We start from the raw sequence: 282,316 nt of genomic DNA on the forward strand, positions 1-282,316 counted from the left end.
ACAGTTGGTCTCAAGGCTCAAAATTCAAGTATTTTTATTTTAGATTAAAAATAGAGAGACATACAAATAACAGGAAACATTAGACTGAAATCAAATGTATCTGGTGAAAATTTAAGGGTAACTTCTAAAACAATGTATAGTTTTCAAGGAACAAGGGGTAAAAACTGGAAAAAGGAAAGAATATGTGGCAAAAACACCATTAAGAAGTCAATACACTGCACCTGAAACTAATACAACATAATACTGAATGTAAACTGTAATTGAAAAACAAGAAGTCGACATAAACAAGAAATTGAGAAAAAAATTTGCAAGTTATATCCCAAAGGACCAATATCCTTATTAAAGAACTACAAATCCAGAAAGCAAAGACTGACAACCCAACAGAAAATTGGTAATATAAATAATAATTCTTATAAAAGAAAAGAAATCTCTCAAAACATTTGAAAAATAATATTTTTTATTATTCCTTACAATAGAGGAATGCAAATTAAAATTACATGGTAGTATTTCTCACCTATCAGATGAGCAAGGATTAAAAACTTTGCACGCATTTCTGTCCAAAATAATAATACCCTCATCACTTTCATCCACTCATACTGCACTGACTACTTCCTGATATTGTTTCTCTTTTCCTTATACATAGCCTCTAATTTCCATGAGGGTAAGGACTTTGTATTTTTCTGTGCTGCATCTCCATCTCCTAGAACATTACATGGTACTTGATAGTTGCCCAAGATAATTGTCAAATGAAGAAGTGAAAGATACACTGTTATTAAAGGTGTATGTAGAGGAACTCCCATATATTGCTAATGGGAGTGTAAATTCATTCACTTGCCCGAGCTGGTGTGGCTCAGTGGATTGAATGCCAGCCTTCGAACCAAAGGGCTGCTGGTTGGATTCCCAGTCAGGGCACGTTGCCTGGGTTGCAGGCAGCGTCCTCAGTTGGGGGCGAGTGAGAGGCAACCACACATTGACGTTTCTCTCCCTCTCTTTCTCCCTCCCTTCCCCTCTCTCTAAAAATAAATAAATAAAATCTCTAAAAAAATCCATTCATTCAGCCTCCTTGGGAAGCAATTTGGTAATAAGTACCAAAATTACAACTACAATGTTGATGTAATTGTTTATTGTTTAATGGGCGCAGAGTTTCTGTTTGGAATGATGAAAAAGTTCTGAAAATAGTGGTGATGGTTATAGAACATTGTGAATACATTTGTATACTTAAAAATGGTTAAAATGGTCAATTTTACCACAAAGAATCAGTTTTGCACCCTCCATAGTAATTTTAAAAACCAACTTAATTTTGCTTCCAAACATATTTCTTGAACACCACTCAGGACTTGTACAAAGTATCCTGTGAGTATATTTATTTTATTTGCAAGAATGACTCATTGTTCAGTTGACTCATTGTTAGCAGCAAGCAAACAGGACCAGAAACACAGACTTATTACAAGCAATGCTACCTGATCCTGTTATATCTTTTCTTCTAGGTACTTCTGCCTCTTTCCCAGATATGTTAACATTTTAAATCTGCATGTCAGCATTTCCTGTTCTTGCTTTTGGTAATATCCTCCAAACCGGTAACTTCTCTATGTTTTTTCTTTTTCTTTTCTTTTTTATTTCTTTCTTTCGTTTTTTTTTTTTTTTTTTTTTGAGAGAGAGAGAGATGGGGGAAGGAAAGGAGAGAGGGAGAGAGACATCGATGTGAGAGAGAAACATCAATTGGTTGCCTCCTGCACACACCCTTACCAGGGACAGAACCACAACCACGTAAGTGCCCTGACTAGAATCAAAGCACTGACCTTTCGCTTTGCAGGCTAACTCCTAACCAACTAAGCCACACCAGTCAGGGCATCTCTATATTGATTGTTAAGTTTTGTCAGTGAAATGAATGGATAATAACAGTAAAGTGGGCTATGGACATATATATTTTTTAATGCTTTGTCATGTATTTTATTTTTCAATTACAGTTTACATTCAATATTATTGATATTTTGTACTCATTTCAGGTGTACAGCATAGTGGTTAGAGAATCATATCCTTTACAAAGCATCCCCCCTGATATTGCCAGTACCCAACTGGCACCATACATAGTTATTACAACGTTATTGGCTATATTTCCTGTTTTACTTTATATCCCCATGACTATTTTGTAACTACCAATCTGTACTTCTCAGTCCCTTCACCTTTTTCACCCACTCTCCTGCCCTTGCAACCATAAGTCTGTTTTTTGTCTGTTTCTGTTTTGTTTGTTCATTTATATTGTTCTTTAGATTCCACAAATAAGTGAAATCATATAGTATTTTCTTTCTCTAACTGACTTATTTCACTTAGTATAATACCCTCTAGTAAACTATCACAAATGGTAAAATTTCATTCTTTTTTTATGGCCAAGTAATGTGTACATGTATCACAGCTTTTTTATCCACTCTTCTATTGATGGGCACTTGGGTTGCTTCCTTAGATTGGCTATTATAAATAATGTTGCAATGAACATAGGAGTGCATATATTCCTTTGAATTAGTGTTTGGGGTTTCTTTGGATATATACCCAGAAGTTCACTCACTGGGCCATAAAGCAGTTTCATATTTAATTGTTTGAGAAACTTCCATTCTGTATTCCATAGTGTCTGTACCAATCTTCATTCCCGCCAACACTGCACAGGGGTTTCCTTTTCTCCACACCCTTGCTAACACTTGTTTGTTGTTTTATTAATGACAATAATTCTGAGAGGTGTGAGATGATATCTCATTGTGGTCTTAATTTTAATTTCTCTGATGATTAGTGTCCTTGACCATCTTCCCCCCCCCCCCCATCTTTTGGAGAAGTGTCAATTCAGGTCCTTTGTCCATTTTTATTTTTATTTTTAATTAATTTATTTCAGAATTTGAGGTTATATTATAGTATCTTTTGTCCAGATGATGGGGTTGTATTTTATTTTTCAAAAAATTTTTGTTTGTTTTTCTATTACAGCGGTCCCACTTTTCCCCCCATTGCTTCCCCCCACCCCACTCACCCCTTCTCCTACAATCAATCCCCACCCTGTTGTCCATGTCCATGGGTCATTTATACTAGTTCCTTGACTTAGTTCCTTCTTACCCTCCTTCTCTCCCTACCTCTTGTCACTGTTAGTCTGCTCCTTGTTTACATGCCTCTGGTTCAATTTTGCTGATTTGTTTGTGTTGTTCATTAGTTTTCTGTATTAGGTGATACCATATGGCATTTGTCTTTTGTTGCCTGGCTTATTTCACAAAGCATAATTTTCTCTAGTTCCATTTGTGTTGTAGCAAATTGTAGGAGTTCCTTCTTTCTTTCTGCTGCATAGTATTCCGTTGTATAAATGTACCACAGTTTTTTGATCCACTCATCTACAGATGCCTTTGCCCATTTTAAAATGAGATTGTTTATTTTGTTGTTGAGTTGTATAAGTTCTTTATAAATTATGGATATTAGTGCCTTATCAGATGTATCATTGGAAAATATGTTCTCCCACTTAGTTGGGTAGTCTTTTCATTTTGTTGATAGTTTCTTTTTCTGTGTAAAACATTCTTAGTTTGATGTAGTCTCATTTGTTTTTTCCTTTTGTTTCCCCCAAAGAGATATATCAGAAAACATATTACTAAGAGAAACGTCAGAGATTTTATTGCCTATCTTTTCCTCTAGAATTTTTATGGTTTCAAGTCTTACATTTAAGTCTTTAAACAATTTTGAGTTTATTCTTGTATATAGTGTAAGAAAGTGATCTAACTTCCGTCCAAGATGGAGGTGTAGGTAGTCACGCTGCAACTCCCTTCACAATTAAGAAGAAACACAACTACCTCAAAACCTGAGACAACCAGAAGTTCCAGAAAATTGAGCTGCATGGAAGTCCAACAAACAAAAATATAAAGAACAAATACTCATCCAGACAGGTAGGAAGGGTGGAGCTGGGGCAGAGAGGAGAAAGTGTGGTGGCAGCATCAGCAGTGGTGGTGACAGTAGCTGTGGCCAGCCAGCAGAAAGAGTAATCATGCATTATAAAAGTTGGGAGGGGCACCTGGGGAGCACTCCCAGCACCAGAGCAGACTGCAAAGCAATAAAGCCTCATTGCTTCTGACTGTGAAAACCAGTGGTGGTTGCGCAGAGGAGGAAACTGTCAGTTTGTTTAGAGGGCTCCCATGGCCCTAGAACATCTGAAAACCCACCCACTCTGGGAACCACAACCAGGGCAACAGCTAGAGAGGCGCCAGTCCCAAATAGGAAGTGGGAGAAGTGCCTGAAAAGGGGGCAAGTGGTGAGCAAGCAGCATTGTTCCCTCTCAGAACCCTCCCCTACATACAGTGCCGCAACATAGTGAAACGGGTCACCCTGTACTGATGAATATCTAAGGCTTCGTCCCTTACAACGTAACAAGTGTGACAGCTCTTCCTAAGACACAGAGGCAAACACAGGAGCCTGTCAAGTTGAGGACACAGAGAAGTATGACCCCAAAGAGGGAACAAATCAAGGTTCCAGTGACAGAACTAAGCAATAAGGAGATAGCCAACCTAACATATGAAGATTTCAAAACACTGGTGATAAAGATGCTCACAGACTTGACAAATATGCTTGAGTATGGCAAACACAGAAGCGAAGAAGGGAAGGTTAAGCTAAGTGAAACAAACAAACAAACAAAAGCCACATGAAACCAATAGTGAAGGGAAGAAAGCTGGGGTTCAAATCAATTACTTGGAATATGTGGAAGAAATAAACAGCCAACCAGTACAGAATAAAGAAACAGGAATGGAAAAAAATGAGAAGAGGCTTAAGAACCTCTGGGCCAACTTTAAACATGTCAACATCCTCATCATAGAAATGCCAGAAGGAGAAGAGGAAAAACAAAAAATTGAAAACATTTTTGAAAAAATAATGAAGAAAAACTTCCCTAATTTGGCTAAGGAAATAGACATACAAGTCCAGAAAGCACAGAGAGACCCAAACAAGCTAGACTCAAAGAGGAACACACCAAGACACATAATAATTAAAATGCCAAAAGTTAAAGATAAAAAGAGAATCTTAAAAGCAGCAAGGAAAAAGAAGAGTTACCTACAAAGGAATTCCCATTTATAATCAGCTGATTTCTCAAAAGAAACTTTGCAGGTAAGAAGGGACTGACAAGAACTATTCAAAGTGATGAAAAACAAGGACCTACAACCAAGATTACTCTATCCAGCAAAGCTATCATTTAGAATGGAAGGGCAGATAAAGTGCTTCCCAGACAAGGTTAAGCTAAAGGAGTTCATCATCACTAAGCCATTATTATATGAAATGTTAAAGAGACTTACTTAAGAAAAAGAAGATCAAAACTACGAACATTAAAAGGACAACAAACAACTGTCAACACCAGAATCTAAAAAAATAAAAACAAAAACAACCTAAGCAAACAACCATAATAGGAACAGAATCATAGGTATGGGGATCATTTGGAGGGTTATCATCTGGGAGGGAGGAGAGGGAGAAAGGGGGAAATGGTACAGTGATTAAGAAGCATAATTGGTAGGTACAAATTAGATGGTGGGGGGGTTAATAATAATATAGGAAAGAGTGAAGCCAAAGAACTTATAGGCACGGGCCATGGACATGAACTAAGTGGGGTGGGATTGCTGGAGGGAAGGAGCATCCTGGGCAGAGGGGAGCAAATAGAAAAGAAATTAGGCTAAATGTAACAGCATAATCAATAAACTATACCTAAAAAATAGCCATTAGGCAAATATCATGAACCATAGGATAATAGGTAATATCACTAATATGGTAATAGTGCTTCAGGAGATTTTCTGAGGTAAATGACTGTGATTAAAATATCTTTAAAGATACTAATTAATTTTATATGATTGAATCTATAGTTAATATTAACTTTTAAGTTTATTATCTATTATTAGAAACAATCAAACTATATGCATAGATAACCTGTTATTGGTGGCGGTGTTCTAAATTCAAACTTTCTTTTCATACAGGATTTACTTTTAAATTAAGTTTCACTGTTAGTATAAATCATAAGTGCTTAGGTTAGATATTCAATATAATCACGAAGATATATTGCTTAAAGTGATTGAGTCCTTAACTAAGTTCTACCTATTCTAGGTGTTCATTTTGATTCTCATATCTATTTTAGATTATTCATGACATCAAAATTAATCATACCAATAACCTTTCTTGACTAAGTAATAATATCAATTTTCCCATCAATTTTTTTTAAATTAAAAGAATATTATCAGGCACTCTCCCTCTTAGGAGTGCATCCACACTTTTCCCTGCCCCTTCTTCTTCCTCCACAGTCCTGCAGCTCCTAAACTCTAAGGGTGCCCTGAGACTTGCAACAAGAGGAGCATTGGGCAGCATCAGCTCATCCTGGACTAACCCCAGAACCTGTCTGCAAGGTTCTCTTTTCTCTGACTTTATAGAGAGCCAAAGCAGCCAAGGCCAGGCTCTCCTGTTGCTTCTTCTTCCCTAACCCTTTCCTTGTGTCTGTGTCTCCAGCTTTAATAAACATAGTTTAAAAATATATTATCTCAATGTTAGCAGTGCAGGAAAGTGTTGCCTGCTCTACTAGTAAAAATGAACAGTCTGTGTCATTAGTAGCTAGGTGGGTAGTTCTAGATTATTACACTCTAAGCCAGACACATGCTTCCCAGTATTTTTGGTCTAGGTACTTTAATGTTCCATCCCATTCTTGACATCACACTCTCAATAGTCAGAGTGGTTAATTAAGTATCTTGTGTTTTAAAAAGAGGTAGAAGGTTGCAGGGAGCAAGCCAGGGATAAGAAGGGTGTTCCTTGATAATTATCAAGTGTCATGGAAAATCTTCTCACTGGTATTTCTTCTTTTCTAAGAAACTTATTTAGAAATCTTAGCTCTAATAAACCAGTCACTGAAAAAAGAAAAGAAAGAAGTCTAGTTTCTTTTTTTTTAACGTATATGTCCAATTTTTCTAACACCATTTATTAAAGAGACTGTCTTTACCACATTGTATGTTCTTTCCTCCTTTATCAAATAGTAATTAGCCATATAGGCATGGGTTTATTTCTAGCCTCTGCATTCTTCCAATGATATGTTTGTTTTTATGCCATACTGTTTTTATTACTGTGGCTTTGTAGTATTGTTTGATAATCAGATTGCATGATCCCTCCAACTTTGTTCTTCTTTCTCAAGATTGCTATGGCTATTTTGGGGTCTTTTGTGGTTCCACATACATTTTTGGATTACTTATTCTAGTTCTTTTTGTTTTAAAACATTTTATAGTCTATTTACTTATTTTTTAGAGAGAGGGGGAGGGAGAAAGGGACAGAAACATTGATGTGTGAGAAATACGTCAATTTATTCACATGCCCTCAATGTGGGACCTGGCCCACAACCTAGGCATGACTGGGAATTGAACTGGCAATCTTTTGGTTCACAGGCCAGTGCTCAATTCATTGAGCCACAGCAGTCAGAGCTGTTCTAGTTCTTGAAATATGTCATTGGTACTTCGATAGGTATTGCATTGAATCTGTAGATTGCTTTAGAGTATGGACATTTTAGCAATGTTAATTCTTCCTACCTACTAGCAGAGTATATGCTCCCATTTTCTTCTTAAATTTCTTTCTTCAGTGTCTTATAATTTTCCAAGTACACATCTTTTACCTCCTTGGTAAAACTTATTCCTAGGTATTTTTTTAATGTACTTGTTAATGAGGTTGTTTTCTTACTTTCCCTTTCTGATAGTGTATTACTGGTATACAAAACTGCAATGGATTTCTGGATATTTATTTTGTATCCTGCTACTTTACTGAATTTATTTATCAGTTCTAGCCACGCTGTGAATGGCTACACATACATTTGGAAAAGGCTAGGAAGATCTACTGTGTATGTTTTTGCCAATGTAACATGGTCCTTCATCAATAGTACTCAGCCTCCTCTCATTGATTTGAGCTCTAGATTTGGAATTGGCTAAAGCCTGAGAATTTGAGGGCAAGGCCTTGCATTTTTGGCATACTCGGCAAGATATGTAGCAACATGAGAAACCCATGGAGGAGAATCTCCTAACACCTACTTTATGGGGTTCTTGTAAAATTAGGTTGGAATGTACATAAAATGCTTAACACAGTGCTTGGTATAGTATAAATGCTCAACAAAGTGGCTGTAATACTATTGCAGTAGGCCAAAGAATAAACAAAATGGCTGTAATACTACTGCAGTAGGCCAAAGAATAAACAGAATTGCTATTGCTTCAAGAAATTTAGCTGAAAATAGGGGATGGGAACAGAGGCCAGAAGGAAAGTTAGTTTTTTAAAGATAAATTTTAGCATGTTTATAGGCTAGGGTGTGTGTGTCCCATACAAGAGAGGGACTCTGTATCATAAAACTAAGAGGAGAGAGAAAAACAGTAGATGGAGCAAAATCCCTGCGGGGGCAGTTGATGAAATCCTGGCACAGCTGTTGGTGAGCATTGCATATGAGGGGCTTTCTTGAGGTAGGAAAGCGAGTGAACATGAGTGGTTACACTGGTAAATTTGGAGTCAGAGTGGGGAGTGGAATGTTGAATGAGTTCCTATTTAATACTTTGTGCTTTCTTAGTGAAGGAGGTACTCACTGGCTCAAGATATATGGAAGACTTAAAGTGATACTGAAGGTTTAACTGAGGTTGGAGGTCAGAGAAAGTATCAGAATTTTTCTTCATAGCTCATATATAGGCATAAAGGCAGATGGGAGATTAACCCATATTGGGGCTGTGTATTAGTTAATTCTTTTGGTTGCAGAAACTCAACTTAAAACTACCTAAAGCAGAGCCTGGGGTTGAAACCTAGTTGTCTCATCTCTGCCCTCTGTAGACCACACAATGGAACTTGACCACCAATGGCTCCCAAGTTTTAATGAGTTAGTCAGGCCCAAAGGAAGTTATAAATCCCTTGGTAAAAAAATAGTTGGTTGACCTGGTGATAAAAAGTAGGGAATAGAGCCAATTCTAGAACAGGGGGCTAAGCAGACATCTAATAGGTCTGCTAGAGTAGGGCAGGTCTCCATCAGAACTGTAAAAACTTCTTAGCAAGGAAGTTGATTTACATTTTATAAACAGTAATTCCACAGGGAACATAATTCATTCAACAGACATTTTAATAAGATCCAATCTGGTCTGACCCGCTACCTTGGGGTAGTTCATCATCCAAGAAGAAATAGTCACAATGCAACTTGCTAAACACCAGAACAGAGGTAATCACAAAAACTGTGTTCCCCAGCTGCTCCCCCGCCTCCGGGGCCGAGATCAGAACTGAAGGAAGAAGCAACAGGGGTAGGATGACCCCTTCCAGCTGCTGGAATGAGATGAGTCAGGTTTGGAAATTCCAATTTGGTGCACCTACCCAAGGTAAAGTGATAGGCCTGTTCAGTCAATTCAGTAAAGCTTTACTGAGCACCTACCTATTCAGGGGTGGGGTGCCATGGAGGCATATCAAAGATTAAGACACATTGCTGCCTTCTAGAGTTTATGTGAGGGGCCAGGCATGAACACAACTTGATGACAGTATGTATACTCTTTGCTTTATACGCAATCACCTAGCTTTCTACCTTCCTTGAACGAACTCACCTCATTCTATGGAAAAAGAACAAAGAAAAAAAGTTGACCGAGGACTCATGGAAGGTTCTGTGCTGAAGTGAGACCTAGGATTTTCCAACCACTGGCTTCCAGGAACCAATCCAAACCCACTATATAAAGTACAAGCTGGTCCTCTTTTCACTTCTTTCTCCTAGCCCATACCTCCACTGCTTTTCCTTAAGATCAGCCTTTCCCCAAAGTTCACTGCACTTATGTCCCAATTTGAACCAATTTTCCAAACACAGCATGTGGTTTTAAAAAGCTTAGGACCCTGGCTGGGTGGTTCTGTTAGTTGGAACATCATCCCATACACCAAACGGTTGCAGGTCTGATCTTCAGTCAGGACACACATGGGAGGCAACTGATTGATGTTTCTCTCTAAAATCAGGATTTAAAAAAATTAAAGTTTAGGTATTTGGGTGTCTGCAACCCAATAAGCTCCTGGTACAGTGCTGTCACTCCTCCCAAATCCAATGCAATCTAGAACTGTTAAAACAAGTATAGACCAAGGTACACTGGCTTGCTTTTGTGACTCTTTAAAAGGGAGAGTGAAAAACCATCACCTGTTTGGAGATCATATGCAGGAAGTGAAACCCTGTCTTTAAGGAATGATTGACCAAATTAATAGTTTAACCTGAAAACAAGGGGGCCAAAATAATTGAAATGCTGCCATGTAGATGAATTAAACATATTCTGGGCAAGGCTTCCAGGGAAGGAGAATGTGGCACTTAACCACCTTCTAAAGATCACAGCTATCCCACAATGAAATAACCTGCCTTGTGAGATAGTGAGCTGCCTGTCAAGGAAGTTTTAAAGCAAGGGTAGAAAACCACTTAGCAGGTGTGTTGTAAAAAGGGGGCTAAACAAGATTATTAAACCTGGTATGGAGGAAGAGGCAGAGTAGGGTAAGATCCTGCCACCTATTAATGGGATCCTCCTGACTGCACACAAGGGGACAGGTAATTCCTAGATGCAAATTAGAAAGGCAGACAGACCCTAAAATATATGGGGAGAACTTTTACCCTGATGACCACACAGAAATTCTTTTGGGGTAGGATAGCTTGTTAAACTTAACCAAATGTTATTTCTCCTAATGGGACTATCTGTTCTAGACAGTAAGGCAGCCAGTGTAGTGGAATATACCCAAGTTCAGGTCTGTGCAGCAGAAGACCCAAGTTATGGTTCTGAATCTGCCCAGTGTGACCTGGGGCTTCTCTGGGCCACTCCAGGAAATGAAATGAACTTAAAGACAGTTCTTTCCATTCTAAAGGACACTGTCCTTCTGACTGGGTCCCTCTATAGCAGATCTAGGGCTACAGTTTTGGACCCTGGGGCTACACTTGTGGACTGCTAGAGACCATCTCTGGCGAAAGCAACGGCCACACTCAAGGCAGGGGAAAGGCTTCTCCCCAGTGTGCAGAAGCTGGTGCTGGGCCAGGTGGCTCCACTGGGCAAAACGCTTAGAGCACAGGTCGCAAGCATAGGGCCGCTCGCCTGAGTGAACGCGCCGGTGACTGGCCAGTAGTGAGGGGTAGGCAAAGCGGCGGCCACAGTCTTCACACGCGTGCAGCTTCTCCTCAGTGTGCGTGCTGCGATGTATGGCTAGGGAGCCGCTCCGACGGAAGGCACGCCCACAGTCTGGGCAGGGATAGGGCTTCTCTCCTGTGTGCAAGAGCTGGTGCTGGAGCAGTGTACTGCGCTGGGAGAAGCGGGCCTCACAGTGCTCGCAGGCATAGGGGCGCTCCCCAGAGTGTACTCGCCGGTGGCTCACCAGGCGAGAGGACGAAGAGAAGCGCCGCTCGCAGTCTGGACATGGGTATGGCTTCTCTCCAGTGTGGATGCGCTGGTGGATGACTAGAGCGGTGCGCTGGCGGAAACGGCGGTTGCATTCGAGGCAGGTGTAGGGCTTCTCTCCTGTATGTGTGCGCTGGTGGATGGCTAACAGGGACGGGTAGGCAAAGCGTCGCCCACAGCTAGGACACTGGTGGGGTTTTTCGCCCGTATGTGTGGTCCGGTGATTGGCCAAGGACCGGCTCCTACGGAAGCAGCGGCCACAGTCGGGGCAATGGTAGGGCTTCTCCCCTGTATGGATAACCTGGTGTTGGGAGAGATTCTTACGCTGGGAGAAACGTTTGCCACACTGGTCACAAACGTAGGGACATTCACCAGAGTGTGCCCGCCGGTGACTGACCAACAGGGATGGGTAGGAAAAGCGGCGCCCACAGTCTGGGCAAGGGTAAGGCTTTTTTAGATTCTGGGCACACTTGTGGCTTTTCAGGGCCTGGTGATCGGGGAAGGTACAACCGCAGTCAGGGCAGATGGGACCACCAGATGTCTGTCTGGGAATCAATCGGGGCTTGCTGGGCTTCCGCCCTCTCTTCCCCTTTCGGGGCGCCTCCTTAGGTGGGAATACTTCCTTCTCTCCATTCTTCTTTCTGGTTCTGGTTTCTACAGGGACACAGGAGAAATTAATTTAACAAATACTGGGCTACTACTCTTGCCTATTTCAGTGTTACAGGTTATAAGACCAATGGACTCTGCCACTGTCTTCAAGGAGTGTTAGTGACACAGACAAACCAGTGTGACACACTGCTATGAAAATATGGAGGAAATTACAGGAGCCCCTAACCCAGCTTGGAGAAACTGAAGAAGGTTTCTTGGAAATTAGCTGACTTTAAAAATGAAGTTTTTGAAAAGGTAAGTGTAAGGCAGTAAGTGGAAACAAGGTTATGAGCTGGCAACTAGGTCATAGGGCCTTCTGAGCCAATGATTCTCAAATTTTATTGTGATCAGAATCACTGGAAGGCTTACTGAAACAGATGGCTGGGCCCTACTCCCAGTTTTGGATTCAGAAGGTCTGAGGTGGGACCCACGAATTTGCATTTCTAAGGTGATTAGGAGTGATGGTGCTACTGGTCTGAGGACCACTGCTGTAAGAACCTTGAACTATATTTTACCCAGTGGTTCTCAAACCTAAACATACATCCCTATCAATTGGGGCTATCAAAACACACACATTCCTAAATATCTGTAACACTAAATAATTAATTCTAAGACGGGTTCCAAGAATCTGTATTTTTATCAAGTTCCCCAAAGGACTAGATTAACTAACAGCCATTTGACAACCCGCTTTGGCAAAAACTGAATGGTTTTACACAAGAAAATATCAGGGTCGGATCTGACTCTTAGAAAAATAGTCCTGGTCTGAGAGAATCTGGTATAGAAAATCCAGTCCAGACAGTTCCATATTCCCCTGTGGATGGATCTGGAGCCCTTCTACCTGAATGGCATTACGCAGAGCCTTGCTTGATCCTGAGGAGAGTGCATTATGTCTTGCACTGATCAGGGTCCTGCCAGAAGGGCAGAAAGAGGCCCCTGCACCCCAGGCAGCTGTGTTCTCATGAGGTCCCTCCAACCAAAACACAGAAAACGCAGAGAGGTATGGGGTCTCTCAGTCGGATCCTAATTCAAGAGGCTGGGGGCAGGGTTCCTAGGAAGGACGCAGGAGGGTAGTAGCTTCTTTTAAAAGCTCACTGATTCATTCACACCATAGAGAACTGCAGATGGTTGGTGTGCAAACTGATATGTGAATCTCTGTGTGGCGGACCGACCCAACACCATCATAAACAGTACCCCAAAACTGTGAAAACGAATTCAGGAAATGGAGCACTATAACATGGGTCATGGGTACCCCTAACCTCCATAACTCTGGACTGAGTCATCAGAAGCTACAGGCCCTCTATGGGCATTTTTTTTCACTCACTTCTTTGGACTGTTAACCCCCTGGGGCACTCCTGTGGATCCAGGGCAGCTGGTTCCCAGTCATCGGTATTTCGTTCCAACCAGGAGATGAGGGCTGGTTTGGGACCTGCGCACCCTGGGGAAGAACCAGTCAGAGGTGCAGCTCATCCGTAACCTTAGGTTAATATCTACCCAGTGCATTTCCTGCCAAGCCCCCGTCCTCCTCCCCTGACACAACCTGGTCACAGGCCAGGAGCCTGGACACTCTGGTCCCCAACCGCCAAGCTCCTCCATCCCTTTTGCCCCGTGGAAGCAGACTGGGCCGGGCCTCACCGAGCGCGCCCAGGTGGCCGTAGGTCTCCCGCATCACGTCCCGGTACAGGGCCCTCTGCGCGGGCCGCAGACACCCCCACTCCTCCGGGGAAAAGTACACGGCCACGTCCGGGAACTTCACCGCCCTTGGCCTCCTTCCCCTTCTCCGGCCAAGTCCGGCCTTTCCTGCTCCCCCTGCGGAAAGCGGAGGCGAAGGTGGTGCCATTGGACCCGAGAAGCCGGCGCCACAACCTTCCCCGTCCCGGCCTCGGCCCCCGGCGGGCCCCGGGCTTTGGGAGCCGCCGCGGACCGAGACTGAGGGTGCCTAGGGCAGGTCAGGAGGGAACCGGAATCAGCTGCCTGCAGGGCTAACGGAAACTTCTCGCTGTTATTCAGGAAACTCCTGCCCGAACTTGAGGGAAAGGTACCGGAAGATGCCTTCTGGGAAAATGGCGGCGCTGCTACTGCACCGCCTTTGCCTGGAACACAGGCAGCTTCCAGCTATCGATTTTATTGACCAGAGCGCCATGCCGGCTTCCTACCCTCTTTGCCCTCAAGTGCGATGGCGTTGCGATTGGGCTTCACGCCCTTTTTTCCTCCCATTCCACGCACTCATTGGGCGGCAGTCGAAGATCAAGCGTTCTAATTGGGTGCTTACGAAAGCAGATTGTTTGAACGAAGCCAACTCAAGCGTAAGGGCAGGAAGCTGGCCCCTTGGCGTCGAGTGTCTGAGTTTTGAGGCGGGAAGCTGCTACGTGGCCTGGGATTAGCTCCTGGCCCCAGTTCTCTAGCATGGGCTTCCTACCTGAGGGAGGGGCGGATTTGAGCGAGGGAGCCACTCCTGCCAACCCAGGCGGAGATGCCCCTGGGTTATCTACTTGTTGCCCTTTTGGGAAGGGCGTTAACCTTAGCGTTTCCTCTGTGCGGGCACCATACTCAATATATTACACATTATATCTTATTTATTCTTAGCCACCACTGTGTGAGGTGATGGTATCATCCAGGTTCCACTAATGAGGAGAGATCTCAGAGGGATACTGCTAGTAAAGCAAAGGGACATGTTTAAACGTGGGGCTGAAAGGGCCTTTATTCATGCCACTCAAACGTGTTTGAGTTCCCTGTAAGAATGGCAGTAGTTGAAAAGGATGTAAGCTGGCAGCACCTTAGAAACCCCAGAGACACTCCCTTTCTTCACAACGATGTACTTGTAAATACCAGTAGTAACCTCTTTGAAACGCTCCAGCAATGTATGTAGGGGTAAAATCTTGCATCAGTGTCCAGCTTGGCAGCTCCCCTATTTTGACCTTCATGATTTTCTTCCTCAGTGGTATCACTGACACCATCTTGGAATCCCAGGGGTCCGCTACTGAAGCAGGTGTGTGTGTGTGTGTGTGTGTGTGTTTAAAGGTTTTATTTATTTTTTATTTTTAGAGGGGAAGGGAGGGAGAAAGAGAGCGAGAAACATCAATGTATTGTTGCCTCTCTCATGACCCCAACTGGGGACCTGGCCTGCAACCCAGGCATGTGCCCTGACTGGGAATCGAATAAGGGACCCTTTGGTTCGCAGGCCCACACTCAACCCACTGAGCCACACCAGCCAGGGCTAAAGTAGGTTCTTAAGAGTTATTTGTACACCAATATTTATAGCAACATTACTCACAACAGTCAAGAGGTGGAAGCAACCCATTGTTCATTAAAAGATGAATGGATAAACAAAATGTGGTGTATACACACAATGGAATATTATCTGGCTTTACAAGGGAAGAAAGTTCTGATACATGCTACAACATGGGTGAAACTTGAGGACATTTTATTAAGTGAAATAAGCCAGTCACAAAAAGATAAATACTGTATGATTCCATATATATGAGGTATCTAAAGTAGTCAAATTCGTAGTGACAGAAAGTAGAATGGTGGTTGGGTGTGATTGCCATAGGCTGAGGAAAGGATAAAATGGGGAGTTGTTTAATGAGTAGTTTCAGTTTTGCAAGAAAAGAAAGTTCTGGAGATTTGTGCATAATAATGTGAGTACCACAAATAAATTAATAAGAATAAATACTTAATAGAATTCACTAGCAGACCAAATCCAGCAACATATAAAAAGGAGATACACCATGATCTGACAGGATTTATCACAGGATTTCAAGGTTGGTTTAACATCTGAAAATTAATGAATGTAATACCTCATGGACTGATAAAAGACAAAAACCACATGATCATTGTAATAGGAGTAGAAAAAGCACTTGACAAAATCCACATGTCTTTATGATGAAAACACTGAACAACTAGGACTAGGAGGGAATGTCTTCAGCCTAAGAAAAGACTGAATGTTTTCCTCATTCACCATTATTACTCTCATCACTTCTATTTTATTCTGTTACATTGTACTGTTCTAGCCAGGATAGTTAGGCAAGAAAATGAAATAAAAGATATTAGAAAGGAAGATGTAAAAAATATTGCTGTTTGTAAATGACATGACATACAAACTCCTAAGGAATACATTTTTAAAAAAAGGAAAGAATAGAAAACAACTTTATTTTAGCCACTTTGCTTTGGAAGATTATCAATTTCTTATAAAACTAAACATACTCTTACCATACCGCCCAGCAATTGCACTCCTTGTTATTTACTCTAATGAGTTGATAACTTATGTCTACACAAAAACTGACACACATTTATAGCAGCTTTATTAATAATTGCTAAATTTTGGAAGCAACCAAGATGTCCTTCAGTAGGTGAACAGATAACTAACCTGTGACATAGTCATACAGTGAAATGTTAGTGCTGAAAAGAAATGAGCTATCAAGCTATTAAGAAACATGGAGGAACCTTAAATGCAGATTGCTAAGGGAAGCCAATCTGAAAAGACTACATACTGTATGATTCCTACTATACAGTATTCCCTCACTTATCGTGGGTATTACATTCTAGACCCCGTGATAGGTGAAAATCTGCGAAGTAGGAACCTTACATTTATTTTAGTATTTATATATATTTTAAGGCTTTATAAACCCTTCCCACACACTTATAAACCATTCCCAGTCCCTTATTAACCTTTCCCACTCCCTTATTTACCTTTTCCACACTTTTATAAACACTACTTATGTTCTTAAACATATTCTACACTCTTAAACCTAAGTAACTTTAACAACATACGTATACAGTACTGCAAAATCCTGCTATATAGCGAAAAATCCGCAGTAAATACTTAAATATAATATTTTTAAAAACCCCACTATACGGTGAGGCCGCGATAAGTGAACCGCAATATAGAGAGGGACTACTGTATAACATTCTGGAAAAGGCAAAACTATGGAGACAGTGAAAAGATCAGTGGTTGCCAAAGGCTGGGGGTGAGGAGGGATAAATAGGTGGCGCACAGGGGGGTTTTAGGGTAGTGAAACTATTGTGTATGATAATGTGATGGTAAATGCATGTCTTTAGACATTTGTCAAAATCCATGGAATGTACAACACCAAAAATGAACTCTAATGTGCACTATGGATTTAGGGTCATAATATTGTTTCAATGTAGGTTCATAGATAATAACAAATGTACCACTCTGGTATGGGATGTTGATAGTGGAGGAGGCTATGTATGTGTGAAGGCAGAGGGAACTCTATTTTCAGCTCAATTTTACTGTGAACCTTAAAATACTCCAAAAAAAATCTATTAAAATTTTTTCCAAAAAATAGCCCTGGCTGGTGTATGGCTCAGTGGACTGAAAAGAAAAAAGAAAAAAGATTCTGCCCCGACTGGTGTGGCTCAGTGGGTTGAGCGCCATCCAGCAAACTGAAAGGTCGCTGGTTTAATTCCCAGTCAGGGCCATACCTGGGTTGCAGTCAGTGCACATGCCTGAGTTGCAGGCCCTGTACCTGGTTGGGGGCATGGGAGAGGCAACCAATGGATGTTTCTTTAGCATATTGATGTTTCTCTTGCTCTTTTGCTCCCTCCCTTCTCCCCTCTCTAAAAATAAATAAATAAAATAATAATTCCTGGTACACCATTTAAAAACATTATGTTGCCCTGGTCAGGTGACTCAGTTGACTGGGGTGTCATCCCATATACCAAAAGGTTGTGGGTTGAAACCCGGTTGGGGCTTCCTACAGGAGGCAGCTGATCGATGTTTCTCTCTCCCTCTCTCAAATCAATAAACATATCCTCAGGCGAGGAATAAAAAAGAACATTATCTTAATTGAGCCAGATTCAAAAGACCGCATATCGTTTGATTCCATTTATATAAAATGTCCAAAAGAAGCAAATCTATAGAGGCAGAAAGTAAGTTAGTGGTTGCCAGGGGCTAGAGGAGGGGAGAATGAGGGAATGATGGCTAAGGGGCTTCTTTCTAGGATGATGAAAATATGCTAAAATTTATTGTAGTCATGGTTTCATAATTGAATATAATAAGGACATTAGTTTCTGAATAACATTCTCTATAAAGCTGTTAAAATAACTACTATGTTGTAGTCGTATACATGGGAAGATGATGTTGGTAAATTATTCACACACACACACACACACACACACACACACTCCAAACAAATAAACAAAAACGAACCCTCAAGGCTTCCAGGAGGCATTCTGGAACAGTCCTTCCCCAAGTCTCGGCCTGATACCAGCCATTTTATCTCCTTTTCCCCATCCCATCTAGGCATTTTGCACTCTGTGGGTAGTCTCCATACCCTAGAACTGGTTTCAGTAGGTTGGGATTCAACGAGAGAGTGAGCAAAAATGGGCAGCGCAAGAAGGTCCTAAAGGACTTCACTGAGTGCCCCCCGGTGGCCGTAGGTCTCTGGCAAAAGGTCCCGGTACTGAGCCTTCAGCACGTTAGGCTTCACCACTCACTCTCCCAGGAAGAAATAAATACAAGGCCTTCGCTGCGAAGCTTCAAGGCTCTTTCCTCCTGGCTCAGGTCCAGGCTCTGGGCTCCAAGGGGCGCGGGGAGAGGGCGGCGCTTTGGAATCTTTCAGTCCTCAGGTCCTGGATGTTACAAGCCCAGGGCCACTGTCTCTTACAGGCTGAGGAGACACTGCTCCGTTGGACCTGGCATTTTAGCACACCCGGATCTGGCTCCGCGTGGGGCCAAGCTGCGGCCAAACAGAGGAATTACTGCGTCGGGTCCTGGGTCACTCTGATACTGAAAATGGAACAACAGTACAGGAAAATGCCCTGAGAGAATATGGCGGTGACCTGCCTTCACAACCGTCACTCAGAAGCAGTTTGAAGCTTGTCATTCATTCCCTCCAGTTGATCTTGTCAAGTAAGAGTCAGCTCTAAATCCCAGCTTCTGTTCTTACAATTCACTCTTCATTTGGTGCTTGCAGCCTTTGGCTAGCTTGAGGACGTTGCTTCTGACAGCACCCAATTGTTCCCATCACGTAAATAACTGTGTCTGCGCTGATTGGCCTCTTGGTCCAGACTCTAGGACGTTGTTGCTTAGTAACGCTTGACTGGAGGCCGGCTTCTTACGGAACGCAGGATCAAGCTTTTCGAGGTGGTTACCGCGTAAAAAGCCCGCTTTAGTCAGCGTCCTCAGCGCGATTCTACCTTGGTTCCTTATGGTCTGCTGACCCACAATGCCTCCGAGAGTGCGTCCTGGCCGTAAAATGAACTGGGTTCCTGTCCTGAGAGAAGTCATTTCTGGGAAGCTGAGCACATTTATGGAACGTCAACGTTATGGAAGTCTGTAACCCTGAGCAATGCTCCACATGAGGGTAGGCAGTGTGGTCTCTATTTAATAATAAGAAAACTGAGTCCTGACTGATGTGGCTCAATTGGTTAGGAATGGTTGGGAGCGTCTTCTGTAACCAAAAGGATTCGGGTTTGATTCTCTCTTGGGGCTAGGTTGCTGGGTTCGGTCCCCTGTGGGACACATGCGGCAGGCAACCAATGATGCTTCTCACTCCCTTCTGAGCGGGGCCCAGGCTTCAAGTCCAGTGCCTTTTTTACTGACTTAATCACCAGGGGTTTCCCTTCTGAGTCGGCAAGGCCTTGGAGAAGCTCACACACACTTTGGGGACAGAAGTCCCTGCCCATCATGATTTATAGAAGCACCCTCTTCCCTTTTCTCCACCGCTTTGAGGGCTGAGTGGACAAAGTCAGAATCTTATTCTTTGTTGCACCTAAGAATCTAATAACTGTAGTGATAATAAGAAAAACAATAACCCACACAGTGTGTTGGGAATTGTGCAAAACACTCCAAATACATTATTTTGTTAATTTAATGTAATCCTCTAGATCAGTGGTTCTCAACCTTCCTAATGCCACGACCCTTTAATACAGTTCCTCGTGTTGTGGTGTCCCCTAACCATAAAATTATTTTCGTTGCTACTTCATAACTGTAATTTTGCTACTGTTATGAATCGTAATGTAAATATCTGATATGCAGGATGTATTTTCATTGTTACAAATTGAACATAATTAAAGCATAGTGATTAATCACAAAAACAATATGTAATTATATATGTGTTTTCCGATGGTCTTAGGCGACCCCAGTGAAAGGGTCATTCGACCCCCCAAAGGGGTCGCGACCCACAGGTTGAGAACCGCTGCTCTAAATAGACAAACCCATGACGCTGATCACATCACTTTCCGAATGGGGGCGCTCATGCTCAGTCCAGTAAGAAACGCAGTAACAGAGCTAAAGTGAGCCAGCAATAGAATCCAATGTATCCAACTTTGAAACTAAGTATCCTAATCATCATGCTATACAGCTTCTCTTCAGCACAATAGTTCAAAAATAAGGAAGTAATGAAAAAAAATTTTTTGTTTGCTTTCCCTTTGCCCTTATTCCATAATTAACTCCCTTTACAGATATGAGGTACAGGACCTGTGAACACAGGCCTTGGAGTCAGGTGAAACTTGAGCCCTGCCCCAGTCTCTTGGCATCTGTATAATGTAAGCACATTTCTTCACCTTGCCATTGTAGGTTTCTTCATTTCTAAAACTGGGGTCATACTATCTACCTCACAGATATGTCACTGAAGTTTAAAAGAGTTTAACTGTACACTGTGGGGCCTATGGTAGGCAATTAATTCAAGGGAGTTATCTGAGAGGGATGGAACTTGGCTAACAAGAGGGATGCTGTTGGTTCACAAACGAGACTTTCCCAGGTGAAATTTGAAACTGGTTCCCATACACAGCAGGCAAGGAGAGACCAAAGAAAGAGGCAGACTACCCCATATTGGTAAGTGGCAGGTTTAACAAGCCAGGGACCTTATATACAAGGCTTGTCCTGGGCAGTCGCAAGATGAGTAGATCTCCACTCACACCTGCCAGAATCTTAAAAGTTTATACAGAGACCTTAATAGGGTTCAGTCACGTATACTGTCCAGATGGTCTCAACAACACATTGCTCTCTCAAGGCTGTGTCCTTGAAAATGGCTCCCACTGTGGGACCAGTGGGCAGATCATATATTCAGGGACAGGGGAGGGGGTGAGAAGCTTCCAATTGCCCAGGTTGGGCTCACAGATCAACCAATAGCCATGTTCTCTTTTTTTTTTATATATTCTCAAGATCCATCCATGTTGTTACAAATGACAATATTTATTTTATCTTTTTTACGACCAAGTAGTATTCTGTTATATATATGTACCACATTTTATTTAAAATTTTTTAAAATTTAATTTTAGAGAAAGGGGAACAGAGGGAGAGAAACATCGACTGGTTGCCTCTTGCACACCCCCAACTGGGTACCTTGCCCGCAACCCAGGCATATGCCCTGGCTGGAAATAGAACTGATTACCTTTGGTTCACAGGCTGGCACTCAATCCACTGAACCACACCAGCCAGGGCATATTTTTAATTTTTTACTGTATTTCTTCCATTACCATTTAGTACCCTTATGCCCTCTTCCCCCCATAATCACCCCACTGTTGTCCATGAGTCCTTTTTCCTTTTTGCTTAATCCCTCCACCTCCTAAACTCCCCTCCTCTTAGCTTCCATGCTCTGTATTTATGAGTCTGCCTCTGTATTGCTTGTGAGTTCCATTTGTTCATTAGATTCTACATATGATTGAAATCATATGGTATTTTTATTTCCCTGACTAGCTTATTTCACATAGCATAAAGTTCTCTGGATCCATCCATACTGTCACAAAAGGTAAAATTTGGCTATTTTTTATAGCAGAGTAGTAGTTCATTGTGTAAATGTCCTATAGTTGTTTTATCTACTCATCTACTGATGGACACTTAGGCTGCTTTCATATCTTGGCAATCGTAATGAATATAGGGGTGCTTATGTTGTTTCAAATTAGTGTTTTGGGTTCCTTTGGATATGTATTCCCAGAAGTGGGATCGCAGGGTCAAAAGGCAGATCCATTTTTAACTTTTTGAAGTATCTCCATACTGCTCTCCACAGTGGCTGCACAGTATGCATTCCCACCAACAGTGCAGAAGGGTTCCCCTTTCTCCGCATCCTCACCAGCACTTGTTGTTTGTTGATTTATTGATGATAGCCATTCTGACAGATGTGAGATAATATATCATTGGTTTTAATTTGTATTTCTCTGATGATTAGTGGTGCTGAGCATCTTTTCATATATCTATTGGCCATCTGTATGTCCTCTTTGGAGAAGTGTCTATTCAGGTCCTTTGCCCAGTTCTTAATTGGGTCGTTTGTTTTTTCAGTGTTGAGTTTTGTAAGTTCTTTATAACTCCTTATCAGATGTATTGGCTAATGTGTTCTCCCATTCTGTGAGTTGTCTTTTTATTTTGTTGATATTTTCCTTTGCTGTGCAAAAACTTTCTTAGTTTGATATAGTCCAATTTGTTTATTTTTTCTTTGTTCCCCTTACGTGTGGAGATATAAATCATGTTCTCTTTATGACCTCCTCCAACAGATGCTTCCTAGCATGCTCTACTATCTTGAAGCAGTAAAAAAACAAAACAAAACAAAACAAAACAAAACAAACCCAACTCCATAAGCATATACTTTCAATTCTTGGAGAAGTCTTGATGGGGGTATGGTTTTCATCCCCACCTTCTTCCGCTTCTCTCCCTTGGCTATTTAGTTATCTTCCACCCCCATATCCCTGGTGCCCACCCTACTCCCTCTCCCATTCTGACTCACCTAGACTTATGGAAGATATCTGGGTAATGCTTAACTTCTGGAAAATATATCTGGATATGGATCTAAGAACTAAGCTCTTTGCTACTACTTAACATGTATCTTAGGACTTCCGGCCAAGGTGGAGGTGGAGGTAGACATGATGCATCTCCCTCCACAACTAAGAAGGAATACAACTACCTCAAAACTGGAGACAACCAGAAGTTCCAGAAAATCGAGCTGCATGGAAGTCCAACAAACAAAGATATAAGGAAGAAATACTCATACAGACAGGTAGGAAGGGTGGACTAGGGCAGAGAGGACGTGGTGTGGAGGCAGTCGCTGTAGCGACAGTGGCTGTGGCTGGCTGGTGGAAAGTGCAGTCACACATTTAAAAAAGTAGGGAGGGTCACCTAGGAAGTGCTCCCAGCACCACAGCAGACTGCACAGCTCACAGTTTCAGCACCTGGGAAAACAAAGCCTCATTGCTTCTGATTGTGAAAACCAGTGGGGGCTGGGGTGGAGGAAAAAACTGCCAGTCTCTCAGCAGGGTCCATTTGTTTAGAGGGCCCCCATGGTCCTAGAATACCTGCAGTCCCACCCACTCTGGAAGTGACAGCTAGAGCAATAGCTAGAGAGGTGCCAGTCTCATACAGGAAGTGAGAGAAGTGCCTGGAAAGGGGGCAAGTGTTGAGCAAGCGGCATTGTTCCCTCTCAGACCCCTCGCCCACATGCAGCACCACAATGTGGTGAAAGGGGTCACCCTCTTTTGACGAATACCTAAGGCTCTGCCCCTTAAAACATAACAGGAGTGACTGCTCCATCTAATACACAGAGGCAAACAAACACAGGAGCCTGTCAAGATGAGGAGACAGAGAAGTATGGCCCAAAAGGGGGAACGGATCAAGGTTCCCGTGGAAGAACTAAGCGATGAGGAGATAGCCAACCTAATAGATGCAGAGTTCAAAACACTGGTGATAAAGATGCTCACAGGTTTGACAGATATGCTTGAGTACAGCAAATGCATCAGGGAAGAAGTGAAGGCTATGCTAAGTGAAATGAAGGAAAATCCACATAAAACCAATGATGAAGGGAAGGAAGCCGGGGTTCAAATCAATGATTTGAAATATAGGAAAAAAAAAACAGTCAACCAGTACAGAATGAGGAAATGAGAATTTAAAAATATGAGGAGAGGCTTAGGAATCTCTGGGACAACTTTAAAAGTGCCAACACCCAAATCATAGAGGTGCGAGAAGAAGAGGAAGAGCAAGAAATTGAAAGCTTATGTGAAAAAATAGTGAAGGAAAACTTCCCAAATTTGGCTAAGGAAATAGACATACAAGTCCAGGAAGCATGGAGAGTCCCAAATAAGCTAGACCAAAGGAAGACCACACCAAGTATGTGTCTACATCATAATTAAAATGCCAAAGACGAATGATAAGAGAGAATCTTAAAAGCAGCAAGAGAAAAGCAGAGAGTTACCTACAAAGGAATTCCCATAAGACTGTCAGCTGATTTCTCAAAAGAAACTTTGCAGGCAAGAAGGGACTGGCAAGAAGTATTCAATGTGATGAAAAGCAAGGACCTACAACCAAGATTACTGTATCCAGCAAAGCTATCATTTAGAATGGAAGGGCAGATGAAGTGCTTCCCAGATGAGGTAAAGCTAAAAGAGTTCATTATCACCAAGCCATTATTATATGAAATGTTAAAGGGACTTAGAAAAAGAAGATCAAAACTATGAACACTGAAATGACAATAAACTCACAACTATCAACAACTGAATCTAAAAAATAAAAACAAAACCCAACTAAGCAAACCAGAATAGGAACAGAATGATAGATATGGGGATCATTTGGAGGGCTATCAGCTGGGAGGGTGAAGGGGGTGAAATGGGGAAATGGTGCAGGGATTAAGAAGCATAGTTGGTTGGTACAAAACAGACAGGGGAGGGTTAGTTAAGAATAGTATAGGAAAGGGTGAAGCCAAAGAACTTATGTGCACAACCCATGGACATGAACTAATGGGGGTGGGATTGCTGGGGGAAGGGCAGTACTAGATAGAGGGAAGCAAAGGGGGAAAAAATCAGAACTATTGTAACATATTATCAATAAAATACACTTAAAATTTTTAAAAAATTCAACCAATGAATGCATAAGTAAGTGGAACTCTCCATCTCTCTCTTAAAAAATCATTAAAAATTGATAAAAAATAAAAAATTTAAAAAGACGCTGTTCCCTTCATTCCTTCACGAAACTTCCTTCTCAAGATGGAAAGAGGATGATTGCTACTTTGTCCTCTCCATGACCTTCCAGGGCTGGAGAATGCAATGGGTTGTATAATTGCTCTTTCATTTCTCCTACATCCTCACCTTCTCCTTTGATTCTTACACTTTGCCATGACTTTATTGTTCCATGTGTGCTTCATTGCTTTTCTGTCACTGGCTACTAGACTGCATCTGCTTTTTCATCACCTGTCCCACCTAGGATGCAAATGTGTGGCCCTGCTCACACAAATACACTCCAACCATGCTTCTGTTTCTCTATTCCACTAAGACAATTCTCTTCAAATCATGCTAACCTTGTCATTAAAACACTCTGTCATTTTCTTCTAGCAGACAGTCCTGTCCAATGAATAACAATCCCTTGGCAGCTTGAAAGGCATGAGGGACATATGGGGAGAAATTGAATTGTGTGGCTCCAGGGCTAGGACTGAAGGGGCAGCTACCATTGTTCCTCTGTAGAGTCCTTCTCCCCAACAGCTTGTGTGTGCAGATGCAGACAAGCACCGAATCTGAATCTGCATTAACATGGTAAATACCATGTTACCCAACCCTGGTGTCTCCCCGAAACCCTGCTACACCAAACTCTCATACTGCCTGAGGACTTTTCAGCAGCTGTTCCACACAGGCAGGTGGTTTTGGCTCATGCAAGAATTTCCTAAAAACTCTCAAAGGTCAACAGGACCCAGAAAAATGGCAGCAGGCCTTGAACTGCCCTGTGCCTCTTGCTGTGCAGCCCATGCCTGGCACTGATATCAGCTGGCCTTGGTTTGCAGCATGGCCTCTCCCACATGCCTCTGGGCCCAACACAGTCAGCTACCAACTGCAGATAGCTTTGTAGCTCCTACTAGGTGGCCGAGGGTGGGCACAAGCAGCAGCTAACCTTGGCTTGCAATGGAGTCCCTTCCAATGGGCCTCAGAATCAACACACCTGGTGGCCAGCATCAGCCAGAACAGAGCACCTCCAGATTAGCTCCATAAGTAGTGCATCCAAAGGGTGATCTCAATAGGGACCGGAATCCACTGGGGCAAATCTGTTGGGTCAGCAACTACATAGCAATTTGTCTGTTGTGGTCATGGCCAGTCCTCACAGTCAGTCAGTCTGAGGGTCAACCCCACCCAGTGATGTACCAACAGCAATTAAGATTCAACTACAACAGGAGTGTATACACAACCCACAAAGGGACACCTCTGGAACACCTGCTCAGGTGGCCAGGGGAGACTGCACCCCTTTACCCTACAAGACACCTACATAAGACCACCCTGCCAAGACTGGGAGATGTAGCAGATCTACCTAATACATAGAAACAAACACAGAGGGGTGGCCAAAGTGAGAGACAAACATGTCCCAAGTTAAAATAACAGGAAAGCCCTGGCTGGTGTGACTCAGTGGATTGAGTGCCAGCCTGAGAACCAAAGGGTCACAGGTTCAATTCCCAGTCAGGACATATGCCTGAGTTGCTGGCCAAGTCCCTAGTTAGTGGTGTGCAAGAAGCAACCACACATTGATGTTTCCCTCTCTCTCTCATTCTCCCTCCCTCCCCTTCTCGCAAATAAATAAATTAATTAAATTAAAGTGTTTTTTTTTTTTTTTTAATAACAGGACAAAACTCCAGAAAAAGAACTAAATAAAAAGGAGACAATCTACCAGATACATATTTCAAAACACTGGTTAAAGAATGTTCAATGAACTTAGAGGAACAATAGATTAACTCAGTGAGAATTTCAACAAAGAGATAGAAAACACAAAGGAAAGACATGGAAACCATAAAAAAGAACTAGTCAGAAGTGAAAAAAAGGAAACAACAATAACTGAAATGAAAAATACACTAGAAGGAATCAACAACTGAACAGATGAAAAAGAGGATCAAATCAGCGATTTGGAAGACAAGGTAGCAGAAAACACCCAATCAGAACAGCAGAAAGAAAAAAAGAATTTAGTAATGGGGATAGCTTACGGGACCTCTGGGACAACATCAAATGTACCAACATTTGCATTTTAAGAGTAGTGGAAGGAAACGAGAGATACCGACAGATGAAAAACTTCAAAAGTTCCTTGAATTGGTGAAGAACCTAGACATACGAGATTATGAAATGCAAAGAATCCCAAACAAGATGAACCCAAAGAAGACCACACAACATAATTAAAATGCCAAGGTTAAAGACAATAAGAGAATCTTAAAAGCAGCAAGGAAAAAGCAGTGAGGTACCTACAAGGGAGCTCCAATAAGACTGTCCTCTGATTTCTCAACAGAAATATTCAAGCCAGAGGGATTTCCACAAGGTGTTCAAAGTGATTAAAAACAAGGACCTTACAACCAAGACTACTCTACTCAGCAAAGCTATCATTAAGAATTAAAAAAGGAAGAATTAGGCTTCCAGCCAAGAGGAGGCATAGACAGACATGTTGTGTCTCCCTCCACAACTAAGAAGGACTACAACTACCTCAAAACTAGAGACAACCAGAAGTTCTAGAAAATCGAGCTGCATGGGAGTACAACAAAGATATAAAGAAGTGCTCATTCAGACAGGTGCGACAGCTCTACCTCAGACACAGAAGCAAACAAACACGGAAGCCTGTCAAGATGAGGGGACAAAGAAGTATGGCCCAAAACAGGGAAAGGATCCAGGTTCCAGTGGGAGAACTAAGCGATGAGGAGATAGCCAACCTAAAAGAGAAGGCGATAGCTAACCTAACAGACGTAGAGTTCAAAACACTGGTGATAAAAATGCTCACAGGCTTGACAGATATGCTTAAGTATGGCAAACGCATTAGTGAAGAAGTGAAGGCTATGCTAAATAAAACAAAGGAAAATCCACACAAAACCTATGGTGATAGGAAGGAAACTGGGATTCAAATCAATGATTTGGAACAAAAGGAAGAAAAAAACAGTCAAACAGTACAGAATGAGGAAACGAGAATTTTAAAAAGTCAGGAGAGGCTTAGGAACCTCCGGGACAACTTTAAACATGCCAACATCCAAATCATAGGGGTGCCAGAAGGAAAAGAGGAAGAGCAAGAAATTGAAAGCTTATGTGAAAAAATAACAAGGGGAAACTTCCCAAATTTAGCAAAGGAAATAGACATACTAGTCCAAGAAGCACAAAAAGTCCCAAATAAGCTAGACCACACCAAGACATATCATCATTAAAATGCTAAAGGTTAAAGATAAGGAGAGAATCTTAAAAGCAGCAAGAGAAAAGCAGAGAGTTAGCTACAAAGGGGTGCCTCTAAGACCATCAGCTGATTTCTCAGAAGAGACTTTGCAGGCAGAAGGGACTGGCAAGAAGTATTCAATGTGTTGAAAAGCAAGGACCTACAACCAAGATTACTCTATCCAGCAAAGCTGTCATTTAGAATGGAAGGGCAGATGAAGTGCTTCCCAGACAAGGTAAAGCTAAAGGAGTTCATTATCACCAAGCCATTATTATATGAAATGTTAGAGGGACTTATTTAAGAAAAAGATCAAAACTATAAACATCAAAATGACAACAAACTCACAACTGTCAACAACTGAATCTAAAAAACAAAAACAAAATCCAACTAAGCAAACCAGAATAGGAACAGGATCACAGATATGGGGATCATTTGGAGGGTTATTAGCTGGGAGGGGGAAGGGGGAGAAATGGGAAAATGGTGCAGGGATTAAGAAGCATAATTGGTAGGTACAAAATAGACAGGGAGCGGTTAAGAATAGTATAGGAAATGGAGAAGCCAAAGAACTTACATGCACAATACATGGACATGATCTAAGTGGGGGGAGGCATTGCTGGAGGGAGGGGGGGTACCTGGCAGAGGAGGCAAGAGGGAAAATAATTGGGACAACTGTAATAGCATAATCAATAAAATATACTTTAAAAAAACAGTCTCTTCAATAATTGGTGTTGGGAAAACTGGACAGGTACAAGCAAAAATAAGAAAAAAAGAAAGAAAGAAAAGAAACTAGATCTCTTTCTTATACCATATACAAGAACAAACTCAAAATGAATTAAAGACTTAAATGTTAGATTTGAAACCAAAAAAGCTCTAGAAGAAAACATAGGCAGTAAATTCTTTGGCATTGTTGTTAGTAATATTTTTTTCTGATATATCTCCTCAAGCAAGAGAGAAAATGAGCAAATGGTACTACATCAAACTAAAAAGTTTTTGCACAGTAAAGTATATCATCAATAAAAGGAAAAGACAATCTAAAATAGGAGAACATATTTGCCAATGTTACATCCAATAAAGGGTTAATATCCAAAATATATAAAGAACTCATACAATTTAACATCAAGAAAACAAACAATTAATTTAAAAATAGGCAGAGGAGCCCTGATCTGTATGGCTCAGCTGGTTAATTGTCATCCTGCAAAGAGAAGGTTGCCAATTGAACTCTGGGTCAGGGAGCATGCCTGGGTTGTGGGTTCAGTCCCCGGTTGGGGCGTGTATGAAAGGCAACTAATGGATGTCTCTCACATCAATGTTTCTCTCTCTTTCTCCCTTTCTTCCCTCTGTCTAGAAATGGATAAATAGAATCTTTAAAAAACAAAACAGTTAAGAGTTCAAAATATTTTTGTAAAAAGTGGGCGCCAAGGACCTGAATAGAGATGTTTCCAAAGAGGACATACAGATGGCCAATAGACATATGAAAAGATGTTCAACATCACTAATCATTACGGATATAAAAATTAAAACTGCAAGAGCTATCACCTTACACCTGTCCAAATCACTATCTTCAATAAACCAACAAACAAGCGTTGGTGAGAAAGTGGAGAAAAGGGAACCCTAGTACACTGTTGGTGGGATTGCAAATTGGTCCAGCCACTATGGAAAACAGTATGGAAGTTCCTCAAAAAATTAAAAGTAGTCCCTGGCCGGGTAGCTCAGTTGATTGGAGTTAGATCCTGATACACCATTGTTCGACTCCCAGTCAGGGCACATATGAGAGTGAATGCATATAATGAGTCCAATAGCAAGTTGATGTTTCTCTCTCTCTCATCAATAAATAACACTTTTTTTTTTAATTAAAAATACTCCCTGGCTGGTGTGGCTCAGTGGATTTAGTGCTGGCTCGTGAACCGAAAGGTAGCTGATTTGATCCCAGCCAGGTCACATATGTGGGTTGTGGGTCAGGTTCTCAGTTGGGTGCATGTGAAAGGCAACCAATCAATGTATCTCTCACACATCGATGCTTCTCTCACTCTCCTTCTCCCTCCCTCACCTTTTCTCTAAAAATAAATAAATAAAGTCTTCTAAAAAATTAAAAATAGAACTCTCCAGAAGAAACAACACACAAAGAAACAAAAGAATAAAAATAAAATTAGCTGCTTTGGTGAGGTAGCTCAGTTGGTTGGAGCATTTTCCCATACACCAAAATGCTGTGGGTTCGATCCCAGTCAGGGCACATACCTAGGCTGAAGGTTCAGTCTCTGGTAGGGACACATACAGGAGGCAGTTGATTGATGTTTATCTCTCTCTAAATCAATAAACATATACTCAGGTGAGGATTTTTTTTTAAATTTTAAATAGAGCTACCTTATTATCCAGCAATTCCACTTCTGGGTATTTATCCAAAGAAATCCAAACACTAATTCAAAAAGATATATGTATCCTTATGTTTATTGCACCATTATTTACAATAACCAAGATATGGAAGTAATATAAGTGTTCATCAATAGACAATGGGTTAAAGAAGTGGTACATATATATAGTGGACTATTACTCAGCCATAAAAAAAGAATGAAATCTTACCATTTGCGACAACATGGATGGACCTAGTGAGTATTATGCTGAGTGAAATAAGTCAGACAGAATAAAACAAATACCATGTGGAATCCAAAAAACAAAATAAATAAACAAAACAGAAAAGATTCATAGATACTAATGAGAGCAAACTGATTGTTACCAGGAGGTAGAGGGCTTGGGGGAGCAGGGTGATGAATGTGAAGGGATCAAGATGTACAAACTGGCAACGGGGATGTAAAGTACAGCATAGGTAATATAGTCAATACTGTAATAACTATGTATGGTGCCAGTTGGGTATTAGGCTTATCTGGGAATCACTGTGTAAGTTATATGGATGTCTGATCACTATGCTGTACACCTGAAACTAATATAATATTGAATGCTAACTAATTGAAAAATAAAAAGAACCCTGGCCAGGTAGCTCCGTTGGTTAGAGTGTCATCCCAATATGCCAAGACTGCGGGTTCAATTCCCAGTCAGGGCACATGTAAGAATCAACCAATGAATACACAAATAAGTGAAACAACAACATCGATGTCTGTCTGTCTCTCTCAAGTCCTCTCTCCAAAGATCAATCAATAAATACAAAAATATTTTTTTAATTTAAAAAAAAGAAATGAAAAATTGTCTTCCACCCTTTTTAGAATGCCCCATGGATACTCATTTAGGTGAAAACAGGTTATTTGAGTATAGAACCTAAATTCATTTTATATATGAACACAACTTATAAGTCCAGTTTTAATCCTGATTCTTCCAGAAAGACAGCACCTGTATAAATTGAAAAAAAGACTGGAACTTTGCTCTGGCTGGTGTGACTTAGTGGATTAAGCACTGATCTGTGAACCAAAAGGTCACCAGTTTGATTCCCAGTCAGGGCACATGCCTGAGTTGCAGGCCAGGCCCCCAACCGGGGACATGAGAGGCAACCAGTCTGTTTCTCTGACACATCGATATTTCTCTCCTTCTCTGTCTCCCTCCCTTCTCCTCTAAGAATAAGTAAACAAAATATATTTTTTAAAGTAGGTGGAGCCAGGCTGTAGAAGGGCCTGATGGCCTCTCTAGAAGTTGATTCCTAACTCAGAAGGCCACAGATAGCTTTAAAAAAAAAATTGATTGGAATTTTACCAAGACTGTTTGATGGGTGGAGTGGAGTGAAGGGGGGAAAATTGGGACAACTGTAATAGCATACAATAAAATATATTTTTTAAATGATTGTTTGGAACTTTACCAAGAATTGTTTGCCATTTTGGAAAATTGTCACAAAGATGGTCACACTTGAATCTGAATCACTAAGACAACCCATCTGTGTTTGTAGCTGCTATATTCACAGAAATCCTATATATAGGTGAAAGCATATGACTAATTCAGTATGACCACTTCACTAAATCTTAAGGCCATGCCCCACCCAAACATTTACATATTGAGATATACACTATTTACATATTTTTTAAATAAACGATACAGAAAAGTGTACAAATCCTAAGTATAAGCTCAATGAACTTTCACAAAATGAACACACTCACATGATCAGTTCCCAGATCAAGAAACCAAAACATTTCTAGTACCCTACGCTCTCCTCATGTGCCTTCCAGTCACTACCCTCCCCAAGGGTAACCACTAGTCCAATATTTAACATTATAGTGTTGTCTCTTCTTTTTTTAACATAATACAAATGGAATCATACAGGTTTGTGTGTGTGTCTGGCTTCTTCTGCTTCTTGAAATTCATTCATATTGTTGCCAGTAGTTATAATTTTTATCCTAAGTTATGTATAGAATACTATTGGATATACATTTTTGTTTTTGTTAAATAAAGATTTTATTTATTTTTAGAGAGAAGTGAGGGAGAAAGAAAGGGAGATAAACATCAATGTAAACATTGATCAGTAGCTGCCTCTCAAGTGCCCTCAACCAGACACGTGCCCTGGCTGGGAATTGAACAGGCGACCTTTTGGTTCATAGGATGATGTCCAGCCTACTGAGCTACACCAGCCAGGGCTGGATACATTTTTAAATAAATTACTTTATTTGTCCTTTAAATCATAGTAAGGGTTTATTGATTTTTTAACACAGAACTTTAAAAAATGAGTTATTTCTTTATTCATTTATTTCATAATAGTAAAAGTCGCATTTAAAATATGTATTCTAAAAGGCATGCATTATTTCTGATAGGTTGATGGCCAAATTATTGGAAGCCTCCTGAATTTTGCCCTCTGAGTCTTTTATTTGCACAGTTGTGATGACCTATGCAGTCCCACTTCCTGACCCCCTTTCCTTCAATTCTCAGACTATTCATCACTTTGTCTGGGAAGTTCTTCTCTTTCTCTAGCTCTTCTTATGAGTTCTTTTGGGAAACCATATATAAGTTGAGTTTAGCATTTCTCACTATGCACTTGTCTCACTCTGAGAACAAGATTCTCACTGTCTTGTTCACTACAGTATTTTGTGTCTGTCACATGACTGGAGTTCAACAAATGTGTTGAACAAATACATGGACACTTCAGCCCATATTTAGAGCCTTTTTGACCACCATGGGCCTTTGCCATGCCACGTTTAGCCCTCTTTCTCTGCACAAAAGGTCATAGCTGTGTATCTGTTTTTTGTGTGTCATGGACCTTCCTGCCTCAGCACTGCCACTCTAAGCCCTGAGTACCACTGTCCCTCTGCCTTCCCAGTCTCTAACATCAGACACAATCACTTTCAGAAACCTCTACCTGGACTTGTTTTCTTAGTGTTGTCTGGAGCTGGCCTCCACTTGAAACCATGGATATTAGGAATTGCCTTTAGACAGCATGGCATCTATCCTGCTCAACTTCTTCCATTTCAGTCAAGCCAGCTGTCCTCACAGGTACCTTCTGCACTCATTTGTCATTCTTTTCTCAAGTGTGACAGGAGCATTTGAATGTCTTTGAGGAATATGTCTGCAATGTAGATTTTATGCCTCTTTCAAAAAGGCCTACTTCTGAAGTGTCTGCATAACAATTGACATAGGCACTTTCTTTTTTAAATTTTATTATTTTTAGAGAGGGGGCAGGGAGAAAGAGAGGGAGAGAAACCTGGCCTGTGCAACCCAGGCATGTGCCCTGTCTGGGAATTGAACTGGCAACCTTTTGGTCCACAGTGGCACTCAGTCCTCTGAGCCACACCAGCCAGGGCATGGTAGGCACTTTCAAGATTCAGATATTCCATTTTATTTAATGCTGAAACACTAGTATTTTGTTGGTAATGGTATAATTCTGGGTCCTGTCAGAAGAGAAACTACATAATAATTTCAACAAGGAAAAGATCAATATAAAAAATGATCAGACTTCTGGCCAAGATGGAGGCCTAGACAGACACGATGGGTCTCCCTCCACAACTAAGAAGGAATACAACTACTTCAAAACTAGAGATAACCAGAAGTTCCAGAAAATCAAGCTGCATGGAAGTCCAACAAACTCAGATATAAAGAAGAAATGCTCATCTAGACAGTTATGAGGGGTGGAGAGGACGTGGTGTGGTGGTGGCAGCAGTGGCGGCAGCAGCAGGCCAGTGGAAAGTGCAGTTACATGTTTTAAAAAGTTGGAGGGACATCTGAGTAGCGTTCCCAGCTCCTCACCAGTCCCAGCGCCGGGGAAAATCAAGCCTCATTGCTTCTGACTGTGCAAACCAGTGGGTTTGGCACAGAGGAAGAAACAGCCGGTCTCTTAGCAGAGTCCGCTTGTTTAAAGGGCCCCCACGATCCTAGAACATCTGTAGACCCACCCACTCTGGGAACGATGGCCAGGGCAACAGCTAGAGAGGTGCCAGTCCTATGCGGAAGTGGGAGATGTGCCTGGAAAAGGGGCAAGTGCTGAGGAAGTGGCATTGTTCCCTCTCAGACCCCTCCCCCACATACAGCACCACAACGTGGTGAAACGGGTCGCCTGTACTGACAAATACCTAAGGCTCCGCCCCTTAAACATAACAGGAGTGACAGCTCTACCTAAGACACAGAGGCAAACAAATACAGGAGCCTGTCAAGATGAGGAGACAGAGAAGTATGGCCCAAAAGAGGGAACAGATTAAGGTTCCAGTGAGAGAACTAAGCAACGAGGAGATAGCCAACCTAACAGATGCAGAGTTCCAAACACTAGTGATAAGGATGCTGACAGGCTTGACAGATATGCTTCAATATGGCAAACTCATAAGGGAAGAAGTGAAGGCTATGCTAAGTGAAACAAAGGAAAATCCACACAAAACCAATGGTGAAGGGTAGGAAGTCGGGATTCAAATCAATGATTTGGAACATAAGGAAGAAAAAAAAACAGTCAAACAGTACAAAATAAGGAAAGAAGAATTGAAAAAAAAAAAAATGAGGAGAGGCTTAGGGACCTCTGGGAAAACTTTAAACATGCCAACATCCAAATCATAGGGGTGTCAGAAGGAGAAGAGGAAAAGCAAGAAATTGAAAGGTTATTTGAAAAATAGTGAAAGAAAACTTCCCAAATTTGGTGAAGGAAATAGACATACAAGACCAGGAAGCACAGAGAGTTCCAAACAAGCTAGGCCCAAAGAGGATCACACCAAGACACATCATAATTAAAATGCCAAAGGTTAAAGATAAAGAGAGAATCATAAAAGCAGCAAGAGAACAGCAGAGAGTTACCTACAAAAGGGGGCCTAAAAGACCATCAGCTGATTTCTCAAAAGAAATTTTGCAGGCAAGAAGGGACTGGCAAGAAGTATTCAATGTGATGAAAAGCAAGGACCTACAACCAAGATTACTCTATCCAGCAAAGCTGTCATTTAGAATGGAAGGGCAGATGAAGTGCTTCCCAGACAAGGTAAAGCTAAAAGAGTTCATCATCACCAAGCCATTATTATATGAAATGTTAAAGGGACTTACTTAAGAAAAAGAAGACCAAAATTATGAACACTAAAATGACAACAAACTCACAACTATCAACAGCTGAATCTAAAAAATGAAAACGAAATCCAACTAAACAAACCAGAATAGGAACAGAATCATAGGTATGGGGATCATTTGAAGGGTTATCAACTGGGAAGGGGAAGAGGGAGAAATAGGGAAATAGTGCAGTGATTAAGAAGCATAATTGGTTGGTACAAAATAGACAGGGGGAAGTTAAGAATAATATAGGAAAGGGTGAAGCCAAAGAACTTACATGCATGACCCATGGACATGAACTAATGGGGGAGGGATTGCTGGAGGGAAGGGGGGTGTACTAAGCAGAGGGGAGCAAAGGAGAAAAAATTGGAACTACTGTAACAACATAACCAATAAAATATACTTAAAAAGAAGAATTATCAACTATAATTGGGAATTAGAGAAATGAAGGGTTGTATTGTGTATTGATTTCTTAGGGCTGCATAACAAATTCAAATTACCACAAATTGGGTGATTGCTTCAGACAACACAAATTTATTCACTTGCGTTTCTGGAGACGTGAAATCTGAAATCGAGATATCAGCAGGGTCATGCTCCCTCTGAGATCCTCAGAAGAATCCTCATAGCTTCTGCTGGTTGCTGGCAATCTCTGGCAGTTTTTGGTTTGTAGATGCATCACTCAGCTCTCTTCCTCTGTTGCCACATGACATTTTTCTTGGATGTCTCTGTTTGTCTTCACATGGCATTCTCTTTCCATGTGCCTGTGTCCAAATTTCCTTCTTCTTTCAAGAACACCACTCATTGGATTAGACTCCACCCTAACCCAGTATGACCTCATAGGTTATATCTGAAAAGGTCTATTTCCAAATAAGGGCACAGTTGTAGGAACTAGGTGTTAGGACTTGAATATACCTTTTTTTTTTTTTGGCAGGGGGATACAATTCTTCCCACTACAGATGGTAAGAAGTAAAGAGAATTATAAAGATTACAGGATAGCAAGTAAGGAGCAGCCACTACCCCACAGGCTGAGATACAGCACCCCAAAAAAAGCATGTACCTGGGCCTCCCTGGGGCTGACATCCAGACATTTTGGGATGCCACTCCAGTGTAACTTGCTGGAAATCTTCCCTCTAGGGTGTCAGGGGAAACCGTTCACAGGGATGTGTCTCACTAGAGGCACTTCTACTACAAAACTGTCCAAGGGGCATAGCCAGGGAAGCTGCCAGCCATTGGATGCTGTTGGCCACTATGCCCTGCAGGAACCTGGCACTGGAGAAGCTGGCAGCTGGGGACACCACTTGCACTGCAGAGACCTACGAATAGGGCTCATTGGAACCAGAAAGCAAAACCCTTTCTTTCTGCCATGTCTCCCCATTTGACAAAACTTAATGATTCTAGCTGGTAAAGAAAAAATATTTAAAGGGCCCAGATCCATTTTCAGAGCAGGTAAAAAGAATACATTTAGAGCTGAGAGATAATAAGTTGGTAACTGCCACCGTGACATATCATTGTTTCAGACAGGCAGCTCCTTTCACCCTTCTTGACTTTCTCTTCAAACCTCCAAACTTTCTCCCCTTCCCTGACATCCTTCCAATAAGTCCTATCACTTTACCATTCAGTTCCTCAAAACCTAGCCCCTGCCTATCACCCCAATAAAAAAAGAAGGTAAAGATGGAACTAGTGTTGGGTGACTCTAGACTGGGGAAGAGATAGAGGCAGACCATGGGTAGTACTAGCTTTCTCAAATAAATAAAAATTGTAACAAGTTGAAGTAGCTGACCAGAGGGGAAAAGCCCTCAAACGTGGGTCTTAAAAGCTCCTCAGCCCTGGCCAGTGTGGCTCCATTGGTTGGAGAGTCATTCCATAAACCAAAAGGATGCGGGTTTGATCCCTGGTCAGGGCACATGCCTCGGTGCCAGGTTCAGTCCCCAGTCAGAGTGTGTGAGAGAGGCAACCAAACAACGTATCTCTCACATCAATGTTTCCCTCTCTCTCTCATTCCCTTCCCCTCTCTCTAAAATCAATAAATACGTCTTTGGGTGAGGGAAAAAAACCCAAACTCCACAGCAAGGGAATTAAATTGGGCAGGAATGTGCTGACACCTGGCTGGACTGAGTACTTCAGGATAAGACTGAAGCAGAGGAAATCAGCGGAGCCAATGACAATTAAAAAAACAACAACTAAATATAGGTTGCTTCCCTTATGCGCCCCAACCAGGATTGAACCTGCAACCTAGGTATGTGCCCTGACTGGGGATCATACCCGCAACCTTTTGGTGCATGGGATGACTCTCCAACCAACTGAGCCTCTGAGCCTGGGCGGCACTTTTGTATATAGGGATGGAAACTCCAAACTCTTAAGAGACAGACACCTGTCTATCCCCAGGACATAGCATATAGGAGGCACTGGAATTTTTTTGTTGAATGGTCAATGCAAACCAGAGTAGCAATACTGAACTCATCTCAATACCCTAAAGCCATATCCTAACCCAACCTACCTGGCTAATCTGGAGCTCAGGCTACAGACCTCTGCAGAGAAAGGTACTGAGCAGAGCAGCTGGCTTGGGAACTAGAAGGCATAGGACACTCTGAGAGGAAGAAAAGGCAGTTTTCATCATGCTCTTCTTACATGTAGCCTGAGACATTTATCAGGCACATTCAGATTTCACTTATCTGGATTTTCCAAGTCTATTTTGAGATAGGCATGGCAGGATTTATTGTTTTCATTTTACTGAAGCCAAGGAACAGTTAAGCAGGTGGGAGGCCCAGAATCTAAAGGAGCCCAGAGTTCCCGAAGAATGATACACTGATCTGCCCTAACAGCCAATTTCCAGCCACATCACCTGCCCTACTGGAGGCTGTATAGGGTCTCTGGTCACAACCTAGAGTGTGTACATAGGTGATGGGTAAGGTAGGGGTTATTGAAATGATAGTCACAAACAGGGCAGAGGTAAGAACTTGAAGCTATGAAGACTCGCAGGTGCTAGCCTGGGCTGGGGCCCAACACATGAGACTCTACCTTGGACTTCAGTTTGATGAACTCCAGTGCCCCAGGCTGGGCCCTCCCTACCAGATTGCTCAATTCCAGGCCCTTTCTTTAAGATCACTCCCTTTGCCCTTGGTGTTGAGTTCTTTAGAGGACCTAGAGAATTAAAACTCAGATCTGGCAATTTTTCTTGTCTTGGGGCCTGGGAAGTACCTGTATATTTAAGCAATTAATCAGAGCCTACAGGGGGGCCTCATAACTCATGAAGGTTGAGAAGGATCTCCAACCATAACCTCAAGGAACATTCTCAGGTACTATGCAGTCAGTCCCTATCCAGGGGGAGAGAACACCTCTAGCTGAAAGAGATGCTGCCTACTTCGACCAGAATCTTCATCACGGAATTCCAGAGGACCCAGCAGGTCATTACAGAGAGCCACTGTAGTCCTGGGAGAGCTATCTGAATGAGTCCTTGATTGAAGAGTTTCCACTTTCCACACCAGCTCTTACTGACTGCTCTTTCCATATCTTTTGTCATTACTTTTTTAAAAAGTATATTTTATTGATTATGCTGTTACAGTAGTACCAATTTTTCCTACGTGTAAGTTCTTTGGTGTTTCCTTTTCCTATACTATCTTCACGCCTCCTGGTCTATTTTGTTCCTACCAAATTATGCTTCTTAATCCCTGCACCATTTCCCCTTCTCCCTCTTCTCCCTCCCCACTGATAATCCTCCACATGATCTCCCTATCTATGATTCTGTTCCTGTTCTAGTTGTTTGCTTAGCTTGTTTTTGTTTTTTAGAGTCAGTTGTTGATAGTTGTGAGTTTGTTGTCATTTTAATATTCATAGTTTTGATTTTCTTTTTCTTAAATAAGTCCCTTAAACATTTCATTTAATAATGGCTTGGTGATGATGAATTCCTTTAGCTTTACCTTGTCTGGGAAGCATTTTATCTGCCCTTCCATTCTAAATGATAGCTTTGCTGTATAATCTTGGTTTCAGATCCTTGCTTTTCATCACTTTGAATACTTGTTGCCAGTCCCTATTTTCCTGCAAAGATTCTTTCGAGAAATCAGCTGATAAGTCTTATGGGAATTCCTTTGTAGGTAACTCTCTGCTTTTCTCTTGCTTCTTTTAAAATTCTCTATTTTTAACCTTTGGCATTTTAATTATGATGTGTCTTGGTGTGGTCCTCTTTGGGCCTAGCTTGTTTGGGACTCTCTGTGCTTCCTGGACTTGTATGTCTATTTCCTTCACCAAATTAAGGAAGTTTTCTTTCATTATTTTTTCAATTAAGTTTTCAGTTTCTTGCTTTTCCTCTTCTTCTTCTGGCACCCCAATGATTCAGAAGTTAGTCCATTCAAAGTTGTCCCAGAGGGCTCTAGGCATCTCCTTGTTTTTATGCATTCTTGTTTCTTCTTTCTGTTATGGTTGAATGTCTTTCTTCCTTATGTTCTAAATCATTGATTTGAATCCCAGCTTCCTTTCCTTAACTGTTGGTTTCCTGTATATTTTTCTTTATTTCACTTTGTGTAACCTTCATTTCTTTCTTCATGTTTTTTGCTGTACTCTATGAATTCTCTGAGCATCCTTTGCACCAGTGTTTTGAACTCTGCATCTGATAGGTTGGCTATCTCCGTTTCATTTAGTTCTTTGGGGGGGGGGGGGGCGGTTTCTTCTGTTCTTTCATTTGGGTAATATTTCTTTGCCTACTCAATTTGGAAGCCTTCCTGTGTTTGTTTCTGTGTATTAGGTAGAGCTGCTGTGGACTCCCTTAGCAGTGTGGCCTTTGTAGTAAAGGCACCTGTAAATTGTGTGAGGCAGAGCCTTAGGTAATTGCCAGGGTGGGGCAACCCACTTCACTGCTTTGTGGCTGTGTTTGTGGTGCGAGGCTCAGAGAGGGCTTCTGGCGATTTGCCTGGCAGTTGCCCCATTTCCAGTCACTTCAACGACTCCTCAAATGCAATTAGCACCCTTCCAGTCACTTCCCATAAGAGAGAATTATGCTGGCCTGGATAGGCACCTTCATTTCAGGCCAAGAATTCTAGGCTTAAGGCTCTCTCTCTCTCTTTTTTTACAGTTTGTATTTTTAAATTTTATTTAGTTTTTAGAGTGAGTGGAAGGGAGGGAGAGAGAGAAAGAAGCACGCCCCCAACTGGGGACCTGAACTACAACCCAGGCATATGCCCTTGTTACCAAGTAAAGCAGGGCTTGTTTAGGTAGTGCCTTGGTGTATGACCGAACAATTAGTGTTGAGAAAAACAGGTCTTTATTTACAATATTCCAACCTTGGGGGACCTGGGAGCACTTCAGCTAAGAGCCCTGTTCTCCCACAAGACCCAGCACTTCTTTGCTCCCCAAAAGGCTATAAGCCAAAACCAAGCCCAATAGTTTCCCATTCCTTATCTGTCAGCTTTCTCCTTCAGGTTCTGGGGTAGGTTGTCAACAGTCTTCATATTATAGTCCAGGAAAGCGTGTGCGATGTTACACTGGATCATGGTGAAGTCCAGGAAAGGCACAAGTCCTAAGAGAGTGTCCTTTCCAAATGTCCCGAGTTCCAAGAGTCCAGACAAAGTCTAGGTCTGCAAGGCAGAGTCCTTGGTGGCTTCGGAGTCAGCTGGAACAGAATGATCAAAGCAACAGCATGCCTGCTTTCCTACTAGCCCAGGCCACATGGCTGAATCCTGACTACAAACTGCATAGCTGCTATTTCACTACCGGCAGATTGGCTAAATCCCCTTCTGGCTTATGGCTCCTTCCTCATGGCTACTCTTCCTCTTCTCCGCTCTACTCACTCCACCTGTATGGCCCTCTCTCATGGCAGACAAACTCTCCTACAAAGCTGCCTAACTGCTACATCATGGCTCTCTCTCCTACACACCAGACCTCCTAGCTGACTCCCATCTACACCCTTTCAGACCCTGTGGCTTCTCTACTTTTATCCTCAAGGCTCTCTCTAATTTTAAATGCTGACCCAGAGCAGCATACTTCATTGTTATGAAGAAGTATCTTAAGCTTATCACCTGCCCTTTTACCTGGGGGTAGCATAGCTTCCCTTCAGGAAAGGCTAGTATCTTAGGCATATCATCTGCCCTTTTGCCCTGGGCTGCAGCACAGCTGTTATCTAGTTACCAGCTTGCCATAGATACGCAAAGTACCTTAAAAGCTGTATTATCTCCTTTCCCCACCCCCAAAACCATAAGCTGTGAGAACTTTAGGGATCCCTCCCCCACACTGTTACACCCTGACTGGAAATCAAACCAACAATCTTTTGGTTCCCAGGCCAGTGCTTAATCCACTGAGCCACACCAGCAGGGCTTAAGGCTCTCTTGTATCAAGAAAATATGTACTGTCCCTGGCCAGGCTGCTCAGTTGATAAGAGCATTGTCCAGATATGCCAAGGTTGCGGGTTCTCTTTGGTCAGGACACACACAAGAAGCAACCAATGAATGCATAAGTAAGTGGAACAACAACAGAAAATTTTGACGTTTCTCTCTCTCTCTCCCTTCCTCTAAAAGAAAGTGAGAGAAAGAAAAAGAAAGAAAAGGACGAGAAAGAGAAAGAAAAGAAAGGAAGATAAAGAAAAAGAAAGTGAAAAAGAGAAAGAAAGGAAGAGAAAGAGGAAGGAAGAGAAAGAAGGAAGGAAAGAAGACAGGAAGAAAGAAAGAAAGAAAAAGAAAATACTGGTTTGGACCACGGAATCCCGGGGAAGGAGAACTAGTGGAGGCACGGGCTTTGGTTAGAGGGGGAGAGCGCCTTCACAACGCAATAAGGCAGGACTTATCTACTTCTTCCCCACTAACAGCCTGGCTCCTGGTAAAGGTTCCATAATGCAATCTCTCAAAGCAGCGGGATTACATCCTTGATCCCTTACTATTAAGGCCTATTTACAGGCCCCATCAGTCATACCAGTCTTAAAAGAGGGCTCCTGGGAGCCTGGAACACAAAGGAAAGCGGCTGGACGCCACTGAGCGCGCCAAGGTGCTTACTGATCTCCTGCAATGACGTTCCTCTACTGAGACGTGTGCACGAGCCGCAGAAACCCCTACTTATCCTGGAAGAGGTGCACAACACTCCGGTAAAGTGAAGCTCAGTGCCTCCAGGCTCCTCCCCACTTTGGCTCTGCTCAGTCTCTCCAGGACCCCACGCACGCAACGGAGCCGGAAGAGGCACCTACTCTAGTCTCTGGCCCTCGCCACCCACTTCCAAAATTTGCCTGAGAGGTGGGAACCCATTTGAGGTTCCCAGGGTGATACCGAAACCCGCCTCTATTGGGCCTCTCTAGGAAATTGGGAATTTCACATATCGTTAGCACGCAGTTCACGTTGATTGGCCAAAAAGCGAAAGAACCGGAAGATGCCCTTAAAAAACGTGGCGGCATTCTAGCTTCACTACTGTTGTCTCAATAGCTCAAGAAACTTGGCCTAGTCTTCCGCCACTGCCTGGCCATCAGAAGGTGACACCAGCCGCTTCACTTTGGTTTTTTGAGGGCAGCGATATCTGCCCTCAACCACAATGGCGGTGCTGCCCAATTTGGCTGCATGCCCCTAGGGATGATGGCTGCCAGGTGGCTTCACTTATTTTCTCATCACCCAGGAAGACGCAGGCCGGCGATTGGACACTTCCCGGAGGCTCCGAGAAGAAGGCCTTCAGCGGTTGGGCAGTGCTGGGTAAAGCTGGTTTTAAAGGAGCCGCAGGTGGGAGCCGTCGAAGACCCAGGAGCGGCGGGAGGCGGCGGTGAGCAGAACGCGGGGGAGGGCGCCGAGCGGCTGGTGAAAAGGCGGGAGGAGGGAGGGAAGGAAACATTTGAGTCTTTTGGACCCGGGCTGGGGAGACCGCTGGGCGGGGATCCGGAGAGGGTGGAGGGAGGGGGTCTGTGGGCGGGACCTCCCGGGATTGGAGTGGAGGGGTTATCTGCTGGACGGTGGATCCCCGGGGATCCTGACTGAGTTTGGGATGCTCAAGCTCGGGCCGCCCTTGAGTGGAGCTTTGCAGAGCCGAAGCTTACAGGGAGAGGAGGATCCTCCCGCGGCGTCTGATTGGAGGAAACGCGCTGTAGGAATCTTTCCGCTTGGATCCAGTTTAGGGGATCTGGTGGGAGGAGAAACCGTCGGTGTGTGGGTATATTGCTTCGGAGTCCTCGGCCATTCGCTGGGAGTGGATAGGGGTCGCCCCTGCATCGGGCGGAAACTGAGCCTCCTAGTACTGGGATCCCAGCTGATCCCGGGGTGGTTCTCAGGGCGGAATCTACAGGGACAAAGGCCCCAGGAGGCTCAGGACGTGGGAGAACTGGGGCCGCTGCAATCCAGGTTCTCACAGCAAGTGCCGAGCAAGGCACAAGTGACCCTTTGATCACGGCGGTGGCGGCGGGAAAACGCCCACTCCGGACAGCCGCCCGGGGGCGCCCTTTCGCACCCCAGGTCTCCGGCTCGTTCGCTACCGAGAGCTGCGGGCTACCATGAAGGGCGGAGCCCCAGGGAAAGGGCTGGCCCTCACTTCCCCACTCCCCACTCCCACCCCAGGCTGCAGCCTGGGATCCCCCAGGGAATCCCCGGAGCCGCCGCTTCCCCCATGGACTTCCCGGGGGACTCCAGGTGAGAGCGCACCCTGCCAGCCTGTGTTGAGCTCGGGAAACGGGGAGCCTGGCGACTGTACAGGGGAAACCACAAAGCCAATGACAGGGTTAAGCGACCGTCCTCTGCTTCTCTCATCTTGCAGTCCGACTGGCCAGCCACGTTTGTGCCGCCAGCCCCTAGCTCGAGCATTATGGAGAGCCAGAAGCCCAAAACGGCCAAGGCTGCAGCCCCCGGTGGTCCCTTCACCCTTGGAAAAGGCCTCTCGGCGGGTCCTGGCTGTGGTGCTGGAAGATGTCATGGCTGCCCATATGGTGAGCCTCCTGAACTAAGAGGCTGTTTTCTCCCGCATGTCCCTCCTCAGTACCAATCATGCCAGATCAGTAGTGAGGATAATTGAGGTCCAAACACCTCATTCTCACACACATCACTCAGGCAGCCTTCCTAACTCTAGAGTTCTGCTTGACTCCAACCTCAAATTGGGCGGGGTCTCCAGTGCCCATTCACCACAGCCAACCATGTTGTACTGGAACCACATCCCTACAACTCTTTAAGTATGAGAAACCCTTCTGCTTTTTTCCTAGCCTAACTTCTAGGCAATCCTTAGGACACGAACTGAGATCATTGGCTCCATTGCACAGAGGAAAACTGAGGCCCCAAACAGGGCAGTAACTAACCCAAAGTCACCTTTTTTTTTTTCATTCCTTCAAATAGCCTGGGTGAGACTACCCAGGTCCCTCACAGCAGCTCAGAACACTATGTGGCCCTCAATTCAGTTTGACTTACCTCTTTGGAGATCTTGAGGGAATTCTAGCCATGATCTCTGTCACCTTTGTGGCATAGAACACTTAGGCACAGGGGGGCCCTGTCCCCTCCAACCTCATTCCATCACCTTGTTCTTGATACTTTTCCTAGGTCCCCCTGGTGCCGCAAGAGGAGACCTCTACTCCATGGCAGTGCAACAACTGTTGGGACTCTGTCCACAACCAGCCACCCACCTTGCCATCCCGACAGGATGTGTGGTCGTCACAGGCCAGGTGAGCAAGGCAGGGTGTGGGGTAAGCTAGGGCTACAGCTGAGCCCCTCTTATTTTTGTGTTCCCTTTCTAGGCCTCCCTACCCACTGCACTTATGCCGAGAGCCCTTGAGCCGCATCCACCAGTCTTCTTCCACCCTGAGGCATCAATCAAGAACAACCCCTGGCCCAGAGGGGTGCCCTTCACAAGAGGTGAATCGGACCCCCCAGCCCACTCTGGTGGTGATGCTAGAAGATGTTGCCAGTCCCAGACCCCCAGCTGAGGTATGGGAATTTCCCATAAGGAAATCAGGGGTGCAGCTGGCCAGGCACTCCAGTGTGGGTAGAAGACAAGTGTAGGGGAGTTGAGTCTGGGGTAAATTTTGCTCAGAGCAAAGAGGACAGCATTTTAGGTGGAAGACACTGCTTGAACAAAGACCTACATGAAAAAGTTTTTGGTGTGTACCCAAGCAGGTATCTGGAGACAGAGAGTCAGGGTGTGGGAAGCTAAGGAGGCTATAGGGGGCTTCCCTGCCTACCCACAAACATCCCCTGTTTATATCCAGGGCTTCATGGACAAGACTCCTGACTTCATCATCCCAGCGAGAAGGTGAGAGGGCTGGGGATGGAATTATCAAGATGTCCAGGCAACAACCATTGTCCAGGCAGCCAGAGCTAGAGGCATTAGAATTTTCTTGTTCAGCAGTTCCATGTAGCACCTTCAATAGCCTTAAGGGGAAGAGGAGGTTTTCGCTCAGGTGGGATCTGGATCTGGAAGCTTCCCCAGTCTTTACCTTGCCCCTTCGCCCCAGAGCTGAATCCATGATGATGGTTCACCAGACAATGCCTCCACCCAAGGACCTGGAAGCCCCATTCCAGGCATCTGCCCTGCCTGCAGACCCTCTGGAGAACTCATCACCGGGTAAGGACTGAGATAGATGGATGAGATTCGGGGCTCTGGAAAATTGTAGCTGAGCTTAGAATTGTCAAATGCAGAGGTGGGGATGGGGCTTAACTCCCCTCCCAGGGCAGAGCTTGGTGTGTAAAGATGGGATTTCAACTTCAGAGGCCTGATGTCCAACTCCTAAATTTGGGGCTTAGTTTTTTTTAGGAATGGGCTTCCTCTGTGGGCAGTTTAGTGTTTGGGGAAGGGCTAAAGCTACTAAACTGGGGCTTAGACACCTGCAGCTGAGGAATGCCCACCTGTGACCCTCTCCTTTCCTCAGTCCCAGATCCTGTTCTGGAAGCCCCATCGACCCCACCGCCATCCAGCCTTTTACGCCCCCGCCTCAGTCCCTGGGGCTTGGCCCCCCTCTTCCGTTCCGTTCGCTCCAAGCTGGAAAGCTTTGCTGACATCTTCCTCACACCCAACAAAGCCCCACAGCCCCCGCCCCCATCTCCCCCCATGAAGTTGGAGTTGAAGATTGCCATCTCAGAGGCTGAGCAGTCCAGGGCTACTGAGGGTACTGCACCTGTCAGTCCCCGCCCCCCTATCCACCAGTGGCGAGCTCAAGACCACAATCCCCCAGCATCTCTCCCTAAGCCATCTCTGGGCCGAAGCCACTCCTGCCCTGACCTGGGGCCTCCTGGCTCAGATACCTGCAGCTGGCCCCTTGCTTCACACCACCCAAGCCGACCACGGCCTCGGCGGCATACTGTGGGTAGTGGAGAGTTGGCTCGAACCCCACCACCGCCACCCCCTCGACCCTGTCTCCGGAAAGAGGTCTTCCCTCTTGGAGGAGTGGGAGGCTCTCCTCCCCTCATCACATCTTGCTCATCCACTGCATCCACTTCCTCCTCCTTCTCTGAACCTGCAGAACCCAGGTAGTGCTCTCAATAAACCCTTAAATCCCTGGCCACAGTCCAGGTCTAGCCTCCTTCCCTAGTATCCAGTGGGCAGGAGTTGGGGATACTACTGTGAACACTGTTTGACCCTGAGCCTTGGCCTTCTCTGTAGGTTGGGCTCAACCAAGGGGAAGGAAACACAGGCCTCAGAGGACCAAGTGCTTTCAGACCCTGAGACCAAGGTAGGTGTACAGATGAGGGGGAGGAGATTAGTGGGAGCCTGTGCCCATGCTACATTCTTACCCTCGGCCCCATTTTTGCAGACCATGGGAAAGGTTTCTCGATTTAGAATACGCAGGACACTGGCTCGTCCTCAACTAAACCTTACACCAATGGGGCTGCCTCGACCAATCAGGTGAATGCTTATTGTGTATGCAGCTACCCTGGCCAACCAGATGTAGATTCACATTCCCTGAAGTATGGCTTTGTCTCCTCTCAGGGAGCACTGTCCAATTTGCTCTGGATGTGGTTTGTGCTTAGAACTATCTGTGTGTCTCAGGCAGTACTCCTGGCACCTGGCATATCCCAGAAACTGAAATGCAGACCAGGCCTTGGTTATCCAGGCTCTACTGGCTCCAGGTATTTTAGAGGCCTCTGCTCTTTGCTCCCAGGTTGAACAAGAAGGAGTTCAGCTTGGAAGAAATTTACACCAATAAGAATTATCAGTCACCTACAACCAGGAGGTGAGAAGCTTTGAAAGCTTGAGGGTGATAAGAGGGAAGGCTAAAACCAGGGGGCATGCTGGTAACCAGCACACCTCCCTGCCTGGTCTAGGACCTTTGAGACCATCTTCGAGGAACCCCGGGAACGCAACGGGACTCTGATTTTGACTAGTTCAAGGAAACTGCGGCGGGCTGTAGAATTTCGGGACAGCAGTCTTCCTCGATCCCGGCGGCCATCTCGTGGGGTCCGGGCTGCAGCTGGCAGGACCCTTACTCCTAACCTAACCCCCAGCCCAGATGTGGGACCCCTGCTGCAGCAGCGGCTGGAGGAGCTGGATGCCTTGTTCCTGGAAGAGGAGGAAGTGGATTAGGGAGCAGCCCCATCAAACCTAGGAGCTCCATCTGTTTATCTGTATATCCATCCTAGAGAGAGGGGAAGTCTCTTGAGACCGTTTCATTTTTTTCTCTATATTTCTAGTAAAGTTTTCAATATATTTCTGATTCTTTTGTATGTTCCTAGCTGAGTTTGAGATTGATTGGCGGTATTGGCTGATGTTTCTACTTTGGCCCTCAAAGACTCGGAAATGGGGGAGGTGTTAGAGAAGGCAGTGAGGTTAGATAACAGGGAGGGAACCAGGAAATGGCCATTAGAGATAACTTTGAGAATTTTCCTGTGTGAAGGGATACTTCTGAATCTGCTTCAGAAGATACTGTACTGTGATCCTGGACCCTGGTCAAGGTTCTCCCAATTCACTTACATCAAAGAGGAGACTGAAAGTCCCAGAATGGACCAAGGCCATGATCAAGATGGCCCTGAATTCCTCCTAACATGCAGGGTGGCACCTGCTGCTAGATTCAAGAATTAAAGAGTAATCAGTTATAATTGAGCACCTACAACAAATTGTCATGGTACTTGATTTGCACATAACCCAGTGAGAGGGGATTATACCCATATTATACATAGAAAAGCAAATTGAGTGAATTAGTGTGATGTCTATATTAAAAGGGTAACCCAGGCAACCAGGGGCCAGAAGTGGCACTCTTCAGCTTTCATAACTTAGTAGGAAAATACAGCAGTGGCTAACAGCACAGACTAGAGGTAGGTCAAGGCCAAATCCTGGTTAGGAAACTAAATGTTGTGCATCAGTCCCTTCCCCCTCTGTAAAACAGGTCTAATAACTACCTTCCTAAAAGAATCCTTACTACCCAATGGGTTAATATGTGAGAAAGTACCGGGCACACAAGAGCAAGGTGGAGTTTTTTTATTTTTCTTGTTAGCACGCAGATGTGACAGGCCAGCACCTTCCCATTGAACTGAGAGAAAACGCTACACGTCCAGGCGCGACGCCTGTCCAGGCTACTCAACTCCATGGAGCTAATCCTGCTTAGCTGCCTGCCAGATGACGGTATTGACCCGCGCGTGTACGAGAAACCTGGCGGCCTGCGGCTTAAGTCAAGCAGCGGACAGGCAGAGAGGATGTAACTGCCTCAGGACAGGTGCCTTCCGCAGCTACACTCTGCCCAGCGGCCAACCGCTCCCCAGGGCTCGAGCACCACCTCCCGACTCCTCTGTTTCGTGCCGTCAAAAGGCAGGCCAATGAACGAAGAATAGGAAAAGGCGGAGTCGCCTGTGGAACCGCCCAACACCTACTTATAACCAGTTGAGTCACGAGATTATGAAGGACGTAACTAATCTGACGTACACCCAATCCAGAATTTGAGGGCGGTTACAAATTACCCACTCCCCGAATTTGACTCCGCCCCCTGCCCTGACGTACACTTCCACCTATCAGAGACTAAACCTGTGGAGGGGGAGAAGGGGAGCGGGCAAAGAGTGGGAGGAGGCAGAGAGAGGAAGGAGGCGTAGGCTGAGGAGGAAGAGGGAGGAGGCCCAAGACTACAAAATGAGACAAGAGGGTATGCTGGAGCTTCCCCGCTGACCAAAGGCCGTCCTTCGGATCCCTTCAGGAGCAAGTCACACGGAGACGAAGAAAGGAGGAAGAAACTTTTATGTCGGCAGACAGAGAAGCTCTACCCGTCACCGTTGCCTCACATCCGGGGCTTTGGAGGGCTGGCCGCCGCGGCCCCGCCCCCACATCTAGCCTTTCATGGCGACTGGAGGCGGAGGCTGGAAGAGTTGGGACTGGAGGAGGCCCCTTTAAATCTCCTTAAAGGGGTGGCTACTGGATTCGGCAGACTGGAACTCCAGCCTTAAAGGGGAAGCCGCCGAACAGAAGCTGACAAATTGAAAATTGTGCTGTTGGGAGAATTGGAGCGAGTGAGGAGTCTTACCCCCTTTACCTCCCACTCCAGAAGTCCTTTAAATTCAGCTTGAAGGGGAAGTGGCCGCTTGTGGAGTATTGGAAACAAACTACGGCTCTGTAAAGCTGCGGTCTTATGTTTTGAGGACCCTGGGCACCTTAAAGGGGTGGCCTCTTTTAGCCGGAGGACTTGAGACACTTTTAAAGGGAAGGTCTGCGGTTCGGGGCGAGCATTTCGGTCCCTTTTAAAGGGGTGGTCCTTCCTCTTCGGAGGGACTAGTCTCGACCCCTGGCTGGGGGTGGCCACCGCACTAGGCCGACGGTGTCCCGCCGGGTCGTCTTAAAGGGGCCAGGGGCTGGACAACTTGAGGTTTTGCCTTAAAGGGACAGCCGCGCCGTTTTCGTGGTCTTGGCCCTGTCGGGCCCACGGGGGTGGGGGTGACCCTCGGGCTTGTCGCCCAGGGTCGGTGCCGGCTCTCCAGGCCTTGGCCTTGGGTCAAGCTTAGGGCCATCAAATCCAGCTTTAAAGAGGAAGCGTGGCCCTCCCGTCCCTGTGCAGCCGCCAACGCCGCGACTCCGGGCCTGTGGACAGGCCGTTTAGGGCCCCGCTGCCTCTGGATGCGGCACTGAGGGCGGTCGCCATGGAGACGGCCGCGGCCCCGGGCCCGGGCTGGGCCGCTGAGGGAGAGCAGCGGCGGCGGCGGCGCTGCTCACGCCGAGACCGAGACCGGGAGCAGCGGCGCCGCCGAGGCCCTGGTGGAGATGCACCTCGGGCCCTGTTGGCCGCCCCGCGCGGATCCTCGTCCTCGTCATCGCCACCGCCGCCTGCCAGGCCCTGGTCGTCAGCTTCCTCTGGAGAGCGTCCGGGAGGCCCAAGACGGCGGCGGCCGCGTCCCAGGCCTCGGCCACCACGGCCCCGAGGTCGGAAGCGCCCTGCCGGCTCTGGTAGTCGCGGAGAGGAAGAGGAGGAGGAGGAGGGGGGTGCAGACGAAGGCGAAGCTGAGGAGGAGCCTGAGGAGGAGGAAGAAGAGGAGGAGGACTTAATCGATGGCTTTGCCATCGCCAGCTTTGCCAGCCTTGAGGCCTTACAGGTGGGGCCTGATGGGGCTAGGGACATTTTAGGGGCTTCACAGGGGCAGAGAGAAGGGTACGGTGCCTGGAATGGGTGGAGTTGAGGGGGGAATGCTGGCACCCCAAACCAGAGCAACCGGCTCCTCTGGCCCGGCCTCTGCCCCGCCCTGGGGTGGGAGGAGGTAGAGCTAGTCTCCAGGGACCAACCAGGTTACCCGGCCTGAGAGCCACTTTGGTAACCTGGTTACCCCTAGAGAGATTGGGAGCTTTCCTTTTTTCATCTACTTTAGTCCCACCTCCTCCTCCTCCACAGAAGGATGCCTCTCTTCAGCCCCCAGAGCGACTGGAACATCGGCTAAAGCATTCTGGGAAGCGGAAGAGGGGGGGCTCTAGTGGGGCCACTGGGGAGCCAGAGGACAGCTCTGATCGGGAGCCTGGCCGCCCCTCTGGAGAGCGTGCCAGAAAATGGCCTAATAAGCGGAGAAGGAAAGAGGTGAGTTGTTCATAGATCCCTGTTCTTTAAAACTCAGTACCTAAGGACAAAGATGAAAGCAGACCAAATTTGAGCTCCTGCTCCCCCATCCAAGTCTGACAAAGACATTTCCACAGTGAGGCTTGTTTGCTTCTGGCTGGCACTAAGTCTGCCTCAATGTGTTGATAATTCAGAGATGTGTCAAAGGGACTTAGTTGAATCATGAAGACATGTCTTTGCCCTCCCCCTCGAGGTGGTGGCAGTGTAGCAAGAAAGAAACAGTCTACAAGCAATTACCCATACCAAAAGAAGGCAGAGGCCTAGGAGAGATGCTGCAGAAACCCACATGAGGAAGCCACTCATTCTGCCCAGGGTATGGGAGGAGGGTTGTGGTTAGGGAAAGCCCCCTAGGATATTTTAGTCTGGCCTTGAAGAATAGTCATAAGTTTTGCTAAGAGAACAAATGGGGCAAAGGTGATTTGGACAAAGCACAGAGATATGAAGAGACCAGTGTATTCGGAAAATGGCCAGAGCATTGGGAATGGGTGGGTAGTAGCAGTAGAAGGAGCTAAAGAGACTGAGAGTAGGCCATGATGGGCCTTGAGTGTCCTGTTGGGGAGTGTAGACGTCATCCATAGGCCCCGCCAGTCAGCGTCCCTCACCTCTGGACTCTGGTCTTCCTCAGGCCTCCTCCCGTCACTCTCTGGAAGCTGGATACATAGTAAGTGCTCTCCGTCTGTGCTGGTCCCTCCCCTGTACTCCAGCTCTGAAAAGTCCCTCTTGATTTTGGGCCACAGTCCTTCCTTTTTGTGACACTTCTGTCTTTCCTTCTTCCCAGTGTGATGCGGAAAGCGATCTGGACGAGAGGGTGAGTGGAGCTAGAACTTGTTGGGTAGGCAGTGTTACAGCTTATAAAATGAACTGCAGCTTAAAGGGCTTCTGTGCAATAGACAGAGCCTCCTCTTGAGTGGGGAACATGGGTTAGGTTGAGCCAGGATTAGATTGGGTGGGGGGGGGCATTGACAGAATAAATGACTTTGGTGACTAGAGCCAGTTGACCAAAGAATAGAAGGCTCCTGCCTTCTTGTGCCATCCTTTCTAAAGTTTTTATAGCCTTAGTGTTCTCCCCAGAAATTCAGAGTGACTGTGGAACCAGGCTGGTCCTTCCTGCTGGCCATTAGTCAGTCTTATGGATCAGAGTATGAACAGAGACCCTGGATTGAGGACACTAAAAAATTGTACTTGGTGTAAGAACATACACTATAAAGGTGTATTTCAGTCTATTAATAGGGCTGGTTTGGTTATTTTGAAATAGTGGGTCCTAACAGTTGGTGCACTACACCTGTAATTAACTTATTTGTACTCTGTGATGTGTGTTTTGTTTTAGTTTTAAAAGTTGGCTAGACAGGGACTGTGGTGAACCAGAGAGTTCTTGTCCATTTGAAGGGGGCAGCCACTATCTAGTAAAAGCTCATTGTTGCCATGTGAGACTAGGGGCCCATTCTCAAGAGAATCTGCAAGTCTGAGTTTTCATAAGGAATTTGGATTCTAAATATTAGCAATTAGTTTATAATTTTTTGGTAACACTTACAGACCAGACAAATAAATCAGGTAGGCCTATTGGCCAGCAGTTAGTGATACCTGACATTTTTGCTTTAATTTCCTTGCTTCTCTGCTATTTTAGTGCTGCCATGATTTAGGCCTCCTGGTCTATCAGATTCTTAGGCTCAGCTGCTTCACCCTTTACCCCCAAGCATAGGCATCCTAGAGCACAGTCTCTGCTGTGTTTCAACTAAGGTGATGGAATAGACTTGCCACCCCTGCCAGTTCCTGGCAGGCTGCAGAGGTTATTGGCCTTCCTGGGTAAGGGCCTGGCCTAACCAGAACCTCACCCTGTCCCTACCCTTCTTCCCCAGGTCTCTGATGACGACCTTGACCCATCCTTTACTGTCTCAACCAGCAAAGGTTGGTCCAAAGGGCTGGAGCTGGAGATGAGGGAGGGAATTGGGCTGCGCGTGGGTCTTAACTGAATATGTCTACTGTCCTGCCTTCCCAGCCTCGGGCCCTCACAGCACCTTCAATGGGAACTGTGAAGCAAAGCTCTCCATAGTTCCTAAAGTGTCGGGCCTGGAGCGGAGCCAGGAACAGCCCCCTGGGCCCGATCCGCTGCTAGTGCCTTTCCCCCCGAAGGACCCACCACCCCCACCAGCCCCTCGGCCTGATGTTGCAGCCCCTGCACCCCTGCCAGCCGCCCCCAGTCTGCCACCCCCACCCCAGCTGCAGCTTCGGGTCTCACCCTTTGGCCTCCGCACTTCTCCCTATGGCAGCAGCCTGGACCTCAGCACTGGCAGGTGAGTGGTCTAGGGGTTTGATCTGAAAAGGCCTGGTCATTTTGGCACCAACCCCTGCATTCTGTGGCTGGGACATGGACTAATACATTTGGGTTGTGATCTGAGATAGGATTCTGAGACTGAGAAGTTTAAAAGACACTAGGTGAAACAAATTGTAAAGAGATTGCTATAAAACTGACAGAACCCTTTATATATTTACATGCAGGGGAATCCAGTTTGTGCCATTTCCCAGTATTATTTGCTGTTGAGACCTTTTTGTAAGGCACATCTGCTAGGAATAGTCTTCTTCAGAACATACTTTGGGAAATGCTGTCATGATGATTAAGAGTGCTGGCTTTGGTGTCAGTCAGACCTGGATTCAAATTCTTGTTCTGCCACTACTGGCGGTGTGATTTTTGAGAAGTCACTTAATCTCTCTGAGCCTCAATTTCTTCTTTCTATAAAATGAAATAATGGTACCTACATCTTAAAGCTGTTGTGAGGATTAATTGTGAGTTAATGCGGTGTTTCCCAAAGTGTGTATGCTCATCAATAGCGATGTGTGTTATAATTTCAGATGTTACATAAGTTTTTTCCAGCATGAGTAGTACCTCAACCCCTTGATTTCACATGTTATGGCTTGGGTGAGGCTAAGTAAAAGTGAAAAACTGAGTTACATTAAATAAAAAAGTAAATGGTACAGGTGGTTACATGGGTGTGGCAGCAATTGGGAAGGTGGTATGAAATGTTGGAGACTTGGATTGACGTGTAAAACAAGTGATAGCACTTGACCTACAGTAAATGCTCACTAAAGGCTAAGAATTATGGATAGTATGATTGATGCTGTCTTTATTATTATTGTTGTTATCACTTTTTTTTTTAATATTATTATTGAGAAAACTAAGGCTCAGAGAGGGGCAGTGACTTGCTCAAGGTCACCCAGAATGTTAATGGCAAGATTGAGCCTAGAGCTCTTAGGCCAGGCCAGCACGGTGCTGCTTCCACTGTCTTAGGATAGGAACCCAGGAGGCCTGTTGTGATTAAGCATCAAAGTGAATGATATGTTTGTGCTGTGGTTGAGTCAGAAAAGGGAAAGTCATGTGGCCAAAGACAACAGAGGCACCTGTGTGGAAGACTAGCCATAGAGAGGGAAAGAGGGGTTGTTGGGTGTGGGAGGTACCTCAGTCTGAGGATGGGTTCCTTGGGCGGGGGTGGAAGTCCTGGGGGCTGGGTTCTACCACCTTCCATGTTGGAGAACCAGGGTCAAGATATCGCCCAGGCTTCTGACCCACTCCTGTCAGAGCTGGCACCTCCCAACCCTTCACTCATCTCCCCACTTCTCTCCCCAGCTCTTCACGGCCGCCCCCCAAGGCCCCGGCCCCTCCCGTGGCTCAGCCTCCCCCCTCATCATCCTCTTCGTCCTCTTCCTCCTCATCTGCCTCCTCTTCGTCCGCGCAGCTCACCCACCGGCCCCCGACGCCCTCACTGCCCCTGCCTTTGTCCAACCACAGCTTTCCTCACCCTGGGCTGCGGCCCCCCCCACCACCCCACCACCCCTCCTTGTTCTCCTCTGGCCCCACCCTGCCCCCACCCCCACCCCTGCTGCAGGTGCCAGGGCACCCTGGGGCCTCAGCTGCTAACGCCCTTTCTGGTGAGTTTGGGATCCTGGCCGGGGGGGTGTGGGGGGCCATGGCCCTGGGCTTCGACCCAGTCGGCTTTGGGGCATTTGGACCGTAGCAGACTGTAGGGCTTGAGGAGGGAGTGGCTCAAGGCCAGAAGGGAAGGCCAGTCTCACCTGGGCCCAAGGAGGCTGCCATGGTGGTGACAGATATTAAAGGCTTCTCCCCCTCCCCTCCCACAGAGCAGGACCTGATGGGCCAGGACCTGAACTCTCGCTACCCTGAGGTGGTGGGGGCAGGGGGCTCAGCCCGGCCCCTGGCCTTCCAGTTCCACCAGCACAACCACCAGCACCAGCACACCCACCAGCATACCCACCAGCACTTCACCCCTTATCCCCCGGGCCTGCTGCCACCCCACGGCCCCCACATGGTGAGCTCCTTATTGGGCTGGTGATGAGGTGCCGAGTCTTGGGGGGAGGGTCTGGCTTCCAGGGGAAGGCCCCAGGTCCCTGGCTAGCAGCTTACTCTTCCCTTCTCTTCCCTAGTTTGAGAAATACCCAGGAAAGATGGAAGGCCTTTTCCGGCATAATGTGAGTGCATGTGTGTGGTGTGTGGGCGTAGATGCATCAGTGCGTGTGGCCCTAACTGTTGGGGTCCAGTCTTCAGCTTCAAAAACAGGAGCTTTAAGCCTGAGAGAGCTCCCTGGGGGGCTTTAGGGTGGAGGCCAGAGAACTGATGGGCAGACCGGACATGGGCTGCACCTCCACCCCCAGCTTGGACTAGTCCCCTTCTCTCCACAGCCGTACACGGCCTTCCCTCCCGCAGTGCCCGGCCTACCTCCGGGCCTCCCGCCGGCTGTCTCCTTTGGCTCCCTGCAGGGGGCCTTCCAGCCCAAGGTGAGCTTCCAATCCAGACACCACTGCCACCTCCCACCCCTTAAAACTCAGACACCTCCAGATCTACATACCGTCTTCCTATTCCCCAAATCATGCCCATCCTCCTCTTCTCCCCTTGTGGACCCAGGTCTCCCCAAAGCCATGTCCCTTCCTGTCCCAGTCTCCAGCTTGGTTCTAGACCCCTCTTATGCCTAGTGCCAGCTCTCCTGACTGATCACTCCCCTTCCCCAGAGCACGAACCCCGAGCTGCCACCACGACTGGGGCCAGTGCCGAGCGGGCTTCCCCAAAAGGGGACACAGGTGAGGGGGGCCAGGGCAGGTTTTGCTGGAGCTGGAGGATTTGTTGAGTAGAGCAGGAGGGTTGACTTGAGAATGAATCACTGATCCCTCCCTTTAATATGTGATTGAGGGTGTCTTTTATGTAAATGATAGAATTTCCCAGGCATAAGGAAGAGAAATTTCATGAAGTTGCCCAAGAAATAAGATTAGTAGGGCAGTGGTTTTTGTAGGGGTTTTCAAGTTTTTTAAGTCACAACTTTTTTTTTTTTTTCAAATTGTATCATACCAGGAAGTCCTGTCCATAAAACAGTGAAAAGATAAGCTTTCCCTTTGTGAAGTGGAACGAGGAGCCCAAGCCTTCCCTGCCATTTAAAGCCCAGGGCTCTGGGAACAGCATGAAAAAACACAGGATGTATTTCCTAAAGGAGTAATTTTTAGACCAGAGGTTTTCCAACTCTTTTAGCAGTAGTAAATGCTTTTCTATAAAGAAATCTTAAACGGAATCTCACTTTATAAAGCTGTTAATAGGATGTCTTCTCTTGTTGAGAAATGTGTTGTGCCTGCCCACGAACCTGCTCCCTAGCCTTCTAAGTAAAGCATCTTGGAACCTGGTTCAAGGACTTGGTGCTAGAGGGGAGAAGCCCAGAGAGGTGGGGGAAGGAGTCTCATCACAAGCAGGAAAGGATTGAGGGAGCCACCCAGGGTCTCAGGGAAATGTTTGGGGGGGACTTGGGGGCTGAGGATATGAGGTGCTCAGGTCAGTAAACAGGTTTGAATCGCCACCAATCTCTGCTTTGCCATCCCCAGATCCCTGATCATTTCCGGCCACCTTTGAGGGTGAGTTTGGTGAGGACCTCAGGCTGCATGACGCTGGGGGCTGATGTCAAGAGTGTTTGGCTGAGGGGTGGGTGGTGGGGGGTCTTGCTTGAGAATGAGTGAGAAGTCCAAGACATGGAGGCAGCCAGATGTGGAACAGCAGAAAGCAAAGGACCATAAGCCAGAGACCTGGGTTCAGATGTAACTGGCCATGGGACCTTGGGCAAGACAGTTTATCTCTCTGAGCCTCAGTTTCCTAGGCTTTGAAATGGACCTAGTCATCCCTTAGTTGTAGGGATGATAAAAGGAGATGTTGTGTGGCAAGTCTGGGCCCAGGGCCAGGCTTGGAGTGGGTGACGAGTGAACATTCTTTCCTTCCCTTTCACTTTGGTCATACTTCTGGGGCGGCAGAAACCAGGGAAGTGGTGTGCCATGCACGTGCGTGTGGCTTACATGATCCTGAGACACCAGGAAAAGATGAAGGTACTGGGGCCAGAGGGCTGGGGAAAGCGGGCCTGCCTCAACTCTGGGCATCTACCTTCTGTAGAGCTTGGCAGAATCTTGGCCAGAAACATCCCATCCTGTCCCCAGTCACTGCCTGAGCAATTCTACAATTAGCATTAGGTTCTCTGGCTGGCTAAGGAGGTGGTCAGAGAAAGCACCTAGTCCCCATCTTGGCACCAGCCAGCCCTTGGGTGAAGTTTAGGGGTGGAAGGGCAAGAGCAGGACCAAACCTGGCTTCTCACTCACTGCCCCTGTCCCTGTCCCTGTCCCATGCAGGGTGACTCCCACAAGCTTGACTTTCGGAATGACCTCCTGCCCTGCCTTCCAGGGCCCTATGGGGCCCTGCCCACTGGCCAGGAGCTATCCCACCCAGCCGCCTCCCTCTTCACTGCGACTGGTGAGTCTGGCCAGCCTTCTTGGGGCCTGAGGTTCCACATCTATAATCTGACGCCCACCTTGCGCCCACTCAGCCTCATCAGAATCTCCTGCCTCTTTGCCCCAGGTGCCGTCCATGCTGCAGCCAACCCTTTTACGGCAGCTCCCGGGGCCCACGGACCCTTCCTGAGCCCCAGCACCCACATTGGTAAGAGCCAAGGGCATGTTGGGCAACTCAGGCCTTGTCTCTGACTTCCAGGAGTTTTCAAGCTGGGGATGGAAGTTAGACCTGAAAGGCAGCTGAAATGGGGAGTAGACCTGGTTCTACTTGCTTTGTGACCTTGGACAAGTTACTGTACTTCCTCTGAGCCTTCATTTCATCATCTGTAAAATGGGATAGGAAAGGGCAGTGATTGAAAATCTCTGCCAGCTCAGATATTTCTCTGAGAATAGCAGTGGTAAGAGGAAGGTGGAGGAAGGCTTCAGAGCTCCAGGAGAGAGCGTGGTCACTGGCTCCTAGCCTTCTCAGGCAGGCTTTTGGGGGAGATCTAACCTGGTTTTGGGTGGACAAGGAGGATTTGAACCCGATGGCATAGGGAAAGTTTTTACTGGAAGAGGAAATTATGAGATCCCATAGTGGGCTAGGTTAGTGCTGACTGGCTATGCGATACATGCATGAAATTAGGGTCAGTCTGGGAAGGGCCATGTCACATGGGAGGAAGCCAGCAGAGGTCTTCAGGAGACTGGCTTGCTGAAGAGCTGGTCTGGGTGGTTGGTGTGGGGGAGTGTGGGTTAAGAGCTTGACCTCTGGAGTCAGAGAGGCTGCAGGTTGGGGGTACCACTCACTGGTTAGATGACTGTTGGCAAATCACTTCAATTCTCTGAGCCCGTTTCATTATCTTTAAGCAGGAATGATCTCGTCTGCCTAGTGGGGCTTGTGAGGTTAAACAATACATGCATATCAGAACTCAGTGCCTAGCCAGAGCTAGGAGGAAGTGCTTGGCACTTGGTTGTTAAAGCTGCTGAGGTCTTTGGGGCCTGCTTGCTGATCAGACTTTTCCATTAGTTCTTGGTGGCTGTTAAGAGCTAGCGGCCTAGTACTCTGACCATCCCCTTTTCTCCCACAGATCCCTTTGGGCGTCCCACAAGCTTCGCCTCCTTGGCTGCTCTCTCCAATGGGGCCTTTGGAGGCCTGGGCAGTCCCACATTCAGTGAGTGCTGGGCGGGGTAGGGTGGGTGAGAGGCTATGGCAGTGAGTTAATGTGCTCAAGCAGGAGGCTGGGAGGGTGCCTGCGTGGGGCCTCCCATTCTTGGCTCCTGTTACTCTACTTTGCTCTCTGTCTAGACTCCGGCGCCGTCTTTGCCCAGAAAGAAAGCCCAGGGGCACCACCAGCCTTCACCTCCCCCCCAGATCCATGGGGTCGCCTGCACCGCAGTCCTCTGGCCTTTCCTGCCTGGGTCCGGCCCCCTGAGGCCGCCCGGACTCCAGGCTCAGACAAGGAGCGGCCTATGGAGCGGAGGGAGTCTTCGATCACCAAGGAGGAGAAAGACAGGTATGCTTCCCCAAAACTGCCCTCCCCAGTCCCCACTCTCCACCTCTCCCTCTGCCTGATTCTGACCACCGGAGTACTTTATTCTCTCCCTCCCCTTCCCCACACCTGTCACCCAGGGACCTCCCCTTCTCACGGCCCCAGCCCCGAGTATCTCCTGCTACCCCCAAGGCCCGGGCTGGTGAGGAAGGGGCCAGGCCAGCCAAGGAATCAGTGCGGGTAAAGGAGGAACGGAAAGAGGAGGCCGCTGCCGCTGCTGCTGCTGCTGCTGCTGCCGCCGCCGCCGCCGCCGCCGCCGCCGCTGCCGCCGCCGCCGCTGGGCCTCAGGGCCTTCACCTGCTGTTCGAGAGGCCCCGGCCGTCTCCCTTTCTGGGCCCTGGGCCCTCAGAGCGCTGTGCTGGCTTCCTGGAGCCAACCTGGTTGGCAGGGCCCCCTCGTCTTGCAAGGCCTCCCCGCTTCTATGAGGCGGGTGAGGAGCTGACTGGCCCAGGGGCAGTGGCTGCTGCCCGCCTCTATGGTCTGGAGCCTGCCCATCCTTTGCTGTACAGCCGCTTGGCTCCTCCACCACCACCTGCTTCGGCCCCGGGACCCCCTCACCTTCTCAGCAAGACCCCACCAGGAGCCCTTTTGGGGGCACCACCTCCACTTGTGCCCGCCCCCCGGCCTAGCTCCCCACCTAGGGCCCCTGGCCCAGCCCGAGCCGAGAGGTGAGGGAAGGGGCGGGGCAGGGGCAAAGCTCCATCCTCCCTTTTTTTTTGATGAGGTCCTATAGCTGAGATGTTAAGCCAGGGCTAGAGGACAGAGGTCATGACCTCACCAGCCACCTCTGAGGTCATGGAACCTGAGAGCAGAGCCCCAACCCCCATGAGATCAAGCGTCAGATGAACCTTGGGGTCATTTGGAGGGCAGAGATCACAAACCTCTAGAGAGGAGTGTATGTGTGTGTGCGCGCGTGCACACACGAGGGGGGTCATTTCAGAGGTCATAAGGTCATGATCTCCTGAGGTGCACTGTTGCCCCCCTCTGAGGGCCCCTAGGCCCTTGGCCTGCCTCCCCAAGGGCTCACTAAGACAGAGGCCAAAGTGCCCCCCCTCCCTTTCACCGACCACCCAAGTCCTCATGCCCTCTCAGGACTGGGGGAGGAGGGGCTAAAGGAAGGGGGGTTCCATGTATATATTTATCTCCCCTTTCACATAGCCCCCCAGACCTTTTGTACATTTTTACAGGGGTGCCCCCTCCCAGTAATCCCCCTTCCTGATTAATTAAATCCTCAGACTGGTGCTGTGTTCCTAGCCTCTGGCTTCTCTGTGGGGGGAGGGGAGATTGCAGGGGGAGGAGCTGGAAGGGGACAGGCAGGCCCAGGGTTTATCCCTTAGAATATGGCATCCGGCAGGAAGTGGACCAACAGGGGAAGGGACCTGGTTACCTAGGCTGGAAAAAAGGGCAAATGCTTCCTGCTTGGCTGACAGCCCAGGTTCCCCCTACTTGTTCCTGTTACCTCTGAGTGCCCTCATCCCCCAAAAGTTCAACGTTTAAGCTTCAGAGTCTACTACTTTCCTAGTGGCTCAGTCTCCTCACTCCATTTTGAAGTGCCCCCAGGACTCCTGGGCCCTGCTCTCTAGAGCTCTATTCCCAGCACCCTGCCCCAGGCTATAAGGAGGGCCAGAGAAGGTCACCATGTACCACACACCAAAGAAGGGGGTCAGCTCGGGGGTGGGCCACACAGGCAGCTTCTTCAGCAGCCTCAGCAGAAGCTCTAGCCTTCCCAAAGCAGCAGATGCCCCCAGGCTGGGGCCCAGCCTAGAAGGCAGGGGTCAGGTTAACAAAAACATAATACTGAATTTTTTTTCCCAGGTGGGGCTTATTCTGTAACATGACTTGCGGATATTTATATAAAAACGAGTGTTATAATGAGGCCCCTTGGCTCATTTTTCAGTGTGTTTGGTCACCTGGGGTTGGGGATTGGGCTGGGTCCTGGGATCAGGGAGGGATAAGGACAACCTTCCTGTGTCCTGACAAAGGCTTTCCCCTCCCTCCCATCTGGGGAGATGTTCTACTACTGGATGGATGGATTGGAGTGTTGGGGGCTGAAGTTTTTCACATTTTTGTACAACCCAGGAGTACATATATAAGATTCAAATTATAGAAAGATAAAGCTAAATTTCCCATTCACCTGCCAACACTTCCCCAGAGGTAAGCACTGTTAACCATTTGGTATGTTTTTTAGGCCCTTTTGCTATGTGTTTACCTGCCATATATATGTACATGCCTGGTTATGTTAGAAAAGATATTTTTAAAATCTTGGTTTTTCTTTTATACATGATAATTATAAAACAATTCAAACACAATGGTACAAAAGGAAAGTCTCTTATAATCCCACCCCTCAGAGGTAACACTTAATTGTCAGGGGTGTATTCCTCCAGTTCTTTTTCTAACTAGTGCCTAAAATACTGTAGAAAATTGGGATCTGTGAAATGTACTATTTTGCAACTACCTTTTTACTTAACATTATTCTTTGATGTAATCATTGAATAAGTGACTACTAAAATGAGCTAAAGAGGCCAGCTCTCATTAGAGCCACCCAGAATTTACTTGTTCCAGGTGTACCCATTGCCTTAAGGAAGATGGATCCAACATTTTCTGTCACCACTACACATACACAAGACTTCTAGGGAAAACTCGGGCCTAGATTGTTCCAACAGAAATCAGAAACAGGTGACCAGGAGAAACTTGGCTTGCACATAGGATTTCACATGGCAGTCCTTGTTTTCAACTTCTTAAAAATGAAAGAAAAAAACAAGACTGTACTTTTCCTATGACTGTCGCTTGAGATGGGACATGATCTTTCCAGATTGCCACTCTCCACTCTGCTGTTTAGGAATGGGCTGTTGTCACTATTCGGGGTATTCCTCTGGTCCCTATAAGCACCCTTCAGTGAAATATTTTCTAGATGTGTGTACCTACCCTTTCCTAGATTTCCCATGCACTTCAAATATCCCCTACACCTGATACTTCGCTCCCCTGGCCCCACTTCCATCTCTGCATTACCAGTACCGAAGTACCCAAGTCAGAAACCTTCCTGTTACCTCACTTGATACTGCCCTTTTATTCTTTCCACCACTTCATCTATCATGCCAGGAACTGAAGTAGTAGCTGGGGATACAGGGGTAAACAAAACAAAATTGCAGCTTTCTTGGAGCTTACAAGCTACTGTGAAGAGCAACATAGTGTAAGGAGAAAAAGGGGAAAAGGGGAAGAACCCAAAGGCCTGCCTTCTCAGGGCCTGTCCTCATAGCCACTGCTCCATTGGTTCATCTCCACATGTTCTGATCCTAATACAGGCAGGTCCTCAGGCAGAGTTCAAAGAGGAGTCTGGAAATGATCTTCAACATTGGGGAAAACAGCACTAAACCAAAATCATTCACCATTGAGAGGCTGCTATTTAGAAATGGATTTCTTTGCTCTGAATGAACTCAGCAGAGTAGCTACATAATCTTAAGCAATGTGTTTATTTCTGTGCCATGGTTTATTTGTAAAATGTTTAAAAACAATGTTATTGAGATATAATTCATTCATATACCATACAGTTCACCTGGTCTTTTCTAACTGGCTTCTTTCACTTAGCTTTATGGTTTCAGGGTTCACCCATATTATAGCTTGTATGACTACTTCATTTCTTTTTATTGCTAAATAGTATTCCATTGTATGGATAGACCTCATTGTGTTTATCTATTATTTGTGTGTGCATTTGTTTATCAGTTCTTCAGCTGATGGACCCTTGGGTGGTTTCTTTTGACTATTATAAATAATGCTGCTGTGAATATCCATGTACAGGTTTTTATATGAATGCGTGTTTCCAGTTCTCTTAGGTATATGCCTTGGAGTGGAATTACTGAGTCATGTGTTTAACATTTTGGGGAACTACAAAACTAGTTTCCAAAGTGGCTATATTCCCATAAGCTATGTATGAAGATGGAGTTTTTTTTTAATGGTTTCACCTCACATTACTGTATGAATTCACTAAGTTAATAAGCATAAAGTTCTTAGAACAGTTCCTGACACAGAGTGAGTAAGTACTCAAGGGATAATTGCTGTTATTACTGGTGATGCCTTCCTCACCTGAAGGTCTAAAGATGCGATCAGGCGCATTCAGGATGGTATGCTGTAGACTTAAAAGAAGCAGATCTTTAGAATTCGGTTAAGGAGAATGCTTACTTATAAGCAGTTGGGGAGGCCCATCTTTCAAAACAGGCTTTGAGGTGGGTAACATCTGTCTACCGACATAGAAGGAAGGAGTCTGAGCCAGTGAAACCCAGAGCCTTGACATCAGACAGACCCCACAGTTTGAGTTCGGCCTTAACTAACCAGCTCTCAGACTTTGGTCTAGTTGGAGCCTGTTTCCATGGTGGACCAACAGAGAAAATGGCAATCCCAGCCCACAGGTTCATTGTGATGGGTACCTGGGATAATGCTTGTAAAGGATCCTTAGCACAGAATTTAGTATGCAGTAAACATTTACTCAATTAGAGTGCCGTTACTGATTGTAGCTGGAAAGATTAGAGATAATCTTCCTACTTCAAAATAGGCAAGTTGAAGTTAAATGACTTAAGGAGTCAGGAGAAGAAAGAAGACATACTTATTTGGGAAGGAGGTTAAAAATAAACTTTATTATTTAGAACAGTTTTAGATTTCCAGAAAAATTGCGAGGATGTTAGAGAGTTCCTGTATGCTATATGCTCCACACTCAGTTTCCTCTCTTAACATCTTGCATATGTTACAGTCAGTGAGTCAATATTTATACATTATTATTGACTTAAGTCCATACTTTATTTCAATTTCCTTAGTTTTTACCTAATGTCCTTTATCTGTTCCATGATCTTGCAAGGCCACCACATTATATTTAGTTATCATGTCTCTTTAGGCTCCTCTTGACTGTGAGTTTTCCAGACTTTACTGTTTTCGATAATCTTGACAGTTTTGAAGAGTACTAGTCAAGTATTTTATAAAATGTCCCTTAAATGGGATTTTTTTAAAATTTCTTTTTAGGGAGGGTAGGGGAGAGAGATTTGTTGTTCCACTTATCTATTCATTCATTGGTTGATTCTTGTATGTGCCCTGACTGGGGATCAAACCTGCAACCTTGGTGTATTGCGTCAATGCTCTAACCAACTGAGCTACCTAGCCAGGGCCTTTGGGATTTGTAAATTGTTTTTCTTAGGATTAGATGAGTTAAGGGTTTGAGGAGGGAGCAGAGGTAAAGTGCCATTTTCATTACATCATATCAAAGGTACATGGCTTCAATATGATTTATCACTGTTCACGCTGACCTCCATCACCTGGCTGAGGTAGTGTTTCTCAGATTCTATAGCAAAATTACTCTTCCCCATTATTTTCATATTTTATTCTTTTTATTTTCTTTTTACATCCTTTTAAAATTCCATTGGATTGTTTTTTTCATGTAAAAAAAATCTTTATTTTTAGAGAAAGGAAGAAAGAGAGAGAAAGAGAGGGAGAGGAACATCAATGTGTGGTTGCTTCTCTCAACCCCACACCTGGGGACCTGGTCCGCAACCTGGGAATGTGCCCTGACTGGGAATCAAACCAGCAACCCTTTGGTTCTCAGACTGGAGCTCAATCCGCTGAGTCACACCAGCCAGGGCTTTTTTCATATTTTATTCTTTAGGAGGCAGTCACTATGCACAGCTTATACTACAGGAGTTAGGAAATTATGCTCCACCTTCTTGAGAGCAGAGTATCTACATACATTATTTGGAATTCTTCTGTACAGGAAACCTCTCTCTCCCCCATTTAATTAATTTTTCAATCACTTATTTATATTGACATTCATGAGTATTTATTTTATACTTTAGGTTATACTCCAGTACTACTTCATTACTCTCCAGTTTTCAGTTAGCTCCTGTGTCCCTTTGACCTACCCCCATCATTGTGGTTTGTTTTTTATTGTTTGTTTTGTTCTTTTAGTAGGGACTGACTTTTTACTGTTCATCCTTTTGTATCTCTAGGTTTTTCTCTCATGTGTATGTATTATCTGTTTTTAAAAGTTAAAAATAGCTAATGTAATTAACATTAAAAGTTTCTAATTTATTTTTTAAAAGGTAAAAACTCTCTTCCTTTCCCATAATCACTCCTCCCATGCCATAGTCCCCCTTCCCAGAGACATCATATTGATTTCTTGTTTATTTCTCCATAGCAATTTTTTTCTTCTTTTAAACAAATGTTTACATGTGGTACACACTGTTCTGTATGTTGTACTGCTTTTTCATGTAACTATCTCTTGTGGGTTATACCATTTTAATAATAGAGATCTACTTCCTTCTTAGCCTCTGCATAATATTCCATTGTAAAGCTATACCATAATATATTTAAGACCGATCTCCATCAGTGGATATTTACATCCTTTCCAGTCTTTTACTAGAACAAGGAGTGTTTCAGTGAATACCCACAACATTGTATACTTGAGCAAATAAATCTGTAGGATAAATATACACATGGAATTGCTGAGCCAAAGAGTATACTTTTAAAATTTAGATGCTGCTAAATTGTCCTACACAAACCTTTCACCATTTTCACTCTCGCCAACAATGTATGAGAGGACCAGTTTCTCCATACCCTTGCTAACAGGGAGAAGTGACAAGCTTTTTGATCTGTGCCAATCCAGTGGGTGACAGACAGATGATTACTCATAGGAGTTTTAACTTGCACTTCTTTTATTATTATGAGCGAGGCCGAACATCTTGCCTGATGTTTACAAATCATTTGTGTTTTTGTTTTCTGTGAATTGTCTGTTCAGGAATTTCGTCCATCCCCTCTTCCCCCAACCTTTGGATTTTTTTATAACCTTTGTTTTGTGCCTTAGTGAAAACTATTTATTCATTTATTCCATCAACAAATATTATTGCTCACCCATGGCATACCAGACTCTTCTTTTAACAACACGGCAGTGAACAGAAAGGACAAAGGTATTTTTCTCTAGGAGATTAAAATTCTAGAGAGTTTTTTCTCTAAGAATTAAGATTCAGACAGACAGTGAATAAATAAATATACCTTGATTGGAGAAAAAGAAGGGTATGGGCTAGGAAGTTCTGGGGTGCTATTTTATATAGGGGCATTAAAGAAGGTTTCTCTGAGGGTTGCCAAGAGAGCAGAGATAGGAGTGACATAAGGAAAGGAACCATGCAGTTATCTAGAAGAGGAATGCTTTAGGCAGACGGAGCAGCATTATGAAGTCCCTGAGGTGGGAATGTGCTGGGTGAGCTGGGGGACCAGCCAGGGGCGCCAGTGTGGCTGGAACAGAGAGAGAGAGGGAGAAAGGTGGGAAATGAGGTTGGAGAGGTGAGCAAGGACCAGAGCAGGTGGGGCCTTACAGGCCTTTGTAAGGACTTTGGCTTCTACTATGAGTGAGATGCTGGCCTTTGCAGTTTACTTATTTTGGCTGTACTTTTTTTTTTTTTGAGACTTTTGAAGCAGAAGAATGACATTCCCTATTTTTTAAAGGACCATACAACAGCACAGTCTGTGAATTGAGCCATTACAGTACACGTTGTTGGGGCATTTCCCATCATTAGCATGTTCTAACTGGAACATTTAGGGGTCTGGCTTGCTTGAGCAAATCAAAAGTGTGAAAATCCAGGTGGACCTAATTTTTCTCTAAGGGACTGGACAGTCATTGCCATGGACCATGCGCTCAATGTGGCATGAATAATGTGGTGACTCCAAGCCTCTAGGCCCAGAGCTTTTGCCAGTGGATGATGAACAAGCCCCACCTTTTTTCCCATTGGAAAGAATCATCTCCCCAAAGCTTATCAACCACACCTCTAGAAGTGCCTCCTGTTGACAAAGCCATACAAGGCCATAAAATGTGTGTTCAAGAATGTTCCCAGAATTAGTTGTAATAGTTGTACAACTTTGTGAATACACTAAAAAAAAACTGAATTGTATTCTTAAAATATGAAACATAAATCAATAATAATAATTATGAATGTTTCTAGAAACCCTGTTTGTCATAGCACAAAAACTGGAAAAAACCCAAATGCCTGTTCACAGGGATCTTATTAAGTAAATTTGTACAATCATCAATAAAAATCATGGAGCAGTTAAAAAGAATGAAGTGTGTCTGCATCTGCAGATGTGAAAGAAAAATATCTCTGCGATGTAATGTTAAGTTAAAAAAATTAAAGTGAAGAACTGTGAGTGTATAGTGTGCTACCATTTGTATTGGAAGAGCATATATACATGCACATAGACTACTTCTAGAAAGATACCTGAGAATTTTGTAACAGGAACTTCTAGGGAGTGGAGATAGTTTCTACCCTCTCTACCTTTTTTTTTTTTTTACTTTTTATCCTCACCCAAGAACATGTTTTCATTGCTTTTAGAGAGAAGGGAGAGAGAGAACATGAGAGAGAAGCATCAGTTGGTTGTCTCTCATATGTGCCAAATCAGGGACCAAACCTGTAACTTAGGTATGTGCCCTGACTATGAATCGAACCCACAACCTTTCCGTTACAGAATGACACTCGAACCAACTGAGCTATACCGGCCAGGACATACCCTCTTTACTTTGAAAAAGTAAGAATTTATATGTATAATTTTTATTTAAAACATAAGTTTAAATTATTACAACAAAACTAAAAATACCAAAAAAACTGGGGAGAAGAATGCGTTAGGCAGAGAGAGCACCAGTGCAGTCACTGAGCAGTGCTAGGTGAGCTGGAGGACCAACAGGACGCTGTGGCTGTTGCTGGCTACTGAGTGGAGCATAGACTATGAAGAGTGTTTGTAGAGCCCTTGCCAGGTAGCTTGGTTGGAGCGTCATCCCCTGCACCAAAAGGTTGCCGTTTCAATTCCTGGACAGGGCACATACCATGGTTGTGGGTTCAGTTCCCCATCAGGCAGGCAACTGATCAATGTTTCTCTCTCCTCCTTCCTCTCTCTCTAAAAATCAATTTTAAAAAAAGAGTGTTTATGGAGCACTTTCTACATTCTAGGCATTTTGTTAGGCTCTGGGGTGATTGTTGGGCAGTGGTGGATAAGACTGACGAATGCCTTTACCAAGCTTGCTTCCAGTTCCTTCCAACTCCTCCGAGAGCTGGTGAGAGGCCCTGCTCTGAGTCTTGGAGGGAGTTCTCTCCTGCCCTCCTTCACCTACTCCCAGCTTATCTCCAGGACCCATCAAATCCAGAGTAGGCAATGAACCTTGAGCAAATGACTTCACTTTTCTGAATCTCACTTCCCCCATCTGCAAAATGGGCACAATGACAAAGCCTATCTTAACAAGTTATTGTAAGAATTATTGGTGTTCTAAAAATGGTTATAATTATTACTAATATTAGTCTGCCTCCAGTAGTACTAACAGGAATATAATGCTCACACTTATACAGCAAGAGAGGCAAAACTGGAAGGACTACTCCATTTCATATGTAAGTACACCGAGGTACAAAGACGGACAGGTTCAGAGTCCAAACTTAGTGAAACATTCAAGATGGGCTGATTTTAGGGTCAGACAAATATGGGTTTGAATCCCTACTTTACTAGCTAACTGCTTTGTGACTTTAATCTAGTTACCTATGTGAGCCTGAGAGTTAATCACCCCTATTGAAAAGGGACAAGACCTTGAACTTCACAAGATTTGGAGGATTGAAAGCTGGTGCAAAAGAAAATGGACTTCCACTGTGCTTGTAGCATAGTTGTTGTCCAGGAAATAACAATTATTAGGGTAATTGTACTGAAGATAGTAACATTTATGGAACTAGGTGTCAGACCCTTTGTTAGGTGTGGAGATCAGATGAACAAGAATCAGGTCTTGTGGTTGGTCACTCCTTTCCCTACCCCCAGTTTCTGCCCTCCCTATCCCCTCTGTGAAAGAGGAGGGGAGGCCTTCAGTGATCCAAATAGTGTTGACTTTTCATTAACAAAACAATAAGCCCGTTTAGAACTTTGAAAGGAGAAAAATTGGTTAAGTGTTTGTTGACATGCTCACACCCTTCTCTACTTGTCATTGAATGTTTCCTAAAGTCTGCTGGGACGACCTCAGGTTAGAATCCAGTGGAGGTCTCTAAAATGCTGTGTGAACTAGGGCCTCACAGTGTAAAGAAGGAATAACAACCGGGAGGTAAAGATGCTAACTTACCTTTCAGGGTTGGCGGGTGGTTTTGATGAAATGTGTGTGAAGAGCTTGGTACCCCTTAGAAACAAAGCAGTTTTTCTTATCTAAGGAAATCAGTTTATTTTAACCTAAAACTCCCCACCTCATCCCACTCCTACTTCAGGAGAATCCATTGTAGACTCCCTTGGGGACCCTGCACCAACACTGGGTATCACAGAGTTACTGCCAGACAACTAGGGCCATTTTGCTGGGTGAGAACACGCTAGTTAAGTAAGCAGTAGAGAGATACTTTAAAAAACAACACTTTTTCATATACACTGCTTGTGTATATGAAATATACTAAAATACTGTTTCTAGAACTAGAGAATGGAAACAATTCAAGTGTCCAAAATAGAGGGTTTGACATTCATACAATGGAACACTGTGGCTTTTAAAAACATTAGGTAGATCCCAATGTGCAGATCCTCAAGATTTATTATTAATAAGTAGGTGGAGATATCTTGTGTTCATTGATATAAGATAACTCAATACTGTAAAGATAATTCTCCCCATATTGATCTGTCAGAGTCAATGCAATGCTAATAAAACTTACCAACAGGGTTTTTCAGGAAACTCAACAAGCCAATTAAAAAATAAATAGAAAGAGCTCTGGCTGGTGGAGCTCAGTGGATTGAGCACTGACTGGCCTGCAAACCAAAAGGTCGCTGGTTTAATTCCTAATCAGGGCACATGTCTGGGTTGTGGGTCAGGTCCCCAGTTGGGGGCGTGCAAGAGGCAACAGACTGATATATCTCTCACACATCGATATTTCTCTCCCTCCCGTCCTCCCTTCCCCTTCTCTAAAAACAAGTAAATAAAATATTTAAAGTAAATAGAAAGAAATAAAGGGCTAAGCACAGGAAGAGAGGAAACTGCTCTACTAGAATTGTTAACAAGCTAGAGTAACAAAGACAAGGTAGTATTGATAGCAATAAAAGTTCACTGAGATCAACCCTTGAATACATGAAACTTTGATAAATGACAGTTGGCATGGCAGGTCAAATTGGGGACTATTCAGTAGATGGAACTAGGGGGAAAAAATGATTATCCATATAGGAAAAAATGAAATTAGATAATTGCTTCACATTATACACACAAATCAACTCCAGATATATAAGGACCTAATTATCAAAAGCAAAACTAAAACTTTTAGGAGAAAATATAAGGGAATTTCTTCCTGAACTTGGGGTAATAAAGAATCTCTTAAGCAAAACACAAAAGGTTAATTATAAAAGAAAATATGAATAAATGAAACTATATTAAATCAAAGAGAATTAAATTATAAGCTACAAATTTGAAGATAAGTGCAAACATATGTAACCATTCAAGGATATATAGAGAGATAATCTAAGGACCTACAAATCAATAAAGGACAATAAACCAGTAGAAAAATGGGCAAAATATTTGGACATGCATTTCAAAGAAGAGGAAGTATGGCTAAAAATCTCAACATCATTAATAATCAAAGAATTAAGATCATAATAAGATTCCAGTTTATATCTAGTCAATTGCAAAACATTAAGAAATTGAGTACACCAAGTATTGAAAAAGAACAAAAATCTATACATTGCTGCTGGGAAAGAATATAACCATATGGCCACTTTGGAAAACAATTTAACCCTGTCTTGTAAAATTGAACATTTACAGACATTAAAATCCAGCAGTTCCACTGTTGGGCAAATATCTAGGAGCAAGTCTTACACAAGTGCTTCAGGAGACACGAACATGAATGTTCAGAACAGCAGTGAACGAATGGCAAATGACCAGAAAGAACACAGAATGCCCTTCAACAGGAGAACAGATAAATACACTGGGGTACCTTGACAAAATGAAATATTACACAAGAGTGAGAGCCAAGTGATCCACTGTCACACTTAACAGAATGGGTGAATTTTATTAATATAATATTGAGTGTAAAAAAAGAAAGCAAGAATCCAAGGACTACCTACATTATGATACACTTTTTCTAAAATTCAGAAACAAAACTAAACAATATATTGTTTAATCATCGTATAGAAAATAAAACTACAAAACTAAGGGCAGGAGTCCTTACTGGTGTGACTCAGTTGGTTGGTTGTCATTCTGCAAAGCAAAAGGTCACCAGTTCGATTCCCAGTCAGGGCACATGCCTAGTTTGCAGGGTTGGGTAGGAGAGGCAACCATGTTTCTCTCTCTCATCGATGTTTCTCTCCCTTTCCTTGTCTCTAAAGATAAATGTAAAATAAAATCTTTTTTTTTTTAATTAAAGGCAAGAAAACAATAAACACAAAGTTGAAGATACTGGTTTCCTGGTTTGGGGAAGGAGGAAGCAACTTGACTGGATAGAGGATATGAATTATTGTCAACAATATTGTAATATAAGTAAATAAATAAATAAACACAATTATAAAACAACAACTAAACAAACAAAAGGGGGCCATGAACAGAAAATAGCAATGTGTCACAGATTAAGGATTTTAATCCAATTCTTTGTACTGGAGGTCCTTTCTTTAAAAAAGAGAAGGTACCATATGATACTATTTGTGTAAAAAACATTAGTTGAGGTAATATCCCTTATCCAGACATATAATTCAATATTTATAAGTCTTTCACAGGGTATCTGGAGGCTGGATGGGGTGGAACATTACAAATAGGGAGACATTATTTTTACTGTATACCTTTGTACACTGTTTGGAATTTTTGTCTTATTTTGTTTGACCTCATACATAGATAGAATATCTTTTCAATAAGAGTTTGTGTCAAGATAAAATAAAATAAAATGAAATAAAAACTTTTATTCAGTACAGGATATATTTTAAAAGCATGCTAATTAGTGATATTAATGGAAACACCCTTCAAATCTTGCAGGTGACACTAGAAATTGGTGCAGCCCCTTTGGAGGACAATTTTTAGTAGCATCTATGAAAATCTTAAAAAAATTTTTTTTTTATATTTATGTTTAGAGAAAGGGAAAGGGAAGAAGAAAGAGAGGGAGAGAAACATCAATGTGCCAGAGAAACAGATTGGTTGCCTCTCGCATACCACCAACTGGAGACCTGGCCCAGAACACAGTATGCGCCCTGGCTGGGAATTGAACTAGTGACCCTTTGGTTCTCAGTCCGGCGTGCACTGAGCCACAGCAGCCAGGCTTAAAAACTTTTAAATTATGAAATATAACACACATCAGAGTGTATAAAATATATGTATTTTTAAAAGAGTAATTATAAAGCAAACATTTGTTTTACCTCTAATCTAGACACATTTTAAATTATTTTAAAGTTCTGGTTCGATTCTCAGCCAGGGCACATGACTAGGTTGCACGTCAGGTCCCCAGATGGAGGTGCAAGTGAGAGGCAACCACACAGTGATGTTTCTCTCCCTCTCTTTCTCCTTTCCCCTCTCTTTATACATAAATAAATAAATAAATAAATAGACAAATAAATAAATTATTTTAAAAATTATTTTAAAGTTAAAAAATAAGAAAAGTATAACAAATACCTGTGTATTCACTCTCCTAGAATTAACAAACACACATTCTGTTTTTCCTTGCTTCCTTTTTTTAACAAGACAACAAAATAGGATGCATCTTATTCTCATCACCTTTTTTAGAGTGTACTACTTTATGTTACTCTTTATTTAATGGACCAAGTCCAATATTAATTTTAGCCCAATAATCACCCTTTGAAGTTACAATGGTCTTAGCATTGGCCAGTGGGAGCCCTTTGGGACGCTTCTTATATCTTCCCAACAATACTTTGTTAATCTTTGAAAACTTTCTTGCTTCCTGGCTCAGCAAGATGTTCCAGGCTCACCTTGTACCTTTCAGCTTTAGACACAGACTCTGCCTTTTCTACAGCCAGTCTAGTTCCTATTGCTAAAGTGTATTGTAAGGCTGCAGAATTGTTAAATAAAATGCAACTTTACAGATAATGGCAAAGTCTTCTTTGAAATGGTTGTGTCATCACTTTTACATTTCTCTGATTATTCATGAGGGTGGCTATCTTTTCAATATATTTCTTAGCTATTTGAGTTTCCTTGTGTTCCAACTACCTCTTTATATCTTTGTCCTTTTTTCTTTTCTATTTTTTAAATTAATTAATTAATTTGTTTTTAGAGAGAGGGGAAGGAAGGGAACAAGAGAGGGAGAGAAACATGAATGTATGAGAGAAACATCTATTGGTTGCCTCTCACACCCCCCAACTAGGGACCTGGCCCACAGCCCAGGCATATGTCCTGACTGGGAATTGAACCAGTGACTTTTCTGTTCACAGGCCAGCATTCAACCTACTGAGCCATACCAGCCAGGCTGTCCATTTTTCTTTTGTTGAACCTAATGTTATGTGTGATTATTTTGCTTTTATAAACAATGCTGTGATGAACATCTTTATGCATGCATATTTGCCTATTTTTCTGATTCATTTCTTGTAATAAATTTCTAAAATTGGAATATCTGAGGCAAAGCATATTTTTTAAAAGTAACTCTTTTCTTCTTTATAAGAAACTGTTTTAAAAATAAAAATAAAAAAGATTGTGTACATTTACACTTTCCCCAGCAAAATGTACCTGTCTTCCCATGACCTTCCTATAATTGGGTGTCATGTTTTTAGTTTCCTTCTTTTAGGGTTGGGATGTTTTTGATTGGTGTGTTTGCTTAAGATGTGCTAGATTCAACCTGTAAAGGCTCTGCAGTTGGTTGTGTTCTCACAAGTTCCCAGGCCTCTGAGAGATGAGAGAAGTATTGTAGCAGCTCCGCACCTTCTAGCCTTGTGGGACCTACAGCTGCCTTCCAGAGGCTCCTCCCAAAGGTTCCCTAGAAGAGTTATTTGCTAAATATAGAAATCCTACCCCCATGTCCCCATTCAAATAAAAAATTTCCATCTCCATCACCTCTCACCTAAACTACAGCAATCACCTAATCTCACCTACAGTTCATTCTCAGTACTCATCTCTGCTCAGAGTGCTCCTGCTACATTCAGAATTCCATCTACACTTCTTCTTTTTTCTTTTAAAAAATATTTTATTGCCTGGTTGGTGTGGCTCAGTGGATTGAGTGTTGGCCTGCAAAACAAAGGGTGGCCAGTTCAATTCCCAATCAGGGCTCATGCGTGGGTGGCAGGCCAGGTCTCCAGGTGGAAGCCCACAAGAGACAACCTATCGATGATGTATCTACCGCACATCGATGTTTCTATTCTTCTCTTTCTCCCTCCCTTCTCTAAAAATAGATAAATAAAATGTTTCAAAAATATTTCTTTAAAAAACCCAAAAAGTTGACATTGGAGCATCAGTGTTAACTAGACTACAGGTCTCATTCAACTTAAAAATAAAAAATAGCCCTGTCTGGTGTGGCTCAATAGATTGAGTTCCTGCCTGTGAACCAGAAGTTCGCTGGTTTGAGTCACAGTCAAGGCATATGCCTGGATTACAGGCAAGGTCCCCAGTTGGAGGTATGCGAGAGGCCACCACACATCGATGTTTTTCTCCCTCTTTTCTCCCCCACCTCGCTCTCTCTAAAAATAAATAAATAAAAATTTTAAAAATTAAAAAATAAATAAAAGATAAACTTCTTAGCTTGGCCTTCCAAGCCCTGCCAAACCAGGTCATCTCTCAGACCTCATCTCCTACTGTTCCCCATCCCCTGCAATCTCCTGGGCCTCCTGGCGGTTTCCTGTCAGGATTAGCTGGGCCAGCCTCAGGGTCTTTGTACTTATATACCTCTGCTTTAGAATGCTCTTCCCCCAAACCACTCACGTCTCTCTTCAAATGTCACACCTGAGAGGCTTTACCAGACCATCTTGTCTAAAATAGCACACCACCAGTGCCCCTCACTGCCTCTCCCCAACCCCAGTTTCTTTTTTTCTTAACAAACATTACTCATCATTCTTTTATACTTTTACTTCTTTATGTGTTTGTTCTTTGTCTTACCCTACCAGGAATGTAAGCTTGATAAAATCTGGAACTTTGTGAGTTTTTTACTTGTTTATTTTTCCAATATTGTCTCCCTGGCGACAAGAATGATGCCTGGCACTTGTCAGACCTGGATTTGGTAGGCTCTCTGGCACAGCAGTTTAGGGTATGCACCTGAGTCAGCTTCTGGGTTCCAGTCCCTGCTCTGCTGCTGTCTAGTTGTGTCACTTAAGAAGTTACTTAATCATCTTTTTACTTTCTTTAAAATGGAGATGAGTCTACTTAATAGGATTTTGTAAGAATTAAGTGAATTAATTTATGTAAAAACACAGTTTGGTACTTAGTGTGTGTCCCTATTATAATTTTTGAGTGAATTTAACACATAAGGGTAATTGCTATCATACATGCATGCAGACATCAACCAACCCTGAATTGATATTTAGTATGTGCCAGGCACTTCTCCAGACAATGGGTATAGATACATGCACAAAGGTGAACAAGACAGATGTACTCCCTTTCTTACCATGAGCCTTCAGGAACTCCAGTAATTATTCCTAGTGTTAAAGTTCTAAGAGGCAAAAATAGCACAGAATGTAATAGGAGGGCTAGGAGAGGATTCTGAAGGTAAGTGATGTTACCCTATGACCATGTGTGAGAAAGCCCAGAGTGGATAAAGAGCCTCTAAAGAGACACCAGTCGAAAAACCAGTGTGTCTGAAGTGGAAAGGTCTGGGAGAGATGAGGCTCAGAACTTGGCAGGGGCCCACCATGCAAGGAGCCATGAAAGGACTTGAAAAGTGACTCTGTTAGCTTTGCACGTAGAAAAGTTTTCCCTGGCTGATGTGTGGAGAAATCTCTGTTCAACTACCAACTTATCGAAGACCATCTTGTCTAAAATGTCATCTTCCCCATATCACGGCCCCTTTCCACTTCTGATGAGAGAACTTGGCAATAGGGAGAGACAGTAGTCACAGGGACGCCCATTAGGATGCTAGTGCAGATAGATGGTCCAAGCTCTGGAATTTTAACTTGCTAGGAGGATTAGAAGCAGCTATCTGGGTAGTACAGAGCAGGAGGCTGGAATACTTGATTCAGCTTGAAGCTTCATTTGCACAGTACTTTATGTAAGACTAAGAAAACAACATTTGTCCAAATCAAAGAATGGGGTAGGGAGGCAGTTGGAGGTAATGGTACTGGGGAAGAGGGACTAAAGTCCCAGCAGTCCCAACAAAACAGTTCTTGGTATTGTCACTGATGGTAAGTCACCAAGGGCTAAGGATCCGGTATGGGACTGGAAAGAAATGGAGAGAACGGAGAAATATTTAAGATGCAATGGACAAGACTCGGTGGCTGGATGTGGGACATGAGGGAAAGGGAAGGTGATGCTTATATTTCTAGTTTAGACAACTGGGTGGATGATGGTGCCATAACCTCAGAGTAGATTTTATGGTTCAGATCATGGGATCAGTTCTGGACGTATGAGTCCAAGGTGCCTGGGATCCTGCAGGAGGAATCTAGGAGTCCTTGGTTTAAGTGGTAGTGATTGAAATTGTGGACAAAAAAAGGGGGTATGTACAGGCAAGTTCAGTGACCCAAAGTAACCTCATAGGGTGATCTGATCATAAATTCATAACTGAACAGATCATGGTGGCTAGTCATACCTGAGGCCTATACCTTCTTTAGCAAAGGGTTTTTAAGTGAGCCCTGTCCATTGTTATTGTGTGTCTGGGTTATTTCAAAATGGCAAAACTAATCCTCTTTTTCAGAGCACTCAAAACCATAACCACCTTCAAGGGAGTACATAATCTTGTTAACAATCCTGTACTTTGCTTTCTCCCATCTCCATGTAATCTTTTTTTTTTTTTTTAAGATTTATTTATTTTCATAGAGAGGGGAAGGGAAGGAGAAAGGGAGGGTGAGAAACATCAGTGTGTTGTTGCTTCATCCTTACCCCCAGCTGGGGACCTGGCCCACCACCCAGGCATGTGGTCTGACTGGGAATCAAACCAGCGACCCTTTGATTTACAAGTTGCCACTCAATCCACTGAGCCACACCAGCCAGAGCTCCATGTAGTCTTTTTACATTCCTTCTTAATTCCAAATGTATAAAAGAAATTGCAAAACTGTTACTTCTGAAGAATTTGAAATCTTGCTTCCCAGCAATGCCATCAGTTAGGCTCAAACAAACTCTTAAAAAGATTTTCTACAGGTCCTCTGGCCAGGTGGATCAATTGGTTGGAGTGTTATCCCATACACCAAAAAGGCTGTGGGTTCAATCCCAGGTCAGGGCACACACAGAAGGCAACCAATCAATGTTTCTCTCTCACATTGATGTTTCCCTCTCTCCCTTGCTTTCTCTCTAAAGTCAATCAATATATCCTTGGGTGAGGATTGAAAAAAAAAAATTCTCGACAGGTTTGGACATTTTAAAAAAGATTTTAATTTATTTTTAGAGAGAGGGGAAGGGAGGGAGAAAGAGAGGGAGAAAACCATCTATGTGTGAGGGAAACTTTCATTGGTTGTCTCTCATGCATCCACAACAGGGGACTTGGCTTGCAATCCAGGCACATCCCCTGACTGGAAATCGGACTAGCAGCCTTTCTTTTCACAGGCTGGCGCTCAATCCACTGAGCCACACCATCCAGGATGGTCTGAACATTTCTTACGTTAACAGAATGCACAATGAAATCATGGCAAATTACTGGTATTAATGCCTTTTCCTTCTGAGATCTCTTTAGGCAAATTACCAAAAACGCTTACATGCAAATGCTTTCTGGTTGCAACCTGGCCTCCCTGCTTCATCTAGACTGTTTTATAACCCCCAGATACTTCCAGTAATGAAGAGTCCCTAAAGCTTAAGCTTCATTACCTCAGGGTATCTGCCTCTGCCCTTAAGAATGTGTTGGATATGAGAAGGCAATTCAGGAAAAAATCCGGAGGAACCCCTACAACTGATGGAGGGATCCAGGAGAAGAGGCCAGTAAGAGGGACTGAGAAGGAGTGGCCAGGAGGTAGGAGAAGACTGGGAAAGGCTGGCTTCATATAAAGGAAGAAGTAGGCTGTTTAGAGGGTTGTTATCACTAGCAATCAGCTGTCAGCCAACTTCTGCTTGTGTATCAGCAGTCTCTCCCTCGACCTCTACTGCCACCTGCTGGTCTGTGCCCCCATTACAACTGGGTAAGTGCTCTGGGCTATCTGGCTTTATTGCTGACCTTGCAGCCATCCCATGCATCCTGTTAGATCATTCTTGGAAAATGAAACCTGGACCATGTCAATCCTTGTTCAAAAACTTTCAATAGCTCCCCATCCACTACCTAGCCTGGTATGCTATGCCTTTGGCCACTTGTCTCCAAGTGACCTATCTCAATCTGCTGCCTCACAAAAAAGTTAAGCTGATCTATTCACTGTCCTTCCACCCCTCAATCTTATTGAGGCTGTGTCATCTTGCTGAAGTGTCTGCCCTATGTCTAAATTTTTCAAGGCCAGGCTCAAGTTAACCCTACTCTAGAAAGCCCTTTATGTTCTGATCTCACCTTTGACCACCTTCTACCATAGCATCAAAACACTCTACCGTGATTTTTACCAAGCTCACAGATCATCCCCCAATGAGACTAAATTCTTGAGAACAGAGACTATAACATCTCCCCCTGCCCCGTCTCTCCCACTTCACCCAGCACAGGGCCTGACATTCAATGGGCAGATGCAATGCTGGTCAGGAGAATGCATCCACTATCATTGTAGAAATGAGGTGTCGCAAATTCAACTGGCTTCAGGAGCCACACAGATATGACAAATGTGACAAATGTGTGAAATCGCCAAGTGCAATATACCTTTGCATTTAGGTGATTCCTTAGAGCTTTCAAAGCAATTTTACATCAGCAGCTCTGTGCCAAATTTACAGATGAAGAAAGTGATTCTCAAAAAAGTGAAGTGAATTGCTAAAGGTTACAGCAAGGAAATAGTATCACAAGGCTAGGTCCAACTCATTCAGACTCTGGTCTGGATGCCTATATTCTGTGGATGATGGGAGGAGGGTCTGTCAAGATGGGCATTGCCCTGACTGGTGTGGCTCGGTTGCTTAAGTGTCATCATGCAAAGCAAAAGGTTGTCAATTCAATTTCCAGTCAGGGCACATGCCTGGGTTGTGGGTTTGGTCCTAGGCTGGGGTATGTACAAGAGGCAATCGGTTGATATTTCTCTCTCACATCAATATTTCTCTCTCTCTTCTTCTTCCATTCCCCTAAGAAAAAAATTAAGACTTTATTTTTAGAACAGTTCTAGGTTCCCAGCATTGAACGGAAAGTTACAGAGATTTCCTGTACCTCTACTCCCGCACATCCAACAGTCTCCCTCATTATCAACATCCATGAGAGTGGTAAATTTGCTACAACTGATGAACACATTATAATCACCCAAAGTCCACAGTTATGGTACACTTTTAGTGTTGTACATTTTATGGATTATGTATAATGACAAATAACAAATGTATAATGACATGTATCCATCATTATGGTATCATACAGAGTATTTTCTGCCCTAAAAAATCCCCTGTGCTTTACCTATTCATCCCTCCTCCCCTGCCTCCCTGGCAACCACTGATTTTTTCATATTCTCCATACTACTGCCTCTTTCAGAACATCATATAGTTTGGAATCATATTTATGTAGCCTTTTCAGATTGGCTTCTTTCACTTAGAATATGCATTTAGTGTTCCTCCACGTCTTTTTGTGGCTTTATATCTCATTTCTTTTCAGCACCGAATAATATTCTATTGTCTGAATGTATCACAGCTTATTTTTCCCAGTTTTATTGGTAAATAATTGACATACATCACTGTATAAGTTTAAGGCATACAGTATGATGGTTTCATTTAAATATGTTGTTAAACGATTAACACAGTAGCTTCAGCTAACATCCCTCATCTCATAAACACAATGAAAAGGAATAAAAAGGAAAAAAAACTTCTCCTTGTGAAGAGAACACATAGAATTTATTTTCCTAACAACTTTCCTATATATCATACAGCAGTATTAAGTATAGTCATCATATTGCACATTACATCCCTAGTACTTATTTATCCCAGTTATAAAACTGGGGAGTTTGTGTCTTTTGACTACCTTCCTTCAATTCCCCCTCCCCTGCTCTCGCTCTGATAACCACCCGTCCCATCTCTATTTCTTAATTTTCTTTTAATTGATTGATTTTTAGAGAGTGGAGGAGAGGGAGAGAGAGGAGAGAGAAAGAGAAACATTGACTTGTTGTTCCATATATCTATGTATTCATTGGTTGATTTTTTAAAATTTTATTTACTTAAGAGAGGCAGACAGACAGTCAGAGAGAGAGAGAGAGACAGAGGCAGAGAGAGAAACTTCGATCTGATGTTCCACTTACTTATGCATTCACTGATTGCTTCTTGTATGTGCCCCAATGGGGGATTGAACCCACAACCTTGGCGTATCAAAACGACACTAACCAACTGAACTACCCAGGCAGGGTCCTACCTCTATTTCTATGAGTTTGTTTGTTTTTAGATTCCACATATAAGGAAATCATACAGTAATTGTCTTTCTCTGTCTGACATTTCATTTAGCATAATACCTTCGAGGTCCATCCATGTTGTCACAAATGGTAGAATTTTCTCTTTTTAATGGCTGAATATCATTCCCTTGTATTTTATACCATGACTTCTTTATTTATTCATCCACTGAGTAACACTTAGGCTGTTTCCATGTCTTGGCTATTGTAAATAGTGCAGCGCTGAACATACGGGTGCAGTATCTTTTCAAGTTAATGTTTTAATTTCCTTTGGATCTATTCCCAGAAATGGAGTGGCTGGATCATATAGTAGTTTTATTTTTAATTTTTTAATAATTTGTTTTCCATGGTGGCCGTTTTAATTTACAGTTCCACCAACAGTGTAAAAGCTTCCCTTTTCTCCACATCCATGTCAACATTTGTTATCTCCTATCTTATTTTTTAAGATTTTATTTATATATTTTTAAAGAGAGAAGAAGGGAGGGAGAAAGAGGGAGAGAAACACTGGTGCACAAGAGACACATCAGTCAGTTGCCTCTCACATGTCCCCAACTGGGGACCTGGCCTGCAACCCAGGTATGTGCCCTGATGAGGAATCAAACCAGCAACCTTTCAGTTTGTAGGCCAGCACTCAATCCACTGAGCCACACCAGCTAGGGCTCTCTTGTCTTTTTTAAACAATAACTTTTAATTTTTCAATTGCAGTTGACATACAATATTATATTAGTTAGGTGTACAACATAGTGATTAGACATTTATATAACTTATGAAGTGATCATCCCAATAAGTTTAGTACCCATCTGACACCACACATATTTATTACAATATTATTGACCATATTCCCTATGCTTCACTTTACATCTTCATGATTATTTCTATAACTGTTAATTTATTCTTTTTAATGCCTTTGCCTTTTTCACCCATCCCCCTAACCTCCTTCCTATCTGGCAACCATCAATATGTTCTCTGTATCTATGCACTTGTTTCTATTTTGTTTGTTCACTTATTTTGTTTTTTAAATTCCACATATAAGTGAAATCATATGGTATTTGTCTTTCTCTGTCTCACTTAATTCACTTAGCATAATAATTTTTAGGCCCATCCATGTTGTTACAAATGGCAAAAATTCATTCTTTTTAATGGCTGAGCAATATTTCATTGTATATATGTACCACAGTCCGACTCAGCGGTGCAGATAGACTCTTAAGAAGCTACACCATCGTCTCTCGAGACGGACGGCTGCCGACGACGACGATATGTACCACATCTTCTTTATCCATTTATCTATTAATAGACATTTGGGTTGCTTCATATCTTGGCTGTTGTAAATAATGCTGCAATGAACATAAGGATGCATATATGTTTTCAAATTAGTGTTTTGGATTTCTTTGGATAAGTACCCAGAAGTGGAATTGCTGGGTCATAAGGTAGTTTTTATTATTTTTTAATTTAATCTTTATTGTATTTTTTTCATTACCATTTAGTCCCCTTGGTAGTTGTTTTAAATTTTTTGAGGAACTTCCCTACTGTTGTCCAGAGTGGTTGCATCAATTTAGAATTCCACAAACAGTGCAAGAGGGCTTCCTTTTCTCCACATCCTCACCAATGCTTGTTGTTTGTTGATTTATTGATGATAGTCATTCTGACAGGTGTGAGGTAATGTCTCACTTTGGTTTTAATTTGCACTTCTCTGAAGACTAATAGTGATGTTGAACATCTTTTCATATATCTGTTTGGAGAAAGGTCTATTCAGGTCCTCTGCCCATTTTTAAATCAGTTTTTTTTTTTTTAGTGTTAAGTTGTATGACTTTCTTTTATATTTTGGATATTAACCTGTTATCCAATGTATCATTGGTGAATATGTTCTCCCATTCGGTAAATTGTCTTTTCATTTTATTGATTTTTTTTTTTTTGCAGCAAAAAACCTTTAAGTTTAATCTAGTCCCATTTGTTTTTCATTTGTTACCCTTGCCGAAGGAGACATATAAAAAATATATATATTGTTAAGAGCAATGTTGCAGAGCTTACTGCCTGTATTGTCTTCTAGGACTTTTATGGTTTCAGGTCTTTAAGTCTTTATGTCTTTAATACATTTTGAGTTTATTCTTGTATATGGTAAAAAAAAGTGGTCTAGTTTTTTTTTTTTCATGTATCTGTCCAGTTTTCCCAACACCATTTATTGAAGAGACTGTCTTTGTCCCATTGTATATTCTTGCCTCCTTTGTTATGGATTAATTGATCACATATGCATGGGTTTATTTCTTGGCTATTTTGTCCCATTGAACTATGTATGTTTTCATGCCAGTACCATGCTATTTTGATTACTACAGTCTTATAGTGTAGTTTGATATCAAGTAGAATGATAGCTCCAACTTTGTTCTTCTTTCTCAAGACTGCTGTGGCTATTTGGGGTCTATTGTGGTTCCATATACATTTGAGGATTATTTGTTCTAGTTCTGTGAAAAATGCCATTGGTATTTTGATAGGAATTGCAGTAAATTTGTAGATTGCTTTGGGTAGTATGGACATTTTAATTATGTTAATTCTTCCTGTCCATGAGTGCAGTATAGCTTCTATTTATTGTATCTTCTTCAATGTCTTACAGTTTTCTGACCTCGTCTTTACCTCCTTAAATTTCAAAGTATTTTATTCTTTTTCATGCAATTTTGTTTTCTTATTTTCTAATAGTTTATTATTGGTATATAAAAAGGCAACAAATTTCTGAATATTTATTTTATATTTTGCTACTTTACTGAACTCATTTATTATAACAGTTTTTGGTGGAATCCTTAGGATTCTCTCTATAGTATCTTGTCTTCTTTATAATGGCCATCTTTTACAGGTATGAGGTGATATCTCATTCTGGCTATTTTTTGGGGTAAAAATTTATTTTTGTTGTTTAGTTTTTATTTCATAATCATAAGCTTAACTCTGCCATCCAGCTAGACTTGGAAGGGATAAGGAAAATACAGAATCCAAAGAACTGTGGCAAGAGCACGAAGGTTATAGAACATTCCAAGCAGATAGGGGTGAAGGGGTACTCTCCTCAGCTACAGAAGGAATGGTCTGGTAATTAAGATAAAACAGAAGTCAAATTTATTAGAGTTGTCTGTGAGCAACCGCTCCTCGTGGTTTAGGGAATTGTAGACCCGGCCTGAGCATGATGAGCTGCCAGCGTCCTGGCCGCGCTTGTCTCTAAGTCTCAACATAAGGCCGTGTGCGGAACATAACTGTCAACCACTCAGAGGGTTGCCACGGGAATTAGATCAAAGAGCCCTTATCAAGCTCATTGTGCTTTAATACTTGCTCTGCTTTCCTTATTAGCAATGTAGTATAAGCTATCTTTAGCAGGGAGTATATGGAACCCTGCACCTGGTCCAAATGTTTTATAGACCTTGACTCTAATCAGTCAGTGTAACTCCCGAATTAGTGTATGTTATCTCTTACTGTCAAACGCCTGAATACAACTGACAGTTTATGAATTTTAACCTTGTATATCTCGTATGTATCCTCCTCAATAAAAGACATGAGGGATGAAGGTTTGGCTGCTGGTCTCCACTAGAGAGGCAGTCACCTTCCTTCCCCCAGACACAATGAAATGTCCTGGGTAAAAGTTTGTTCCACCGTGGTCATGAAGCCTCTGCTGGACAGAGCAACTTCCAACCGAGCCTAGGGTGTGTGTGGCACCTCCGCCATAGTTGTCCACAGTCAGTAATGGTGATCTTCTTGCTGGTCTTCCCAGGAATTCCTGGACCCATAGCGCTCCATGGCTGTCACAATATCCATGCTGTCTTTCACCTGGCCAAAGACCACATGCTTCCCATCCAGCCACTCAGTCTTGGCAGTGCAGATGAAAAACTTGGAACCGTTTGTGTTGGGTCCAGCATTTGCCATGGACTAGACACCAGGACCTGTGTGCTTCATGGTGAAATTCTCATCATCAAATTTCTCCCTGCAGATGGACTTGCCACCTTGCCATTGTGGTGTGTGAAGTCACCACCCTGGCACATAAATGCTGGAAAAATTCTGTGAAAGCAGGAAACTTTATAACCAAAACCTTTCTCCCCTGTACTCAGAGCACAAAAGTTTTCTGCTGTCTTTGGAACTTTGTCCGCAAACATCTCAAAGGAGACAGGCCTAAGGGCTCACTGTCGGCAGTGATGTTGAAGAACACAGTGGGGTTGACCATGGCTGAGTGCAGGAATATCTGGGGCAGAGTCGGCATCTGCAAGGCCTATTTTTTTATTTATTGATTTTAGAGAGAAAGGAAGGGTTGATTCTTGCACATGCCCTGATCTAGCATAGAACCTGCAACCTTGGTATACTGGAACAATGCTCTAACCAAGCTATCTGAAAAGGGCATCATTCTCATTTTAATTTGCATTTTCCTAATCACTAATGATGTTGAGCATCTTTTCCTGTTAGCCTTTCATATGCCTTCTTTGAAAAAATGTCTATTCAGTTCCTTTGCCCATTTTATAAACTAAGTTATTTGGGTTTCTATTTTTATTTTTGCTATTGAGTTGTATGTGTCTTTTATGTATTTTGGATATTAACCCCTTACCAGATATATGCCACAGCTTATTTATCTATTCTTATACTGAAGAATATTTGGTTCCTTCCAAGTTTTGGCAATCATGAATCAAACTGCTATCAACATCTGTGTGTAGTTTTCGGGTGGGCATAAGTTTTCAGCTCCATTTGGAGTTAAAAGGAGTGTAATCGCTGCTTCCTATAGTAAATGTTTGCTCTTACAGGAAACTACCAAACTGTCTTCAAAAGTGGCTGCACTATTTTGCATTCCCACCAGCTATGAATTAAGAGTTCTTAATGCTCCATATCTTCTTTAGTGTTTGGTACTGAGAGTTCTTATTGTTCCACATCTTCACCAGTATTTGGTACTGTCAGTATCCTGAATTTTGGCCATTCAAATAGGTATGTAGTGGTATCTCATTGTTATTTTTATTTGCGTTTTCCTGATAATGTGTGATGTGGAGCATCTTTTTATATTCTTATTTGCCATCTGCATGTCTCTTTTGCCTGTTAAGGTCTTTGGCCCATTTTTAATTGGCTTGTTTGTGTTGTTATTGTTGAAGTTTTCTTTTTTCTTTTTTTTTTTTTCATTGCTTTTAGAGAGAGAGAGGGAGGGAGAGAGGATGAGAGAGAAACATTGATGTGAGAGAATCATTGTTTGCCTCCCGCATGTGCCCAGACTGGGGATCCTAGCGGCCAGGGCTAGGGATCTGACCTGCAAGCTAGGTATGTGCCCTGACCAGGAATCAAATTGGCAACACTTTAGTTATGGGACAATGCTCCAACCAACTAAGCCATACCAGTCAGGGCATTATTGTTGAGTTTTAAGAGTTCTTTCTCCACGGGGAGACCCCCCCAAAACAGGAATTATTTTCTAGAGGGCAGGCCCTTGTAGAACAGGCTTCCCCTATAGGTGAGGGTTCTAGGAACCCATCTGTATCAGTGTACCAGCTGGCATTGTTGTGAGAGGCTGTGTTTGGTTTCAGTGAAATTTTTTTTGAAGACTTTCATTGCATTTGCCCATTTCATTTAATGATGGGTGATTTATGAGCGCATCTGCCCACATCACGTTGAGAGTTCAGTTTTCGACCAAAACCGGGATATACCCCCACCCCATGCCCCACCTTCCTGTTCACCCAATCTTCTCCTGAGCAATTTTTTTGTTTCCCTGGTTGAAAAAAAGCCCTCAAAGGGAAATGTTTCACACACAAACAAAACAAAACAACAACAAAAAAGTAGAAGCACTAAAAGGCATCAAAATCAATGAATTCAAAACTGTTTTGAGCAGTGGAAAAAACATCTTGATAGGTGTAGTGCACCAAATGGAGCGTACTCTGAAGGTGACTGAAGTTTAAATATAAGAATAAATACACAATTTTTTATAAATAAATTCTGGGGTGTTTTTGGTCTCTCCTCATATAAGTATTTTGGAGGATAAGTCCTTTATCAGATATGTCTTTTGCAAATATTGTCTCCTAGTCTGTGGCTTGCCTTCTCATTTTCTTGACATAGTCTTTCGCAGAGCAGAAGTTTTAAATTTGAATGAAGTCTTGCCTGCTTGTCAATTATTCCTTTCATGGATCATGCCTTTAGTATTGTATCTAACAAGTCATCATTGCCATATCCAAAATCATCTAGGTTTTTCTCCTACCTTCTATTTTCTCCTATTATCTTATAGAAGTTTCATAGCTTTGTGCTTCACATTTAGGTTTGTGTTACTCCCCCCCCCCCCCAGGGAAGTGTGAACGCAGTCCCCCACTACCATAAATTATGCAATCGAGTTTCCCACATTTGGGGAAATTGCAGCGGTCAGCACATCTGGAGTGCAATGGACAAGCCTCGCCCTGGGAAAACCACCTTCATGATCATGGTATCTCCCCTGCCAGGTTAAGTATTGTGTTCCATCTTGAGTTAATTCTTATGAAGGGTGTAAGGTTTGTCTAGATTAATTTTTTTGCATGTAAATGTCCAGTTGTTCTGGCATCATTTGTTATAAAGACTATCTTTGCTCTATTGTATTGTCTCTGTTCTTTTGTTGAAGAGCAGTTGATTATACTTATGTGGGTCTACTTATGGGCTCCTTAGTCTGTTCCATGGGTCTATCTATCTAGTCTTTCTCCAATATCACACTGTCTTGATTACTGCAGCTTTATAGTCTTTTTTCTTTTCTTTAAAAATAATTTATTTAAAAAGTTTATTCATTTCTGAACACAAGGTACAGGAACGTGCAAGAGCAATGCCTGTGACTCCATAGCTGGCCATTCCAGTCTGTGCATCTGTAAATACCCTTCTACAACACCGAGTTAATCCTGCCCCTAAGCATTGGCTCACAACCTAAACAGCTACAGAGTATAGTACCTGATCACGTGGGAAGTTTAAATTTGAGTTTTCCAGCTTACTTGTAAATACTGAAACTGAACTTGCTGTTCCAATTGTTGATTTCCTAAAACTTGCATGAATGAATAGGTCATATGAAATTATGCCATACAGCTCTTAGAGCCATTTAAACTTTTAAAAAGGCCTTTCTTAAACAGCAGTGACTCAGCCCTTTTCTGTGTTTCCAGCTTCTAAGGCCCAGGGTGCAAGAGCCCCCGCGTGTCTCCTACATCGTAGGTGTTGTAGTACTTTGTGGTCGAGGGCGCGGAAGTAATTCCAGCAGACAGAATGGGACGGTCGGAGGGCTGCTGCACGCTCAGGCAAGTCAGCACTGAGCAGAGCAAGCACCTTCCTTTTACTGAAATCTGAGGGTTGCAATTACAGGATACACATCCTATCGCTTAAGGAGAAAACAGAATACCCAGGTTCAAACATTAACTACTTAGGTACAAAACAGAACTGTAAGTCCTTAAGGCTAAGTTCCAAACAAGATGATACGACAAGGGAGTAATGGAGTACTCAGCAAAGTCTCTTTGTCCTCAGGATACCATAGCTCAGTGGCCTGAAACAGCTTGCAGCTAGCATGCAGCTGCCGGAGTTAGCAAGTCCAGCTTGCTTAACTGAGTCACAGGACACCTGGACAGGGGGGCATGAAATGCCCCTACCCAGAGACTTGATTTCCACCAACACTAGGGTGGCCATGGAGCAAGGCATTGACAGGACAAGCAGGAGGAATTAGCAATCAATTTTACTGGGCTTAGACCAGAAATCTATGAGTCTTGATACCTCTTTGTATGTCAGTTTTGTTCTATATTTTCTTTTTAGCCTGTTTCTGTAGCCTCATGAACTGCTTTTTCTTCTGGTAATGTATCTTGGCCTTCTCCTCCTCTTTCTCCTCCAGAGTGGCTGATTGCCTGGTACTTCCAGCCAACCTCATGGGCCAGGCACCCTAGGTAGGCAAACTTCCATGTAGGCTTCAGACGCACAACCTTCGGTGCTGCAGAAATCACCATTTGCTTTTTCTTGTCACAGACAGCGGTATCCCATCAAACACCTTGAGGCAGTCAGAGGTGGCCGGACCTTGCTGGGCAGCATGCTTCCTTGCCAAAAGATGTGGCTGGGGATTTGGAAGTGAAAAAGGCCACGGGATGGGTTGGTATTCATCCATTCATAGAGGCTGGGTACTTCAACCTGCTTCTGTGGAAATTTCCAGAAATGTTGATGTCCTCACAGCATACAACCACTATCTTCCAGCCCTAGGAGTACTGCTAGGCCACAGTGGCTTCCAGGTGGCCCAGGAGATGGCCTCAACCACCAAGCATCAGAACCGGCCCCATCACCATCCTCGGCAGCCACCTAGGAAAGCTACAGTAAGTCTTGATGTCAGATTGTGTCAGTCTTTCAATTTTGTTCTCCTTCAATACTGTGTTGGCAATTCTGCGCTTCCCCCCCTGCATATCAACTTTAGAATCAGTTTATTGATATCTACAAAACAACTTACTGAGATTTTGATTGGGATTGCATTGAATCTATAGATCAAGTGGGGAAGAACTGACATCTTGATGATATTGAGTCTTCATCATTTTTCATTCAACCAAAATTTTATTTGTAAAATTAAACCAACAATCTCTTCTTCACAAGGTTGTTTGAAAAGTTTTTCATTAATTCAGTAGTCATCTAGAGAGCACTGCAAACCCTGTGATAATGTCCCTATTCTCAGGGAGGTTATCTTTTTGGGGGGGAAAGGGATAGACAATAAACGAGCATACAAAGAAGCTAATAATTTCAGGTAAATGAAGAAAGCATGTGATAAAGTGACTGGCAGTGGAAGTGCTACTAAATGTCAGAAAACTTCTCTGAAGAGGCAATGTTTGAACTATGACTTTCATGAAAAGGGAGAGCTAGCCATGAGAAAAAAATTCAGACAACAAAGATGAGAGCTCTGGAAGCAGCAGAAATGAATTTGATGAATGGTTTGTAGAAGGGCATTGTGGCTATAGTATAGTGAGCAAGGGTTAAATGAAGTAAAAAAAAAGTAGACAAGGGTTATAGTCTGTAGAGCGGTGATTCTCAACCAGTGGGTCATGACCCCTTTGGGGGTCGAACGACCCTTTCACAGGGGTCGTCTAAGACCATCGGAAAACACATATATAATTACATATTGTCTTTGTGATTATCACTATGCTTTAATTATGTTCAATTTGTAACAATGAAAATACATCCTGCGTATCAGATATTTACATTATGATTCGTAACAGTAGCAAAATTACAGTTATGAAATAGCAATGAAAATAATTTTACGGTTGGGGATCACCAGAACATGAGGAACTGTATTAAAGGGTCGCGGCATTAGGAAGGTTGAGAACCACTGCTGTAATTTTATTTTCAAAACTTAAGTATAAAATATATGTTGCATGGTACATAAATGGTATAAATTTTAAAGGGCACAAATTTTAAATGCACAGTTCAGTGAATGTTTACATTTGTGCACACCCATGGATGTAACCTCATGCAGATCATGACTGAGAACAGAGATCAAGAAAATTTTTTGGTAAAGTATCAGATAGAAAATAATTTAGGCTTTGTGGGCCTCTGGTTGCAGTTGCAACTACTCAGCTCTGCTATTACAGCTGGGAAGAAGCCATAGATAATATGTAAGTGGATAGACACAGTTGGGTTTCAATAATCCTTTAGTTATGAACATTGAAATTTGAATTACATATAATGTTCATGTATCACAAAATATTGGTCTTATTTTGATTTTTACTCAATCATTTGAAAATGTAGAAAACATTCTTAGCTTGGGGGCTGTACAAAAACAGGTGGTGGACAGGGCTTGCCCTTTGGGCCATAGTTTACCAACTTTGGATATAATTCATTTTTAGTATCTCCCTTGTACCTCTTCCCAGTAAAATCCCTCTCCTCTGTAGTTATTGCTATGATTTTTATCACCATCAGTTAATTTTGCCTACTCTTGAACTTTATAAACAAGTGGAAATCATATGCATATACTCTTATGTTTGGCTTCTTGAGCTCATCATAATGTCTGTTCTGTGATGATTTAAGTGGGCTAAGATGCCATTTGGAGGTTTTAAGTTTGAGAGAAACATGATCTAACTTACATGAAAAGAACACTCTGGTTGCTGTATGAATAATACAGTAAAGGGAAACAGGAGTGGAAGTGGGAAGCCCAGTTAGGAGTGATCCAAGCAAGACGTGATGGTGACTGGATCAGGGTGATAGTCATGGAAATAGAAGAAAGCTTTGGATTTGAGTTTGATATGTGTTCAATACCATTTTTTTTTTAAGTGTTATAATGCAAGTGACTCACACTGATAAACTTCCTGAATAATCTGAGACTGGCATAGCGAACTTTCATGTATAAACTATGTCATTATACTCACGGGGTTAATAAAACTTTTTGGAATGGTGTGGACAGACCATGAATCCAGACACAATTCAGTCAGTGCTTGAAGAAGCCTAGGAAGCTGTGGGAGCCGGAAGGCGTATTATATCAGCCTGGGGTTGGTCAATAGAGATCACCTGAGAGTTGTGGCCTTTGAGCTAAATTTTAAGGAAGAATAGTTGAAAAAGGATGAAAAAATATATGGGAAAACCAAGAGAAGTGAGATCTCTTGGAAACTCAGGATGGTTCTATTATGGGATCTCAAATATATAAGCTTGGCCTTTAAAAAAAGGCTTTGAACTGTGCCTAAATGAATGAGCATTCATCCACTTATTCAATCAAAAAACCACTCCTGGGTGCTTCTACGTGCCTGGAGGCTCCAGGAGAGGCCAGAGGTAGCAAACTGGCAGCCTGTGGGCTGAATGTGACCCTTACATGTATTTTGGCCCACATCCCTATAGGATCACTGAAATAGTGGTTTGAACAGTGGCTGTTCCTTCAGGACAAGAGCATATGGTTTCCCGTTCTTCAAATTCCTCACTTGCTTTTCTTCATTTTATTTACAATTCTTCCTGGCCCATTTAGGTTTTTGAGTTTTCAACCCCTGGGTTTTTTGTTGTAAGACAAATAGGACTTCAAATCAATGACACAAAGAGAGAATGATCAACATTTTGAGAAGAACAGGGGAGAGCTAACCTCAATAGGTAAAGAGATGAGCTTAATCAGGGCTTCCTAAACTGGCTCCTAGGGCAGGCTTTTGTGAGAGTATGAGCATTCTTGTGACTTAGACTGGCATGAATCTTGGCTTTGAGCTCTGTCACTGGTTAAATCTATGAGCCTCAGTTCATTTGTAAAATGGAATATTGTTGAGATTAAAGGAGATAGTGCACAAAGTGGTCTCAGGAGAAAGTAAATTATTAAAGTGGACTGCAGTGAGTGGGAAGCCTAGGCTACACTGCTAACTTGCTGAAAATACTTGACAAATTGCTTCGGCTTTCTAGGTAATCTATTAAAAATGGGTGAACTGGTCCGACCTGACAGCCGCAATGCAGCCCCCATTGACAGCTTCTGTGGTAGAGGGTGTGCCGTGTAAGCGGAGCCTCCAGGCAGACTACACCTCCCAGCCTTCCTTGCGCCTCGGGTAGCGCTTTACGCTAGAACGCGAGCCTCTCCGCTTTCCCAACTTCCAGTTACCGTCTCTCGCGAGAGGACGGGCCGCGCCAGCGATAGCGATAGCTGTGGTGGTGGTGCTGGTGGTGGTGTTGCTGGTGGCGGCCGAGACGGCGGCGGCCATTTTGGTGAGGCCTCGGAAGCAGCGGCGGCGACTCGCTGGGACTGCCGTCTCATTTTTCCCACCCACCGCCAGCGACTCCGTGGCGTGAGAAGAGGTAGTGGAAGCAAGGCGGTGGCAGTAGCAGCGGGCCCCAAGGGAATTTAAAGGCCTCAAAGGCGGCGGCCAAGAGGGGGCCCTGCCCCCTCCCTTTCCGCGGGAAGGGGGTGGTGCGTACGCCCCCGAGGACGCAGGTAAGGAGAGAGAGACAAGATGGCGGACTCTCCACAGTTTCCCCTCCCCTGACGGGTGCCTGCGCGCGCATCTTTCCGCCACCGCCTTCCCTCCCTCCTTCCCGGGGTACTGCGCGCGCACCTTCGGCCAGGGCCCCAGGGCCGGTACGCGAGGCTGTCGGCGCGCGCCTATAGACAGGTTGAGGGGGGCCAGGCTGGCCGGCACTAGGCCTGGGCGCGTCTCCTCTCTTTTCCCGCCCATCTGCGCACGCGTGCCTGAGCGAGTGAGCGACCCCTGAGAGGACGGACCCAGGTGTGCTCCTGCCCGCCCACCAACCCCAGACCCCCTCAGGGGCACGCGGAAAGAGGAAGAGAGGCGTGGGATGAGTAGTCGGGGCGTGCGCCCACCGTATCTAGTCAGACACCAGGATATGATAGCTCGAACCCTTCCTTATCTCAGCTTTTCGCGGTCTGGTAGTTGGTGGTGGTGGTGGGGGGCTACCTGACGGGCAGGGATAACAGGCTACCCAGCCCTGCGACCCTTGTGTGCGTGGGTTTAGGTTCTGGCGGGAGCCCCCGGGCGATGCGCGCAGCCGGTACAGTCCGCCTCCAGTCGCGCACGCGCGGGCCCCTCCCCCACCCTGTCGCGCACATTTGGTGGGGTAGGAGTCTAGGAGAGGGCGGGGCTACCTTAGGTCTGGTGGCAACGGGGCAGAGGTCAGGGGTCATGCTGGGTCAGACTGTTGGGAGGGGTGAGAGATGGTAAGGAAACCTGGGGTTAAGAGTTCAAGCAGGCTTCTTGCATTCCAGTTAGCTCGGGTTGTGTGACTCTTGTGGAGAGAGTGAATCAAAGACAGCACCGTGGTTAAGGAATTTCCTTAAAACACTGGGGAAATACATCCGGGCCTTGTGGGGGAGAACCTTGCCTGTTTCCGGGCCATGGTTCGTCGCTTGCAATCTTCCTCACATTTGATTGTTCCCCGCGTGTTTCCTGCTGTAGTTCTTGTGTTTGGAAGTGTCTGCTAGTGCAGGTGTTGGGAGTCCGGGCGCCATGCCCTGGGGAAGGGTGGGTTCTCCGGAGAGCAGGCTGCTGGCAGCCAGCACCTTTTTGGGCTCCTAGCTGTTTTTCTTTTTTTTGTTATTTGTCATCCATTCAGTTGTTGGAATGGATGTTTAGGCTTTTTAAACTTTTTTTTTCTTTTTGCTCTACTTCTCTGCTCTTCTCACCAGCCGGAATCTTGATTTGCTTTTATTTTTCTGAAATGTGAGGTTTTCCTAATGCTGTAACTTTTTTTTCAGCCTTTGAACTGACGGGTATGTTTAAAAGCCTCAAAACATTAGTGTGAAGAAGGCTTTGATGGGTGCTGGTAAATGAAAACTGCTGGCGTTTTTTTTTGTTTCAGTTGTGATTCCCCTCAGTACGGCAGCACCGTGGAAGTGCAGACTTTCACAGGGGGTGTGGTCTCAGCTCACACAGGTGAGGGTTCAGGTACCGTTTTATGTACTGATGCTAATGGGAGAGATGTTTGAGATAATGAGAGAAATTATAGGTTAATACTTCTGGGTGGATGATGGCATTGCAATGATAGGACTGGGACTGAGGGTAGAGAAAGGTCTTATCACACTGGCTCTACCAAGGAATAGCTTATCTTCCATGGTTTTGGCATTGGACTACCTAGGCTTAAGTCCTCTTCCTGCCACTTCCTTGCTGTGACATTATGCAAGTTATTTGGTTTCTTTGAATCCTGATTTTTTCCTAACTTACAAAATACAGAAAATATTAGATTGTAAGCTCCATTTTGGTCAGGGGTCTTTTCTGCATGGCTTATCAGTATGTAGAAAGAACTAAATAAATATTGCCCCATAAAAAATACCTGGTTCATAAGGTAGATGTGAGGGTATAAAATAAATCAATGAAGTACTAAGTAAAGTATCTGACATTTAGTAGATGCTCAAGAAATGCAGACCATAATCACTTTATATATCTTTTTCAATGTTATCTCTGGCAATTTAAAAGATTCTTTAATATTTTAAAATCTCATTTCTACTCTTTTTTACCCTGCTTTAGGTGCTCCAGAGGCCAGTGGACCTGAGCGGAGGCTGGGACGCCCCAGTGGGCCCCGGGCCCTGGAAGGCGGGTCCCGGTGGCCTGTGGCCCAGAATGAGGCCAGCTCCCAGCATGCCCTGCAGCCGGACGCCAGCCCCTCGGCCAGTAGCAGTGGTGACAACGACCCAGTCGTTCTTCAGGCATCCAAAGAGGAGCCTGGGAGTGGGACCATGCAGAGCAGCCCCTCCCCTGCTCACCCTCAGCTCCCAATTCTGCAGACACAGGTTTGAAAATGGGGAGAGTTCCTTCTCTGCGCTTGTTTTATGGTCTGCTGGCTCTGAGGCAGAAGAAATATGGCAGGTCTTAGCCATATTTTTATGACCCTAGCTACTTGGGTACTGAGTTTAGAGAACTGTTAAGCATGTTGGATAATTACATTGTACTTGATATTAGTGTAACATTGATCTCTGAGAGTGTGGAAACTTCTCGTTACCTGAAAAAGATTGAATTAGGCTGGTTGGAAAGGCAGATTGGGACAACATGCTTCTCAGACTGCTCTGAGAATAGCTCAGTTTCAGAACAGGAATAAGTTAAGTGTTATGGATGGATGGATAGATGGATGGATGGGTGTGTGTGTGTGTTCATTTCCCATACCAAGAAAGTTAAGGGAGTGGGGGGGAGAGTGTCATGATTTTTTTTTTTTTTTTTTTTTTAACATGAGACAGATCTAGGTTGTGTACAGTAGATTTTTGATGGTTATGGATTTGATATTTATAATTAGCTTGAGCAGCTGGGAAATTTTGTGACATATAGTCTTTTGTCATTTAGTTGAGTAGGAATTTGAGTGGCACACTGAAACTTGTATGCTGGAGTGAATTTCATGAGTTCCTTCACTATCCCTATTTAAGTAGACTTTTCCACCTCTTATTGCTTGTAAAGGACCTTGTAAAATCACAGGTGGGTGTTTGAGGACAGTGATCAAACCACCCCCTCCTCCTTTTACACCTCCCCAATTAAAGAAACTACCAAGACTGGTAATGAATATAAAGAGGTTCAGGTGATCTTGGCTTTTTGTTTTTTGAGGCCTTTTGAATTGGTGGTAGCTCAAATTTATTTGCATAGGTGAATCTGTCATACTTGCTGTGAAAAGGAGGGGAAAACGAGGATTTGTTAACGTAAGTTAAATCATTGAGGTTCTGAAAGTTTCGTTAAAATTTGAAATCACATGCTACAGTATTCTTGAAGACTTGCTGTATTCTTTAATACTATTAGGCTATAACTTCTGTTCCATGCCACACTTCTATAAGTTTGGTTCACCCTGGCTGGTATTGCTCAGTGGATTGAGCACTGACCTGCGAACCAGAGTCGCTGGTTCAGTTCCCAGTCAAGGCACATGCCTGGGTTTTAGGCCAGGTCCCTAGTTGGGGGTGTATGAGAGTCAACCGCACATTGGTGTTTCTCTCCTTCTCTTTCTTCCTCCCTTTCCCTCTCTCTAAAAATGAATAAGTAAAATCTTTAAAAAAAAAAAAAAAAAAAGCTTGGTTCTGCCCTCTTGAACACCTGATTAAAACCTTACCCCAAAGGTTTTTCTTTACAAAATGAGGTTGATACCTTACTTCAGAGTTTTTTTTCTAGTGAAATAATGTACTTTAAATTTCTGGTATAATGCTAAACATTCATTTTTAATCTTTCCTTTTCCCCTTCTCTAGATGGTGTCGGACGGCATGACAGGTAGCAATCCTGTGTCCCCTGCCTCATCCAGTTCCCCAGCCTCTAGTGGGGCAGGTGGCATCTCTCCCCAGCATATAGCTCAAGATTCCTCTCTGGATGGACCTCCAGGGCCCCCAGATGGTGCCACAGTGTCCCTGGAGGGGCTCAGCTTACTCCAGGTTGCTGACCTGGCTAACAAGGGCCCAAAGTGGGAGAAGAGCCATGCTGAGATTGCAGAGCAAGCTAAGCATGTATGTATTGGGAAGGCTTGTGAGGATTCTTGAGACTTTTCTTCCCTAAACTCCTGTGTTCCATGGATATTTTACATGTCTTGTTGTGTATAGGTTCTGCCTTAACATACATCATCTTGAGCAAATTGCTTGAACTCTGAACCTCACTTTCTTTTCTATGAAATAGGGATGTTGATAGGCTATTAGGAGGTTTAAATAAAAGTCATAAAAGTGCTTTGTGAGCTGGGTGGCTTTTAAGATTTACTGGTTGCCTGGGCTGGTGTGCCTTGCTTGGGCATCATCCTGCAAACCAAAAGGTTCTATTCCTGGCCAGGGCATGTACCTGGGTTGTGGGTTTAGTCCCCAGTTGGGGCTGGTGCAAGAGGCAACTGATTGATGTTTCTCTTTCATATCGATGTTTCTCTCCCTTTCTTCTCCCTCCCTACCCCTCTCTCTGGGATCAATAAAAGAAAAAGATTTTTTGAAAAAAGAAACAGATTTACTGGTTTTTGCTTATTTGTCCAGTGGTAAGTGTGGTCCATGGGTCTGCAGCATCAGCATCACCTAGAAACTTGTTAGAAATGCAAATTCTTAGTACCTCTACCCATTTAAAACTAAAGAGTAGGGCCCAACAATCTGTCTGAAAAAGCACTTCAGATGATTACGTTGAATGCCGAAATTTGAGAGCCATTGGTCTAAATGCCCATGTTCACTGTATATTTTCTTCACCATCAGGCCATTTAGTTCCTTGATTCATCTCTGGCTGTTATTTCCTCTGGATTAGTTTTTGTAGGGAGACAAGAATAACGATGACAGTTGTCTTAAGTTTTTTAAGTCACCTTCGGTAAATGAAAAAAATTGTAAATGCTTTTCCTTTATGAAATATAGGGTGGGGCAAAGGTAAAGTAGGTTTATAGTTGTTCATATGGAGAATAATACAATAATAAACTTACGTATACTCACAACTGCAAACCTACTTTTGCTCCACCCTGTATAATCAATGTAGAAACAATATTATTTTTTGGATATGGTAATCACTGTTAATGTTTTGGTTTATAACTTTTTAGTATTTTACCAAAAAGTACATTTTTCTAAAAATAGTTTTTTTTTTAAAAAACAAACATAATTGTGAAATTGAGCTTTATAGCATACATCTAAACATGAACACACTCCTGCGTAAGTAGAATTCTACAGTGATAAGAACCCTTGTCTCTAGACTCAGTAAAGAAAGTTGCGCTTCCTGCTTCTCTGGAAAGTTCCTTTGGGATATGTTTTTTCAAGTCTTGCCTATAATTCATGGGGAGTGGAGATTGTGTGAAATAATGGAAATTTGATGTTTGGAGTCATTAAACATTTTTAATTCTCACCTTGTTAATGCTTCCTGGCTATGTGATCTTGAAGTAAATCACATAATCTCCCTGATCTTTTTTTCCCTCATCTGAAGAGAGTATAATACCTACTTGGAGGATTGGTATGTGGACTTAAGCGTAAAACACTCAGTTGAGCCAGTTCTGTACCTAGTGCTCAGGAATTCAGCCATGGTCGTGAGGTGGAGTATATGTCTCATAACTTGATTGACCTAGCTCTTCCTCAATAGGAAGCTGAGATTGAGACTCGGATTGCTGAGCTGCGGAAGGAGGGTTTTTGGTCACTGAAGAGGCTGCCTAAAGTGCCCGAGCCTCCCCGCCCCAAAGGTCATTGGGACTATCTATGTGAGGAGATGCAGTGGCTCTCTGCTGACTTTGCTCAGGAGCGCCGTTGGAAACGGGGTGTGGCCCGTAAGGTATGTCTTTAACTGGGCCTAGTTTCCATTTCTTTTTCAGGTTTGTTTTTTTTTGATAGGTGGGTTGACGGGAAGGAAATCAAACAGAACAGTGTAGGATGCTTATTAATGCCTATACCCTCAAGAGGCAAGCTGGATTTCCAGATTTTATGGCTTTGATTATTTGCTTTTGACTTGGGATCTGGCCTTGGAGTGTTTTTATGTTGGTTCCTCATTCCCATAGGTAGTGCGAATGGTGATTCGGCACCATGAGGAACAGCGGCAGAAAGAGGAACGGGCCCGGAGGGAGGAGCAGGCCAAGCTGCGCCGAATCGCCTCCACCATGGCCAAGGATGTCAGGCAGTTCTGGAGCAATGTGGAGAAGGTAGGTAGCAGGGATTGGGAAAGGTAGATGCCTTGGGTTTAGTTGGTGGGTATAGCATGGTAGCAGGAATGATCAAAACTTTGCTAGTGAGTGAATATTAGAATTCCACGCAACTCTGATGACATTTCTGTTGTGCTTTGGACCTTTGTTGCATTAAGTGCTATGAAGAAGAAAGAAGTACCGTGGAAAATGGGCCTTGTCTTTGGGGATAGTTTTAAGTTTTTCCTTTTTCAATTATAGTTGATATTTAATATTATATTTGTTTCAGGTATACAACATAGTGGTCAGACATCCACTTATGAAGTGATCTGATAAGTCCAGCAACACCATACATAGTTTTTAAAATGTTATTGACCATATTCTCTATGTTGTACTTGACATCCCCATGACTTTTGTGATTGCAATTTGTACTTCTTAGTTCTTAAATCTTTATCACCCAGCTCCCCTAAAACCCTTCCTTCTGGCAACTATCATTTTGTTCTCTGTATCTATGAGTCTGCCTCTGTTTTGTTTGTTTATTTATTTAGTTTTTTAAGATTTCATATATAGTTGAAATTATGGTATTTGTCTTTCTCTGTCTGATTTACTTCACTTAGCATGATACTCCTTATGTCTGTCTGTGTTGTCACAAATGGCAAGATTTTGTTCTTTTTTATGCCTGAGTAATATCTCATTGTGTATATATGTATCACTTTTTTTTATCCATTTGTCTGTTGCTATACACTTGGGTTATTTTATATCTTGGCTATTGTTTTGAGTTTCTTTAGATACATTCCCAGAAGTGGGATTGCTGGGTTATATGGTAGTTTTATTTTTAACTTTTTAAGGACCCTTCATACTGTTTCCCATAGTGGCTGCACCAAGTTGCAATCCCAACAGTGCACAGGGTTCCTTTTTTTCCACTTCCTTGCCAACGCTTATTTGTTGATTTATTGATGATAGCCATTCTGACAGGTCTGACATAATGTCATCGTGGTTTTAATTTGCACTGCCGTGATGATTAGTGGCGCTCTGTGTGTCCTTTTTGGAGAGATGTCTATCAGGTTCCCTGCCCATTTTGGGGGGATTGTTGATAGGACTTACGGACTCCTCTAGGCCATCTGTCCTTTGTAGGGCATTCAGCATGCTTTTTCTAAAACCTTTTTGTACCATCAAAGTTCTCATTAATTAAATTGTTCACATATGTTAACTTTTCATTGTTTCTCAGGTACTACCTAGCTTCTGTCTATATTTTCAGTCTTTTGAGTCCTGCCAGTTCCTTTTCTTCTTTTATCCACTTCAAACTGTTCCTTATTTTGCACATTCCTGCCCATTAATACATGGCTCTTTCTGCTACTGGGAATGCCTTTCTCCTCATTTCCACTTGGGGAAGAGCTATTTAGGCTTTAAGAGTTAGCTCCACATAGTGTTGCAAATCTGTCTCTGTTGCCTGAAGCTAAGCTGGCTCTCCTCTCCCTGTGTTTTCCTAAGAAGCACCCTTAAGGTCATTTAGTTTTCTTTCTAAAAAACCAGTCCAGGGCCTAGCATAGAGAAGGCTTCCCTAAATGTTGAGTAAAGGAGTACATGAATAAAAGATTATTTTCGTGAACCATCCATCTCATGCTTATGGCAGGTGGTGCAATTCAAGCAACAGTCCCGGCTGGAGGAAAAACGCAAAAAAGCTCTGGACCTGCACCTGGACTTCATTGTGGGGCAAACTGAGAAGTACTCAGACCTTCTGTCTCAGAGTCTCAGCCAGCCTCTAGCCTCCAGCAAAGCTGGCTCCTCCCCTTGTCTTGGCTCTTCCTCAGCTGCCTCTAGTCCTCCACCCCCAGTTTCCCAGCTGGATGATGAAGGTGTGTGTCCTCTTTGGCTCTGTTACTCTTCCTCATGTACCCTTTCAAGAGCTGAAAACCCACCCTGTGGCTTGCAGGGGCCCGTGGACTTTGTGACCTTGTTCTCCTGCTATAGATGGGGACTTCCAACCCCAAGAGGAGGAGGAAGAGGATGATGAGGAGACGATTGAGGTTGAAGAACAACAGGAAGGCAATGATGCAGAGACCCAGAGGCGTGAGATCGAGCTGCTTAGACGTGAGGGAGAACTGCCACTGGAAGAGCTGCTCCGTTCCCTTCCCCCTCAGCTGCTAGGAGGGCCTTCCAGCCCTTCAAGAACCCCATCATCTCATGATAGTGACACCCAAGATGGGCCTGAAGATGGCGAAGAAGAGCCCTCTCAAGCATTGAAGGTATGGGCAGAAGGGGTGGAGGGTGGGCTCAGAGTGGGAACGGGGGAGAGGTTCTAGGATGGAGTTCTGGTCTATAAGGTTGGTGGTGGTTTTCAGGCGTTCTCCCTGGTTAAAGGTAATTTGGGGCTCTCATTTGGGTTTGGATGGAATCTGCATTTGGGGCAAGTTGCTGTCTGGGATGGGCAGAGTTTCTGATGCTGTAGTGGAAAAGTACTGTACTCTTTTTTTTTTTTAAGATTTATATTATCTGTTTATTTTTGGAGAGCAAGGGAAATAGAAAGAGGGAGAGAAACATTCACGTGTGAGGGAAACATTGATCGTTGCCTCTTGTACGCCCCGCAACTGGGGACCTGGCCTGTAACCCAGCCATGTGCCCTGATCAGAAATTGAACCAGCAACCTTTCAGTTTGCAGGACAACACCCAACTCACTGAGCCACACCAGTCAGGACTGTACTCTGCTCTTTAAATTGCTGTGTGGCCTTGAAAAATAGTATTCTGGTCTTTGCTACTTCTGTGAAATGGCGCTATTACTTCTTTACTGAATTTGAAGTCTCTGGACCAAGTTCTTTGTTAACTCCGTATGTTTGAGTGCATGGGAATGGTGTTGGGGGACTATATTTCTTATCTAGCACTTTCACAGGTCCTCCCCTAGGCAGTTGGGCCAGGAATTGTTAGCTTATGGTGAAAGAAAACCCTTCATTGCATCCCTGCTTGGGGACTGTGCCAGTGGCAGCTGTCACTCAGTGGCACACAGAGACCATTCTGTGGCATCTTATTCAACATCGTGCCTTTCTCCTGTTCTTCTGACCTTAGGCTCTCTTCCTTTTCATCCTTCGACATACAGGTAAAACCCCCACCTTCCTCTGTTACACAGCGAAACAAACAGCCTTGGCATCCAGATGAGGATGATGAAGAGTTCACTGCCAACGAGGATGAAGGTCAGGCCTGTTTTCTTTATCCTTTTGCCCCGTAACCCTTGAATAGTTTGGATCTAATGTTTCAGGCTTTCTTATTTACCTCTCCAACTTGTACTTCTGCCCACATTGATCTTGTTTTATTCCCTTTCCTAGCGGAGGATGAGGAAGATACCATAGCAGCTGAGGAGCAGTTGGAAGGGGAGGTGGATCATGCCATGGAGTTGAGCGAGTTGGCTCGAGAAGGTGACATTCCCTAGACATTGTAATGAGCATCCCCTTTTGTGTCTTTGCAGAGTGGCAGGGATAAAGAGATGAATAAGATGTTTATCTCCCCTGGATAAACTCCAATTTTAATGACAGAGACAAATTTATAAATGAATAATTGTAAATAGTATATGATGGAATTTTGGACAAAGGCAGATTTATAAATGAATAATTATAAATAGTATGTGGTGGAATTTTGAACAAAGTGATGTGAGAGCTCATGGAGGGAAGATCTATTGTAAGAGCATATAGGTTATATTTTATCTGTACTTTAAAGGGAGGTTCATCAGATTGATAATTGTCCTTTCCAGTGGAGGGCAGCACCCTCCATGGTTCTAGCCCTTGTTGCAAGGCTTGACTTTAGTAGCTGGTGCTGAAAGTAAACCTTTTAAGTTTTCTTTTGGACCTGGGCCTACCAGTGTCTACAGAGACCTAGATAAAATGAACTGGCACCTCTCAGACCTCTCTTCCCTTTCCCTGAAGCACCCCAAAACTTACCCTTTATTTCTTTTCTAGGTGAGCTATCTGTGGAGGAGCTACTACAGCAGTATGCAGGAGCCTATGCCTCTGATGTTTCTGCCCCAGGTTCTGGGAGTAGTGAACAGGAAGATGAAAATGAGGTTGACACTAACAGCTCTGACTGTGAACCGGAGGGGGCCACAGAAGCTGAGGAGGCTCCTCAAGAGGATAGTAGCAGTCAGTCAGGTAAATGTGTGGTCATGAGACAGGAACTAGGGAGGGCAGTCACTGGAAAAGCAGGTATGGTGATTATTAAGGTTTGGTTTTGTGCTTTAGACTCTGCTGAGGAGCAGAGTGAGGATGAGGAAGATGAACATTCAGAGGAAGAAACAAGTGGTAGTTCAGAAACAGAGGAATCTGAGTCTGATGAGTCTCAGGAGTCCCAGTCACAGAGCCAAGCAGATGACGAGGAAGAGGACAACGATGACTTTGGGGTAGAGTACTTGCTTGCCCGGGACGAAGAACAGAGTGAGGCAGATGGAGGCAGTGGACCTCCCACCCCAGGGCCCACCACCACTCTAGGCCCTAAGAAAGAGATTACTGACATCGCTGCAGCAGCTGAAAGTCTCCAGCCCAAGGGTTATACCTTGGCCACTACCCAGGTATCCCTAGACCCCAGCTTCTTCTTTCTCATGTCTTGACTTTCCTGTTTCTTGGTGACAGATACCTTGGTTTCACCATGACATCTCTCCTCCTACTAGGTGAAGACACCCATCCCCTTGCTTCTACGGGGCCAACTCCGAGAATACCAACACATTGGGTTGGACTGGCTGGTTACTATGTATGAGAAGAAGCTTAATGGCATTCTTGCTGATGAGATGGGGCTAGGCAAGACGATCCAAACCATCTCCCTTCTTGCCCACTTGGCTTGTGAGAAAGGTAACTAGGCAGGGCCCTTCCTCTTGGGTCTCCTTGGCCAACTCCTTGGGGAGCTTGTTTAATGGTGACTGCAGCGGCAGGATGGTCTTAGTAGCTTCATTGATTCTGATCAGTAACTACGTATACAAGGGAGAACCCCCCCCCCCAAAATATCCTGGAATTTATTTATGAAAAAGTTTGTATTTTTTCTTACATGTTTAAGCATCAGTTACCTTCAGAGTACTCTCTCTTTGATGCAGTACACCTATGGAGATGTTTTTTTCCACTGCTCAGAACAGTTTTTGAAGTTGTCAATTTTGATGCCTTTTAGCCCTTCTGCTGTTTTTTGTTTCACCTCTTTCGCATTGGCAAAACATTTCCCTTTGGGGACTTTTTTCACCCAGGGAAACAAAAAATAGTCACTCGGGTGAGACTGGGTGAATAGGGAGGATGAGGCACCAGAGTCATGCTGTTTTCGGTCAAAAACTGCTGAACAGTCAGCAGGGTGTGGGCAGGTGTGCTCCGAAGTCACCTATCATGAAATGAACAAATGCGTTGAAAATCTTCAAAAAAATTCACTGAAGCCAGGTGCAGCCTCTCTGAACAAGGTCAACTGGTACAGTGATACAGATGGGTTCTTAGAATACTCACCTATCAGGGAAGCCTGTACTACAAGGGGCCCACCTTCCAGAAGATAATTCTGGGTTATTTTGGATCCCCCCTCGTCTAGAGAGGCCAGCGTTGAGTGCTAGGATTCTTAGGAAAGCCATTAGGACAGATTGGTCAGGGTTAGGCATGAGGAACAAGACCCCTAAAGCTTACGTGTATATCTATCCTTTCTCATTAAGAAAATGTTTTTTCTTTAAAATTTTATTTTTACTCTATTTTATTTTACTTTATTTTTTTTTCTCTTTTTTAAAGATTTTATTTATTTTCAGAGAGAGGGGAAGGGAGGGAGAAAGAGGAGAGAAACATTGAACAGTTGCTTCTCATATACCTGCAACTGGTAACCTGACCTGCAACCCAGGCGTGTGCCCTGACAGGGAATCATACCAGTGACCTTTGGGTTTGCAGGACAACATCCAACCCGCTAAGCCACACCAGCCAGGGCTGATCTTTCGTTCTTTTTTTTTTTTTTTTTTAATGCCTTGCTTTAAAATCTTTACCTTATATTTTTTTAATTGAGGTGTATTGACGTATTGTGTTAGTTTCAGTTACACAACATAACTGTCTGGTATTTATATTCATTATGAAATAATCTCCCATAATAAGTCTAATTAACATCTGTCACCATACATGTTATAAAAATTTTTTTTAATGAGAACTTTTAAGATCTAAGCAGCTTTCAAATATACAGTACAGTACTGGCTATAGTTACCATGTTATACATTTCTTATTCTTTTGCTAAACAGGTAACTGGGGTCCCCATTTGATCATTGTCCCCACCAGTGTGATGTTGAACTGGGAGATGGAGCTGAAGCGTTGGTGCCCCAGCTTTAAAATCCTCACTTACTATGGAGCCCAGAAAGAGAGGAAGCTCAAGCGGCAGGTTTGTAGCTCCATGTGAATGCCCCCGCCCCCGGTTGATGCCTCATGTTCTTTTAGGCTCTTTCCTCAGATGAGTTTATCCCCCCTTTCTGTTGTTCCATTCTGTTCCTGGGACTTTGTTTTCTCCCAACTTGATTTCTGTCCTGTGAGGACCTTATCATGTCTTCCTTTTATTGTTTCTTTTTTTCTTTTTTTCCACCCCACTATCTGCTGCTTTTCTTTTGATACCTTAGGGCTGGACCAAGCCCAATGCCTTCCATGTGTGTATCACATCTTACAAGCTGGTGCTGCAGGACCACCAGGCCTTTCGCCGCAAGAACTGGCGCTATCTCATTCTGGATGAGGCTCAGAATATCAAGAACTTCAAGTCACAGCGTTGGCAGTCACTGCTCAACTTCAACAGGTGGAAATGAAGATGGAGATTCATGGAAGGGTTGACCTGGTCTGAAGGGTGGGATGCTTGGAAAATTGAGACCTGGCTGACCATCTTCCTTCTGATTTCCTCTGTCTCTTTGCAGCCAGAGACGCCTGCTCCTGACAGGAACTCCCTTGCAGAATAGTCTCATGGAGCTGTGGTCTTTGATGCACTTTCTGATGCCCCATGTCTTCCAGTCTCATCGCGAGTTCAAAGAGTGGTTCTCTAACCCCCTAACTGGCATGATTGAGGGCAGCCAAGAGTACAATGAAGGTCTAGTTAAACGCCTCCACAAGGTAGGGCCTGTAACAGTTTGTCAGGGGTATTGGGAATGGTGAGGATCTCAGGACAGAAACCCTTAAGGAGAGGGAATTCAGGCAGAGATAGGTTGAATTCACCCAGATGTCAAGCAGCAGTGTTCAGTGACTAACCCATTGCCAAGTTGAGTGACCCCATCTTAGTCATTGTTCTGCTTGATTTCTTTAATGGTGATATTTCTGTCCTTATTCTCTAAGTAGAATGCTATTGCTCATCAGTCCCTGCTTGGATTTCTCTTTACCTGGCTTTCTACAACTTTGTATTTTGTTGTGTTTCTCCTCTTTCCTCCCCTCTTTCTCTCCCTCCACTCCTCCACCTCCCTTTTTGATCTTTTCTGGTTCCTCTTTTTTTTGTCTAGCTTTTAAATAACATCTCTCATCATTTCTGATCTTTACTTCTTTTGTCTCCCAATTTATTTATCTCATAGGCATACTCATTCACAAGACTTTAAAGACTCCAGTTTGTGTTTTTTATTCCCTCAACTCTCTAGACCACTTGTCCTGTATTTAAATTTGATTTGGTACCTTCAATTGAAAGTTGTTGAAATCATTCTTTTCTAACCCAAACATCTCAAGCTGTATAGCCTATTATTTTTATTCCATTTGTTCAATAACACCATCATTTTGATAAACTAGAAACCAAGACGTCTTCCTTAATGATACCTTTTTATTTCCCTTCACTTCTTTCATGTTAACTAGGTGACTATATCCTATCAGATTTTACCTCCTGAGATCTCCCGATTTGCCTTTTGTTTCCTGTGCTGCTGTCACTGTGCCAGTTTTTGTTCTCAGCTTCTCTCTTGGACTTACTTTCATAATCTTGTCCTCAGTGCTCTTTTTATTACTTCTTACGTTGTGGATTCATAATTTTTACATGGGTCTCCTTTAGCAGAAAGTAAATTCCTTGAGAGGAGGGCCTGCATCTGACTCATCATTGTATGATTAGTTCCTGCAGTGCTCCATGAGTATTTACTGATGGGCTAAAGCAGCACCCAGCTTGTCATCTAGCCAAGACCCAGCTAGATGGGGTAGACTGGGGCTCAGTGCCCATTGTTTCTCTTGTCAGCCTCTTGATTATTTGCATTTAGGTTTTGCGGCCTTTTTTGCTGCGCCGAGTTAAGGTGGATGTTGAGAAGCAGATGCCTAAGAAGTATGAGCATGTTATCCGCTGCCGGCTCTCCAAGCGCCAACGCTGTCTCTATGATGACTTTATGGCCCAGACCACGTAAGGAAGGACTGAGGGTGGGCCCTGGGATTCTAGATTGAAGCAGAGGTCCGAGGTGCAAGTCAGGATACCCCATTTATTTTTCTTTTCTCTCAGAACTAAGGAGACACTAGCCACTGGCCATTTCATGAGTGTCATCAACATTTTGATGCAGTTACGAAAAGTCTGCAACCACCCAAACCTGTTTGACCCTCGACCTGTTACTTCCCCCTTCATCACCCCAGGCATATGCTTCAGCACCGCCTCTCTGGTCCTCAACGCCACTGATATCCATCCCCTCCAGGTAAGTAGTTCACCTCCAAGGTTATTGGCCCTACCCCAAACCTTTACTTCTTTTCTTTAGATCTTTTGTATCCTTCCTTCTATCATCTCAGCATTATTCCCTTAGTTTCTTTGTTTTTTAACTGTGTGACCTTGGGCAAGCTAATTATTAACCTGTAACCCTATTGCTTGCCTTTCAGCATAGGGATTATGTGGCCTATTCTGCAGTAGGTCTGTGAGAATCGTGTTAAATCTTTTTGAAAGAGCCTGGCATGTTAATAATACTTAACTATTATTTTTGTTTTTCTACTTCTTCCCTCTTTTTGACTTATTTCCTATCCCCCTCCCCATTTTTGTTTTTATTGTGGTAAAATACATAACAAATTTTAATGTTTCAACCATTTTAAGCTTATGATTCAGAGGCATTAAGTATATTCATGTTGTATAAAACAATTACCAACCACCACCATCCATCTTCAGAACTTATCTTTCCAAACTGAAACTCTGTACCCATGAAATATTAGCTCCCCATTCTTTCCCTTCTCCCCACTCTTGGCAGCCACAAATCTACTTTTGGTCTATAAATTTGAGTACTCTAGCCCTGGCTGGTGTGGCTCAGTGGATTGAATGTGGATCTGGAAACTGAAAGCTCACTGGTTCGATTCCCAGTCAGGACATGTGCCTATGTTGTGGGCTTGGGTCCCCTGTTGGGGGTGAGGCATTTGGTAGATATATCTCTCACACATTGATATTTCTCTCCCTCGCGTTCTCTAAAAATAAATAAATAAAATCTTTAAAAAATATTTGAGTACTCTCGGTACTTCCTGTAAGTGGAATCATACAGTATTTGTCTTTTTGCGAGTAGCTTATTTCATTTATCAGGATATCTTTTAAGTTTCATTCATGTAACATTTGTCAGAATTTCCTTTAAGGTTGGGTGATATTTATTTATTTATTTATATATACATATACATATCACATTTATTTATCCATTCATCTATCAATGGACACTGGGTTGCTTCCCCCTTTTGGCTATTTTGAATAATGATTTTATGAATATAGGTATACAAATACCTGTTCAAGTCCCTGCTTTCAGTTTTCTCTTTTAAAAAAAATTTAATAAATGTATTGGGGTGACATTGGTCAATAAAATTAAATAGGTTTTAAGTGTACAATTCTATACTGTGTCATCTATATATTGAACTGTGTGTTCTCCCCCCAAAGTCAGGTCTGGTTCTGCCACACTCTATACCCTTTTCTACCTCTCCCCCACCTCACCCCTTTCCCTCTAGTACCCTCCATACTGTTGTCTGTGTCTCAGTTTTTGTTTGTCATTTGTTGCTTTTCAGTTTTATATCCCATGTATGAATAAAACACTGGATTGGCCAAAAAGTCCGTATGGGTTTTTCGGTAAAATAAAAGACACATTTTTCATTTTCACCAATAATTATTCATTTGGATATTTTGAGTATGTTGGCTATTTCCCGCTGTTGGCTTCTATTGGGTTGAGGCCAGGGGTGATGCTAAACATTTTCCAATACATAAGACAGCCCCATAGCAAAGAATTATTTGGTCAAAATGTCAATAGTCCTGGCTGCTGTGGCTCAGTGGATTGAGCGTTGGCCTGCAAGCCAAGTGTCACTGGTTCGATTCCCGGTCAAGGCCCATTACTGTGTTGCACGTCAGGTTTCCAGTTGGGGGCGCAAGTGAGAGGCAACCACACAGTGATGTTTCTCTCCCTCTCTTTCTCCTTTTCCTTCTCTCTAAAAATAAATAAGTAAAATAAACAAATATTTTTTTTTAAATGTCAATAGTACGAAGAAACTTTGCAAACTATTTTGACACGTTTGATCAGTCACAGCACCTTCTCCATACACTGAATAAATCTTATTTTGTGTTGCAGTTGTTTTTACCTTTCTTGAAATAATAAAGCATGACACACTGAAAACATTGTGTATTTTCTTCCATCTTCAATATTAAAATTGCACAAAAACTTGCCAATTTTGATAAATTTTGTTGAAATGCATGCTGATATGACACCTTTCACAATACAATCTTAACAAAATTGTTTTGAATGATAGAAAAAACTAAATGAACTTTTTGGCCAACCCAGTAGTTCCTGACTTTCATTTCTCTTTTGGATATACAGTCATGCTCTGCTTAATGATGGGGATATGTTAAGAGAAGTGTGTATTTAGATGATTTCATCATTGTGCGAACATCGCAGAACATAGTTATGCAAATTTTAATGGTGGAACCTACTACACACCTATGCTATGTGGTGTAGCATATTGCTCCTAGGTTGTGAGTCTGAAGAGCATACTAGACTGAATACTGTAGGCAGTAGTAACAAAATGGTGAGTATTTGTCTAACTGTAGAAAATGTACAGTAAAAATATGGCATAAAAGTTAAAAACGTTACACCTGTATAAGGCAGTTACTATGAATGTGGCTTGTAGGACTGGAAGTTGTGAGTGGTGAGTCAATGTGAAGGTATAGGATGTTACTGTACACATTAAATTTATAAAAGAACACAAGATAAAGTGAAACACAAGAGAATGATAACATCAAGAGACATGGTAAACATGAGATGCATGAGGCTGCTTGCTGGCCTAACCCAGCATACTATTTCATAGCAAACCTTTTTATTTATTTTAATTTTTAAAGATTTTATTTATTTTTAGAGAGAGGGTAAGGAGGGAGGGAGGGAGAGAGCGAAAGAGGGAGAGAGCGAAAGAGGGAGAGAAACATCAATGTGTGGTTGCCTCTCACATACCCCTAACTGGGGACCTGGCCCATAACCCAGGCATGTGCTCTGACTGGGAATCTAACCAACGACCCTTTGGTTCACAGGCCGGCACTTAATCCACTGAGCCACACAAGCCCAGGGCCACAAACTTTTTCTAAATAAATAGAAAAAGTATAATCTAAAGTAACAAAGTATAGTGTGGTAGGTACATAAACTTATAGTTACTTATTATCATTATTAAATATGTATTATATGTAATTATTGCCCTGGCTGGTTTAGCTCAGTGGATTGAGCGTCGGCCTGCGAGCTAAGTGTCGCTGGTTCGATCTTCCAGTCAGGGCACATCAGAGAAGGAAAACTCTGACTCCAAAAAACCTCCGCTGCCTTGCGGCATACCTCTTCAGGGGAAAGGCTAAGGGAGTAAACCCCGACAGAAAATCCGGAGCCGGAGTCCCTAAGGCGGTTTGACGTTGTAGTCAACACCGGCAACTCCTGCGGCGCACCTGAACCCAAGCTGTATTGACTCCGTCTTTCCCTTGGACCCTTCAGCTGCGAAGAGAGGGGGGGTCTGCTGCATGGGCAACAGCAGACCCTCCATATTACCCTGCCCAGGCTCTGTAGCTTCAGCGTCATCACAAGATGTCGATTCAACACGGGAGGAGACAGATACCATGTCACTCCCGAGTCGGACTGCACAGCCATTCTCGGCGGTGCAGATAGACTCTTGGGAAGCTACACCATCGTCTCTCGAGACGGACGGCTGCCGACAATATGTAATTATATGTGTTATAGTTTTATGTGACTTGTAGCACAGGAGGTTTGTTTCCACAAGCGTTACCATAAACACATAATAAGTTGTACTGCAATATTAGGACGGCTAGATGTCACCAGACAGTGGGAATTTTTCAGCTCCATTATAATCTTAAAGGACCACCATCATGTATGCAGTCCTTCATTAACCGAAATGTCGTCATGTCATCCAGAAATGGAATTGCTGGATCATACAGTAATTAGTAATACTATTTTTAATTTTTTAGTCTTTTGAGGAACCGCCATACTGTTTTCCATAGCAACTGCCAACCCTGTTACGTCTTTTTTTTAAGTACTATAAATGGATGTGAGGTATATCTTGTGATTTCAATTTGTATTTTCCTAATGACGTTGAGCATCTTTTCATGTGCTTATTGTATATTTCCTTTGGAGAAATATTTGTTAAAGGGCTTTGCTGATGTTTTAATTGGGTTGTTTGTGTTTTTGTTATTGAGTTGTAGGAATTCTTTTTATATTCTAGATATAACTGCTTATGACATACGTGATTTGCAAATATTTTGTCCCATTCTAAGGGATGCCTTTTCACTCTCTTGTTAGTGTCCTTTGATGCATTTCAATTTGTCAAAAAAAAAATTGGGTTATCTGTGCTTTTGGTGCCATAACCAAGAAATTATTGCCACATTGGTCCCTTTGACACCATGCTTTTGTGTTCCTTCTTGTGCCAGCGTATAGACATGGGTCGTTTTGATCTTATTGGCTTGGAGGGTCGAGTCTCTAGATATGAGGCTGACACATTTCTACCCCGGCACCGCCTATCCCGTCGGGTACTGCTAGAGGTGGCAACTGCTCCTGACCCCCCACCCCGGCCCAAGCCAGTCAAGATGAAGGTCAACAGGTACCAAGGCTGAAGATTAAGGGAATAGATTCCTACAAAAAGTGACTACAGCTGGCTGGGGGGATTGGGATGGAAAGGAAAGGGTTGCAGCTTAGGGCTAGAATGTATATCTGGGATGGATTCAAAATACTGTGAAGGAGGGATTAGGGGAGAAAATAACTAGAAGAGGGTCCTGGGAGGGGCCCTTGTATTTATTGTTGATTTCTTCCCCTCCTTTCCCTGCTTGGTGCTTTTTGGTTATCAGATTTTTTTCCCTCGTCCACCTTTGGGTCTTCTCTTTGTTCTTTTCTTTTCTTAGTCCTTATTCTCTCTCTTTACCTATTCACCCCCTTGTTTTTCCTCATAGGATGCTGCAGCCAGTGCCCAAGCAAGAAGGCCGGACAGTGGTGGTAGTGAACAGCCCACGGACCCTTCTGGGTCCTGTCCCAGTCCGACCCCCTCCAGGCCCTGAGCTCCCAACTCCACCCACCCCTGGCCCAACCCCTTCAGTGCTGCCAGCACCACTGATGGTGTCAGCGTCACCTGCTGGACCCCCACTTATTTCAGCATCCCGGCCTCCTGGCCCTGTGTTGTTGCCCCCACTACAGCCAAATAGTGGGCCTCTCCCCCAGGGTGAGTTGCAAGGAAGGCAGATGTTGGGTTGGAGAGTACTTCATATGTATTGGTCAGACTGGGGATGAAGTAATGAAATTAGAGTGCGTGAGAAGTTGGGTTAGAGATGGGTGTGGTGTTTGTTGGGCTGGAAAGGATTATGTTTGGAGGCTGCTGGGAACTGGCTATGGCTGTGGTCAGGGTATATCTGATGGATGTTTGCTTTGTGTCTACAGTGTTGCCTTCCCCTTTGGGGGTCCTGAGTGGGACCTCACAGCCTCTCACACCAACCCTATCCCTGAAGCCCGCCCCACCTGCCCCTGTTCGCCTGAGTCCTGCCCCACCCCCAGGCTCATCTAGCCTGTTGAAGCCCCTGACAGTGCCACCAGGCTACACCTTCCCTTCTGCTGCTGCTACCACCACTTCTACCACAACAGCTACTGTTCCCACCACTGCAATACCGGCTCCTACTCCAACACCACAGCGCCTCATCCTATCTCCTGATATGCAAGCTCGCTTGCCATGTAAGTTCCCAGGGCTCTGAGGGTGAGGGATTTTAGATGGGAGGAAGTCCTATATGCCCTGATGCTGGAGAAGAAAAGCTCAGAAACATGATAAGAGTGTCAAATATAGGTAACTAACATTTATTAGGTATTTTGGCAGACATTGACAACTTAATCAAATAAGAGCCCTCAAGGAGTTCCCAATCTAGTGGAGATAACACCTAAGTCTAGTGGTAGAAAGTCATTTTCGGTGAAAGGGCAGCATAGGGGAGGGGGTGGTGATTACCTCAGCATGGTGGATGGCTAGTGGAGGATGTAAAGGAGATTGTTAAGCAAATAAGTGGGATTGGAAGGAATAAATGTCAGAAGTTCAGACTAGTTGAAAGCTGAGCTTGTTAGAATATGGTAAGTGGAGGGGAAGGGTTGGAGGGACTGAGACGTGTGCCTCCCGAGGGTCTACAAAGTGGCATTGAGCAGAGTGAGCCCTGTATACATTAAGCCCCTTCTTTTATTCATAGCAGGTGAAGTGGTCAGCATCGGCCAGTTGGCCTCACTAGCACAACGTCCAGTGGCTAGTGCAGGGGGCAGCAAACCTCTCACCTTCCAAATCCAGGGCAACAAGCTGACTTTGACTGGTGCCCAGGTGCGCCAGCTTGCCGTGGGGCAGCCCCGCCCGCTGCAAAGTAGGTAAAACCCACCCCCTGTCCTGCCTTTTTTCCTCTTTTTCCTTGTCCTCTTGCTTTTCATGGCTTTCTAAAAATATCAGCCTATGTTTCTTTCTCTAGTATGGGGGGGGGGGCAAGGGGAATTATTGGAGGAAGTTTCTGATAAAGATGAAGTTATCTCCTGTGTTCTTTCTCCTCATGCCCTGCTTCTCTGCCTCCCTCCGGCTGATAGCTGCTTTTCTTTCTCTTTCTCTCTTCCCTTAACCCAGGGAATGTGGTGCACCTGGTGTCAGCAGGGGGGCAGCACCACCTCATCAGCCAGCCTGCCCATGTGGCCCTCATCCAGGCCGTGGCCCCGACCCCTGGCCCCACCCCTGTTTCTGTGCTGCCTTCTTCGACCCCCAACACCACCCCTGTCCCCACTGGCCTCAGCCTTCCGCTTGCTGCTAACCAGGGTGAGGCTCCTGGCCTTCCTACTTAGCTTTTGCAGGCCTTGGTCCTTCTAGGCATTCCCTGGGCTACTGTCTGTCCAACCTTCCCTCAGTATTGTTTTTCCTCGCCAGTATCTCCAGTATCTGTCTGCTTCCCTCTTCTGCCCTTGAACTTCTTCCATCCTTTGGGTTTCTTGTTTCTTTTCTACCTTCTCCTCAATGTAGCTTCCTCTTGCAGTGCCACCAACCATGGTGAATAATACAGGCGTGGTGAAGATTGTAGTGAGACAGGCCCCACGGGATGGACTGACTCCTGTTCCTCCGTTGGCCCCAGCACCCCGGCCTCCGAGCTCTGGGCTTCCAGCTGTATTGACTTCACGCCCCACAGTAACCCCTGGCCGGCTACCCCCACCTACACTGGGTAATGCCCGGGCTTCCGTACCCACATCCAGTCTGGTGAGACCCCTTCTCAAGCTGGTCCACAGTCCTCCGCCTGAAGTCAGTGGTGAGTCCAGGTGGCTGAGGTCAGAAATTTTTTGACAGGAATGGAGAAGATTGACCCCGAGGGTTTCTTAAGTCACAACAGATCCCTCCATCATCCAGCATACTGACTTGCTGTGCAGTGGGCTCCAGAACTGGGCTGTTGAGCCCTTGCCTAATTATTGGAACTTTGGAGGGAAAGGCAATATTAAGTTATCAGATTCCTTGAATCTTTGACCTCATGGTGTGGGAGTCAAGGTTTTCTGAGAAATAGGTGAAGCTGGGGGTTAAGGGAAGGGGTGGGACAGGGTAATAAAAGGAGCAAGAAGAATTCTGGGACTAACTCATCCTCTGTCTCCACAGCTTCAGCACCAGGACCTGCTCCCTTGACCATCTCTTCTTCCCTTCCTATGCCATCCTCACTCCCTGGGCCAGCCTCTTCTCCAATGCCAGTTCCCAACTCCTCTCCGCTTGCTAGTCCTGTGTCCTCTACAGTCTCTGTTCCAGTGTCATCTTCACTCCCCACCTCTGCCTCCACCACACTTTCTGCCCCAGCCTCAGCTCCACTCACTGTTCCCATCTCAGCCCCCTTACCCATTTCGGCTTCAGGCCCAGCTATGTTGACCAATGTGACTCCAGCACTGGCACCTATTGTCTCAGCGACTCCTGGACCTCCTTTGGCACCAGCTGGGGCTTCGCCGTCAGTGTCAGCCTTGACTCTCGGTTTGGCCACAACTTCATCCCCGTCTCCATCTCAGGCACCTGGTCACCCTCTGTTGTTGGCTCCAGCCTCTTCACATGTTCCAGGGTTGAACTCAGCTGTGGCCCCAGCATGTCCACCTGTTCTGGTGCCAGCTTCTGCTCTGGCTAATTCTTTTCCAACAGCACCAAATCCAGTTCCAGCTCAGGCTTCCCTTCTGGCTCCAGCACCTTCTGCATCTCAGGCTCTAGCCACATCTTTGGCTCCCATGGCGGCTCCACAGACAGCAGTCCTGGCTCCTCCAGCTCCTTCTCTGGATCCTCTTCCAGTCCTGGCTCCATCGCAGACTCCAGTTTCAGTTCTGGGTTCATCATCTACTCCAGGAACTCCTTTAACCTCAGCTTCTTCACTGGTGCCAGTCCCAACTCCTGTGTTGGCTCCATCATCAACTCAGACCATGGTATCAACCCCGGTTCCATCACTTCTCCCAAGCCCGGCTTCTACACAGGCACTGGCCTTAGCCCCAGCTTTAGCATCTCCTCTTGGCGGCTCATCTTCATCTCAGACACACTCTTTGGGAACAGGGAATCCCCAGAGGCCCTTTCCAGCTCAGACATTGTCATTGACTCCAGCATCATCCTTAGTACCAGCTCCAGCCCAGACACTGCCTTTGGCACCAGGACCACCACTGGGTCCAACTCAGATGCTGTCTCTGGCTCCAGCGCCCTCTCTGGCTCCTGCTTCTTCAGTGGGCCTCACCCCAGCTCACACTCTGACTTTGGCTCCAGTATCGTCATCAGCTTCACTCTTGGCCCCAGCTTCAGTGCAGACACTGACCTTGAGCCCTGCCCCAGTTCCAGTGCCCGCTTTGGGCCCAACCACTGCTCAGACTTTGGCACTGGCCCCAGCTTCCCAGGCATCCTCACTTGTGGTTTCTGCATCTGGTGCCGCTCCCTTGCCAGTCACCATGTTATCCCGGCTGCCTGTTTCCAAGGAAGAGCCTGAGACACTGACATTGCGCTCTGGTCCCCCCAGCCCTCCCTCCACTGCTACCTCGTTCAGTGGTCCCCGGCCTCGACGTCAGCCCCCACCACCACCTCGTTCCCCTTTCTATCTGGTAAGTTTTGCTGCCTCAAAGGAGAGGGAATGGGAAATTGAGTTTCTTTGGAATGTTGGTAGAATGAATGAAACAGACTAATGTCATTGGTAAACTATAAATCCTAGTTTTGTGGACCAGTACTTGCGTGCCATTGGACAAGTCCCTTCTCTTCCCTGAGCCTGTGCTCTTACCTGTAAAATGTGAAAAATAATCTGTGTTCTACTTTTCTCATAGGTCTTTGTGCCAGACCTAATGTGTTTTTTTTTTTTTCTTCTTGTTGCTAATGTACTTTTAAAACTATTATTCACTGACATGTTGAAGGCTGCCTTGTTATTATTGGTCTCTTTTTGCTTAATCTTTTGAATTAGTGTTGGCATCTAATTGCCCCATTTTACAAATGAAGAAAGTAGCGTTAAATGATATCATAAATGTTACACAGCTTTTGAGAACAGAGATATGCTGACTACATTGTTTTCTCCTCTTCCCCACAAGAGGCAGCCCTTAGAGACAGGAAGATTTTTACTTTCCTCGGTTGCTGAAACCATTACCATCATTAAGTATTTGAACTCCTAGGGGAAGGGTGACATCATGGAATGCAGTTCCCTAAAAATCATCATCTGACTTGGATGGCCAATTCTTAGTTTTTTTATCTCCAAAGAACTCTTCCCTGTCTCTTCATTAGCTTTCTGGTAGCAATTGTTTTTCTGTCATAAATTGTTCTGTATGCGTTTGGCTAAATTAAACTTACAGCTCAGATTCAAGTAAATTACCTAGGAACAAGTTAGAAGAAAGATCTAGCAAGTCCCTCTGGGCCTTATCTTTTTCTCATCTTACAGAGCTGTTGCTTATTCTCCGCCTCATGCTCAGTCTCCTACCCTCCATCAGTGACATTTAACTCTACCTTTTGTCTTCCTGATACTACTTAAGTTGATTTGGTTTATTGGAAGTAGAAGAGAACCTAGATCCTAGCCCAAGTGTGGCAACTCATGGTGTATGGTAAATTTTGGTTGCTTTGCAAGTAGAGAGCAGCTTTTTGACACTATTTTTTCCTTAAACAATTTGAGATATAAATCACATACCATACAATTAACCCACTTAAAGTATACAATGCAGTGTCTTTTACTACATTCACAGAGTTGTGCCGCCATTGACACAACCATACTTCAGAACATTTTCGTGGCCCTAAAGAGAAAATTTCAACCCTTTGCCGCCATCCCCTAACCCAGTGGTTCTCAACCTTCCTAATGCCACGACCCTTTAATACAGTTCCTCATGTTGTGGTGACCCCCAACCATAACTAAAACATAGTATTTAATCACAAAAACAATATGTAATTATATATGTGTTTTCCAATGGTCTTAGGTGACCCCTGTGAAAGGGTCGTTCAACCCCCAAAGGGGTCGCGACCTACAGGTTGAGAACCACTGCCCTAACTCCTCCATCCCTCTTAGCTTTAGGTAACTACTAATCTATTTTCTGTCTATAGATTTGCTTATGGAGTCAATATATTGTCTTTTGTGACTATAGCTTCTTTCACTTAGTTTAATGTTTTTTGAGGTTCATTCATGTTATAGCATATATCAGTACTTCATTTCTTTTTATTGTTTAATATTTTGTTTTATGGATATACCACATTTTCTGCATTCATCGGTTGATGGGGACATTTGAAATATTTCTGCTTGTTGGCTATTTTGAATAATGCAGCTATGAACATAAGATTTTGTATCTTTTCATGTTTTCAGTTATGTTATATTGGTTGTATACCTAGGTATGGAATACTGGGCGATATGGTAACTATATTTAACTGTTTAAAGAACTGCCAAGCTGTTTTCCAATGTAGCTGTACCATTTTACATTACCACCAGCAGTGTGTAAGGGTGGTTCCAGGATCCCTACATCTTTGCCAACACTTAACTGTCATTTGTCTTTTTGATTACATTCTAGTGTGTATGAAGTAGTATCTTATGGTTTTGATTTACATTTTCATGATGGCTGATGATGTTGAGCATCTTTTATCTTTTAAGTGGTTGTTGGCCATTTGTGTATCTTTGAAGAAATGTCTCTTTGGATTCATTTTTATTATTGAGTTGCAAGAGTCCTTTATATATTCTGGATACAAGTCCCTTTTCAGATAGATGATTTACAAGTATTTTCTTCTTTGCTACTACTTTTTGAGAGCTTGCCTGTATTGATTTTTCCCTGTGCTAGAATGCTTTCCTTTCTCACTTAGATTACAGGGAGCCAAGAGAACAAGCTGAAGGTAGCAATCAAGAAGGGAGATTTGGGACACTGCTTTTTTTTTTTTTTTTTTTTTAGGACCATTTCCTGGGATCCATTCTATTCACAGACATTACTGAGAGCCTACTTTGTGTCAGATACTGAGCTGGATCCTGGGTGCATATAGTGAACAAGATCAAATATGGTTTATGTTATGTGGGGCTTACAGCTTAGTGGGTAAAAGATATTAATTAAAGTATCCCCTTTCTCTGCATACAAAGTAAAACTATAAGTACAATAGTGCTGAAAAGGAAAGGAAGGAAAAGTAGTCGTTTTTTAGCCTGTGAAACTAGAAGCACAGAGATGGGAAAGGATTGGGTCAAAGTCATACAGATATCCTGTCTGCCAGGGCACTCCCCTTTTCTCTCTTAGGATGATGATGCCTACCTGTTTGGTTGCTGTTCCCATTCCACTGCATTCCAGTCTGGCCCTTGCAAAAACTTGCTGTGGATTTGCTTAGCCTCTTGGTATCCTGGTCAGATATTTGTTTTGGATTTATTGCAAGAAGATAGGTTAACTTGCAAGTTCTGCAGTTAAGGGTTATATAGGAAAATTCCCACAATTGATGGAATGTGGATATTAAATTAGAATATTCAAGTAATCTACCTGGGTAGTATACGAGGAAAGATCGGTTTTCTCTTGCAGAGAAGTTGTATCACTTAAACACTTGTGAAAGGCATAATTCCCTTTATTGATGACTTGGGAAACTTAAAAGCATAGTGTATTTTCAAGTTTTATCGTTTTCATAGATTATTTTTAATTGTGGGAGGAACTGTCAAGTTTTCTATGATGACACTCATTACTTTTTCTGTGTGTGTATGTGTGTTTTTGTTTTTGTTTTTGTTTTTGTTTTCTCTTATCTGTAGGAATGTCTAGAGGAAAAGCGGAAACGACAGCGGTCTGAACGCCTGGAACGGATTTTCCAACTTAGTGAGGCTCATGGGGCCCTGGCACCCATGTATGGGACTGAAGTCCTGGATTTCTGTACCCTGCCCCAACCTGTTGCCAGCCCAGTCGGCCCTCGTTCTCCTTGCCCCAGCCACCCAACCTTTTGGACTTATACTGAGGCTGCCCGCCGGGCTGTACTGTTTCCTCAGCAACGACTAGACCAGCTGTCTGAAATCATTGAGAGGTTGGCAGGGCTAAGTGTTATGGGAAGAGGGTCTTGGGGCCTCTGAGTGGATTTAGTGGGTAGGGCTGTTGAAGGTGTTAACTTCTGGGACCCTTCAGAGTTCCATCTTTTATACTGCTTGCCTTCTTCCTTTTGCAGGTTCATCTTTGTCATGCCTCCTGTGGAGGCACCTCCCCCTTCCCTGCATGCCTGCCACCCGCCTCCTTGGCTGGCCCCACGTCAGGCAGCCTTCCAGGAGCAGTTGGCCTGTGAGCTCTGGCCCCGGGCTCGTCCTTTGCACCGTATTGTGTGTAACATGCGCACCCAGTTCCCTGACTTGAGGCTCATCCAGTATGATTGCGGTGAGTTCATTGGCCAATGAGGGTGCCTTGACCTCTTTCCCTGTGTTAGTAGCAAGACTGTTACATCAGAGGGATGCTCTACATAAGGTCTCTGTAGATTTTCATTAAACAGACAGTTTTTTAAGGTTACACTTAGGGTAAGATGGAGAATTGTAGGCCTTGTGATGGATTCTCAGCATTTGTGAATTTGGTTTTGGTGAAAGTTGAAAATGTGCGCTAACTCATTTATTCGTTCAGTGGTTATTTTGTGAACATCTCTTTTGCTAATCATATGGGATATGATGGCAAATGAGGTGGCACAGCATAGTTTTAAGATTTGTGTGTAAAGGTGTAGTGGTGCAAGACTGTACAGTAAATTTTGTTTTTTGAAAAGACCAGAATCCTTATCTTTTGATTAGAATCTTATTGGTTAGAATGCATTTGGCTGTAAGTAACAAAACTAGCAGTGGTTTAAACCACCAGAACATTTATTTACGTAATGAGAAATTTAGAGAATAGTGGTGTGTGGCTGGTTTAGCAGCTTAATGGTGTCTTCATGGACCAGGACCTTTTAGTCTTTCTACTTTGCTTTCTACTGTCCTCAGCTATATCGTTTTATTCTCATGCTTACTTCTTCATGGTTTTAAGATGACTGCCATAACTGCTGCGAGCAAACCAAATGCTCTTTAACTTCTGGGGTTGGGTTGGGGCTTGCCTTTCCTGGGATCAAGGGATCTTTGCCAGGTATCCACAGTGTTATTCAGGTTCTAGTAACCAAGAATGTCTTTTTTTTTTTTTTTTAAGGTTTTATTTATTTGTTTTTACAGAGGGGGGATGGGAGAGAGGGAGAGGAACATCAGTGTGTGGTTGCCTCTCGCGCACCCCACCTGGATACCTGGCATACAACCAAGGCATAAGCCCCAACCGGGAATCGAACCGGTGACACTTGGTTCACAGGCTGGCACTCAATCCACTGAGCCACGGCAGCCAGGGTCCAAGAATGTCTTGAACAGCAGTGAATACTTTCTGCCACAACACTGTACAGATATTTCTAAAGTAACATGTTTTTGGAGGTTTTCTAAATGTCTTAGAATATTAGAAAATCAGAATTTTTATTAATATGTGCTCAGTACATATTTAGTAAAAATAATTTTACAACACTTGAAATCATTCAGAATTGATGAATTGAAAGTCTTCTTAGTGTTTCAGATTGACTTATAAGGAATGTTATAGAAGTTAATTCTGTGTTTGATGGGAGGTTGAACTAGATCCTAATCTCCTGCCTCTATGGTTCTCATCTCAATGACCTTCAATCCTTGTCTATAAACAATGGCATCAGTAGATTTGTTGATGTTTATTCTGCGAATCTCTCCTTTGTTTCAGCTGGTATAATTCATTGTAGTACTTGCTCATAACACTATTGTGGCTTCCTTTTTTCACCATGGGGGTCTGTATTACCCTATCCCTAGTTAGACTAGAGAAGTTAGATCCAAGAGAGGAGCAGGCTGAATAGGGGAGCCCTTAAAATTAGCCTCAGCTAATTGAAATCCCGGCCTAAAATTTTGGTTATCTTTCAACTGTACCCTTCCAGTGCTAAGTGTTCTCCCCATTCCAGTTTATAGCTAGTTCCCTGTACCCCTTTGTATCTCTTCAGGAAAGTTGCAGACATTGGCAGTGCTGTTGCGACAGCTCAAGGTGGAGGGCCACCGGGTGCTCATATTCACTCAGATGACCCGAATGCTGGATGTACTGGAACAGTTTCTCACCTACCATGGCCACCTCTACTTGCGTCTGGATGGGTCTACTAGAGTTGAACAGAGACAGGTAATTCAGGCATTGCATGCCTTAGGGACTCACCTTAGCTTCTGTCTCCTTTTTCCAAGCCTTGGGGTCCCAGAAGGGGCCTCACTAAGCCTTGGGTCTATTTTTTGGGATATCTCCCAATGCTATCTTTTTCCACCCCCTACCCACTTTCCCTATAGGCCTTGATGGAACGATTCAATGCAGACAAACGCATATTCTGCTTCATCCTTTCAACTCGGAGTGGGGGTGTGGGCGTGAACCTGACAGGAGCAGACACCGTTGTTTTTTATGACAGCGACTGGAATCCTACCATGGATGCTCAGGCCCAGGATCGCTGTCACCGAATTGGCCAGACCCGAGATGTTCACATCTATAGGTATTGCCTGGTCTCCCCTTACCTTGCTTTCCCTTTGCTGATAGGGTTTTATTGATGTATTTGGCTGTTTACACACATGGCTTTCATCACTTCTCTAGGCTTATCAGTGAACGGACAGTGGAGGAGAACATTCTAAAAAAAGCAAATCAGAAGAGAATGTTGGGAGACATGGCTATTGAGGGAGGCAACTTTACCACAGCCTATTTTAAACAGGTACTACTGTCTTCCAGCCTATGAAGGAGAGAACTGCTATGCCTGAGCAGTTACTTCTGCTTATGAAAGAGGATGATGCTTTGACCTCTGCAGACCTGCCTCTTCAACCAGTGTCACCTCTGATACTTAGCTGCAGATCTAGGACCAGCATTTCGTTGGTTCTGACACTTTTCCTTTTGTCCTTTTCAAAGCAGACCATCCGAGAACTATTCGATATGCCCCTGGAGGAGCCATCTGGCTTATCTGTGGCCTCTGCCCCTGAAGAGGAGGAAGAGACTGTGGCCAGCAAGCAGACACACATCCTGGAGCAGGTGACAAAAGGAGGCAATCCATAGAGGAGGGTTAATGGTTACAGTGTGTGTTGTCTTTCGGTCTGTTGAACTTGTTTATGCTGCTTCCCAGATTACAGTTGGCCTTTGGTAGTTGTCAGTAGATTGCTTATTGATTCATGTGATTTCATAGAAAAAAGACAAGATTTGAAGTTTTTATTTCTAATTTTGAATTCCAGCAATACTTCTTTATTTTATTTTTCTTTTTTTATAAAGTGTTCTTTCTAGCAGTGCTTCTTAATATTTGTATTTGTTAAGCCAAGTCTGTTTAATCTTCCGAACCTTAATTTCCACTCTTTTGAAATGCTAATGAGAAGGAAGTAACTGAGGTTAAACGGCATAGTGGACTAGGAAATGCTTTGTACATGGTGTAGAATTCTTGTTTTCCAAACATTGATGCCCAATCAAATCACTTGGAAAGCTTTTTTTTTTTAAATATGCTTTATTGATTATGCTGTTACAGTTGTCCCAATTTCCCTTTGTTCCCCTCCACCCAGTGACCACCCTCCCTCCAGTTGCTGCCCCCCCCTTAGTCCATGCACATTGGTTGTGCATATAGTTCTTCTCAACATCTTCTTATCTACTCTACTCCCTCCCACTATGCTTCTTAATTTCTGTACCATCTCCCTCCCTTTCCCAGCTTCCCCGCTCCCTGCTGACCTCCCCCCATAATGTTCCCCATACCTATAATTCTTTTTCCACTCTCGTTGCCTACTTAGTTTGCCTCTGTTTCGGTTCCCTAGCTTCTGTTGTTGGTTGTTGTGATATAGTTTTCATTTTAATGTTCATAGTTTTGATCCTTTCTCCGAAACAAGTCCCTTTAACATTTCATATAGCAGTGGTTTGGATCTGATGAACTCCTTCAGTTTTATTTTGTCCTGGAAGCACTTTCTCTGCCCTTCTATTCTGAATGACGGCTTCGCTGGATAGAGTAATCATGGTTGTAGATTTTTGCTTTTCATTACTTTGAATATTTCTTGCCAGTCCCTTCTTTCCTGCAGAGTTTCTTTTGAAAAATCATCCAAGAGTCTTATTGGGACCCCTTTGTACATAATTCTCTTCTCTCTTGCTACGTTTAAGGTTCTCTCTTTATCCTTAATTTTTGACATTTTGATTTTAATGTGTCTTGGTGTGGTCCTCCCTGGGTCGAGTTTATTTGGAACTCTCTGCTTCCTGGACCTGTAAGTCTATTTCTTTCCCCAAGTTAGGGAAGTTCTGCTTCATTCTTTTTTCACATAATTTTTCAATTTCTAGTTCTTCTTCACCTTCCGGCAACCCTATAATTCAGATGTTGGCCCGCTTATAGCTGTCCCATAGGTTTCTGAGCCTCTCTTCATTTTCCTCATTTTTCGTTTCCTCTCTCTGCACTGGTTGACTGTTCCTTCCCTATGTTCCGATTTGTTGATTTGATCCCTGGTTTTCTTTCCCTCACCACTAGTTTCATGTGTTTTCATTCTTTTCAGCAGGACTCACCTTCATTCCTTCCCCATCTTGTTTAAGATCTGCTATTAGGTCTGTAAGCATTTGTATAACCAAAGCTCTGAACTGTGCCTCAGAAAGATTTCCTATCTGCTGCTTCGTTAGATTAGATATTTGCTGTCTGGTCAGTTGCATCACCGGGATCTCTTATCATGATCTGTGCCATCCTGACAGTTTTGTGTTTACCTTTGCTTCCTGGGTGGGGCTGTCACACCTCCTACGCTATAGGAGGCAGAGCCCCATGCACTCATTACAACTGGGCGACCCTTCTCACAACACTGTGGCACTTTGTGTGGGGGTGAGGGTCTAAAATGGATTCCTGCTGTTCACTCTCCACTGAGAGACCAGGAGCCTTTTCCTCCTCCGCCACGCCCTCTGGCCCCCACAGTCTGAGGCAATGGGTATCTGCCTTCCCCGGCATTGGAATCGCGAGCTGATGGGTTTGGTCTGCAGCCAGGGGTGCTCCCCAGGCACTTCTTGTCTCCCCTTAAATGCAGGTGTCTGTGCTTATTGCCGTGCTGCTGTCAGCACAGCTTGATCTCTCCACCCCGGCTTTGCCCCTCCTACCTGTCCAGACGAGCACCACTTCTTTATAACTTCATACATTGAACTTCCATGTAGCTTTATTTTCTGGAACTTCTGGTTATTTCTGGTTTTGTGGTAGTTGTAGTCCTTTTTAGTTGTGGAGGGAGATGGAGCGTGTCTGTCTAGGCCTCCATCTTGGCCGGAAATCTGGAAAGCTTTTAAAAGGATTGATTCCTGGGCCCATCCAAAAATCTACTAAATCATTTTTAGAGGTAATGTCTGGGCATATGTATTTTTTCAGAGCTCTTCAGAAATAGGCAAATATCTAGGAACTACAGGTGTAGACTATATGGAGACGTTTTTCTATACCAAGTGCCTTCCCCTTATTGTTAGCACACTTTAGGCTACTTCCTTTATTGACTTTGTAAATCCCTGCATATCTCCAGGGAAAGATTAAATGTGGTTAGTCTGTTGTCATGAGGCATCTCAGTGCAAAAGAGAATTTTGTATTCAAAACTTTCTGCTTTTTAAAGGAGATCTGAGGTTGACTCATTCAGCAAGGAAGTTGAGTGAGAAATCACTGGAAGTTATTTCATCCTGGTGGGAGTCCTAGTCAAATCCATTCCTTCCTACATGGACTACTACATTGCTTTGGTAAATTTGGGGGCCCAGAAGAGAGTTGAGTTTTGTTATAAACCTGGTGGTTTGGTATTAACTTTTTTAAAATCTGGGCTGTGACCCAGACAATATTTGATTTATTCCACAGTCTGTCATGTTTATAACACTTCATAAATTATAAACATATAGTATGCTTAAATATAATAAATGCCTCAAGGTGGGCAGGAAAAGTGCTGTGATCTTATTTTACAGATGAAAAAACTGCTCCTTAGAAATTAACTGACTTGTCCATGAAAAAAGACAAGGGCAAAGCTAGGACTAGGACCCAGGGTTTTTGAGCCCAGGGCTTTTTTCTTTTCTTTTTTGGTGTAAACTTGGCCTCGTATTTTAGCCAGAATTAGTTCTGGCTGGGTGGTTCAGTTGGTAGGAGAGTCGTCCCATACACCTAAACGTTGCAGGTTCGGTCCCTGATCAGAGTGCATACAGGAGGCAGCCAATCGGTGTTTCTCTCACATTGATGTCTATCTCTCCCTCTTTCCCCCTCTCCCCACTCCTTTCTCTCTCTCTAAAATCAATAAACATATCCTTAGGTGAGGATTAAAAAAATTTTTTTCTGTTGCTTTTTTGGCCAGAATCAAATCATAGGATGTGGAGTTTGTTAATTCTCATGAATTTTCTCCCACGTACCCTTATAGGCATTGTGTCGGGCAGAGGATGAAGAGGATATTCGTGCGGCCACCCAGGCCAAGGCTGAACAGGTGGCTGAGCTTGCAGAATTCAACGAGAATGATGGGTTTCCTGCTGTTGAGGGAGAGGAGGCTGGTCGGCCTGGGGCTGAGGATGAGGAGATGTCCCGGGCTGAGCAGGAAATTGCTGCCCTTGTAGAACAGGTCAGTGTTGGACCCACTAATTCTCAACCTTACCTTCTACAATTCCTTCCTCTTTACTCCGTGACCCTCCTGTCTTCCCTGGTAAAAATAGGGCTGTTGGGCCCTGAGCACCAGGTCCTTACGTTTATCACCACTGCTCCTCCCCACAGCTGACTCCTATTGAGCGCTATGCTATGAAATTCCTGGAAGCCTCACTGGAGGAGGTGAGCCGAGAGGAGCTCAAGCAGGCAGAAGTGAGTAGTTCTAGAAGGTGGGGTTGCAAGCGGGAAGCTACTGCTTTCTACCCACACACCACCCTGTTTGCCTCTTTCTGACCACCCCACGGGCTTTGTTGTTGGTAGGAGCAAGTAGAAGCTGCTCGCAAGGACCTGGACCAAGCTAAGGAAGAGGTGTTCCGCCTACCCCAAGAGGAGGAGGGGCCAAGGGCTGGGGATGAAGTTTCCTGTGGGACTAGTGGAGGCAGCCACCGGCGCAGTAAGAAGGTCAAGGCTCCTGAAAGGCCAGGGACTCGAGTCAGTGAGCGTCTTCGTGGAGCCCGGGCTGAGACTCAAGGAGCAAACCACACTCCTGTCATATCCACCCATCATACCCGCAGTACCTCCACACCCTTCCGTTGCAGCCCTGCTAGGGAGCGAGTTCCCAGGCCATCACCTAGGCCTCGACTCACTCCAGCTTCAGCTCCTGCTGCAATTCCTGTCCCAGTACCTGCCCCAATCCCCATTTCAGCTCCAAATCCATTAACCATGCTTCCTGTCCACATCTCACCGTCTCCCCCACTTCCTCCACAGATTCCTCCCTCTTCTTCTGCCTGCACACCTCCTCCTGCCTGTACCCCTCCACCAGCTCATACCCCACCTCCAGCCCAAACCTCTGTCTTAACTCCTACCTCCCCTCTCTTGCTTGGTCTACCTTCTGTGCCCATCTTCCCCCCAGTCACCAACCTCCCTTTGGGCTTGGGACCTGATGCAGAGCTGTGTGCACAAGCATTAGCCTCTACAGAGTCCCTGGAGCAGGCTGATATGGCTTATTCTGAGACTTCCTCACTTACTTGTATGCCCCCTAAGGATCTATTGCCAGTTGCTGTTGAGATCCTGCCTATATCAGAGAAGAACCTTTCTCTCACCTCTTCTGCACCTAGCCCAATCCTGGAGGCTGGCAGCTTCCCCAGTGGTCAAGAGCAGGAGGTACCAGAGCCTGCTGAGGGTACCATCTTCACAGTACTGCCTGATGGTGAGGAGGTACCCATGTGTTTGAGTGAGAACAATGGGCTGATGCTCCCACCTTCAGCAGCATCTGATGGGCTATTTCACTTGCCATTGGAGGCTGACAAGAACTCAGAAGAGCTGGTGGAGGCTGGGACCCCAACATCCAGCCCGCAGAAGCCGCAGGAACTTGTTTCAGCTGAGGTTACAGCTCCATCAACCTCATCCTCAGCCACCTCCTCACCTGAGGATTCTTCGCCTGCCCGACCCCCTCGACGTCGCACCAGTGCCGATGTAGAAATTAGGGGTCAGGGAGCTGGTCGGCCTGGGCAGCCTCCAGGCCCCAAAGTGCTTCGCAAGTTGCCAGGACGGCTAGTCACTGTGGTAGAGGAAAAGGAACTGGTGAGGCGACGGCGACAGCAGCGGGGAACAGCCAGTACCCTAGTGCCTGGGGTCTCTGATACTGGTGCCAGCCCAGGAAGCCCATCTGCCCGCAGCATGTTGGGGCCAGAATCCTCACCTCCCACCAGTGGGTCCTGTGAAGCTACTCCCCCATCCACACTGCCCACCCCAACCCAGCAACCCTTCATAGCTCGCCGTTGCATTGAGCTGGGGGTGACTGGAGAGGGCAGCCCAGAGAATGGAGAAGGGGCATTGCTTGCCATCACTCCTGCTGTGAAACGTCGGAGGGGGAGGCCTCCCAAGAAGAACAGGTCTCCGGCAGATGTTGGGCGAGGGGTTGATGAGGCACCTTCATTCAGCTCTAAGGGAAAAAGCAATGGGGCTGACCCAGTCACTGGGGCTGAGACCCTAACTGTTGCAGAGCCTGTCCTAGGACCCCAGCCAATTCATAAACCCGAGTCCATCATCCTGTCACCTGTGGAGAAAAGAAGGCGTGGGCGGCCCCCTAAGGCACGCGATTTACCCATTCCTGGGACCATTTCCTCTCCAGGGGATGGCAGCTTAGAGAGCCGGACACAGCCACTCCCAGTACCACCGCCCGTGCCACCACTCCCACCACCACTTGTATCCTGTCCCATCGCTACAGTCGCCAACACTGTCACCACTTTCACCATTTCAACATCCCCACCCAAGCGAAAGCGGGGCCGACCTCCCAAGAATCCACCATCACCTCGGCCCAGCCAGCTCCCTATCTTGAACCGTGACACCTCTTCTGTCCTTGAGAGCTGTGGATTGGGGAGGCGGCAGCAACCCCAGGGCCAAGGGGAGAGTGAGGGTAGTTCCTCTGACGAGGACGGAGGCCGCCCCCTCACGCGTCTAGCCCGCTTGCGCCTTGAAGCAGAGGGAATGCGGGGACGAAAGAGTGAAGGGTCCATGATGGTGGCTGTAATTCAGGATGACCTGGATTTAGCAGATGGTGGGCCAGGCGGGTTAGAATTGACACCTCCTGTGGTCTCATTAGCTCCAAAACTGCGCTCTACCCGGCTGCGTCCAGGGTCTCTAGTTGCCCCACTGGAGACTGAGAAGGTGCCTCGAAAACGGCCAGGGGTCCCAGTTGGCAGGGGTCCTGGGCCTATGAAGCGGGGCCGCCTGCAGTCTCCAAGTCCATTGGGGCCTGAGGGTTCAGTAGAGGAGTCTGAGGCTGAAGCCTCAGGTGAGGAGGAAGAAGGAGATGGGACCCCACGCCGCCGGCCTGGCCACCGGCTTGGTGGGACGACCAACCAAGGGGACCAGCGCATTCTGCGCAGCAGTGCTCCTCCCCACCCAGCTGGCCCTACTGTTAGTCACAGAGGCCGAAAGGCCAAGACGTGAGTGGGCTGCCCCTTCCACCTAGGCTTTCCACCATGGCCCATCTCCCTCCACAACCAGGCCTGATTCTGTTAACCACTACTTGAAGTCTTTTGAGGGGGAAAGCCTCCAGGGAGACATAGGGACCTTCTCCCTTCTTTCCACCAAAGTAGGGGGTAGGCAACTGGTTGTCATGGAAATGGGGCACTTCACATATTCCCTTCCCTTCCCTTTCACCCCACATGGCTGGGCAGTGTTAGGGTGGCAAGATAGTCTCTGTCCCCACCCCCTTGTACTTGATTCCCAAGCAACCTTTCACAGCCCCCGATCCTTAGGGGAAGGTGGGGCTTATCTACAATGAGTTTTCCTCCTCTTTTTTTTTTTTTTTTTTTTTTTTTTTTTTTAAGAAGGAAAAATAATAAACTTAGTTTCTGTATGAGCATCCGCGTAAGGAGGCTTCTGATTTTCTGGTCTGGTGGAGGGTTGGGTGGGAACTTGGGCATTGGGCATCTTTTTTCTTGCTCCTGGCAAGATCCTAGTACCTCATCTCTGACCCAGAATTATATATCTTTGAGATAGAAATCTGCACTCAAGAAGAGGGAAGATTTGGCAAACCTGATTTCCTGGTAGGGTGCCTTTCCCTAAAGTTTACAGTCACTCAAAAAGTCATACTTTCTCTCTCCCTCCTATTCTCTCAGTCCCTGGACTTTCCCTCAGAATTCTCTGATGCCTTAGACTTTTCCCTGCTTTTATCTCCTTTGCTCAGGTGCTTTTACTCCTTTTCCAGAAGGCAGGCATCACTACCTTGAGTTGCTCCCATTGTTTTCCCTCCTTTGATTTCCTCCATCTAACCAAACTGGTTTGAGTCAGCTACACCCCCATATGAGCTCCTGGGGCTCTTCAGGTGGTGCCTAGCCACCCAGCCCCACCCCTGGGCTTGGCTTGGAGCTCTGAGTCAGCTCCATCTCTACCTAAGCCAAATCAAACCTGAGGCAGAAGCTGAAACTCACAGTACCTCAAGGCCTATAGCCAGGTAAGAGTCCTTGTTCATTTTACATTTTCTCTGATCTCAACTCCCTGGACTGTCTCCTTGTGTTCTTCCCATCATGTCTGTGTCTGTTCACCTCATGAGAATTCTTTCCTCATACTCCCTTCTGCAGCTTTATAGCATATGTTCTTTGCTCTCTGCTTATCTTGTCTCTTCCACCCTTTGTATCCTGTGTTGTATTCAGAGAGCTGCAAATGCTTTCATTTTACCTAGGCTGTAGGAGAATAGTTGGAGATGGTGGTTTGGTACCAAAGTTCAGAAGACCTGAGAATTAGGGAGATGAGAAATGATTAAGTAGGGCATCATTATGCAGGTTTCTGTGTGCATTGCGGCCTGGGTTGAAATGGAGAGAGGAAGTGGCAGGGAGTCAGCATAGCAAAGGAGACCCCAGTTCAGGGAGGTAAGGTCTTTCTGATGTTTCCTCAACTACAAAGTCAACTTGGATGGGGGCTCTTTCCCTTCTTTCTCCCATCCCACAATTGGGTATTCACGTGAAGTGACTGTTCAGGGCCTAAGGTGCCATTCTCAGATTCCTCAGTATTCTTGAAAACTTTCAGGAAATCTTAGTGCCCTTTGAAATACAGTTTAAAAACCAGACTTTGATAGTCATAGGTTCCTAAGCAGGTGTTAAGATTCTGTTTTCTGTTTTCTCTGCATGCACCAGTCATTTTGCTTTTCCCCACTTGCCAATACAATAATGCAGATAATGCTGTGTTCACGCTGGCTTGCCTTTAAAGACTTGAGATCTTAGGCTGAGGAAAAAGGATTTTCAGCTGCACATTTCCTCTCTTGGCCTATGAGTCAGAGGAATTCCCCAGTAAGGCAGCATTCCTGAAAGTTGGGCTAGACCACAAGAACAGGGTTAGAGAGGGGTGGAGTCTGAGCAAGCCAGGCCAAGGGCTCAGCTTTGGGGCTTAAAAGTACCTTGACTGTATCACCCACAGGTGATGGAGGACGAGGAGAATGCAGTGGAAATCTTGGTGCGCAACATGGAAGCTGTTCATTCTCCATCCCCCATTCGCTGCTGCTGGCTCCGCCTCCGCTACTTGGCAGCTACTAGCATTATCTGTGGCTGCTCTTGCCTGGGAATCATGGCCCTTGTGTTTGCCATCAAGGTGAGGAATGCAGTACCTATGGGGAGCAGAAGGGTGGGTGTAGTAAGGCAATTGTTACATATAGCTGATATATCCACATTGATCAGTTACTAAGTACTTGGTTTTGGGCTTTGTGCCTGAACTAAGAATAAGACCTCTTTCCTTCTGTCAAAGTTTCTGCAGTCTGATGAAAGCGATGGCTGTGAAAATGGATAATTATTAATGGAATTCAGTTCATTGGTACTATGGTAGAAAAACCACAGGGTGTTCTGGGAGCTGGGGAGGATATATGTGTGCAATTACATATATGTGTATAGTAGAGTAGGTGGCAGGAAAGTAACCATATAGGATAAGTGGATTAAGGTGAAAGGGCATTTCAGGTAAAGGAAACTGTACAAAGGCCTGGACTGTTAGTTGAGCATGACTGGACCAGTGAGAAATAGATGAAGCCGGAGGGCCCAGATTCCCAAGGGCCTTCAAAGCTTAGGAGTTCAACTTTATCTTGAAAGTACTGGGAAACCATTCAAGGGTTTTTTGCAGAGGAGAGGAACATCGTCAAATTTGTGTTTCAGTGAGATTGACTCTCAAGGCCTACGTGGAGAATGAATTGGAAGACAAGATGGGAGGCAGCTGAGCAATGATGAGAGCAATCTGTAGGAGTCCAGGAGAAGCTATAGGGGTTTGGAGAGGGTCTCACCATTTCAAAATACCTAAGAAACTGTACATTTATTTACCTTTTGAAAGGTCACACAGGCTAACTTGGACATGCTGGAATTTTCTCAACCCTAGTTGTATTTTAACAATCAGGAACTGTATTCCTGTCATCATAACAATTTCTGGGTTCCATTAGGGCAAAGTCATAAAACTTTTTTTTTTAAAGATTTTATTTATTATAAAAAGAATTCTTAATAATGAAAAAGATGGAGTAATGAGAATGGGATGTTCTTTGGGCACGAGTGAAATACTCCTGGCTCACTATTTCTTGCCAAGAATTTCAAATTTGGAATGAATCTGGGATGAGTAGAAAAGGATAGGGACTAGAAGGATTGAAAAGTACTTTACCATATGGGATCTTGTGAGCTAACAATAGCCACCCTGAAGAGTAGGCCAAGCAGAGTGGATAACTTATTTTTCAGATGAGGCATGAGAAATAGAAACTGGAAAGGGAGGTAGAGGATTTGGGTTTGAGGTTTTGAGCCATGGCAAGGATGGAAGGTTGGAGTGGGGCTCTGGGCACTTTGGGACAGAAGCAGGTGGGAAACCTAACTAAAACCTGCCCCCACAGGCGGAAGAGCGGCATAAGGCAGGCCAGTCCGAGGAAGCAGTGCACTGGGGGGCCCGGGCCCGGAGGTTCATCCTGGCCAGTTTTGCCGTCTGGCTTGCTGTCCTTATTCTGGGCCCCCTGCTTCTGTGGCTGCTCTCTTACGCCATCGCCCAAGCTGAGTGACCCTGGGTGGCCTCTGCTGAGAGGCAGCTGAGACCTCCTGGATCCTGCAATGCGACATTGCTAGGGTCCGGTGCCAGCAGTGGTTCTTCCTGGCTGGAGGATGGTGCCTCTCTGAGCGGGCTTTGGAGGAGTTCTTCTAGCCCTTTATTAAAGGAGGCGGCAACTGAGACTGCTGAGGGGAGGTCAGCCTGCTCTGTTCTTTCAGTGTTCATCATTCCCTGTTCCCCTCAACTTACCCCATCCTAGGGGCCTCTACCCAGAGGTGGGGTTGAAGACCAGACCTGATTTTATTAGAATTTGTTTTGTAATAAAAACCTTTTTTAGCGGTGAAATGCTGCTCCTGTCTACTTGTTCTTTCCTTACTTTTCCCCGAACCTTGGTGAGAGCCAGAGTGGACATCTGACTGATGGTAGAAGTCTGCATTTTCCCTTACCTACTTGCTCCATGAGAAGGAAAGATGTTTCTTTTTTCTTCTGGAAGTGTCACTTTGAGAAAGACTCCAGCTTCTTCCTTACACATGGACAGAGACCATGAGGCCAGAGAGCAAGAGTAGTAGCACCAGCTACTATTTATTATAGAGTACTTAATATATTCCAGGCTGTTCTAAACAGTTTATATATTTTAACTCCTTCAATTCCCACAATCACTCAATAGTAAGTACCACTGTTCTCATTTTATAGTTGAGGAAACAAGCATGGATTGTAAGGTCTCACAGCTAGCGAGTGGCAGAGCCAGGATTGAATGCAGACAGTTTGGTTCCAGAGTTGAGAGAAGAGTGAAAGTATTGAACACAGCAACCATTACCCTGTATATGGAGATTTCTATGATTATAATGAATTTTCATATCCTTTATCTTGGGCTTAATGATAATATTTTAAACATTTTAAAAATGAGATATATCACACATAAAGGAAAATAACCAAAACAGATACACAGCCCAATAATTTAACACAAAGCAGACATCTGAAAAACCGTCATTCAGTCAAGAAATTGAACATTGCCAGCACTCCAAAGCCTCTTTTATATGCCTCCTAATCACTGCTGCTTTCTTTGTTCCCACAGGTAACTATCATTTTAACTTCAAAAAAATGTAGTTTAATTTTGCCTGCATTTGAACGTTTTATACGTAGGTTAATGTGTATTCTTTTTATGTCTGGCTTCTTAATGTTGTTTGTGAGATTCATCAATCTTTGGTGTAGCTACAGTTTTCATTACTGTATAGTATTCCATTACAGGAATATATTTCAATTTATCCATTTTATGTTGGTGGATTTGTGGGATGTTATGAATTATTCTGCTGTGGATATTCTTGTACATGTCTCTTTAAGTACTTAATGTCCTGGGAGTGGAATTTTTGGGTTATTTCTCCATAACTCAGAGACCAGCAGAGCAACTAAAAGAATTAGAGATACTGTACACTGAAGAAAGAAGATTAAAGGGGAAGGAGAGGCACCTGATGGTTGTCTTCAGTGTTTCAAAGTGGTCCAGGAAAAAGTGAAGAGAATTCATTATTGGTCTCAGAGTTTAGAATGACATGATAGGTAGAAGCCAGACAAAGGGCAGTGGTTCTCAACCTTGCCTTCAACAGTGGAACCACGTGGGGAACCTTAAGAAGTACTTATACTTGGGCTTTACCTTTAGAGATTTTTATTTAATTGGTGTGAGGTGCTGTGTGGTCCTCAGGATAACATATTCTAGAGAGATTTTTATAGACACTCTTTAAAAAGCTGATATTTGATTAATCAACAGCTTCAGTTCAATAGAAAAGAATATCTCATTCCCCAAAACTGATTGATTAAATGAAGTCTTGCTAATTTTTAACTCTTTTGAAAAAAATTCAAACCTACAGAACAATACAAGAATAGTATAAGGAACTTGTGTGTACTCAAGTAGACTTATAACTTTTAGTATTTCCTCACATTTACTGTATATTTTTCTAAATATATATGTTGTGTCCTGACTGGTGTGGCTCAGCTGGTAAGGCGTCATCCCACAAAGCAAAATGTCACTGGTTCAATTCCCAGTTGGGTACACGCCTAGGTTACTGGTTTGGTCCCAGGTCGGAGTGTTACAAGAGGCAACCAATCAATGCTTCTCTCTCCCATTGATGCTTCTCTCCCTCTTTTCTCTCTCCCTTCTCTCTAAAAAAATTAAGATATTTAAATATACACATTGTTATTACTGAACCATTCAAGGTTAAGTTGAAGGCGCATCATTCCTTAATACTTTATGATCTTTCTCCTAAGAACAAGAATATTTTCTCACATAGCTAGCAAACAATTCTATAATCCACAGAAATTAACATCAATATTATCTTCTTACACATAGTCCATATTCAGATATGCCTGTTGTGCCAATAATACCCTTTTTAGCAATTTATTTCCTGCTTTAAGGTCCATTGTGGGAACACACTCACTACATTCAATTGTCTCATTTTTAGTCGTCTTAGTTTTTTAGTAGATCCTCATCTTTTTTTTTTTTTTTTTTTTTTTGGTCTTTCATGACATTTTTTAGGGTAGGCCAGTTTGTAGAATGTTCTCAATTTGAGTTCTTATGATTGGATTCAAGTTAGAAATACTACATAATGTCAATGTGTCCTCAGTACATCATACCAGGAGGCATATGATGTCAATTTGCTCTCATTGGTGGTAACACTGACAACCTTATTAAGGTGGTGTCTGTCAGGTTTCTGCAATATGAAGATACCTTTTATTCTCTAATTAAAAATGTTATTTGTATAAATAGTACTGTTCCCCAGCAAATTTTCACCAACAATTGTATTGTTATTTTTAAAGATTTTATTTATTTTTAGAGAGAGGGGAAGGGAGGGAGGAAGAGGGGGAGAGAAACGTCGATGTGTGGTTGCCTCTCGTGTGCCCCCAACTGGGGACCTGGCCCACAAACCAGGCATGTGCCCTGACTGGGACTCAAATCAGCGACCCTTTGGTTCACAGGCTGGCTGATGCTCAATCCACTGAACCACAGCAGCCAGGGGTCACCAATAATTTTAATGCCTAGTTTTACCAAGACAATTATGAGGCTTACAAAATACTGATGTTTTAAGTTTATCATTCTACAGTTATTAGTTGGCATTCTACTGTGAACAAGGTCTTTTTCTCCTTCATTACTTATTTACAATTTTTAGTGTTCGTATGACCTCAGATTGTTCTTTAGTTCAATTACATCCATCACTGTCATTCTCCTTCTTAAAATGTTTTGTTGAGGTATAAGTTACTTACGGTAAAGTGTACAGATCTTAAGGGTGCAACTTGGGGAATGTTTTGATATAACCACACCTATGTAATCACCTCCTAAGTGAATAGACCATTTCTAGCACATCAGAAGGCTCCCTCATGGCCCTCTCTGTCTGATTATTTCTGTGTCTGGGTTTAGCCAGTGGAAACCCCTTCAACCTGGTTCTTGTGTCCTGATCAGTCCCCACTTCACTTTTTCGCACAAATTATTCTGGGTTCATCTTGCACCTTCTCTGCTCCAGCCTGAAAATTGGCCAGTCCTCTCAATGAGCTCTGGTTCCTTTTACTGAGGACTGTTATTTGAAATTAGTGTCTAGACACTAGCTGTGCTCATTCTACTGAGATGTTACTTTACAAATTTGTGTGTTAATCCTTGTGCAGGGGCCATCCTAATCTCTGTATCATTCCAATTTTAGTATATGTGCTGCCAAAGTTAGCACTCTACTGAGATGTTATTGCATCTAGGCTCTTCGAGAGATTAGCGCTGGAAAATACATAATTTTATTTTTTAAGTATTTCTAAAACCACATCTTCAATTTAAATCAATCATCAGGTTCTTTCTTTCCTTTACCCATTCTAAACTCCATATTCCTGCAGTAAGAACCTTGGCTGCTGAATAAATAATGTTTATTCACTTTTTCAATTTCAGAATAATTATACTACGAATAACAAGTCTAATAAGTAAAGTTCAAGATTTTTTTTTGCAGTTATTTTGTCTTTAGATTGATGGTATAGTCAAAGTACTAGATTAAAAAGCTACTTGGGACTTCCAGCCAAGATGGAGGCCTAGATAGACACGCTGCTTCTCCCTCCACAACTAAGAAGGACTACAACTACCTCAAAACTAGAGACAACCAGAAGTTCCAGAAAATCGAGCTGCATGGAAGTCCAACAAACAAAGATATAAAGAAGAAAGACTCATTCCGACAGATAGGAGGGGCGGAGCCGGGGTGGAGAGGACGAGATGTGGTGGTGGTGGCAACAGCGGCAGGCCGGCAGAAAGCGCAGTCACATGTTTTAAAAAGTCAGGAAGGACACCTGGGGAGCGCTCTGAGCCCCAGACCAGACTGAGAAGCTCATGGTTCCAGCACCAGGGAGAATAAGCTTCATTGCTTCTGACTATACAAACCAGTGGGGGTTGGGATGGAGGAAGAAACTGCCAGTCTCTCAGCAGACTCTGCTTGTTTAAAGGGCCCACACGGTCCTCGAACATCCACAGATAACACCCATTCTGGGAACGATGGCCAGAGCAACAACTAGAGAGGCACCAGCCCCATACGAAAGTGGGAGAAGTGCCTGGAAAAGGGGCAAGTACTGAGCAAGAGGCATTGTTCCCTCTCAGATCCCTCACCCACATACAATGCCACAATGTGGTGAAACAGATCGCCCGTATTGATGAATACCTAAGGCTCCGCCCCTTACAATGTAACAGGAGCGACAGCTCTACATAAGCAAGCAAACACAGGAGCCTGTCAAGATGTGGAGATGACAAGTATGGCCCAAAAGAGGGAATGGATCAAGTTTCCAGTGGGAGAACTAAGGGATGAGGAGATAATCTAACAGATGAGACAGCCAGCCTAATAGATGCAGAGTTCAAAATACTGGTGATAAAGATGCTCACAGGCTTGACAGATATGCTTGAGTATGGCAAATACATAAGGGAAGAAGTGAAGGCTATGCTAAATGAAACGAAGGAAAATCCACACAAAACCAATGGTGAAGAGAAAGAAACCAGGGTTCCAATCAATGATTTGGAACATAAGGAAGAAGGAAAAAGTCAACCAGTACAGAATGAGGAAACAAGAATTTAAAAAAATGAGAGGCTTAGAAACCTCTGAGACAACTTTAAACGTGCCAACATCCAAGTCATAGGGGTGCCAGAAGAAGAGGAAGAACAAGAAATTGAAAGCTTATGTGAAAAAATAGTGAAAGAAAACTTCCCAAATTTGGTGAAGGAAATAGACATACAAGTCCAGGAAGCACAGAGTCCCAAACATACTAGACCCAAAGAGGACCACACTAAGACACATCATAATTAAAGTGCCAAAGGTGAAAGATAAAGAGAGAATCTTAAAAGCAGGAAGAGAAAAAGTTACCTACAAAGGGGTCCCTATAAGACTATCAGCTGATTTCTCAAAAGAAACTTTGCAGATAAGAAGGGGGACTAGCAAGAAGTATTCCATGTGTTGAAAAGAAAGTACCTACAACCAAGATTACTCTATCCAGCAAAGCTGTCATTTAGAATGGAAGGGCAGATACGGTGCTTCCCAGACAAGGTAAAGCTAAAAAAGTTCATCGTCACCAAGCCATTATTATATGAAATGTTAAAGGGACTTATTTAAGAAAAAGAAGATCAAAACTATGAACACTAAAATGACAACAAACTCACAACTGTCTACTGAATCTAAAAAATGAAACAACTAAGCAAACCATAATAGGAACAGAATCATAGGTATGAGAATCATTTGGAGAGTTATCAGCTGTGAAGGGGGAGGGGGAGAAATGGGGAAATGGTGCAGGGATTAAGCATAATTGGTAGGTACAAAATAGGGTTGAAGTTAAGAGTAATATAGGAAAGGGTGAATGGAAGAACTTAAAAGCATGACCCATGGACATGAACTAAGAGGGGTGGGATTGTTGGAGGGAAGGGGGTTACTGGGCAGAGGGGAGGAAAGGGAAAAAAAATTGGGACTACTGTAACATAATAAAATATACTTAAAAAATAAAATTACAAAAAAAAGTTACTTGGCTTTGTTCTTAGAAGGTTAAGTAAATTCATGCTGTACCTCCTTCGCTGGAACACAGCTTCTAGAAGGGTAGGGACCGCCCCCCGCCTTTGCTGTTAGTCTAGCACAGCGATTTGCAAGCCATGTGCCTCAAGAGGCTAGTATGCCACAAGAATTTTTAAAACATGCAATGGCTGCCTATTTAGCCTGGGGCACCGACGACCTCTTTTCCCTTAGATTTTCAAATTTAAAAAAATGACAACAGCTAACATAACAATAGTCATCCAGTGTAAATGAATAAATTACCTATTTTTGTCAATCAGTGAAAACATGTTTTGGTGTTACCACAGAATTTTAGTAACTTAGTTTATGTGTGCCATGAGATGAAAAGGTTGAAAGTAGCTGGTCTAGTGCATAGACACTCAACAAATTATATATATAATCTGAGGATATGTTTTACTGATTTTAGATTGTGGGGAGAGACAGAAACATTGATCAGGGGATGGAACTTGGAACATAGGTATGTGTCCTGACATAGGATCCAACTACAACCTTTTTTTTTTTTTTTTTTTTTTTTTTTGGTGTAGAAGAGAACGCTCCGACTGAGCCACCCAGATAGGGCTCAACAAATATTTGTTGAATGAGTTAGTGAATACTGGGATTAACCTGTACACTGAGGCGGTTTATGAAGGAAGTCGCTCCTGGCAGAATCTCACAACCTGGTAGGCTTAGAACAGAATGTAATACTCCCCCAAGGATTTGGAGAGGGAGTGGTGAAAGATTGGGAAAATGTACAGCCCTAGCTGGTAAGCACTGGGACTTTATATTCCAAGAGTCAGAACAGTCACCAGAGGAAGCAGCCTCTTCTGGCGCGCGACCATGGCATGTTCAAGTCCGCACCAAGTGGCCAAACTGGAGTGAAAGCTGTGTGTTTCTAGAGTTCTCACGACTGGAGTTTGCTCCTCAGGACAAGGCTGCTAATTCACATAGTAATGCTGGGAAGAGACTGAGCGAGCCATTCCCACATCAGGGCATCGGAGGGGCAGCGAGTCGTTCACCCGGCAAACCAGACGTCGTGCTTCCCAGTAAACCTAGCTTCCGGGTAGCGTTCAGAGCCTCCAATCCCACTGGTCAACCAGTTCCTATTCCTAGCAGATGCTCTGCGCTGAGTGGCCATATTTGAAGCCCCGCCTTAGTGTGTCTGCCATAGAGAACTTCGAGCTACTACGCCTGCTCCAACCTCAGGACTCCCTGTTGGATAATCAGTTTCCAATCGGAAGGATTTTTAAATCTCAGTCTTCAGGCGGCGCTGGCTATTGGCAGGTAAGATGGAGGTGGGGCCGGAGGTCGTTGCCGGCAACGCCCGGGTTAAGGGACTAGACAGAAGTGAACCTCGCGACAGAGCAGCCTCGCGTGGTCCCGCACTTCATTCCTCTTCCCCACCAGTGAGCCTGCGCGGTACCCTGCACCCCCCCCCCTTGCAGTGCTTGACGAAGTGCGCCTGCGCAGCAACAGCCGCTTGCCCTTTTACCCCTTCCCTTATTCTCCACACTTTTCCCCTCCCCCTCCCCCGCCCCCCCTGCCCTGCTAACCCGCCTGCCCTTAGGCCCTTTCGCGGGGTCTCCCTAGTCCTGATCCTTCCCAACCCCGTCCCCATTCCCCAAGATCCTGGCGCCCCAGCCACAAGGACTGTGCCTTCGCGAGCCGCGATGTGCATCGTCTCAGAGCCTTTGCGCCTCCCTGCCATCATTACCTTCCTTCTCCTCCACACAGGCCCCCACCTCTGTTAGAATGACGCTGGATGTGGGACCCGAGGATGAGCTGCCCGACTGGGCTGCGGCCAAGGAGTTTTACCAGAAGTACGACCCTAAGGACATCATTGGCAGGTGAGTCCATAACCAGGAAAACGGCGGTCCAGAGAGGTCGGTTCCTAGATAGGCTACACAGTTCCATGTAAGGGCTGCATAGTTCTAAATGGGAAAAATCAGTGGTTAGTTATTCTGGGTTAGCACCCCCCTTTTTTCCCCCCACAAATTCATTCATTCATTCATGTGTTCAAACTTAGTTGAATTATCTACTGTGTGCCAGACACAAAGCTAAATGGGGGAGGGAAGAAGAGATGCTTATGCCCTGGAGATACTCTAAGTGAAGTGATCGAAAGAGATACAGGAACATTCAAAAAGTATATAGGTAATAGTTGGCAAGAGAATATAGACAGAGAAATGGAAGGGGTCTAAGCTCAGGCCCTGGGGCATATCTTGAAGGGGTTAGAGAAGAAGGAGCCAGCAAGGGAGACTAAGGAGATGCCATCTGTGAGAAAGAACAACACAGGAAGAATGTGCTTCTGAGAGGTTGACATGGTCTCCTGTGACAAATGCTGCTGAGGGCAGGAAAGCAGATGGGGGTGTGTCCATTACATTTGTTCAGATTCCTTTGAGATACCACCTGCAGATGTCAAAAAGAGAATTGGAATCAGGATTCTGGAGAGAAATGAAGGTTCAAGGCAGTGTAGCAGGGGTCATCTACATATAGCTGGTATTTAAAGCTCCTGGGCCTGGTTGGAAATCATCAGAAGACAGTACTAGGAAAAGAAGAGAACTGAGATTCAAGTCCTGAATAATGGGATTTCAGGACCAGATAAGGGAGGATTCACGGAGACTAGGAAGAACAGTTGTTCCACTGCCAAGGGGTGCAGAAAGGCCAGTTACGGAAAAGACAGACAGAGGGTAGGGTTCTTATAATCTCTTTCCCTTTTTTTTTTTTTTTTTTTGCACAGTAAATTACTTGCACACTCTAAATTATTTTTCTCAGAGTACCACTTTCTTCATGTATAAAGGTTCGAAGCTTTAAAATAATTAGGCTAGGCCTCAGACTCAAATGCACTTAGTGGTTGGGCATGAAATAAAACTGTGAAGGGGCTAAGAGTAAGACAGTGGGAAGTGGTGAGTGTTGTGGCAGCTGGAGGGCTCTTATTTCATCTAAGATATGTGAATTCAGATTTGTAAAGAACATTGCACTGACATAATACAACTGTGGGCTATGTTTCCAAGCAAAGGGAATTATGTAAAGTCAAGGAGGCCATGAGATCACAGCAGTAAGGTTATATGAAGGGCAGCCAGGGAACCAGCATATGAAATGTGGTGTGATCCTGTAGAGATTTAGACCTTAGCCTGTGGTACTTGCAGGGTCATTTGGAGTTGGTGACAGAGCCCAACCAAGGAAACCTCTATCTAGGACTTTTATCTTTACAATACCAAATGGGCTTTCCTGTCTCTACCTCATTAATGTCTTTCAACATCCCTTCAAGGTATTTTTGGCCACATTTCAGAGCTAGATAAGTGGAAGCCCAGAGACTTTATATCAGTGGGTCCCTTGAAGGTTAAATAGTGGCAAATTTGGGGCCTAAACCAAGATCTTCTAATTCTCAATGTTGGTCTTTTAGTCAATGGTCCAATACTTATTTGAGGCCTCCTACACTTGAGGTAATACTGGGGAACTTTGGGATTTGGATTGGTTAACCAGGAAGTGTGAGTAAAATTTGGAGGGACCCTTGGATCATTTCTTCCTACTTTCTCCCTGTGGGGGTTTCAAGGCATCGGGCAGATTCTGGGGCTCAATGTAGAAAGGACTTGCCTAGGCTCATCCATGGAGGGCATGGCAGAGGCTGGGTTTGAAACCAAGACCTCTGCCTGCCTTCTCTGTGAGCTTTGTGTTGCACCTTGCTGGGTACCCAAGTTGCTTACTCAGGCTACTGTGAAGCTACTGTAGGCCAGGATGAGCTTCTTAAGAGTTTACCTTGTATAGATAGGTCTTCAGAGTCTGGTGCAATGTGTATGAGGATGCTGAGGCTCTATTCTGCTTGGAAATGAGAGAGCAGGAGGTCCTCACCACTATGTTGTCTAACTCTGGCAGAGGAGTGAGCTCAGTCGTCCGCCGTTGTGTCCATCGAGCTACTGGCCATGAGTTTGCAGTGAAAATCATGGAGGTGACAGCTGAGCGACTGAGTCATGAGCAGTTGGAGGAGGTGCGAGAAGCCACCCGGCGAGAGACACACATCCTTCGCCAGGTCGCTGGCCACCCCCACATCAGTGAGGCCGCATTCCCTGCTACTGTTAGCTGACAACCACCACCTGCTGGCCCTGCCCATAGCCCACTCCCCACAACACTGCCTCTACTCCTCTGCTCCCTTCTTCCTGGCTCTGCTCCACCTCAAAGTGGAGCCTTTGGGTCCCTACTGCCTCTTTTGGTTCTCCTTCATTCCCAGTAACAGCCCACTGATGCCTCAGGGTGGAAAGCCCCTTTAATATGCATCTACTCCTTTCCATCTGTCTCTCTGCCCTTCTGCCTCTTTCCCCAGTCACTCTCATCGATTCCTACGAGTCTTCTAGCTTCATGTTCCTGGTGTTTGACCTGTGAGTATCTCCCTGCTCTGATTTGAGATGCCTCCTCACCTCCATGCATGGCCCCAGCCTTACAGCACAGTGGGCTGAAGACCACCCTGCTCACACCTTCCTGTTCTAGCTAGGGCCTGCCTGGCAGTCCATGGCGCTGGTTGGTCCCTTTCCTTGGTGCTCTGATTGAGGCAAGTTCTTTTAAGAGTGACCAGTCAAATACAAAGGGTCTTCATGACCCAAGCCCCCCGCTATCCCAGTCCTCCAGGGTTATAAGGTTAGTGGGGAAGAAAGGGCTGATTTGAGAGAGTCTGTCCAGGAGCCGACCACTTATACAACAGATTCTTGCTCACCAGCCTCGTCGTTTAGCAGCCTGTACTGGTGTCTACCTCTGCTCATCGATTCTTTTTCTGGTCAGTGTGAATCTGAATATTACATGTTATCAATATGATGCAAACCAGTTGTACAGGTACTTCAGAAGAGAATGGTTTGAATACCAAATATTTAAGTGAGGCCCTTGGAAAAAGTTGTTTTCATGCAGAAATTACCCTCTGCAAAAGTTCAAGGGATAGTAGAAAATGTCCGTTTTGTTTACTGTTATGCAACTTTGCACAACAGTAATACTCCCCAGAATAATACCTGATGTGTTCTTTATATTTCAGTGATTGATGCAGAGTTGCAATTATAACTACTCTTTAAAGGGAAGACAAAATAAGCAAGATCAAAATAAAGTCCTATTCAACTCGTTGCCACTATGAATTGAAATTTTGGTTGGTAGTATAGATTCGCTTTAAAAGGCCTTTTCTGAACGTCAGATAACAAGGAGCTCCTGTAAATTATTGGCACAAGAAGGCATTCATTTTTGCTAAATATAGCCCCCTCAGGTATAATACAGATATTTTACTCACCAGCCCACTAGGCAAAACTGCCCCTGCCATTCATCTCACTCTTGGAGTACTCTGTCTCAAGACCCTTTAACTTGTCTACAGAGGAATTTCTTTACTGGCCCCTTCCGTAGTATTTTCTGTGAGCACTGGCTTATTTTCTCAGCTCTCACTGTGAGGTGCACCTACCTCCCAACCGCTCCTATCCCTTAGGATGCGGAAGGGAGAGCTGTTTGACTATCTCACAGAGAAGGTGGCCCTCTCCGAAAAGGAAACCAGGTAATTGCTGAACCTACAGCCCCTGGGGTAAGCAGGGAGTGGGGTGGGACAGGGAGAAGCAGAGGAGACTGCCCCTCCCCCAGGTCCATCATGAGGTCTCTGCTGGAAGCAGTGAGCTTTCTCCATGCCAACAACATTGTGCACCGAGATCTGAAGCCCGAGAATATTCTCCTAGATGACAATATGCAGATCCGACTTTCAGATTTTGGGTTCTCCTGCCACTTGGAACCTGGAGAGAGGCTTCGAGGTGAGGGGACCTGGTGCCCCAAGAGGCTTGAAAGAGAAGGAAACCCAGACCTGAGGCTAGTTGGTTGGGTCTGAGAAATGAGTCCCAGGGAAGTCAATAAACACTTGCCAAGTACCCTTTAGGTGCTGAGCCCTGTGTGCAGCTCAGAATGAATTTCCTGACCTGGGGAAGATAGAGACAGGCGAGTGAGCAGATAAGTGGTACACAGCAGGGTCTAGGGGCCACGCGGGGGAAGCCAAGAGAAAGGAGCACCTGATTTAGCTGGAGGGATACAGAGCAGGGGCTTGGGAGGCTGGCTTTTCCAGGAGGTTAAAAGTGGGAGAAGGGGATAGCAGGACTCAGCTGCATGTTTGGAGTCCGGGAGAGACTGGAAGGACCATAGTGTGCAACTTAGGTGCTATGAGGAACCTGGTATGGCCAGATAGCACTTCTCACCTGGTACCTTTGGACTCAGGCTCACCCAGTGTTAATACATTTGTTGTGACAGAAGTAATTATGGTGCAAATAGAAAACTAAACAAAGTTCAACTGTAAGACTCCTCAGAACTATATTTTTAATTAATTTATTTTTAGAGAGGGGAAGGGAGAGAGGGAGAAAAACATCAATAAGGTTGCCTCTTACGCGCACCCAACTGGGGACCTGGTCCACCACCCAGGCATGTGCCCTGACCGGGAATTGAACCAGCAACCCTTTGGTTCACAGGCTGGTACTCAATCCACTAAACCACATCAGCCAGAGCTACTTTTTCTACTATGTGTTGTACTTTTTAATTTTTTATTGTGGAAACTATTACAGATGTTCTCCATTTCTTCTCTTTGTTCACCATCCCTCCCACCTCATCCCTAGACTTACATATTTTACGGATGTTGTGCTTTGTTCTCTTTTGGGCTTCCACATATGCTTTTCCCCATTCTGGAATCACCTTTGCCCTTGCCCACTGCACCCTCTCCCTTGTCTTGGGTAATTCAGGTTTCACTTGAAAGTTCTAGGTCAGGTTAGATTACTTGCTTTTTGTTCTTTACTTCATGGCATCTGTCTTATTCTATTATTTCTTTTGATTTCTGGTAGACATCGAGTTTGGTAAGAGCACATCTAATTTACCACTGTGTCCAGTGTGGTGCTTGGTACATGGTAGGCAATAAATACGTGATATAGGAATGAATTTCCCAAGAGAGTCATTTTCAGTTTAGGCCTATCAAGATCTCCTAGAAGTGTGCCATGGAGTACAATTTGGAAATTTCTGAGATGGAAGAAATTGGTGCCTGAAGTGGTAGAAGAAACTAAAAATACAGGCTTGGATCAAGTCACAGAGGGCTCTGTGATATAAGTAAGAGTAGACTTGATCCTTAGGCTATAATGGGGAGCTAGGGAAGGGCTTTGAACAAAGGACTTACCCTGTATGTGCCTGCAGAAATCCTATACTCCCACTCATTCCCCTTCATTTTTGAGTGGTGGTTCCATCAACCAGAGCAGAGATTATGGGAAGAGTAGATTTGGGCAGAAAAGAATGCAGAAAAATTTTGTTTGCCATGTATGTTAGGCATATAAAAATATGTTAACACATGTGAGCAGTGGATGGGTTGGTTTGGCCAGAGGGTTGGAGGCAAGTGATACAGTTGGGTAGGACCTTGAAGTCAACACCAAAATCAGGTTTTCCCTGATTTTCCCCAAGGCCACCAGGAGCCTTGGTGGATATTTGGGTTCAGCAGGGTCAGGATCTAGTACTGAGACTTAGCAGAGACAGGTAGGAGCAGAATAGGAATACCTGTAGCCCTGGCAGTTTTTTTTTTAAAATTTTAATTTTTAGAGAAAGGAGAAGGAGAAAGAGAGGGAGAAAAACATCGATTGGTTTCCTCTCACACATGCCCAACCAGGAGTCAAATCTGCAACCCCTTGCTTTGTGGGATGACACCCAACCAGCTGAGCCATACCAGTCAGGGAGGCCTCAGCAGTTTTGAGGCTCCAGGAGAGGGCTGGTGTTAAGGGCTGTGGACAAGGCTGGTGGCATCCCTTCAACCACTGCTCTTTTCCCAGAGTTGTGTGGGACCCCAGGATACCTAGCACCAGAGATCCTTAAATGCTCCATGGATGAAACCCACCCAGGCTATGGCAAGGAGGTCGATCTGTGAGTTTCTGGTATCCCCTGCCCTCTTCCTGTGTACTGTCTCCTTTAATACATTTGCGCGACACCTAGTCCTGCCTGACTTTGGTCTCTTTCCCAGTTGGGCTTGTGGAGTGATCTTGTTCACACTCCTGGCTGGCTCACCACCATTCTGGCATCGGCGTCAGATCCTGATGTTACGAATGATCATGGAAGGCCAGTACCAGTTTAGTTCACCCGAGTGGGATGACTGTTCAAATACCGTCAAAGACCTGGTGAGCTGGGGCCATGAGGGTGCAAGGCGGGAGTCCCAAGAGTTGCCCCTCATGCTCTGGAGTTCCCCTAGATTTCGAGACTGCTGAAGGTGGATCCTCAGGAGCGCCTGACAGCTGAGCAAGCCCTACAGCACCCCTTCTTTGAGCGTTGTGAAGGCAGCCAACCCTGGAACCTCACCCCCCGACAACGGTTCCGGGTAAGGCTGAGAGTGTCAGGTCTGTACCTGTTTCTCTGTCCCATGTGGAGGATGCTACACTGAGCTCATACTCCTCTCCCCTTTCCCAGGTGGCAGTGTGGACAGTGTTGGCTGCTGGACGAGTGGCCTTAAGCACCCATCATGCACGGCCACTGACCAAGAGTGCACTGTTGAGGGACCCCTATGCACTGCGGCCAGTGCGGCGCCTCATCGACAGCTGTGCCTTCCGGCTCTATGGGCACTGGGTGAAGAAGGGCGAGCAGCAGAACCGGGCAGCCCTCTTCCAGCACCAGCCCCCAGGGCCTTTTCCCATCATGGACCCTGAAGAGGAGGGGCACTCAGCTGCTAGCACTGAGGATGAGGCCATGCTGGTGCTGAGCTAACACATCAGCCCTGGGGAATCCCAGAAAGCAGGACTCTCCAGAAGGGGGATTTTTATTATTCCAGCCCCTCTGGCCTCTGGCCTCAGGCCCTACTGCCTGGCCAGACCCACCACTGATCATACTGATCATGCTACCATAAAGACCAACCTGGTACACCTACCCCTACTGGCCAGGGCTTTGAGATCAGAGCTGAGGTAAAAAGGAGCCACTCACAATGTTGTTCCTGGCCTTGTCAGTGCTGTCTGTGCTGTGTATGCAATAAAATCTACACACCAGGGAGAGCCAGTGCTCTATGTCTGGTGTCTGGCTTTGGCAGGGAAGCCCAGAAGTTGCTCAGGAGTGAGGGCAGGGATGGGGCTACTCTGGCCCAGGCTTTTATTGGGGAAAACATGGGGGGTCACTTGGTCTTATTCTTGCCTTTGCCTGGAGGTAGTTGGGCCTCTAGTGCGGTCAACTTGCTGCTGAGCCTTTCCTCACTGGCCTTGAGCCGCTCCTCCACCAGCTGTTGGAGCTGCCCGAGCTCCTTATTCAGCTGGTTCTTGATGTAGGCTCGAAGGATGGAGACCTGGCCTGCGGGGGCAGGGAGAAGGGGCAGATTAGGAGAGATGCTGCTTGGGGCTGAAGGATTGACGCAACACAAACACAATTTCCAAGGTGTGCCTGGGGCTACACAGGTGGCAATGTTCCTTCAATTCAGGTACCGTCAGCCAGCCTTTCTGTGAGATAAGAGGTGGGCAGAAGAAAGGCTAAGACAAGACTTCCTGGATTGCTACTTAGTAGCTTTGTGAACTTAGGTTTTCTCCTATGTAAGATGTGGATAGTCATAGCAACTAGCATCTAGGATTGAGGGAGGATTAAATGGGTTACTATATGTAAAATGCTTAAAACAGTCCTGACTAGTGTGGCTCCATGCATTGAGCGCTGGCCTGCAAACTGAAAAGTCACTGATTCAATTCCCAGTCAGGGCACATGCCTGGGTTGCGGGCCAGGTCCCCAGCTGGGGGCATGCGAGAGGCAACCAATCAATTTTCGTTTTTTTTTCACTCCTTTCCCCTCTCTAAAAATCACACGAATGAAATCTTTTAAAAAATAAAATGCTTAAAACAGGGTCTGCCTGGCACATAGTATTACCAAATATGTGCTGGCTATTATTGTCATCAGTTTTATAATCATCCTTTTCTGGAGCTCCTGCCTCATCCCAAGGAGCTGTGCTTTCATCTGTTTGTTATCTGGGCTTCTGCATAAGGAATCATTTGGAGAAAGGACACTGTGACTAAAACAAAAAGTCGAGTTCTGATGTGGTCTAAACCCTTCATTTTACATCTGCCCAAAGTCATAGGGGACCCTAACCCCACCAGGTCCTCACTTGGCTCTTGCTCTGGCTTGACCACTGTTTCTGGTTCCTCTTCCTGTAGGGTGACAGCTTGCTCCTCCACCTCCTTGCCTTCTTTCTCTGCAAGCCAGAAGCAAGAAGAGACTTCAGCCCCAGCCCCAGCCCCAGCCCCAGCCCAGCCCTGGCCCCGGCATTCTCCCTTACCTGTCTCATCCTCTGGCCAGATCTTGGGTGGCTGTAGCCCCATATAAGTCAAAGATAGATCCAGCTGCACCTGGGAGGAGGAAGAGGGCAGCTGAGAGGAGGGCTCCTGCACTGAGGGGATGGTGAAGGGTGGTCTCTTACAGCCCATAGCCCAGTACCTGGGGTGTAAAGGCATATTTGTAGAGCTTGAAGTGGCGGAAGTAGGTGTTGACTATATAATCTGCCAGGGCCAGCAGCTGTTCCTCCTTAAAAAGGTTGATACTGAAGGGGGGCCGCTGTGGGGGTAATTGGGAGTTAGAGGACCTACCACCTTCCTGCAGCTCTGGCCTTTGGACGATGAGGGTGATGAGTGTGAGAGAACAGGAGACTGGGCTAGACCTTCCCTGGGGAAGAATGAAGATCCCATTTAGGGGAACTGACCCTGACTCCATGGCAAAAAAGAACACTGGTGAAGTAGCGGTAACATTCCTCAACATTGCCCAAGGGGGTTTCTGGGATGGAAAACAAGATATACAGTGAGTCACCTCTTACATAATCATTCATTGATTTCACGCAGCAGCTACTTATTGAGCATGAACCTTAGAAGTGGACAAATCTAGCTTCCAGTACCGGCTTGTTTCATTGACTCAAATATGGAGTACCCACTATGATGCTTCTGGGTAGTGAACAAGACAGACAAGGACCCTGCCTTTAAGAGGCTATGTTAGTGGAGGTGACATACAATAAACAAAAAAATACATAATTTTTTAGCTCTTGTTAAACATTCTAAAGAAAATCAGTTCTGGGAATAAAGAGAAAAGGAAGAGCTACTTTACTAAGCACTGTGCATATATTTACATATATTACATAGATCTCAGAACAGTCCCATTGAGTGTTATGTTACAGATAAGGAAATGTAGGATTTCAAAACGTGTGTGTGATAACACTGCTAGTAATGACAACAGATTCCAGGTGGTAATCTCCCTATTTCTGCTTCCCATGGTTTCTTGTGCCATCCAGCCTCCTCCTCTTCCCTGGGCTCAAACCTTCTGGTAGCCTCCTCCTCTTACCAACACAGGCCTTGTGAAGGTCTTGGAGCAGGGCACAAGCCATTGAGGTCTGCTCCAGTGAGAAGCCCTTCTGGCGGCAGAAGATCAGTGCATGGGAGAAGAGGTCCAGGGTGATGGCATCCCGCAGGCTCTTCTCAGGATAGCCTAGCCCCAGCAGCTTGGCCAGCACCCTTGAGAAGGAGAGAGGAAGGAGTGAGTGACAATGGAAGCCTCCCTTCACTGTCCCACACTAGTGCATGACATGCTTTGGAGCCAGGCATTCCTCATGCCTTCCCACTCCACACTCCTCAGCCTTTCTCATGCTTCTTCCCTTCCCTGCTTCTCTCCCCACCCCCATACTCCCTCATCTCCTCAGTGTTGGCCGTCTTCTCCATCCTGTGCATGGAATGGATGTCCAGGTACTTCCTGTCATAGCAAAAGAGAAAAGGTGTTGGCAGCCATTATACATTAGTCTCAAAGCAGGGCTAGGCACTGGACTGGGAACCAGGAGACCTGACTTTGAGGTTCAGTCCTTCCACTAACTTGCTGTGTAACATTAGGCAGACCACTTCCCTCTCTGGGCCTCACATTTTCCATCTGTAAATACTGGTATAATCTAAAGGAATTATTGTGATTCTTTTCATTACAAAGCCTAGGATTAGGAGACTTGAGTTCTTGTCTCTGCACTGTCACTCCCTTGCTGTATGACCTTGGGCAAGTACCCCCAGGGGCTTTGGTGGCCCCATCTGCACATTGCTCCGTGGTAGCTGTGATATTCCATTTATATCCTCAGTCTTTGGCTCCCTTCTTCCCACACTTGCTCTTTGGACTGCAGAGGCAGGAGAGCAGACTTCTAGTTACCTTGGGTAATTGTGTGGCTGGGTCTCAGTCTCCTCATCTATAAAATGGGAACGCCCTGGCTGTTTGACAGGATGGCTGGGGAGGCACTAAAGGAATAATGCAAGAGTGAAATGTTACCATTTCCCAAGGCTCTTCACACTCACCACATGCAGATCCGGGGCTGGGGTAGCAGAGGCTGCGGAGAGAAAGCAAATTGTACCACGGCCCTAGTCCCTGGCCCACGGTGAATCTCCAGGGGACCTGAGAAATCATTAACTTGCTTCCACGTCTAGAGGACTAACAATGAGCAAGCAGCACGGTTGGGCTGGGCTTCACCAGGCCCCGAGTACTACCATTAACGAGCATATTAACAATAGGGATCACACACCCGCCTCTTCACCAAGGCAGTCCAGGAAACGTCTTGAACATCAGTAAACATAACGACGGGTGGCGCCCTGCCGGGTAGCCCTTTTATAAACTTCCATGAGCGGACGACTCATTCTCACCCTCACCGGGAACAAGTTGGCTGCAGGGTCTTCATTCTCTCCTACCGATGCCGCGGTTCCTGATTCGGTTCGCACACCTGTTCCCCTTCGTGTGGCTGGTTCATCCACTGAATTGAGGCTCTTTTCGGGTTCCCGCTGCAGTTCGGAGAGTTGTTCAAGCTCCAACTGGATGCTCAGTCCCTGGAATTGGCTGGACTGCTGACGGATCATCCCGTCGCTTCTCGGTGTCTCCGGTCACGGTAGACTCTATCCTGCCTCTGTTCTGCGACAATCGATTCTCGGCAGGCACTTCAAAGTCCTGACCCTCTATCCAAGCTTCAGCCTATCTACGCTGTCAAGAGGCCTCCGGTCTCAGCCCAGGACGTTGCTAAGGAGGCTCTGGGAAAGAAAAGAGAAAGTGTAATGCGCTCGCCAATCAGTGAAAAGAGAAAGCGCATGCGTAATAAATTGTAAAGTGCGGGCCCCCTCCTCCCCTCCACTCCCCGCCGCGCCTCCAAAGTTACCAATAGAAGGCAGATGGTGTTAGAACTGGGGAGGAGGAGTGTGGTGTCGGTTACCATGGGAACTGTGTACTGGCCAATCACCGAGGGAAAGAGGAGGTGTTCAGGAAGAAACCACAAGGGACCCGAGAGGAGGGACAAAGCGTGACCAATAGAAACAGGAAATACAGTTCCACCATATCCGGCACTGCCTCTGGCGCCTGCGCTCTGTGCTGGGGAGGCCGGTTAAGTCCGGTGAAGTCCAAGATGGCAGCTCTGGGCTGATTCTGCAGCTGCTGCTGGTGAGGGCCCCCGGTTGGTGGCGGCGGGATGCAGCAGGTGAAGATGTGTGCGGGGAAGGGTTGGGGCTGCAGAGTGCCGGTCGTGTCCACATGTGTGCTCTCTGTCTTCTGCAGATGACGGAAGTGTCGCCGACTCCTGCCTGACGTCCCTTGGGGAGACCCTGCGCCGTCCCTTGCCGTCACGGCCATGTCTGGGCCCGGCAACAAACGTGTCGCCGGCGATGGGGGCTCGGGGCCCCCAGAGAAGTTGAGCCGCGAGGAGAAGACCACAACCACGCTTATAGAGCCCATTCGTCTTGGCGGCATCTCTTCCACGGTTCGTGGCTTCTTGCCCCGGCCCTTACAACTTGCCAGTCTCGCAACTCTGTTCTCCACCTAGTCGACTGGAACCTTATTCCCAGTTCCCCAAGTTTAGCAGGATGGACACTCTTGAAAGAAACCGAGAACACGGTGTCTGCTTTCCCTTTACAGGTAGAAAAACAGGCTCCTCGAGGGCGTGGGCTTAAAGACTTCAGAGTTAGGAAGAGACAGAAGTAGACCCTCCTTACAACCAGGACGCTGTCTGTGGGTGTCTGAGCCACTTTTAAATCCTGTTAGCAGTTTGGGGATACTCCCTTGTTCCACCTGTTCTGTTTGCTTTCCTCTGATTGGTATCTTGTGCCCTGTCTGACTTTCTTCTTGGCCCCTTTGTTTCTTTGGTAGGAGGAGATGGACCTGAAGGTTTTGCAGTTCAAAAATAAGAAACTGGCAGAGCGATTGGAACAGCGACAGGCTTGTGAAGATGAACTCCGAGAACGAATTGAGAAGCTGGAAAAGCGGCAGGCCACAGATGATGCCACACTCCTCATTGTCAATCGCTACTGGGCCCAGGTGGATGCCCCTCTGCTTTCCAAGACCTGACTTTGAATCAGCTGCCAATCCTCAAGACTCCTCTGCTGGGAAGGAGTATCATGCTGGGAAGCACCTGAGGGATTCATAACCTTTTTGGTGCTTTCTCTCTTCAGCTGGACGAAACTGTGGAAGCCCTTCTCCGACACCATGAGAATCAGGGGGAGCTGTCTTCAGGGACAGAGGCGTCTGGGACCCAGGAGGGGACAACACATGATGAGACCCCTCTCACAGAGCCAGGGACATCAGAACTAAGGGGTAGGACCAGAGATTAAGTTCTGGAAAAAGTTCTGGAGAGGAAGGGACTTTGGCATTAGGCGCTGAATTTCCTGCCTCCCCTGCACATATGCACACAAAATTGATTTTATGTTTGGGCAGCATAGTACAATGGGTAAAAACACAGGCTTTGGAATCAGAGGTCATTTCATGTTTTGATATTCATTTCGTTCAAAGAAGTATTAATATCAAGTGTTGATTGTGTGCCTGGCACGGATCTGGATTCAGAGGAAACACAGATAAGCAAAAAGAAACACTGTCCCTGCCATCAGGGAGGAAGTGATTGTAAACCATAAGTTAAAAGTACAGGGGCCCCTTAACAGGAATTAGTGTGTGTGCACTCGTGCGTGGTTCTGATTTAGTTTGAGAAGGCAGAGAAGGCTTTCCTGCCAAAGTGATTGGGAGCTCTGTAGCCTTAAGGAGATGCTCTTGACTCTTATTTTTTTTGCTTTCAAGATAGGAGTAACAGTGGCCTACAGGGGTTGGTTGTGTTGATTCTTGAGCCATAGTGTTGAAGGGCTCAGTCTGCTGCTGTTATCCTCATGAGGGTTTGTTCGTCCCTCCCAGAGACCCTTCCAGTGCAGCTGCGGCCCCCACTCAGCGAGCCAGCCTTGGCTTTTGTGGTGGCACTGGGTGCTAGCAGTAGTGAGGAGGTGGAGCTGCAGCTGCAAGGCCGTATGGAGTTCTCCAAGGCAGCTGTGTCCCGTGTCGTAGAGGCTTCAGACCGCCTACAGCGCCAGGTGGAGGACCTCTGTCAGCGAGTATACAGCCAAGGTTAGTTCTCTGTGCCCCCACCCCAGAGGTGTCCATACCACCCTGCATCTTTATGATATCCTTTCCTCAATGTCTAGCCCAAAGGTAGCCAGAATTCCCAATGGAATAAACCATCCATATTCTAAGGGAAATGGTTAGGTTGTAGACGGGGGCACTAGCTTTCTTTCTGGAGTTGAACTCTTAAAAAGATGGGGAGAGGAGTTGTTGATTCTGGTGGGGCCACCCACTTCTGGCTGGATATCTTTTTCGGAGCACTTTGCACAAATCTTGGTGGCAGTTACTGATCACAAGACGTAGCATGTTTCCAGGCTTTGTCGGCAAACAGGCTTCTCCCAGCCTTACGTCTGTCACTCTAGTCTTGGCATTCTGGACACATGGTTCCCCTTTCTGAACTGGTTTTCTTTTTTGTGCAATGGAGATAAGACTCCTGGTTTTGTTGAGAAATTAGCAACACAGCTATGGATCACACTGGGCACATAGTAGACTCTGGAATGAGTTAGTACTTTTCCCCTTTGCCTTGGACTTGACTCTGACCCAAGCCCTTACTTCCCAGGGGACAGTGAGCCCCCCAGTGAGGCGGCTCGGGCATGTACCCGGGAGCTGGGACGTGAGAACCGACGACTTCAGGACTTGGCCACCCAGCTACAGGAGAAGCACCACCGTATCTCATTGGAGGTGGGACTTCGGATTTGGGTGGTAGGATTATGTTTAGGTTAGGTGGACACCGAAGGATCTCAGGGAATCAAGTCTCCTCATCTAAGCATCTGCCTTCTTCGTTATTTCAGTACTCTGAGCTCCAGGATAAAGTGACATCAGCAGAAACCAAAGTGTTAGAGATGGAAACGACAGTAGAGGACCTGCAGTGGGATATTGAGAAGCTGCGCAAGCGTGAGCAAAAGCTCAATAAGCACCTGGCAGAGGCCTTGGAACAGGTGGGGCTAGGGCACTATGTCAGCTGGAGCCAGGGCTAGGTACTTAGGACCCTGGGTTCTCTCCTCCACACTCACCTGCGTCTCTCCCTTCTCTCCACAGCTTAACGCTGGCTACTATGTGTCTGGGAGCTCCTCAGGCTTTCAGGGGGGCCAGATCACACTCAGCATGCAGAAGGTGAGCAAGCATCATTCTTTCCCAGTTCTTTTTGTAATCTTTACCATTGAAATGCCCCTCAAAATCAAGGACAGACATCCAGTTATGGTCTCTGAGGTCCTTCTCAGTCACTTGTACTGTTCTTTGTTGTATCGGTGCACAACAGTAAGTAATTGCTAAACATTAAGTGCTAGCACTGTGCTAGGAATAAGGCAATTGGAGAACAAGTAGACATAAATGAAGGCTGTCACAGAGCTTAGATTCTGGTTGGGAGAACTGACAAGAGGTATGTAAAGTAGTATATCAATTGGTTATAAGTACCCCAAAGAAAAAGCATAGAAAAGAGATAAGTGGAAGTGCTGGAGGCGATTGCTATTCTCAGTTGGGTGGCTGAAGAAGAGCCTTGCTGAGACAATGCATTTTAATTACTGTCTTACTCATTGTCCTGCCTTTGCTCTCTCATCTCTTCGCCGTTGCACATTTTCTTGGTGCTGTGGGGATCACTGTGCTGTTCCCCTTTCGTTCAGCTTGCTCTTAGGGCTTCTAGGAAGACTTCTCTGACTCCCTATCACTTACAAGCCTTGATTCCCAGCATTGACCATGCAGTATTGAGTTTTTTTCCCACTTTCCTGGGAACTTAGGAAAGTGCTTAGGTCTGGCTTGTCCCGAGGCTTCAGAATACATCATTGCTACACAAAGGGACCTTGAATGGGGCTTATGTGAGGGAAGCATGCCTGCTGGCCTGACCCTGATTCCCACAGCCCTGCCCACTCCACAGTTTGAGATGCTGAATGCAGAGTTAGAGGAAAACCAGGAACTGGCCAACAGCCGCATGGCAGAGCTGGAGAAACTACAGGCCGAACTTCAGGGGGCTGTGCGGACCAATGAGCGCCTCAAGGTGGGCTGTGTTTGCGGCTGAGGGCCTCAGACTGCAAGGTAAGGGCTGAGCCCTGAATCCTCTTGCTGATCACTCTTGGGGATCCTTGCCCTTAGGTGGCCTTACAGAGCCTTCCTGAGGAGGTAGTACGGGAGACAGGGGAGTACCGAATGCTGCAGGCACAGTTCTCGCTGCTTTACAATGAGTCTCTGCAAGTAAAGACCCAGCTGGATGAAGCCCGGGGGCTGCTGCTGGCTACCAAGAACTCACACCTCAGACACATTGAGCACATGGAGGTATAGCCCTGGGACGGGTGGGTGTTTGGGGTGTGGGCCAGACCTTGAGGGTCAGGGCATTCCTGGGTCAAGCCCCTTTATGCATGCCTGGGGTCCTCGGGAATAAATTCTTAAGCCACTGAGGCAGAAGGTGGGAAGGCTTGCCAGGGGGCAGAGGGATTTTATGGATTCTTAATGCTTCAACCCACAGAGCGATGAGTTGGGGCTGCAGAAGAAGCTGCGCACAGAGGTTATCCAGCTGGAGGACACGCTGGCCCAGGTACGCAAGGAGTACGAGATGCTGCGCATCGAGTTTGAGCAGAACCTGGCAGCCAACGAGCAGGCGGGTATGTGGTAAGGGCAGGGTGGAAGTGAGCCTTATCTGGGATTGGTGGGCCCTGGTGAGGGCTTTTGCTTATCCAGATGCCAGAGGTTTAACCCTTCCTTTCACAGAGCCTCTTGATGTCTCTCTGGGATAATTCGTTATTTTGCAAAGATTTATTGAACATCACCTATGAGCCAGGCGCTGTTCTAGGCTTTGGGATTGTACCAGTGAACAAAACACAAAGACTTCCTGCTGGTGTGGCACAGTGTTATAATGGGGGAAGACTGGCAATAGAGGAGAAAAAAATAAAACATGTATTTTAGATAGTAACAAATATGCCAAGAAAAATAAAGCAGGAAGAGAAGACAGGAAGTGTTAGGAGAAAGGCGTTGCAGTTTTAGATGGGTAGGTCAGAGAATAGTATAACAGAGGGTGACATTTGTTTAAAACTAAAAAGTAGAGTAATTTTTGTGTATTTACACTTACGTATTTCTTTGAAGGAATTTTGGAAGTATTAAAAAAATGTGTCTTAGCAGAAATAACACAGAAGCAGTGTCAAGTTACTTTTGGGTGAATTCCCTTCAAGTCTACATTATTTACCTTTGTGAGATCACACTGTATAAGGCCTCAGTTTTTCTTTTCTTCATAATGGAGTGATGGCTCTGGCTCCTCTGCTTCTCCCACTGAGGAGTTAGGCCCCTGACCCAGGGGCCAGTCTGACCTTCGTACCTGACCCTCTGCTAGGGCCTATCAACCGTGAGATGCGCCACCTGATCAGTAGCCTCCAAAACCACAACCACCAGCTAAAGGGGGATGCCCAGCGGTACAAGCGGAAGCTGCGGGAAGTGCAGGCTGAGATTGGCAAGGTGAGTACAGGGCACCCGGGAGAAGCCTTGGCTAGACCCCAGTGAGTAGCATCTCACTTTAGCCTTGTTCTCTCTTGTTCTTTGCAGCTCCGGGCTCAGGCCAGTGGCTCTACACACTCAGTCTCCAACCTGGGCCACTCAGAGGACTCTGGCCTCAGTGCTCCAGCCCCAGGGAAAGAAGAGGGTGGGTCAGGCCCTCTTGGTGCCCACGACAGCAGAAAGGAGATGGCTTTAATTCCTGGTGCCACCATGACTACCTCCTTAGCAAAGAAGGAGGAGCTGGTCCCCTCTGAAGAAGATGCCCAGACCCTAACCCCTGGGTCCCAGGGCCCCTCCTCCCGTGGCCGAGAACCTGAGGCCAGGCCCAAACGGGAGCTTCGAGAGCGGGAAGGGCCTGGCCTGGTACCCCAGTCTATAGGCTCAGCACTCTCAAGAGCTGATAGGGAGAAGGCCAAGGTGGAGGAGGCCAAGAGGAAGGAGTCAGAACTCCTTAAAGGTCTCAGAGCAGAGCTCAAGTGAGTCCCTATTCCTGTCTCCTTCCCACCCCTGCCAAGTGGCTTCAGCTCTACTCACCAGGTCCTTCTCCTATACCTCCCCCAGGAAGGCCCAAGAAAGCCAGAAGGAGATGAAGCTGCTGCTGGACATGTACAAATCAGCACCCAAGGAGCAACGGGATAAGGTGCAGCTCATGGCAGCTGAACGCAAGGCCAAGGCCGAGGTGAGGTCAGGTAGGGCCTGTAGGACGTGCAAAGAGGTTACCCCAGGGGGTTCTGAGCAAAGCAGAGCCGTACATCAGCAGGAAACTGTGACAGCAGAATTCCCTCCTCCTGGTGGCTGTAGGTTGATGAGCTACGGAGTCGTATCCGGGAATTGGAGGAGAGGGATCGAAGGGAGAGCAAGAAAATTGCAGATGAGGATGCCCTGCGGCGCATTCGGCAGGCAGAGGAACAGATAGAACACTTGCAGCGCAAGTTGGGTGCCACCAAGCAGGTGCGAGCCTCTTGTGGTCCTCTTGCTTCCGAATGTTGGGATTCCCTTTATCTCACTCCTGTTGGGTGCATCTAGCAGATGGCCTGGTCCACTCTGTAGTTCTTTGCTCAGTCATGTTTTCCTGTGGTTTCCCTGTGGTTACCTTGTTTATCTACCACATTTCTTCTCGTCCTCACTCACTACAGGAGGAGGAGGCTCTGCTGTCGGAGATGGACGTGACAGGTCAGGCTTTTGAGGACATGCAGGAGCAAAATGGGCGACTGCTACAGCAGTTGCGGGAAAAGGATGACGCCAACTTTAAGCTAATGTCAGAGCGGATCAAGGCCAACCAGATTCACAAGCTGCTGCGGGAGGAGAAGGATGAACTGGGCGAGCAGGTTCTTGGCCTCAAGTCTCAGGTATGCTCACCCTGGGCTTGTAGGGTGGAGCTGGAGAGGCAGAGGCTTCCCAGCACTGAATCTCCACCCGTGTCTTCAGGTGGATGCCCAGCTGCTGACCGTGCAGAAGCTGGAGGAAAAAGAGCGGGCCTTGCAGGGCAGCCTTGGAGGTGTGGAGAAAGAGCTGACATTGCGCAGCCAGGCCCTGGAGCTCAATAAGAGGAAGGTGAGGCTGGGCCAGAGGGGAAAGCAGCACAGGAAGTCAGGCTCACACCTCAAACGCTGTGTTCCAGACCCTGTGCTGACGAGGTTTTTGTACTTGGTCAAATTTCAGTCTCACGATGATCCTATGATGGTTTTTGTTATTATCCATGACAAAACTAAGGCTCATTAGGTCAACTGACTTGCTCAAGAAAGAGGAGAACTAGGATTTGGTGGGTCTCCCTGGCTCCAGGACCCACATCCTGACCACTTCATTTGTTAGCTGTAAAATGGGGATGGTGGTTCCTGTCATGTAGTTGTATTAAAACTAAGAACTATCTAGCTCAGGGTAAAGGCTTAAGATTGATGCTGGTTTTCATTTTCTTTCCCCACTGGGACTTTTCTCTTGCTCCATTCATTCACGCACTCAAGCAGTATCGTACATGCCTTTTCTATGTATACTTGTGCCGAGTGCTGGGGAGACCATGGGAACAAGAAGGTCCTATTAGAAGTGGGAACTCTGAGTCTTGGGGAACAGATAACAAGTCAGTAATCTCACAGATAAAATAGTTATTACAGGTTATAGTAAAGCTGATGAAGGAAACTAAGGTGGTGTGTAAAAAAAATATTAAGTGACATTTGAGCTGACGGAGTTGCAAAAGAAAAGTATGTGTTCGGAGAATTGGTAGCAGAGGGACCAGCCCTGTGAGAGCTCAGAGTCAAGAGAGATCACTATTCAGGTGAGGAGCTGAAAGTGTCAGGAATGAGGGAGAAGAGGAGGAGGTGTGAGTCGAGAGGTGGGGAGCAGGACCAGTTCCAGTGAAGATGTGGAACTGGGTCCCAAGAGCAAGACCACTGGAATATTTGACACACGCACCTGTGGACCATGGTGCCTCCCCAGGCGCAGGAAAAAGGTGCCCCTCCTCCCTGTCTCCCCGCCGCAGGCTGTGGAAGCAGCCCAGCTGGCAGAGGACCTGAAGGTGCAGCTGGAGCATGTGCAGACGCGGCTGCGAGAGATCCAGCCTGGCTTGGCAGAGAGCCGGGCTGCGAGAGAGAAAGAAAGCTTCAACCTCAAGAGGGCTCAGGTGTGCACATGCTGGGGGCAGGGTAGCCCAGGGTTAATGGTGTGACTGGGGGCAGGTGGTTCAGGATGCAGGCCCTTTCACTTAGCCTAGTCCCTGTCCTGCTTCAGGAGGACATCTCACGGCTGAGGCGCAAACTGGAGAAGCAAAGGAAGGTGGAGGTTTATGCAGATGCTGACGAAATCCTCCAGGAGGAGATCAAGGAGTACAAGGTGGGGCTCTGGGGCTCTGCTGTGCCCTATCAGTCTAGGAATCTTGAGGGGGTTGTTGAGAGCTTAGTGGGTAGCCCGGGGACCACAGAAATAAGGTAGGATAGCAAAAAGTGGGCCGAATCTGTTGTAGAGAATCAAATAGCTGACCAAGAATTACACACGTACTGCAAGCAAGGAAGAGTGCCTGGCTAGGTGTGGGAGGGCTTTGAACTAAACCTAGTTTAAGGTTTGTTTTTTTTTTAATAGGATTTTATTTATTTATTTTTAGAGATTGGGGAAGGGAGAGAGACAGGGAGAGAAACATTGCTGTGTGAGAGGTTGATTGCCTCCAACAGGGGACCGGGCCTGCTATCCAGGCATGTGCCCTGATGGGACCAAACTGTGACCCTTCAGTTCATAGGCTGGCACCCAATCCTCTGAACCACACCAGCCAGGGCTCAGATTTTTTTGAAATTGACAGTGTGTTGGAGGAGGCAGCAAAGCAATTCTCCTATCTAAGGGATGAGCAATGTGATGGCAGAGGTTAGAGGGGCTACGGGAACTCAGAGGAGGCCCTTAAACCAACCCTGGGGGTCAACAGGCTTCCTGGAAGGAATGTCATCCAGAAGAGACCTGAGGAATGAGAGTTGGCTTGTGAGGAATGGGGACAAGAGGATTGTGGCTAAAGGAAAGGCAGGGGTGAGGCCTCTAGTGGAGAGACGGATGTTGGAGGACAGAGCTGGACATGGTTCTTGGAGGACAGAATGTGGGTTTGGTGGTGAGTGGCAAGCTGGGAGCATTGGGCAGTGTCAGATCCTGAGAAACAGGGTAGATGACAAATGGCACTTAGTAGGATTAGGAAGATTGTGGAGGAGTAGATTGGTGGACAGTGTTCAAAGATGTTGAGAGTAAGGGGCCTACGGGGCATCTTGGGAGGCTGTCTGGCAAGCCACTCAAAGCCAAAGGGCAGGTCTGGAGAATGGGCTTGGGGGATTGTCAGCAGAGGCAGAAGCGGAAGTGAGGGTCTGGCATGAGAAGGGACAGGGTCATTCTTCTCCCTTAGGAACCTCGAAGCTTAAATGATGGGCAGAGGAAGAGAAGCCTGTGGATTTGGAGGAGGGAGAGTAATGGACAGGGAGTTGGTGTGGGAAGAATTCCAGGGCAGGAGGGGTGAGCTGAATCAGAGCTGCCAAGAAGGTGAATGAAGTGGCAATTTGGCAGTTTTGGTGGGACTAGTTCTTGGGTGGGGGTGGAGGTGGAGGTCAGATTACCTGCACATTCACTAACTGAAGAGGTGGAGGGTGGACAAGTAAATAATAAACCTTTGAAACAGTTTGGCCTTAAAGGGTCAGAGGCAACTGGAGGCAGCCATGGTGGAGAAGGAGAAGGACTTCTCAAGAGGAAGCAGACTTTGGAGCCTGTCAAATGTTGATGGGTAGGGTTCTGAGAGCCAGGGAAGAAGGTGCTGGGATGGCCTGAGCTGGGCTGGGATTTCAAGCAGAGCAGAGGAGGAATGTTGGGGAATGCTGAGTTGAGGGAACTCCTGTCTGAGGTTGGAGGAGAGACCTGGTGACAGATGGCAGGTTTCAGGACAGGAGTGAAGATTCAGCTGAGGGTGGAGAGAGCATGTTTCTAGTGACTGTGCCATGCCCAGTGGTGACTCTAGCAGTTGCAGTTGAAGTATACAGTTGGCCTAAGCCAGGAGTGGGTTCTTTTTGTTTGTTTGTTTTTGTCACAGAAGGCTAAAAGGGAAAGAGATGAAGCCCAAGGCCAGAGGAGCCCAGGCTAAGGTGGGTCATTGGCCTTGAGACGCAGTATATGACCACTGGCCATCACTGCCCAGGTTAGAATCCACACTGTTACTTTGTAGCTCTGAGACAAGCTTCTGAGTCTGTTTCCTCATGTGGAGAGTGTTCATCCTACCTCCCAGGGTTAGGGGGAGAGTTAGATACAGTTGGCTATCGGAAGGCATAGCCAGGACCACCTCCTGCTGTCAGCTTGGGGTCTGGGGACCATCAGGATTGTTCCCAAGCTGATAACCTTTCCTGCCCCAGGCACGGTTGACTTGCCCTTGCTGTAACACCCGCAAGAAGGATGCAGTTCTTACCAAGTGCTTCCATGTTTTCTGCTTTGAGTGCGTGCGGGGCCGCTATGAGGCCCGCCAGAGGAAGTGCCCCAAGTGCAATGCGGCCTTCGGTGCCCATGACTTCCACCGTGTCTACATCAGCTGAACTTCTCACTTGGGACTTTGGAACACCCATGGACTCTGGGAGCTGTGCCCCCAGTCCCTCCCCACCCCACATCCTGTGGCCCTACCCTTTGTTCTGGACCCTGTGGGCCCAGTCCCTCCCTGTCTAGTTGGCTTGGGGTCCCCAGTGCGTGTTAGTGGGAATGGGATCAGCCAAGTTCAGTTCCACCTCCTCCCCAGTCATATCTGAGGCACCTGGCCTGCAGGAAAGATCTGTGAGACACCTAAGGAGCCCAAAGGATCTAACAGCTTCCTGGAAGCTGGCCCCAAGCCTGCTCTGTCTCCACAGGCCCATCCCAGCCCTAAAGGGGAAATTGCCCACATTGTGACTTCCCATGAAAGAGGAGGCTCACACGCCCACAAGTGAGGCCCAGGGCTGGGCCAGGTCCTCAGCTGCCTGCTCTGAGCTTGGGCCCTGGGTCCCAGGGAAACTTTCTTCACTCCCTGCCCTCCAGGCCAGGGCAGGGCTTCAGCTCCTGTGGAATTCCCTGGGCTGTTTTTCAGGCTCTTGTGCTTATATGCTGGGAGGGTTAGGGGGGCACCATCCTTTTCCTCTGGTTGCTGCAGTTACCTTGCTCTTATTTTGGAAATGTTGAAACAAGATCATCAGTTTCTATTCTAATCAGGCCCCTCCCAATATCTGCTCTCCCAAGCCCTCTTACTCCCACTTCATGCTTCCCAAAACTCCAGCGGGTTCTCAGCCCTGACCCTGCTTTCATCCTGGTGGCCTTAATTGCAGTGGAGGCAGAACTTAACCAGGAGGGGAAGGGTCAGACTAGCCACTGGGCCAACTTCCAGTCATTCCAGGTGAAAGAAAGAGGGCCTCTTCTAACTCTGACTGAGCCTGTACACGCAGTGCTTGCCGTGCTGCCTGCCCAAGCAAACCGGGCTGCGAAGGCAGCAGGCAGGGCCTGGAAGGTGGAGCTGTTGACAGGTGCAAGGGCCCCTTCAGGCCTACAGTTCCTGCTCTGTAGAGATGTCTTGTATAGGCTGTATGCTATGAATAAATGTCCAGCCTTCAATGTGTGGTCTGAGCAGCCAAGTTTCCTGCCCTAAGCATGGTTCTGAGTTTTAGCTGCTACACCTGTCCCAATGCTGTCCTGCCTGGCCTGTGAACACATGAGAAAACCCATTCCTGCCCACCCAGTTATGCTTAGACTTTTAATGGCTGCTAGGGATTCTGGATTGGGCTTGCAGGAGTGATGTTTCTGCAGGGAGAAAGCATCCTGGTCACTTGTTTGGAACCAGCCAGTCTGTTTTCCCACTGGGAAGGGCTGACCATACTGAACCCTTCCATGTGCGCTTGCTACAACCCTGGCAGTCATTGGCTGCTTGGATGCTGGGAAACCTCGGACTGCATCCTGGGAAATAGTTACTTATTGGCACCTGGCAACCAGGTCCTCAGAGGAGAGAGCTGGTTCCTGGTTGGCCAGAGGTGAGCCTGCATCCAGTCTGTGGACTGGGGCCATCCTTCTCCAACAACTTCACACACTCCTTTGCCTTGGAAGAGCAGATCGGTACACCTCAGTGGGTGACTTCATAGTAGCTAGCCGTGACCCCTCGGAAACCATTTCAAGTGTTGAGGGGTACTTCTGGTTTTGGTGTGTCATCGAGGTGTCTGGTACTGACCGGGATTGGTGCCGGAGCTGGTGTCAAGGCCATGGCCACAGTAGCAGCCACGGGCTTGGCAGCAGTCCCACTTTCACACTGTCCTACAGACTTGGTAGGAGCTTGCAACCTTACCTGTCTGCAGGCCCTACCTGGCGCCCAGGGTTTCGGCAGGGCCACAGCTGCTGGACCAGATCAGACTGGAGATGGACATGTGGGCTACAGTGACTGCTTGCTCCTGGCTGGAGGTGGTGGGCAAGCTCACCGAGGCGTGGGCTGCAGCTGGAGATGGCATCAAGCTGCTGAAGAAATGTGCATGGCCCAGGGACAGCCATGGCAAGGGTGGGAAAACGCAGTGTGTTGTGTCATAGGCTGCTTGGCTCTGAGAAGAGCATGGCCCCGGGGAGCGGGTTGGGGTCACCCAATACTCTGAGCACTACTCTCTTTCCCAGGAGTCTCCTCTATGCGTGTTCCTTAAATAAATGGAAGTGACTATACATCACCTCCCCAAGTATATCCCCTAGGCCAGTCTTCCCATTCAGAGGAGTTGAAAACTACTTGTGAGTCCTCATACCTAATAAAGGAGGCATCAAACCACTGTGTCAAGCTCAAGCCCAAATGAAGGGGATAAAGATGCCAGGTTTTTAGTTACAGGAGCCAACCCTGATGCCACAGGAAGGACAGAACAAACTCTCCATAAACGTTGGTTTGCAACAAACCTGCCCAGTGCTGGAAGGATCTGCGTTAGGGGGCTGGTCAGGCCCCTCCAGCCAGTTTTGACCTCAAACCCCAGTGGCTGCAGTGGCTGCAATACCTTGGGTTCCTTGGGATGGGCAGGCCAAAACTGACCTTGGCTCTCCCCTTGGGGGTGAGCAGGTGTTGGCTCCCTGGTGAAGGTGCCTGTTTTAGCCAGAACTAGGGCTACTGTCTGGCCACAGGGTCCAGTAGAACATTTAACATTGACCACTTCAAAACTTCCCTTGGGCCCTGTGGTGCTACACTCTCCTGGTTTTTCTGACTTATTATTTTCTGCTGGCCCTCTTCCTAGACTCTCCTTTCTACGCTTGCCATTCTTCCTGGGTGTACTAATCCATGGCCATGGCTACAGCTAAGTTGCTAAGGCCCAACTCCTCCAGCCCAGTTCTCTTTCCTGAGGTCCAAACCTGGGAGTGGGGGGCAAGATCATGTCACTCTCCCTAAAAATTCCCCAGTGATGCCTTAAGTTTCTCAGACAGGATGTTCCACACTCTGGCCTCTGCCTGCCTTTAATCCCCACACCTCTATGTTCTAAACCCACACCCAACTGTTAATGCACCCTCCCCCCCCACCCCCCGGCCCATATAGATACTATTTCCTGTTCTTTAGGTCACTTCCTCCAGCTAGTTTCTGGACCCTATGCTGTGGAAGGCACCATATCTGGGTCCGCAGCCCCTTCTACTAAGTCTGAACAAATCACTACTCCAGTGCCTGTTCTTTCCCTGTGGTCTCCTCACTTTACTGAGGACTCCTCCTGTGCTGGGACCAGTTCTGATGAGCCTCAGTTGTCCCCAGGGCTGGGAACACAGAGAATGTAGGATAGTCTTCATTTCCTCCATGTGAAAGGCAAGTCCCTCTTTCCTTCATCCTAACCCACCCCTTCCTTTCCAGAAGGGGAAGGAGGGCAGTGAAGCTGCCCTGGGAGTCTGGGTCAGAGAAGCACAGGGATGGTGGGGAGACAGCTTCCTGGCTGCAACAGGAGGCTCAGGGCAGACTGGGGCAGAAGTAGGCGATAGGTTAGAGCAAGTGTTGATCTCTGGGGCCATGGCCCGGCTTAGGCCCTGGAGCTAGTGTAGATGTAAGCTGGACACTGAGGATTTCATCAGGGCAGAGAAGCTGAGCCTGGCCCAGTGTGGAGCCCAGGCCAGGCCCAACGATGAGCAGAGGCTTGGCTGGGTGTAGAGCTTTCTCCCAGCCATTCTGGCTTCCCTCGCTGTCTTGCTCTGGGTCTCAGACAAGTGGCTGCCCTTCTCTGAGCCTCGGCCGCTCCACGTGGTGAGGGCTACGGACTACAGGCTGAGACGACAGGCCAGGTCTCCTCCACACACCCCTATTCAGTCTAGAAAGCTGTGGTCCAGAGAAAGGGCTGGGCCAGGGCCCAGGATCCAGGTGAACCAGAGGTGGACTTCAGTTTCTGGAACTCAATTTTTGGAGCTTTCCCACATGGCACACTGGGAAGGGTGTGGGTGTTGTGCTCAGAGAGGCCTCCCTGGAGCTGCACAGAGGGACCTGGGCCAGCCAGTCACCAGGCAGACACCCAGCAGGCTGTGCTGGTGCCAAAGCCAGACATCAGCAAGAGCTTCTTGGCTCTGCCACCACCTCAGAACATTTCTCCCCCTTTCTCCCAAGGTATGGATTTTAAAATTCAATAAACCACCAGCACGCATGGGGCAGGGACTGTAGGGCCTTGGGGAAAAGAGTGCAAGGGTGGCCTGAAGTAGGGCTGAGGTGTTGAGGTTATATATGGACTCTCGCTCTGGAAAAGGGCAAGATCTCTCAGCTTGCTCTAAGATTGAAAGAGAAGACAGAAAACACCTGGGAAATCTTATTCCCTTTATTCTCTTCAACTAATCAACATGACCACCGGTGACACAACACTGTTACTGACACACAACACTCAAATGTGGGGCCTCTCTTCACTCCAGGAGGGTAAGTTAGGTGAGTGGGGCTTCTCTAATAGGGGCCAAGGAGTCTGGGGGCTGCTCATTTCAGGGACAGATGTCATGGAACCCCTCCTCTTGGCTGTGATCGTTTCAAGTTTCCCCATCATTCAGGATTCATGCCCAGTTCTTTGAGTTCCTATCTGACCTTCATATCCACAGCAGTTTCAAGTTTCACCCTAAGCTCATATCAGTTTCTACTCTTCCCTTTGCTTTCGCCAATGACTCTGTGACACTGTCTGTTGGGCTCCTCAATCGGGACACTTCTGAAGAGTCAGGCCTGTGTGGAGTTGGACAAGAGGCCTTCCAGACTGAGCTGGGCCTTTGCCTGAGTTGATCAGAGGGACTCTGGACACTGCCACCTCCCTCAACTGCCTGCTTAGTTCCTCCCAAGATGTAGCTTGTTCTGGGAGGGAAGCACCTGACTAAAGGAGTTTGGGGAGGTGGGCAACAGAGAACAGGTCATTCCCCAAAGGTCTCTGACTCTGCCCCTTTCCTGCTACAAAACCCCAGACCCCAACTCATGTCCACATCATTCATTCAAGTACTGGAGCCTGAACTCCTGGCCTTAACCCATTCCTACAACATGCGAACATCCTACTACATATGCTACGCTCAAGTCCTCAATGGGCCCACAGGCGGCTTTAACTGCACTGACTGCCTCTTCCTGGATGACCCCCAAGCCTTTAAGTCTGCTCCCCAGGACTCTTCTGGAGAAATTTCTCAGACCTGTTCTGAGGGGAACTGATTCTAGCTTTAAGGGTTTGTCTACAATTGGAGTTTCTTTCTATCATCTTAGAGGGGGAAAAATCTGCTTTGACCTGGAGGACTGTCTCCTCTCAGTCTCACAGGGACACCCCTCAGTGGATGCTTCTGTCAGTAGATTTGCATGCAGGCTCCTCCCCTCGGCAGTGCTTTCCAACAGGGCATTGGCTTAGGTGGGGCTGTGTCCCCACAATCATACAATGCCTGCCTTTTCCTTCTTCCCAGCAGGCCTGGGTTTTTCCTACTACAATGTTCTGGAGTTTGATCCTTTGAATTTGAGGGTTATTCCTCTAGGGGCAGGGTAGATGAAAGGTGAAGGACTTTTGAACTTCAGATAATGAAATTAGAGGTCTCTTCCACAGCTTTGTAGGAATCCAGGTCACCCTCTCCAGGGATGTGACTCCTGAAGGGGCCGCCTCACCTGGCATGTTGGTTCTCTTACTCCAAGACCACAGTGCGTTACTGGTGCCAGCATAGGGTCAGTGGGCACTTCCTTTGGATGCAGCACTGGACGGAATCTCCAGGGTGAGGGGAGGGGGTTCTTGTTACAGATGTTCCAAGTTTTCTCCAACCATTTTAGATGGCAACAGTCTCTCCCCTGCCACACACACCCAGTCATGTTAGTGGGTTTGGTTGGGTTAATGGAAGTGTGGAACTGTGTAGTGTGTGAGGACAGGAGATGGGTCTGGCAGGGTAGTGTGGTTCTCATCTTTCCATTTCCCTCTGAAGGTTTCTGGCTAAGGAGATGAGCCGAGTGGATGGAATCCGTACCTTCCAGAGACCATGATTGGGGTGGGTTGTCACAAGCTCAGGGGGCTCCAGGTACCAGGGTGAGGATGGTGGTCAGGCTTCCATACACTCTTCAAGGACCCATGGTCCTTCCTGTGGGGAACTTGGATGCCCCGTCACTATGTGCGGGCTGGCTCATCCTGCCAGCAGCCTTGCTATCAGCTCAGAGGAAAGAGTGAGGTTTAAAAGTAGGTTGCTGGCTAATCGAAACTCTCTATTCTGTCAACTTGCTGTCCCTTGTTGCCACAGAGGACCTACACATGGCACTCATTGACTTGGAGAAGAGCAGTCGAAGGAGGATTTAACCACACACAAGCCTTAAGTCTCTGAAGGGCTTTATTCTTTGGAGGTTGACTAGTAGCAGTTCTCCCTCTCCACTGAGGACAGAATTCGAGGAAACAAGCTGCCACTTGAGCAAGACTGGTGGCAGTTAGATTTTAGGACAAACCTCCTGACAGTGAGACCTGAGATGTAGCAGGGGGGACCATCCATCCCTGGAGGCCTCTCAGAAGTCCCCAGGAAAGGGTGGTCCTGCCTGGCTTGGGGAGGACCCTGATGGTCTGGCTGGGATCTGCTTGCACTTGTAGTTTAACAAGCTCCCGGAAACGGGGAAGACAGCCTGGGGTTGCTAGGTTCCGTCTGAACAGTTTCTCCACTTGGTTTCCTTCCCTTGAAGCCCTTTAACAATCTCACACCACTCTTCCCCATTAAATTTTTGTATTCTTACACTTAAAGTTTTTACGCACCCCGAACTTCAGCCTTTAATAAAAGGCGCAACATCATTTTATTCCTTCCCCATTTTTGGCTTCTTTCTGATAAGGAATTCCATGGGCCTTTTCCTCTAACACACACAATTCATCTAGGATTGGCCTTACACCCCGAGGAAGCCCCAGTGCAATGAGCTGGACTTTCTCTCCCTAGTTCCTGGTTATTTCTCTTCTGTGGGTCTGAGAGCTCCTCATCACTTAAGTTTTCTCCTGTCTTTGTCTTCCTTTTCAGTTCCACCCAATTCCCAAAACTACTCCCCACTGAGCATTTTACTCAGTGTAATTGTCCAAGGCTTCTGGGAATGAGCTTCCCTCCCATATGCCAGTAGAAAGAACACTGTGGAACAAGTTCATGGGAGGTTCTACACCTTCTGAGGGTCACTGCTCCCAAGTCAATGCCCTTGCTATATATTCCCTGCACTTCCCCAACCCTATAGTTTCACAAGGATTTCAGTACAGTTTTATAGGGTTGTCTAGACATATTGGGACCTCATCCTATGATTAATAGGGCTTTTATCCACTATGGTTTATAGGGATTTTCTGCTACACTTAAAGGGCCTTTTTTTCCCTACATATTTATAGGGTTTCTAACCCAACAGTTTTTCTCTACTGCATTATAAGTGGTTCCCACCAACAATTTTATAGGGTTTCTCATCACTGATGTAAAAGCACTATTTTTACCCAGGGTCCTTTATCCTTCCCATCTCTACAATCTGATAGGGTTTTCTTCCTTCTCTCATATAATATTTGGGGAGATCCAGTGTTCGTCTCAGGAGAGAGGCCCCTGGTCTCCAGGCCCATTTCACAGGGCAACACCTGGGTGGCAGCTTCTATGGAGGAGGAGGGCTGCGACTTCTGTGAAGCCATCTCCACACTCGGGGCACAAATAGGGCTTTTCTTCCAAGAGGGTTTTGGGGCTTTCCCCTTCCCCGTGGATGCTGCTCCCTGTGGAGGTGGGGGCCTCTCCTTCACCTTCCTGGCTTGTAGACAGGGTGACTGGCTCTGGAAGGGGGTCTTCGGGTCTGGGGGACTTTTCTTGGGTGTGGGTTTCCTGGTGGCGGATGAGGGCCAGGCGATCCAGGAAGGATGCCCCACAATCTGAGCAGTTGTAGGGTCTGGCCCCCAGGGGGCTCCTGAGGTGCTCCAGGAGGACAGAAGAGCTCTTCCCCAGCTCTGGACTCTTCTGGGATTTCCCACCTGCATGGACTTTCTGGTGCAGTAGCAGCTCAGAGCTGAGGCCAAAGCTTTTTTTGCATTCAGGGCATTTAAAGGGCTTTCCACTTAGGAAGGGACTGGGCCCTGCCCCTTCCGCTAAGCCAATCCTATAATCAGGAAAGAGAAAGGGCTTTTCGTTGCCGTGGGTGAGCTGGTGTTGGAGGAGCACAGCTCGATCCAGAAAACTTTCTCCACAGTGGGAACAAATGTAGGACTTGGAGGAGAGCAGGCCCAGCCTTTGGTTGAAGCTCTCCTGCCCCTCAGGCATTTTAAATGGTTGTCCTGAGGGGTCAGCTCTGCCCTCCGAAGCACCTGGATAGGAATTCCCTCCAAAAGGGAGCCTGGGAGGTCGGAAGGGAGGCTTGGGGGCTGGGTGTGCGACGTGGCCATCTGAATTTTTGTAGGGGTTTTCTCCAATGTGGATCCTCTGATGCTGCATGAAAATGCCCTCGTCGTTGAACCCCTTTCCGCAGACAAGACACTTGTGTGGTTTGGCTCCCGGGGGCGGGGTTAGCAGGGCTGGATCCCCCAGCCCCAGCATAGTGTCGCCCTGAGCTCTACGGGCTGGGGTCTTCCCTCTTTCGTGGATCACCCGATGCTGCTCCAGCTCATGCGCCTCCAGGAAAGCCTTCCCGCAGTCGGAGCACACAAAGAGGTTCTCATCCATGTGGGTGCGCACGTGGGTGATGAGGTTTGAGCTCTGGCTGAAGCTCTTGCCGCACTCAGGGCACTTGTAGGGCTTCTCACCAGTGTGGGTGCGCCGGTGCTGGATGAGGTGGGAGCTGCGGATGAAGCTCTTACCACAGTCGGAGCACTTGTAGGGCTTCTCGCCTGTGTGGATGCGCTGGTGGCGGATGAGCGTAGAGCTCATGATGAAGCTCTTGCCACAGTCGGCGCAGATGTAGGGCCGCTCACCGCGGTGGATGCGCTGGTGGTTGATGAGGTTGGAGCTGACACTGAAGCTCTTACCGCACTCGGGGCACTTGTAGGGCCGCTCGCCCGTGTGTGTACGCTGGTGACGCAGCAGCGTGGCACTCAGCGTGAAGGTCTTGCCACAAACAGGGCACTTGAAGGGGTCCTCGCGCAGGTGGGTCCGCTGGTGCTTGATGAGGGTGGAGCTGTGGCCGAAGCTCTTGCCGCACTCAAGGCACTCGTAGGGCTTCTCGCCGGTGTGCGTGCGCTGGTGTTGGGTCAACTCCGAGCTCTGGATGAAGCTCTTGCCACACTCAGTGCAGCGATATGGCTTCTCGCCAGCGTGGATCTTCTGGTGCTTGAGGAGATTATGGTTCTGGCCAAAACGCTTGCCACACTCCGGGCACTTGTAGGGCTTCTCGCCAGTGTGCGTGGCCTGATGCTGGATGAGGTCAGAGCTGCGGTAGAAGGCGCGCCGGCACTCGCCACACTTGTAGGGCTTCTCGCCAGTGTGTGAGCGCTGGTGCTTGATGAGGTTGGTGCTCTGGGTGAAGGCCTTCTCGCACTCGGTGCACTTGTAGGGCTTCTCGCCCGTATGTGTGCGCTGGTGCTGCACCAGGTTGGAGCTCCAGCTGAAGCATTTGCCACAGTCCGCGCACTTGTATGGCTTCTCGCCAGTGTGCGTGCGCTGGTGCTGCACCAGGTGCGAGCTCTGCGTGAAGCTTTTGCCACACTCGGAGCAGGTATTGGGCCGCTCGCCCGTGTGGATGCGCTGGTGCCGCAGCAGCTTGGACCACTGGCTGAAGCTCTTGCCACACTCATTGCAGATGTAGGGCTTCTCAGCCCCAGAGGGGCGGCCTTGCACCAACTCCCGCAGGCTGGACTCATTGGCAGGGACCACTGGGGGGCTGTTCCATGTGGTCAGAGTCCCCCACTGCCAACTGGCCTCACAGGCCTTGGTCCAGTCAGACGGGGTAGGGATTACCTCGGGGGTTGGGGGGTCAAGAGGAGTCTGGTGGTCCAATGGGTTGGGGTGAACCAGTGAAGTTGGGGGGTCCTGGGGGACTAAGGGATCCTGGGAAGGTCTCTCCAGGGGCATCTCTGGTGGGTCCTTGAATTCTGGACTCTGAGCTGGATCTCCCAAGATGATCTCCTCCCCAGAACTTTCCTGCTGAGGGCTCTCCTCTTCGTTCCCACTCTCGGCACCTATAGAGAGAAAGGGAGTCTCCAGCCCCCATCTCCTTTCAGAACAGGAGGTCAGTCTCTCTTCCCTCCCCTGGGTTTCCCCCAGAGTCTGGGCCCTTCCCTGAAATAAGGCCACTGTCTTTTCAGAACTGCAGTCCCTTCTTGTGCCCCTCACCTCTGTGAGCATCGTTGGGGCTCTGTTCAGGACCCTGCAGGTCTGGGCCCCACAGCACTGCTTCAGGCTCCATCCCAGAGCTCAGGGCTGCCCAGCGTTCCAGGGACCCTGGGGAGGAGAGAGGAGCACACAATGGGAGCTGATCTCCCACTATTTTTTACTCCCCATCTGCCCCAACCTGGGAACCCTACCCCCCAGCTCTCATTCCTCCGTATGTAAACTTCAGTTTCCTACCTACTCATTTTTGGGGGCATTAGTTCTCATTGTCCCTACCCATCCCACTCCTGCAGGCCTAATTCATGATCCAGATCTTAAAATCACAACTAAGCAAGTAGGTGAATTTAAGAGTGTAATTAAAACCTCATCAGTCATAACCTTTGAACCCAGACTGGGGGCTGGAGAAGCACCTGACACCCACAGGGGAGGGAGGCTCTCACCCCACTCCTCTGCTGCCCAGAGGCTGGAAACCTGTTATTTTACTAACCAGAAGAAGCTCATTAGGACTCTAATTTTCCTCTTTAATGAGGCTGCTAATTGGGACCAATAAACTTTCCTTGAGAGCCTCACAGAGAACTGGGACTGCTTAGAACACTGTAAGAGTTGAGAGAGAGAGAGAGAGAGAGAGAGAGAGAGAGAGAGAGAGAGAGAGAGAGAGAGAGAGAAAGAGAGAGAGAAACCATTCTGATTTTCCTGAGGCAACAGGCGCCCTCCAAAAGGACTGGGACACTTTCCCGCTATCCAAGCACAGAAAGGAGACTGGGCCACAGGGTAGGGGAGGGGGCAATTTAAAGCTACTAGGGGCTTGTGCCGGAATGACCTTGAGAAGGAAATAGAAAGGGAAGAGAGGAGACAGAAGTGTGTGCAGACCACCTGAAGCTGACACAGTGCCCGCTGTGGTGTCCTCATTACCTCATCTAATCTTCCCCACACTCCCCTTAGGAGACCCAGGAATCAGACTGTCCATTTTACAGATTAGGAAATCAATCCTCAGGGAGAATTCTCCAAGGTCATAGGCTGGGAAGTAGCAGAGACCAGAAATGCAAGGTTCTGTGTCTAGCTTGCCCCAGCCTCTGAGAGAGGAAGATGACCTTGGGAGTCATGTGAAACATAAATGTGGGCTGTTGGCAGGGATGAGTGATGAGGAAAGCTCCAAGGGACCCTAGTTGCTGCGAGAATGGGACGGACAAATTCCTGGGACCAAAAGGTTCCCGACTGTAAAAGCAGGAGTTGGATCCAGTGACTAGCCTGACAATCTGTGCCTGTGAACTCCAAATAGCCCTCCCCAGTGAAGCCTTCCTTAACAGTCCCATTCTGGTAGCCCTTCTTCTATACTGGCTGCTCTGTTTTGTTGCTGCTCAATATTCTGTGCGTCGTATGATGCTTAACACAGAACAGGTGCGCAATATATTTTGTTGAATGAACAAAAAATGAATGAAACGCCCCTTGTTCCTGGAAAACCTGTTTGTCCAATGCCTGTAAAGGTCAGTTTGCAAGGGGATGGCAGCAAAGAAACAGTTCAGAGTGGCCTCCTGGTAAAACATAGCCAGCTCACTCCCAAAAGGGTTATATGATTTCAGCATGAGGGAACAGGACCACAGGAGCTAAATGCTAAGAGAACTTCCCATAATGTGGAGACCCTTAAGAGAGTCCCTGCAGAAAGCAGGGTTTTGGGTGGCTCTGTGGGACGGGTGCTGTGTGTATGGGGTCAGTGGTGCAAGCAGACATGGTCAGGACTCAGGAGGAGGCAGCTGGAAGGTAACCCAAGTGAAGTAGGAGCTAGCTGAGCCCTACTAAATAGCAGCAAGAGAGAGAGGAGTGAGATTTTAGGAAGTAACTTAATTTCTTCATCTCTGTAGCTCCTTAGGTCATGAGAATTTCCCCTCCCCCATCTGTAAATGTCTTTCGGGAGGTGGAAGCAGGCACCTCTGCCAAGCTGGGGCCGCCTGTTCTGAAGAGGCCTGGAAGGGCGCCCTGCTGTTTGCTGAGGACAGGTAAGACCGTATGTATCTTGATTATTTCAAGAAATTCAAACTGGGTGGTCCAGAGTAAAGAGGTTAATGACAAGGCCACCATGGAGTACAAAAGTTGGAAGACCCCAGGAGGCAGGAAGACCTAGGCCCCAGCCCCAGCCCCAGCCCCAGCCCTCGGACCTCGAGCCAGTCCCACTGCAGAGGGAGGGAGGGAAAGAGGCTGCCTCGCAGGAAGGTGTGGAGAGCGGCCCAGGGTGACCCTGAAGTGGCGGCAGCGGCCGGCGCGCAGCCATCCTGGCCCCTGGCCCCCCGCGGCCTCACCAGCACAGACCCTGGACTCCTGCTCCAACGGGTCCCGCCACCCTCTTTCGGTGCCCAACTCCCAGGTCCGGGCATCCTCCGCCTCCCGGGCCCCCAAGATTCCCCGCTGGCTCGCAGCCCCCAGCCCTGGCCTGGCGATCGAATTCCCTCTTCCCAGAATGCTCACACCTCCCCTCCCCCACAGCCAGACCCTCGCGCTCTTCCCAGAATCCTCGGCCTCTGCCCCCCTGCCCGGCCCCAGCCCTACCCTTGTGACCAGGGGCCGGGCACGGGGCTCAGGCCCGGGGCAACCCGCCTCCCTGACCCATTGTTCCCCGGCCGTCGTCCCGGCCCTTCGGGCCACCCCTCAGGAACCCAGGCGTCCCCAACTCACGACTCTGGGGTCTGGGAAAGGTGGAAGGCAGAGTCCAGCCCCAGGGTACTTAACCCCTTGAATGCCCTGCCTGGGGGGTGGCGGGCTTGATGCCGAGGACTCTGGGTTCCTTCTCAAGGGGTGATCCCAGGCTGAGGACCCAGGGACCAGTTCAGGGTGACTGGGACGGAGCAGGAAGTGACCCCAGCTTCCCGGGTCCCTCTAGCCTGGAGTCAGAGCATCAGCTCTATGGGATTTAACCCTTTGCCTCCCACAGCCTGGGAAAAATAGAGGACGTGGAGCAGGGAGGTGGCTGAAACAATGACCCACTTTCTGTCTCTGGTGGGAGCAGATTCTCCGGGAAACCCGGTGCCAGTGAGGGTCTCCGGATTTCGGGCCACTCTGTATCCTGCAGGGGCTCTGCCAGCAGTTACCCAGGAAGCAGATTGGGGGCCGCTGGTCCGCTGGGGCCTGCCTTTGTTGGGACTCAGACCCAGGGATGGGGCCCCAGGACTGGGTTGTGGGGTGGGAGCAGGGGCTGGGAGGACAGATCTGAGATGGAACATCCTACGGACTAAAAATGGCTTAAATGAAATAAGTAAGTCATGGGGACAAGAGTTTGGGTCGAGGCAACAAGCACAGCCAAGAGGAATTTGTGGCAGCCCATGCTCCTGGCCCCAACCTCACTGGGAAGTATGTGTTGGCTCCTCTTCTGCCATTTGCCACCCTCAGAGGAGGAACCTGGAGACTAAGGAGGGCAAGAACCTTTCCCAGAAGCTCAAGGGGCCCTCAGCTCATAGCAAAAGAAACCCTAAAAAACCTGGGAACACTGCTAGCCTCCCAAGGCCCAGGGTATCTGGGATCCTGATTTTTATATCCCTTACCTCATTTTCTCACTACAATCTGTTGAGATAGGACAACGTATTATCCCAGTTTTACAGGAGAGGAAACCAAGGTGTAAGAAGTGAGGTAAGGTGCTTAAGGCCATGCCATTATTTCAATTGAACACATTTGTATATTGAATCCTATTACTCCTGGGCACTGTGGGGAACAAAGGTGGGAAGGTCTCATAGCTGAACAAGAATCAGGCTTTCTACCCTCAAGAAGTTTAATTGTGTACGTTATAAACACAAAGGAATTACAGGAGAATGTGAGAAGGGGCTACCTGTCCAGGGATGCGAGGGAGCCAGAGGAATGAATGTCTGTCAGACGATGCTGTCAAGGATGAGGACTCTGCTCTTCTGGGCTTCAGGGAGTGTGGCCACCAGGAGGGGAGGCGCTGCTGGGCCAGCATCGGCTCACTTCCTGTGCTGTCTCCCTCACCCTCTTTCTCACCTGGGCATTTCCCCATCTCATCCTGGCTTCCATCACTGTTGACACCTCACTCTCCAGGGCCTGTGCCCCTGCTGCTCCCCCTTACCCTGCTCTGTTTCTCATAGCATGTATCACCCCTGACAGAATATCCATGTGTTTACCACCTGTCTCTGTCCCTCCCTCTAGTGCACTCACATTGTTGTCAGTGCCACCAGCGCAGGGGCTTGGCCTCTTGTACTTGCTGCTGTCTCCCCAGCACCTAGAACAGTGACTGGAGTGACTGGCATATAGTTTGTGGGTGCTCAGTGCATGGAATGAAGTCATGCATTGTCTTCATTGTCCCATCTGTCTCCAGAGCAATCCCCAGGCAAACGCGCAGAGCTTCCCCCGCTGGGTTCTGCTGCACAATCCCATTCTTTCACAGACACCCCCACTTTCTCACCTGTCACCTTGAGAGACAGGTGAGATGCAAGACAACTTGGGATCAGAGAGACTTAGAGGCAGATCCAGCCCTCACTAGTCTCCCTGGCCCTCCAGGGCTGTGAAAGCGTGATGTGGCCCTGGGACAGAGACTATAGGAAAGCTGTGCCTTGGAGGCTCATGGAAGAGCTTAATTTGGCCTACAGAGTTTTATTTTGTTTTAAACAGAATTAATTGCCACATTTAAGAATCAGTACATTTCTTATAAAAATCCACATTTCCTGCTTGTTTAGAAAATCCAAAGATGTGGCAACATGACCCAAACTTTCACATGGCAACAACTGGTGGGGCAGGAGCTTCCTTCTATCGAGGGCACTGGCTTTCCAGTTTATCATGGTCTCCATTGTGTCCCCCAGGTGAGGCCGAGAGGCGGTCTCAGCATATCAGTGATCTTTCACTGTTGGTGCTCCAACACCTGTTTAACTATAGGTATTGACTCTGCACTCCTTGTCTGTGTCCCCCAGGTAGAGTAATAAATGCGAATGATGTCTTCTGACATAGTTACACTATATACCAGGCACTGTTCCAAGGGTTTACATGTACCGTGACTCACCACATAACAATGTTTAAGTCAAGGGTGTACCACATATATGACAGTGGTCCCTTAACATTATAATGGAGTGAAAAATTCCTTTTGCCATGAAAACGTCATAGTGCAATGCATTACTCATGTGTTTGTGGTGATGCCAGTATAAACAAACCCTGCGAGTCATGTAAAAGTGTAGCACATACAAGTATGTACGGTGCATAATATTTAATAATGATAAATTACTGCATTACAAGTCTATGTATTTACTATACTATACTTTTATCATGATTTTAGAGTGTACGCTTTCTACTTATGAAAACCAGTTCGCTGTAGAACAGTGTGCTGCGTTAGGGTGGCAGCAGCTTCGCACATCTCGTGTCCATCATGTCTCTTGGTGGCATCATTTGCTCCTGTGCCTGATTTAATCCTGTTTTATACCATAACTTGCTCTGCAGGCTTGCACCCAGGAGCAGTAGATCCTGCCATGCAGTCCTGGCGTGCAGTAGGCTGTGCCACGTAGGTGTGTGTAAGTGCATGCTGTAATGTTCCCACAATGGTCTAACAATGCCTTTCTCAGAAGGTACTCCTGTTGTTACGTTGCAGAGGACTATAATAATTCCTTGAAACTTCACAGTTGTGACACCAATACTATTATTATAATTCTGAGGATAGAGTAAGTCACTTGTAAACAGCTTACTAGTAACAGAGCTGGATTCAGACCCAGGTATGCTGCCTCTGGAGCTTCCAAGGTTCCTAACCACCATTCTCTGATTGGCTTACGTGTGTCTGAAATTACAGGATAAGCCCCTCAGCCCCAAAATTCTCTACCTCATCTTCTTCCAGGAGCTGGATAGAGGAGTCCAGAAAGGCGGGGCATTCCCGTTCGGACCAGGCATTCTCCAGTAACAGTTTGTGCGCCCTGCTCTGAGGGAGGCAAAGGGCACTCTGACTGTAGGCAGCAGTGCGCTGTCTGTCCTGTTGCCTACAGTGGCTATGAAGGAGACTCTTCTGGTAGGGGAACTCCTGAAAGGATAAGGGTGACCTCCCCCACCACGTATTTCATGTAAAACCCACCACTGTGTTCTTCTTGGTCACATCTGACGAGCCTGCCACATGGCATCCTTCATACAGGCCCTGGCTGCTACAAGAGCAGTGAGGGTTCTAACCCTGCTCCATCCTCACTGCCAGTGTGATCTCAGACAACTCACTTTGCCTCTTGGAGATTTGGCTTCCTCTTTCAAAAGGGAATTAGCCTTGGTTCCCAAGAAACAGGAGGGTTCAATGAAATGATGCAAGAATTGTGAGCTGACCAACTCTAGCTGGGTCTGCCTCACTTTTCTTCATCAGAGCACACAGTCCTTGGCCTAGTAAGCAGGAGAGCCAGGAATCTGGAAACCATTTCTCAAGTAAACTGGGAGGACTCAGAGCCATGACCAGATGCTCTGATTTTCCGCTGTACAGATGGGGACACTTTCAGAGCAGGATGCAAAGGCCAAGAGGTGAAGCTGATGAACCATCTCAGCTGATCAGCTTATCTAATGACAGGCAGCGGAGGCTGTCAAATGCTGCCACTAGGAAAGAATGGGGCCTTCCCTCCTGGAGATGTCCATGCCCACAAGGTGTATTGGGGCCTTCTTTTCAGGATTGTGTTCCTCAAGTGTGGGACAAGAGCTGGATTGAGGACCTGGGAGTTCCCTTCTGCCTCTGAGAGTCTGGGATTCCAGGGTCAGTCATTCCTCTGCTCAAGAACCTAAAGTGGCTTCCCAAGGCTCCTCAGATTGAGTCTTACCTCTCTGGTGCCTCCCAACTACCATGTCTCTAAGGCTCAGAGCCAAGTCCTTCCTTTGCCTTCTCTTCCTCAAAAATCTCTTGCTTGATGTGGTCAATTCTAAAATCCGTAGCTATAAGCTGCCCACTGGCTCCCATCCTTGGGGACTCGTTCTTTCTCTTCATTTGCTTAACAGACCTGTTCATTCGAAGTCATCCCAGATTCACCAGCTTCATCTCCCGACACGATATCTAGTTGTCCTGCTCCCCTGAGCCTTGGGGGCAGGGGGGCATGCCCTCCTCCACAACCCCTTAGCTAGTAGATCCTCAGGCCTATTGTGACCCTGCTGAATCTGCCCACCTCTTTTGTCCCCTTGCCCCAGGACACTATATCCCCTGGTTCTTATTCTTGAATTACTGCAGTGACTTTCCTGAGTCCATCTCCTGTCACTTGTCCCCACCCATCTGGTGCCCCATTCCTAAAAGCACCACTGTCACACTGCCTCCAGAGTCCTCACTATCAATAGATAGGGATTTTTTTTCTTAATGTTTGGAACTTACAGAATTTTTATATTTTAAAATAACTTTGATTAAGCTATATAAACAATGCATAATTGGGTAAATAAAATAAATTTATATATTAAATGTATATATTAAATATAAATAAAATATATGTGTACTACTGTAACCAAATGTTTGCATTAAGGTGTGATCTGAAATAGCTTGAAGTCACTAAGCTTTCTGGGCTTTAGTTGTTTTATCTGCAAAATGACAGGGTCTGATCAGATGGTCTCACCTCCATTAGGGTCTGACTCTATATGAATAACTTGTATATATTTGATTATTTGGGAGAGGATACAAAAAATGCTTCTGGGGAGGAAGACTGAGGATCTGGGGTAAGAAGGAGACTTAACTTTGTAACCTTTTGTTCTGTTTGATGATTTCCAGTTAAATGAGAGAACAATGAGATAACTGGTTATAAAGTTGGGAATGGAGGTTATAGAATTAAAACAACATTTGATTTTCTTTTCAGGTTTGTAGTGACCTGAGTCATGTTAAGTCAAATTCAACTGATTTCCTACCCAATGTGAAACATGGACTAACCTTCTAAAGAAGTCCCTACCACCCCTAGGAACAAATGCTCTACTGTTGCTTAAGCACAGAAAAGGAGATTAAAGATAGATGGAGGAGAATATTATATTGTCACACACATTAAAATGCTTTTTAAAAAATCAGCAGGCTCTTAAGACATTTGAAATCTGATTCCACCATTGGCATATCCCAAGACACCTAGAACTGTGTTTGTAGAACAGTGAAGTTCAAACTCCTAGAGGGCCTGTGCCATCTGAAGCCAGCCTTCCTGCCTCTCTGCACAGTGCTCTCCTAGGTAATCCCCACTCTCATGCAGCACCAAGTGTTCTGCCCCAGCTCTCCCCCAACACAGTAAGGACTGTCCTGCTTCTGGGGCTTTCACCAAGCTGTGGCTCCCTCCACCTCCTCTAGAATACTTCTGCTTTTCCTCTCCACTTAGGCAAGTCCTGTCTGTCTTCAGGGCCCTGTTCACATTCCAGCCTACGAAAGTCTAGTCCCTGATATTAACTCACATTGCTTAAGTATTTTACAACTTATACTTTCATGCACATTAAGGTATTTGTTTCTCCTGACAACCCCAAGAGGCAAGATTATCATCTTTTTTACTCACGGCAAAACAGACTTCAGACCGGTCAGGTAACATTCCCTGTTAGAGAGCAACTGTGAGGTCTTGGGATATGGGGGTCTTGGATTTTCTGAGTCCAGGTCCAGGGCTTCACTTCTTTAAAATCCACATGAATCCTGCCCTGGCTGGTGTGGCTCAGTGGATTGAGCACCCACCTGTGAACCAAAAGGTCTTTGGTTCGATTCCTGGTCAGGGCACATGCCTGGGTTGTGGGCCAGGTCCCCGGTTGAGGCACCCAATTGATGTTTCTCTCCCTCTATCTCTCCCTCCCTTCCCCTCTCTCTAAAAATAAATAAGTAAAATATTTTTAAAAATAATAAATTATAAGTATAAAAATAAACACAATGCTAAATTACCTCAAAATTGTTAAAAGACCTAAATTTAGTACCTAAAACTATAAAACTTTCAGAAGAAAACATAAGGGTAAATCTTCATGACCTTGGATTTGACAATGGTTTCTTAGATATGATACCAAAGGTACCAGCAACAAAAGAAAAATACAGGTAAATTGGACTTAATAAAAAATTTAGGAAACTATCAAGAAAGTAAAGACAACCCACAGAATGGGAGGAAACATTAGCAAACTGTATCTCTCATAAGAGACTTGTATTCAGTGTATATAAAGAACAGTTACAGCCCTGGCTGGTTGGTGTGGTACAGTTGGTTGGAGCATCATCCCTTGGGCTGAAAGATTGTGGGTTCAGGCCCTGGCTGCTGTGGCTCAGTGGATTGAGCGTCGATCTGCGAACCAAGTGTCGATGGTTCAATTCCCAGTCAGGGCACAAGACTAGGTTGTCTGCCAGGTCCCCAGTTGGGTGCGCGTGAGAGGCAACCGCACATTGATGTTTCTCTCCCTCTCTTTCTCCTTTCCCCTCTCTCTAAAAACAGATAAATAAAATAAATAAAATAAAATAAAGTAACCTTGTTAAATAAATAAATAAATAAATAAATAAGATTGTGGGTTCAATTCCCAATCAAGGCATAAGCTTGGGTTGTGGGTTTGGTCCCCAGTTAGGGTAAACGTGAGAAGCAACCGATGTTTCTCTCTCACATGGATGTTTCTTTCTCTCCCTCTCTTTCTCCCACCTTTCTCCTCTAAATAAGTAAATAAATAAATCACTTTTCCCTCCTGAACCCATCATTAAAAAAGAAAAAAGAACTATTACAATTCAACTGTAAAGACAAATAACCCAATTAAAAATCGGCAAAGAACTCAAATACACACTCCTCCAAAGAAGATATACAAATGGCCAAAAAGCACAGGAAATGATGTTCAACATTATTCATCATTATTGAAATGCAAATCAAAACCACAATGAAATGCCATTTCACACCCACTAAGATGGTTATAGTAATAATTAAACACTTCTATTTATTAATTTTTTTAGAGAAAAACATCGATTGTTGTCCCACCTATTTATGCATTTATTAGTTGATCCTTGTATGTGTCCCGACTGGGGATCAAACCCACAACCTCGGTATACCAGGACAATGCACTAATCAAATGAGCTACCCATCAGGGCCTATGATAATAATTTTTTTAAAAAAATAATAATTTTTTAAAACCTAAAAATAACCAATGTTTGTTAGGATGTGTAGAAATTAGGACTTTTGTACATTGCTGGTGGGAATATAAAATGGAATTGCCACTGTGGGAAACAATTTAGCAATTCCTAAAAAAAGTTAAATGAAGAGCTACCATAACCGAACAACTCCAGGTATATATCAAAGAGAAATGAAAACAAATGTTCACACAAAACCTTGTACACAGGGCCAAGATGGAGGTGTAGGAAGACATGCTGAGTCTCCCTCCACAACTAAGAAGGAATACAACTATCTCAAAACTGGAGACAACCAGAAGTTCCAGAAAATCGAGCTGCATGGAAGTCCAACAAAAAAAGATATAAAGAAGATATACTCATCCAGAAAGGTAAGAGGGGCAGAGCCAGGGCAGAGAGGAAGCAGTGTGGCACCAGCAGCAGCAGCAGCAGTGGCAGCAGCAGGATGGCGAAAAGCGCAGTCACATATTTTAAAAAGTATGGAGGGACACCTGGGAAGTGCTCCCAGCACCAGACCAGACTGCACAGTTCACGGCTCCAGTGCCGGGAAAAATAGAGCCTTATTGCTTCTGACTGTGAAAACCAGTAGGGGCTGGGGCAGAGGAAGAAACTGCCAGTATCTAAGCAGAGTCTGCTTGATTAAAGGTCCCCCACAGTCCTAGAATATCTGCACACCCACCCACTCTGGGAACGCCAGCCAGGGCAACAGCTAGAAAGGCGCCAGTCCCATACGAAAGTGGGAGAAGTGCCTGGAGAAGGGACGAGTGCTGAGCAAGCAGCATTGTTCCCTCTCAGACCCCTCCCCCACATATAGTGCCACAACGTGATGAAATGGGTCGACCATACTGATGAATACCTAAGTCTCCGCCCCTTACAACATAATAGGTGCAACAGCTCCGCCTAAGACACAGAGACAAACAAACACAGGAGCCTGTCAAGTTGAGGAGACGGAGAAGTATGTCCCAAAAGAGGAAACAGATCAAGATTCCAGCAGGAGAACGAAGTGATGAGGAGATAGCCAAACTAACAGATGAGGAGATAGCTGTCCTAACAGATATAGAGTTCAAAACACTGGTGATAAAGATGCTCACAGACTCGACATATTGCTTAAATATGGCAAATGCAGAAAGGAAGAAGCAAAGGCTATGCTAAATGAAATGAAGGAAAATCCACACAAAACCAGCGGTGAAGGGAAGGAAACCGGGGTTCAGATCAATGATTTGGAACATAAGGAAGAAATAAACAGTAAACCAGTACAGAATGAGGAAACAAGAATTGGAAAAAATGAGGAGAGGCTTAGAAACCTCTGGGACAACTTTAAATGTGTCAACATCCAAATCATAAGGGTGCCAGAAGGAGAAGAGGAAGAGCAAAAAATTGAAAGCTTATGTTAAAAAAAAAAAAAATGAAAGAAAACTCCCCAAATTTGGCGAAGGAAATAGACGTCCAAGTCCAGGAAGCACAGAAAGTCCCAAACAAGCTAGACCCAAAGAGGACCACACCAAGACACATCATAGTTAAAATGCCAAAGGTTCAAGATAAAGAGAAAATCTTAAAAGCAGCAAGAGAAAAGCAGATAGTTACCTACAACGAGGTGCCTATGAGACTATCAGCTGATTTCTCAAAAGAAACTTTGAAGTATTCGATGTGATGAAAAACAAGGACCTACAACCAAGATTTACTCTATCTAGAAAAGCTATTATTTAGAATGGAAGGGCAGAGAAAGTGCTTCCCAGACAAGGTTAAGCTAATGGGAGTTCATCATCATCAAGCCATTATTATATGAAATATTAAAGGGACTTATTTAAAAAAAAGAAGACCAAAACTATGAACATTAAAATGACAACAAATTCACAACTGTCAACAACTGAATCTAAAAAATAAAAATAAAATCCAACTAAGCAAACAACCAGAATAGGAACAGAATCATAGGTATGGGAATCATTTGGAGGTTTTATCAGCTGGGAGGGGGAAAGGGGAGAAATGGGGGAATGGTGTAGGGATTAAGAAGCATAACTGGCTGGTACAAAATAGACAGGGGTAAGTTAAGAATAATATAGGAAAGGATGAAGCCAAAGAACTTACATGCACCACCTATAGACATGAACTAAGGGGGGTGGGATTGCTGGGAGTACTAGGCAGCGGGGAGCAAAGGAAAAGAAATCGGGACTGTTGTAACAACATAATCAATAAAATATACTTTAAAAAAACTTGTACACAAATGCTCATAGCAGCACTATTCTTAATAGCTAAAAAGTGAAGACAACTCAAATGTCCATTAACTTATGAATGCAGTTTGTATCCACACAATTCATCCATAAAAGGGAATGAAGCACTGATACATGCTAAAACATGTATGAACCTTGAAGACATGCTAAGTGAAAGAAACCAGGTACAAAAGGCTGCATATTTTATGTTTCTGTTTATATGAAGTATCCAGATTACTCAAATCCATAGAGACAGAAAGCAGGTAAATGGTTGCCAGGGGCTAGAGAGCGGGAGGAATAGGGAGTGACTTCCTATGGGTACAAGACTTTCTTTGGTGTGATGAAATATTTTGGAACTAGATAATGGGAATGGTTTGCACATCATTGTAAATGTACTAGATGTCATTGAATTGTATACTTAAAAAATATTGAGCTCTGGCTCGTGTGGATCAGTGGATTGAGCACCAACCTGTGAACCAAAGGGTCACTGGTTCAATTCCCAGTCAGGTCACATGCCTGGGTTGCAGACCAGGTCCCCAGTTGGGGGCGCATGAAAGGCAACCACACATTGGTGTTTCTCCCTCTCTTTCTCTCTCCCTTCCTCTCTTCCTAAAAATAAATAAATAAAATCTTTAAAAAATACATAAATGAAAAAATAAAAAAGAAACTAAAAATAAAAAATAAAAATAAAGAAAAAATTTTCCACTTCATAGGGCAGATATGAAGATTAAACATATTAATGCAAAATAGCTTAGACAAGGGTCTAGCATGAGCAAGCACTCAGTAACTGTCAATCCCTGTTTTTGTTTTCACTGTATAAATGACAAAAGTGTCGTCTGGTACTGTAGCTCTTTGCGGGCTCCTAGCGATCAACATTTTCCTTACTGGGGGGTTAGGAGTTAAGTTTTGTAAGGTAATTATCACTTGACTAATGGCTTCTACTGTTGAGAGATTCTTGTTATGTTTTGTGGTTTGCTTGTTTTAAAATACAGATTCATAAGGAGAACTACATAGTCAAAGATGTGGAGTCTTTCTCCAATATATACAGCCTCACATATTAAAAAGATACTTTTAGGTGGGTAACAGAAAGGAGATGAGGGAATTTGGCAGTTGTGATTTGTTTTTTTATACCTTCCTTGGTTTTGAAAAGGACTTGAGGCATTTATAGGACCACATTGTCTACAACAGGTGCCTGGCGTCTAGTAAGACTCACAGCCACTAACTGCTGGCTATTATTACTGAGAGTAGCAGAAGGGCTAAAGTATCATTAACAAGATAAAAGAATAAAATGGTAAAAAGAAAATAGGGGGAAAGTGATAACACGAATCCAGGGTTGGTACACAAAACCTATGGTACAAAGCTCTGTTTACACAATTGCTGAAAGCCGGTTACAGATTTGTTGAGATTTCTAGAGGCCCAAGCAAATATTTGTTACACAATTCATGTGAGGCTTGGGAGACAGTTCTCCTGTAAGTCCCCTTCAGTTTGTATTATTAATATATTTCCCCACTTTTTAATTTTAAATTGGAATATCCTTTGTATGTCTCCAGTCTTCTGTGTCTTTTTTCCAGGGAGTCAGGTGGCTTGGAGTGCTCACTGGCCAATTTTCTTGTTTTATGTGTCCATGTCAGATCAAGAGATGTGAACTAATTCAAAGCAGCACAATGCTTTCTTAAGATTACACACCTCCAATGTTGGGTTTCAATTTCCTCCTACCAGTGTTTGTTATAAAACAAATCTCATAATGCAAGTAAAAACTACCATAAAATATTTTAAATCTAAGGTTATCAAAAATAAAGAGTTGAATATATACTACATGGAGAAACAGGCACTTTCAAACATTATTAATAGGAGTATACATCTGCACTGCCTCCTCGGAGGAAGGAAAATTTGACTACGCTGGTCAAAATTCAAAATACCCACACCCTTTTACTCAGCAAGTTTGCTTCTAGATCCTACAGGTATAGTGGCACAGACACCCAAAGACATATACACAGTGATTGCATTGACATGTTCTTTTGGTAGCAAAAGACTGAAAGTAACGTAATGTATCCACCAGGAGGGGAGTTGATTAAATAAAGTATGGCATACTGTCTTGGCCGGTGGCTCAGATGGTTGGCGCATCATCCTGTACACCAAGAGGGTTTCAGGTTTGGATCCCCTGCTGGAGTGCATGCAGGGAGTGGGAGGTGGTCAACCAATCAATGTTCTCTCTCTCAAATCAGTGAACATGTCCTCAGGTGAGGATTGAAAAGAAAAAGAAAAAATTATGGCATTGCCATACAATGGAATACTCAGGAACTGTGAAAATAAACAAAGCAGATATATAGAAAATGACATGAAACATTCTCCAAAATATGTTGTTATGTGAAAAAAGCAAGGGGAAAAGCAAGTAACTAGAGTGTGCTATCATCTTGTGTTTTTCTAAAAAGTGATACTTGCAGATGCATAGATTATTTCTAGAAACTCCACAAGAAACTGGCAACAGTGCCCACCTCAGAAGCACTGATGATAGGGCTGGGGTTGGGCAGCTTGCTTTTCACTTTTCTCTGTTTATACCATTTGAATTTTTTTTGAAATATAAAAAGTGAAAAAAAAGAAACGTAAAACAAATCTTATTAGAAAACATCTACCCTGTTGTCTGGGCATCATTTCCTTGCTGGAGAAAAGTGTGTGTGGTCTTTGAACTGGGGTGTTGCCACACTCCTTTTCCTGCCCTTGGGTACATTACAAGAGACACTCAATGGCCCTTTCTGACCCAACAGTCCTGACTAAATCACCAGCTAGTGGAGTGATCCTGGGAAAGCCCACTTTTCTTGGTGTTAGGGCGCAGAAACAACAAGATGGACAACGTCCTGCCCTCCCAAAACTTAAACTAGGTAGAGGGATCAGCGTGGCCAAGGGCATGTAGGTGAGAAAGTCCGTGCCCACCAACTCTAGTTCCTTGTCTCTGATTTGTCCCCACCCCTCTCTCTCATGCTCCCATGTCCACAGTCTTCTGGGCTGCTCTGCCTGGCCGTGTCCTAAACCAAAGATCTTTAGTACTAAATGCTGGAGCTGTGTGGCAACTGCCCAGAGGGACCCTGAGGATGCAAGCAGGAAGAAATGGCTATTCGAACTGGCCTGAGGTTTCCACAGGTTGGGCTGGATGGTAATAGTTTCGGACATAAAAATGTAGTTTTATTTTACCCTGAAAACATATACTCAGTGCCTTTGTCTCTTTGGATGTCTGCAACTAGCTTCTTTTCAAGGCCACACGATCTTTTTCTTGGTGTTCATTCTGGGGCAGCACTATTCATTGTTGATTCTTATCCTGTTGTAGGAATTAGGTGATTTTTCACAGCCTCAGCTCTTGACTAACTAGATAGCCATGGCTGTGACATTGTCATGGATTTTGAAGTTTTAGTTAGGAATTCTGAGAAAAAATTTCCAAAATCAGAGATGCTTTGTGGACGGCAGGAAAAGGCATGCACCCTGGAATCAGAGGGGCCCTGGGTTCAAATCAGACTCTGACATGGACTCAGTTATTAACCTCAGTTTCTTCATAAAATGGGGCTAACAATACTCTCTTCCCAGAACTGCCCTAAGGTAATAGAGACAAGGTATGTAAGGAACCTAGCACAAAGAAGGCCCTCAATAATAGCGGCGCTTACTATAATTTCTGTCAAGTTCCTTGTTTTCATATCACAAAACTGACCTCCTACCAGTAGTCCTTTTCTAAAAGATTGCAGTAAAAATAACTAGCATTTAAGTGCTTATTGAGGCACCCTTCTAAGTGCTTTACATGTATTAATTCATTGAGTCCTTACAGCAAACCTTTGAGGTTGATAAGTTATTTTAAGATTGGAGAGTCAGGGTTGAGACGCTAAGTAACCGGTGCCAGGCTGCTCGGCATCTCTGCGGAGCTGGGACGGAAACCCAGGCGGCAGGTCTCTGCCCACTAGATACGGGCACAGCACTCACGCATCGAAAGGTTCCTCAGAGTCAACTCAGCACAACTAAGCTCGGTTCAGGGAGAAAAATGTTATAGATACAGCCTATTGGGGCCGAAGGGGTTATTCCCACTGAGACTCCAGCACCCCCGCTCCTAGAGAGGCGCTGTTGTGGGCGGGAGGCGAATACACTTCCGGTGTGTGGGGACCACGGGAATACGGCTGGCTCGGGCGCTATTGCTTGCGTCGGTCTCCCCACAAACGATCCCCGGTCCCCGTCTAGTGCAGGGTGCGGGGGGAGGGGCAGCGTCCCTCGTAAAGACATCCCTGCCCTCCTGAGTTCCAGAAAAGGAGGACTCTGAACTGGGGAGCGGAGGGCCGGCCCGGCAGACCGGAAGCGCGCCGGGCATGCGGGCGAGCGGCCGCCCCCTAAGTCGGACGCCGCAGAGCATTCTGGTTCCGCACCTTCCTGCCTGGTCACGGAGGCACGTGGCGGCGGGCGAGTCTCCGGGAAGGGCCGGCAGCCTGGTCCCTTGCCGAGAGTGGTTCTCTGCCAGCCCATCTCTGAGCCCTCGAGCCTTCCAGACCCCGGGAAAGAAAGCATTCGCTCGTCTCCCCCTCCCCTGGTGCTGGCCCGCCGCCGCCTCATTAACAACAGCTGCCATGAGAAGTCAGGGGCACCACCCCCATCTTATAGGCTATACAGAGTCTGTTTTAAACATGACCGGGGTCGTCGAGACGCCGTCTAGGAGCAGAGCCAGGACTGCAGCTGCGCAGGTCAGGCCTCTTCCGTGTTGGGGCGATGACTGAAGACTTGACCATCAGCCTAACTCCTCTAAACTCAGCAGGCCTAACACCCACCTGCTGGGCGTTCTGGCAAGAGAGATGGTTCATTCTCAGTCAAGTTGGAACCTCAGTTATCTTTTCTCCTGCCCTCCCTTCGCTTCCCTCATCTTCTCCTTACCATGTTTTCGGTCTTCATCTTTTTTGGCCCAACCCATCTTTCTAGTCTTAACTGCCACCATCTTTCAACCTGATAGTCACAAACCTGTGTTATTGCAGTAACCTACAGTCAACTAACTGCCTCCCCTTTTCTGTCATATGCCATTCCACTACCCTTGCATCTAGCCACTCCCTTGTTCAATAAATCATATATAGTCTTTAAAATTGTAAGCTCAAGTGACAACATTTTAGCATGACATTGAAGGACAGTTGAAACTTGGCCTCAGCCCATCTTTCTAACCTGATTTCTCTTGATTCCCTTAGTGGAGGGTGCGGACTGGTCACTACAATTGGAAATTGTGTCTCAACTGGTCCACAAAGTGTCTTCTTAAAATTTGAGTTGATTTTTTTTTAATTGGGAGATTTCATTTAAAAAGCTCATGTTTCCGCCTTCTTTTGAAACATCAGTGGAGCTGGAAATAGTTGGCTCATGTTCTTGCATTCAGAAACTGGTTTAAACTGAGAAGTGGCTGCCCCCTTAGGCAAGGCTGTGTCCCCCAGTTCACTTTAGTCTCTTCTACTCCCAAGTATTCCTTGTCTTTAAGCCCGAGGATCAGCTGTTGTGCTTACACTGATGTTTTTCATAAAATAGAGAAATAGGTTTTTGGTTTCAGTATCTCTATCAAAAGTCACAAATGGCCCTGGCCAGTGTAGCTTAGTTGGTTGGAGCGTCGTCCTGTAAACTGAAAGGTCACGGGTTTGATTCATGGTCAGAGCACATGCCTAGGTTTTGGGTTCCGTCCCTGGTTGGGGCATGTATGAGAGGAAACCAATCGATGTTTCTCTCTCACATCGATGTTTTTGTCCTCTCCCTCCCTCCCTCTCTAAAGTCAATAAGCATGTCCTTGGGTGAGGATAAAAAAAAATTTTTTTTTTAAAAGGAAATTTTAAAATGCATGTGTAAAGACAACAGAGAGTAAGCACCCAGCCTCCTTGACTTACTTGCTTTTCTTTATGAACCTCATAGCCATTTGAATTTTCCACTGAGGCCTTTAGAAACCCTTACATATAGCTAGGTTAATTGCTTGATAGCCTCAAATGAACCTGAGGACTGTATCTTTGCACCATCTTCTCCACAGAGTAAATTCTGTTCAACAAGGTCCATGGCTAGTTCTACTCTGAAATGTTCCTTGAACACCAACCATCCAACCAACTCCATCCATCCATCTCATCCATCTCATCAACATTTCTGGAGGTCAGGCACTGGGTTAGATGGGTATGATCAAGCCACCACCATCTCTCCCTTTCCTGGGCTTCTATGGCTGTGCCTGAATCAATGTCTTACACATGGTAGGTGATCAATAAACAATTATCAACTGGGTAAATGGCATAGTCACGTCTTTTTTTTTTTTTTTTTTTTTTACTCCACGTACAAACTTTATTACAAGGATGTTAGTGATCATAATAAAATAAAAAGGGGGAGATAGGGGCTCTGATACATACGTGGTTTTCAGAGCAAGTCACAGACCTTAGGCCTCAGTCCCAATCAGGGCAGAGCCCAGCACGGCCCTGACAGGACTGGGAGTCCGTCGCGTTCTCCATCAGAGGCAGTAAAGACGAAGGAGCCGTGCTCCCCACCAGAAACAGAAGGCAGTGTTGCCAGATGCCAAAGCAGATTCTAAGATCTTTGAGAGCAGGAGTCCAAATTGTATCTATCTTTGCGCTGCTCTAGCAACTAGCAGAGCACCTGGCACACAGCTGACGATTGGTAATGTCTGAGAAAATACATGCTATAAAGAGGTGCCTTAGACAAGCAATAGATACGGAGTTTCAATGTCATCCCACAGCTGGAAGCATCGTCCTCCCCTTATCCCCCAAGCCTTAGTGATGCACAGAAAGGGAGGGGAAGTCCCAGAAAGCGGAGGCCTTACTCAGTCTTAAAAGTGGGGAGCATTTCACAGCCACCTTTACCTGAAGGCTCTGTTCAGGATCCGGCTATATCCATGTGACCTTGTGAGCTTAAACCCAACCTGATTCTGAATCTGAATTCCAAACTCTAGAATTACAATAGTTCACATGTTGTGAGGTACTCTCAGAGCCAAGCATGGCCAAATGCTTCATGTCCATGGCCTCCATCGGGCCTCACCACTGTCCTGGAATTAATATGTGTATTGTGTCTCCTCCTCTTTATGAGAAGGCTGAGGCTCCAATGCCTGAGTAGCTTACCTAAGGTCAATAGTAACAGGATGAACCAGGAGTTCAAAACCATGTGAAGTGATTCCAGGGCCCCTGTGTTTAGTACTGTGTCCCTTCCAGGCATCTAAGGCTGAAGAGGGATATTGGGCAGGACCAGAGACTCAGCTGTCAGCTAATTTGGGTTCTAGATTATGTGCAAAGTAGCAAACCTAATGCAAATGCCAACCCTCAATGCCTTTTTGCTCATTTTTTTCTTACATCCTTCTTTAACTTCCTACCTAAGGAATTAAAATACATATCTTCATAACCAGTAAATTCTTTAAAAGTCCAAAGAGAAAACCTCAGATTTTTAATAATCAAACTGACAGTGTAACTTCAAACTCTTGAATAACAAGCCTGTGTTTATAGGAGAAAGTCATGAGAGGGAGGCGAAGCTTCCCAAAGGAAGGGCAGAGAGGGAAAGCAGCAGCAAACTAAACACCCACGGTGCCAGCTGAATCCTGACATATGAGAGTATCATCCCACTGTGCAGAAGAGGGAAGTGAAGCTTTAAAATATTATGTAATTTTGCAAAAGTTACACTGAGGGCTAGAGCTTGGCTCAGAAGTCAGTCTTGCCTGTCAGAAAGGTGTCTGGCGATCATCCTCTCTCTGTCTCTGTGTGGAATGGTCCAGTCAAAGAAACTGTTGACTTATGAGTTAAGGGTCCATCTAACCCTAGTCCCTCATGGCCTAGATGTCATTCTGGACTTCTCTGTCCCTGTATTCCAGATTTTTTTTTAGATGGGTCCATATGAAAAAGAAGAAGAAGAAGAAGAAAAAAGGCCTCTTTATCTCCCATGCCTCCTAGCTATGAATCTGTTGGGTTTACAAAATATTCTTTTAAGACTTTCCCTTTATATTACAAAAGTGACCCACACCAAGTAGGTTCATTTCCTTCCTCCCTCCCTCCCTTCTTTCTTTCCTTCTTTCCTTTCTTTTCTTCCTTCAGTAAATACATATAAGTGCTTACTCTCTGCTCTTCTAGGCACTGAAGATATGATTGTAAACAAAACAGATAAAAATTAAAACCCCAAAATAAAAATTCCTACCCTTACAGAGATTAAATTCTAAGAAAGACAGATAAACAAAATAAGACAAAAGTGGGTAAGCGGACTAGGAAGTGTCAGGGTCAGGGAAGGTGTTGAAGTTTTGGATAGGGAGGCCAGGGGAGACTGAGAAGGTGAATTTTTAGTAAAGACTTGAATTAGATGTGTAATAGTCAACTGTGGACTGCTCCCTGTGAGGGAAGCTGCTAAAAGACTACCCACACTACTTGCCATCACTGAAGGAGTTTAGAAGGGGAAAAAAATCACAATGACTGAAGTTGATTCTTTTCCTTCTTAACAGTCCCTTTTGTTCTTTCTGATTTTGCCCTAGAGATTTTCTCACTTTTCCACAGTTTCTCACTTTTCCATTCTCCCACGAGACTCACATCTATTCTGCCAAGTCTGCCCTTCCCTTCCTTATCCCAATTCCACCCAAGGTAGCTGAGAAATGAGGTGGCCACTGAGGCAGGTGAGCAGGTGGGCAGGGGCCCTAGCATGCTTCCTCCAATTACATGGATCCAGGCAGTGTGAAGTGGTGACTGGAGCAGGGGCAGATGGCCCAGCACTGCCGTCCAGATCTCTGAAAACTGAGAGGATGTAAACACATAGAATTTTATTTTTGTTTTGGGGTATATCTCCTTTGTGGAATAGCTTTGTTGAGATGAAATTCACATACCTCACTAGTCTACTCACAGAGCTGTATAATCATCACCATAATTTCCACATAAACTTTATATCTATTGGGAGTCGCTTCTTATTTACTCTCAATCTCCATCCCTGACTCCCACCCCAACTCTAGGTCATCACTAATGTGCTGTCTCTGTAGATTTGCCTATTCTGGACATTTCATGTAAATGGCTTTACTTGACTTTTTTTTTTTTTTTTTTTTTTGGAAGTTAGGTGAGTGACCACTGAAGAATATTAAAAAGGTGGGGTTTAGAACATCAGTAGTTGAGAAGCTCTTCTGAAGAGATAAGGGTAACAGAAAGGAAAAGCAGAAAAGGGAAATAACTGGTTTCTGTTTTATTTTTTATCGCTCTATTTTTGCTCTGTAAATTACTCCAAATGCCAGTAACAGGAATACTAAATAAATAAAAGTGGGAAGTGTTACAAATTAAATTGTCTTTATGTCTCTGGACGATTTGTTTACCTGCTTGTTTATATTTATGCCTTCTGATGGCCAACATTATGTGTAAAGTGACTGATCATGGTGTCAAGTCAGAAAACCTGAGTTCCCCCTTATATAAGCAGGCTGACTTACCTGCTTTCAAATTTTTCTGCAAAATGAGGAGGTTAAGGGATAGAGGATTAGTCCACTCTTCTCTCCAGCATCATCTCCTGAATTATAGGCAATCAGTCTTTCTGGTATCTGGTATCTGTTGATAGTCTCTTATTTTATTTTTAGATGCCCTTCTAGACTTTTCCTGCCATTCCTGGAACTTCTGGGTACAGAAAATGAAGGAAGATGAGAAGATAGCAATGTGAATTGCTTGCAGTTTGTATAACATGTCATACATTTACAAAGCCTCTACGCATTTATCAAGGCTGTTTCATAGAAAGAACTAGAAGGGCCCTTAGAGGACATCTAGTCCAATACCTTCACATTGAGATGAAGAACGAAGCCTAAAAATAGCATGTGACTTGCCCAAGGCCACACAAGTGAGTGCCAGAGCCAGGGCTGGTTCGGGCTTCCTGATTCCTAATTATTTACACTTGGTTAGGAGGAGGCCAAAGCAGAGGCTGATTTAATGGTGGGCCCTGACTTCTGAAGGGACCCGCAAAAACCCAACTTTACACTTTTTTCTAATGACACCAAGTTTGGTTTCATACGTGCAATTTTAATTACGTACAAGTTTACAATCGGTGGTAAAACCTGATAGTATATTTATATTCACTTATTTTCATTATTTCATTACTACACTGCATTGGCCCCGCGCGGCTGCGCTACTGCTCATCATACTGCTCATCGGAGCAATAGCATCGTATTTGCTACTTTGTACTTACAAAGGTCCTCCTGCAGTGCAGACTTACGATATACGTAAATACGCAGGGGTGTAAATTAGTTTGTGGTTATGTACTTGTTTCATTTACGGTTTAAAAAATAGTTTTCTGTGCATATAAATAAATATTTAGGTAAGTTGAAATTATATTAAAATAAAATTCCTATTGTTGAAATTATGTTAAGATAAAATTAATTCCTGTTGTTACATCAGCACCTGGATTTTCGTAGTTTATGAATAATTTTTGAATTTACTTAAATATTTTCACATTTGTAATTTTAATTTCAAGTAAAATTCTATAACTTTTTGTTCAAATTTCTGATTGTTACTCCTATTATACATATACTATCATTAATTATAATTATACTTTTACATATGTTCAACTATTAGTTCAAAACTTTCTGATTATTATTATGCTATTATTAATTATATTACACATATATTCAAATTTTGTTGGAAATAAAACATTAATAGTACATAATATTTTTTATTTAGTTAAAAATATGGTTAACATGTATTTTTATTTTCCCTGTCTCTCTTTTTTTAAGGGGCCCAATATTTTCTTCTGCGCCCAGGGCCTCAACTGACCTTAATCCGCCTCTGGGCCAAAGCCCAGAGAAACGCAGAGACTTCCATGAAGAATAGGGCCTGTCAGGGCAGCCTTCTTGGAAATCATCTCCTGAGTCCCATCCTTTTATAACAGGGGCTTAGAGGAGTGCCAGCCCTTGTTTTGAGGTTTTTCAGTATTTACTGGACCTGGATTCAGACCTCCAGAATCTCACCGCATGAATAACCAGGGAACCTGTGATCGCAGGGGTTCCCAGAACCAGAGACATCTTTCCCTGTGCCGGCCGGGACAATTTCTAGGGGCAGGGCTCAGGTGTCCCCCCTCTAGGCAGAAGCCTCCAGGTTCTTGCTCCGAAACTGGCGGGGAGCAGCCAACCCATAGTGGCGTGGCTTGGGGGCGTGGCGTGATGGCTACGGGCCAATCCCAGGCCGCAACGTGTAGGGGTGGGATGTCCGCTTCCTCTGTCCCACCCTGTCCATCTTCCTCTCCACCTCTAAAAAGGTGTGTGGTGACCTAGGTAAGCAATGGGCCTCGTGTAACTTCCACTTGCTAAATTTGCTGCGTCCCTCCCCTCTTTGCGCAACCAGACCGAGAGCGAAGTCCTCTAAGGAGAAAAAAGGCCGGAGATTTTGATTGGTTGGTTGGATGAGTCAGGTACAATCACTGGAGGGCCGAGCGCAGAGAGAAAGGCGACCTTGCCGAAGCTGGACACGCACATTGTCGATGAGCTGAGCGGAGAAAGGACTTTGGTGACTGGAAAGTCGGTGTTTCCAGTTCAAACTAACACTTCTAGCTATGGGTGAAGATAGTGGGAGTCCAAGAACCCCTGGGTCGCACCACCCATTATTTTTAGTTATACTTTCTTGATAGTAGTTTTGCGAAGAATACGGGCATTTGATGTTTAAATTTAACTTTGAGCGGCTACTGTGTGCCAGACATGGTTCTAACTGCTTGGGCTTAGAGAACAAAACAACGGTTTCTGCCTCCTTGGAAGCTTATATTCTAACAAGTGGAGAAAATACATTATGTAGTGTGTTAGAAAATGGGATAAAGATGTATGGGGGTATGGAGAGCAGGACTGAACTAAGATGGCGTCACTCCTGTCAACAAAGAAGCCATGTTTAGAGTATGCACAGTAATGACTCCGAGGGATGATGCAACCCCTCAAGTATGTGCAATACAACGTGGTAGGCAACATGTGCTTATCTGAAGGTAACACCACACTCTCAGAACATGTGCGGTAGAGCTACATAACATGTGCTTATGAGGTGGCACAAAATGTGTGAATCAAAGGCTGATGCAACATTGCATTGTATGAGTATGAAAGCAAAGGCCTTTGAACACACAGTTGAGACAGTAGAGAGGAGCTGAGACAGCTGAGAGAGGATCCATTGCTCCAATGGACCCTGCTCTAGCTAACTCTGAAGCCACTGTAGACTCTGCCTTGTAAGATGCTGACTGGTTGGTTGCCTCCCAAACCCGGACCTAATCTGGACTTCTTGGGATTTGGGTTTGTTATCACCCAATTCTCTTGTATGATGTTATTGCTGATTGTTTCTGAGTGATTACTATTGTTATTGGGTTATTTTAGACTTGGAATGAATCTGTATTAATAAAAGCTGAGTGAATAGCATAGTCACCAGTGTTGACTCACTGTTATTTCTTGGTGCTGGTTTTGCCTGTAGGACTGGTGGCCATGTAAGTGGCCTGGAGCCACTGGTCCATGACAAAGGCTGGAGGCTGGCTTATAGGAAAGATTATAGTGCAGATACTCCTAAGCTTAGAGTATATCTAGTGACAGCAGGGGCCGGGGGGGGGAGTAGGGGGTGCAGAGCAAGTTAAGAGGGAGCAGGATGCATCATTAAAAAGGTGGCCAGGTTAGACACCAGTGAGAAAGTGAGATCGGAACATAAAATTGAAGGAGGCAAAATGGTTAGCCAATGAGCTATCTGGAAGCAGAGCATTCCAGGCAGAGGGAACAGCTGACAGATGTTACTGAAGAACAGCAAGGAGAAGGGTGTGGCTGGAGCATTGTGTGTGAGGGAAGAGTGGTTGAAAGGTGTGGAGAAATAGAAGTTCAGGTCTTGGATGGTCTTGGATGCTTATCTGTTACTCTGAAATAGGGAGCTAATGAAGGGTTTTGAGCAGAAGAGTGACATCATCTGACTTATCTTTTGAAATAACCATGCCGGCTGCTGTGTTGAGGACCAATGGAAAGAAGGGGAGAAGGCAAGGCTAGGTTATTGCAATAATGCATGCCACAGTGTGTAGGAAATGATGGTAGTTTGTACAGGAGCGGTGGTGATGGAAGTCGTGGAAATGGGCAGATTCCAGATATATTTCCAAGGTAGAGCTTAGAGGATTTCTCAGAAGATTGGAAATTAGCTATGATTTAAAGACAGAAGTTAAGAATCACTCTAAGGTTTTTGACCTGAGCAACTGAAGAAGGAGTTACCATCAATTGAGGTAGAAAAGGCTGGGGATGGAGCAGGCCTGGGAGTCAGGAAAATCAATACTTACAAGTGGAGTGTTTCAATGAGAGAAATACAGAATGACCAGAGCACGTAACAGGGTTTGGTAACTTAGGGTCAAGAAGTCAGGGTATAAGATCAACATCTAAAAAAATCAATTGTACTTCTGTAAGGGTGAAGAGCTACACCAGTGATTCTCTAATGAGTAATGTAGCTTCATATCAGAATCACCTGGGAAATCTTTTCAATCAAAACCACCAAGGCAATCTTTACTCCCCAAAATCTTCGGAGAAGGGATAGTGGGAGCAGGCATTGCCACAGTGTGTGCAGTCTGCGGCAATGAAGACTGAGGGTGCTAAGAAGGAGGGAGGGAAGGGTATCTAGTAAAAAGCTCATCTTATGGAACAACTATTTCCCCCAAGTTGGAAATCAGCCATCAAGTGACAGGACCAGAGAGAATCATCCTGTAAAATCTCTAGATTTTTACTCTTTTAATTACATTTTTATTTATAAAAATGATATAACAAAGACATTAACAGGCATTTACTTACTTCTAACTTTTCCCAAAATTTCTTTAAAATGAAAGTAAAGCCCTGGCTGCTGTGTGGCTCGGTTGGAGTGTCATCCCAAAGTGGAAATTTTGCGGGTTTGATTCCTGGACAAGGCACATACGTAGGGTGGAGGCTGGATCTCAGGTCTCAGTGCGCCTACAGGAGGCAACCAATTGATGCTTTTCTCTGACATCAGTGTTTCTCTCTCTCTGTGTCTCTCCCTTCCTCTCTCTCTCTAAAAAGCAATGAAGCCCTGACCAGTGTGGCTCAGATAGTTGGATATCATCTTGCAAAGTGAAGGGTCATCAGTTCAATTCCAGATGGAAGCAGAAGCCCGGGTTGCAGGTTCAGTCCCTGGTCAGTGCGCACATGAGAGGAAACCAGTTGGTGTTTCTCTCTCACATTGATGTTTCTCTCCCTCTCTTTCTCCCTCACTTCCCCTCTCTCTAAAAATAAAAAAATAAAATCTTATTTTTTAATAAAAGCAATGAAAAATGTCCTCAGGTGAGGATAAAAATAATAATAAATAAAATGAGAGTAAAGAAATGTTTAACAGGTTTAAGTACACAAAGAGAACTAGACAAAAGATGCGAGCAGGTAAAAAATAAGTAACACTTTTTGAAGCTTGAAAGCATAGAACCCTTTCAGGTAAGTATGGCAGGCTATTCAGACCAATCTATGCACTGAAAACAATAAAAATGTGGGGTAAAATGTGTAATAATTTTAAAACTCCTTAAAAGTGCTGACAAACAATGATCTAGGGAAAGTGTGAACCCAGAGAAGAACCTGAGCACTGAAACTACCTCTACCCTGAAAGCATTTCCCAAACCAGGTGATCTGGAGCAGGCTTCACAGAACAGAAATCCAAGCCTTGGGTCTGCCCATTGATAGAAGAGATGCCCCTTGCTGGGATCAAAAAAGAGTAAGCCAGGAGTGAGCTGGCACAAGTTCCTTGCTCCAGGGGATTGCTTGGTGCTGAGCTGAGCAGAGGGGAGAAACTACAGTAGTCCCTCTCTATATCGTGGTTCACTTATCGCAGCCTCACTGTATTATGGGATTTTAAAAATATTTATTTATCGCAGATTTTTCGCTATACTGTGGGATTTTGTGGTACTGTATATGTATGTTGTTAAAGTTACATAGGTTTAAGAGTGTAGAATAGGGTTAAGAACATAAGTAGTGTTTATAAAAGTGAGGAAAAGGTTAATAAGGGAGTGGGAAAGGTTAGTAAGGGACTGGAAGTGGTTTATAAGTGTGTGGGAAGGTTTATAAAGCCTTAAAATATATATAAATACTAAAATAAATGTAAGGTTCCTACTTCGTGGATTTTCACCTATCGCGGGGGGATCTAGAACGTAATGCCCGCGATAAGTGAGGGAATACTATATTTCTGGGAAATTGTGATGATAAACAAGCTCTGGGGTAGATATATAGCTCCAAGTCACATCACTTGTATAGGAAAAAAAATCCTCAAGCTGTAAATTTAGTTCAAAATGGCTGCAGATTGACTGTTTCAGCAACCGGTGGGAGCAATGACAAATTCCCTCAAATAAGTTTTTTTCCTGGCTGGTGTGTCTCAGTGGGTTGAGCACCAGCTTGCGAACCAAAAGGTTAGCTGTTCAATTCCCAGTCGGGGCACATGCCTGGGTTGCAGGCCAGTCCCCAGTTGGGGGTATGTGAGAGACACCCGTTTCTCTCTCACACAATGATGTTTCTCTCTGTCTCCTTCCCTCCCCGTCTCTCTAAAAATAAGTAAATAAATAAATAAATAAATAAATAAATAAAATTTTAAAGGTTTCTAGGAGAATGTACAGTCAGAAACATCCAAGCACACAGAGAAATAGCAGAAAGCAGGAAAAATTTAACATTGGAATTATCACATCAAATTACAAAATATCTCTATTATGTTTAAAGAAATAAAACATATACTTGAAAAATATTTGCAAGGAGCAGGAAACACGATCACCACCACTAGATGACCTAGCTGAATTGAAAATAAGTCAAACAGAACTTGTAGAAATTAAAAACAATAAATGAAAATAAAAACTCAATAGAAGGGAATTTCCTGATCTCATAAACAATATACAAAAATTTTACAGCTGAGATAATATTTAAAGGTGAAATATTGCATATTTTCACTCTAAGGTTGTGAATGCACCAGAGATGTTCACTTTTACCACATCTATTTGATTTTGTACTATAAGTCCTAGCTGGTGCAATGAGGCAAGAGAAAGGAAAATCACAAGTATCAGAAAAGAAGTAAACTTGTCTCCATTTGCAGGTGACATTACTTATAATGAATCTGTAAAAACAGCTACTAGAACTAATAAATGAATTTAGATTTGTCTAGGATATAAGATCAATGTACAAAAATCAGTTAAGCTGTAATTTTTGTATATCATTAATAACAATTGGAGGAAAATACAGATGGAGGCGTAAATAGACACATTGCATCTCCCTCCACAGCTAAGAAGGAATACAACTACCGCAAAACTGGAGACAACTGGAAGTTCCAGAAAACGGAGCTGCATGGAAGTCCAACAAAGATATAAAAAAGAAAGACTCATCCAGGCAGGTAGGAGGGGTGGAGCTGGGGCGGACAGGACCCAATGCGGAGGAAGCAGTGGAGGTGGTGACAGCTGCTGCGGCCAGCTGGTGGAAAGTGCAGTCACATATTCAAAAAAGTAGGGAGGGACACCTGGCGAGTGCTCCCAGCACCAGACCAGACCGCGCAGCTCAGAGTTCCAGCACCAGGGAAGATAAAGCCTCATTGATTCTGACTGTGAAAACAAGTGAAGGCTGGGGCAGAGGAAGAAATTGCCTGTCTTTCAGCAGAGTCCATTTGTTTACATGGTCCCCATGGTCCTGGAATGTCTGCAGACCCACCCACTCTGAGAACCATGGCTAAGGCAACAGCTACAGAAGGGCCAGTCCCATATGGGAAGTGGGAGAAGTGCCTGGAGAAGGGGTGAGTGCTGAGCAAGCACCATTATTCCTTCTCAGACCCCTCCCCCATATACAGCGCCACAACGTGGTGAAACTGGTCACTCTATACTGACAAATACCTAAGGCTCCACTCCTTACAATGTAACAGGTCCGACAGCTCTACTTAAGACACAGAGGCAAACAGAGGAGACAGAGAAGTATGGCCCAAAAGAGGGAACAAATCAAGGTTCCATTGGGAGAACTAAAAGATGAGGAGATAGCTAGCCCAACAGATGAGGAGATAGCCAGCCTAACAGATGAAGAGTTCAAAACACTGGTGATAAAGGTGCTCACAGACTTTACAGATATGCTTAAGTATGGCAAGTGCAGAAGGGAAGAAGTGAAGGCTATGCTAAGTGAAATGAAGGAAAATCCACACAAAACCAATGGTGAAAGGAAGGAACCGGGGTTCAGATCAATGATTTGGAACATAAGGAAGAAATGAACAGTCAACCAGTACAGAATAAGGAAACAAGAATTGAAATAAATGAGGAGAGGCTTAGGAACCTCTGGGACAACTTTAAACTTGCCAACATCCAAATCATAGGGGTGCCAGAAGGAGAAGAGGAAGAGCAAGAAATTGAAAGCTTATGTGAAAAAGTCATGAAGGAAAACTCCCCAAATTTGGTGAAGGAAATAGACATACAAGTTCAGGAAGCACAAAGAGTCCCAAACAAGCTAGACCCAAAGAGGACCTCACCAAGACACATCATCCTTAAAATGCCAAAGGTACAAGATAAAGAGAGAATCTTAAAAGCAGCAAGAGAAATGCAGAGAGTTACCTACAAAGGGGTGCCTATAAGACTATCAGCTGGTTTCTCAAAAGAAACTTTGCAGGCAAAAAGGGACTGGCCAGAAGTATTCAATGTGATGAAAAGCAAGGACTTACAACCAAGATTACTCCATCCAGCAAAGCTATCATTTAGAATGGAAGGGCAGATAAAGTGCTTTCCAGACAAGGTAAAGCTAAAGGAGTTCATCATCACCAAGCCATTATTATATGAAATGTTAAAGGGACTTATTTAAGAAAAAGAAATAAAAACTATGAACATTAAAATGACGACAAACTCACAGCTATCAATGGAACCTAAAAAATTAAAACAAAAACAAACTAAGCAAACAACCAGAATAGGAACAGAATCATAGGTATGGGGATCATTTGGAGGGTTATCAGCTGGGAAGGGGAAGAGGGAGAAATGGGGGAAATGGTGCAGGGATTAAGAAGCGTAATTGGTTGGTACAAAAAAGACAGGGGGAAGTTAAGAATAATATAGGAAAGGGTGAAGCCAAAGAACTTATATGCACGACCCATGGACATGAACTAAGGGGGGTGGGATTGCTGGAGGGAAGAGGGGGAACTGGGCAGAGGGGCGCAAAGGGAAAAGAAATTGGGACAATTGTAACAGCATAATCAATAAAGTATACTTTAGAAAATAACAAATGGAAAATAAAATAGAAAGGATGTCCATTCTTACCACTCGTATTCAATAAAATGTTGGATATTCTAACTCTTGCAATAGGGCAAGAAAAGAAAAAACGTCATGCAGATTGTAAAAGAAGAAACAACTGGTTACCACTTACAGATAACATAATTGTTTATGGAGAAAGTACCAACGAGTCTACCAAAAACTGCTAGAACTAATAAGCAAGTTCAGCAAGAAATCAGGATACAAGATCAACATTTTAAAAATCAGTTGTACTTCTATATGCTAGCAATGAACATGTGGACTCTGAAATTAAAAGTACAATACCACCTATAATCTCTTTCTATCTCAAAAAAAAAAAAGAAAGAAAAGAAATACTTATGTGTAAATCTAATTAAATGTGTATAGGACTTGTACGCTGGAAACACAACACTGATGAAAGAGATCAATGATCTATATAAAAGGAGAGACAAACTGTTCATGGATTGGAATCCTCAACATAGCAAAAATGCTAGTTTTTCCTAAATTGATATACAGGGTTAATGGCATTCTATCAAAATTCCTGCAAGATTTTTTGTGGCTATAGACAAGATTATTCTAAAATTTCTATTAAAAGGCAGAGGAACTAGAATAGCTAAAACTTTTTGAAAAATAACATAATGGAAAGAATCAATTTACCAGGTGTCAAGACTTACTCTATGGGCAGCAGTGGGGGGATTATCTTCTGGAGGATGGACCCCTTGCAGTATAGGCTTCCCCCACCAGGTGAGTGTTCTGGGAACTTATCTGTATCAGTGTACCAGTTGGCATTGTTGTGAGAGGTTGCGTTTAGCTTCAGTGAATTTTTTTTGAAGACGCAGTGCATTTGTTTATTTCCTAATAGGCGACTTATGAGGACACCTGCCCACACTGTGCTGAGTGTTCAGCCGTTCTTGACAAAAAATGGCAAAACCCCCATGCCCCACCCTTCTTATTCACCTGATCATACTCCAACTGATATGTTGGGTTTTTTTCTTTCCCTAAATGAAAAAAAGACCTCAAGGGAAACATTTTGCTAATGTGAAAGAGATGAAACAGCTGAAACACTAAAAGGCATCAAAATCAACAAGTTCAAAAACTGTTTTGAATAATGGCAAAAAATGTCTTGATAGGTGTACTGCATCAAATGGAGAGTTCTTTGAAGGTGACTGATGTCTAAACATGTAAGAATAAAAATACACAATTTTTTTTTATAAATAAATACTGGGTTTTTGGGGTCCCCTGTTACATAGCTAGAAATAAACAAACAAAAATGTTCCCAAATGATTTACAAATGTGCAGAAACAGTCAACAGTGCTGGAGCAACTGGAAATCCACAGGCAAAAACAAACAAAAAGAACCTTATACAAAAATTAACTCAAAATGAATTACATGTAAATGTCAAATGTCAAATGTAAAAACTACAACAATTTCTTTTTAAACATAGGAGAAAAATTTCAGGATCTAAGGTTAGACTAAGAGTTCTTAGACTTGACACCAAAAGCTTGGTTCATAAAAGGAAAAAATGGTAAATTGAACACCAAAATTTAAAACTTAAAATTACCATACAGTTCACCAATTTAAACTGTACAACCCAATGGCATTAAGTACATCTACACTGTTGTGCAACTATCACCACTATCTATTTCCAAAACTTTTTCATCACTCCAGATGGAATCTCTGCAACCATTGTTAGAATACACTGGGTCTAGGAGGACCTGAGCCACCATCTGTGCTGAAACGAGCAGGCTATGCATCACCCACCATGCACCTGATCACCATCATGAGGTGCACTATTTTCATAGACATAGCCGCGGGCATCCTGCTGAGACCCGGTTACACCCCATTGCCACTTTCCCTCCCCCTTGAGCATTTCCCAGAAACAAGGACCATAAATCTCCTGGCAGCTATATCCCTAATCAGAGGACATTGTCGTTTCACAAACACCTACACCCTGGATGTCTGGAACCGACCAGCAGTGTGACTCCCCCTTTACCCCCCACCCACCGACCCCGGAGGTCTACTCCACACCCTTAAAAACCCCTCTCACCCTTCCCTTGATGCTGCTGTCTGTTCAAACTCAGCCCACCTGATGGCAGTGTCTCCCTTCTAATAAAAGCCCTTAATTGACTTTTCTGGCTTCAGGTCCTTTCTTAGCCACCTCGGCTACCTAACAACCATTAAGCAAGACGTCTCCCCCTAGCTCCTGGTAACCTCTAATCTACTTTTGTCTCTGTGAATTGACCTATTCTAGATACCTCATAAGTGGAAACATGCTGTAACAGCCGAGTCTGGTCAAATCGCGGGGGCGGGCAGGAAAAAAACCTGATCTGGCACAAGGGAGGCAAGAGGCTACACCCCTCAGCTGGCAAAAAAGTCTACCTTCCTAGAGAAGGGGCGGATCTCTGAGAGGGGCTGAGAAATGCCAAAAGCAGTCCCAGACCAAAACCAGAACTAGGGCGTGATCCCATAACCCGGAGGCAACAGCAAACAACTAACACCACTCTGACATCTCTTGCACAGAGCCTGCATGTGTTACAGAGTGGGGGGGTCTCCAAAAATCCCCAGAGCCCACAGATTGGGAGATGGGGAAAAGGAAACAGCTTTTAAGATGCCTTTGCATGACTATGGCTAGTAGCTAGTGTCTTAAGCTATGCAAATGACTTTGGTTCTTCCAAGGCTCCAAGAAGATGGGAGGGGTTTTGACCATGGGATGGTGCAGAAAGAGCATACAGAGCCTGTGCAAGGTTCTATGAATGGTCAGAACTGGTTACCATTCCCACTGTGTCAGAGAATGCAGTCAGGGGTTTAAAAATAGGTGGCAGACATTTTGGCTAGGGAAAACACCATGTGGCTTAGGGAAGAAGAAAACAACATATGGCTTTGAAAGGGCAGAGAGAACCATGCATGATCCAGTGTAACATGGCACATGTTTTCCTGGACTGTTAAACGAAGGCTGATGACATCGTACCCCAGATTCTGAAGGAGACAGGTAACAGATAAAGGATGGGGAACTTCTGGGCATGTTTTTGGCTTCTAGCCTTTTGGGGAGCAAAGGAAGTGCTGAGTCCCATGGAAGAAAAGGGCTATGAGCTGAAGTGCTCACTGCCCTCCCCAGGTTGGAATACTGTAAATAAAGACCTGTTTTCCTCAACACTAGTTGTTGGGTTTTACACCAAGGCACCACGTGAAAGAACCCCCTTTCACTCTGTAACACATGGACTGTGAAGGCTAAAAAAGGTCACAACACACATATAACAGGTGACACCCGTCCCCCACCCTCAGTGATGTGGCGCCCCTGCAGGGCTAGAAAACCCTCCCACATGCTTCCAGATCATAGTGGCCAGAGGAAGGGCCAAGACACAGTGCAGGCTGACGCTTATGGTGGACACTGGCCCAAAATTGGCTGGAAATATGGACACTTGTGAAAGTGGAAAAGCCGGTGTTCTTGCTGCCTGTCATCTACCAGACCCAATAAGCAGAGACAGGGATTGAATCTTTATGGGTGCTTTATTCAGATGGTCAGCGATCTGCAAAGACAGTGGGCTTGTACCCTAACAGACTACCTTAAATTCCATTAAAACAGACCCTTTTTATAAGGTGAAGAAAAGTATAGGTAAGGGGTTTGGAATTCAGGGAAAAATTTAATCAGATAAAAGCTGCAGCATTCTTTCATCTCTGTCCTGGGTGATGGTCCTCTCACCCTGGAGTACAATGGCTCAGATGCCACCTTGATTGCTTGCAGTCCTCCTGAGGCACAGAGGTGCAACTGCTTATGGTGTCCTGGAGTCAAGGTGGGTCGTACCTCCAGTTTCAGAGACAATAGCTTTTTACATACATTGATTACTAAGCTTATTAGCTGTTACCTAAAACTAAATTTTTCCAACATTTGAGTCCCCCATCACTCTCACAGCACATAAAATTCTGGGAAAAAAGTTAAAATGGAGGACGCACAAAAGCCGTTCCCCTTTTCACTTCCCCTGGCTTGCATGGTTGGGAGCCAGCTTGTGGAGGCCGAGTACCGCGCACAAGATGCGTGCCCCACCAGCCATGCCCCACTGGCTGCCATACTGCTCCCAGCTCTTGCATTGCCCTGCTCACACAGTCTGGAGCAGGCTCATGCGGGACACGCATCTCACCAGTAGCAGGATTGGGCAGGATGCTGTGGGCCCTGCGCCACATGGCACGGGACCTGGACTGCTCCCTTTCTCTTGCCCTGAAAGCAGTGCACCAATGCATGGGCCTGGGATGCTCCTCAGCCTCTGAGGGTGCAAGTAGCCCTGGATGCGGGGCGGGGGTGGGGTGGGGGCGTGGGCAGTGAGCTGAACCTCTCGCACACTGGCTGCAATAATCTGATAATGTGTCCCAGCCCTGGGAGAGGGTGAAAGCTTCGATGAGACAATTGAGACACTGGCCTCACCAGTGTGCGCTCCAGAGAAAATAAAAGCCTGGAGCTGGAAAGGTGGAAACCCATCTGTGTAACAACCGTGGACTCCAGAAGGGCAAATAAGAATGGAGAGGGGTCTCTGGACATGGATTTGGATTTACAGTCTTTCTGGGAACAAGGGGATTTCTGTGTTTTGCAAAAGAAAATGGCTTGGAGCAGGGAAGTCCCCCAGTTCCCCCGAATTAGGTACCTTGTTAATAAACACCTTTTTCCTTCTCCACCAATTTCTGTTTTATAATTATACAGAATGGCAGGCAGCTGAATCCCATTTTGCCTTGTAACAATACAATTTTTGTCCTTAAGCATCTGGCTTATTTTACCTCACATAATGTTTTCAAGGTTCATTATGTTGTAGAATGTGTTAGAACTTCATTTTTTATATGACTGAAGTTATTTCATAGTGTGTATATATGCAGCACATTTTGTTTCTCCATTCATCTGTTGATGGACATTTGGTTGTTTCCACCTTTTGGCTATTGTGAATAATGGTTTAATGAACATTGGCATATAAATATCTATTCAAGTTCTTGATTTCAGTCCATTTAAAATGGAATGGTTTTATCATATGGTAACTTTATGTTTAGCTTTTTAAGGAACCACCAAACTGTTTTTCATAGCTGCTGCACCATTTATTGACTTATTTTATGGCCTAACATATGATTTATCCTGGAGAAAGTTGCATGTGAACTCAAGAAAAATGTGTGCTTGGGTGGAGTGTTCTATATATTTTTGTGAGATTTAGTTGGTTTATATTGTTGTTCAAGTTCTCTATTTTCTTACTGATCTTTTGCCTTGTTGTTGTATTCTTTATTGAAAGCGGGGTATGGAAACTCCTACTATTATTGTAGAACTATATATTTTCCCTTCAATTTTGTCAATGTTTGCTTCATGTATTTTGAGACTCCATTATTAGGTGTGTGTATATGTTTATTATATCTTGTTGTACTGAGCATTTTATTGATGTATAATGTCTTTTATCTCTTGTAGTCTTTTTCGATTTAGAGTGTATGTTGTATCGCATCTCGGCCTTTTGGCTAAGATCAAGTGTAGAGTGTATGTTGTCTGATAATAATATAGCCAACCCAGTTCTATTTTGGTTACGATTTGGATGGAAAATCTTTTCTCACTCTTACTTTCAACCTCTTTGTGGCCTTATATCTCAAGACAGTCTCTTGTAGACAGCATATAGATGGATCCTGTTGTTGTTGTTTTTTAAATCCCATCTACCAATCTCTATCTTTTAATAGGAGGGTTTAATCTGTTTAAATTTAATGTGATTGTTGATAAAGAATAATTTAATTCTGTCCTTTAGCTATTCGTTTTATGTGTAGCTTATGTTTTTCATTCATCAGTTCTTCCATTACTTCTTTTTTTGTATTCATTTGATGTTTTATAGTGTACCATTTTGATTCCCTTTATGTATATTTTTTTATTATATTTTTAGTGGTTACCTTGGGGTTACAATAACCATCTTAAACTTACAACAATGTGGTTTGGGTAGTCATTACCAACTTAGTTTCAATACTATACAAATAATAAGGGAGTGAAATAGGCACATTAGCAACTGTGCAAAGAAGCCTAGTAAGTGTGTGAGCAGCTCTGGAGTAGGAACTGTGTGGGTTTTTACACACTAGTCATGGCTATAAGCCCCTCTGGGGGAGGGTGGGCATGGGGACATAAAAGTTCCCATGGGTAGGGTGGGGCCAGTGTCCCAGGGCAAGCTCTGAAGGTGGTGTGTGTAAGCTATTGGCAGAAAAACACAAGGAATCCAGGTTCACAATGTTGGTAAAAGGGATCTGAGGATGGGGGGGGGTGAGGATGGTGATGGTAATCACAGTATTTAATAAAACATCTAGGGAAAGCTTGGGCTTCTCTCTCCCTCCCACCCCACCTTCCCCACTCTGCATGCAAAGCTGGAGCGTGCCACTAATACTCATACAGCAATGCACGAGCTGACTCAGTGATCCCACAATCAAAACTGAAGCGTGTCACTGTGTGTTTGCATGTTGGGAAACTGTCAGCTTTTTTTTCCTTTCTGTTTCTCACAATGACTTCTAATGTTCTACATGAAGCATTCTGTTTACCAAATGTGTCTTGGATAGAGAAAAAGAAAGAGGTTCCTAAAACCTTTTCTCCTTCCACAGCTGAGATTCCAAATGCTAGTAATGGTCAGACAGGCAGCATAACAATGATTGTAATAACAAATTATAGCTTTATCGAACACTTATGATGTGCCAAGCAGCATTCTAAATGCTGTACATTCATCATCTTATTTAACCCAACAACTATAGAAGGGAGATACCATAATTATATCTGTTTTATGGATAAGTAATCTAAGCTAATAAATGGTGGAGCTGGGGTTTGAATCCAGGCTGTTTTGCCTCAAGAATGTGAGCTCTTAACCTCACTTGCTGAAAGGTGTAATTAACAGTGGCAGGGTTTAATTTCTCTCTTTTTTTTTTCCTTTATTTTTTTTTACTCCTCAAATAAGAATACCTAGTTTTATTCCATGGATTCTGGAATACAATGAGTTGACTAATTTGTTTTAGTCACTGTATTTGAGAAGGTCACTTGCTTTCCTCATGCAGAATTTAGAAACTGGATACATGATTTAAGCCTTGAAAAATGAGTGACTTCTTGAGAACACACAGGAGAGGGTGGCGCAGGAGATCTGAGCACCAGGGGCTGGGTGCTTGGTCACCACATGCTGGTACCATCTGAAAGCAGTTTCCAGTCTCTGCAGCTTCAGGACAAGGGTGAAGCCTCTTGCCAACGGCTCAGGGTAGGTTCATTTGCTTTGCTCAGCCTTCCTGTTAAATATTCAAAATATGTTGAATCTCTATTTCCTGTCAGGGAGGACACTGCATGGAGGTGAACTGGTGTAGTTATTATTTTAGAGTCTTTACCATGTGTGGGTCTTGTAATCTGTAGCCAATATTTCTGTAGAGATGCCTGATGCCAACCCCTTATATAAAAGCTATTCTCCCAGATCCATGTTCTTTAACTATTCTTTCTGCTTCCTCCATCAACAGCCTGCCAAATCCCTCATGCTGAAATTTAGTAGAATCTTGAATGATCACAGGGACTACACTTCTATATACATGCAGCTCTCAGACCATGGAAATACATCCAACCAATTCAAAATGGAAGGTTTTCTCTAAACACTTTTGTAATCACAGGAGGCCAATCAAAATGTTTTGATCTGGGTCTTTGTATGATAAGAATGTTTCTCAGCCAGCATTTGCAACCTACTCTCTCCTTACCAATTCAACTGCTATGGCTGGACTTTGTGATGAATTTCGTGAATTCCAGCTTCTCTGGTTCTCACATCTTGACACTGTATTCCAAGGTCTTTCATTCTTGCAAATGCCTGCTCTCTTAAATTACCATGCCAGCTCCTGAGCTAAGGTCACTGGAATATCTCCCTGCACTCAGTACACTCGAATCCATGGAGGCTCAAAGACAAGGATCCAAGCCACCAATTCGATCAGGTCACTAGGAGAATAACATATCTTCCTGGCTTCCACAGCTCATAAAGCTCATGAATCCCCAGGGAAGAGTAAAGTATTAAATCATCAGGATGAAAAGCAGGGTTCTCAAAAAACTCTGTAAACTGTTCAATATCTCTCTCTGTTCCCACATTTGGCAGATCAGGCATCATACAAACCACAGCTTTGAAACCAGAATCTTTGCCCAGGTGAAATAACTCACATAATACCTTCCCATCTGGCCCTTTTGGTGTCTCTGGCCACATCTTCATAGACACTATGCACTCCAATCTCCAACCTCTTACAGCCATAGGTCAACATGTCACTTAAACACTGTTTCATGCAATAATCAAGTCTGCTCACAATAGTAATTCCAATACACTTTGTGAGGCTCCTCTCAGAATACTTGACTGCCTCGTAGATATTGTTGGAAGTATGTCCTAACAAGACATCATGTAAGTTTCAAATAAAATAATCTCTGTTCTTCTGGAAGGGCCATAAACATTCCACCCACCACAATAAACTACTTTATCTGCACTGTGACCAAGTTGTTTCAACTGTTCTATTCAGTGTCTTCTCTGAAGAAAAGGGTTGTATCTAGCATGGATAGCTAGCATGGAGGTTGGCTCATATCCAGTGTAAGACTGGGTCGAATATTCAAAAAACTGAATCAGGTCCACCGGGGCAGTACACACATATACTAAGTCTGTCCAGAAGGTATCCAGTCATGTAATATGAAAAATATAGATCTTTATTTTTTTAAGTATATTTTATTGATTATGTTGTTACAGTAGTCCCAATTTCTTTTCCCTTTGCTCCCCTCTTCCCAGTACACCCCTTCCCTCCAGCAATCCCACCCCCCTTAGTTCATGTCCATGGGTCATGCATGTAAGTTCTTTGGCTTCACCCTTCCCTATATCATTCTTAACTTCCCTGTCTATTTTGTACCAACTAATTATGCTTCTTAATCCCTACACCATTTCCTCATTTCTCCCCCTTCCCCTCCCAGCTGATAACCCTCCAAACAATTCCCATACTTATGATTCTATTTCTATTCTGGTTTGCTTAGTTGGATATTGTTTGTACTTTTTAGATTCAGTTGTTGATAGTTGTGAGTTGGTTGTCATTTTAATGTTCATAGTTTTTATCTTTTTCTTAAATCAGTCCCTTTAACATTTCATATAATAATGGCTTTGTGATGATGAATTCTTTCAGCTTTACCTTGTCTGGGAAGCACTTCATCTGCCCTTCCATTCTAAATGATAGCTTTGCTGGATAGAGTAGTCTTTGTTGTAGGTCCTTGCTTTTCATCACATTGAATACTTCTTGCCAATCCCTTCTTGCCTGCAAAGTTCCTTTTGAGAAAGCTGACCATCTTATAGGCACCCCTTTGTAGGTAACTCTCTGCTTTTCTTTTGGTGTTTTTAGGATTCTCTCTTTATCTTGAAACTTTGGCATTTTAAGGATGATGTGTCTTGGTGTGGTCCTCTTTGGGTCCAACTTGTTTGGGACTCTGTGCCTCCTGGACTTGTATGTCTATTTCCTTCACCAAATTTGGGAAGTTTTCCTTCATTATTTTTTCACATAAGTTTTCAATTTCTTGCTCTTCCTCTTCTCCTTCTGGGACCCCAGTGGTTCAGATGTTGGCATGTTTAAAGTTGTCCCAGAGATTCCTAAGCCTTTCCTCATTTATTTCAATTCTCGTTTCCTCATTCTGTACTGGTTGACAGTTCTTTTCTTCCTTATGTTCCAAATCATTGATTTGAACCTCGGGTTTCCTTCCCTTCGCCATTGGTTTTGTGTGGTTTTTCCTTCGTTTCACTTAGCATGGCCCTCACTTCTTCCCTTATGCGTTTGTAGTACTCAAGCATATCTGTCAAGCATGTGAGCATTTTTATCACCAGTGTTTTGAACTCTGCATCTGTTAGGTTGGATATCTCCTTGTCGCTTAGTTCTTCCACTGGAACCTTGATTCATTCCCTCTTTTGGGCCATACTTCTCTGTCTCCTCATCTTGACAGGCTCCTGTATTTGTTTTCCTCTGTGTCTTAGGTAAGCTGTCGCTCCTGTTATGCTGTAAGGGGGCAGAGCCTTAGGTATTCGTCAGTATAGGGCGACCCGTTTCACCATGCTGTGGCGCTGTGTGTGGGGGAAGGGTCTGAAAGGGAACAATGCCGCCCGCTCTGCACTCGCCCCTCTTTCATGCACCTCTCCCACCTCCGTATGGGACTGGTGCCTCTCTAGCTGTTGCCCTGGCCATAGTTCCAGAGTGAGTGGGTCTGTGGATGTTCTAGGACTGTGGAAGCCCTTCAAACAAGTGGACTCTGCTGAGAGACTGGCAGTCTCCTCTGCCCCAATCCCCACTGGCCTGCACAGTCAGAAGCAATGAGATCCTATTTTCCCCGGTGCTGGGACTGTGAGCTGTGTGGCCTGGTCTGGGGCTGGGATGCTCCCCCAGTGTCCCTCCTGTCTTTTTATAACATGTGACTGAACTTTCTGCCAGCCTGCCACATTTGCTGCCGCCACCACACCACATCCTCTCCACCCCAGCTCCACCCTTTCTACCTGTCTGGATGAGTATTTATTCTTTATATCTTTGTTTGTTGGACTTCCATGCAGCATGATTTTCTGGAACTCCTAGTTTTGTCTAGTTTTGAGGTAGTTGTATTCCTTCTTAGTTGTGGAGGGAGACGCAGTGTGTCTGTCTATGCCTCCATCTTGGCTGGAAGTCCAATAGAGACTTTTATTGAAGAAGATACAAGACACAAGAAACATAGACACCTCAGTCCCCTTCAAAGTAGGCATCTCAGGACCCCACACAGTTCTCCTAATTGCCATCAGCTGCCCTGTCGTACTTTCCTGAATTTCATCAACGGTCTGAAATCTCTTCCCTTTCAAAGGTTATTTTAGTTTTCGGAAAAGCCAGAAGTTTCAGAGTGTCAAATCTGGGCTGTAGAGGGGCTGACTCACCTGGGTGATTTGATGTTTCACCAAAAAATTCTGCACGAGACATGATGCATGAGCAGGCACATTGTTGTGATGAAGCTGCCAATCACAAGTTGCCCATAGCTTCGGTCTTCTGAATTACCCGAATAGTTTCCACGGAGTAATGTATAAGCTTAACGCAAAATCTGATGCAGATGTGTTGCTCTATTTGGTCAGTCATTTTTAATGCAATGGCCACACAGTACACATGCTCACTCAATAACATCTACTGCCCCCACTGACTAGTCAGTGAAGTCGTCATTGATCACACATACGCATTCCAGTCCACTCTCCTTGGCTGCCAGGTTACATCAATGTCATGCAAACCATTCTCGTTACATTAACAATGCCTGGACTTTTTCCAAACAGACCTCGTATTTCCCGTAAAACTGACACGTGGACATCTGTGGGATTTGCACATCAGAGCCACACCACCTTAGGGTTTTGCCTTTAAGTTGGGGACCAAGATGCTTTCCATATTGAGGTGGGACTGCAGCAACGATGCCCACCTGGTGAGGCTGTGCTGAAAGGCCATATTTGGCAGCTGTCTTGGTTTTCACCTTATTTAGACCTATGTCTCTCCCCTGTTCATGGGCTTCAATTAGTTCTTTAATAACAGCTCCTATGGTCAGCATCATTAGCTCAGCAGGGCTAAGATCTCCCTTCTACTTCTGCCTCATTTCTCCACCGTCATAGTTGCTGCCACCTCAGATACTGTGAAGGGTTTTAATTTCTTTTAATGCTCACCCGAGAATATGTTTATTGATTTTAGAGAGAGAGGAAGACAGAGGGGGAGAAAGAGGGAGGGAGAGAGAGAAACATCAATGTGAGAGAAATATTGATCAGTTGCCTCCCAGATGTGCCCCAACCAAGGATTGAACCTGCAACTTAGGCATGTGCCCTGCCAGGGATCTATCCCGCATCCTTTTGGTGCACAGGACCACATTCCAAACAACTGAGCCTACCCAGCTAGGGTGGTTTAATTTCTTATGTGTTAAATAACACCAAAGATTCATGAAATAAAACATTTAGTAATACAAGGAACAACAATTATTGGAAATATTCTAACACATTTCCTGAACAAGTAATCAAAAATAAATAGACATAGAAGATATGACTATAAAGTTTTTTACCCTGAAAACAAATAGTATACCTTCTTTTCAAGTTTCATGGACAGTGACAAAATTCAGTAACTAGTAAGCCACAGAAAATATTTTGATAAATTTTGAAAACTGGGAAGTCTAGAAGTCAGTCTTTAATCAAAATGCAATTCAACTAACAATAATATAAAGCACACCACTTAAAAATTGAAACACATAAACAGCATCTCAAATTACCCTTAGAACAATAAAAGTCTATTTAGAAAATAATTAAAAAATAGAATATAGTCAAAGCTATCTGCAGAGGTAAAATCAACAAGCACTAAGTGTTTTTAGTATCAAAAACATTAAAAAAAATGAATGAGTTAAGCATGCAAGTTGATATTTTGAAAAAGTGTATAAAAATGCCCTTCCCAAAGGGAGAAGGAAATATTTGAAATAGAAAACAGAAAAAAACACGCACCCACAAGCCTAAGAGTAGGGGAGGTGTCCCTTCCAGCCTATGGATAGAGAAGCACGTAGCCCTGCTTCATATGAACTTGGTCCTCTGACATGTATCCTCAGTCCTCCTCATTCCCACCACTCATTCTCCGCATAGTGTGCTTATCTGTTCCCAAGACTTCAGCTACCTTCACTCTTTTCTCTATGTCAGCACCACATCTTGAACTCACAGTGCATTTATGGTGGCATCTACATGAGCTCTACAATAAATTCTTCCCACTTGTGACTTCCTTTCTATTAGACTTCAGGTCTTCACGACAAGAAGCATCTCCCGATCATCACTGCATCCTCAGAGTCTGGGATGTGGTGGGTCCTTAGTAAACGTTTGCTGAATGAAATAATGAGTTGGATGGGCTCAAGCACTGATTCCTGAATTGCATTTGGTCCCTAGTTGCTTCTATCCCCACTGCCCAGCCACAGTCCCCCAAGTCAATGTCATGAGGTCTGAAATGAATTATTCCAACACTAAGAGGAGTAGTTATGCAACCAGTAATGATTGTATTGACAATGTCAATAAAATGAGGAAGTGGGGCTTCAATTTTTTTCTTATTTCCTCTTTTCCACTGAGTAATTAAACACTTTTCTTGTGAAATAGAAAATAGTCCTCTCTACCTTTAAAGCCTGGTTCAAATGCCACCTTTTTGGGGATCTCCCCTGATCTCTCCAGCTAGGAACAGCTGCCCCTTTTCTGGGCTTCCAGAGCAGCTGCCCCTTCCTCCAGTCTCTTAAAAGTTCTGCCTTTGGTTATTTTTGTCTCCAAATGGACTGTAGACCCGCTCCAGGCAGATTACAGTTCTCCTGCACAGCACCACCCCTGCTAAGTAGACAATGCACTAGGATGTTCATCCAGAATCAAACCCATTTTCCCCAGCATGTGCAGGGGTGGGGAGGAGACAATACACAGGTCTGAATGGGCAGGTACCTGGGTGACAGAGACCACACGGAACTCAAAGCATACCGGTGCAAAGGTTCACAATCCCCAAACCGATTACCACAAACCTCAGGGACCAACCCATGTACACTCATATCTACATTGCACCCAGCTGGAAAAATGTCCCAGACACAAGTTGTGTGACTTCAACCAAAATGAGGCAGGGAGACGGAAGTTTGCTGTCGCACTACCTAGGCAGATAACTGCATTTGAGGCAGATGCTTTGATTATCACTCTTGTGCCCAGATGAACAAGGGGAGGGCATTCCAGGCACAGGGATTCATCTGGGCAATCTCCAGTGGCAAGAGGCAAGCAGATTTACTTTAGAAAGAACCAAAGCATTAGTTTCTGCATGACCCTCCATCTTTAAATGGCTGTCAAAACAATCTTTGTAAAATTCAAATCATACCCTGTCACTATTCACAGCCCTTTAATGGTTCCCCATACTCATCAGGATTTGGCCTTACATTACAGGATCCATGTGATCTGGCCCCGAAAGACCTCTCTCCATTGTCAGCTGCCACACCCCACAAGACCCCCACACAGTGAGCTCCCTCAGGATTCCCAGTCTAGCCCCTCTCTCTCCTCACTACATATTCTTCCCTTACAGCATTTTATCCAGGACTAAAGATTCAAAATCATCCATATGTGGCAACTCCTAAATCTTCTTCTGGGCTGGACTTCTATATCCAGCTCAGAAACAATATATCAAATTGCCTCCTTGACTTAGGTGTCAAGGATATCTCAAACTGAACTGTCCAAAACAGAAACCCATCCCACTGACCCTCTTACTCTGCTTATCTTCCCCAGGGTAGGAAACACCCCCACCATCCGCCCAGCCATGCCAGTCATCCCTGACTCCTCCTCTGAGCACTCACGCGTTCACTCCACCACCAAGTCCTGCCGCTGTACTGCCAAAATTCATGAATGTCCATCCAGTCCTCTCATCCTGTATGTCACCCCCTGGTGTAAGCCACAACTCCCACCTGGACTGCACAAGAGCCTCCTAATGAGTCTTCCTGCTTCCTTTTCTGTGGCCCTACAATGCATTCTCACATTGGCCTGACAGCAAATTGACCCACTCTACTGAAGATGGGATAAAATGTAGGCTTCTAGTTTAAAGGAGCTCCCACTGGCCAAATATGGGACAATTAAGACACTGAAATTATTAAATTAATAGCTATAAAATTCTTGGAAAAGAATAGAACTCGAAGTCCCTACTACTAATAAATACATAACTAAATGGGCAAAAGAATGTCCAGTGGACACAGTGCTGGAGCTGAAGTCATCATTTTGTAAACATGACGAAAACTGACTTGATTCAGGCAAGAATCATCAGTAGATGTTAAATCTCATCTATTTACTAATCTATGAAATATGGTATCTGCACAGTTGTAACGTATCTCCTTGTTGCTTATCAGTTACAAGGGAAAAACAGTAAGTACAGATTGGAGAAATAAGGCAAAAATCACTAAATAAGAGCAGATGAACATTGTGTGCCCCTTGTGTTACACTGAGGTCACAATACCACGCAGACTTTCAGCCAGGAATGCATAACCTATATCTAATAATGAAGAAACAGCAAGCAAGCCCCAAATGAGGAACATTCTACTAAAGGGGGAGATTGCATTCTTCCGTAATGTCAATGTCATAAAAGATAAAAAAGGCTGACTATTCTAGATTAAAGGCGACCAAAAAGAAATGGCAGCTTAATACAATACCTAATTTATAGACTGGATCCTGGACTAGAGAAAATGCTATATAAAGGATATTGTTGAGACAATTGACAAATGGATGATAAATTAGGTACCATATTACATCAATGTTATATTTAGTAAAATGGATAACTGTACTGTACTGTGGTAGTAAATACACATTATAAGTAGGAGTAAAAGAACATAATGTATGAGACTTATTCTTCAAAAGTTCAAAATAAAAGTACATGTATATATTGGGTTGGTCAAAAAGTTCATTTGGTTTTTTCCATACGATGGCTCTAGTAGCGCTTAGTTGTCTTTAACTTCATTCAAAATGATTTTGTTGATTGTATTGTGACAGCTGTCATATCAGCATGCATTTAAAAAAATATCAGAATTAGTGAATTTTTATGTAGCCATTTTAATATTGAAGGTGGAATAAAATAAGCAACATTTTCAGCCTATTATGCTTTATTATCTCAAAAAAAGGTAAAAACGCAACTGAAATGCAAAATAAGATTTGTGCAGTGTATGGAGAAGGTACTACAACTGATCAAATGTGTCAAAAGTGGTTTGTGAAGTTTCCTGCTGGAGATTTTTTGCTGGATGATGCTCCACGGTCAGGTAGACCAGTTGATGTTGATAGCCATCAAACCACGATACATCAATTAAGAACAAGCAACATTCTACCACAAGGGAGACAGCTGACATACTCAAAATATCCAAATCAATAAAGTTATTGGTGAAAATGAAAAATGTCTTTATTTTATAGAAAAAACTAAATGGACTTTTTGACCAACTCAATATACTATATATTAAATATAGAGAGAGAAAACAAGTAATGTTAATAATTAGGGTGAATCTTTTGTATTTTTTTAAGTAACTTGGAAGTTATTTCCAAATTAAAGTCAAACCAAAAAATTCAGGATCCTTACCATGGCCCACAAGGCATCTGCCACCATTGCCAGCCAGCCTGCCCAGTCTTATCTTGACCACATGCCCAGGCATAGTCGGCTCCATTGACACAGGTCAGCTTTCAGTTTTCCCAACATACCAGGTTCTTTTCCACCGCTGGGCCTTTGCGCACACATCTACTGTTACCTACACAGAGAGTTCTCTTCTTCCAACTCAGACCTCAGGGATATAGCAACTATCATTTTCTCAAAATAGCCTTTTACCCCCAACCTAGTATAGATCTATTCTATTCTTTCATGGCACCCTAAACTTTTTCTTCACAATACTTAGCACTGTTTATGAGTCTGTATTCTGGAAGGATTGCTTAATGTCCATTTTCTCTAGTAGCCTGAAAGCTCCCTAAAGCCAGGGATCCTGTAGGTTTTTCTCATGAAAGTGTCCTCTATTTCTGTCCTTGGACCTGGCACACTGCCAGGCAGCTGATTAAATGGCAAATTCCACCTTCCAAGTTCACCCCCAAACTGCCAGCAGCTCTCAAGAAACACACCTGATAGTCTATCTCTAGCCCCAAGAACTAATTCCAGAGGCTTTGTCTACAAAGGCTGCTTGGATTCCCCACCACTACAACCAGTATTTGAAATGAGGAAGGGGAACTTGGGAGGAGAGTGACGTTAAGGGAGAGGTGAGAATTCAGTTGGGAGCGTGGAATGAGAGGGGATGTCAGGAGGAAGTTGACTGGATCAGACTGGTGCCCAGAGGGACAGTCTGGATTAGAATAAGTGAAAACCAGTTGCTTCCCTGTGGGCATAAAGAAGCTTCCTCACGGACCTGTGCAAACGAAAGAGAAGAGAATCCAAGAATGGGGCCCAGAAGACCTGGACTTAAGGACTAAGTAGAGAAAAATGTCCCTGGAAGCAAATAAACTGTCCTGAAAAAGCAGGCGATATCAGGAGAGAGAGTTGTCATAGGAGGGAAGAGCAGAGGCCACTTCTGTGCTGCATCCCTTACATCTGTGTTTCCTTCTTCCTGTTCAAGCTCAGCATCTGGCTCCTGGTTAGTTGAGGCAGCCTGATGAAGGGTAAGGGCTTGGACTCTCTCTGAATCCTGACTCCACAACATATAGGCTAAGAGATCGCAGGCAATGGACTTAACTCCCAGATGCCGAGCCCTCAGCTGCAAAATGGGAGTCGTGCTAGTATTCACTTTATGGGGCTGCTGTCCGGATTACACAAGATCGTCTTGGAAAGCCCTATGATCCAATGTTGGTCTACAGCCTAAGAATAAATGAGCACCAGACAGCAGGAGCAGGATGCATCGGTTCTGTCTAATAGGATTGTGTCCTAAGTTCAGCCAATAATAGGGCTTTAGACAATAGTCAGAACTTCTGACTATTACATGCCCCCTCTCTCTGTGTCAATTCCTATTAAGCAAACCTATAGCAGGAAGGCTCCATTTAACATTGTTTTTTCTCCAAAACCAGCTCCTGAAATTTGGTTTTCCCCCTGTGCTTCAAGTGTGCCCCAAGTGACAGAGTTTGCCCACAGAGTAAGCATTCTGAGCCCCCTTACTCGGAGATATTACTAACGTCTGTCAGTAGCTTCTGACCATCCCATTTCTGAAGAAAAGAGAGATGTGTGGATACCATTTCATAGCTTAGAAAGCACTTGTACAACATAACCTCCCATTCATCCTCACAACCACCCTGTGAGGTAGATACAGCAGATAATAACTACAGTGGTCCACATTTATCAAGCATTTACAATGTACCGTGCTCTGTGTTAAGAATTTTCATATGTGATCTCATTTAAACTCCCTAAATCCTATGAAATGGGATCAATCAGTTTTTCCATTTTACAGAAGAGAAAAATGGAACTCTGGATGGTTAGACCTTGCCCCCATATCAAAGAGGTGGTAAGTAACAGATTCGAATCTCAGACTGACTCCCAAGCCACACTTTTAATCTTCTATACTATTGCCTCACAGAGCAAGTATACTATTTCCCAGGCACCATTCTATTCGTTAAATTGAAGCTCAGAGAGGTAAAGTGACTTGCCCAATGTCTCACAACCAGGAGATGGCAGCAGTGGGATCCATAACTAGATCTTATGGCTCTGAACTACCTGAAATCATGAAGCTTCAGTGACAGGGTTGGGTTGGAAGATGTGCTAGGCAGTTACTTCTGCAGCAGACTTGTCATGTCAATCCTGCTCAGACCAGAATAATACATATATGCAGGAAGTCCTTCCTGACATTTTCCAGAAATTTTATGTTTTTCTGAATCTTAAGAACAATCAGTCAAAAAATTGGGAAAATAGGAAAAAGTAGTATAATTTTCCTGTGAGAATTAATGCTTAAAAATAAACACAGAGGCATTCCTAGTTTGAAAGAATCTGCTGATATCAAATAGAAAGCAAGAGAAGAAAACTCTTAGACGCTTGGAGTCCAAGGTTAAGGTAGACATTTCTGGAACTTGGGACAGGAGCACACAGGAGAAAAGTGGTCAGAAGCCTAACCAGTCTTTTTGGTACTGCTGCCATATTAAAAGTGTATTTGTGGCCTGTTAACAGTGAGTCATTCTCACAAGTAATCCGTTTACATGCATAGTATATCTTATGCAAATCCTATGAATGAGCTTTCAAGAAATAGCAAGTTTTGGAAACAAGTCCTTAAATTGGCAATTTAAACTCATGATTCTGTGTAGTGCAGGTAATATTGCTAAAGATTTTAACATTTTGTCATATGAATACTACCCAATAATGTTCTCTGGTATTTTCTAGTTTTAGAATATTTGCAATACCCTACAGTGCTTTGTAACTACTACTAAATGTGTATTTCTTATTTACAAAAAAATGCAGAAAGTTATGAAAAATACAGAATAAGATAATTTCAGGAATGCCCAAGAATTCCAGTTTTTCATTCCAAAATCTTGAAGATCAGTATCTGTTGGAAATTTGGAAATGTTAGCCCAGAGAAACTTCCCAAGCAACCCAGTGGGATGGCAAACTGTGGAGAGGCCATCTTTCTTGGCTTCCAGAAAGGATCCACACTGTAGCTGGTTCCAGAGCAGAACTTCCTTGGCCAACAACCCTCTAAAGGCAGAGATCTGAGAAGAGGTCATTTTGAGGTTTTATGGACTAAGCCTGAAAAGTATTGGCCTTAGCAAGAAACTTCTAGGACATCTCAAGTTGCATCTCAATCATTGGTGCAAACGTTAACTTTGATTCCAGGGAGTATCTGCTCACTCTAGTCAAAAAAGTGTTTTATATAGTTACCACAAAAAAAAAAAAAAAAAAAAAAAAGGATGTCCCATAAATGGATGCTCTGTCAAACCTGCACCCTTAAGTCATGTAGCAGCTGGAGAAGCCATGCAGCAGGGCAGCCTGTGGAGTCAGAAAGGCAGACCTGGGTCTGAATGTGGTTGGTTATGCCATATACTGGCTGTGTGACTTTAGGCAGGTCCCTTAACTTCTGAGACTTAGTTTCCCCATCTGTAAACGCTGATAGTGAAAATACCAATGTCACAGAGATGTTGTGAGGATTAAATGGGATAATTTTCATAAATCACAAAGCCTGCCACAGAGTAAGCCCTCAATAAATAGGAGGCCTTATTATTTCCTAGTAAACAGGCCCAGCAGTGGAGTTGGCAACAAGAACTTGGTGAGAGCCCTTGGAATCACTCAAAGGGCTCATATGCCCTGGGCCTTCTTCAGGTAGTGATTTTCCTGCCCCTGAAGCCTCCGGGCCTCCTTGCTAAGCCCAGGCCGCTTTGCCCATCTCCACGTGGGTCCCAGGTACAAGGGGCTGGGCAGGAGCCCTGGTGAAAGGCCTATTCCCCAGGTGGATTCTCAGGGGACTGGTGAGGTTGGCACCTGGAGGGAGCTCTTGCTGCTCTTCCTCTGGCGATTGAGGTAGCCGCGCCTGCAGGCCTGGCATCCTGGACCTTCTGGGGAGGTGTCAGGTAGGGGGTGGGGTGGAGCACCAGGTCGGGTGGTGTGGCTCAGGGTCTCCACGCCAGCAGGGAGCCTCTGTGTGACATGACTCAGCAGCCACGCTATCAGGCAAGGCCCAGTGTTGAGGTGGCGGGAGGCCTGTGGAAGCCTAAGCTGAGGCGCTGCTTCTGCCCCCTCCAACGAGAAAAGCGCTGGGCCCTCTATTCACACCTGGTTCTCGGGCCAGAGTGGGAGCCCAGGGCCCTGAGGAGGTGGGCCCTGCTGCCCAGAGTCCACCTCGCACTCCAGCGTGGCCAGGGCCTCTGGCTGTGATGTGTCCTCAGGCACTGGGTGTAGTTTGAGTTGTGATGGAAGCCCGTCCCACATCTGGGTGCTGGTGGGCCTCAGTGAACAAGGTGGTGCTATGACCTTAGTTTCAGGGCGGCTAGGGCTGCCGCCCCCATGTTCCTGTGCCCGCTGTCTAGCAAGGAAACTCGTCCCACCCTCAGGGCATGGATGGGTGGCTGGATCTTGGGGTGGCCAAGGGAGGCCTAAGAGCCTCACTTGCTTAGGGGGCCAGCTCACCTCCCCTTCCCCTGGGGGGTAGTCCTGGGCGCCCTCGGGACTTTGTTTCCTCCCCCGGGAGCTCTGGTGTCCTGCGGCATTGTGGAACAGGGTCGGGCATTTGCTCGGAGGCCCCTCCTGGGAAGGAGCCTCCTGAGAGGCTCTGTCTTCAGGCCTTTCTCATGGAGGGCTCTCCTTGTCACTCTCACTCCCGAATCCTGCAGGGAGAAAAGAAGAACCCGGGCAGTGTTTTCTCTTCTTGAGACTAGGAAGGCCCTGCTGCAAATGACAACATTCTGTATCTCTGACAGCAGGCAGAGGTTGAAGCAGGCCTTGTAGAAAGCTCAGTTTCTGAAACTTAAGATGTGTAATGGCAGAACCAGCTCAAACTGGTCCTATTCTGTTTCTAACAAGATACTGAGTTGCTTTTCAGAGACAACAGACCGAAATCACAAGGCATGCACCCCAAGCCTGCGGAGAGGAGAGAACTTTGACTTCCAGGTGTACCCCCTCCCCCCAAAGGAATCAAAGGACCAGGACATGACCAGAACTTAAACACTGGAACCCTTTCAAAAGGGAAGAACCTGTTATTCAGAAAGACCCAGTGTTGCAGCCCCTTACCATATCTTACCATAAATGAGCAAATACCAAAAACCCTCCAACTGAAACCCACCCTGCCAGAGTTTCTGCAAACCAGCCTGTTCCCATAACCCCTTAAAACTCACCCTGAACCCTGCCTGGATCAGGGAGACAGATTTAAGCCTTGCCTCCTCTCTCCCTGCAGGTGGACTTAGCAGTAAAAGCTGTTCTTTTCTCAAAAGTTGATGCCATAGTATTGGCTCCTATGTGCATCAGGCAGTGGGTCCTTGCTTAGTAAAAATTTTGGTGACTACAAAGGGACTTTGGTCTTTTCTTGTGACTGCCTGCCTGAGGCACTGTAGCCCCTGGCAGAGCAAGGGCCCTGGAAACTGACCCTGAGCAGCTGCCTAGACCCGATTGTCTAGAGCAGCGGTTCTCAACTTGTGGGTCACAACCCCTTTGGGGGTCGAATGACCCTTTCACAGGGGTCGTCTAACACCATCGGAAAACACATATATAATTACATATTGTTTTTGTAATTAATCACTATGCTTTAATTATTCAATCTGTAACAATGAAAATACATCCTGCATATCAGATATTTACATTACGATTCATAACAGTAGCAAAATTACAGTTATGGAGTAGCAATGAAAATAATTTTATGGTTGGGGATCACCACAACATGAGGAACTGTATTAAAGGGCCGTGGCATTAGGAAGGTTGAGAACCACTGGTCTAGAGGCTCAGCTGCTGGGTTTCTACTTCTCCACTGCAGCTCCCAGGTGTTACTTTCTCTTAAAAAAAAAAAAAAAGAGAGGGAGAGAAACATCAATGTGTGATTGGGAAACAGAACCCACGGGCTGCTGAGTTATGAGAGGCTTGATTGCCCGTCGCCAAAAATTGTAACTCCCAATACTAGTTTGGTAAAAAGGAAAGGAATTGTTTATTTAAAGGTTGTACAGATTTAGATTTAATGGTGATTTCTGCTGTTAAGTCTCACTTCCTTTAAAACACCCCAAAACACATAGTTTTGCCTACCCCTGCCAAACCAGGCTAGTTTCAGAACAGAAAAGTCAGAGGTATCGTTTCCCTCTAAAAAATAGAAGTCTGTGGCTTTGTACTTCCCAGACACAGTTCTGTTTTACCGGCAGCTCCCATTCATCTTGACTGACTGGGGAGGCTTTGCCTGTGTCATGGTGTTTTTCAGCTCTTAATCCAGAACCGCATGGCTGGTGGGGTGCTTCTGCTCTCTTTCAAATTGCGTGGCTCTCTCTTCCCTAATGGCTGCTGCCTTATTTCTAAATTCCTGACCGCAACCTGTGTTGTAGTAAGTATGGTGACCAGTCATGGCCACTTGTACAATTTTGCACAGGCCCTGTAAGCTTTTTATCACCATTCTACAGTCAAAGCCCTTCCCATCTCTTTGGCACATGGAATGGCCATAGCTATTTACATATTAAGAAACTAGGTATTGCACAGGAAAATGGCTGCACTCCACTGGGGCTCAGTCCCCAAATTTGGGGGCTTCTAGACGCTCCCTTACAGTTGCCTCTCGTGCACCCCCAACTGAGGACTTGGCCTGCAACCCAGACATGTGCCCTGACTGGGAATCAGACCAGCAACACTTTGGTTCAAAGGCTGGCACTCAATCCACTGAGCCACACCAGCCAGGGCTACTTTCACTTTTGAGAGAAGAAACAGACCCTGGATCAGACGTCTTTTGGGTGAGTGACCTTGCTAATATGCACATGTGCCTAAATTGTTTAAAGAAATCTCTTGATGATTGTGTGAGTCCCACCCACAGACACCTGGGTTAGAATTCCCAGGGCTAGGATTGTGGGTATGAGTCCCACCTGGGGAGCCAGTATGAAGAAAGGTTACAACTGCTGAGGTCCTCAAAGGTCGGGTTTGAGTCCTGAACCTTGGGTTCAAGTCCCAGGGTCTTGCATTTTTTTGCCTGCAAGAGTGCTCAATCTACTCTATTGTATGTGTGTTAATCTTGTTTTGTATGTGCTTTATTTTAAGGGTGCTATTATTTGCTACTCTTCAGCAAACCCAAAGGAGTTGCTGACAGCAAGCAGGCTTGCCTAACTCAGGGCAGCTGTTAGTTTGTTTTGACCACACTCTGTGAACACTTGGTTGATTAATGACCAGAGACTAGCTCTCCCCACCTTGAGTGGATAAAAGATGTCTGGTGCTAGCAAGGATAAGCCTGGGTTGTCAATTTACCCCTGTTGAGGGGATCAAACCAAGGGTCTGAAGGGTTGTAGCAAGTTTAGCTGCTGGAGCCCCACATTAATTGTCTTGAAAGTGTAGAGTCATTAAAAAAACATGAATGTGGAGGCAGTGAGTAAAAGTTGTAGTGATTTTTAGAATGTGTTCAAACTTAAGTCATTATCAATTTAAAACAAACCACTATAAATATAGCTTGGTATATAAGGAGCACATGGTAGGATTTCTGGTCAAGGTGGCAGTGTAGGTAAATGCTGCGTTTGCCTCCTTCCATGTCCACATCAAAATTACAAATAAACTGTAGGACAACTACCCTTGAGGGCCACCTGAAGACTAGCTGATCAAAAGTCCCATAACTACAGGTACACTAAAAACGCTATGTCTGGTAGGAGAGGAGGAGACATGGTACAGGCAAGCCCCACAACTATGTGGTTAAGAATCAGGGGGCATATCTCAGCTGCAGAGGTATTCCCCGAGGAGCCCAGGGTCTTGTCTCACAATAGGCTCCCAGTTCAGGGTTTCACAGCAGGGAAGAGTGATTGATCCCTATAACTTCTGGCTGTGAAAGTAAGCACAGATTGTGGTGTACTGTAGTGAGAATGAGGGTTGCTATAGTCCCAGGCATCCTCTTAAAGGGCCTGCACATGGATTTACTCACTGATGGACTCACTCGCTTTGAGCTCCACTGCTGGGACAGCAGCTTAAAAGGCTCCAGGGACAGCCCTGGCTGGTGTGGCTCAGTTGGTTGCAGTGTCATCCAGTAAACTGAAAGATTGCAGGTTCGATTCCCAATCACGGCACATGCCTAGGTTGCAGGTCTAGTCCCTGGTTGAAGCGTGTTCCAGAGGCAACCTATTGACATTTCTCTCTCACATCAATGTTTCTTTGCCCCCCTCTCTAAAATCAGTAAGCATGTCCTTGGGTGAGGATAAAAAAAAAAGAAAAGCACCAAGGGCATTCAGGGAAGAACTGAACAGTCTGACTTCAGGGTGAGGGCTGGAGGTGCAGTACTCTTTGCAATTTTGTTCCTTTATTGAGCTCCATACACACACAGTCTGCAGAAACAGGTGGGTGCCAAGTCTGAGTCCCCATCAATCTGGCTAACACCATTAGCCCTGCCCTGATGATTCCCTGAGACCCTGTCCCACCCAATTTTGGGGCCTATCCAACCTGCCTCCAGGGGCTTTTCCATGCATGCTACCTGTCTTGATTTCTGCTACAGATTTTCCTAAAATCTCTTAAAGGTTCACAAACCCCAAAGAAGCAATGTCTGGCCTTAGGGTGCCCTGTACATCTTGCTAAGCTGCCTGAACCTCAACACTAATGGCAGCTGACCTCATTTCATAGCTTAGCTTCTCCCAGGCACCACCAAGCCCAACACAAGCAGCAACCAACTGCAGATCACTCTGTAGCACATATCTCCTGGTCCTGGGCCAGGCACAGGCAGTAGCTTACCTTGGTCTGCAACAGAGCCTTTCCTAAGAAGCTCCAAAATCAACATACCCAGTGGCCAGCTTCAGAACACACCAGAGCACCACTCAACCATCTCCACTAATGACACACCAAAAAGGTGGTCTTGGTAAGCACCAGAACCCTCCTAAAATGAATACTTTATTAACAACTGTCACCTTAAATTCAATTCTTAAAAAAGTGAATCCTGCTATATGGGGTCAGCCCCTATACTACAGCTCCTCACTATAATCATAGCCATTCCTCAAAGCCAATCACCCAAAGAGTCAATTCCTCCCATTGACATGCCAACAGCAATCAAGGATCAACTAAAACAGAAAGACATACACAACTCCCACAGGGACACACATGGAGCATACTACATAAGGCCACTCTACCAAGACTAGGCAACTTGGTCAATATACCTAATACATAAGAACAAACAAAGGGATTGAGCCAAAATGAGCAGACAAAGAAACATGAAAGAACAAAACAAAACTCCATAAAAAGAACTAAACAAAATGGAGACAAGCAACCTACTTAGATAGAGAGTTCATGCTCAATGAACTAATGAACTTAGGGGTAGAGCAGATGAACTCAGAACTTTAACAAAGAAATAGAAAACATAAAAAAAGAACCTGTCAGAAATGAAGACTGCATTAACTGAAATGAAGAATACATTAGAGCCCTGATCAGCGTGGCTCAGTTTGTTTAGCATTATCCCACAAAGTAAAAGGTCGCTGGTTTGATTCCAGGTCAGGACACATGCCTGGGTTGCAGGTTTAGTCCCTTGTAGAAACGCATATGAGAGGCAACTGATCTATGTCTCTCTTGCATATTGATATTTCTCTCCCTCTCTTTCTACATCTCTTTGCTTCTCTCTAAAAATAAATAAATAAATTTTTTCATAAGAATACATTAGAGGGAATCAACAGTAGATTAGATGAAGCAGAGGATGACATTAGTCATTTGGAAGGCAAGGTATTGGAAAACATCCAATCAAAACAGCAAAACAAAACAAAAACAAAGACAAAAAAAGAATTTTTAAAATGGGGATAGTTTAAGGGGCTCTGGGACAATATGAAGTATAACAACATTCACTTCCTAATGGTACCCTATGAAGAGAGAGAGCAAGGGATTGAAAACCTATTTGAAGGAGTAATAATGAAAAATCTTCCTAACCTAGCAAAGGAAATAGACATACAAGTTAAGGAAGCAGAGAGCCCCAAACAAGATAAACCCAAAGAGGCCCACACTAAGACACATCATAATTAAAATGGCAAGGTTAAAGACAAAGAGAGAATCTTAAAAGCAGTGAGAGAAAGCAGTTACTTACAAGAGAGCTCCCATAAGAATGTCAGCTGATTTCTCAACAGAAAAGTTGTAGGCCAAAGTGATTGGCATGAAATAGTCAAAATGATGAAAAGCAAGGACCTACAACCAAAATTATTCTACCCATGAAGACTGCTATTTAGATCAAAGTACAGAAAAAGAGCTTCTCCAACAAGAAAAAACTAAAGGAGTTCATCACCACCAAACCAGTATAAGAAGACATGTTAAAGGGACTTCTTTAAGAAGAAGGAAAAAAAGATTAAAATATGAATAATAAAATGGGAATAACTACATACCTATCAATAATTACTTCAAATGTAAACAAATTGTCTTGAATTCTGTGGCTCAGTGGGTTGGGCATTATCCCACAGGCCAAACAGTTGCCAATTTGATTCCCAATCAGGGCATATGCCTGCATTGTGGGCCAGGTCCCTGACTGATGTCATGCAAGAGGCAGCTGATCAATGTTTCCCTCACACATTGATGTTTCTCTCTCTCTCCATCTGCCTCCCTTCCATTCTCTATAAAAGTAAATAAATAAAATATTTTAAAAAGTTTTTAAAAATGATACATCCAATAAGGGGTTCATATCCCAAATGTATAAAGAACTTATAAAACTAAACACTAAAAACCCAAACGATTTATTTTAAACATGGGCAGAGGACCTGAATAGACCTTTCTTCAACTAGGACATACATGGCCAATAGACATGGAAAGATTCTCAGCGACACTAATCATCATGGATATTCAAATTAAAACCACAATGAAATATCACCTGACACCTGTCAGAATGGCTATCTGAACAAATCAACAGAGGACTCCCAATCAAGATGGCAGCATAGGTAAAACACGGCTCATCTCCTCACACAACCACATCAAAATTACAACTAACATAGAACCACCAACACCCAGAACTGTCAGAAATCGAGTGGAATGTAAGTCTGACAAATATGGAATTAAAGAAACCACATCCATTTAGACTGGTAGGAGGGGCAAAGACTTGGAATGGGCTGCTCCCACAACCCACGTGTGGTGTATAAAAATTCTAGAGGGCTACCTCAGGAGCAATGAATCCAGCCCCACACCAGACTTTCAATGTCAGGAAGATAAGTCCCCAACTTCCGGCCAAGATGGAGGCCTAGAAGATACGCTGGGTCTCCCTCCAGAGCTAAGAAGGAATACAACTACCTCAAAACTAGAGACAACCAGAAGTTCCAGAAAATCGAGATGCATGGAAGTCCAACAAAGAGATAAAGAAGAATACTCATCCAGACAGGTAGGAGGGCGGAGCCGGGGCGGAGTGGATGTGGTGTGCTGGCAGCAGCAGTGGTGGCAGTGGCAGGCCGGTGGAAGCACAGTCACATGTTTTATTTTATTTTATTTTTTTCCACCCACGCCGCCACCCAGTCACATGTTTTAAAAAGTGGGGAGGGACACGTGGGGAGCGTTCCCAGCTCCAGACTAAACCACGCAGCTCACAGTTCCAGTGCCAGGGAAATTCAAGCCTCATTGCTTCTGACAGTGCAACCAGTGGGGGCTGGGGCAGAGGAAGAAAATTCCAGTCTCTAAGCAGAGTCTGCTTGTTTAAAGGACCCCCACAGTCCTAGAATATCTGCAGACCCACCCACTCTGGAAATGATGGCCAGGACAACAGCTAGAGAGGCACCAGTCCCATCCCATACGAAAGTGGGAGAAGTGCCTGGGAAAGGGGCAAGTGCTGAGAAAACAGCATTGTTCCCTCTCTGACCCCTCCCCCACATACAGCGCCACAACTTGGTGAAACAGGTCACCCTGTACTGATGAATACCTAAGGCTCCCTTCCTTACAACGTAACAGGAGCGACAGCTCTACCTAAGACACAGAGGCAAACAAACATAGGGTCCTGACAAGATGAGGAGACAGAAAAGTATGGCCCAAAAGAGGGAACAGATCAAGGTTCCAGTGGGAGGACTAAGTGACGAGGAGATAGCCAACCTAACAGACAAGGAGATAGCCAACCTAACAGACACAGGATTGAAAACACTGGTGATAAAGATGCTCACAGGCTTGACAGATATGCTTGAGTATGGCAAACACATAAGTGAAGAAGTGAAGGATATGCTAAGTGAAATGAAGAAAAATCCACACAAAACCAACGGTGAAGGGAAGGAAACCAGGGTTCAAATTGATGATTTGGAATATAAGGAAGGAAAAAACAGTCAACTAGTACAGAATGTGGAAACAAGAATTGAAATAAATGAGGAGAAGCTTAGGAATCTATGGGACAACTTTAAGCGTACCAACATCCAAATCATAGGGGTGCCAGAAGGAGAAGAGGAAGAGCAAGAAATTGAAAACTTAGTTGAAAAAATAATGAAGAAAATCTTCCCAAATTTGGCATACAAGTCCAGGGAGCACAGAGAGTCCCAAACAAGCTAGACCCAAAGAGGACCACACAAAGACACATCATAGTTAAAATGCCAAAGGTTCAAGATAAAGAGAAAATCTTAAAAGCAGCAAGAGAAAAGCAGATAGTTACCTACAACGAGGTGCCTATGAGACTATCAGCTGATTTCTCAAAAGAAACTTTGAAGTATTCGATGTGATGAAAAACAAGGACCTACAACCAAGATTTACTCTATCTAGAAAAGCTATTATTTAGAATGGAAGGGCAGAGAAAGTGCTTCCCAGACAAGGTTAAGCTAACGGGAGTTCATCATCATCAAGCCATTATTATATGAAATATTAAAGGGACTTATTTAAAAAAAAGACCAAAACTATGAACATTAAAATGACAACAAATTCACAACTGTCAACAACTGAATCTAAAAAATAAAAATAAAATCCAACTAAGCAAACAACCAGAATAGGAACAGAATCATAGGTATGGGAATCATTTGGAGGTTTTATCAGCTGGGAGGGGGAAAGGGGAGAAATGGGGGAATGGTGTAGGGATTAAGAAGCATAATGGATTGGTATAAAATAGACAGGGGGAAGTTAAGAATAATATAGGAAAGGGTGAAGCCAAGGAACATACATGCACAACCCACGGACATGAACTAGGGGGTGGGATTGCTGGAGGAAGGAGGGTACTTGACAGAGGGGAGCAAAAAGGGAAAAATTGGGACTATTGTAACAACGTAATAAAATATACTTTAAAACACACACACACACACACACACACCAAGGTAAGTCACCATAATTTCTGACTGCAAAAACAAATGGAGACTGAGTTGGTGGAAGAAACTGCTGGAGTCCCAAGCAGTTTCTCTTAAAGAACTCACACATGGACTCACCTATTCCCTCTGAACCCCAGCACCAGGGTAGCAGCTTGAAAGGCACCAGTGGCATACAGGGAGGAAGTGAAGTGTCTGGCATAAAGGCAAGAGCTGGGGGACAGCTTTGTTCCACACAGAAAGGTGGGCAGAGGCCATTGTCCATTTTCAGAACCCTCTTCCCCACAGAGCCACAGAGCCAGCAGGCAGGAGCCATATCTGAGACTCCATCAACCTGGCTAACACTGTTGGCCCTGCCCTGGAGATCCCCTGGGACTCCATTCCACCCAACTTACTTATGGGCCCCCCCAAGCTGTTAACAGAGACTTTTCCATATGAATGGCTGGTCTTGACTAATGCTTCACAACTTCCTAAATCCTCTCAAACAAGCCACACCTGGTCTCAGTGAGCTCCCAGCCCACCGTAACTCTTGCTAAGTGGCCCCAGGCCTGGCACTATCAGTATTCAGCCTAGATTCACAGCTTGGCTTTGCCTGGGATTCTCCAAGCCCAGCACAGGTAGCAACCATCTGAGATTATTTTATAGCCTAGGCAGGGTTGCTCTGGGCAGAACACAGGTTGGGGATGACCTGGGCCTGCGCCACATGGGAAACTGCAGAACCTGAGCACCCTGTGGACAGCTTCAGACTACACTGAAGCACCACCACCCTGCCCCTGCACAGCTGATCCTCCACAGAGGGTGGAGGTGGTTATCAGTGGTCACAGCCAGTCCTTGCAGCTGACTGGCCTTGGCAAATCCCTTCCATTGTTGACCTGCCAACAGCATTCAAGGCTCAACTACAAGAGGAGGGGATACACAGTCCACAGGAAGGGTGCACTTTGAGTACCCAGCTTGGGTGACAGGGGAGGATGTACCACTGGACCCTCCAGGACACCTACTACATTAGGCCATGCTATCAAGACAGGGAGTCAAAGCAGGTCTACCTAATACACAGAAACAAACACAGGGAGACTGTCAAAGTGAGGATACAAAGAAACGTGGCCCAGATGAAAGAACAGATCAAAACTCCAGAAAAAGAACTAAACAAAAGGGAGATAAGCGATCTATCAGATGCAGAGTTCAAAACACTGGTTATCAGGATGCTCAAGGAACTTAGTGAGGACCTACAGAGCATAAAAAAGATCCAGTCAGAAACAAAGGATACATTAATGAAAATAAAAAACAATTTACCGGGAACAATGAAGCTGAGAATCAAATCAATGATTTGGAACATAAAGAAGCAGAAACAAGCAATCAGAACAAGAAGAAGAAAAAAGAATCCAAAAAAATGATAATAGTGTAAGCAGACTCTGGGACAACTTCTAGCATTCCAACATTCACATCATAGGGGTGCCAGAAGAATAAGAGCAAGAAATTGGAAATTTATTTGAAATCATAATGAAAGAAAACTTCCCTAATTTGGTGAAGGAAATAGATATGCAAGTCTAGGAATCACACAGAGTTCCAAATAAGATGGATTCAAAGAGGCCCACTCCATGACACATCATAATTAAAGATAAAAAGAGAATCTTAAAAGCAACAAGAGGAAAGCAGTTAGTTACCTACAAGGAAGTTCCCATAAGACTGACAGCTTATTTCTCAAAAGAAATTTTGCAGGCTAGAAGGGATTGGCAAAAAATATTCAAAGTCATGAGAAGCAGGGACCTATAGCCAAGACTGCTCTACTCAGCAAAGATATCATTTAGAATAGAAGGGCAGTTAAAGAACTTTGCAGACAAGAAAAAACTAAAGGAGTTCATTATCACCAAACCATTATTATATGAAATATTAAAGGGGCTTATTTAAGAAAAAGAAGATTGAACTATGAACAATAAAATGGCAATAAATATGTATCTATCAACAATTTAATCTAAAAAACAATTAAGCAAACAAGTGGAACAGAGACAGAATCATGGATAAAGAGATAACTTTGGGTGGTACCCAGAACCTCCTGTATGTGAAGGTAATTTTTAACATTTCATACATACCAATAAAATACCATGTCTTTTCTCTCTTTTCAATGCAATATTTCTATGCTATATTTTTTAAGTTCAAATTATTTTTTCAATTACAGTTTGCATTTAGTATTATTCTGTATTAGTTTCAAGTGTAAGGCATAGTGGTTAGGCAATCATTTACTTTATATAGTGGTTTCCCTGACATTTCCAGTACCCACCTGGCACCATACATAGTTATTAACCAAAATGCCATGTCTTAATCAGCTTGAATTCTATGAAAAAAGTCTTTGATGATATCCAATTCTTGTCCTTAGTGCTATTTTTAAAGAATTAAAGTCTTACATCAGTGCTATTTTCCAAAAACCTTAATGCAGTTAATCTAAAGATACGTTAAATTTTGTATTATATTGTAGAATGGCTATGCCTTTCAAACTTTTTTTTTTTAAACTCCTTTATAAATTTTGAACCTCTTATAATGAACGCACTTTTCTAATTGGGAATTACTAGCTCCAGTATTCCCAGGCTGGCAGTTTTGTGGGGACCTTGATATCTTGGCCACATATTTCCTGATATGAAAATACACTGTGCGAAATCGTGGGATAAATAGCACCGGAAGCAACAGAGTATTGCCCAGCGTGAGGGTGAGAAAGGAGGCCGGCTAGGAAGAGCTATCCTAACATGTAACACCGATGTGTCCAGCAGGCGGTATGCTTTCCTGCTGGGAGACATCAATTCAATGGTCATGCAATCACACCTGCAGAGCGAGGAGGTCCTAGTCTAGCACAGGAAACAGACAGGAAAAATCAAGCGATGCGGTGTGATAGCTGGAGTAACAAAGTCAGGAACAGACATTACAGATTCTGGTAGGGGGTTGGGAGCACGTTCACGGAGGTGACAGACACTATCTGAGCTGGGCCTTAAAAGATGAATGGGAGTCAGAGGATTGGGCAGGGTGGGGAGAAGAAGTCAAGGTCTTGATAGCCTCTATTTTCTCTGTGACACAGAGCACAGGGCCAAGACCGATGTGTAGGAGAAAGACAGGGACCTCAACGTTGCAAGAGAGTGGGGACGATTTGAAACAGATGCTGAGAGGAACCAAAGAGGTGGTGGACCAGGGGTTTGCAATGGAGTGCCCAGAGCCATCGTAATTCTCCAAATGCTCTCAGCAACAACATTTTAAAAATTAATAAATTAACTAAAAATTTCCAGTGTTGCTCGACAGCCTGGTGTCATGATGACAAGCAAAAAAAGAATCACGGATACAGAGAGAATTTTGATGGTTGCCAGATAAGAGGGACTGTGGGGGAATGGGTGAAGAGGTGAGGGGTTTAAGAAGTACAATTAGGTAGTTACAGAATAGGAAGGGAGATGTAAAGTACAGTATAGGAAATAGAGTAGCCAAAAAACTTACATGCATGACCCATGGACATGAATAATGGTGTGGGAATTGCCTGAGGGAGTAGGTGTTGCTGGGTGGAGGGGGACAAAGGAGGGGATTAGAACAACTGTAATAACATAACCAATAAAATATAAAGAATTAAAAAAGGAAATGCACACCTGGCTGAGTAGCTCAGTTGGTTAGAGCATCATCCCAATATGCCAATGTTGTGGGTTCTATCCTCAGTCAGGGCACTTACAAGAATCAACCAATGAATGCATAAATAGGTGGAACAACAAATCTATGTTTCTCTCTCTCTTTCTTCCTCTCTCTCGCTGTAAAATCAATACATAAAATTTTAAAAAATTAAAATTAAAATGAGCAAAGATTGAATAGGTGTTTTCCCAAAGAGCTACAAATGGTGAAAGAGTACATGAAAAGATGTTCAATATCATTAGTCATTAGGAAACTGCAAATCAAAACCACTAGAAGATATCTCTGCACACCCATTAGGATGGCTATAACAGAAAAGATGAACAATAACAAGTGTTAGCAAGAATGTGGAGAAATTGGATCCCTCTTATACTGCTGGTGGGCATGTACAGTGCAGCAGCAGGAAAAACAGTTTGGCAGTTCCTCGATCAGTTAAACATAGAATTACAATATCACTCAGCAATTCCATTCTGAGGCATATATCCAAAATAATGGAAAACAGATGTCCAAACAAAGACTTATGGCAGCACTCTTCACAGTTGCCAAAAGGTGGAAACATCCCAAATGTCTATCACCGATGAATGAATATAAAAAAAAACAAAAACGTGGTACATACATTAAAAAGATAAAATAAGTAAATTAACAAACAACAAGTTTCGGTGAGGAAAGGGAACTCTCATGCACTGTTGGTGGGAATGTAAATTGATGCAGCCACTATGGAAAACAGTATGGAGCTTCTTCAAAAAATTAAAAATAGAACTACCTTATGATCCAGCGATTCTGCTTCTAGGTGTTCATCCAAAGGAATTCAAAATGCTAATTCAAAAAGATATATGCATCCCCATGTTCATTGCAGCATTATTTACAATAGCCAAGATATGGAAGCAAACATCAAGAGATGATTGGATTAAGAAGTGGCACATATGTGCAATGGAATATTACTCTGCCATAAAAAAGAATGAACAACATGGCTGGACCTAGAGAGTATTATGCTAAGTGCAATAAGTCAGACAGAGAAAAACAAATACCATATGACTTCACCTTATATGTGGAATCTAAAAAACAAAAACAAACAAAACAGAAACAGACTCAATACAGAAAACAAACTGATGGTTGCCAGATGGGGAATGGGGTAGTTGGAGAGGTGGATGAAAAACGTTAAGGGACTAAGAAGTATAAATTGGCAGTTACAAAATAGTGATGGCGATGTAAAGTACAGCATAGAGAACATAGCCAATAATATTGTAATAACTATGTATGGTGCCAGGTGGGTACTAGACTTATCTGGAGATCACTTCGTAAGTTACATAAATGTCTAACCACCATGCTGTACACCTGAAACTAATATAATGTTGAATGTCAACTGTAATTGAAAAATGAAAAATAATTCAAAAGTCTTTAATTTTTTAGATAATCATACTGAAATAATTCAGATGAAATTCTATCATGTCTGGGATTTGCTTCAAAATAATAAGGGAGGACAGTCATTGGCCATGAGCTGAAATTGTTAAAGCTAAGTGGTGGGTTCATGGAAATTTCATATACTATTATATTTTCTTTTGTATGTGTTTGACATTCTCCATAATGACAAGTTTTTTAAAAGCATACAAAAGAAAGAAAGAGTGGGAAAGAAGAAAGACTTAAAAGTCCCACAAGGTGACAAGAAAAACTTTAATTACTGTATTTGTGTATGCTAAAGCATATGAAGTACTCAGAGAATTAGCCATATTGAATTTGTATTTGTAAGATAATTCGATTGGTCAAACTTGTAATCAAAGTCTAAATCCTCTATGAAGGAAATGGCTAAGACATTCCAGGCCTGACCTCTTCTCTATCCAACCCGTTTGGGCCACTGGCCTCAACACAGAGAAGACCTGGTTTCTATCCAAGAGGCAGAGAGCACAGGTCTCAAATAAGGGCATAGACATTCAGCTAGTCTCCGCATAAGTGGTTAGGAATGTGGGCTTTGAATGAGATGACATAGGTTTGAGTCCCGAGTCAGCTTTTTTTTATCCTTGACCTTGGGCAAATAATATAACATCACCAGTCCTCAGTTTTCTTGCTATCTAGTAGTGATTATCATCCCTAATTGACAGGATTCCTGTGAGGATCAAATGTGGGGTGTGTGTGCGTTATTTTATATATAAAATGGCCAATTGATGGCAATTTTATTTCATATTTCTCCCAAATCATCCAGTGCTGCCAGGGACCATGGAAGGAAAAATAATTAATTCTGGGATTTAGTAACATGACCCAGAATTCAAGAAGAGGGGTGTAACTAACGGGCTCCCTCCTCTCCAGACATGCAGCCCTGGGAGAGCCTACCTCATCTGTTCACTTCTGAGGACCTGAAAGGGTGCTGCACAGTAGACTGACTTGAGAAGACTGCTGCCTGCACTTGAAGGGCCCTATGGGTGAAGATCCCTCTTGGTGCCTTAGCAGTTAGATAAAGGTCTTTAACTTGGTTCAACACTGGAATGATTATCTCCACACACACAAGTTCAGATGCTGAAGTCCTAACACCTAGATCCTCAGAATGTGACTGTATTTGGAGACAGGGTCTTTAAAAGGGTATTGAAATTAAAACAAGGTCATTATAAGAAGAGGAGATTAAGATACAGACACACAGAGGGAAGATACAGGGAGAGCATGTCTATCTACAAGCCCAGGGGAGAGGTCTCAGAAGAAACTAACCCTGCTGATGCCTTGATCTTGAACTTCTGACCTTGATGTTGGACTTTAACCTCTAGAGCTGTGAGAAAATAAATTTCTGTTATTTCAGCCACCCAGTCTGTAGCACTTTTTAATGGAAGCCCTAGCAAACTAATACTCTGGCCCATTCAAGAGGAAACTGCTGTCTTTCACCACTTGCTTCTGGTTGAGAGAACCTAATACCCTGTACTGACTGCTAAGGGTAAATAAAATCATGAACAGTTAAAGAGAAGCTAATAGCTCATCTAAGGGGACTCAGAAACCAGAGGAGAGAAAACCAAGCTGGGCCCCTGGATGAAATGCCTCCAATTAAAGTAAAATTGATTGAGGAGGACTGTTTTAAAAAAGGTTATAGCCCTGCCCTGGCTGGTGTGGTTCAGCAGATTGAGTGCCAGCCTGTGAACTAAAAGGTTACTGGTTCAATTCCCAGTCAGGGCTCATGCCTGGGTTTCAGGCCAGGTCCCCATTTGGGGGCGTGCAAGAGGTAACCACACATTAATGTTTCTCTCCCTCCCTTTCTCCCTCTCTCTCCTTTCCCCTCTCTCTAAAAGTAAATAAATTAAATTTTTAAAAAATAAAAAATAAACATAAAAAAGGTTATATCCCTGACTGGTGTGGCTCAGTGGGTTGGCCATTGTCCCACAAACTGAGAGGTTGCCAGTTTGATCCCCGGTCAGGGCACAAGCCTGGGTTGAGGGCCAGGTCCCCAGTTGAGGGTGTGTGAGAGGCAACCAGTCAACATTTCTCTCACAGACGTTTCTCTCCCTCTCTCTCCTCTTTCCTTCTCCTCCCTCTAAAAATAAATTTTAAAAAAATTTTTTTATTAATAAAAGGTTATAAGAGCTCAAACTTCCTTGTCATCAGTCTTCCAATTCTGTTTCTTCGAAGTCCTTAACTATTGAGTCAAACCATTAGCAACTGCCCATGTATTAATATAGGTCTGTACTTCTTGCCATTTCTCATGCCAGACATAATAATCACTCAAATGCAAGGAACTTTCTTCGCCACTGTCCTTCAGGGTTACCAAGTGGGGTTGTGGTGCTGCAGCTGTCCACTGTGAGTTTGTAACAGCCTATCACAGGCTCGTCTGTGAACAGGCATGTGTTTTTTCTTCCTCAGTCAGCTGGGTGGGTGTCAGGGACACCCCAGGAGGTCACGGGCATTGATTGAGGGAGAGAAGACAATGGAACAGGAGCCACCTGCTGATGTAAATGGCTCATACTTTCTGGACCTTTCCCAGCCTGGTCTCTTATATCAAATAGTGATAAATCGCTGTGGACACTCCCAACCTTATCCTTGGGTTGGCCAGACAACACCCCATTCACAATTATCTTAGGCTGCATGGTCACCTAATGTCCCTTGGCTAATGTTCAGTCCCCACCAAGTCCAAACAGCAAGTCAGAACTATCTCTCAGAAGTAGAATGGTTGTAGTAAAAGAGCTTGCATTGATAAAAAAAATCCTTGAGTCTGCTTTGATTCTGCTGTTGGTCCCTGCTAGAGGTTCCTTATGGCATCCCTGTTGTCATGGGCATCTTGAATATCACTGGCTCTACTGGATCACAAGTACCTAGCGGTAGGGAAGCATGTATTGCAGCCTGAACTTGCCATAGAGCCTTGTCTTGATCTGGTCCTGTCTCAAAACTGGCGCCTCACAGGTGACTCCATTCATGAGATGCACTGCCTTCAAATAGGCCTACAAAGCACTGTGGCTCTTTGGGAGAGAATAGGTTGCATGAGGTACCACTTGTCTTTCACCTTGAAAGAGATATCTGTAGAAACGCGAAATCACTGAATCCCCAGAAACTTCACTGAAGTGGTCATCCCCTGAATCTTTTCTGGGGTTTATCTCCCACTTTCTAGTTTGCATATATCTTTTTTTAAGTATATTTTATTGATTATATTGTTAAAAGTTCCATTTTTTCCCCCTTTGCTCCCCTCTGCCCAGTACCCCCCCTTCCCCTAGCAATCCCACCCCCCTTAGTTCATGTCCATGGGTTGTGCATATAAGTTCTTTGGCTTCACCCTTTCCTATATTCTTCTTTTTTTTTAAATTAATTAATTTATTTTTTATAACAATAAAAAAACACAATTTTCCCCCTCAGACTTAAGACCCTTTATAATCTTATAAAGGAAAATGGTCAAAGGTCTCATTAGTTTGCATATATCTTATGAAGGTAGTACTTTTACTTTCAGCTCACCAGGTACAACAATGTTGTCAATATAGTGGACAATGTGATTTTTATGGAATGTGAAGATGATCACAGTCTCTGCAGGCCAAACTAGCGCGGTAAATAGGTATGTGACAGGTATCACTACCCCTTCTTTTTTCAATTCTTTGACAGTGGCATAAATCTCTGTGCTTCTCCCAGGAGTGTGGCATTTTTTTACTGGTTTGTTGTTTTTGTAGGGAGGAGGAGGTTCCAGGGGATTTCATTTGGCCCTTCCTGCCATTATTGGCCCCCAGTCTACGGGTCATAGAGAAGAGTGGATTCTGCTACTATGTCTGTTTTCAATCTCTTGTCCTTCAGCTCCAAATTCTCCCTCTTATATCTGCTCTGAGATAATAGGCTGAACTATTTATGCATTTCTCCTTGCACTAAGCATGAGGTTAAGGTTTGTCAGTAGAGGGCGCTAAAGGGACAGTGAAAGAGGGAAAAGATGCTCTTCTTGAGTTTGGTCTTTTTAAAAAATTATACTTTATTGATTATGCTATTACATTGTCCTAATATTTCCCCCCTTTGCCCCACCTCCTCCCGACATCCCCAACTCCCTAAGGCAATTCTGACACCTCTGTTAAGTCAATTGATTATGAGTGTAAGTTCTTAGGCCACTCCATTTCCTATACTCTACTTGACATCCCAATGGCTATTCTGTAACTACCTATTTGTACTTCTTAATCCTCTCACCTCTTCACCCGTTCCCCCAAACTGCCCTCCCATCTGACAACCATCCAAATGCTCTCTGTATCCATGATTCTGATCTGTTCTCTTGTTTGCTTAGTTTGTTTTTTAGATTCAATTGTTGATAGATATGTATTTATTGCCATTTTATTGTTCATAGTTTTGATCCTCTTTTCCTTAAATAAGTCCCTTTAACATTTCATAATACAATGGCTTGGTGATGATGAACTCCTCTAGTTTTTCTTGTCTGGGAAGCTCTTTATCTTCCCTTTGATTCTAAATGATATTTTTGCTGGGTAGAGCAATATTGGCTGTAGGTCCCTGCTTTTCATGACTTTGAATATTTCTTGCTAATCCCTTCTAGCCTGCAAAGTTTCTTTTAAGAAATCATCTGAGAATCTTATAGGAACTCCCCTATACGTAACTAACTGCTTTTCTTTTGCTGCTTTTAAGATTCTCTATCTTTTACCTTTGGCCTTTTAATTATGATGTGTCTTGGAGTGGCCCCTTTGCATCCATCTTGTTTGGGACTCTCTTTGCTTCCTGACTTGCATGTCTATTTCCTTCACCAAATTAGGGAAGTTTTCTTTCATTATTTTTTCAAATAGATTTCCAATTTCTTTCTCTATCTCTTCTTCTTCTGGCACCTCTATGATGGAAATGTTGGAATGTTTCAAGTTGTCCTAGAGCTACTTACATTAGCCTTGTTTTTTTTTGTTTTTGTTTGTTTGGGTTTTTTTTGTTGTTGTTTTTTTTTTTTTTGATTATTTTTTCTTCTTGTTCTTCTAATTGCTTGTTTTTTGCTTCTTTGTTCTAATCATTGATTTGATTCTTGGCTTCGTTAACTCTATTGTTGTTTCCCTGTAAATTGTTCTTTATTTCAATTAGTGTATCCTTCATTTCTGATCGAATTTTTTTTATGCTGTGTAGGTCCTCACTAAGTCCTTTGAGCATCCTTATAACCAGCATTTTAAACTCTGCATCTGACAGATTGCTTATCTCCCTTTTGTTTAGTTCTTTTTCTGGAGTTTTGATCTGTTCTTTCATTTGGGCCATGTTTCTTTGTATCCTCATTTTGGCTGCCTCCCTGTGTTTGTTTCTATGTATTAAGTAGACCTGCTTTGAATCCCTGTCTTGATAGCATGGCCTAATGTAGTAGGTGTCCTGGAGGGTCCAGTGGTACATCCTCCCCTGTCACCCAAGCTGGGTACTCAAAGTGCACCCTTCCTGTGGACTGTGTATCCCCTCCTCTTGTAGTTGAGCCTTGAATGCTGTTGGCAGGTCAACAATGGAAGGGATTTGCCAAGGCCAGTCAGCTGCAAGGACTGGCTGTGACCACTGATAACCACCTCCACCCTCTGTGGAGGATCAGCTGTGCAGGGGCAGGGTGGTGTTGCTTCAGTGTGGTCTGAAGCCGTCCACTGGGTACTCAGGTTCTGCAGTTTCCTATGTGGTGCAGGCCCAGGTCATCCCCAACCTGTGTTCTGCCCAGGGCCACCCCGCCTGAGCTACAAAGCAATCTTCAGATGGCTGCTCAGAGGTTCCTGAGCAAAGTCAAGCTGTGAACCTAAGCTGGCTGTTGATAGAGTCAGGCCTGGGGCCACTTAGCAAGAGGAACTGGGGTTGGGAGCTCACTGAGACCAGGTGTGGCTTGTTTGAGAGGATTTAGGAAGTTGTGAAGCATTAGTCAAGACCAGCCATTCATATGGAAAAGTCTCTGTTAACAGCTTGGGGGGGCCCATAAGTAAGTTGGGTGGAATGGAGTCCCAGGGGATCTCCAGGGCAGGGCCAACAGTGTTAGCCAGGTTGATGGAGTCTCAGATATGGCTCCTGCCTGCTGGCTCTGTGGCTCTGTGGGGAAGAGGGTTCTGAAAATGGACAATGGCCTCTGCCCACCTTTCTGTGTGGAACAAAGCTGTCCCCCAGCTCTTGCCTTTATGCCAGACACTTCACTTCCTCCCTGTATGCCACTGGTGCCTTTCAAGCTGCTACCCTGGTGCTGGGGTTCAGAGGGAATAGGTGAGTCCATGTGTGAGTTCTTTAAGAGAAACTGCTTGGGACTCCAGCAGTTTCTTCCACCAACTCAGTCTCCACTTGTTTTTGCAGCCAGAAATTATGGGGACTTATTTTCCTGGCATTGAAATCCTGAGATGGGGGGCCTGGTGTAGGGCTGGGATCCCTCACTCCTGATATCCCTCCTGAATATTTATTCACCACACATGGTTGTGGAACCAGTCCATTCCACATCTCCAGGTCTCTGTCCTTTCTGCCAGTCTGGATGGATGAGGTTTCTTTAATTCCCTCGTTGTCAGACTTTCAACCAACTCAATATCTGGCAATGCTTAGTGATAGTTCTTCTATAGTTTAGTTGTAATTTTGATGTGGTTGTGCAAGGAGGCAAACCATGTTTACCTATGTCTACATCTTAACTGGAAGTCCTGGTTCTGGTCTTAAGGCTTTCTTTCCCTTGCTGTTACTGCAATTTTGCGAGAGCACATGTATGTAGGCACATCCAGTGGTCCTCTGCCTTAGATGTGTGTCCAGATTAGGAGCACTTTAGGGAACTCACAGCCCCCAGCTTGCAAACGACTTGCTACACCATCTCTACTCTGACGTGGACACCACAAACGCCACACTTCAGGCTGCCTTTGCAATGAGTAGGCTCCTCTGGATGTTAGGACTTTTGGACCCCTTTTGCACACTCACCCACCTCTCTTGACTCTCATGCAGCTTTCTCTAGATCTGATCTGCACAGTAAGCTTTCCTCAGCGCTTGCCTTTGGTAGCAGTCTGGTTTTCTCCATCGCTGTCATCTTATAGAGTGCACTTTTTCTAACGTTGACAGCACTTGGCTCCTCTATTGGTGCAGCTTTCTCTAGCACTGGGCTCTTGCTGAGTTTGCATGCTGTAGTACATGCCTCCTGCAATGGCATGACTTTCTACAGTGCTCGGTTCCTGTGCTGGCAAAGCTCTCTCCAGCACAGAGCTTCTGCAGAGTATACTTTCTACAGTCTGGTTCCAGTTCAGTGATTAGCACTTCACCTGACACCTTAGAAGACAGATTTCCAGGAAGTCCCATTGGTGAGGTAGTCTGTACCTTTTGCTGCCCTTTCAAATGAAGTCTGGAGCTCAGTCCTAGTGAAAGAGGACTCGTCCTTAGACAGTCTATCTCAGTCCTAGGGAGAGTTGCTGATCTTTCTGTCTGATACTTTTGTATTCTTTAAAATTGTATTTAGCTCTCATTAACCATTTCCCTGTTATTCCAATCCCCTGTTAATAATCATTCATGTTAAAGTTTTCCATTGTGCCTTCTGTCTCCTGATTGGACCTTGACTGATATAATAATCGATACTGGGAGTAGTACCAGGAGATAGATGCACAAAGATGGGATGACTTGGTCACACCCGTGGGCTTTAGCACAATGCTGAGCTCCTTGCCAATGGGGATTGGGATACCAATAATCCAGAGCAAGCAGCGGCATCACAGTTAATCAAGCTATCACCTGTGGTTGATAGTGAGGAAGTGCCAACTGAAGCACCTACCTTGGGAATCCAAATGGCTGCTGCCCCTGACTTCTGTGGCAGTAGTAATGACTAAGAACTGTGTCATAGAATGGATTTTTTTCAGTGCACTTGAGTGATAATAGAGAGAAAATGATGAGCTCATGTCTAACTTCCAAGTCATGATCTGAGAACGAGAATGCTTTCATAACAGTTCTAAAAGTCTCTTACTTAAGTAGACTGAGGGTTAATATTGCTGAAAGTCAAACAGAAAATTTAATTCTATAGGTTGCTGACTTATACTGACAATTGAACTCATAGTCCTATCAAATTTGTCATGGTAAAACTAGGGCATTGATCAGGAAAGAATGGATACAGACATTTGAAATGTTGCATCTAGTTGCACCCAGATGAAGTGGACAATATTGAACTCCCAAGTCATTCTGATTCTCCCCTGCCAGTGGAAGTAGGTTGCCCTCTATCTGAAAACCCTGTGATACCCTTATCTAGGGCAAATGGCTTGAAAGGAGGTGCTTATTCCATTCAAAATCCACAACTACCTTTTTGCCACTAGACCTTAAACTAGGGTCAAATCTCACCATATTCCAAGGGGGAAAGGTACACACTATGCTCCAGGAAGAAAAAGCTTATGCACAAAAAGAATTGCAATGTTTTTAATATGTTGTCTAAACCCTGGGGAGTGTGTGAGAATGGATTTTAAGGGTATTAAACTAATGAAAATAGGTTATAACACTAGATAAGGCCAAATTCATTGATATTAGTACATTTATTAGAAATTCCAGATAAAATGTGCTAGCTTGTGCACCTGAAGTTGGCACCAAGAAGTTACTTGATTGGTTGACTGAAATTTAAACTTGATGGTTGTCTATAGTTAGTGAAGTTGAGACACCAGTTTTCCTGCATCACATAGAAGAGGAAATCCAAAGGCTTAGTGTGATGTACTGTATTTATCATGTGCAGCCTGTCAAATGTATTCAGTGAGAGGACCCAAAAGACACTTCCTTTGCTAAAGCACTGAAGGGAGCACCTACGTCCTTTAAAAGCTCTCTGGTTACTCTACTTTGTAGGTCAGGTATGGTTGTAGGGGATACCACCAGAGATATGAGCTCCCTGGTCTCCAGTGGGTATGATGGGATTGAGACAAGGTAGATACAGCAACTGAAAAAGAGCAGCAAGGACCACTAGGCAATCTAATTTTTTGGCTTGCAGAGGTCTTTGTCAGTGGTTAATTGAGCACGGTGTCCTTAAAAATGAAATAGATGGGCAATCTATTCTAGTATTGCTTGATCTGTTTCCTTCTTAATCTCCTGTCTAGTTATTCCACCGAATATTGAAAGTAGGATATTGAAGTCTCCCAATGTTATTGCTGAATTGTCTATTTCTTCCTTAAATTCTGTCACTTTTTGTGTCATGTATTTTGGGGCTCTGCTGTTAGGTATATATATATTTATAATTATGTCCTCCTAATGGATCAGACAAAACAGAATTTAAATAATTTTATATAACAGTTTCATTCTTCCAACACTTTGAATATGTTGCCCCACTGCCTTCTGGCTTCCATAGTTTCTGATAAGAAATTAGCTGTTACTCTTATTGAGGCTCTCTTATACATGATGATTTGCTTTTTCTCTGGCAGCTTCAGTATTCTTTGTCTTTTGACAATTTGACTATGCTGTGTCTAGATGTGAATCTCTTTCAGTTTATCTACTTTGAGCTTCTTAGATGTATAAATTTTTAAAATTAAAATTGAAAGCTTTTGTACATTATTTCTTCAAATATTCTTTCTTCTCCTTTCTCTTCTCTCCTCTGGGACTCTGTGTGTATGTAGTACACTTGATAGTGTCTCACAGGTCTCTGGGGTACAATTCATTTTTCTTCATTTTTTTTTCTTTCTGTCCCTCAGACTAAAGTATCTCAAATTTCCCTGACTGATGTGGCTAGGTTGGAGTGTTGTCCCGCAAAGCGAAGGGTTGCTGGTTCAGTTCCTGGTCAGGGCACATGCCTAGGTTGCAGGGTCTATTCTCAATCAGGGCACATACAAGAGGCAACCAATTGATGTTTTTCTCCCTCTCTTTATCCCTCCCTTTCTCTCTAAAAGTAAATAAACAAAATCTTTTTTTTTTAATTATCTCAAATTACCTGGCTTCAAGGTCATTGATTTTTTTCCTTCTGCCAGGTAAAATATGTTACTGAAACACTTTAGTGACTCTATCATTTTAGTTATTGTACTTTTGTACTTTTTAACTACAGAATTTATGTACATAATATGTGTGTATCTATACTTGGAATTATATATTATATGTTTTTTAAAAGATAAAAATATATACTAAAATATCTTTATAGTAAAATATATATTATTTCCCTGGCTGGGTAGTTCAGTTGGTTAGAGCATCATCCCAATACACCAAAATTGTGGGTTTGATCCCTGGTCAGGGCACATACAAGAGTCAACCAATGAATGCATAAATAAGTGGAACAACAAATTGATGTTTCTCTCTCTCAAAAATAAAGAAAAATTTAAAAATATGTTATTTAAAAATATATAGTTATAAATTTTTGTTTTAAAAATATAAACATTTATATATAATTATAACATTAAAAATATAAATATAAAACTTCTATCTGCCTACTAATATTTTTTTAATTTAAAAAATATATTTTTTAATTTATTTTTAGAGAGAGGGGAAGGAAGAGGGAAAGAGAGGGAGAGAAACATCAGTTGGTTGCCTCTCATATGCTCCCTGACCAGGGACAGAACCTGCAACCCAGGCATGTGCCCTGATTAGGAATTGAACCAGCGACCTTTCACTTTGTGGGACAAAGCCCAACCAACTGAGCCACACTGGTCAGGGCAAAAGTTATACTTCAAACATTATCTGTGGCAACTCTGAAAATCAGATTTCACTCCTCCTCAGATTTCATTGTTGTTGCTGTTTGTTAGCAACTTCCCTAGACTAATTCTGTAAGGCCTGTGTTCTTCGTTGTATAGCCACTGAAGACTCTGCTCAATTAGCTTGCTTAGTAGTAAACTAATGATTGGCAAAAATTTCCTTAAATGCCTTCCACTAATAAGTTTCCTAGCCTTTTCCAAGGGGTTGTATATGTGTGTGTGTTTGTGTGTGTGTGTGTGTGTGTGTGTGTGTGCAACACTACTTTAACCCTTGCTTCCTGCTTACACAGAGCCTCAAGGTCAGCTAGAGGTGAGAGCTATGGTCTCAGGTCTTTCCTGGACATAAAAACACTCCTACACATGCTTGTGACCTAGAAATTCCCAGAAATACGTCAGAGCTTTTCAAGGCCCTCTATGGACATCTCATTCCCTAGGTTTTCCTTTTAAGGCTTTTTTTTTTTTGGTTATCTTTTTGTTATCCCCAACTGCAATGCCACCTTAGGCAGCTCTAATGTTAAACAATTACCAGTGATTGTTTGCAACAAGGGATGTTTCAGCATATGGATATGGCTATCAACACATAGAGAGCTCTGAGTCAGGTCAAATAAAGACAACCCCTAGGAACGAGCTTTCAGAGAGCCATCAGACAAGTCCAATAGTGACACTTCTTTGAAAACGGGGTTCTTGCAGAGCTTCAAACCTGCTTTTCTCCCTCCCGTGGCTGCTAGGCCATTGTATTTCACAGCTGCTTCAGTTGTGAGGCTTTTAGTTTTCAAGGTGTCTGTGGACATAGAGGAGAATGGGACTAGGACAAGTAAAACTCCACAAACGTCACATTCTCACTAGGATGCAGCTATTTTTCTTTCTTGAATAAATGCTTCTAGGATTGTAGCTAGTCTTTGCTTAATTTCCTCAGTGACGAAAAACTTGATTTTGACCATTTTTACCAGAATTCTTGTTTTTGTGGAGGAGTGAATTTTTGGAGGTCTTTACTCTGCCATTCTGATTAAGTGTTTCCTGCTTGATCTATACAGCAAGTAGAAACCCTGTGCCCAGTAGCCAAAATTCTGACTTGATTTGCAACAGTGGAGAATCACAGCCTCTCACCAGTCCCCAGACCAACATCAATCACAGACCTAGAGCCCCTTAATTGAAGGTGATACTGGGTTTCTTTGAGACAGGACCCTCTGCCATTGCTGCAACTCTTCATTATAAATCTTTCTCCAAGCCTTCCCCAAGGTACCTATGGCCATTTACTAAGGTATCTGTGCACTGGGCAAAGGACATAGCCAGACACTCCATGATTATTAGACATTCACTCTAAATGGACACCTATTCCTGGGGCCCAAAATGCCACTTGGTTCACCAAAGTAGGCGCTTACAAAAGTCAGGTGTTAGATGGAATTTTAACTACAGGCCAATTCCCTGGGCCCAGGTGGCCCACAAATCCATTGTGTGGTTACTTCCTCAATGTGTGAATTTATCATGAGAATAGACATATATGGTAACTGGCAGTCCCTGAAAGATTCAAAAATACTGGAAGAAATCTTAAAACACATCAGGACAGATCCAGAAGACCTAACATGTAAATAATAGAAGTTATAAAAGAAGAAAAAAGTAACAGTTAGATATGAAAATTTGAGTCTGAAGATTAAAAGGACTTACATGAATAAAGATAAGCATCTAGACATATCCTGATGAAATTCCTGAATTTCAGAAATAGAAAAAACTTACAAGCTTCCAGAAAGACTAGGAACAAGAATCAGATGACCACCCATCTGCAATACTATAAGCTAGGAGACAAGTACAATACAGACTGCTAAGAGAAAAGGAATGTAACCCCAGAAACAAGACCAGCAAAGACATCTGGCATACAAGATGCATTTATCATGACCTTGCCATTTCTGAAGGAAGTACTCGAGAAATTCTCTCAGTGGTGATTGAGAGCTTGATTTAAATGGTGGAAGAGAGACTGGGAATTTGTGTTTTAAATGTTAAGATTACAGAGTGATGAACTTTAACGGAAAACCAAATAACAGACTAGCACCAAAAATTGTAAGCTTTCTTTGTAAAACTCAAGGAGTGAGGAGAGTGGGGAAGTTAAAAGCATTCTAAAGATATTATCTTTCAGACTTCCGGCAAGATGGAGGCTTAAGTAGACATGCTGCATCTCCCTCCACAACTAAGAAGGAATACAGCTATCTCAAAACTAGAGAAAACCATAAGTTCCAGAAAATCAAGCTGCATGGAAGTCCAACAAGCAAAGATATGGGGAAGTCAGGTAAGAGGGGCGGAGCCGGGGAGGAGAGGAAGCAGTGTGGCAGCAGCAGTGGCAGGCAGATGGAAAGTGCAGTCACACATTTTAAAAAGTAGGGAGGAAAACTTGGGGAGCGCTCCCAGTGCCAGACCAGACCCCGCAGCTCCAACGCCAGGGAAAATAAAGCCTCATTGCTTCTGACTGTGAAAACCAGTGGGGGCTGGGGCAGAGCAAGAAACTGCCAGTCTCTCAGCAGAGTCCATATTTCTAAAGGGCCCCCACATCCTAGAATATCCACAGACCCAGCCATTCTGGGAACGACGACCAGGGCAACAGATAGAGAGGCACCAGTCCCATACAGGAAGCAGGAGAAGTGCCCAGAAAAGGGGCAAGTGATGAGCAAACAGGATTGCTCCCTCTCAGACCCCTCCCCCATGTACAGCACCATAATGTGGTGAAACGGGTTGCCTTTTACTGATGAATACCTAAAGCTCCACCCCTTACAACATAACAGGTGTGACAACTCTACCTAAGATACAGAGGCAAACCAACACAAGAGCCTGTCAAGATGAGGAGACAGAGAAGTATGCTCAATAGAGGGAACGAATCAAGGTTCCAGAGGGAGCTTTAGTTGTTCTAAGTAAATAAAACTTCCTAATGCCAACCACGTCTTATTCTTGAATAGAATACCCCAAGCAGCAAACTCGTTGAGTTTGGTAACAAATCTGGTGACTCAGATGGGACTCTCCTAAAAGGACTCCCTCACGGCATGGTGTGGACACTTGGTGGAGCAGAAGCAGCAACAGCTTGTTCGGGGCTTACTCATTGGGGTCTCCACTGGATGGAGGATCTGTCCTATGGGAGACTCCCGCTTGGTGCCCGGCCCACCTCGACAGCAGAGCAGAGGGGCCACCTGAACCTACTTTGTTCAATGCCTCAGAAGGGAGGTGGGTAGGCAAGCCCCTGTGGTCACTTTGACTAGTATTTCTATTCCTGTTTTGGGTAGAGGATTGCTGGAAGGGTAGTTTCATTTCTAGAGTGCACTTAGATTCCTGGACTTTACAGGAACAAAACTCTTTGTTGGGATGCTGACTGAAGGTATTTCTGGAGAGGATTTTCAGGGGGATTGAAGGTCGAGAGACCTGAGACATCCTTGGGCCACTGTCTGGTTCTGTACTTACTGCTAGTCATCCTGGGATTCTGTTACTGGCCTTTCTGCTGAGCTGGGAGGCTTCTTCTTGCTTGAAGACCGCTTATGGGCACAAGAACGGTATTCACTGACTTGTGGTATACCAACCCACAGAGTTTAGCTCAATCACAGCAGCAGGTTTTAGTCAATAAGCTAGTCAGTGCCAAATTGTCTGAGAGGCTGGAACTGTCTCAAAAAAAAAAAAAGGAGGCAGGGAGAATCACCTTCAATTCTAGATTCTAGTACTTTGGGATGTATCCTGAAACACTGGACACTTTTGGAATATGATCCTTTAACAAAAAAATAACAATGACCTGGCTGGGTGGCTCAGTTGGTTGGAGCATCATCCCACCCAATAAAAGGTTGCAGTTTCGATCCCCGGTTGGGGCATATAAGGGGGGCAGCCCATTGATGTTTCTCTCTCACAATAATGTTTCTCTCTCTCTCCCTCTCTCTCTCTCTCTCTTCCCTCCCCCTTCCTCTCTCTCAAAAATCAATAAACATATCCTCAGGTAAGGATTGAAAAACATTTTTTTTTTTTTTTTTTTTTAGAAATACAAACTCAATTCATTCAAATTCAAGCTCGTCCAGACACTGGTTATAAACCCTAATAAGGTGCCTGTGAGCACCAATTCAGAGAGAGGGACACAGGAGTGAGGCCGAGAGAAAGAGTGGGAAAGGGGCCTCCATGGGCCCTTTAGGATCACCCTCACAGTGTTACCTCCACCCCCTCCCAGTGATAGTGGAGACCTACCAGGCCCTATCCTTTGTTCCCCACCCCACCCCTGGCCAGGGCTTTGAAGGCCAGTCCCAAATGGTTCTACCCTTCCCTTGCTCCATCCTCACTTGCTCAGGCTTTTAGCCTCACTCTTCTCCTCCTCCACATTCTTCTCTGTGATTAGTAGCAGGTTAGGGTACTGTAAGCCACAGTGAGGCTGGGGCCAGGGAAGGCAGGGTGGAGACGAGACAGGGTGAAGAGGAGAAGAGCCATCCAAGGATCCGTCTTCACGGGATCCCAAACTGTACAACCAGCTCCTCTCTTGCGTCCACGCGAATCTGAGAAAGTGCACTGTAGGCATAAGCAGCAATCCTGGAGACCTGCTGCAAGTCGGAGAAGGGGATAGGCTCGCTGGCCAGCACTTGGTGGGGCTGGCTGGTGAGAGATGGCAGTGGCGGCAGCTTCTTCCAATGGGTCAGGCTGCTACTCAGCACAGCCAAGCGGTTGCTGTACTGCCTTGCCCGGTCCATGTACTCATGCTGCTCCATGCCCTGGGAGTCTGGCTGTCTTGGCAAGAATAGAGGAGAGCAGGGCCTGCTCATCTGTGCGAGCAGAAGGCAGGCTGTGGTAGTTGGACTCAGCTCCATTGAGAGCTTTGGTGGGGGGACTGCTAGGGTCTAGCAGCAGCTTCCTCTCCTCTCGGTCCTGGTCTGAGTCCTCGTTCTCGCTGCTGTAGCAGCACCCCATGGCCGGGGTCGGGCCGGGCGCTCAGGCCTCTCGGAGGAGGGACAGCGTCCGTCAGGAGCCCTTCCGGTCACATGACCCGCGGCTGCGCTCGGCAGGCAACATCCGCCCCCACGACTCTGTCTTCCCAAAGTCCGAAAAACATTTTTTAAGTGAACTTTAAAAAGAGCCAAGAAACAACAAATTTTCTTATGCAATGTTGCATGGCCCAATATGTTTTAAGGGACCAGGAACATTGGCATGAAAATGGCTCGTTAAATTATAATACAATATTACAATTGGAACTATTCTGCAAAAGAAAGGGGAAAAGGGATGCAATCCCATACATTCAAAATTTTAGGGCATTATATCAAAATCCCAATTTACAAAAGAAATGTAAATTAAAAAGGACCCAAAGATTTTAAACTGAGCTATCAGCCAAGACCTTGCCAATCCTTGAGGGCCCCTCAGAATATTTTCTTGACTTCTTGTCCTTGGGTGCCCCAAACTGGGACCTCTGCCCTCCCTCCTGGGGAGGCCCATTTCTTCTAAGCTCCCTTTAGTGACCCCTCCCAGCTATCAGCCTCATAATACTTTTGGTCCCCTGAGTCTGTTAGGGACACCTGTGAAAACTTCTCCAGAACAGGAAACTAATACTTCTGCCCTGCATCCCCAGCTCCCCTGAGTCCATTACCCTTCAAGGTACTTAGCTGTCAATTGTGCCTCCTCAGGTGGGTTTTGGACAGGGATGGGGGAATGATCACTGTAGATGTTCATTTCTCGGCATTAGGTCTTTATCATTGGAAGGAAAATACTAAGGGAGTTCAGGCTGATTCAGAGGGGTTTGTTAGCTTGATTAGTGGTATATTCATGAGCCATAATCCCACTTGGGGAGCTATTCAATCCTTCCTTACGGCCGAGGAAAAAGTACCGCACTATTAAAATCCAAGGAAGAGGCTGATAAGCACACACTACTCAGCCTAATAATCAGATCTGGCAGTCAGCAGATGAGTCATTTCCCAATACTGATCCTCACTGGGACCCCAAAAACCAAATAGATTGGGCTTGCTTTGAGTAGTAAAGAGCCTACTGCTGAAGGGTATGAATAAAGGCCACCAGTTGCTGCCCTGCAAATTTGAGCAGGTAGAAACATTCAACAAGAGACCTCTGAGAACGCTTAGCCTTCTTAAAAAGACTGAAAGAATGCTTAAGACAATATACCACCTAGACCCTGAAGACCCACAGAATGAAGCTATCTTGAATACCTACATCATATCCCAAAGTGCCCTGGAGAGCCGTAGAAGTTACAAAAGAGGGCAGTGAGACCTACCACCCCCACCTCCCAATTGGTAGAAGTGGCCTTTAGGGTCTTTAGCAACAGGGATGTGGCAGAAGAAAAGAAGGAAAGACGAGAAAGCAAGCTGCTTTTCTGGCAGTGGACCTCCAGCCTTCTGGCAATCTGGAGAGGACAGGAGGAAGACCACCTCAGGTGGGTAACGCAAGCTCCCACCAGGGGGCCAACCAAAGGCATCCAGCAAAGCTGGGGCCTGACCCACGTTCACACTGCAGACAAGAGGGACCCTGGAAGAGAAAGTACCACAATCATCCTCAGAGAAGGAATAAAAGGGAAGCTCCTAATTCTTTGCAGTTATCCCAGATAGAAGATGAGGCCAAAAAATAACATTTTGAACTCCCGTAAGGAGCTCCAGGTTACTCTGAATATAGAAGGGAAGAAAATTAAATTTCTGTTAGACACTGGAACCACTTACTCTGTTCTAATTACCTGGAAGGGCTCCCTCTCCAAGAGGTCATGTAATATTAAAGGGGTCTCAGGAAAGCCAGACACAAAGAAATTCTTTGAGTCTCTGACATGTGAAATGGGATCAAGCTAGCAGACACACTCTTTCCTCTATGTACCTGAGTGCCCAGTTCCCCTCTCAGGAAGGGACTTACTAAGGAAATTGAGGAGGTAGTATATATTTAAATCAAGAAAAAGCTGAAGTACTGATTACCAAGGATAAAGGAATAGATTCCATGGCCCTACTCAGCCAGGTCCTGAAAGACCAGGGACCTGTACCCACAGAGATTCTCAACCAGGTTAATCTGGCTGTTTAGGCACAAGGAAAGTCAGAAGGGCAAAGCACGCCCTACCTAATTAAAGCAGAACTCAAACAAGGAGACCACTGGCCCAGCGTTAAACAATACTCCTTGAAACCTGAGGCAAAAAATGGGGATTGCACCCATCATAAAAGCACTTCTCCCACAGGGACTCACTGGCCATGTCAGGCATTCTGTAACACTCCCATCCTTCCCATTAAGAATTTGGGGACGGGAGAACGTGGATTTGTACAAGACTTAAGGCCCATGAATGAAGTAATACAGGATGTACAGCCTACTGTTCCTAGCTCCTATACCCTGTTGGCCAACCTCCCAGTATCTAGCAAATATTTCATAATTCTAGATTTAAAGGGTGCTTTCTCTTGCATTCCCTTGGACCATGACTCCCAGAAAATTTTTGCCTTTGAATGGGAAGATCCTGACACTCATCAAAAGTCCCAGTATTGCAGACCCTGGCTGCTGTGGCTCAGTGGATTGAACGTTGTCCTGCAAACCAAGTGTTGCTGGTTCTATTCCCAGTCAGGGCACATGACTAGGTTGCACACCAAGTCCCCAGTTGGGGGCACGTGAGAGGAATTTGCACATTGATGTTTCTCTCCATCTCTTTCTCCTTTCCCCTCTCTCTAAAAACAGATAAATAAAATAAAAATAACAAAATAAAAATAAAATAACCTTGTTAAAAAATTAAAGTCCCAGTATTGATGAACTATTTTACCATAAGTTTTCAAAAGCTCTCCCCACCCTTTGGGGTAGCCCTTGCAAAAGCCTATGATTTGAAAATGGGGCTGTCCTACAATATGTAGATGACATTCTAATTGCCAGCCCTGATAAAGAAACTTCAGACAGAAATACTCTTCTGACCTTAAACTATCTAGCAAAAAAGGGATACAAAATATCCCAGAAAAAGGCCCTGACATCCAAACCAGAAGTTAAGTACTTGGGTCTTCTTATTTCCCAAGGACCAAGAAGCTTATGGGCAGAGTGCAGTGATAGCCAGTCTAGTTCTGCCACAGAACTAGATCTCGGAATGGCAGGATAGAGCAAGAGCAGAACAGACTTTTGAACACTTGAAAATCCAGTATGGAATTGCTATGTAGTAGTCGGCAGCCGTCCGTCTCGAGAGACGATGGTGTAGCTTCTTAAGAGTCTATCTGCACTGCCGAGAATGGCTGTGCAGTCCGACTCGGGAGTGACACGGTATCTGTCTCCTCCCGTGTTGAATCGACATCTTGCGATGACGCTGGAGTGTCCTCTCCAGTGAAGCTGAAGCTACAGAGCCTGGGCAGGGTGATATGGAGGGTCTGCTGTTGCCCATGCAGCAGACCCCCCCTCTCTTCGCAGCTGAGGGATCCAAGGGAAAGACGGAGTCAATACAGCTTGGCTTCAGGTGCGCCACAGGAGTTGCCAGTGTTGACTACAACGTCAAACCGCCTTAGGGACTCCGGCTCCGGATTTTCTGTCGGTGTTTACTCCCTTAGCCTTTCCACTGAAGAGGTATGCCGCAAGGCAGCGGAGGTTTTTTGGAATCAGAGTTTTCCTTCTCTGATGTGCCCTGGCTGGTTTGGCTCAGTGGATTGAGCGTCGGCCTGCGAGCTAAGTGTCACTGGTTCGATCTTCCAGTCAGGAATTGCTATGACACTTCTGTCAAGTGCTATGTTAAGACTAAGGTAATGGGGTATAACAAGAATGCACTTAGAAGGAGCCCAGAATGCCCCAAACCACAAGTCTGGACACTTGCGAAAGGACTCCATCTCAACACCAATCTGAGTGGGCATCTGCCCATTGTGAACTGTTAAGAACTCAGAACTCTGACTATTCGACACTCAAGCCTGGCTGTACGACGGGTCATGTGTGGAGCCCTGCCAATCTGCTGCTCCACTGGAGGCATGCTGCCATGGTGCACTTGAAACCGATGCCCACCTTTCCGTCTGCGGACATCACCAGCGACTGCGACTTCATGCCAGATGCTTGCTCTGCTCGCTTCTTTCACTTAAGCTCCCCTTCTGTGTGCAACCTGCGTCTGACTATATTGGCTTATTGGGGAGGTCTTCCCTGATAAACCTGGCATTATGGAAAGACATGAATGTGTGTGAATGACTCCTTTCAGGGATGCTCCCTTGTGCGTGACAATCCCTAATTTTGGTCCTATAGCCAAGATAAATTGAAAAGAGAAGAGAATAACCCCGTGGAGTGGGACAAAGAATGCCAGAATGCTTTTGAAAAAACTAAAGATAGAACTACAGGAAGTCCCTGCCCTGGGTTTATCTGAGGCCTTTTGTATTGTATATGAATGAGACTCAAGAAATTGCCCTAGGAGTTTGAATCCAAATGCTGAGGCCTCTAAGACAGTGACTGCCTATTTTTCTAAGCAGCTTCACACTGGCACCTGGGTGGCTGCCGTGCCTGAGGGCAGCCACCCTTCTAATATTAACTTGCATGTTAATATTAGAAGCAGAAAAATTAACAATGAGACAGCCTGTAACTATATGGACCGCCCAGCAGGTAGTCACCATCCTTGAAAGCAAGAGAAATAGCTGGTTAACAGAATAGTTCAATAACCAGGCTAAATTGTTGGATAATCCTAGCATCTCACTACAAAAAAATTGTCACACCCTCAAACCTGCTACTCTATTGCCAGCCTTCTTAGGGCCCCAGAACATAACTGTGTGGAAATAAGTGAACAAGTATATTCTAGTAGGAAAGACCTTAAGAGTGAGCTGTGAGCTAACTCAGAAGAAATATGGTTCACCGATAGGAGTAACTATATAACCAATGGAGTTAGGAGGGCAGGGTATGCAGTGGTGTCCTTGCTCAAAACCACTGAAGAAGGAGCTCTTTCCCCTGGCCCTTCTCAAAAAGCTGAACTCATAGCATTGACCCGAGCCCTGGAATTAGAAGAAAACAAAACCCCGACTATATATACTGATTCTAAATATGCATACTCTATACTCCATGCCCATGAGACTGTCTGGAAGGAATGGGGATTGCTGATGGCTAGAGATGAGGAGATAAAATGTAGACCCTTGATCCTAAGATTATTAGAAACCCTTGCAAAACCTAAAGAGATTGCAGTGGTACACCACAGGGGTTGCCAGAGAGAAGACTCAGAGATGGTAAAAAGGAAAAGCATTGTGGATGCCACAGCAAAAAGAGCATCTTTAAACAAAAGAGTAATGCATCCCTGGCTGGTGTGGCTCGGTCAGTTGAGTGCCAGCCTGTGAGCCAAGGGGTCACTGTTTTGATTCCCAGTCAGGGCACATGCCTGGATTGTGGGGGGAATGCAAGAAGTAACCAATCTATGTTTCTCTCGCACATTGATGTTTCTCTCCCTCTCTTTCTCCCTTCCTTCCCCTCTCTCTAAACATAAATAAATAAAATCTTTGAAGAAAAAAGAATCTCAACAATCTCATTAAAAAAAAAATAGTAATGCAGCTGGCCCTCCTTCCCAGCTTAATTCTAAATCAGTACACTTCCGTGTGTACCAAAACTTACCTAAAAATTGCCAAGGAACGAAGGTGTAAGTAGACTTCTACATCTAAGGGGTGGGTGATAAATGAACACAAAAAGATACTGTTCCTCAAGGGCTAAGTCAGAAAATAGTAAAAGAAGCTCATGACTCCACACATTATGGAAAATAAACACTACATGAATGGTTAGTTAGAGTAATAGAATCAGAAGAAGAATCATTAGTAGCGCCATGGCTAGCTACAGGCAATGCACACAGAATCATGCATATATTAGACCTCCAGCACCACTTCTAAGTCAGGCAGTCCAGGCTTGGGAATTTTGCCTCAAGAGTGGCAGGTAGACTTCACAGTAATGCCCCCTACTCCTGGAGGATTAAAATACTTATTAATATTAGTAGATATCTTTACTGAATGAGTTGAAGCATTCCCATGCAGAACTGGAAGAAGCCCTTCTTAAGAAAATAATACCTATGTTTGGACCCCCCAGGACCTTTCAAAGTGGCAAGGGGCCGGCTTTCACAGAAGCTGTACAAAAGGGAGTGGTACCACAGCTCTACAAGTCAGCGGGGTCTTACATTTTTCATGGAGACTACAGTCTTCAGGAAAAACAGAATGATGGAATCAAATGCTCAGAACGACCCTGACCTAACTGTGCTGGGGAACCAATGAGACCTGGACCAGATCAGGGCAGTGCCAACCAGTCCTCCAGACCTGGATTAGGACAGTGCCTAAAGGAATGCTTGAGCCAAATCCTTTTGAACTTATTTATGGTAAACCCTTTTTGGACTCCTCCAAATTTTAGGATGCCTGAATTCATTTATAGTATGGGCTGTTAAACATATTATCTAATTAGGAAAAATAACTGAAAACTTAAATAAATATGCTAATCTGATTTTACCCATACCAACAGATAGCAAGCTATACCCATAGGATGCAGGGAACTGGGTATATTTAAAAACCTGCAATTAGGGTCCTTGCAAGATCAACTGAACCTAATATGGACAGGCCCTCATTTGGTCTTATTAACAACTCATTCTTTTAAACTACAAGAAATCTCCCTGGATACATTACTCTCTAGTGAAGCCAGCTATACCACCTAGTGAGAACAAGGACCCAAATGTACAGTACTCCTGTGAACCCCTGCCTGACCTCAAGCTGCTCTTCAAAAGACAAGATAAGTGATGTTCAGTAAGTCTACTCTTATTTCTGATTCTTTTTTTCTATATTCTTTATGCACTCCTATTCTTGAGAATCCCAGAACCTCGGGGACCCCAAGACTTTCATAAATTAGGAAGCCAGAGAATTTCACTCCTCTAACTCAAAGATGTACTCTGTCCATGTTAAGCAGAAAGCATTTACAGAAATATGACTCTCATCTCCATTCCCGCAAGAATGAGGATTGAAAAATCTCAGGGGAGAATAGATAGGACAAGGATATCAAGGTCTGGGTGGTTCTTACTAAATGCTATTTTTGTTTTTTAAGATTTTATTTATTTATTTTTAGGGAGAGGGAAAGGGAGAGAGAATAAGAGGGAGAGAAACATCAATGTGTGGTTGCCTCTCACGCACCCCCAACTGGGGACCTGGCCCGCAACCCAGGCAGGTGCCCTGACTCGGAATTGAACCAGCGACCCTTTGCTTCACAGGCCGGAGTTCAATCCACTGAGCCATACCAACCAGGGCTAAATTCTATTCTTACTACATGTTAAAATGTAGCACAATGTTTTGCAGATGCAGCTGTGACCAGATGTGCTTGATCTGAGCCACCCTAATCCAACCAAATGCAAAGAGGAAATACATATGTAATTAATCAAATTCAGAAAAGTTTACCAACACAAAGAATGTATCCACATGTAATTAATAAAATAGTGTATATAAACAATGGCAGAAAGAGCAGTCACATATTATAAAACCCAGGAGGGACACCTGGGGAGCGATTCCAGCTCCAGGCTAGACCACGCAATGAAGAAAATAAAGCCTCATTGCTTCTGGCTGTGAAAACCAGTGGGGGTTGGGGTGGTGGAATAAGCTGCCCCTCTCTCAGAAGAGTCTGTTTAAAGGGTCCCAATGATCCTAGGACATACACAAACCCATCCACTCTGGGACCCATCACCAGGACAACAGCTAGAGGAGCACCAGGTGCATACAGGAAGTGGGTGAAGTGACTAGAAAAGGGGCGAGCGCCAAACAAGTGGCATTGTTCCCTCTCTGGCCCCTCCCCCACATACAGCACCACAAGGTGGTGAAACAGGTTGCCTAGCACTGATAGATACCTAAGGCTCTGCCCCTTACACATAACAGGTGTGACAGCTCTACCTAATGCACAGAAGCAAACACAGGAGGCTGTCAAGTTGAGGAGACAGAGAAGTATGGCCCAAAAGAGGGAACAGATTAAGGCTCCAGAGGGAGAACTAAGCGAGAAGATAACCAACCTAACATATGTAGAGTTCAAAACACTGGTGATAATGATGCTCACAGAAATGACTGAGTACAGGAAATGCATAAGGGAAGAAGTGAAGGCTATACTAAGTGAAATGAAGAAAAATCCATGGGGAACCAATAGTGAATGGAAGGAAACCAGGGTTCAAATCAATGATTTGGAACATAACAAAGAAATAAACAACCAGTACAGAATGAAGAAACAAGAATTGAAAAAATAATGAGGAGAGGCTCAAAAACTTCTGGGACAACTTTAAACATACAGATATCCAAATCATAGGGGTGCCAGAAAGAGAAGAAAAGCAAAAATTTGAAAACATATTTAAAACAATAATGAAGGAAAAATTCCCCAATTTGGCCAAGGAAATAGACATACAAGTCTAGGAAGCACAGAGAGTCCCAAACAAGCTAGACCCAAAGAGGACCACACCAACTCACATCATAATTAAAATGCTAAAGGTTAAAGATAAAGAGAGAGCCTTAAAAGCAGCAAGAAAAAACCAGGGAGTTACCTACAAAGGAGATCCCATAAGACTATCAGCTGATTTCTCAAAAAAATTTTTGCAGGCAAGAAGGGACTGGCAAGAGGTATTGAATGTGATAAAAAGCAAGGACCTACAACCAAGATTACTTATACAGCAAAGCTTTCATTTAGAATGGAAAGGTAGCTAAAGGGCTTCCCAGACAAGGCAAAGCTCAAGAAGTTCATCATCACTAAGCCATTATTATATGAAATATGAAAGGGACACATTAAAGAAAAAGGAGATCAAAACTATAATCAGTAAAATGACAACAAACTCACAACTATCAACAAATGAATCTAAAAAAACAAAAACAAACTGAGCAAACAACCAGAACAGGAACAGAATCATAGATATGGTTACCATATACCATATGGAGGGTTATGAGTGGGGAAGGAGGAGAGGGAGAATGGGGGAAAAGGTGCAGGGATCAAGAAGTATAACTGGTAGGTACAAAATAGACAGGGGGGACATTAAGAATAGTAAAGTAAATAGAGAAGCCAAAGAACTTATATGCATGACCCATGGACATGAACTAATTGGGGGGATTGCTGGAGGAAAGGGGGTACTGAGTGGAGGGGTGCAAAGGGGGAAAATTAGGACAACTGTAATAGCATAATCAGTAAAATATACTTAAAATAATAATAATAATAAATGGCACTCTGACAGCTTAAAAAAATAAATAAGGAACCAAAGTTGTAGTTCTAGGTTTATAGCAATTTACTGTGTGACTCTGCACATATTGCATTTCCTCTTGAAGCCTACAACTTTATCTTAATTGACCATTATAAATTGAACAAAATATTTAGCTAGGCATTGTTCAGAACGTAATCCTTCTCCAATCATGAAATCTACTTATACAAAAATTTTAAATATGGGTATTCATCCCTCGCTGGTGTGGTTCTTTGGATTGAGCACCAGCCTGGAACCTAAAGGTTGCCAGTTCAATTCCTAGTCAGAACACACGTGTGTGAGAAGCAACCAGTCAATTTCTCACACATTGATGTTTCTTTTCCTCTCTTTCTCCCTCCCATCCCCTCTCTCTAAAAAGAAAGAAATAAAATCTTTAAATAAATAAATAAATATGGGAATTTACTTCAACTTTTAGGCAACGGAGAATTTCAGATTCAGCATATACCAATTTCAAGTCATCCTTTGTCATGACATTGGGACTTGGAGCTGTAAAATGTAAAAGGCAGCAAACATCCCATAGAATAGTATCCCTCTTAGAGGGCACATTACCTGTTGCAAAATAACCCATTGAAAGAATAAATCCTAAACATTTCAAGGAAATAAGGAAGGGTATGTAGAATACCCATTACTAGAGGAAGTAGTTTTAAATTATTTAAAATGTCATTTACTGCCTATTCAATGACTTTCAGTAAAAGGAACAGCATTTATAGGACTTTTCTTAGGTTTATATAACCCATCTAGTTGCTGAGTGTTCATGGTGAAGCCTCACAGACACCTGGGACATTGGTCATACTTTTGAGACCCATGGACGTCAATGTAGTCCCTGAAATATCCATGTTCCTTAAAAGTAGCGTATTCACTCCCAGCACAGTGACCCCACCAGACTTCTGAAAAGGGTTCTTGTGGTCCCTGCTGTTTCAATTTACTTCTGGATCTGGCTTTCAAACTTCCTAAGAGATTAGATCTGATTGGCTGGGTAGGCATGACCTAATTAATTAGGCAATATTTCCAGGTCCCAATACCTCCAAGACCACCAGGCCAGCCTACAGGAGCCAACTGATATTCTGGGCAGGATGTTTGTTGCATGGGCTGCCCAGTGGACTGCAAGACGCCCACCATCCCCTGGCCCTGCTGCGTGCCAGGGGCATCCTCAGAAATTGTGACCGCCCCAGTACTGCCCTGCTTACAATCAGTGAGATGGAAAGTTGGGTTCAGGTGCCAATCCCTGGATTCATTGGGGATTTAAGAGGAGGAAGGTGGGGTCTCATGACGTTTTGTCCCTTTGTTCAGAAGGACTGCAGATGTGGCTGCCACTTGAATTAGGAGAAAACCTCTCTAGTAAAAGGTCTTGAATTCCTTCACTGCAATTTCTCCCATAATGGGGGTTTTGAGGTATGTAATCATTAAGTTAGAGAAAGAGTTAAGGCATATTGTGAGGGAAAAGAAATGATTTCTTTTTTTTTGTAACAGCAGCATATGTTCGTTGCAGAAAGTTAAGAAACACAGATAAGCAAAAATAAGAACTACACTATATTCCTAACTCCTAGAGATTCCTATTGTTAATACCTCGAATTGGTCTTTTGTAAGAGCCTGGCCTAGAATAGGACTTTCATGACTGTTGAGGACTGAATAGAAAAGACTCCTCACCTCTAAATTAGGAGGTAGGACAGGTGACCTCTAATAAATGTCCCTCTAAAACTCTAGAAGAAAAAAGTAGAGCAATGGATAAGAGCATGATTCCTAGCATATGAATGCATCACATTGTGATACCCATGTCTACACAGCCCTTAGCTTGAACCTGGCAAGTCATGAAGACCCAGTAAATAAGAACCATTGTTACTAGTGTGTCCTTGCTCCCCACACAGGCTCGAGTATCCCCATCTCCTTTCCCCCAAACTCCAAACCCTTCAGCCGAGTAAATGCTCTAGAAGCCTAGGCAGGTCTCCTAAGAGTAGAGCGTGTGATCAACCCCGCCCCACAAAAGGAGTGAGACTTGTTTCTTTATAAGAACACTGTCTTCACAGTGGTGTTTGACTTTAATTTTGAAATTGAAAAAAAAAAAAAATTGAGGGAAAAAGATTTTGGAGTTAAGAAAATGGAGCCAGAGAGGGTAAAACACTTGCTTGGGTACCACAGCCAGTCACCATACCCCAGGAACTCACTTAAGTGGTTCTCAACTCTGGAAGACAGTAAGCAGTTAAGAGAGCAGGGGATTCAGATATCCAATCATTGTTGCCCCATTCATTGGCTGTGTGATCCTGGGCAGGTCACTTCACCTTCCTAAACCTGTTCACTTGTCTGGAACATGGGAATTACTCTTTGCTGGGTTGTAGCAAAGAACAGAGAAATTGTAAATGTACCTAGCCTGATGGAGACACATAGCAGTAACTCAGAGTGGCAGTTTTGGGTAAAGGGAACAAACAGCTGTTAGGTAACTCATGCCCTAAGAGGCAGGGGTAGGGAGGGAGAAAGGTGTCCTGGGTGGGTGATCCAGGTCTCAGGGTGCTTAGATGCCTCTTTGGGAAGCTATGTCCCCAATTCTGCTTCCCAAATAGCTACAAACTGCTCCAGGAGGGTGCCAATATAGAGAGAATGCTAAAATCTACTGCAAATGATGGAGGAAATAGTCCACAGCTCACACTCAAGTCAGACTATGTGGATGCAAATCTGCCTCTATTTCCTGTGGGACCTTGGACAAGTGAGTGAACTTCTCCACGTCTCAGTTTTCTCATTTGTAAAATGTACTTACCTCACAGAGTTGCTGAAATGATTTTGTGAAATTATGCATGTAGAGCTCTTAGAATACTACCTGGCTCAATATTAGCTATTTTGTTTTAATAGGATCCAAAATTATTCTTAGATCTAAGTTGCTTGGAGTTAGGGTTGAGACTCTCACTCAAGTTGAGTAACAACAGAGAACCTACTTGCCTCCTAAGGAGGATAAGTGTGATTAACTTTGAGTCTGGGTCCAAGTTGAACTGCATAGCTCTGCGAGAAGAGGACAGAGTTAAATAAGTGTTGACAGAAGTATGGCAGGATTTGGTTGGTTGTCTTCTACCTGCTACATTTTTTAAAAGTTGAGTTTCAAAATTAAGCTCTCTCTTGCCCTGGCTGTGTGGCTCAAGCTGGCTGGAGTGTCATCCTGTGCACCAAAAGGTTGAGGGTTCGATTACTGGTCAGGGCACATACCTAGGTTGCTGGTTTGATCCCCTTTTGGGGTGTGTATGGGAGGCAACAGATTGATGTCTCTCTCTCCCATCCTCTCTCTAAAATCTAAACATATCCTGGGAGAGGATTTTAAAAATAATAAAAATTAAGCTCTCTCTGCACTCAAGGAAAAGGAAACTAGTTTTATTGGAAATGGGCTTGGAGTTTAATGTGCTTATTCCATTTATTCTTTCAGTAGAATAAGAAGGGCTCGAGGTGAGAGGCAGAAGGTCTCAGAGATGGTGATGACAGGAGATGGAAAACTCCCCTGGCCTGGAAGGGAAGAGAGGAAGGCCTGGTATGCATATGGCCATGCTCCACGAAAGTAGCCAGTCCTGAGAGCAGGTGGCTGCCTGATATTCTAGGAGACTCATGGGATTCTACGTACATGGAGTCTCAGCCAGCCCAGAGATTCTGGGGCCCCACATGGTACAGGGGAAGAAAGCAAGGAATTTAAAGAACCATTGCGGGCTTGGACAGTGATGCCAACGGCACCACAGAAAGCACACACACACACACACACACACACTCCCCCCCCCGCCCCCCCCCCCCCCCCCCCCGGCTATCCAGGCACTCTCACCTGGATTCTGGTATGCCCTTGAGGAAGAAATCCCCAACAGTGACTGAGATAGGATTTCTGTTTAGAGTCACAAATATTTGAATATTTGTTTGAATTATATGAATATTGTTTGTACTAAAAACAACTTAACTAGCCTGGTCCCCACATGCTTTTTGTCTAGTGGCTAAAGTCCTTTCTCAAGTTGGCTAGTTCATTCCTTACCCCGTTTTACTACCAGACTTGGAAAATATGTGGTCTTTGGAATTAGACAGACAGGTTTAGTCTAGGTTCTGTCACCCGCTGGGTGACCCTGGAGAAGTTACTGTACTTTTCTGCACCCGTTTCTTCATCAGTGAAACAATGCACTTCATTACAGTTGTTAGGAGAGTACAATGGAATAGAGTGGTTTTCAAACTGTGTCCTGGAGAATCTCAAATCAATCTAGTGTTTTCCAAACTTCATTCACATCCCTTCAGGCATATTTGTGCACTACCTATATTATTATTTACTTAATCTTGTTCTTTAAAAGTATCAACTCACTTTTTATGGAAATAAATTTATTTAAAAAGGAAACAATATCAGTACCATAAACTGGAAATACCACTTACCCTAGAGTAGTGAAAATAAATACAACAAAATCAAAACAATACTATTCAATTCTAGCTGGCTATGGTTATAAGCCAAAGCTCTGAGCTCAAAGCCTAAACTTTGTTAAAAATAGATCATCTCAGTCACAAAAGGTCACATATGGCCTTATCTGAGATGTCCAGTATAGGCAAATTATAGAGACAGAAATTAGATTAGTGATAGTCTAGGGCTGCGGGGGGGAGGTTTGGATGGGAGTTACTGCTGAGTATGGTTTGAGGGTGATGAAAATGTTCTAAAATTGATTGGTGATAGTTACACAATTCTGTGAATGTACTAAGAACCATTGAATTGTACACTTTAAATGGATGAACTGTGTAGCGAGTTATATCTCAATAAAGCTGTTCCTAAAAAGAAAGATGTTAAATCTGTTTCCTGTTCTTTGAGGTAAATGAAGGGATGCAAAAAAAGCTGAACCAGGACCATTAGGTCTATGACACCCTGTGAGCAACCGCTCCTCGTGGTTTAGGGAATTGTAGACCCCACCTGAGCATGACTGCCGCCAGCTTTCTGGCCGCGCTTGTCTCCAAGTCTCAACACAAGGCTGCGTGCGGAACATGACTGACAACCACTCAGAGGGTTGCCATGGGAATTAGATCAAAGAGTGCTCATTATGCTCATTATGCTTTAGAACTTGCTCTGCTTTCCTTATCAGTAATGTAACATAAACAATCTCTAGCAGGGAGTATATGGAACCCTGCACCTGGTCCGAATGTTTTATAGACCTTGACTCTAATCAGTCAGTGTAACTCCTGAATTAGTGTATGTTATCTCTTACTGTCAAACAACTGAATACAATAGACAATTTATGAATTTTAGCCTTGTATCTCTCGTATGTATCCTCCTCAATAAGACATGAGGGATGAAGGTTTCGCTGCTGGTCTCCATTAGAGAGGCAGTCACCTTCCTTCCCCCAGACATAACAAAGTGTCCTGGGTAAAAGTTTGTTCCGCCGTGGTCACGAAGCCTCTGCTGGACACAGCAACTTCCAACTAAGCCTAGGGTGTATGTGGCACCTCCGCCATAACACCCCCCTTTCCATCATCACCTTGTAGTAAGCTTTTGCCCCTTCATGAAAGGGGTCACTTGTGAGCACTGAATGTTAGCTAATATTCCCCCAAACAGACCTCTCGGTCAAGTCAAACGTAGATTTATATTCCTGCCTACACAATAACTCTGGAGGAAACTGCCCTGAGTCCATTTTTCTTACCTGTAAAATGTGAGTAGCACCTTAAGACGTTGTAATAAGGGTGAGATATGTAAGTACAGTTCCTGACACACCACTCTCAATAGCGGTGAGGCAGGATAGTAAGCACCTAGGCAAATTCATTGGCAAATGGAATGGAGAAATGAAATAAGATACTTAGACAAGGTGAAACAATTTGACCAGTTTACAGCCAGCTAGTAAATCACAAGACCTTATCTTCACTAATTATGGACACTTGAGAGCAGATGGTTTGTTTATAACTCTCTTCCCTAACCAGGAAATACATAGCTTAAATCAGCCCTGGTCAGGGAGATAGGTAACAGAAACGCAATTAATGCCATTTGTGCCAGCCAAACCCAAGGACAGATGAGGTCAGGGGAACAAATAACAAAAACCCGATTAGAGCCAGGCAGATCCCAAGTAAAAATAAAGCAGTGAAGTTGACCAAGAATGACCCCAAACTACCCCCTATATGTTGATTTTGGTGAACAGCTTATCGAAGGACCTGGAAAACTAATGAATAGTCTGCTAAAACCCTCCGTAATGCCCCCCCCCCCAAATTCCTGCCCACAGAGGAGAGATTAAAAACCCTCAGATCAAAGGACACCAGCATGGGCTTGCTCTAGAGCACACTGATGCCCTTCTTGTGGCATGAACATCTTCTTTCTGCTAAACTCTAAGGGTCCCCACGAGACCTGCAACCAGGAGAGCAGTGGGCAGCAGCAGTTCGTCCTGGGCTTACCCCTTGAACCTGTCTCCAAGGCCCCCTTTTTCTAACTCTCCAGTGAGCTAAAAGCAGCCCAGCCTTGGCTCACTTCTCTCCTACAACGATTCTAGGGAGCCAAAGCAGAGACTCCTTAGAATCTGCACTGATGCTCCTTCTACACTAAGCACTTCATTGTTTCACTATCCCCAGCTTTAATTAACGTACTCTCAAAACCACCTGGACTTGCATTGTAACCTCTCCCGCACGAAGTCAAGAACCCACACACTCCAGGCCAGCCTAGGCAGACCCGCCCCCAGCCAGGTCTCTTTCTGGTGACAGTAGCTCTTATGATAAATATCCTTAGATTCCGGGAGAAGCAGCGCTAGAAGTCAAGGGATGTACCTGTGAACCATGCTTCTGCCTGGACCTCATAAGCTAGTGGGCAAGTATGCCTTTTCTATTCCCAAGTACCTTCTCTCTGGGTCTGTTTCCTTGGCTGTATAATGGAGATATGCGGATTCCGAAGTGCACGTGAAACAACCAGACTACCGCCGGAATCCACAGGCCCGTATTAGAGCCTGGGAAACCAAGGGCCAGAGGGGCTCAAGCGTTGCCCAAAGTCAAAACGGCTAGCCCGGAACTCAGGGGAAGGAGACTCGTCGGCCGGTGCCTAGCCGAGATGACGCCCGCATGCCCACTTAAGGCAGGAAGGGCTTTGGCCAGGAAGCCCTCCACGGGGGTGCCCCGCACACCACTTGGTTGCCCTACAGCCAGACACAGAGCAGAGACCCCGCCAGCCACGCCTCTCCGGTGCCGGCCCTCCCTTAACTATCTGCTGCTCCTCCCCCACCGCCGGCGCCGGAAGTCCGCCCGCGGCCTCTCTAGGACGCCAGGCGCGGCGCTCGGTGCCCTTAACCGTCTTCACGCCGCGGCGTGCTCTCCTCGCGCTGGACCGTTTCGGAGCGTGCAGCCTGCCTTTGTTTCCTGGCAGCTGGCTGTGAGGGGAGCCGGGTCCGTTCTACAGACAAGGCGACTGGAGTAGCACAGCAGCTGAACCGAGCACAGGCACCCCATTTGAAGGCTGTTTTCATTGATCCCAACCGCCTTACAATATCTTAAAAGTCTATACATTAAAACCTCAAATGGGATTATTACACATCACAGGCAGTTTACTTCCGCTTCTTTGGCACCGCATTTCCTAAATTTACCAGCCTGCCAGTGATCCTACCGGTGAGTCTAAAAATAAAAGGTTGGAAATATTTACAGAATTCTGGTTCATACTACAGCGTCTCAGACGCTGGTTGTTCCTGACATGGTTCATAGATGGATGGCCCAAAGAGGAGCAAAAGATGATGGGTTCCATGTTTCAAATGAGGCACCTGAGGTCTAGAGAGGTAAGTGATGTGCCCGAGATCACTCAGTACAAATCAGTTAAACTTTGAAAAGCCTGTTCCTATCCTGCTGCTTGACCCTACTCCACACCACAGCTGCCTCCCAGAACTGACTGCAGGAAAGTGAGGGGACCAGCAGGAAAGCCATTGCCGACTGGAAATTAATAGACAAACGTAAGGGAATGGAAAGTGAGTTATAGTGCTGTGCCCCGTATGGGGCCCTGCGTCACCAGCCAGACAGCCCTGTCTTCACAGCAGTGCAGAGACCCAGTCACTGATGCAGAGATTCTGCCCATTGCTGAGGATGCCTGTTCCAGTTTTGCATTCTGAAACTGGATGACTTTGGGTACCCACTGGCCTCACTGAGATGGACCTGAGCTCAGGGAGGTTTTGGGTCCCCAGGAATGATATAAGAGAAATGTAAGCAGAAGAGTAGAATTTTGCCAGTGGAGAAAGGAACATGTGCTTGCTTTTGTTGTTTCATTAACGAACACATATTATTTACCATGCAATACACTAGGCCCTAGGAGGACAGATGGACATGACCTTATTCTAGCAAGGAAAGTGAGATGTCAAGCAAAAGAGGAAGTACAAGGACTAACAGAGTACCTGACCTAGTTTGAGAGTCAGGAAACCTTCCTGAAGGAGGTGAGATCTAAGCCAAGGCCTAAAAGATAAGTAGGTATTAGCCAGGAAGAAAGAGGAAGGGAAGTGTTACCCAGATGAGGGAATAACAGGTGCTAAGATGGGAACGATTTCAGTGTGTTTGAAGTTCTGTGTGTTTTATGGTTAAGAGGAAAACAAGAGAGACGGGCAGGGGTCAAAATGAGCAAGCAGGATCTCTTCTGCCATGATAAGGAGTTTGGTGGGAGAAGGGCATGGACAAAAGGCAGATGTGAAAGGAAACCATGAGGCCCATGTGACTGGAGGGTAGAAGTGAAGAGGCTGAGGAGGTGAGCAGAAGCCTGCGCCTGCAAGGCCTCAGAATGCCTGACTGCAGAGCTCAGACATTAGTCTGCAGGCCATGCAAATGAACATAAATGAACTGGGGACCACACACTGTCTCTGGGGGCAGTCAGTGCTCCATACCCCCTGGTGAATACCATGCTTGGAGGTAGCCTCAATGACTCAGACCATCTGCTTTGTCAAAAGTAGCTGGGGTTCAGATTTCCTATATGAAATCACTTGATTTTAAGTGTTTGCAACATATTCAACATGATGTAAGCCAAGTAAATTATATCCATAGGCCACTGGTTCCATATTGGCATCACCTGTGAAGCTTTTAAAAGTCCCAATGCACGAGTTGCCTCCCATACCAGTGAAAATGCCTGGGGGTAGAAACCAGATACTACAATCCTAGGTAGTTCCAATATGCAGAAAAGTTCAAGAATCACTGCTGTAAGCTGAGTACAGGCATACCTCACATTATTGTGCTTCACAGGTGCTGCATTTTTTACAAATGGAAGGCAAGACCCTCCACCAGCAAAAATATTAGAACTCACTGTATTGTGATACTTGCCTTATTATGGTGGTCTTGAATGGAACCCACAAAACCTGAGGTATACCTGTACATATTTTGGGTTGTCAGGCAAAGGCCTTGGGAAGTTTTAGAGCAGGGAAGGAGCAGGTCAGTTTAGAGTGTGAAGAAAACCAGTCCTTAGGAGGAAGTGAAGTCTGGGCTAGTAGTGGGAACCTGCTAGGGTGACCAACCATCCAGTTTGCCAGGACTGAGTGAGGAGTTCTTGGATCATGGAACTTGAAGTACTGAAAGAACTGGGCAAACCAGGATGCTTTGTCATGCCAGATGCTGCCCCCTAATATAGTTCTGTCTCCCCTGATTTCTGGGGGACTGATGCTACCAACACTACATTCTAGAAAAGTACCTGGGAAAGGGTCATCTGTTTCCTGGGGCTGAATCCCAGGCTTGACAGGCTTGTGCAGATAGCTAGAAACAGGGAGAGGACTTAGACCCATCTGCTCGCCACGGTGCAGAGCAACCCTAGTCAAACCCAAGTCTATGGAATACCACCCAGCAATAGAGAGAAACAAGCTACTGATTCAAGCATAGTATGGATGACTCACAAAAACATTATGCTGAGTGAAAGAGAACAGATGCAAATGAGTTCATACTGTATAATTCCATGCATATGGAGTTCTAGAATAGGTTAACCTAATCAAAGCAAAAATCAGAACAATGGTTGCCTCTGGGAAGTTGTGAGGGGAAAGGGCAACAAGAAGGGCAACAGGAACTGGGGGAAGATGGTGATGTATTTGGTAAGGGCTTGTGTTATGCAGATGTATGTATTTGTTGAAACTGACTGTTAACTCCTGGGCATGTCATTACATTGATATATTGCCTTGTAAATAAATATTGAACTCTAGTTAATGATGCGTATGCTGAAGTGTTTAGACGGAAGTATACCATTGCACCTTATTTTGTAATGGATATGTGATAAAGCAAATGTAGTAAAATATTATAGAATCCAGGTGGTGAGTATATGGATGCTACCTGTACAATTCTTCCAACTTTGATGTATGTTTATCACTTTTTACAATATAATATTAGGGGAAAAAATCTAAGCCTGATCATATCACTCCTCTGCTCCGACTCCTTCAATAGCTCTTCATCTGTTCCAGAGTTAAGTGCCAAAGTCCTGACAATGGCCTCCAACAGGATGACAATACTTTCTGGTTATCCGAAGTTTCACCTGTTATCTGGGCATAATTATAAATACATCATCTTCTTTTATTCTCAAAGTTTGAAAAACAAGATTATGTGCCTGCCTTGCCTATGAGGCCCTTGCTGACATGACCTCATTTTCCACCATCCTCCTTCCCTCCTGGCTCCAGCCACACTGATCTCATTTCCAGCCACGCTCCCACTCAGGACCTTTGCACTGGCTGTTTCATCTGCCCAGAATGCTCTTCACCCGGATATCTGCATGGCTCTCTTCCTTACCTCCAAGTTTTTCTTCAAATGTCTCTCAGTAAGGCCTCCCCTGAGCTCCCTATTTAAAACTGCAAGCCACTCCTTCCCCACCTTTCTTAGTCTATTTTTTTTTTAAAGTAGTTTTAACTTCCTACATATGATATAATTTACTGAAAGTAAGCTCCATGAAGGCAGTGGTTTTTTTTTTTTTTTTTTTTCTGTTTTGTTTATGCTGTATCCCCAGGGCCTAGAAAAGTACCCAGCAAAGAGTAAGTGCGCAATACATGCAGCTATGAATAAAGGAATTCCCCTCCCTAATGAAGCTCAGTCAGGTGCCAAAGCAAACACAGACCATCACAGGGCAATAACTAGTGCTCCATGAAATGGCAGGGGAGGGTGCAGGGGGAACGAAAGGAGAGTAAACCCCACCAGGAAGCAGAGGTTTGAAAAACAAGAAGGCCAGATTTAGAGAGGATGAGAAGGGCACTGCTGGCAGAGCAAATAGCATAAGCAAAGCCTCAGAGGTGAAAACAGTGGAGTGCATTTGGAGGCAATCATAAGAAGTTCCAAGGGAAGCTGTGCAGGGTGGAAGTGTCAAGAGAGTGGGCCCGGTCCTGCAGCTAATGAGAACTGGAGGGTTCTAGCCCAGCGCAGCATCGTGAACAGATTCGGGGTTCTGAGACTGCCCAGCTGCTGGGTGGAGAATGGATTGGGGGTGGGCGAGACTGAAGCAGGAAAACCCACAGGGAGGCACCCAGAAAACAGCGGGGTCCTAGAAAAAGAGGCAGAGGGGAAGGTTATTGAGGACAGAGATTTAACAGGTCTTGATGGTGCATGGGATGCTGACTCTGACTTGTGGGTGCTCCCATCTCAGGCAATTTCTGGTATTGTAGAGCCATTTCTCAGCACAGGAGGGTGGAAACAGGTTAGAGGAGGATGAGGATGAGGTTCTGTGGCACATAAAGTGGAGAAGTCTTGGAGGCATTTGCTCTTTGAGTCTGGGGGTAGGGGGCAGAACTTGGAGGCAGAGACTTGGGAACCATTGATTCAAGGAGAAGGTGGGATCCAGCAAGGAGAAGACTTTCATGAAGAAAAGAGCTAGGCCAGGGCAACAGGTATTTAAGAGATCAGGGAGAAGAGAGAGTGACAGAAGGGAAGAGCAGCACTGGAGCCAGGGGTAGAACAATTTCAAAAAAACAAAAATATGGACATTGGGAGGGGGCAGAGTGGGCATGGTAAGGTGATGATCAGGGAGTGTGGCTATGGAAAAGGTAGCTTTTAAATCCAGTCACAAGTAGGGGAGTGGGGGTTGTGCAGGCCAGGGCTAAGAAACAGATAAATGCCTGGGGCCTGGGGACTGGGAGGACAGATATCCGGGAGACTCAAGCTTCAGTCTTTCAAGGCTGCTCAGACATGGACTCCTCATCCCTAGTCTCACTGAAAGGCAAGTCTCTGCCTCTATCCCAGTACCCCAGTATCCTCATCTGTAAAATGGGTTAATAGGAAAAACAGCTGCCATTTATTGAGCATGTACTATGTGCCAAGCCAAATATTCTCTTTCCATGTATTGCCTCATTTAATCCTCACAATGGTCTCACCACGTGGATGTTACTATTATTCTCATTTTACAGGTGAAAAAACTGAGGCAGAATGTTAAGTCACTTGATCAAGGTAACACAGCGAATGACTGGAGATGCTGATATTGAAACCTGAAGGCTGAATTCTTGGCCATTATACTGTACTACTAACCCATATATGGTTACAGTTTGCAGAACACTCTCATTACCTCATGGACTGGTTGAGGGGAATAATGAGATGACCCACACACCCCCAAAATGGCTGAGATTACTACCACAAGTAGTGAGGCTGAATAATGGCTCTCCAAAGATGTCCATACCCTAGTCCCAGAACCTGTGACTATGTTACTTTATCTGGCAAGTGAGACTTTGCAGATGTGATTAAATTAAGGACCTTGAGATGGGGAGAGTATCCTGAATCATCCAAGTGGGCCCAGTGTAATCACAAGGGTCTTTGTATAATAAAAGGGACGCAGGTGACATAGAAAAGGAGATGTGACAACAGAAGCAGAGAGCAAGAGTTTGGAAGATGCTACGCCATTGGGTTTGAAGATGGAGGGCAGGGCCACAAGCTTAAAAATGCAGGTGATGTGCAGAAACTGGAAAAGGCAGGGCAAGAGATTATCCCCTTCAAGCTCCTGGAAGGAGCCAGGCCTGCAGACACCTTGACATTAGCCCATGAAGACTAATTTTGGATTTCTGACCTCCGGACATAAGATAATAAATTTGTATTGTTTTAAGCCGCTAAATGTGTGCTTCGTTACAGCAACAACAGAAAATGAATATACCACATCACTGCACACCTGGTTCCCCTGGCCAGCCCTGACTCAACTACTACTACTGCAGGTGCTATCATGAAACACCCTTACATTTTTAAATAGTTCTTTAAAGTTACAATTTGGTCCTCTCTGAACCTCAGTCTCTTCCTTTATCAAGAATAAAAATAGGGCTAATATACCTGACCCTGACTCTCTTGCAGGCACAGAGTGAATGAAAGTGCTTTATATTATTTGAAGGTTCCCATAAAACACTGAGACAGATGAGACCTAGTAATTTTCCCCATTGCTCACCTTAACACAGATGAACAAACTAAGGCTCAGAGAAGGGAGATGGTCCATGCAGAGCCACATGGTTAGTGAGTAACAGAGTCAGGACTTGAAATAGGACTCCTGGCTTCAAATCTACCACACTGATCCTGGCTCAGTGGATTGAGCACTGGCCTGCAAACCAAAAGGTCACTGGTTTGATTCCCAGCCAGGGCACATGCCTGGGTTGCATGCCAGGTCCCTGTTTGGAAGGGGGTTTGTGCAAGAGGTAACCAATCGATGTTTCTCTCCCCCTCTTCCTCCCTCCCTTCCCCTCTATCTAAAGATAAATAAAATCTTTAAAACACACACACACACACACTGAGGTTCATCTCTGAGCTCAGCTCACGTGCCACCTCCTCATAAAGCCTTCCTGGATTCCTCAGCCCATTCATTCATTCATTCACCAAACAGTTGCTATGACTCTCTATGTCCAGTTCCTCAGTAACACTGGGGACCAAGTCCTGCCCCCAGGAGCTCACTCACAGCCTATTGAACAAGACAGACACACAAACCAACCATCCCAAAGAGCTTGATAAATGCTAAGATAAAGAGAAGGAAGAAAAGAGGGTTTTGGGAGACCAAAAGAGGGTGAACCGACTATACCTGGGGTCAGGGAAGGCTTCCTGGAGGAGGTGATCAGGCTGGGGACAAGACTCAACTGGAAGAGTCAGCAGGGGTTCCAGTGGAAGAATGACTAAGCATAGGCAGGGAGGCACTATGTTGTAGCTTCCTGAGGGCAGCAAAGGGGTTGAGTTGTCCCAGGCCCCAAAGGGCCTCCATGCTCCTATGTATGAATGGGAACTGCCCAGAGCTTTGGTATAATTGCCTGGCCCAAGTCCCTGAATTCCCACAGGAGGGGTGAAGGTCAGGAATGGTCAATAGTAAGGGGTACAGGGCAACGTGGAGGGAGTGTTGGGGAGTCAGGGTCCTGGCTCCCATTCCATATCTGACTCATGGTGTGACTATAGGATGATCCTCTTAGAGCTTCAGTGACACCATCTGAGAAATGGAGCCTGAGACAAAACTGTCTCCAAAGACACTCCCCAGCCCCTGACGGGGAAATGACATGACACAAAATTATAAAAGGGTCTTTATTTGTAAAAAGTCAAAGAGGCCCCTGGGGCAACAGGAAAGGCAGGCCGGCTTCTCAGAGGGCTTCTCAGGGGTCAGGGGCATTTGGGCAGATGCGCTTGAGTGGGGGGGCGCCCTCCAAGTCCTCTGTGTCACCCTGGGCTGCCTCGGGGACAGGTGGCACTGGCTCAAAGACAGGGTAAGCTTCGGGGGCCTGGAGAGGAAGGGTGGACAGGCGTGAGCTCCACCCAAACCCAGGAGTGCAGCCTCCTAGCCTCTGCCTTCTCCAAAGCCTTCACTCCACTCCCCTCCCGGACCCAGGAGTCTAGCCTAGAGCCAAGGACCCAGGATACAGATTAGGTAGGGCACCAGAAACAATGCTATTTTGGGGAAAGAAGTACATATTTGACATTTCTGGGAAATACATCAAGGTAGTCCTTGTGGGAAAAGTTTGTAGGGGACTTTCTTAAGCTAATTGTATAGTTTAGGATTTAAAAAAGTAATACCTGGAGGCACATCATAATCTTTTGGGCTTTTAATGGTCTTAAATCAGCCCTGATCCAGCCCGCAGGACTTTGTTTCTAAAACAGCCTTTCCTTTTTAGTTCCAAGAACCCAGCTCTAGGCTTTAGCTGTGTCTGAGGTCTACATTTCCCACCTGGACCTCAAGAGTGCATCCCCAAGCCTTTGACTGCCCCAGAGCCCCATTCCCTCCAAGACCCAGGAGTCCAGCCTTCTGGCCTCTCTCACCTCAGCCTCCAGCAATTCCGGCACAGGCTCCTCCTTGGTCAGCATTGGGGGTTCATCGGTGCCGCCTGCAGTTATAACCCCGGGATCTGGAACATCAAGGTAACAGACATTCCCTGAGCAGCTGCTCTGTGCCACAGCACAGATAGGGGGAAACAAACACCAGTCACATAAGCCCCCTGGCTGTGGGAGCACTGAGGAGGGAGACGAGCACCTGGCTGCAACCAAGAAAGGACATTTAGGTGGGATCTTGACGGGTGAGTAGGATTTGATCAGGTAGCCAGATGGAGAAGCGTAGTACATTTTAGGCGGAGGGAAAATACACTTAGGGAACACAGATTCTGGGGTTGGACTGCCTGGGTTCAAATCCTAACCTTGGGCAAGGGACTTAATTTCTCTGGGCCTCAGTTTCCCTGTCTGTAAAATGTGGATAATTATAGTAATTACCACATAAGACTGTTGAGAGGATTAAATGAGATAATACAGGTAAAGCCCTTAGCACAGTGTCTGGCACAGAGTTAAGTGCTCAATAAATGTCAGTTACTGTTTTTCTATTAGTGAAGGTACAGAAATGCACCGCACAATCGAGACACAGCCATAGGCCCAAATCATGGTGTTCCTGAAGGGAACAATGAGATCACCAGGGGATAGTTCGCAAAGGGCCAAGAGTGCCAAGCTGAGGCCTCAAAGGCCATAGGGAGCCACTGAAGTCTTTGAGCAGGAAAATGACCACGTCAAACTTGTTTGTGCTTTAGAAAAAGTTGCTCCATCAGCTGTGTGGCGGTGCGTGGGGGAAAGGAGAGCTACAAGGAGGCTGGAGCCAGGTAAAGATGAGAGATGACAGAGCCTGAGAAGGCAGAGGAAGGTAGGCAATGTTAGGAGGTGGTGCTAACTGAATATGGAAGAAAGAGAAGCTAAGGAGGACTCATGCCCAAGACGTGGGCTCACTGGCTGTGTGAGTTGGGGCAACTTAATTACTCCGGGTTTCAGTTTCTCATCTATAAATGGTGATAACAACTCTCACAGGTTTGTAGTGGGGATTAAATGAGATAAAATAAAACATGTAAAATGCTTAGAAGAGTGCCAGGCACACAGTAAGAGCTCAATAAGTATTATCACATATTATTAATGACTCTTAGAATTATCACTGTTATTGATTTCTCAGCAAATATTTACTGAGCATCTACTATGTGCCGCATGGTGTTCTGAAATTACAGTAGCAAACAAGATCAATATGGACCCAACATTCAGAAAGCTGACAGGAAGTGAGAGTAGGGGAAAAGGACACTCAGGAGTAAAAATCAAATTTACATGAAAATCCCAGACAGTGTTAAGACCAGAACAAGTCAAGAGGAAGGAGACAGTCACTAGAAGTAGGGCAGTGACCTTCCACAGGAGTAAGGAAGGCATCCTGAGGAGGCAACACAGGAGGGGTCACATGTAAGGGATAAGCTGGTAGTTTCAACTTTGGAGAGGACACGACTCAGAGGGGAGGGCTCCTGGGAGGCACCTGGTCGTACCTCTCTCCTGGCCTAGCCGTGGAGGCTGAGCTTCCTCTGGGATCCCTTCTGGTGGTCCGGAAGGTGACGCAGGGCGGCTGGGCTGGGGGGTACCACCAGGGCTGGGCTCAGCGCCCTTTTGCAGGGAGCCTTCTGAATGGAAACTCTGGTTACTATTCTCATCTGTGAGAGCAAAAGTTAAGAGCGTTGGGCCTGATGTCTCCAGTCTCCTCTTTCAATCCCATAGCCCCGCCCCCCCCGCCCCCCGCCTCCAAAATCCCAGGATCCCTACATACCATTGAGATCAAGCAGAATAAGGGGGCCACCCCCTCGGGGGCTGGTGCCCCTGCCCCGACGATCCCGGCCTCGGGATCTCTCTGCCCCGCCACCTGCCCTCCTTCGTTCCTGGGGATTAGAGGGGCAAGAATCAGTTTGCGCTTGCAGAGCCCCCACTCTATAAATAAGTAAATGGAGGCACAAAGAAGTGAAAGGTCCTGCATGAGCTGATAGAGGTGGTGCACACTTGGTTATGTCTTGAATTCTGGGATCTGGAGCAGGAAAAAGGGAGAAGGGGTACAGTTGCCAATAATTGTTAACGTGTGTGGGCTGCTGCATTTGAGGTCTCAGGGTGGGGACTGGAGGCGGAGGCCAGGATGTGGATGGGCTTGCCTGAGGCGCACAGATGCAGGTCGGGTGTGGGGGAGCTTGCTCACCTCCTCCTGGGGGTCCACCACTGGCACCCACTTGAAGATACGAAGGGATGTGTCGCCCACAGTCACCCAGCGCTTCTCCCTGTGGGACAGTGGGGGGACTAGGTCAGAAAGACCTGAGTTGAGAGCCCCCTCAGCAGCTGGACACATCTGGGGATACCTGCAGAGGTGTGGGTGGTCCATAGCAAAGGGGCAGTTTTGCTAATGGGGTGTAGTTAGGGGGAGAAAGAGAGCTCTGCAGACCCCAGGGCATACATGGGGGGTGTCTCTAGTGAGAGTATGGCTTGAAGCCATGGCTCGCAAACCCCTGGGGTCTACATGGGGCAGACGGCTACGGGCCTGGCTTGGGATCCGGGCATACTTTCTGGAGGAGTGTCAAAGCTTTAAAGGGCAGGGAATAAATCGGGGGGGCAGTGGCGGGTTCCTACTCTGGGAGGGCACCGCTGGGGAACACGCTTTGTAGACCCCAGAGTGTGGTCAGGAGAAGAGAGATAGAGCCCTGAAGATCCAGGGCGCAGCTGGGGGGCACGCCTAACACCTGGGGCCACAGCTGGTGAAAGGAGGGTAGACGCCGTTAGAGGAGGAGGAGTGGCCCCGCCATGTCCCATCCCTGGCCCCGGGACAGTGCTCACCATCTCCGGACCTTCTCGATGGTCGCCATCACCTTCTTGATGTCATCCTTGGCCCGGCTCCGGGTCTCAGCCCGCACGGTCCGGCCCGCCATGCTGGCGAGGCTGCGGCGGAGGCCGAGCCCGGGGCTGGGCAGCCTCCCGTCCGGCGGGCTGAGGCTCGGCGCCAGGCCGGGTCACCGTTCTCTCCGCCTGACGTCCCTCAGGGAGTTGGCCGCGCCCTCCCTCGCTCCCCAGAGTCTCCACGAGTCCCCGCCCTGCTTCCTGCCGCCGCGCCCCGCCCCGGCGAGTCCCCGAAGCGGTTCTGCAGCAGGGACCACCAGAACCCAGGCCTGGCAGCCGGCCAGCCCCGCCCCTCCCTAGCCCGCTCCGCCTCGGGGCGCCCGGACGCGCAGCGCCCCCTGCCCGGCGCCCAAAGTGAGGTTGTGGGTAGCTCCACGACTGGACGCGAGCAGCAGGGCTGGAGGTGCGTTCAATACCACGTGGGCGCTGGGAGAGCGAGAGGAACTGTGTCCGGGTGTGCGTCCGCTGCGCGTGGGCGTCCCCGAAACGCGCGCGCTCCTCCGTATGTGAGTCCCTGTGTTCGTGTATGTCCACTCTCGCCAGGCTGTCTAGTTCTACACTGTCCACCTATTACTTCACCCATTCATTCAATAATCTATTAACTGAGTGCCAAGTACGTGCCAGACACCGCATATGAGTGTGTCTCCACCCACCAGAATGGCTTAAGTGAGAATGACAGACTGCACCAGGGGTAGGCGAAGAAGTAGAGCAACTGGACCTCTTTCTCATATGTCTGGGGACCTGTAAATTCGTAGAGACACTTTGGAAAACGTAGTTTTCTATTGAAGCCCAAAATACACCCCAAACCTATGATCCAGCAATTGCACTCCTACATCATCAACACCCAATGAAATGCGTAGGTATAAGCTCCAAGGGAGGTGTACTGGAACGTTCATAGCACTATTTATAATAGCCACAAACTGGAAACAACTCATCAAAGGAGAGTGGAAAAGGAGCTGTAGCATATTCACGTCTTCGACACAGAAAGGAGAATGATGTCCTGCTACATCCAACAAGGGGGACAAGTCTCACAGAAGTCAGATACAACAGTTAACATTGTTTATATGAAATTCCAAACAGACAAAACTAATTTATGGTGTGAGAAATCAGAATAGGGGTCACCCTTGGGACTGGGTTGGGCTAAGATTGGGGCTCTGAGAACTGGTCATGTTGTTTCTTAATCTAGTGCTGGTTCCTTGGGCATGCTGACTAAAAAGTTCGTGGATGTTTGCACTTTTCCCTATGTGTATTATACTTCAAGTAAAACTATTTTAAATAAGCATGTCTTGGTTGATTTGAGGCTGTTTGCCAGCAGATATGACATGTATTAATTTGTGTTGCTATGTGCGTGTGTGTTTTGATGTGACTGTGTCCACAGAGGTTAAGGTATAGGAGGATGGTTATGACAGCATTTTTGGATCCAAGCTGCTGGGGTAAAATCCCATCTCTGCTTGCTTATCCAGTGAGCCTGGATAAGTTGCTTGTCTCTAATTCGTCGACTATAACATGGGAATGAGCT

At 44.9% G+C, this 282,316-nt stretch overlaps 10 protein-coding genes, 3 long non-coding RNA genes, 3 other non-coding genes and 4 pseudogenes across 27 annotated transcripts; 9 read left to right on the top strand and 11 right to left on the bottom strand.

Annotated features, from left to right (window-relative positions):
• Nucleotides 1-1,638: 1,638 nt before the first annotated feature.
• Nucleotides 1,639-19,397, top strand: LOC150009671 (uncharacterized). Its single transcript, XR_016511193.1, has 3 exons — nt 1,639-1,767; nt 12,095-12,281; nt 18,655-19,397. It is a non-coding gene; the product is annotated as an uncharacterized LOC150009671 (long non-coding RNA).
• ZNF689 (zinc finger protein 689) lies at nt 9,089-14,191 on the bottom strand. The gene is made up of 3 exons (XM_090277604.1): nt 13,659-14,191; nt 13,348-13,461; nt 9,089-12,032 (listed from the first exon to the last, which is right to left on the bottom strand). Exons 1-3 carry the CDS (start codon nt 13,861-13,863, stop codon nt 10,849-10,851), a joined length of 1,503 nt encoding a protein of 500 aa, XP_090133730.1. The 5' UTR covers nt 13,864-14,191; the 3' UTR covers nt 9,089-10,848.
• On the bottom strand, nt 14,737-14,980 carry LOC150009673 (ATP synthase F(0) complex subunit f, mitochondrial pseudogene; annotated as a pseudogene).
• A 21,399-nt stretch (nt 19,398-40,796) lies between the features above and the next one.
• On the bottom strand, nt 40,797-42,863 carry LOC150009674 (uncharacterized). Its single transcript, XR_016511194.1, has 2 exons — nt 42,534-42,863; nt 40,797-41,161 (listed from the first exon to the last, which is right to left on the bottom strand). It is a non-coding gene; the product is annotated as an uncharacterized LOC150009674 (long non-coding RNA).
• Nucleotides 42,864-43,179: 316 nt separating this feature from the next.
• PRR14 (proline rich 14) lies at nt 43,180-48,132 on the top strand. The gene is given in 13 exon segments (XM_090277615.1): nt 43,180-43,281; nt 44,067-44,138; nt 44,263-44,431; nt 45,033-45,154; nt 45,227-45,416; nt 45,698-45,741; nt 45,944-46,053; nt 46,358-46,955; nt 47,089-47,158; nt 47,240-47,331; nt 47,588-47,659; nt 47,751-48,006; nt 48,008-48,132. Coding segments are annotated over 12 exon segments (1,770 nt in total). The 5' UTR covers nt 43,180-43,281; nt 44,067-44,115; the 3' UTR covers nt 48,032-48,132.
• A 2,100-nt stretch (nt 48,133-50,232) lies between these two features.
• FBRS (fibrosin) lies at nt 50,233-60,755 on the top strand. Its single transcript, XM_090277616.1, has 18 exons — nt 50,233-50,990; nt 51,284-51,463; nt 52,128-52,163; nt 52,281-52,310; nt 53,359-53,407; nt 53,499-53,793; nt 55,122-55,423; nt 55,634-55,821; nt 55,937-55,981; nt 56,192-56,287; nt 56,519-56,587; nt 57,374-57,403; nt 57,794-57,865; nt 58,163-58,283; nt 58,389-58,469; nt 59,389-59,472; nt 59,607-59,814; nt 59,931-60,755. Exons 1-18 carry the CDS (start codon nt 50,541-50,543, stop codon nt 60,520-60,522), a joined length of 2,928 nt encoding a protein of 975 aa, XP_090133742.1. The 5' UTR covers nt 50,233-50,540; the 3' UTR covers nt 60,523-60,755.
• Nucleotides 60,756-87,658: 26,903 nt separating this feature from the next.
• LOC150009677 (U1 spliceosomal RNA) lies at nt 87,659-87,821 on the bottom strand. Its single transcript, XR_016511509.1, has one exon. It is a non-coding gene; the product is annotated as a U1 spliceosomal RNA (small nuclear RNA).
• Nucleotides 87,822-88,591: 770 nt separating this feature from the next.
• Nucleotides 88,592-89,875, bottom strand: LOC150009678 (large ribosomal subunit protein uL13 pseudogene; annotated as a pseudogene).
• Nucleotides 89,876-92,907: 3,032 nt separating this feature from the next.
• On the top strand, nt 92,908-130,131 carry SRCAP (Snf2 related CREBBP activator protein). Of its 5 annotated transcripts, none has more exons than XM_090277617.1 (34): nt 92,908-93,232; nt 94,615-94,688; nt 95,280-95,542; nt 96,968-97,219; nt 98,796-98,981; nt 99,205-99,345; nt 100,958-101,180; nt 101,296-101,570; nt 102,416-102,509; nt 102,642-102,731; nt 103,269-103,457; nt 103,548-103,873; nt 103,973-104,150; nt 105,542-105,678; nt 105,911-106,080; nt 106,196-106,388; nt 107,498-107,634; nt 107,731-107,917; nt 112,141-112,310; nt 112,657-112,922; nt 113,138-113,425; nt 113,923-114,087; nt 114,339-114,524; nt 114,739-115,005; nt 115,344-116,797; nt 119,923-120,188; nt 120,327-120,529; nt 122,163-122,332; nt 122,491-122,687; nt 122,786-122,900; nt 123,092-123,211; nt 126,547-126,741; nt 126,891-126,974; nt 127,083-130,131. In XM_090277617.1, exons 3-34 carry the CDS (start codon nt 95,489-95,491, stop codon nt 129,714-129,716), a joined length of 9,612 nt encoding a protein of 3,203 aa, XP_090133743.1. In that variant the 5' UTR covers nt 92,908-93,232; nt 94,615-94,688; nt 95,280-95,488; the 3' UTR covers nt 129,717-130,131. The 5 variants fall into 5 exon arrangements, with proteins under 5 accessions (XP_090133743.1, XP_090133746.1, XP_090133745.1 ...); XM_090277620.1 differs by having other exon boundaries at nt 103,338-103,457; XM_090277619.1 differs by having other exon boundaries at nt 92,908-93,096.
• On the top strand, nt 102,197-102,325 carry LOC150009680 (small nucleolar RNA SNORA30/SNORA37 family). Its single transcript, XR_016511566.1, has one exon. It is a non-coding gene; the product is annotated as a small nucleolar RNA SNORA30/SNORA37 family (small nucleolar RNA).
• Nucleotides 130,132-130,202: 71 nt separating the features above from the next.
• On the top strand, nt 130,203-133,613 carry TMEM265 (transmembrane protein 265). The gene is made up of 3 exons (XM_090277634.1): nt 130,203-130,725; nt 131,685-131,855; nt 133,120-133,613. The coding sequence occupies exons 2-3, from the start codon at nt 131,688-131,690 to the stop codon at nt 133,279-133,281; spliced, it is 330 nt and encodes a 109-aa protein (XP_090133760.1). The 5' UTR covers nt 130,203-130,725; nt 131,685-131,687; the 3' UTR covers nt 133,282-133,613.
• A 3,259-nt stretch (nt 133,614-136,872) lies between these two features.
• On the bottom strand, nt 136,873-136,975 carry LOC150009682 (U6 spliceosomal RNA). Its single transcript, XR_016511502.1, has one exon. It is a non-coding gene; the product is annotated as a U6 spliceosomal RNA (small nuclear RNA).
• Nucleotides 136,976-140,417: 3,442 nt separating this feature from the next.
• Nucleotides 140,418-148,299, top strand: PHKG2 (phosphorylase kinase catalytic subunit gamma 2). 2 transcript variants are annotated; one of them, XM_090277628.1, is made up of 10 exons: nt 140,418-140,584; nt 141,035-141,147; nt 143,174-143,349; nt 143,619-143,673; nt 144,750-144,815; nt 144,899-145,062; nt 147,097-147,187; nt 147,285-147,438; nt 147,510-147,635; nt 147,725-148,299. In XM_090277628.1, the coding sequence occupies exons 2-10, from the start codon at nt 141,053-141,055 to the stop codon at nt 148,016-148,018; spliced, it is 1,221 nt and encodes a 406-aa protein (XP_090133754.1). In that variant the 5' UTR covers nt 140,418-140,584; nt 141,035-141,052; the 3' UTR covers nt 148,019-148,299. The 2 variants fall into 2 exon arrangements, with proteins under 2 accessions (XP_090133754.1, XP_090133753.1); XM_090277627.1 differs by lacking the exon at nt 140,418-140,584 and adding an exon at nt 140,652-140,706.
• Nucleotides 148,300-148,358: 59 nt separating this feature from the next.
• CFAP119 (cilia and flagella associated protein 119) lies at nt 148,359-152,453 on the bottom strand. Of its 4 annotated transcripts, none has more exons than XM_090277632.1 (10): nt 152,433-152,453; nt 151,975-152,307; nt 151,445-151,530; nt 150,944-151,009; nt 150,605-150,774; nt 149,976-150,046; nt 149,714-149,830; nt 149,556-149,625; nt 149,385-149,471; nt 148,359-148,588 (listed from the first exon to the last, which is right to left on the bottom strand). In XM_090277632.1, exons 2-10 carry the CDS (start codon nt 152,137-152,139, stop codon nt 148,416-148,418), a joined length of 1,005 nt encoding a protein of 334 aa, XP_090133758.1. In that variant the 5' UTR covers nt 152,140-152,307; nt 152,433-152,453; the 3' UTR covers nt 148,359-148,415. The 4 variants fall into 4 exon arrangements, with proteins under 4 accessions (XP_090133758.1, XP_090133756.1, XP_090133759.1 ...); XM_090277630.1 differs by having other exon boundaries at nt 151,936-152,307; XM_090277633.1 differs by lacking the exon at nt 151,445-151,530 and adding an exon at nt 151,588-151,619 and having other exon boundaries at nt 151,936-152,307.
• A 175-nt stretch (nt 152,454-152,628) lies between these two features.
• On the top strand, nt 152,629-164,188 carry RNF40 (ring finger protein 40). 4 transcript variants are annotated; one of them, XM_090277626.1, is made up of 21 exons: nt 152,629-152,710; nt 152,825-153,026; nt 153,413-153,580; nt 153,715-153,856; nt 154,442-154,648; nt 155,202-155,323; nt 155,434-155,580; nt 155,681-155,755; nt 156,513-156,632; nt 156,728-156,907; nt 157,098-157,233; nt 157,956-158,077; nt 158,165-158,592; nt 158,678-158,795; nt 158,918-159,067; nt 159,253-159,465; nt 159,545-159,670; nt 160,590-160,730; nt 160,838-160,939; nt 162,657-162,708; nt 162,973-163,021. In XM_090277626.1, the coding sequence occupies exons 2-20, from the start codon at nt 152,898-152,900 to the stop codon at nt 162,705-162,707; spliced, it is 2,877 nt and encodes a 958-aa protein (XP_090133752.1). In that variant the 5' UTR covers nt 152,629-152,710; nt 152,825-152,897; the 3' UTR covers nt 162,708; nt 162,973-163,021. The 4 variants fall into 4 exon arrangements, with proteins under 4 accessions (XP_090133752.1, XP_090133749.1, XP_090133751.1 ...); XM_090277623.1 differs by lacking the exon at nt 162,657-162,708 and having other exon boundaries at nt 162,973-164,188; XM_090277625.1 differs by lacking the exons at nt 162,657-162,708; nt 162,973-163,021 and adding an exon at nt 161,982-162,650.
• A 3,162-nt stretch (nt 164,189-167,350) lies between these two features.
• Nucleotides 167,351-176,103, bottom strand: ZNF629 (zinc finger protein 629). The gene is made up of 3 exons (XM_090277635.1): nt 175,943-176,103; nt 173,279-173,386; nt 167,351-173,124 (listed from the first exon to the last, which is right to left on the bottom strand). The coding sequence occupies exons 2-3, from the start codon at nt 173,349-173,351 to the stop codon at nt 170,594-170,596; spliced, it is 2,604 nt and encodes an 867-aa protein (XP_090133761.1). The 5' UTR covers nt 173,352-173,386; nt 175,943-176,103; the 3' UTR covers nt 167,351-170,593.
• LOC150009687 (uncharacterized) lies at nt 175,139-195,571 on the top strand. Its single transcript, XR_016511195.1, has 3 exons — nt 175,139-175,269; nt 183,500-183,658; nt 195,057-195,571. It is a non-coding gene; the product is annotated as an uncharacterized LOC150009687 (long non-coding RNA).
• Nucleotides 195,572-211,003: 15,432 nt separating this feature from the next.
• LOC150009688 (elongator complex protein 3-like) lies at nt 211,004-215,613 on the bottom strand (annotated as a pseudogene).
• Nucleotides 215,614-252,645: 37,032 nt separating this feature from the next.
• LOC150009689 (ragulator complex protein LAMTOR1 pseudogene) lies at nt 252,646-253,680 on the bottom strand (annotated as a pseudogene).
• A 23,476-nt stretch (nt 253,681-277,156) lies between these two features.
• On the bottom strand, nt 277,157-281,230 carry BCL7C (BAF chromatin remodeling complex subunit BCL7C). Its single transcript, XM_090277636.1, has 6 exons — nt 280,738-281,230; nt 280,109-280,187; nt 279,692-279,800; nt 279,417-279,578; nt 277,900-277,985; nt 277,157-277,364 (listed from the first exon to the last, which is right to left on the bottom strand). The coding sequence occupies exons 1-6, from the start codon at nt 280,827-280,829 to the stop codon at nt 277,239-277,241; spliced, it is 654 nt and encodes a 217-aa protein (XP_090133762.1). The 5' UTR covers nt 280,830-281,230; the 3' UTR covers nt 277,157-277,238.
• Between the last annotated feature and the right edge of the window lie 1,086 nt (nt 281,231-282,316).

Source organism: Furipterus horrens, unplaced genomic scaffold, assembly GCF_987537825.1.
Source record: "Furipterus horrens unplaced genomic scaffold, mFurHor1.1.pri manual_scaffold_5, whole genome shotgun sequence".
Classification (NCBI taxonomy): domain Eukaryota; kingdom Metazoa; phylum Chordata; class Mammalia; order Chiroptera; family Furipteridae; genus Furipterus; species Furipterus horrens.

What these genes read in the sequence shown, in the direction of transcription:
- ZNF689 (XM_090277604.1), bottom strand. Translation starts at nt 13,863, where the DNA reads ATGGCACCACCTTCGCCTCCGCTTTCCGCAGGGGGAGCAGGAAAGGCC. An exon ending in CGGCCACCTGGGCGCGCTCG is followed by an intron (nt 13,462 to 13,658) that starts GTGAGGCCCGGC and finishes GTTCTTCCCCAG; the next exon opens with GGTGCGCAGGTCCCAAACCA. An exon ending in GGGGTTAACAGTCCAAAGAA is followed by an intron (nt 12,033 to 13,347) that starts GTGAGTGAAAAA and finishes GTGTCCCTGTAG; the next exon opens with AAACCAGAACCAGAAAGAAG.
- FBRS (XM_090277616.1), top strand. Translation starts at nt 50,541, where the DNA reads ATGGAGACGGCCGCGGCCCCGGGCCCGGGCTGGGCCGCTGAGGGAGAG. An exon ending in CCAGCCTTGAGGCCTTACAG is followed by an intron (nt 50,991 to 51,283) that starts GTGGGGCCTGAT and finishes CCTCCTCCACAG; the next exon opens with AAGGATGCCTCTCTTCAGCC. An exon ending in CCTGGGCAGTCCCACATTCA is followed by an intron (nt 59,473 to 59,606) that starts GTGAGTGCTGGG and finishes CTCTCTGTCTAG; the next exon opens with ACTCCGGCGCCGTCTTTGCC.
- SRCAP (XM_090277617.1), top strand. Translation starts at nt 95,489, where the DNA reads ATGCAGAGCAGCCCCTCCCCTGCTCACCCTCAGCTCCCAATTCTGCAG. An exon ending in CTCGTTCCCCTTTCTATCTG is followed by an intron (nt 116,798 to 119,922) that starts GTAAGTTTTGCT and finishes TCTTATCTGTAG; the next exon opens with GAATGTCTAGAGGAAAAGCG. An exon ending in CCACAGCCTATTTTAAACAG is followed by an intron (nt 122,901 to 123,091) that starts GTACTACTGTCT and finishes TCCTTTTCAAAG; the next exon opens with CAGACCATCCGAGAACTATT.
- TMEM265 (XM_090277634.1), top strand. Translation starts at nt 131,688, where the DNA reads ATGGAGGACGAGGAGAATGCAGTGGAAATCTTGGTGCGCAACATGGAA. An exon ending in CCCTTGTGTTTGCCATCAAG is followed by an intron (nt 131,856 to 133,119) that starts GTGAGGAATGCA and finishes CTGCCCCCACAG; the next exon opens with GCGGAAGAGCGGCATAAGGC.
- PHKG2 (XM_090277628.1), top strand. Translation starts at nt 141,053, where the DNA reads ATGACGCTGGATGTGGGACCCGAGGATGAGCTGCCCGACTGGGCTGCG. An exon ending in CTCTCCGAAAAGGAAACCAG is followed by an intron (nt 144,816 to 144,898) that starts GTAATTGCTGAA and finishes CCCCTCCCCCAG; the next exon opens with GTCCATCATGAGGTCTCTGC. An exon ending in CCCCCCGACAACGGTTCCGG is followed by an intron (nt 147,636 to 147,724) that starts GTAAGGCTGAGA and finishes CCCCTTTCCCAG; the next exon opens with GTGGCAGTGTGGACAGTGTT.
- CFAP119 (XM_090277629.1), bottom strand. Translation starts at nt 152,139, where the DNA reads ATGATCCGTCAGCAGTCCAGCCAATTCCAGGGACTGAGCATCCAGTTG. An exon ending in CAGCCACACAATTACCCAAG is followed by an intron (nt 151,010 to 151,444) that starts GTAACTAGAAGT and finishes TTGCTATGACAG; the next exon opens with GAAGTACCTGGACATCCATT. An exon ending in CAAGCCAGAGCAAGAGCCAA is followed by an intron (nt 148,589 to 149,384) that starts GTGAGGACCTGG and finishes CTGCCCCCGCAG; the next exon opens with GCCAGGTCTCCATCCTTCGA.
- RNF40 (XM_090277623.1), top strand. Translation starts at nt 152,898, where the DNA reads ATGTCTGGGCCCGGCAACAAACGTGTCGCCGGCGATGGGGGCTCGGGG. An exon ending in TCAGCGAGTATACAGCCAAG is followed by an intron (nt 154,649 to 155,201) that starts GTTAGTTCTCTG and finishes CTTACTTCCCAG; the next exon opens with GGGACAGTGAGCCCCCCAGT. An exon ending in TGCAGGCTGAGATTGGCAAG is followed by an intron (nt 158,078 to 158,164) that starts GTGAGTACAGGG and finishes TGTTCTTTGCAG; the next exon opens with CTCCGGGCTCAGGCCAGTGG.
- ZNF629 (XM_090277635.1), bottom strand. Translation starts at nt 173,351, where the DNA reads ATGGAGCCTGAAGCAGTGCTGTGGGGCCCAGACCTGCAGGGTCCTGAA. An exon ending in CCCCAACGATGCTCACAGAG is followed by an intron (nt 173,125 to 173,278) that starts GTGAGGGGCACA and finishes TTCTCTCTATAG; the next exon opens with GTGCCGAGAGTGGGAACGAA.
- BCL7C (XM_090277636.1), bottom strand. Translation starts at nt 280,829, where the DNA reads ATGGCGGGCCGGACCGTGCGGGCTGAGACCCGGAGCCGGGCCAAGGAT. An exon ending in ACGGCTAGGCCAGGAGAGAG is followed by an intron (nt 277,986 to 279,416) that starts GTACGACCAGGT and finishes TTGATGTTCCAG; the next exon opens with ATCCCGGGGTTATAACTGCA. An exon ending in CGGAATTGCTGGAGGCTGAG is followed by an intron (nt 277,365 to 277,899) that starts GTGAGAGAGGCC and finishes CTTCCTCTCCAG; the next exon opens with GCCCCCGAAGCTTACCCTGT.